Source organism: Alosa alosa, chromosome 18 (assembly GCF_017589495.1).
Source record: "Alosa alosa isolate M-15738 ecotype Scorff River chromosome 18, AALO_Geno_1.1, whole genome shotgun sequence".
NCBI lineage: Eukaryota > Metazoa > Chordata > Actinopteri > Clupeiformes > Clupeidae > Alosa > Alosa alosa.
Genome location: NC_063206.1, coordinates 8,746,679 through 8,989,907, shown reverse-complemented (window position 1 = coordinate 8,989,907; position 243,229 = coordinate 8,746,679). Strand labels below are relative to the sequence as shown.

The 243,229-nt window shown below is 42.1% G+C and overlaps 14 protein-coding genes across 33 annotated transcripts; 10 read left to right on the top strand and 4 right to left on the bottom strand.

The window, feature by feature from the left end:
- Positions 1–2,768: 2,768 nt before the first annotated feature.
- On the top strand, positions 2,769–3,510 carry atoh7 (atonal bHLH transcription factor 7). Its single transcript, XM_048270405.1, has one exon. The coding sequence runs from the start codon at positions 2,953–2,955 to the stop codon at positions 3,376–3,378; it is 426 nt and encodes a 141-aa protein (XP_048126362.1). The 5' UTR covers positions 2,769–2,952; the 3' UTR covers positions 3,379–3,510.
- Positions 3,511–8,593: 5,083 nt separating this feature from the next.
- pkd2l1 (polycystic kidney disease 2-like 1) lies at positions 8,594–15,616 on the top strand. 4 transcript variants are annotated; one of them, XM_048269676.1, is made up of 15 exons: positions 8,594–9,222; positions 9,817–9,930; positions 10,506–10,633; positions 10,925–11,178; positions 11,295–11,519; positions 11,777–12,005; positions 12,118–12,288; positions 12,429–12,610; positions 12,793–12,913; positions 13,005–13,103; positions 13,229–13,350; positions 13,453–13,570; positions 13,709–13,821; positions 14,260–14,386; positions 14,717–15,616. In XM_048269676.1, exons 1-15 carry the CDS (start codon positions 8,910–8,912, stop codon positions 14,882–14,884), a joined length of 2,484 nt encoding a protein of 827 aa, XP_048125633.1. In that variant the 5' UTR covers positions 8,594–8,909; the 3' UTR covers positions 14,885–15,616. The 4 variants fall into 4 exon arrangements, with proteins under 4 accessions (XP_048125633.1, XP_048125632.1, XP_048125631.1 ...); XM_048269675.1 differs by having other exon boundaries at positions 14,711–15,616; XM_048269674.1 differs by having other exon boundaries at positions 14,705–15,616.
- Positions 15,617–15,720: 104 nt separating this feature from the next.
- Positions 15,721–23,525, bottom strand: tial1 (TIA1 cytotoxic granule-associated RNA binding protein-like 1). 6 transcript variants are annotated; one of them, XM_048269678.1, is made up of 13 exons: positions 23,362–23,525; positions 22,280–22,376; positions 21,894–22,013; positions 21,448–21,502; positions 21,198–21,285; positions 19,580–19,655; positions 19,158–19,266; positions 18,877–18,972; positions 18,703–18,787; positions 17,968–18,091; positions 17,749–17,891; positions 17,377–17,412; positions 15,721–17,218 (listed from the first exon to the last, which is right to left on the bottom strand). In XM_048269678.1, exons 1-13 carry the CDS (start codon positions 23,388–23,390, stop codon positions 17,077–17,079), a joined length of 1,200 nt encoding a protein of 399 aa, XP_048125635.1. In that variant the 5' UTR covers positions 23,391–23,525; the 3' UTR covers positions 15,721–17,076. The 6 variants fall into 6 exon arrangements, with proteins under 6 accessions (XP_048125635.1, XP_048125637.1, XP_048125639.1 ...); XM_048269680.1 differs by having other exon boundaries at positions 15,721–17,197; XM_048269682.1 differs by having other exon boundaries at positions 15,721–17,194.
- A 1,012-nt stretch (positions 23,526–24,537) lies between these two features.
- bag3 (BCL2 associated athanogene 3) lies at positions 24,538–30,026 on the top strand. Its single transcript, XM_048270541.1, has 4 exons — positions 24,538–24,734; positions 26,584–26,913; positions 27,325–27,696; positions 27,870–30,026. The coding sequence occupies exons 1-4, from the start codon at positions 24,543–24,545 to the stop codon at positions 28,899–28,901; spliced, it is 1,926 nt and encodes a 641-aa protein (XP_048126498.1). The 5' UTR covers positions 24,538–24,542; the 3' UTR covers positions 28,902–30,026.
- A 4,416-nt stretch (positions 30,027–34,442) lies between these two features.
- On the top strand, positions 34,443–54,847 carry inpp5f (inositol polyphosphate-5-phosphatase F). The gene is made up of 20 exons (XM_048269799.1): positions 34,443–34,915; positions 38,818–38,898; positions 40,209–40,345; positions 41,284–41,412; positions 41,740–41,907; positions 42,274–42,330; positions 43,208–43,406; positions 44,650–44,829; positions 44,926–44,993; positions 45,287–45,411; positions 45,897–45,974; positions 46,391–46,511; positions 46,717–46,845; positions 47,981–48,098; positions 48,267–48,465; positions 48,880–48,951; positions 49,071–49,144; positions 49,677–49,805; positions 50,258–50,345; positions 50,562–54,847. The coding sequence occupies exons 1-20, from the start codon at positions 34,810–34,812 to the stop codon at positions 51,655–51,657; spliced, it is 3,354 nt and encodes a 1,117-aa protein (XP_048125756.1). The 5' UTR covers positions 34,443–34,809; the 3' UTR covers positions 51,658–54,847.
- Positions 54,848–55,958: 1,111 nt separating this feature from the next.
- On the bottom strand, positions 55,959–63,945 carry LOC125311567 (minichromosome maintenance complex binding protein). Its single transcript, XM_048269765.1, has 16 exons — positions 63,790–63,945; positions 63,357–63,442; positions 63,063–63,203; positions 62,668–62,709; positions 62,056–62,148; positions 61,710–61,839; positions 61,280–61,437; positions 60,375–60,472; positions 59,834–60,003; positions 59,403–59,526; positions 58,827–58,944; positions 58,519–58,684; positions 57,605–57,738; positions 56,609–56,773; positions 56,395–56,483; positions 55,959–56,186 (listed from the first exon to the last, which is right to left on the bottom strand). Exons 1-16 carry the CDS (start codon positions 63,845–63,847, stop codon positions 56,060–56,062), a joined length of 1,899 nt encoding a protein of 632 aa, XP_048125722.1. The 5' UTR covers positions 63,848–63,945; the 3' UTR covers positions 55,959–56,059.
- Positions 63,946–64,308: 363 nt separating this feature from the next.
- On the top strand, positions 64,309–73,853 carry LOC125312000 (SEC23 interacting protein). 2 transcript variants are annotated; one of them, XM_048270433.1, is made up of 18 exons: positions 64,309–64,626; positions 66,433–66,944; positions 67,253–67,478; positions 67,795–67,988; positions 68,344–68,433; positions 68,730–68,850; positions 68,949–69,038; positions 69,354–69,495; positions 69,993–70,201; positions 70,313–70,410; positions 71,110–71,283; positions 71,393–71,488; positions 71,609–71,773; positions 71,875–72,030; positions 72,257–72,359; positions 72,470–72,667; positions 72,876–73,035; positions 73,360–73,853. In XM_048270433.1, exons 1-18 carry the CDS (start codon positions 64,494–64,496, stop codon positions 73,439–73,441), a joined length of 2,949 nt encoding a protein of 982 aa, XP_048126390.1. In that variant the 5' UTR covers positions 64,309–64,493; the 3' UTR covers positions 73,442–73,853. The 2 variants fall into 2 exon arrangements, with proteins under 2 accessions (XP_048126390.1, XP_048126391.1); XM_048270434.1 differs by having other exon boundaries at positions 64,310–64,626; positions 71,113–71,283.
- A 2,200-nt stretch (positions 73,854–76,053) lies between these two features.
- Positions 76,054–82,078, bottom strand: csgalnact2 (chondroitin sulfate N-acetylgalactosaminyltransferase 2). Of its 2 annotated transcripts, XM_048270490.1 has the most exons (9): positions 81,960–82,078; positions 81,014–81,079; positions 80,070–80,894; positions 79,071–79,287; positions 78,236–78,337; positions 77,899–78,080; positions 77,659–77,753; positions 77,453–77,534; positions 76,054–77,374 (listed from the first exon to the last, which is right to left on the bottom strand). In XM_048270490.1, the coding sequence occupies exons 3-9, from the start codon at positions 80,725–80,727 to the stop codon at positions 77,082–77,084; spliced, it is 1,629 nt and encodes a 542-aa protein (XP_048126447.1). In that variant the 5' UTR covers positions 80,728–80,894; positions 81,014–81,079; positions 81,960–82,078; the 3' UTR covers positions 76,054–77,081. The 2 variants fall into 2 exon arrangements, with proteins under 2 accessions (XP_048126447.1, XP_048126446.1); XM_048270489.1 differs by lacking the exon at positions 81,014–81,079.
- Positions 82,079–82,223: 145 nt separating this feature from the next.
- On the top strand, positions 82,224–97,366 carry ecd (ecdysoneless homolog (Drosophila)). The gene is made up of 12 exons (XM_048270097.1): positions 82,224–82,796; positions 83,273–83,478; positions 83,751–83,929; positions 85,277–85,469; positions 86,773–86,901; positions 86,984–87,109; positions 87,235–87,320; positions 87,420–87,526; positions 94,958–95,204; positions 96,002–96,069; positions 96,417–96,622; positions 96,782–97,366. Exons 1-12 carry the CDS (start codon positions 82,583–82,585, stop codon positions 96,977–96,979), a joined length of 1,959 nt encoding a protein of 652 aa, XP_048126054.1. The 5' UTR covers positions 82,224–82,582; the 3' UTR covers positions 96,980–97,366.
- A 19-nt stretch (positions 97,367–97,385) lies between these two features.
- On the bottom strand, positions 97,386–101,866 carry si:ch211-248a14.8. Of its 3 annotated transcripts, XM_048270100.1 has the most exons (6): positions 101,783–101,866; positions 101,292–101,417; positions 100,604–100,625; positions 99,966–100,212; positions 98,579–98,876; positions 97,386–98,483 (listed from the first exon to the last, which is right to left on the bottom strand). In XM_048270100.1, the coding sequence occupies exons 4-6, from the start codon at positions 100,065–100,067 to the stop codon at positions 98,095–98,097; spliced, it is 789 nt and encodes a 262-aa protein (XP_048126057.1). In that variant the 5' UTR covers positions 100,068–100,212; positions 100,604–100,625; positions 101,292–101,417; positions 101,783–101,866; the 3' UTR covers positions 97,386–98,094. The 3 variants fall into 3 exon arrangements, with proteins under 3 accessions (XP_048126057.1, XP_048126055.1, XP_048126058.1); XM_048270098.1 differs by lacking the exon at positions 100,604–100,625; XM_048270101.1 differs by lacking the exon at positions 100,604–100,625 and having other exon boundaries at positions 98,579–98,802.
- A 984-nt stretch (positions 101,867–102,850) lies between these two features.
- styxl1 (serine/threonine/tyrosine interacting-like 1) lies at positions 102,851–106,098 on the top strand. The gene is made up of 6 exons (XM_048270334.1): positions 102,851–102,910; positions 103,102–103,174; positions 103,410–103,561; positions 103,677–103,833; positions 104,146–104,282; positions 104,788–106,098. The coding sequence occupies exons 2-6, from the start codon at positions 103,155–103,157 to the stop codon at positions 105,447–105,449; spliced, it is 1,128 nt and encodes a 375-aa protein (XP_048126291.1). The 5' UTR covers positions 102,851–102,910; positions 103,102–103,154; the 3' UTR covers positions 105,450–106,098.
- Positions 106,099–112,368: 6,270 nt separating this feature from the next.
- On the top strand, positions 112,369–126,552 carry p4ha1b (prolyl 4-hydroxylase, alpha polypeptide I b). 4 transcript variants are annotated; one of them, XM_048270030.1, is made up of 16 exons: positions 112,369–112,604; positions 115,297–115,379; positions 115,571–115,667; positions 115,758–115,909; positions 116,055–116,192; positions 118,179–118,418; positions 118,962–119,182; positions 119,470–119,646; positions 120,480–120,550; positions 121,144–121,209; positions 123,610–123,709; positions 123,820–123,873; positions 124,047–124,112; positions 124,313–124,381; positions 124,558–124,654; positions 125,105–126,552. In XM_048270030.1, exons 2-16 carry the CDS (start codon positions 115,298–115,300, stop codon positions 125,176–125,178), a joined length of 1,704 nt encoding a protein of 567 aa, XP_048125987.1. In that variant the 5' UTR covers positions 112,369–112,604; position 115,297; the 3' UTR covers positions 125,179–126,552. The 4 variants fall into 4 exon arrangements, with proteins under 4 accessions (XP_048125987.1, XP_048125985.1, XP_048125986.1 ...); XM_048270028.1 differs by lacking the exon at positions 120,480–120,550 and having other exon boundaries at positions 121,139–121,209; XM_048270029.1 differs by lacking the exon at positions 121,144–121,209 and having other exon boundaries at positions 112,370–112,550.
- Positions 126,553–128,487: 1,935 nt separating this feature from the next.
- Positions 128,488–145,174, top strand: actn2b (actinin, alpha 2b). Of its 3 annotated transcripts, none has more exons than XM_048270009.1 (22): positions 128,488–128,797; positions 131,926–132,040; positions 132,489–132,608; positions 132,719–132,805; positions 133,176–133,263; positions 133,485–133,563; positions 136,103–136,184; positions 137,128–137,213; positions 137,395–137,487; positions 137,612–137,842; positions 138,004–138,151; positions 138,252–138,402; positions 139,948–140,056; positions 140,288–140,428; positions 141,068–141,250; positions 141,387–141,521; positions 141,760–141,939; positions 142,147–142,293; positions 142,781–142,858; positions 143,162–143,227; positions 143,351–143,509; positions 143,596–145,174. In XM_048270009.1, exons 1-22 carry the CDS (start codon positions 128,672–128,674, stop codon positions 143,752–143,754), a joined length of 2,763 nt encoding a protein of 920 aa, XP_048125966.1. In that variant the 5' UTR covers positions 128,488–128,671; the 3' UTR covers positions 143,755–145,174. The 3 variants fall into 3 exon arrangements, with proteins under 3 accessions (XP_048125966.1, XP_048125967.1, XP_048125965.1); XM_048270010.1 differs by lacking the exon at positions 137,128–137,213 and adding an exon at positions 136,391–136,476; XM_048270008.1 differs by lacking the exon at positions 142,781–142,858.
- Positions 145,175–145,853: 679 nt separating this feature from the next.
- Positions 145,854–194,348, top strand: ryr2b (ryanodine receptor 2b (cardiac)). 3 transcript variants are annotated; one of them, XM_048269108.1, is made up of 103 exons: positions 145,854–146,001; positions 147,677–147,796; positions 148,023–148,127; positions 148,271–148,345; positions 148,443–148,521; positions 148,767–148,879; positions 149,001–149,124; positions 149,594–149,690; positions 149,810–149,884; positions 149,973–150,129; positions 150,379–150,537; positions 150,667–150,788; positions 151,701–151,884; positions 152,044–152,179; positions 152,310–152,405; positions 152,642–152,760; positions 152,868–153,001; positions 153,137–153,378; positions 153,558–153,750; positions 153,903–154,122; positions 154,561–154,665; positions 154,959–155,062; positions 155,228–155,311; positions 155,419–155,578; positions 155,874–156,021; positions 156,467–156,675; positions 156,990–157,164; positions 157,636–157,844; positions 157,999–158,336; positions 158,491–158,608; positions 158,748–158,920; positions 159,192–159,351; positions 159,464–159,550; positions 159,758–159,984; positions 160,174–160,993; positions 161,128–161,328; positions 163,566–163,671; positions 163,765–163,908; positions 164,068–164,344; positions 164,519–164,633; positions 164,829–164,961; positions 165,183–165,286; positions 165,553–165,688; positions 165,968–166,154; positions 166,269–166,374; positions 166,582–166,702; positions 167,059–167,228; positions 167,372–167,592; positions 167,866–167,956; positions 168,391–168,531; positions 169,534–169,697; positions 170,241–170,319; positions 170,505–170,594; positions 170,688–170,825; positions 171,050–171,127; positions 171,237–171,312; positions 171,657–171,780; positions 173,242–173,357; positions 173,491–173,567; positions 174,357–174,478; positions 174,704–174,753; positions 175,156–175,216; positions 175,356–175,594; positions 176,658–176,739; positions 177,097–177,173; positions 177,745–178,053; positions 178,354–178,591; positions 178,704–178,791; positions 179,044–179,142; positions 179,441–179,614; positions 179,713–179,772; positions 180,184–180,270; positions 180,394–180,506; positions 180,684–180,780; positions 181,189–181,316; positions 181,553–181,601; positions 181,789–181,836; positions 181,985–182,084; positions 182,290–182,369; positions 182,652–182,728; positions 182,832–182,905; positions 183,160–183,240; positions 183,432–183,520; positions 183,860–183,988; positions 184,118–184,222; positions 184,325–184,406; positions 184,494–184,911; positions 185,347–186,241; positions 187,094–187,155; positions 187,404–187,548; positions 187,731–187,817; positions 187,997–188,233; positions 188,350–188,480; positions 188,655–188,697; positions 188,868–189,004; positions 189,187–189,247; positions 189,499–189,645; positions 189,776–189,910; positions 190,346–190,502; positions 190,977–191,041; positions 191,266–191,366; positions 191,527–191,578; positions 193,994–194,348. In XM_048269108.1, exons 1-103 carry the CDS (start codon positions 145,954–145,956, stop codon positions 194,087–194,089), a joined length of 14,817 nt encoding a protein of 4,938 aa, XP_048125065.1. In that variant the 5' UTR covers positions 145,854–145,953; the 3' UTR covers positions 194,090–194,348. The 3 variants fall into 3 exon arrangements, with proteins under 3 accessions (XP_048125065.1, XP_048125063.1, XP_048125062.1); XM_048269106.1 differs by lacking the exon at positions 191,266–191,366 and having other exon boundaries at positions 183,899–183,988; positions 191,414–191,578; XM_048269105.1 differs by lacking the exon at positions 191,266–191,366 and having other exon boundaries at positions 191,414–191,578.
- Positions 194,349–243,229: the final 48,881 nt, after the last annotated feature.

Below are 243,229 nucleotides of genomic sequence, written 5' to 3'. Positions count from 1 at the left end.
TATTAAGGTAATTTCTAAATCGTCTCCTGTTAAAAAGATAATTTGATTTGACAGGTCATTAATATTTGATAACTCTATTTGTCATCATTTTATAAAGAGAAGGCATGTTTTGTGCATCCATGATGATGAACTTAAATCAAACTGAAATGAAAACATATTCATATTACATAAGATGCTTTCAACTAAATTTGTTTTGTTGGTAGTTTATCAACAATTATGTAATTTTCCTATCAAGTCTTTGAAAAAATTAATTGATGATCTGACTCAGTCTGCATTTGGCTGAACTGCTTCTGCTTACTTGTATAGGCCTCTCTTTTTTTCAGGTGCTGGACTGACACCAGTGGGGTTCCCATATCAGATTTAGGAAATCCATGGATTAAAACATGGAGTTTTTCACTTTCCCTTCCCTGAATCCAAAAATAAATCCTAATCCAAATGTCCATGAGCAAGAGAGATGTTTTAATACCATCATAACAAGCGGGCCAGACTCTGGTCATTATGACATATGGCCGGCCGTCTTAATTTGGAGTGGAGGCAGGCCAGTGGCCCCAGACAAGCTGGTCACATGATGGGCAGAAAAACAAGCAAAGCAGAGCGACATGTCTGAGACGGGACCTTTAAAAAGGACACCCAGCAGCTGGCTCTCCAGCCCCAAATCTTTAATCAATGAGCCAAACTGGTGGAGTGGATTCATATGCCTAATTGCACAACAGAATCACTTAGTTTGGCAAAAAACACAACCAGACAGCTCACCATGATGTCCTCCGGGTGATCATTTGTTGATTGTATGTTCAGCAGTGAAAACGATGTAGTTGCCATGATATTGGATTTATTGGATAGTTATATTTAGATTTGCATTGATCCCAGTACACTGAATGGCTCTGAAGAACAGCTTGTTTTGAGCTTGCAATTGAATTGAATTAAATCATTCTCCATTTACACTGGACCCTCTTTAAACAAAATATTTGTTTTGCATCACATTGCAATAGAATATTTGAATGCATATACACTAATACTACATATTATATACATGAACTTTTTATCTCCTCAAACTGTCTGTTTGATCGACATTTTTGAAGTATGTGTGTGTGCATGTCTGTGCGTGTGTTATCTGAACTATGTTCATGATAGCTGAATTCACAGCTGACAGATGGAGACAACTGACAGTTCACTAAATTATTCTGTCTCTTCCATTTCCTCAGACCACTGGACAGATCAATTATTAATTGTTTATGTTCCCCTTCCCCCCTATACATAAGAAACACTAATGTATCCCACATATTATGTTTTGTCAATAGCCATATATAATCAAACCACCAGTGCCTGTAAGGCAAGCTGGGTCCCCTCAGTAAAACAACAATCTAAGAATAGATTAATAAATTATCCACTTCTTAATGAAACATATATTTTTTTTCCAAAAATATGAAATGATGTCATGAATTGCAAATGGTGTATTTGAGTCATATTTCAGAAAGTATGCTAAATGTGGCAATGGCTTTCCATTAAGTACTAAAATAAGTAAGTACAAACCTCATACAAAATGCATAGAAAAAGTAGAAATTGACTGTTGGCTAATTCCTTCTCTTGTCTACATTTTTTTGAAGCCTCTTATGTTTATGGAGGGCAAATCAAGGCTAATTAGCAGATGGTGTGGGGATGGATGTATTTAGTGACATACTGTGTTTATTCTGGTAACCGTAAAACTGAACAATTTCTTCCCTTTGTCATGTGCTTATATACAAAATAATACAGATACAGTTTTGACTCAAACCTTGGATTCACTCACTACAAGCTACACACACTAGACATTATTAAAAGTTGTCAATTTTACCTTTAATTAATTTTACCTTTAAAATACAAAATCTCTTAATGATGAATTTATTAATGTATGCAAGTGCATGTACTGATTCAGTCAAGTTGTGATGTCATCTTCATAATTCATATCCATGGCAGTCAGATAATGTTGCAGTTGCCCCCTTATGAATATGTACATCAAATTAATTAAAGGAGTTTCCAATTTAACATCTGCCATATCTGCAGTCCAGTTCAGTTACAGGCCAAACATCATACAAAAACTAAAATAGCTATTGTTTTGATCAGTGAGGAGCATGATTGGCCATAAAGTGACGGCTAATAAAAACTAATCAAGTTGTACTGTAAGTGGAGCTGAACAAAGAGTGAAAACAGATTAACACTGAGGCCCTACACCATAGAAAGTTGTTTCGAGCCATCAGCAAACCCAGGGTTCTAATTGAAAATCATGGGTTCCCAATGTTGCAATGGAGCCCTAACATTGACCCCCAGCATTGACCCCCAGTATGTTAAGGTTAGACGGGGCAGATGGCAGGTTGTGTATTTTCATGTGCTCATCTTTCCATTTAGTTACAAGCTTTGAGACCAACCAATTGGAAAGCCATGTAGGTTAGAGCATATTTTGGGAAGGAGTTTAGGGGAAAAGGAGGAGGCTGTTGGCTCAGGGTTATGTAAGGTTGAGTGGGTGTGTGACATTTGGGGGGGGGGGGGGTCATTTAGTGTGTGTGTGGAGTGTTTTGAATGGGGGAGGAGAAGTGGGTGCTCAAATGCTGTCGCTGTCATATATGGGTGTGTTCATGTAGCCAGACATGTGTGGGTGTATGAATTCATTTTGCAAAGCAAGTAATAATGGGGTGTGTGTGGGTGTGTGTGTGTGTGTGTACTGGGAGGGGTTGTTGCTGTGGAGGGAGGAGCTCCCACCTGCTGCCACCTGTTCACCTCTCCATCCTATAAAAGCATCCTTGTCTCCTCCTCACCAAGTGCACTCACTACACAGCACTGAGCAGCCTCAGGATAAGGATTAACTCTGTCAAGACAATTGCTTGTGCTGTGGCCCATTACAGACACCTCTCACCGGAGCAAACGGTCCTCTCTTTAAATTTCATAGCTGGGAGTTTCAGCGTTAAACAGATCACCAGAATGAAGTCTCGCAGGCAAAGCTGCACCGACTCGGGTTCAGAGTCAGACACCAAGAGCCCTGAGAAGTTTGAAAGTGCATCGCGCCGTCGGATGGCGGCAAACGCTCGGGAGAGGAAGAGGATGCAGGGTCTGAACACAGCCTTCGACTGTCTGCGCAAAGTGGTGCCGCAGTGGGGCCAAGACAAGAAGCTGTCCAAGTACGAGACGCTGCAGATGGCCCTCAGCTACATCATGGCCCTGAACCGCATCCTGACGGACAATAGCAGAAACAGCACCCCCCACAGGCAGTGGCTGGACCTGCAGTTCGATTCCCTGCAGGCGGAGGCCTACCAGTACGGCTGTGTGAGGTATGACTCTACTGGTGAAAATGAGGCAATGCACTCGCCGTTTCCTTGCCACTTTGAGGGCTTTGGAGTCCCATCATAATGACAAGGTCAGATTTTGATTCATCTCTATCATAGGGGAACCTGGTGTGAGCTGTCCCTTGTGTCATTCAGCACTGGATATTCACAGAGAAGCGATCTGAAACTTCACCTTTTCATTTGATGCCAAAGTGCCAAATGAGAGGGTTGTGGGTCGCCTAATGTACAATAATTTATTGTGAACAAATTTGCTATTTTGTTGTTACAAACAGAAACAAATCACGCACATATTATCAGAATGATGGATGTGAAGGACATACAGTCAAAAATGACTCCTCATTGACCATCTGAAAGGATGTCCGGTGTGTTGTGGACAAACATTCATCTATGAGCTTTAATTGGACTGTTACACACTGTAACCTTGTTTTTGCTTTGTATCAAATCTTCTAAATAGGGCCCTAAAGTCATGGACAGTGTTTTATTGCTTAGTAAAAGCAATGAGATGTATTGCTGTTTTCTCCCTCTTGCCAAACTGGCAGTTAAGACGTTTATTTTCTTTATAAGATTTGCTTCACTGTTTTTATTTTGTATTATTATTGTATTGTTTTGTATTATATTGTATATCATAATGTCTTGCTAACGAATAATGGTAGGACAAGTGTATTTGCACAGTACTGTAGGAGTCAGATGGGGATGAAGTACAAGATTTAGGATGTAAAAGGATATACGTTAGAAACGGGTCTAAGGAATCTTAACCCTCAACAGTTGTGTATACTTTTTTACTGAAATAAAATGAGTTTTTGTATGAAAACACTTGGTCAGTATGTGCCTTGTCTTCTATTCATCCCATGATAATCTTATATTTTTGTTTTGCAAGGGTCAGGGATGTCAAATCAATTCAGCTCATAAGTATTCTTTTACTTTCCAGACACCAAGTCTTATATTTATTTATCCTCAATAGTCCAGTCAGTGGATTATTATGACCGCCGCGCAGCGAAGCGGCGGTCATATAGGTTTAGTCAGATTTTTATTTTTTTTTTTTTTTCGCATGCCCAAATTTCCGTCAATGAGTCCCAGGACACTGAAAGACCAGGGTACACGAAACTTGGTGGGCATGTAACCCCACATGGATAGCATGGAACCATCATTTTTCGTTTTGATCTGTAACCCCCCCGCTTGACTGGACCCCCCAAAAGGAGGGTAGGGCAGACACAGTTTTCTGTGAATATCTCGAAAACCGTGGGGTTTAGGAGGACCATTTTTTTTTGTATGTTGATCTCAAGGGGCCATGTCAACCCATTCCATAACCACTCATTTCATGTATAGCGCCACCTAGTTAAACACAAAAAAGTAAAAATGAGGTGTTGTAATTGAAGGTATCTGTGACCTAACATAGTCAAAACTGCACGAAATTGGAAGTGTATGATCATTATGACACCCTCTGTATGCACGCCAAGTTTTGTGGAATTCCGTTCATGGGGGGCCACACAATAAATTAATTTATGTTACTAAACACCAACTGGCCTGTAGGTGGCCGGAGACAGTTTTCTGTGAATATCTCGAGAACCGTGGGGCCTAGGAGGTCCATCTTTTTTATGTATGTTAAGGGGCATGTCAACCCATCCCATTACCACTTATTTCATGTATAGCCCACCTAGTTAAAAATTAAAAAGTCAAAAATTTGGTGTTTTTAATCACAATATCTCTGGCTGACAAGGTCAAAACTGCAATGAAATTAAAAGTGTAGGATCATTATGACCCCCCGAATGCATGCCAAGTTTTGTGTACTTTTCGTTCATGGGGGCCTTACAATAAAATAATTTATGTGTACATTTAGTGACGCATAACCAACAATGATTCCCAGGACACTGAAAGACCAGGGTACACGAAACTTGGTGGGCATGTAACCCCACATGGATAGCATGGAACCATCATTTTTCGTTTTGATCTGTAGCCCCCGCTGGACTGGACCCCCCCCAAAAAGGAGGGGGAGGCAGACACAGTTTTCTGTGAATATCTTGAAACCGTGGGGTTTAGGATGACCATTTTTTTTGTATGTTGATCTCAAGGGGTCATGTTAACCCATTTCCATAACCACTCATTTCATGTATAGCCACCTAGTTAAACACAAAAAAGTAAAATGAGGTGTTGTAATTGAAGGTATCTGTGACCTAACATAGTCAAAACTGCACGAAATTGGAAGTGTATGATCATTATGACACCCTCTGTATGCACGCCAAGTTTTGTGGAATTCGCTCATGGGGGCCACACAATAAATTAATTTATGTTACTAAACACCAACTGGCCTGTAGGTGGCGGAGACAGTTTTCTGTGAATATCTCGAGAACCGTGGGGCCCTAGGAGGTCCATCTTTTTTATGTATGTTAAGGGGCATGTCAACCCATCCCATTACCACTTATTTCATGTATAGCCACCCTAGTTAAAAAAAATTAAAAGTCAAAAATTTGGTGTTTTTAATCACAATATCTCTGGCTGACAAGGTCAAAACTGCACGAAAATTAAAAGTGTAGGATCATTATGACCCCCCCGAATGCATGCCAAGTTTTGTGTACTTTCGTTCATGGGGCCTTACAATAAAATAATTTATGTGTACATTTAGTGACGCACACCAACAAGGATTCCTGGACACTGAAAGACCCGGGTACACGAAACTTGGTGGGCATGTAAATTCCCACATGGATAGCATGGAACCGTCATTTTTTCTTTTGATCTGTAGCCCCCGCTGGACTGGACCCCCCTGAAAGGAGGGTAGGGCAGACACAGTTCTCTGTGAATATCTTGAGAACTGTAGGGCCTAGGATGACCATTTTTTTCCGTATGTTTGCCTCCAGGGGTCATGTTAACCCATTTCATGTGCACACATGTGCACAAACAGATACACACACACACACACATACATTCACAGTAATGTCACAGGCACAAACACAAGCACGCACGCATACACACACGCACGCACACACACACACACACACACACACACACACACACACATAAACATAACACAAACAATCAAGAATTTCTCAGAATTATAAACAGGCAAGATGGAGGTGGGGTTGTATAAAATGAATTTTACATGTGAAATCTATGAACTAATCATGTTTTGGTACTTGTTGTCTAGCAGATACCAGTGAGAATTGAGTGTGGATAATGCAATTTATTGAGACAGTTAGAATCATATAGGCCTTTCAGCGTGATTTCTTTTTGTGGAAAAAATATGCTGGACTGGGCGGCGGTTATATTTTGTACCGCTCTGCGGTACATCTAGTTACACATACAAATTAGAGGAATCAATCATCCGAGCAGCATAAACATTCTGATGTATTTATTACAATGACCAACAGCATGAATACTCTTCCAGACATGAACCTGTTGGGAGAACTGTGGTTCTCATTCAGCAAACAAAGCCTCAAGCTCTGGCTTTTGATCTGAGCATTCTGTGTGCAGAGATAAGGGGATGTAATGGGTGTACACAGCACTTTTAAAGCAGCCCAAGTGACGTCAGTACCATCCTCTGGTGCAAGGTGTTGCTTCAGAGAATATTCTTTCTTTAAGAGGAACTGAGATTTGTCAGAACCGTATACAATGCAATATATTGTCTATATGTCTGCAACAAGGATTTACTAAAGTATAATAATTAAGTAAATTAAGTAGATCAAAATGGGTTTTCATCATCTCATAATCCCCATGTTACTTTGTCGTATCGAGGACATCACATTCTACTCAGGACAGTCGGTGTTTGACAGTTTGGTCTGAAGTGTGTACCATGGGTATAATGCAGTTTGACTATGACCATCAGTTATCATTCAGCAATAAATAATACAATATGTAATAATATATCAAAATAGATAAATACATTATAGTTTATTACAGAGATATTTGAATGTATGTATATTACAATGTCTTGTGAATTGAAATGGTTTTAACCAAAAACTGTTTACAAAGATATTGTGCATTTAGCAAAATAATATATTCATATATATATATATATATATATATATAAACAATATATTTATCTATTTTAAAAATGGAAAATTCGTCTGAAAAAATCAGAAATGTCTTTGACGACATTCAAAACAAAACAATCAAATGACACACAGCCAAGCAAAACACTGTTGCAAACAGTCAGCTGACATCATCACTCCATCAGTCTAAAAGGAGGTGCAGTCAAGAGAAGACTGATGAAAATCTAATTTTCATCAGCGAAAGAAAAATGGCACAAGTTGTGCTTGCTGCGTGCCTGCCACCAGCAGACCACTTGATAGGACAGAGAAATGAAAAGCTTTGTCGTGCAATGGCCGTGATTAAAAGCCCATTGAGAGGCAGCCAGGCGTGAGCGGACACAGCCGGGCCCAAGGCGTGTACATACAGCTGGGGCGAGTGTCCAGCGCAGCTCCCCCACGGGCTCAACGGCCATTATAACCCATCCGCTCATTATGACAACTCACAAAAGTTTGATTCCAGCCCATCATTAACGTCCTCCTGATCCGCAACAAGGGGGACTTGGTGTAATGGATAGCATCACATTTTGGCACTGATGTCAGGTTGGAGGTTTCAATTTGAAATTGCAAGCCACTTCACATCAACAAATAGGTGAAATTTGTGAATGAGCAAAAACATTTTGTTGCCAATGTAATAATAATTTATTTTTTTGTAAAATTGTATAGCAATATGCAAGTATTTGTATGTATATGTGCTTGTTGAAGCGAGTTCTGATGAGCTGCATGTAGCTTGCATGCAAAGAGTGTTTGCATGATATAGGTTATGCAGATGGTCATGTTGATGCTCATGCTCAGTTGATTGTTTGCCCTCTTAATGTATGCTTTCTGACAGGTGGCTGTTCATATGTTAATATAGTCTTGGTCCAATGATATGACTGTTAATGAAACAAGCCCTCAGCTCATATATATTGCATTGGACATCAGAACGCTCCAGCCCCGATATATGAAAGAGCTTATCAACAAGTAATGAACATTTGTCAGTTAGAGGCTGTAGCCATGCTGTCCTCTTACTGCTCAACACATTGTTTCAATTATTACTGAAGAATAGCTGTCAACTCCGAGGGATTAAGAACTATGAAATATGGAATGAGCGCAATTTATGCATTCAGCACCAACAGCTGAACAATTGTGTAGGTCCTTCAATCTGGTGGAGCAGCATTTTATTACTAAAAGAATAAATCAAACATTCATGTAAAATATAAACCCCAAATTCTCAATTATGATGACAGCATTTTGTAGCTGTTGATGACAGATGGCCATAACTCTTCTGATGTATAGGACTGTAGAATTCTATAATGTAAATCACAGTGTAAGCTTGTGTCATCAGCAGTTGCCAAGCAGAGTCTTGGTCCTCAGTGGAGCACTGCCTTGTTTGTTTATGGCAGCTCTGACAGGAGCCTGATCCCTCCCTCTCTGTGTCAGTGTCGGCCATGCGCTCGTCCCAGTGCTCCCTTAGCTCAACCTCCAGTATAAAGCCCAGCGGCACCTGTTCTCCCCAGACACACAAAGTCAAACAGCCTCCAGGCACTCAGCCTTCCCCTTGACCTTCGCCCCTGTGGGAACCGCATCTCCCAGCATGCAGTACCTGAACAACCGATCCGAGAGCCACCTGAGCAGCCCGGCCGAGTGCGAGCTGGACACCCTGGGGAAGGGCAGTGGAGGGGGCTGGGTGAACCAGGCCTACAGTGGTTCGACCCCGTCGATCCCGCGGGCGGTCAGCACCGTGTACACACCGCAGAGCCTCTTCCACAGCTCCATGGACAGCATGTGCACGCTGGGCATCCCTGGCTCCAACCCGTACCCCTCGGCCGAGGCCAAGGTCCAGCATCAGCCGGCCAAGAGCAAGAAGAACTCTGGCTGCTGCTCCTGTCTGTGGAGGGGAATAAAAGGTAAGGGCCGTTGGGCTAAACTTCTTGTGTGTAATTGTTTTATTGTTAATACAGCATTATTCTATGTTCATTTGGATGTACTCAGACTCTTTGTGTACATGGCAATAATATCAAATAACCCCAAAATACAGTATTATCTGATCAAGTGACAGTTGATGTATTGTTGCCATCTAGTGAAGCTCAGTATGTCTTATGTATATCCTAAGGATGTTTTTTCACTTGTTTTACATGTAATAGTTGCCCAAATTGCTTTAAAGTGCGCAGAAATCAAATAAGCATTTATGTCTGTATTTTGCTGGATATGTGCCAAGCGACAGGAGCACATTGTGAAATATCCAATGTATTGTGTTTGAAGTATTGATATTTGTTTGCACTGACTAATAACTGATAGCTGGTAATTCTGGTTTTACAAAAAAACACATTCCCCCCGCAGCCTTTGGGTGATTGACCTATACATGCATTTTTTCTGTAACAACACTGACACAATGAATCAAAGCAATACTCCAATGGTCAGTGTCACTGTATGTATATTGCAGACATTGTCAAATGTGTGTATCTTCATTTACACTGTTCTTCATTCACTACATTTGTCAGGTATTTGGGGGACTACATTGACGGAGGACACAAAAGGGAATCGTGAACTCTACGTAAAAACAACTTTGAGAGAATTACTTGTCTACATTGTTTTCCTCGTGGATATATGCTTATGTAAGTATGCATGTGGGAAATCCACTGGTGGGGAGGAGGGGAGTGGGATCTGGGAGTTAAACTTTAATTGATAAGTCTCAATAGAAATGTCCTTGTGAAGAGGATACATCCTATTTTCTTTTGACTGATTTGACTAGCTATTATCAGTGTCTTGTGTCTGTTGTGGTGCCTATTATGAAATGCATAATCCCACCCTCCGTGCTAAAATGCCATGTCATTGTCTAGCAGGACATTAAGCTTGAAAGGAATACCCATTCTACTCTGCTGCCTTTCACTGATAAGAGCCCTAGATTGGCCATTCTAGCTTTGTCTCAACTGGATTGACATTGTTAAAAGGGGGCTATTTCCATACACCAGTGTTCTCCCTTCCTCACTCTTCAAACAAATTACTACCACTAATCCAGGCTGGAGAGCTTTTATAAGGCCACGGCAGAACATGTCCTATTGTATCAGAGGTCCTTCAGCTGTCTGTCCAGGCCCTTATCGCTGGACACAGAATGACCTGACATGAATAACGCTTGATAGAGGCTCCAAACGGCATTTTTTATGAGCGGTGATGTTCTCTTGCCTTGCAGTGACGTATGGAATGACCAGCTCCAGCACTTACTACTACACCAAAGTCATGACGGATTTATTTGTCAACACTGCGGGTGACAGTGGGGTGACGTTTCAGTCCATTGGCAGCATGGCAGATTTCTGGACGGTAAGATAAGGGCACATCACCAAAAAACTGACATAATCTAAAAAAAAAAAAACATCCATAACTACCTTCAAACACAACTTGAGCTCTTACTCAAAGAGCATGGAAACTGCACATCCACCTATGTGCTCTGCAAACAGTTGTGTTTAATAAAGTCCATTGATCAAACAAATATCAGTGAGATTGAGGTTGTCGTTATGGCCCACCCTAAGCACTCTTTTAAACGTGACACAATGACTCCATTAATGCACCGTCTCTCAGCACGCTACCTGTCTTTCCTTTTTATGACATCAGTATGCACAGGGGCCATTGGTGAATGGCCTTTACTGGACCAAATGGTACAACGACCAGCCGCTCAACTACAGCTCCCAGTCTTTCATCTACTACGAGAACATGCTGCTGGGCGTCCCTCGCATGAGGCAGCTGAAGGTGAAAAACAACTCCTGCAAGGTCCACAAGGACTTCCAGAATGAAATCGTCGACTGTTTTGATGTCTACAGCGATAAGAAGGAGGATGAACAAGTGTTTGGCCTCATCAATGGGACAGCGTGAGTCCAGTTCTCACCTGTTCACTTCCTTCACACATACGTCTTGTGACTTTGTCACAGTAATCCACAGTAACCCTAGTAACACTATTATGTTTCCTGCTACATGTCATTCACAGATGGCAGTACCACACAGAGAATTCGATTAAAGGCTCCAATCACTGGGGCATGCTGACAACCTACAGTGGGGCAGGCTACTACCAGGACTTGGGCAAAACCAAACAAGAAAGCGAGGAGCTTTTGGAGGCAATGAAGGCCAACCTGTGGCTAAACCGAGGAACTAGAGCCGTCTTCATCGACTTCTCAACATACAATGCCAACATTAACCTGTTCTGTGTCATCAGGTACATGAGGCTTGAATGATGACTGTGTGTATGACCTGAGGCATATTTGTACTCAAGTAAACGGTAAAAGGTTCTGAGGTTTTAGCCTCAGCAACCCACAGGCAGGATAACATGAAGTAGTTTGTAGTAATTGATGATGTTTCATTAACATTATACTCAGGTACTGTACCACACCATGCTATTAGTGCCTGAGATTTAATATTTCAGCACGGTCACAGACAAGATCAGTATTTAATGTATCTCCATCTTATTGACAGACTCCTGGTCGAGTTTCCAGCCACTGGAGGGGCAATACCATCCTACCAGATCAGGACAGTGAAGCTAATTCGCTACATAAATACCTGGGACTACTTTATCATTGGCTGTGAGATGATATTCTGTCTATTCATCCTCTACTACATCGTGGAGGAGATTCTGGAGCTCCGCATCCACAAGCTTTCTTACTTCAGCAGCATCTGGAACATTCTGGATGTTGTGGTCATCCTGGTGAGAATATGAAAGCACTATGTTATCCCACACAACATTAGTCTAAATAAGTAAATCTGACAATCAATTCTGAAATTTTACCTGAACTGAAATTGGCTTCTATCCTCCACAGCTTGCTCTTGTTGCTATTGTCTTCAATGTTTTCCGAACTGTCAAGGTGGACAAATTACTTGGGAAACTTTTGGAAGAGCCTGATATTTATGCGGATTTCGAATTTTTGTCATTTTGGCAAACACAATACAACAATATGAATGCTGTCAATTTGTTCTTTGCCTGGATCAAGGTAGATAAATACATTTGACATAATTACATTCCTGAAGTAATAACCTGCACCTTATTGTCATTTATATTATCCAGTTTTTCCAGCTCTCCACTTCATATTAAACACTTACTGATTATCTATTCTACCTGAATACTTTTAAGATTTTCAAGTATATCAGCTTTAACAAAACCATGACCCAGCTGTCGTCCACTCTCGCCCGCTGTGCTGCGGACATCCTGGGCTTTGCCATCATGTTCTTCATTGTCTTCTTCGCCTATGCCCAGCTCGGATATTTGCTTTTTGGAACAGAGGTCGAATCCTTCAGCACATTTAATAAATGCATGTAAGGAAGGTGATACACTAATTGGTTAACATATTAAAATGACTAAGGTTCTACTGCTCCTGTGCAGATAAATGAAAGCTTTCAAAATCACTGCACTTGTATGATTGTGTATATAGAAATGTATAACGCCATTTAAAAAGAAAACAATTCAATTTGACTTTGCTATGTTACTGTGTCCTCAGATTTACTCAGTTCAGAATAATTCTTGGGGACTTTGACTATGATGCTATTGAAAGAGCCAACCGTGTCCTTGGGCCAATATATTTCTTCACCTATGTATTCTTTGTCTTCTTTGTGCTGCTTGTAAGTCTCCAATAAGTTCCAATAAGATCTTTTTGAGGGACCATCCTTACGACTGATCTGTAATTAACAATTCTGTCCTTTCATCTCCAAGAACATGTTCCTTGCTATTATCAATGACACCTATTCAGAAGTGAAGGAGGAGTTAGCATCCCAGAAGGATGAGCTCCAGATTACTGACATCATTAAACAGGTGACATATGTAGATGGATCGTCCACTCTCCATGCAGTGGCCCTGGTCTGAGTCTTTAGTAATGTCAATATCATGGCTCAGTGTTTAATCAAATCACTCATATTGACGTATACATGCAATTTCAGAGCTACGAGAAGACATTCATGAAGCTGAAACTCAAGAAGGAGAGAATCTCTGATGTTCAAAAGGCCCTGCGGTCTGGATCTGAGGAACTGGAGTTTAAAGATTTCAGAGAGACCCTGAAGGAGTAAGTCACCTAACACATTTCTAATTATGTTATAGTATTCCTCAAATGCTACTTTTGTTCTGTTGTGAGTTTCTGAGTCAAACTCCTGTGTTCCTTGCTCAGGATGGGTCATGCAGACAATGAGATTTCAGCAGCTTTTGCAAGGTTTGACAAAGATGGAAACAATATTTTAGACAAAGATGAACAAGAGAGGATGAAGCGTGAACTGGAAGAGAAGAGGGTGGGTTTGCATGATAAATATACTGAGTGCTCCATTCTATTATAGAAAACTTTGATGTTTGCCATAGGTAATATGTTTCAAACAGATATGTATTAATTGTATATTTATTTAAATCCATTGTATTGTTGTTTGTCTTAGGATGCACTGAGTGAAGAGCTTAACAACCTTGGGGAAAACTTGAGTACCAACAACAGCCCTCATAAGAATGCTGAACACCGCAGTTCAGCTGTTTCTCAAGAAGACTTTCAAATGTATGAACAGCTCACAACATTTATATCTATATATATAAATATACATATATACATTGAAGCTACCAAAGCACCAAAGATATGGACAGTCCCCTCTCTAATGAGCTCGCAACTAGCTGACAATACCATATCAAATGTTAGCCATGGTCTCATGTTAATTGCTTTGTTTTTCCCAAAATGTTAAATGTGGTATTTTCTAGAAAGATATGCATCTAACATATGGGCCCTAATTTAAATGACAGGCAAGTCAAAAGTCTTACTAAATCTTATTTAAAAACTAGGCAAAGGCTACTTGCTAATTATATACATGAGCCCAAAATGCTCACAGTAGCTTTATTTCATGTACAGGACACTTTGCTTGTCATTTAAATTATGGCCTGTGAACTTGTAAGGTATATGTAATATATCATAGGTATTCTATATGTCACTCTTCTATACTAGGTTGGTCAGACAGGTTGTTCAACTGGAATGTACTGTGATGACCATTATGTCGAGGATGGATGCAGTCATGGGGAACCGGGAACTTCAGAGCACCAACAAAGGAGCCGTGGGGAGAGGCCGGAGTGATGTGAGCATTGAGAACATTTAATTTCATTCAACTGAATTTCAGCTGGAGACGTAGATTTATTTTTTTGTGTTTATTCTGTCTGTCAGTACATGACAGTCTGGCATTAATATTCTACAAAGCGTACAAATTATACTATTGTTATTAGTAGTAGCAGTATGTCTTTTGTAAAATTCACAAAGAAGAAAGTAGGTTGATGCCCTTTTTAGTATCAACAGGAGCACTAGAGTGAAGGTAAGGACACTAGAGGACATTTTAACGTTGGAATTAAAAATGGATTACTTTAGTGATGCTTGTCTGTGCCTGTTGTTCCTCCCTCTGTCCAAGGATGAGAGATCAGATGGGAATGTGCTGGTGAACGTAGACAGTCCTCAAGTCCTCAAGGAGGGGTCACCACTCTGGTCTCTGACCAGCACTGGGGGCAATGCTACTGCAGGTCGCCTCTACCCCAACATGGAGTGGCTCAAATCTCCTGAGAACACCAATTCAACACGACACTGAGATGGCCAAGTCAACAATCCATTTGGTACAGCATCACCACTTAGAGGAATAACATTACCTGCTGCTCTACACTAAAGCATTATGTACATAAGTAATATAATGGCCACTATATTTGAGCTTTTGATTGTACCATACTTAGATTTGCATCTTTAGTGGCCTCATCTATGTCTAAGTCTATGAATGTGCACACAACTTGTCTTGCAATGTACAAATAGAAACATTAGACGTGTACCAACAAATCTATTATAGTAATCACAACCAATGTTAAAACACTACTTAGGTTACACCATCTTTTAAGAGGTTCATGGATGAGGGGGAAAAAGGACCTCTGCTCAGTGTTTTCACAGCGAAAAGGTCAAACTGTGCAAAGTACAATACTTTCTTTTGAACTAATTCTAAAATATTAATGTATTTCACTTTCTAAATCACTATAGATAAGGATATGTTGTAGCCTACTACTGTTCACATGAAAATGTCCTGGCAAGACAAAAGACTGGTAGGCATGCATGCTCCCAGTCTTGACTTACATCACTCATGTGACTGTGTACACGATGGTGCATAATGGTACTTTGTGTAATGTAGCAATAGATCATATGTTGGCAAACATCTCATGGGAAATATGATAGTGCATGTGCATTATGGACTGGGAGCATAGTAATTGTACTTCCATGGCTATATTATGTGCAGAGCATTTAATATATGAAATGCAAATAAAGTACCTTCATTGCAATAGTGTTAATCTCTCATACATTGAACCTTTATATGATTCTATGACAATGTTTTGTTAAACTAAAGTACCCATATGTAAAGAAAAAAATATGGTAACCAACAACAAATACAAGTGTTCTAGTTTTATTTTTTACACGCCTTAAAGTTGCAGCCATGTTTTGCGTTGGGTTCAACTTTGATGCCTGAAAAGAATATCCAATTATCAATTTATGGAGGTTTCTCCTCTGATGCAATGGATACATTTTCAAAATCTTGAGTATAATCCAACAGTTCAGCCCTTTACATTCATTTAGCAACCCCAACAACACATTTTAAAAACATGCAGTTTACCCTAACAAGTGGAAAACTCACCCTGCTCAACAGCTGAAAATGGCACACATATCTGTCCAAATCTGCAAATGAACACTGAAGTGCAAAAGGGCTCTACAACAAATCATCAGCTCTCTACCACGAGCTTCAAACTGTGAGTTACAAAATGATGCATGAACTGACCTATTAAAATTAAGGCTTCTTTGTAAATTACACTGGATTGGTTCAATATGTCAGTCAAGCAATTTGTACCAGTGTGCTATGTACAGCATTCAATTTGTAGAACTCTATAATGAAGAATGCATGCTTTGGAAAATAAAAACAAACTTACTTTCATACATCGTTATCAAAGGTTATGTACACATTGCCCTTGCTAACTTAAGTCCATAATGAAGAGTGACTAAAAGATGTCAGCTAAATAATAGCTACAGAGACTTCCACACTGAATCTAAGATCCTGCTGAGAGAAGAATACTGTGCTGAAATGCAGAGCGAAGCTGAAGAGGGGAACTATAGACAACGGCACATAGAAATTCATGTACACGGAAACATTTACAAGAAATGGGTCTTTTAGAACTCCCCAAAGTGTCTCGACTTACGTTGTTTTGTTAAAATAGGACAGTTGGTGCTTTACGTACAAAATGAAAAGTGATGGACTTTAAGCACGTTTATCTTCAGCCCACTGGGGCAATTTCTTTTCAGATTAAAAAGCGTCACTACATCTACAACTAAACATTTCAAACATTTCTAAATGTACCAGTGCAAACCCTGTCTCCAAATCTGGGACAAAAACAAGGAACATTATCCCTTGCCAGCTGTTTAGACCATGTGTAGTCATAAACCCAAATAAGGAGGGGGAAATGTCTTATACGTCTCGCCTCTCAGTTCACCAAAAGTATGAGACAGCAAGAAAATAATCAAAAGGAGAATTTCTGTTATACAGACATGTGTCAGCCAATATATTTCATTTTCCCAATTCATGGCATTAGGTCCTATTCAGCCATGAGCATTCAGCATTAAGTCTCTTAAAAACTTCAACTGGTTTTACTCTTTCCTCCAAGGCGTGGTACGCAATCTCATCTCAGCATCACCATTCTCTATGTGGGGCCAGTTTCCACTCGTTGAGTTGAGTGACTGCGTTTAGCACGGCCCCGCTCACTGTGTCTGGTAGCCAGCCATGCCAAAGGTGGATTGATTGGGCATCACTGGGCCAGGCTGAGCCTGAGAGGACTGAGTGCCGAATCCTCCCATCCAGCCTGGGGATTGTGACTGCCTGCTAGGAGGAGAACACATGGGGCTGGGGTTTAGGGAAACACAGGGCTATAAAATGTGTGTCAACAACATAAACGATACATATTGTTGTACATACATACATTACATATATACACATGTACATATTCATATATTACACACTATACAGAAAATGTAAATAAAAATATTAAAATATTTTGTTACCTTGACATGTTCTGGGCAGCTGCCAGTATGGAGTCCCTACAAAAACAACAACAAAGGATTTTATATCAAAGCTAATATTGCACATCCAGACCCTATAAGTTTGAGCAGTGCATTTGCCTGGAATTAAATGTAATTTTTGAAAAGTTTTGTAGTTCTTTTTATCGATTCAAGTTTAAACAAGCTAAACAGCAGCAAGGCTATGCACATATAAATATATATGTATTTATCTTACACCTAACACACAATTCCCATCCCAAAAAGTGGCACCATCACTGGGAACACCAAATGTGAACCTGCTTTTCAGTTAATGCTTTGCAACTTAATTTGTGCAAATGAGACATAGGATAGAAAGAGGCAAGACGACACACTCACTCCATGCCAAATCCTTGCTGATTCCACGTCTGACCGTACATGCCGTAGGATGGCATTTGCCAGCCATTAGTCATATACTGACCATACTGCTGCTGGGGATTTCCATACACCTGATTCCACTGTCCCCATTGGCTGTAGTCCATCTGCCATTGAGACATGTTGTTATTGTGTGTTATGGGGGAAAATCCAACATTTCATGTAAATCTGATAGCACCTTACCTGTTGTACAGTTTTGGCCATGTCAGGTGACTCTTTGCCCCAGTAACACTTAACAACATGGCCCTCAATGGTGGTTCCATTCACAGAGACAATGGCATGGGCTGCACTCTCATGAGTAGAAAACCTAACATGGCGAAGCGGCAAGAAATACTGAATGAACAGCCATCATGTACAATAGTACCTCATCTATACAAAGACATTTGGCTTGTGCTACACAATGTCTTTAGAAGAAACAATGCAGCGTGCCAAGGGATTAGTCGAGTGGCCCTCCTGTCATTGACACCCTTGTTTGTAAAAATTTTACCTCTGGTGCAGAGGTACACTACCATCTAGTGGCCATTTTGAACACTACATGCAAAAGGCCTGGAGCAAATCAGTAGGTGTTTTTATAGATATTCCTATTGGCCTATAGATTCACTCATAAGCTAACCTAAACATTTAAGTACCATGTGTGTATATACATTTGATATGCCATATTGTGTATTTCATTAATTATATAATTTCAATCACAGGCTAGCCACTATGGTACATGGTTTTTTATAACTGTTGTGAAATAAAACTTGTTGTTCCTAATAGTGCTTTAAATTGAACAGTTGTTTCATTTAGTGTGCGCATGTAGTAGTAGTTGTAGATGTATATGTACTGTATATGTATGAGTAGTTGTAGCAGTAATACTAGTGCTAGATAAAGAAATGAAATTAGTCTGTAATTAAAAGAAAATTAGTTACAAACTACCTGATGAAAGAATAGCCTTTTTCAGGAAAAACCCGGATCTCCATGATTTGTCCAAATGGTGAAAATGTCTGTCGCATGAGGTGTTCTGCGGTTGAGAGGGAGATGGAAGTTCAAGTCAGAAGCTGCGTAAGTCATCACTTTATTATGTGGAACTGAAAAAAAAAAAGTTCTTACCTGAGAGGCCAGACTGAATCCCCCCACAGTATACGGTGCAGTTCTGAGGACTCGACTGGTTCACCACATCTTCAAATCTCAGCTGCTTCGAGCTACCTGAAATTTTAGACAGAAGTTGTACTCATGATTGCACTGTAAAAAAACGTTTGGTTTGTGCATTAAGGCTGGGAATCACAGTGAAGAAACAAACTTCAGAACTGCATATAGCTCCTTCAACAGACCACCGTTTTCACTGTTCAATCCATTGGACTGTCGATATCACCATTCATTACGGTACTTACTCTCTTGTGCGTTTTTGGGAGCAGGAGGCTTCCGAGTGGCCCAGTTTGTTCTGATCTGCCGTCCACCCAACCACTGTCCTCCCATGTGCACGATGGCATTCTCTGCATCCTAAAAAAAAGGAAAACACAAGTTTCCTGACTAGGTTCCAAACATGATATTCAAATTTTGATGAACTGTCTGAGTGCCAACTTTATTCTGCACTATAATCTGTAATATGGTCCAGACCGTTTATAGTCCTACAAGCTGGAGACAACAGTACATCTATTCATGTCTGATAAGACTACCAACTTTGTTTACACTAAAGCCATTGTGGCATGTGTGGTGTACTATCTCAAGGGTTTGTCTTTACTGTAAAATGATGTAGGAGAATAAACAGAAATAGAAATAACCTTCACTCTGTGTTGCTGCTCTGGAGCCTTACCAGTTTGTTATAGAAGGACACAAATCCATACCCCTTAGATTTCCCAGTTGTCATATCCTTCACCACACGTGCATCCCTGCAGGAACAGGTCACAACACAGTCAGGAGACTTATTATGGGCTTCCGCACAAGTTTAAAGAAAAGGAACCACACACACACATTGAGAATCACTCGTTTTTTGCCCAAATACTAGCCGGCTAAAGCTATCTTCTTCATTTGTCCTCAGCTCTAAACACTGATGCAAGACTTCATTTGAAAAGAAAAACAACGAAAAACAAGTACGTAAACATGCAACCTACACTGCAGCTAAATCATGATTGTTTTTTTTAAACAATATTTGCTATTTACATTTTTCTTACATTCAACAGTGCCAGCTTTAACCCTGAACATTAAAATGATTAAGGCTTTCAAATCATACATGTCATTTCTTTTTTACTAGTAACCATGCATTTCTAGATTTTGCTGATGGTTCTCAGCCTACCAGTAGAAATATACAGAATACATTATGCATGTATATTATAAATAGAAATATCAAAGAGAAAAAAGGAATTAAACGGCATACATGGCCTGTTAACAGATTTCTTTATTTTTCCTGGTCAATTCTTTACCACCAATATGGAGTTTGGGAAGCTGCAAATTTCGAGAAATTGACATTTTCAGAATTCTTGGAAAGTCAAACTAGAATCAACACATCTAGGCAAAACCATCATTAGATAACATTTATTTTAAAAACACACGTCTAAATGGAAAATACTGGACTTGGTTAAAAAATTCTACACTACGTTAAAGGTTAATAACAATATTATTGCAGTATAAAAATGTAAGAAGAATGAATAGATGGAATAATAAAAAAATCTACATCTGAGTTTTCCATGTGCACAGTTCCTTGCTGTAAGCCTTCAAGCTCCTGTCCAATCCTATGAGCATTCTGTAAAATAACCAGAGCGCTATTACTGAGCTGAAACTCACAGCTGGGAGCACTGACAGTACTTCAGGTTTTAGTCACAGAAAGGTGGAACTACCTTGAACACGTTATATAACATTCAAAAATACTCACCATTTCCTAAAAGTGTCAAAAAAGCATGGGTGAAAGGACTACACAAACACATTCACCGTTACAAAGCCTTGTTGTGGATATATTTGCATTCTGTTTGGAAGAAGCTTCCCAAATGTTTGCCAGTGGTTGAGTTCAAAAGAAACGGTAGCGAGCTGGTTTATTTACGGCTGTATATCTTTCTCTCGGTCAATTTCACGAGCCAGTCGATTTGTTTCAGAAATTCTACCGTATGGTTCACAAGAACTAGCATACAGTATTAGATCAGGAATCAACAGAACATAGGCGAGGGGACACTTCCTATCTGAGCCAGTATTCCCCCCTAGGAGAAACAATGCTTACCTTTGCTACTTTATATGGTTAAAAATTAATCTCAAGAAAAGCAGAAACTTGGTACGAAGGAAGGAAAACAGAACATAATACAATGCTGAGGAAATAAAACCAAAATCTTAGAAAACCTACAATTTATCAGGTATCATATGGATTCATTCAAATGCACTTGTTTGACCTCGGCGACACCTGACCTCATAAGATGAAACCTTGAGAAGTTAATTCCAAAACTTACGAGATTTTTCCAAATGGTGCAAAGGCAGCTTTGATATCTTCAGTAGTTATCTCTGGACTCAAATCACCCACAAAGACATGAAAGTGATCTGAAATGACAAAATCCAGCAGAAGCATGCAGTTCAAAAACATGGGAGGTGTGAACAGAAAGTGGCAAATGCTTTCGTTTTTTAATACCTTAGCCTACATCTTGACATTTATGGATTACATTTTCACTGAAAACACTAACAATCAATCACCCCAATACTTACTGGATGTATCTTTCTTTTGGCTACTTGGAGTTGTGGCCCAATTTACCTTCACCTCCTAAAAATGAAATAACTCACTTTAAAATACTGAAAACTACCATACACATTACTAGTTGGCAACTATGTGTTCTCAACCAACACTCAACATATTCAACCAACCAAAAGCAGCAGTGCATATGCTTATATATGATTCATTTGTGTTGTTGGTGAACTGCTTCCATTTGTCTACACAGACTGTTTAAAAATAAAACTGGTATTTCAACCTCTTAGAGATTTTAAAACAATACTGCTCAAATTAATATAAGCTTGCTTAATAAAAAGTGATATTATACATAATAAAAGCAGATGAGGCTGTAGCAATGAATAGCAAATGCAGTCTATAAGCTCTACACGTTTTCTGCATACCAGATTTTTAAAAAGAACAGAGTATAAACATAATGCTCCTTTACCTTTCCAAGGATCTTCCGGCCATTCATGGCTGCCAACGCAGCAGCTGCATCCCTATGCTCAAAGAACTCCACAAAGCAATATGGGTCATTGCTTGTGTGCTGCAAAACAGACACAGATATCTAGGAGAAATTGGTTGATCATAAATCATTGTAGATCATATAGGTTCAGGTTGAAGAGAAAATAGTATATACACATACATTCAGATAAACACAAGTAACTGTCAGTATAAATTAGTAATATGCTATTAACTAGTATGTTACAAACAACCTTTAAAAGTCATTTACAGTAATAACATTGCAATTAGCTCATGAGCCACACAAAAAAAAGTCATAATGATGGGCAAAATAATACCAATTAGTAAGTTTATACTTTCCAAACCCCTTACCTCTGTTATCATTTTACAGCTTTTACAAGGTCCTATCTGCGTGAACAACTGAAGAATTAAGTTTTCCGTGACATCTCTTGACAGGTTTCCCACGTATCTTTGAATAATAATAAAAAAAATGCATTAACCTCAAGTGATGAACTGAATAAGCGGGTCTCACACACACCTTCTTTCAATGCATAACTAACGCAGCTTGTAGGTCTACGTTCGACGAATGACCTCACGTTACCCTCAGACCATCTGTATATTCTGGGTGTTGATGATGTATTGCCTTTGGGATGTGTTTGAGGACAAAGCAAGAATGACTAGTGTTATTTCATCTAACCGTTACAAAAAATGACCTCAGCTACGGCTAAAATCGGCCTAACATCTCTACAATATCCTTAACTTGCCAGAAACGTTAAAATGTTCATCTAGGCCACCTGTGATAACGTTAGTAACTTGAGACAATCCAACCAACACTAACGTTAGCTGAATTTAACAGAGACAGGCAAAACAGGACATGTTGTGAGTAACATGTAGCGTTACTGTACTATGAGAAAACGCTAAAACATATTGTGGTGGCAAGACGGACATGACGAGGAACTTCTAAGCTAGCCTAGTTGTTGTCAGATTTGACATTTGATTTGTATTTCTAAGTTAAATTGCTTGTTTTCCCTGAAACTGTCTGACTAGACAGCAATAGAAGTGTCACGCTGACAGTAAACTGACTTGGTTGTAGCTATCCAGTCTGGTTATCTTAGCTAATTAAATGAATGTCAACAAATTACCAAAATAGCGATGATAATAATAATAGCACGCTAATGTCAGCTCATTCCATGTAACCGTGCTTCAACGTTATACATGCATACCATTAGGACTATGTTTGAGGGTCTGCTTTTGTGTCTTCTTCTTTACTCTACGATAAAGATAAAAAAAAATGTCACTAGATCTAAAAAATGGTAACGTTAGCTGAATATGCTAGCTAACTAACCTACATTGACTGGATCCTGACACGAAAAGATAACATTAGCTAGCTAATGCTAACGTTACAGAGGGACTTCGATTTTGGTTTAATGTCTATGGCATTGTGAGTTACTTACAGTGTTTTTGGGTGGCTTTCGTCTTCCATGCTCAGATACCGATAGGTGTGTTGTTACAAAATGTTATTATTTGAGAGACTCTCGGCGAATACCAACTATGGTCTAAATTTCTTCTCAAGGTAACTTAGCGTTTAATGTAGAAAATGGCGGAAACCGGTATGTCAGGAAACCCCGATCAACTTCGCACATGCGTAGAACTGTGTTTGAGAATGTTACAATTACAATGTAACAATCAATGCAACACAAATTATAGCCTTCACAGCGGTTCCTGTAAAGTGCGGTGGGCTTGCTGAAGTTTTTTTTTTTGCCAAACCTATTGTGTTTGAAAGCAAAATAACGGGAGGGGAGTACGATGTGTATGAATAAGATAAAGATAGGCCTAACAGGTCAGTTAAATACTGATACTGACTGGCCTAGTATAAATTCATCCAAAGAAAGAAAGAAAACGTTTAAGGCTATATAGATTTAAGAGTTAAATTGTATGGCCTAAGAGAACATAACAAACTAACCAAACCACACACACACATTGAGAATCACTAGTTTTTTGCCCAAATACTAGCCGGCTAAAGCTATCTTCTTAATTTTTCCCTTTAAAAAAATGCCTATTTTTATTTTTATATACGGCTATATGGATAGATTTAAGAGTTAAGAGAACATAACAAACTAAGTTCGGGCAATAGAGACGTTGTATCCCGTTATAATGGAATGTTGTAGCAAAAACCTGGTAAATTAGATCAGATGTGCATTTTCTTGTGCATAGCCAAAAAAACTATTGATCATCACAGATTGAGGCACATAGTTGAAATTGCTCGAACGCATATTGACGTAGCCTATATTTCACTGAAACCAAACATGTCCCCTGCAACTTGGAGCGGCATAGGTAAATAACTTGGCTAGCCCTACATAACTTGAGGCTTGTTAGGATTTAGTGTCTATTTTCATAAATGGGTCAGGCTATTGCAATTAGAGGTTTATTGATATATATTAATTGATTCCCATAATATTTTACAGACACCCATAACATTCTACTGTCTTGGGGGTAGCCTAGCCTATGGAGAACACGCCTCTAGAACTTTCCCCCCTCTCTAACTTCTGTTATCCGCGAGCTCATTCTGGAAAGCCAACACCTCCTCTGCTACGTCACTGAATTGATTCTTTAAAGCATCCGCGTAGTTATTGCTATGGCTCAATATTCAAGACCGAGGATTTCTCAGAGCATGAAGACGCAGTCTCCAATGGTTGCAATGGCCACAAACGACCCTCTTCCTCCGGGTTGGGAAATTAAAATTGATCCACAGACTGGATGGCCATTCTTTGTGGATCACAACAATCGGATAACTACATGGAATGATCCAAGACACGATGGTAAAAAGGTAGGCTACAGAGGTGCCCTTTTGACAACCCGTTAGAAGTCAGTTCATTGCGTTATAAGTTTTTTGCGGTCATGAAACGGTGCTGGTCAGTTTGCATGCGTTAGTAAAGCTTGTCATCTTTTTTTAGCTTACAAGTCGTGTTATTAGACGGGGATGGAACGTTCATTAACCTTGCATGACTCATAGACGTCTACATCGTTAGTACCATCTAACGGTATATCTGAAGAGCAAAATGATGTGTATTTTCAAACAATGTGTTCTGGGACATAGCCTACAAAACCTGCATTTGGGGAAAAAACATTGTGCTATAATGTTGCGACGACGGTCGCAACCGATAGTGATTCATCATGTCCCTAAATAGTACAAGACTAGCTCACCGTTGTGACAGTAACTATTAGCCCTCTACCAACCTTTAATGTTTCTGTATTACGAGTTAAGGTTGCCTGGTTTCTGCATGACGCACTGCAGTCATATGCTAAGTCATGCCTTTGAATGATTGACCACCTCCATAATGTTTTAAAGATTCTCGTGTTACCTATGCGCTTGTTCATGGTTAGGCTACTGTGTAAGTGCATGGTAGGCTATCCCGTGCCCGAAAGTTTCCCATACAAGGGATTTGAGGCGGATCCTTTATCTCCCGTTAACTCACCATGAGTCGGCTACACATTACATGAGGTATTATGCAGCTGCATTGAACTCAGATGTAGTTTAAGTATTGTTCATTAAGTCAATTTTAGGAATGTTTTTTTTATGTCATACGAGAAGTGTGTATGTTTTTAGAGCCCATAAGTCGCCAGACAGAATTATTTGTTTGTAAGACCAGCACTTTGGTCTTGTCCAAAGTTAGTGACATGAAGAATCTGCTGGAAAGACACAGCTGCCAGGAGATAAAATGGGAGCAACAGCGGCGGTGGGCTGCTTTGCTAAAATGGCAGAGGACACAGGGGTTAGATTTGTCCCGAGGATTTAGATTTTCTGAAAGTAAATACATGTAATTTAAAAGTTAAATTAGGAAATAATAATATAGGATGTCCATGGGTTTCAACGTGAGTTGGATGACCTCTTTCATAACGCTTTTAACAATTTTAAATACTACAGAGAAATTATATAACAAGTATCTTCTTGTGTGTTTAAAAATTAGTGATATCAGCTGAACACTGGGGGCTGTTCATAAGAATATTATGGCTTTCTCCTAGGATCATTACTTTTCCTAGGATCATTACTTTTTTTAAGTGCAGGGAACCAATGCAGAAACATCAAGGCACTTGTGTCCTATTGTCTAAATGTGTCTAAAATGTGTTGCACAACACAACAGTCTCATCTTGATACTCAACAGAAAGCAGTCATGTTCTGTAAACATTGACTTTTAGTTTAATTTATGCAAGCTCCATTCAAACTCAGTCATAATCACTATTGTCTCTGTGTGTAAGTGATCTGGGAGGTGTTACTTTTGACATCAGCCAGGGACATTTCTCATAACATGCATTGCTTGTTCTTATTCGATGACTGCCAGATTAGATTTCCCATGACATCAGCCAATGTAAATTTCACTGTGAAAGGCTAAATGTGTGTGCTCAGACAGACTTAGTCAAAGGGTGACCAACACCTCAATATCACATTACCAGATGCTTCATATGACATAATTTAGGATTATTCTGAGAAACTCACCCTCACTTAACTTGACAGCCAGTCAGTTGTGATACTTATGAAACTATTTGGCTGTGGTGATGTACATTTTTCTAGTAATTCTTTTTTTTTCTGTAATAAAGACAACTTCTAGTGTGCCATGTTTGCAAGTTTCACCCATGGTATTTGAACGTCCTCTGTCTCCCTCTGTTTACCTCACCAGATCAGCCCCACATCCTCAAACGGGCCCTGTGTTCCCATTGAGTCTTCTCCGCAGGACACCCAGAAGGGCTTTGTCAGAGAGATGAAGCTCCCAGTTCTCCGCCCAGGCTATGTCCCCATTCCAGTGCACCATGACAATATTGAACTCCGTCAGCCCTGCTTCTCCTATGTCCAGCCATCCACCTTACAGAACATCAGAGCAGAGGGACGCACCCCGTCCCCTACGCCGACAATGCACTGCCGGGCCCGATCCCCAGTACACGTCAACTCAGACGGTTCCCTTGGTGATTCCCACTGTACATCTTACTCACCTGTTTCACAAGGACCAGAGGTGAGATATAGACCCTTTCAACAATAAAAACAAAAACAATGCTTGAACGTTCTATTTGGGCCCCAATCTACTTCCTCTGCATTAAGATAACATATGGAATGTTAAAAAGGAAGTCTTGTGGGGCCAACTATGATGCTGATAATGGAACTCTCTTGAAAGGGTCTATAGAGAAATATAGATTTTTGTGAACCATCTAATTGCAATTTTGAGTTATCATACTTTAGAATCTCATGGCACAATTTTGTAAATATTGTAGACAGTAGACATAAGTCTCAGAAAGTGACATTCTGTCACATTTATGTGTATGTGACAGATGTCACTTGTGTTTTTGTCTACTTATTTGTAAATGTTTGTTTATTCATTGGAATCACTTCTTTATCCCAATTAACCTTAACTGGTATTTTCTTCCAGATTCAACGAATGAGTCCAGACACAGTCCCACTCCACCAGCCCTCTCGACCCAGCAGCACTGGTCTCCAGGCAGGCTATATCCCCATTCCAGTCATACATGAGGGGGCAGGAGGTGCAACACAGCCTCAGATGAACCCCACGTATCACTCCCAGTACTACCCTCCAACACACACGGAGTACCAGCCCTCCTACCACTGCCGGCAACCAGAGGAGTGGGCAAGTATGCACCATGGGCCCATGTCAGCTCCTCGTGATAACAGGATACATCGTGAGAGTGCCGTCCCTATCCACATCACACAGAGCCGTGACCTGCCATCCCACATGAGGGCCCAGTCACCAGTCAGATCACAGGTCATGGGAGAGAGGCCACAAGTAAGAATCCCATAAAGTGCTCTCTTTTTAACAGATCCATGAAGTAAACAAATTAATTTTCTTCTAAATGAAATGAAATTGATATTGTTTTTTTTTTATCCCATCATCTGAACAGGCACATTTCAATAGTATGCTGCAATTGATTATAATGGCCTTCTTCTTGTTTTGTCCAGGTCCAGCATCACATTACACAGAGAGATGCTGCCCCTAAAATCGAAAGGGAGTTTCCCATCAGTCAAACTGTTCAGAGTGAGGATGTTCAAAGACCGATAGTTGGTACACAACAACTACAACCCCCGCCTCAGCCAGCTCAAACTCAGCAAGTACAACAGCAGCCATCCCAGCAAACAACACAACAAGTGTTTCCCCAACCCCAATCACAACAAGCGTTTCAACAACCACCACATCAAGTATATCAACAACCACTACAACAAGCGTTTCAGCAACCACAACAATCGTTTCAACAGCCACCACATCAAGCGTTTCAGCAACCACCACAACAAGCATATCAACAACCACCACAGTCACCACAACAAGCATATCAACAACCACCACAGTCACCACAACAAGCATATCAACCACCACCACAGTCACCACAACAAGCATATCAACCACCACCACAGCCACCACAACAAGCATATCAACAACCACCACAGCCACCACAACAAGCATATCAACAACCACCACAGCCAACACAACAGCCCCAGCAGACTGCCAACATCACCATCCAAGTTCCAGACAAATCAGATCACCCGGAGCCAGTTGCTCCCCCACAAGAGGCTCCGTCAGCAAAAGCGGAGCCTGATGTTTCAGCTGAACTGCCGCCCCCAAGTCATCCAGGCCTGATGAAAGTGCAGCGGATTGTGGAGCGGGTGGACAAACTGGAAGAAGAGGTGAAGCAGTTCAATGGCAAAAAGAATGACAAAAAGTATTTACTACTAGAGGAGCTGTTGACCAAAGAGCTACTAGCCTTGGACTCAGTGGATCCTGAAGGGCGATTGGATGTACGTCAGGCAAGACGAGATGGTGTGCGCAAAGTCCAGACCATTTTGGAATACCTAGAGACTCTAAACGATCAGCCACCACCACCAGAGCCTGCACCTTCAACTAAGGGCTCTGTGGCCGAGGTCTCTGACCAAGAGCAGAAAGGCGAGCCGAGTATGATTGGCCAGGCAGATGTGGAGATGGCAAAGGATATATCCTAATGACTGTGGAGCCAAAGAGATTGAATGCAAGAAACTTGTCTTCTTGTCCACCTTCTTCTTCTTGTCACCTGCCATCACTTGCTATTTTACTGCTGCGATTAAGTTGCATGCTTAAATTATTTAATGTTTTCTGCTCTCCGACATTTAATGTGATTGGTTGCTGAGTGTTATTCTGTCATATGATGTAAAAGCAGTGTTGTTGCCTTTCACCAAGCTAATTACCTTGTAGCAGGACCATAGTGGTGACAGCTATTCAGAAATGAGATTTATTGAAGAGGCCTTCAGACAAAAGCAAGTATTTGTTTTTGACACAGATAATTGCCTTTTGTCCTTTTAAGAATTTAGTGGTGGCTGTGAAGCTTGAATTCAGAACTAACATGCCCAGATTCTATTTTTTGTTTGTGAAAGGGCTACTGGATAAAAAAGGCTACTGGATAAAAAAAAACCTCAACAGTTAGCCTGCACTCAGTTTTATTCAAGTTCTTTAAAAGAGCATCATTTTCTAAAAAATCATCATCACTTTATCACTGGTGGATTTGATATTACATTATGACCACATTTAAATTTGCTGTATTTTTGTGGGGGAATTGTTATGTCATAAAGTTGTCATGTATGTGGTATTACTGTGCTACTCTCAGTTTGCCCATCTCCTGCTGCTTCTCCCAATGCCTGTTTTGTGATATTGCAACTTGTATCACTATAGTATTGTAATACGTTTACAAATGAATATTACTGTCAATTATATTCATATTAATTATAATATATTTTTACTTAATATTTTTGTGCCAAAAGTTTTTACAGTATGAAGATCTATTGTAAAAGCAGTCCATGGTGTCCATGAAAATGTGCAAAAAATAATATATGTGGACAATAAAAAAATATATAAACATATGTAATTCAAAATCTTGCATTGTCACTGGTCAACATGAGCCACATTATCTGCATCAGCTATCAGTGGCAATGGTGTAACAAGGGAATGCAGCATTGGTTGCAGTGTGTCTGTGAAACTGTACACAATGTTCATCACAGCTTAAAAGTTGCAATTTGCAACAGTATTGACATCTTGATGTCATCATTGCATGGCTGTGAATAAAATGCATCTGAAAATGCTGATGCCATAAAGTGTGCCTTTTGTCATGTTTCATAATAGCTTTCTGACAGACCCCTTGGATTCCGGCATTCATTTCAAAAACATAACAAATTATGTTACTTTTCATTCAAAAGCTAAATTACAAAATGTCATAATGCCTAAGAGGAAATGAATGGAATATGGTATTTTAATATAAGTACTGATAAACTACCAGGAAGTGGTACTTACAGACAGGAAAAGGTGTCAGAACTGTAACAAAAAGTAGACCTATAGCTGACTGATTGCTTTAAACATAGTAGCAGTTTAGTAACATGAAAATCATGTATTGACAATGAATTGTTTGGAATGATGTAATGTTTTCAAATTGTACAGTCAGAAAATAAGACAAAGAGTTAACCAAAAGTAGACAAAAAAACTTTTGTCCAAAGCACTGTTGTATGGAATAAATATCCACAGCAAATAAGCTGCTGGCCCAGATGGAATACAAACGTAGTGAGCAATTGGCTACTGTCTTTACAGATATATTTAACATCTCACTTAGAACCTCACCTGCATGAAAAACACCACTATTGTTCCTATCCCAAAGAAAAACAAGGTAAGCTGCCTAAATGACTATCTGCCTCTGGCACTAACCCCCATTGTAATGAAGTGCATTGAGAGGCTGGGACTGAAATATGTTAAGGAAATCATCCCTGACAGTGTAGTGCAGTCAATTATAGTTTGCCTATACCGTCATAACAGATCAACTGAGGATGCCATATCACACACTCTCTAAACCACCCTGGCACATCTACAACAGGTAAAAGTATAAAGCTCATCCAAAAACTGCTAGGTCTGAGACTCAGAGCCCATCTGTCCAACTGGATTCTGAATTTCCTCACCAACAGACCCCAGAATGCGTGTATTGGCAGTAACACCTCCACCACCTTGATCCTCAACACTGGCAACCCATCAGGGCAATGTTCCTGATCACCAACATTGATAAAAGGGCCTACAGAGAGGAGGTTAGGCTGCTGGTAGAGTGGTGCCAGGACAACAGTCTTGCTCTCAATTTCAGCAAAACTAAGCAGATGGTGATTGACTTCAGAAAACAGAATACAACTCACACCCCCATCTACATCAGTGGGAATACTGTGGAGAGAGAGTCAGTACACTGTAAAAAGTTTAACGTAAAATGTACAGCAACTTGCTGGCAGCAAATAACCAGCAAGTGGCTGTATTTCACTCTACAGTACACCTACTGTATATGAAATCACAGTACCTATGCCTGATACTGTAAATGCAAACTACAGTAGTACTACCAGTGCTGTAATGTATACAGTATTGAATTGTTCACCGTATTTTTAATCACAGTACTTATGGATCATACTGTAACTTAGTACAGTAGTAATACCAGTGCTGTAATATTATATACAGTAATTTTGGGAAATTCATATCCTGCTTTATCTACAGCCAGGATAAATTTGACTAGGCCTAGGTATGGTTTAGGCTACACAAACTTGCATAAATAACCATTGACAACTTGCTATCAGTTTGAAAAGCAAGTACATTTATTCACTTTTTTCCGTTTAGAAATTCTCGTGTGCTGCATCCTAACGTTAGACCAACGGTTGCAGTCAGCCTGATCCACCACCAGTAGCAGAGTGAAGCAGCACCTAGCAGAAATAGAAGAAAAAAAGATAAACAGTGTTAGATAACAATTTTCAACTGAAACTGAAGGCTACTTACAAGTGAAACTTTAGAATAATCATTTATATATATACTGTATGTTTTTTGAGTTTACTGTCAAAATACCAGGCTGAAGATGGTGTTAGCATAACTCAGTTTCGCAAGGTATATTTAGCTGCTAACGTTAGCCAGCTGGGTGTTAACGTTAACGTTAACCAGCAGCACATCATCTTCAGCCTAACATTGTGACAGTAACATACTAGGCCTAGCACTACTAGCGAATGTTTTATATAAATTATATGAATATAATAAACTGTAACTTACTGAGAACTAAGGTAGGCCTAATATAAATGAGACTGCCAAAACGTTAACGTAACATAAAACATTAACGTTAATGCCACCTTCACAGCAACAGCAACTATGATCGCTAGCCTAACGTTACTTACTTAGTTGATCCAACAAGCATGGATGAGTTTGTAAGTTAGACAGTACAACGTACATAGACTGTACACATGCCCGAATTTAATGTAGTACAATTTCACAATGAAACATTAACGTTACATAAATAAATGCTTGCTTACCATTAAGGTGGAGCTGCGAACTTGACAGAGTGCTGCACACCGTTGGTCTGACTCGGACTGAACTGTTGCTCAAAAATGATCTCCCGTCGCCGGACAGTTCAAACGTCGTCGTGCGGTGCACGTTTCAATCACCACGTCAAAGTTTCCCAGTAAACCATAAATCCATGACTTTTCAATATCTTTTCAAAATGATGATTTGGATGGAAAATCAACATAATATCAATGTTACTTTGCTATCTGGGAGCTTAACTTTGTATTTATGTGCAAAAAGAAAACAGAAAACCCCAACCGATTTTCCGCCATGTTTTTTCAAAATTTTCAAAAAGCTGACAAGTGAGGGAGGAGTCAGATTTATTACTGTGTTATGATTCGCAGCAAATTTTTATTACTGTAGTTTGACCATTTTTGACCATAATTCATAGCGAAACTACAGCAACATACTGTATTCACAAATACAGTACACATTTTTCTCAAAAACAGCAGTGATGCTGTGAAAATCACAGAATCTTGTTACAGTGTAGCTTTAATTCCTTGAGGTAACAACAGTGATGACCTCAAGTGGACAGAACACGCACCAACTGACAGAAAAAAGGCCCATCAATGCCTTCACTTTCTCAGGCTGCCGAAAACTCAGATGCCCACTTCAATCTTCATCAGAATTTACTGATCCTCACAGGGTGTTTTACATCCTGGTACGGCAGCTGCACTGCAAGGGACAAAAAAGCCCTACAAAAGGCGGTTAAAACAGCACAAAAGTCACAGTCACACAACTCATGCAATTCAGGACATCTACATCACACGCTGCCTCAGGAAAACAAGGTGCACCATGAAAGACTCCAGCCACCCAGCACTGGCACTTACAATGACATCAACAAACATTTAACATTCAATAGTTTAAAGTAATGGCACATAATAATAATGAATAAATTCATTAGGGAAATATAATATCAACAGATGAGTCTTCAGACACTTTTTGAAGATCCCAAAACTACCGCTAGAACGAAGAGCAGTCAGGTAAATCATTTCACCAACGAGGGATCACAGAAAAAAATAATCTTGACTGTGACCTCTTATGGAAGACTGACATAACAGGCACTCATCAGATGAGTGTAGTGTGCAAGAGACGAAGAGCTGGATCATGGAATTAAGAGAGCATGGTGCAAATCCAGTAAGTGGCCTACAGACCAGAGTGAGGGAATTGAATTTAGATTAACTAAGAGAGGAGTTACACATGTCTTCTTTGACCAAAGATTAAAGAACAGAAGTGTTCCTGCATTTTGTAATCGTCTCACTACAAAAGCAGGTAGGCCAGCTGACAATACATTGCAATAGTCCCATTTGGAAAGAACCATGGCCTGCACAAGAAGTTGTGTGGCATTGTGTGTTAGATTGATCTTGTGAATATTGTATATAAACCGACATGGCTTTGCGACTGAGGCTACGTACTCATATGCTCGGGTCAGTTCATGTAAAAGTATTTCTGCAGAAAATTAAAACTAGCTAGCTGTATTCCACTATATTCGATTTAATAAGCTGCACATTGACTAATATGTTAATAATAACACACACACACGCACACTCACATGCACATACATACATGGTCCTCTAATAGCCTATTATTTGTGACAACACAAAAAAAAACCCACAGAATTTAAAAGGGGTACCACATTGTGTGTACATAGGCCTACCAACTGGAATGATTTAATGAGGAAACAATTCCCTGTGTCTGTAGTTGGCTATTCCGCTTTGTAGGCCTATTCATGAATGATCAAGCTTTGTCACTACTGTATGCTCCACATCCAGATGTTTCTTGTGACTACACATTTTTTCCCATATAGATAAATGTAAATGGCCTTGAAATCATCAGTGTCAAACAACTACCTGGTTTTTCCCTTCTTCCTTTTAGAATTTCACAACAGGCCATATGAGATATTGCTGCCTATTGCTGAAGGCCTATCATACAACAGTAATTAAAATTGGGAGGTGACGGGAAACATAAATTAAAGCCACAATTAGAACACCATTATGTTTTGTGTCAATAATATTATCATGACTAATAACAATCATTGCTACATTAGCCTATTAATCAAAACAATGGCAATATGTTCAGGATAATTACATATCATGGAATGTCTCTGTAGCACGGAGGATCATGTTTCGGATGACGACAGCAGTCACGTGTGATTGTTTCTGCAGGAAATTGATTCAGTCGGTCCTGAAACTGGGAAGAAACAGTCTCAGCGACATTTTCAAAGGACTAAGAAGTTGTCCAGTCTGTCTCGGCCGACATTACGCGCTAGAATGTCATCTATGCTGCAAGACAATTAATACTGTCAATTATATACTGACAGCAGCATGTCGGAGTCTAGTAAATTAATAAAAACGTACATAGCTACTAGCTAGTTAGCTGGCTAACTAGCACGCTTAACGAATAAGCCTGCGTTTGTTATCTCAAGCCAAGAGGACGTTCGGTTTGGACAGTTAAAACGTTACTGTCAGTTGGACTGTAGCAAAGTCAGATTCACGTAGCATTACTGGATACAAACAGTATTCACATGTTTGGTCATTTATGGTCGAAATGGAGCTATTTCAAGCAAAGGATCATTATATTCTCCAATGCGGCGACAACGCACTGTGGTGCAGCAGGAAAGATGGTACTATGAGCGTGAGACCCGGTAAGTCATTCTTTTGCTGGTACTGTTTGTTATCAACACAAGCTAAAGATCGATATCCATTTGGCATTATAACACCTTACCTAATATTAACGTTACCAATTATTGTTGTTATCTCATCAGTACCAACTACTGTACGTTATCAGTAACGTTGTCGATAACCCCTTAACATTGCTACTTTTTAGGTCGTTCAGGTCATACCCATAGCTTCGTGCAATTTATTTCTGAATCAAAAACAATTGCCAACTAACGTTAGTTGCCGTTCTATTGGCTTACATGCATGTCTTCATGTTTATAGTTGGGGTAACATCAACGTTCGCACTAGGTTCGCACGTAATCAATCAGCCAAAATTCAGAGAGATCGTTATCACAGATACGGGTGATTTTCCTGTTTCACGGAGGCCATTGATGTCAGTTATCTGGCCAGTATGATTGCCCTACTTTCGAAAGAGCAGTAGTCAGTTCTCATATTTTGTATAAATATGCCCTGGCGAGGTCGAAAGAATGCCGTGAGACGAGAAGCGGGTAGGCTAGGATATGTGCCAGCCGGTGCACAGTACCACAGGAAATGAATACATCCGTGGTGCGTGCATCACACGACAAGCCATGTCTAGCTAATGATGGAGTTGAATTCAGTGGTAAAATTAAAGCGTTGGCTACTTGAAATCAGTAGAGGTCATTACCATGGCTATGTCAGACCATTTTAATGAAGCATCAGTGTTGCCTAACCTAAGAGTGAAACATGATTATGGGCCTCCTCCATGTTTGCATCCTTACTCATGAGAGATACAGTGTGTGTGTGATCTTCGTCATGTTAAGATGTTAAGATGGTGATCATTTTTATGTCATATGTCATATGGTGATCATTTATATAATCATATTTACATATTTTTGTTAAATAGCCAGGGTTTATTAGTGATTTGGATAAGTTGACCCAGAGACTTAATAAGAACTTAGGTGGACCTCTGATATGCGAATTTGTTGGTAATAATCGCCACATCCCCTTAAGCTCTACTGCTTTTCTTCTCTCTTCTCTTGTCCCTGTAGTTTGTAGTGCTGCAAGTCTGTTTATTTCCCCTCATTGCACAAACGCCTGAGGGAACGTAACATAATGAATAAAATCCCTTGATCCCAATGTTGTTAGTAGAGGACTAGCCTATGTCCCCTTTGCTCAGTAAATGCAAGAACTGAGTCTCCAATGCATTTTTCCTTTGGCATGACTTCTTTAGAACCATCACTCTTCATCTAGTGCACAAACACTGGCACAAATACACTCAGACAACATACTCATTCCCCTTTTTCCCAAGCAAAGAGAAAAAACAGTTCTCTGCTCAGTCTGTCTCATGTCCATTGTCTTTTTGTACATGTGCATACAAATTCACATGTGCGCACTCTGTGTTTCCCCTCTCACTCTCTTGACCTGTCCAATTCCAGAGCGAGCGGTCAGTCAGAGCAGAACGGACAGTTGAGTTAGTGCACTCTTCTGTAACTGAAAAGCAGTGGTGGGGACAGTGTTTTGTAGACTGTGTGTTAGTGGGAAGGAGTAGCCTATAGTCTGCGGAGCTGGCTTGTGTCTCATGGTGTCTGCGCAGCCAGGCTCATCAGGTTTGGGTTGCAACGCTGTTCCATTATTTAATTGGAAAAGGCTTTCCACTGTTCATTTAAAAAAAGTCTGTTGGTCCAATAATTGACCCAAGTGCTGGGTAAACAGGCTGCACAGAGGAGAAAGAGCATGCCATGATTTGTACTCCGTGTGTGTTCACTGGCGACCAACATTATGCTCTTGTTTATGGTCTGGTTACCTGAACCAAGAGCCATCTGAAAGAGTTCAGATTTATCTAGTTTTCAACGCTATCTTAGTAGACTACCCTGTGTCCTCACAATGGGTTAAATGGAAGGGCTAAGTGTAAGGATAGATAGATAGATAGATAGATAGATAGATACTTTATTGATCCCCAAGGGGAAATTCAAGATTAGGTTGAAGGATTAGGTTAGCTGATGCCAGGCCAAATCAAGAAACTTGCAAAGGCCAGAGAGACTGGACTTCTATGCCTTAAAAGGAATAAAAGGAATAAGGCTGGTCTGTTTTTTATGCCTTTAGTTATTGGTTGTGATCCCTGTCAGTGATGCCCTTCGTCTTGTCTCTGAAAGTTGTCATCTCTGCAGTTTGCTTTAGGCCTAAGTACTTGTTGTTTCTCTCTCTCACACAAAGTGTAGTGTGACAGCAAGTGCTCGCAATGCATTACTCATCCACAGGCCATATGCATCGCACCCATCTCAGCAGATCTGAGGCCCACTCATCTACACAGTGTGGCCTGGAACTCTCCTGCATACCATATAAACTGAGCCTGAGATTGCTTTAGCCTGAGCAAAAGTTGTGTGGTTTAATCGTCACCTCCTTTCACAAATGCAGAGCACTGTGGTAACAAGAGCAGCTGGGCGTCGTGTGCTTCAGGATTGGTTGCAGCTAGTTGTTGCTGGCAGAGCCGTGGCGGGGCCGGACTGACAAACTGACTTGCCTGTGGGAACTAGCCCCTTCTGCCTGGAATCCATGACGGCCGGAGCATGGAAAGTGCGCCCCTCTATATGATTCACACTTCCTGACTGCTGCTAGGCTTAACCACACCCTGGGGTTCCCACTTCCCTAGCTGTCCTTTACCAGGAACAGGCTGAGGGCTGAACCCTGCTGTAGCACACACCAGCAGCATTTCACCCCAGCAGAGTATTATTCACCACATTACTATTTTAATCAAAACAACGTAGTTGTAGGCCTACATAGTATAATAGAGTGTTTATGCAGGAAATGGCAAATTCCATTCTTTTGCTGTAGAATATCTGGTGCTGGGTCTCTCCTTATCAGATAGATAAATAGATAGATACTTTATTGATCCCCAAGGGGAAATTCAAGTACAAATTCATTCAAATCATCCACTTCCATCCTCAATAAAATATGTTTTTCCAATGATGATTGACTACGTAGGCTAGTAGATATATGAGGGAGGTTATTTAAAGAAGGTTTAGACAAGTTTTTTGAGACCAGGCTGTGTGGACAGGACAAGTGGTCAGAGACCCAGTGTTCCACAGGCCTTTGCAGCCAAACAGGGAGTCCCATCTTTCATGAACCTTGCTCTTTGAGCCAGTAGTTATTATTTAAGCTAAGCACATTCATGGATTCATGTTGATATGACTACATTTGGCCTCTTCACTCCCCCTGAGAAGATTACAATGTCAAGAAATATCCATAAAACATTCCTTAACTTATGAGTTAAGTTAATATTATGATTAAGCAGAGCTTCCCAGTACCAACTACCTAATGGTCTTTACAAGCTGTGAGGTAGGTGTAAGTACGCAAATGTCATTTGTTGCTTTGTATCATGGGTTGTTAATGACAGTCTTTCATGTCTGTGTGTGTGTGAGGTAAAATGTCTTTCCAGGATTTCTCTTTAGCCTCACTCACATGATGACAGGACTCTTGCTGTGATATCATGACAATTTACTCTCTGTAATGTGCTCCAAATACTGATGTTTGTAACATTAAACAGTCCCTCAGCTGAACGGTCATTGTCAAAATAACTCTGGTATGTGGATTTGAATAATGATGTATTCTTACTCAAATACTTTGAGTGAATCTGTTTTGGCTGTCAGCTGTGCAGGTTTAATCTTTCTCTGTCATTGGGAACATCAAACTAAATACACTAGTCCCAGTTAGCAGCAGAGAATACAACATAGGCCCATGGTTCTGAATGAACTATAAGGCTGACTGTTGAGTTACCAACTGAACTCATTAGTTACCCAGGTCTTGTCCTATGGCATATCTGGAAGACATTGTGCCATTATCATTGCTGTTTGATATGTTTTGAATGGGCCTACAGCTTACCACCTCTTTGGACGTTTTTGCTCCACAGCTACTGACCTGCTGTTGGCATGGAACCCTGTTTGCCTGGGCCTCGTGGAAGGCCTCATTGGGAAGATTCAGCTTCATGCTGGTAAGTGGACAGTTCTTGTCAGTCAATGGGATTGAGAACAGTGTGTCTCTGATTAGTCTTGTGTTGTTTCAATGAGGCATATTGACATCATTAGTTCATTAGGCTAACTACTGGCCTAGTGTTATTTTCTTAACCCTTGTTTCAAGTGAAAGTCTTCAGTTAACAAGACTTGCTAAATTAAGTAGATCAGTTAAGTCACTGGGGATTAAGGGGGCAGTCTTGAGGTATGGTTATGGTTAGACTTTCATTTTGTTAATATAGAACACACAACCCAAAGTAGACTAGCATGTACTTGAAAATGAATAGGTCAGTTTATGTTTAACTATTTTGAAGATGTGTCATTTGCACTTTCTTCCAGAAGATATTTTTAGACCCTTGCCTGATCAAGACCAATAACACCTTGCTGTAAGAATTAGATTAGGCTCTTCATGACAGTTATTGGGGGAGCTTTTGGGGACTTAGGCTAAGCCTAGTAGGAGCTTTTTGTATTTGTTATTTAAGTTCAACATATAGGCCTTTATGTTTTTTTATCAGCCCCTCTTTTCTGTTGAAGCCATAATTTGATGATAACATAGCCATGTTTGTAAACCTGTCTTCCCCATCTGTCATCGGTTGCATTGCTTTCAGTGCATCTCATTGTTTCCTTGTGAATGTGGCAGTGTTGATGGCCCTGTTTAAACGGTGGGGAGAAATCAGCCTGGAGATTATGACAGTTATAACTGAGTGACTCAGCTAATGCACAACAGATCATCCTCAAGGCATGCACCCATGGAGGATGTGTATAATGTTCAGTATAGACAGAACTCCCGCTGTCTCTCTCTCAGCTGTTGGTTTCTCTGGTTCTGTCGGCACTTGTCACCTGAGGCAGACCTCACTGTAGCCACTGGCTGCCTCTGATTCAGCTGCCTGTCCTCTGGAGGGGGGCTGGCTTCTTACCAAACTGTGAGAGGCGGCACGAAAATATTCACAGTGGCTGTTCCACTGGGTTGTTTTTGTTCGGGCATGAAAGGCGCTTGTTCTCTCACTTCCAATTAATCAAGGTGCAGCCCTGGCCCCTGGTTTAATTTGAGCTCCTGCTCCGGGAAATAAATCATCGGCCGTCCTCTGTCCTAACGGCGGGCTGGGGCCAGGGAAATGAGCCGCCAGTGAAGTCACGCCTCGCGGAATGTGTGCGGAATTTTCAGGGCTACTGACGCATCCCCTTCCCCAGGCCATGTCCTCCTCTCCATTTCTCTCTCGCTCTCTCTCTCATTGTTTATGTTTCTCCCCCCTCTCTCTCTCCCACTCTGTCTTTGTCTCTCGCTCGTCAGATCTTCCTCTGTGCCTCGTCCTGATCCGGCAGAAAGCACTGGTCGGAGAGTTGCCAGGAAACCACAAAGTGTACAAGATCACCAAAATAGCTGTGGTAGAGCTGTCGGAAGATGAACCCCAGGACTTGGAGCTGGAGGTGGGTGGAAGTAGCTGTCACAAAGCACAGAAAAAACACACCCAACACACCCACCAGCCAAATGTGTGCCATTTCAGAGTGCCTACAGGTAGCCCCGTCTCATAACATACAACACAACAAGCCTCTATTTATGGTCTCCAGGCCAGTTGTCTTGCTTACTATTATGTAGACCCTTGCGGTACATTTGCCTCTGAAAGCCTCTTAAAACATCAGCGTATTGCGTCGTGCACTGACGTGCATGCTTCAGTGCTTGATGTGCAGCTGTTCTTTCTCGTCCTCCCGCGACATGTGACGACGTGCACGAGTTGTAAATACAACATTCAGTGTACTCTTATCAACCATGCTGTTTCAGAGTTAACCCCTTAAGGGGATGTCAGTAGGCTTGGTATCTACAATGCATGAAAGGAGTAGTTGTGGCCCATACAGCAAGGGTGGTCTGAGCACAGACGGAGGTCCCACAGACACCAGTCTGTTGTATTGTTAAGATTTTCATTTCTGTAGGGTTGTGGATTGGGGAGATTGTACCTAGCTAAGTGATGTCAAGGGTTCCCACTATTTGTTTGTCACAAAGTAATTACTACAAACCAAACACTTTTCTTAGGATCTCTCATGTTTATTTCACATCACGGCGTGATTACTGTGATGTGACCTAGAGCAGAGGAGTGTCCTCTGGACTGGGTTGGGGATCTCTCACGTTATTGCGCTGTGGTGACTTTCAGACAATGACTCAAGCAACGTGCCAGACACACCCTATCGGCTAGTGTTACCTTTGAGCTGTGTGCGGTTGTGGAACAGTTAACTGTATACGGTGTTCCACATGACATGTCTCAGTGTGACGTGTGAAGAGCCTCTTAATGAAACTGATGCAGAATGCGTGAAGCTCATCACATTTGTGAAACGTTCTGAATGATTGCATCATGTCTATCCCTTAATTCCAGCTTTGCAAGAAGCACCACTTTGGGATCAACAAACCAGAGAAAATCGCACAGTCCCCAGACGAGTCCAAGTTCCTGCTGAAGACGCTGAATCAGATCAAGTCCAATGTCGCTCAGCCCACCAAGAAAAAGGTTGCCACCTCCCACAGTTTTATGCAAAGTAGTTGGTTTACTCCACAAATGTCATTCCTTTGTGATTCATTTTGCACATGGTTGTTTTCACATTTTAAACATACTGACATAGAAATCAACAGGATTGTTCTGCGGGTGCAGTAGCACACATGCATGTATACACACATACGTACACACAGACACACACTTACACACACATGTAATGTTGTAGGTATCTCCTCTCTGTTGTGTATTGGTTGCGTTTGAGAGCCCCGTGATAAAGTCTGTCCGCTGCTGTTGCGTTTGCACCCGTAGTCCACCCCCACCCAGTATACCCCTGATTCACAGGTCAAGGAGAACAAGGAGAAAGAGCGTTTGGAGAGGAGACTGCTGGATGAGCTGTACAAAATCTTCATGGACTCGGATTCCTTCTACTACAGCCTGACCTATGACCTCACTAACACCGTCCAGCGGCAGGGAGCCGCAGACAAGTCGGACCTGCCCATTTGGAAACGGGTAGGCAGCGTCGCTTCACCTGACCTCACCTCACTTCCTCTTTTGGTTTCCAGCCACGGCTTGGTCTCCAGAAACCATGACCACGAGACTGAATTTGCTGACTTAAATCAACCTGCCTTAAAAATATGCGTAATAGTGGTGTTGAACATTAATTTGCATAGCTTGAAGAAGTAAGTGCATTTGTACAGGGTACGCCTAAATCAATAAGTATTATGATGGAGATGGACACACACACACACACACACACACAGCTTTTGGATGACTCAGTGCAGTAGGCCTGCCAAAATGTCTGATTGAATTGTTTGAAAGCCACATGGCAGCTGTAATGCCTGACTGTGGAGATGACTGGTTATTCTGCTCTCTTAGGTGGATGACCGGTTCTTCTGGAACAAACATATGATTCAGGAGCTTCTGGACCTTAAGGTATGACCTCACCATGATGACCAGTCATATATTTAATATGTAATCAAACATGTTGTTTTAGACGTACAACTCACCCTGATTTCATTTTATTTAGCATTTAGTATTATTATTTGGTTAGTTGCATTGTAATGCAGTATGGTCAAATATGGAGTTTGTAGATGAGTTTACATAAAAGCCTAACTTGGAATAAAATCTCAAAATTGCGACAAGCAATAAGGGCTTCAGCCACTGTATGTTGACACCTGTCACTCCATAGTTGTCAGCATTTCATGACAATAGTGCAGATAGCAGAAGGAGAATACTACCAGGGGCCAACCACCCTTATGCAAGTCTTTAAGAAGAACAGATAAGAAACTGCACTTGACTTTTGTCCTCAAGGGGAGGATGTGGATTCTGTAGTGAAAGGAATGTTCTCACTGATCTTGCAGATGATTTCACTGCCTCAGTCTACAAACATGAGTGTTTTGTAAATGGTTCTGCTTTTCACTTGGACTTGGTCTTGGTGTGCTACTTTCTCCTTACTCTCTTGTCTGGATTTGTCAGTCCCATAATAATAGTTCCTCTTTATGAGGCCTCAGCTGTGGTGACTAATCTCTTGTCATGCCCTTCCCAGCTCAGGAGCAGTGGCTTCTTTCCACGCTCGCTGTGGGAAGCGCTCCGGGCTATTCAAGCTCCGAGGAGCCCAATGGAATTTGACTATTAATGGCCATATGTCAGCTCTCACTGTTAACTCACTGATTCATATTAGCAGCATGTGCACTATTTATCTTCTCAGACATTGTCCATTTGTGTTTGGAAACGTTTCTGTTGCGACGGTGGAGGTGGTGAAAACACATGGACCATGCTCTGTAGCCACCTCTGTTTTCCTCTACCTCAGGTGCCTCAGGTGGACTTCTGGGTGGTCCCGGTCATCCAGGGCTTTGTGCAGGTGGAGGAGCTGGTGGTCAACTACAACGACAGCTCCGACGAGGAGAAGAGCAGCCCAGACACGCCCCCTCAGGAGCTGACCTGTGTGGACAACATTCACCCTCGCTTCGCCGTGGCCATTATCTCCCGACGCAGCAGACATCGTGCTGGTGCGCCTCCTACGCCACACTGCAACATACTTACACACACTACTCATACTTAATCTGACGAACATACTTACACACACTACTCATACTTAATCTGATGAACATACTTACACACACTACTCATACTTAATTTGATGAACATACACACACTACTCATACTTAATCTGATGAACATACTTACACACACTACTCATACTTAATCTGATGAACATACTTACACACACTACTCGTACTTAATCTGACGAACATACTTACACACACTACTCATTAGGGCTGTCACTTTTGTGAAAAAATCCTGTTCGATTTTTGAGACATAAGTGTTCATTGAATCGATTGTAAAATCGATTTTTTATGTCTAAAGACGTTTCCATTTTCAACGGCAAATATAGGCCAATTCACAAACAACTAACAGGCATTAGGACGAACGTAAAGAGGGCGCTTGTAGACGCAAGCCAGCAATAATATGATTTATTGGCGTGAAGTTTAGTGGCTGCAGGCTTCAACGTACCTGTGTTTGTGTTTACGATTAGAAATGTCAAACAAATTTCGCCTACGTAGAACTCGATTGCACAGTTTGCATAGCCTACCGCTTTGTTCTTCTCCATAGTTTGATATACCAAAAATCCGAAGTAGGCCTACTTCCACATCGAACTCAAGTTATTAGGGCCTATCACTCGTCTCTCTCATGTCGCACAGGTTGATCGCGTTGTCCTCCATTTTTTGTCAAAACACGAGCAGCACAGCAGCTGATTGAAACAGCTGTTTCCGGTGCATAAAATTGGTGGGAATTTTCTTTTTAGCTTTCGCAATGCTTACTGCACTTCGGAATTCTTTTATATTCTTATATTCTTGTTTGTGAATTTTGTTAGATCTATCCTTTTTATTTGTTTAATTCGTTTAAAATTAATAGTGTACATATTTGGTTAAAATCGATTCCCTATTTTAGTTTTCGAAACTTGTGTTGTTTGGTCCAATCGATTGTGCAATCGATTTTCGAACATAAAGTGACAGCCCTACTACTCATACGTAATGTGATGAACATACATACACTACTCATACGTAATCTGATGCATATTGGTGTATGTTTTATACTTTACACATACGTTTAATCTGATGCATATTGGTGTATGTTTTATACTTTACACATACGTTTAATCTGATGCATATGTGTGTATATTTTATGCTGAATTTAACTGTTATGTAAAGTGAGGCTTCATGAATTGACTCCTTTATCTACCCCTCCCAGGGATGCGATATAAGCGGAGAGGTGTGGACACAGATGGCCATGTTGCCAATTATGTGGAGACGGAGCAGCTGATCCATGTCCACAGTCACACACTGTCCTTTGTGCAGACCCGCGGGTCCGTCCCCATATTCTGGAGTCAGTCAGGGTACCGCTACAACCCTCGGCCTCGTCTGGAGAAAGGTCAGTGCGCACAGAAGACAGTTCACAACAGAGGTCATTTGTGCCTGACCTGTGTTCATTTTATAATTTAAATCATTATTGTCCTGTATTTTACAGATGAAAAGGAGACCATTCCGTATTTTGCTGCACACTTTGACCAACAGCTCAGCATCTACAAAAAACAGGTGAAATGTCTAATAAATCTAAAAATACAGCAGGTTTAGGTCATCTGTAAGGTTTGTTTTTGTTAGCTGCCCAGAGGAACCTCTGGAATGTATTCTGTGACTACTATATAAACATGTTCGAAGGAGTAGCGGGTCAGCCATACACTTAACTATTGAAAAAAGGAACATGTTAATAATCATGACGACAGAAAAGCTGTTCCAGTCATCTTGTACAGCGGCTCCCCTTGGCATGGCGCTGTTTGGTCTCCAGGTACATCTTGCACATGTTCATCTCATCCCTTGTTGCCCTGCAGGTGATCATCAACTTAGTGGACCAGAGTGGCAGAGAGAAGATGATTGGCGACGCATACCTCAAACAAGTGCTGCTGTACAACAACCCCAACCTGACATACGTCTCCTTTGATTTTCATGAGCACTGGTGAGTACTCCCAAGCTGTCAGCTGAGGGCTGAGCTACACCAGGCACGTAACTGAAGCGTTCAGTTCGCGTTGCGTCTGCTGCAACAATTAGCTGCCACTATAGTCAATGGAAGCAGTAGCTACACCAGACGTGATAGCGGCGCGTACGTAAAAAAAAAATAGACCATTTATCTAAAATGGATTTTACGCGTCGCGAACGGAACGCTTCAGTTACTCGCCTGGTGTAGCTTCGCTGTAATACTGTGATTGGTGTCTGCAGAGCAGTTAATGAAATGAGATGTATTTAATTATATTTGGTTAGACACTGGCCATGATGCAGTGTTTTCTGAATTAAACGTTTTAAATTTAGGTAATAAGTATTCAAATGTAAATAAGAAAAAGTCATCATAAGCAACAATTCAACGTGGAAATATATGTAGAATGTGGAGAACTGACAGCATATAAATAACTTATTGATTACAATGTTAAATTGTACTCTCTGTAGCCGAGGAATGAAGTTTGAGAATGTACAGACCCTAACAGATGCCATTTGGGATATCATCACGGACATGAAATGGGCCTGGTGAGTGCTGTGTCCATTTCATGAATACTCCAGGCCATCTATGTAAATGCATCCACATGTTTCTTAAGTTGTACAACCAAAACTTTTTAAGTATACATGAACTGTACAAAAAATGCCAGTTTGTTCATAAAATATACTTGTAGCAAAATAAAAAAATATTATGATCCTTTTGACAAAACGGACTGTTTAGTTTGTTAAATAACCAACAAGCTCTCCAAAATCCTGACGACTGGAGACGGTAAGAGCCTCCTCTCTTGTGTCCACCAAGAGGGATTAGTGGTGTCCTGTTTCTCTTGTGGTTAAATATACAGGGCCTGTTACACAATTTGAGGTTTAAAGCTGTGCTACATTTAAGGCCAGGACAAAAAATTACAATCCTCCTCATCAAATATTCATGGGACCGTGTTTTCTGTCAGGGTGGACCAAGCAGGAGTCATCTGCCAACAGGAGGGCATCTTCCGGGTGAACTGCATGGACTGTCTGGACAGGACCAATGTTTTGCAGGCCGCTATCGCCCGAATGGTCATGGAGCAGCAGGTAAAAACCCTTGCAACCAGCATCAGCAGTGGAGACCTCATGATTAGAAAATACAGTGTGAGACTAAATTGATACTATATATATATATATATATATATATATATATATATATGCAGGTGAAGTAAAGAGACAGAAAGTAGGTGAGATGTTATATGTATTGCTGAAAGCACCCACATGAAACGCTGTTGATTCTGTTTTCCAAAAGCTGAAGAAGCTCGGTGTGATGCCTCCAGAGCAGCCACTGCCTGTTAAGTGCTACCGCATCTATCAGGTCATGTGGGCCAACAATGGGGACACCATCAGCCGACAGTACGCCGGCACCGCTGCCCTCAAGGTCAGTTCTGTGCATCTGTCCTCTAACACAGTGGTTTTCAAAGTGGGGGCCGCGAGGGGGTGTCAGGGGGGCCTCAGCAAGTTGGAAGGAAAAATAAAAGCAACAAATACATTTGAAAAATCTAAAATATACCTATTACTATGAGGGTTGTTATACAATGCCATTATAATAATTTGTTGCATATCTGAACATTACATTTTCCATGATAATGACTGGGAATAATAGTAGAGTGATAGCTCTCATATAGCAGAAAGCCCCAAATGCAATTTTTACACACTGTATGCTCCATCGCTGGTGCTTGTGGCTAAAATAATTATTAGGATTAGCTTAATGTATTTTTACATTTGCCGTAGTATTGTCGATGGGTTTAATAACACATCAAGGGGGTCCTTGGCCAGAACCGAGTGGTATTTGGGGGGCCTTGTCGTGGAAAAGTTTGGGAACCCCTGCTCTAACAGTGGCACATTCACAAGAACGCGGTCTGTCTGCATGTTTGTTGAGCGGTTTTGCTACAGTGGAATTTTGTGCAATCTTTTCGCTTGTGTGAATCCGCGTTGCATTTAAAAATTCCCAGAATCCTTGAGATGTGCTTTTGAGATCTGATTAGCCATGCATGACTGTGCAACTACAGGATCAGTGGATCCTTCACAAGCACGACTTTCTGGATTTTCCATGGGCATTACCGCTCATTTCTGTAACAAAAGCATGATTATCTGAGTAGACCACACATCTTCCTTGCTCCTCTGGGAGATAATCTAAATGTTTTCTTGAAATACTTGAATAAACTATTGAATACATGTGATAACTCCCTAATTAAACTGTAGTCAGAGTGCTAACACATTCATCAGTACTGTATGTCCATGTGGGTTAGCCTGAACAAGTGCTTGAGATGTAACAATGAATGGGAGCAGTGTGAAACTGTACTGCCTGTGAAAGCTCTTTTTGCATATTCAAATAAGGTAGTGGACTGTGGGGGAAATGTAGCAAGACAAAGCAGGCATTTCATGCTGTCCATATCATTTATGGAAATGACTTCCATAAATGATGGGCCTCATAGCAGCCCATAATGTCGTAATGTATTTTTGCCTTTGTACTAATGTCTTGTGTGTACCTGTGTGAAAATGTCATGGCACAGGGAGATTTTACACGCACAGGAGAGAGGAAACTGGCTGGAGTGATGAAGGATGGTGTCAACTCAGCAAATCGCTACTACCTGAACCGCTTCAGAGATGCCTACAGGCAAGCTGTCATTGGTGCGTATGCTGCTTGAGATTTGCTGATTTTCAAAAGTGTAACTCTGGACATGAATGACCTTGACCTGTTCTGATATTTTGGGGAGTCATTCTAAAAAGTAATATGCATAAGCACCATGCACTGCTGACCTGCGGGGGGGGGGATCTGTTGCTCTCGTCCCTCTGTAGACCTCATGATGGGTCTGCCCGTGACGGAGGACCTGTACTCCATCTTCAGTAAAGAGAAGGAGCACGAGGAGAAGGAGAAGGAGAGCCAGCGTGGGGCGCAGGAGCAGGTCAGTATACTGCTCCAGACCTACATGCAGCTGCTGCTGCCCGACGACGAGCGCTTCCACGGCGGATGGGCCCTCATCAACTGTGACCCCAGGTCAGTTGGCGGAGTGGTGTTTGTGTTGCATTCTAGACTAATGATTCTAAACTGTGACCCCAGGTCAGTTGGCGGAGTGGTGTTTGTGTTGCATTCTAGACTACTGATAATGATGTAATTCTGAAGGAGGAAGGCCTGTGAAACGTTATGCCCATTCATAGAATGCACTGAAATGCTGAAGGAATGGTCAGCCCTTTATCTTTATCAAAGGTGCATCACTGTTTGTGAGTCTGAAAGTAGTTTTATTTTTTTTAATCAGTTTCACAACAAAAATATTCACTGGGAAGTCTTTGAAATGCAGGCGTCTGGCACTGGTTTGACTTGTGAGAGTCACGAGCGGCTCAGAGGAGCTGCGATGATACTGTGATAATAAGGAACAAAGCCGTCTGAATCCACTACGCTTCTTTATTTCAGCCTCATTGATGCAACCCACAAAGATGTGGACGTCCTGCTGCTCTTGTCCAACAGTGCTTATTATGTTGCTTAGTAAGTGCTGCAGTCTTGCCTGAAATTTGAATGGATTGTTTTCATTATTCTTTTAGATCTCATCTGACTTTATTTATTTATTTATTTATTTATTTATTTATTTATTTATTTATTTACAGCTATGATGATGAGGCTGATAAAGTGAACCAGTACCAACGTCTCAGTTTGGAAGGCTTGGAGAAGATAGAAATAGGTAAGGAGAGTTTTGAACTGTGTCAGTGGAGAGTCTGTCTGTCTGTGTGCGTGTCTGTGCTTCACTCAGTGGGGAGTCTGTCTGTGTGCGTGTCTGTGCTTCACTCAGTGGGACGCCAGACATCTTATTTTGTCCAGCCTCAGGAGCAAATCTAATTGGCACAGATTGAAAGCAAATGTATGATGCAAGCTTTCAAAAAGAGGACTATTTGTGGTAGCCTGTGCATCAAGCATAATGAAATTGCCTTTGAGATAACTGAAATAGAATCACAAGGTTTGTATAAATAAAACACTGATAGAGCACTGTGCTGGTGGTCTATTTTCGCCCACCTTGCTTAAACAACCTAAATTCTGTTTTAGAAACTGCGTTGCGCAGACTGGGGCCATTCATATGCCTTGATAGGCATGCACGACACATTTAGGTCGTCTTCATCAGTTTACCACAAATCCATTTAGACTTCTGTGAGTGAAATTTCTCATTCTTCACACTCGTGTAATTGCCTGAAAATTAATTGCTGATTTCTCAATGGCAGGACTAGAGCCCACTCTGTTTGGGAAACCAAAGTACTGTTGCATGCGGCTGCACTACAAGAATGAGGAGACCAGCGGCTACTTCCACACGCTGAGGGCAGCGTCCAGGAACCCAGAGGACGATGGGAAAGGTACTGGGCTGAGCAGGCCTTCAGCGACGTGTTCTGCTGAATGTGCATACACCAGTGTTTCTCAAACTTTTTCAGACCAAGGACCACTTAACCAGTGAAAAAACCTCACGGACCACCTAGCTAATAGACACAATAGGCCTACTCACTGAAGCACCTTGCTAATTGTCTTTGCACCTTGCTTATTGTGTCAGAGGATTCATGTAGTTTAAATTGGCATAGCTTACATAGGCAGTGTTGCAGAATTGTTTGGATTTACATACAAGTTGGTTCAATATTGCAAACAACTCATCTATATTTTTTACCTCGTTACCTTTTTTACCTACGTCTGCTCGCGGAACACTTGGGATAGCTTGCAGACCACACTTTGAGAAACACTGGCATACACTAAAGATTACACAGACGTGTCTTTCCTGTCCCAATGCTGCAACACCTTCGGTCTGTTTGGATTCCAGATACTTTGCAGTGCATAGCTGAAATGCTTCGAATAGCCAAACAGGCCGTGGGACAGGAGCTGCCGATAATTGAGAAGAGACTGGAGAGGTGAGTGATCTCTCTCTGAGACTGTGTGATTTTGGTGGCGACTCCTCAGAAGTGCCTAAGGTGGGGAGTGGCAGGTAGCACATTTTTGATCATTTTTTAGATCATTTTTGCAAATTATGCTTGAAGAGAATATGAGGAGAGAATGTTCCCACTTGAGTGTGAGTTAGGTGTGGTGGCGGTGAATGAGTTTCCTGTAAATGAACCTTTGTTTTCCAGGAGACAAAGTAAACCTCATGAGGACATAATGGGCATCCAAGGCAGAGCAGGAGATCAGGCTCTGGGCTCCGGTCTAGCTCAGGGCAAAAGCTTCCTCCTCAACAAGTTCTCGTCTCTCAACCAGAAGGTCAAGCAGTCCAACCTCGGTCGGCTCGGCACGTTCTCCAAGCCGGAGGTGAAAGTTAACTTCCTGAAGCCCAACATGAGGGTCAATCTCTGGAAGTCGGACAGCAGCCTGGAGACCACCGACAGCAACCCGGGCTCGGTGGCCATGAAGGACCTGTGCGACAACCACTTGGAGATCTCGTCCGACTCGGACTCGTACAATTCGGACGAGCAGCCGCACGCCAGCTCGCTGGAGAACGCGGACTACGTGTTGCCTAGCTGCGGCATCGTGTCGGCGCCACGCCTCAGCAGCCGCTCGCAGTCCGTCAGCAGCGTGGAGATCGCCGTGCCCACCGTCGTTCACGGCACCAACGCCGACTACAGCCAGGGCGACGGGCCCTCGCCCGAGACCGCCGAGGAGGCCATCCTCATAGACTTTGGCACGCCCATCGACGTCTACTGCCACCAGTTTGCCCAGGACGCTCAGACCAAGCCTGTGGAGGAGGGCAGGGTGGAGCAGCCCACTCTCCCCCAGAACCTCAGTGCTAAAGCCCCCCCGTCCAGTCTGGAGGCCCAGCCAGGGTCTCAGCCTCAGCAGCAGCAGCGGGTCAAAGAGGAGCCGCAGCTCTCCCGGCCGTCCCAGCTGAACGTGCAGCCGTCCGCGCCCACCTCCAACCTCTTGACTGTCCAGGCGGCGGGCTCGGCAGTCTCGGGCGGCTCCCAGAGGAGCCTGGGCTCCCAGCTGGAGGGCAGCCTGGGCCCCTCGCCGGCGGACAGCAACGGCAGCCGGGTGGTCTCCCCCTTCGCCAAGATCAAGAGCTCCATGGTGCAGGTGGCCAGCCTGACGCAAGCCGGACTCACTCAAGGTATCAACTTCGCCGTGGCCAAGGTTCAGAAAAGTCCCGAACCGGAAGCGGTCAACGAGGCGGTCAACGAGAACGAACTGAAAGCAATGTTCACACAGTGCCAGACCCGGATCATCCAGATCTAGCACCTTTTGACCTTTTGTTTGGCCTTGTGCGGTTCTTTTCTTTTCCCAGTCTTTATTTTTTAATTCTTGTGGTAGAACGTGACTTCCAGTACAGTAGCAGTAGCATAAGCTTGCACAATGGGGCACACTGACATCAGCTGAAATCCCTGCTCTTAATCCATCCTCTAGTTAACCTAACAGATGTTTACAAACAGTGTTGTGTAGTGTGTAGTAAACCTAATCTAACTTGACCGTGTCCTTAATCTGACTAACGTCTCATGCATCCATATTCCATGTGTCTTGCATGTCAGAGGGTTAGTCTGTGATAGTTAGATCGAGGCAGGCAAGCTCTGTTGCTGCATGTCAAGAAACTACCTATAAATTAGTCACTTGTGATTCCCAACCAAGCAGTACACTTGTTGGTGGATGTCTTTTCCATGTGAGCGTAACCCCTGTAGCTGCTTCCTGAACACAGGTAGAAATAACTGACCAAACTTCTTCGACATGGGCAGCTCAGTGTGAGACGGCACATTAATGGGAACATGTAAAATGTTAAATATCATAAACGTTATGTTTTATCATTAGAAATGCACCAAAGTAGGAACCGAAAAATGCAAGAGCTGTTCAATATGTACAGTAAGTATTGTATGTAATTACTATGTACTGTGTATCTTTAGACCCCTCAGACATATTTCTATAGTAAGGTTTTATTGACACTCCTGAGTGATGGTGTTGTTTGGAGCGTGACCTTTTCACTTCTCACTTGACGCACACTTGGTCACAGGAGTCACTCTTGTGGTCTCATGCTTAGACTCAAGTTTTATTTTAGAACTCGCAAGGCAGACCTGGAGAAACAGGCTAGTTTCCTGAGGAAATCTGGGTCTGAAGGAATTGGCTAATTGAATTGGCCTTTAATCGAAACATATTTATAACAATTAGTCATTATTTTAAAAGATCTGTCATAAATGTCATTCACATATATTTGTCCATTTGAGGGGGAAGATCATATGCAGGGAGCCCCAGCCAAATGTTTGATCACTGTTAAATGCTTTTTGCACTCTTACATCTGAAGAGTAAGCCTTAACAGATACTATTTATTGCAAATCTAACAGAAGTTACAATGTTTTGTGTTGTTTTTCTTTCTCATTCAGGTGATTATGATTGTGGGCTGTTGGTGTTTCAGGTTGTAGCCATAGGAAATCCGGGTATATGCCATGGTTCTCAAATACTATCAAAATGCATTGAGAGGATACTGTAGGGCATCATTTCAGCATTCCTTTTTTTGGTGCTCTTTTCTGCTTTGTATTATTTCCAACAACTTTGTGGTATTTCACAAAGTTACATTTTGTTATTGTAACAAAGTTACAAGTTTGACATTGAGTCCGCATACAGCTCCTGATTAGTTGAGAGCAAACGACTCATGTCGTTGTGTTCCTTAATGCTACGACTTTCTTGCACCAACTCTCCCCCCACATCCTACTCAGTCTCAAGGTCCATTCTGTGAAGTGTCTACCAACCAGCATTACGATCAATTTGTTTTAAAGCAATGCAATTAACAGTGTGAGTTCTGAAATGTCAGATGGATGTTTTATCAGTAGCACGATATTAAAAAAAAAAAAAAAAAAAAACAACTCACACCGCCTTCAGTTCTTTGCACATCCTGTGACAAACATATCTAAATTTAGAGCGACCGCAATGTAGCACATTAATGAGAATATAGACAACATAGGCTGGCCACTGCTGATAAAAATGAATGTTGAAAAGATATGTACGTGGGAACCAAATGGCAACAGCGTTTATTTGGATATTGTATGTCCACAAAAAGGAATCTATTCATTTTTTTTTTTGGTGCAGTTATTGAGTTTTTGGTCAAGGCTAAACCAGATCAGATTGCATTGTTGGAGAACACAATTGCACTGACATTATTGTGAAATATAGTCTTTAGTTCATATGTAATATTTTGAATCTGTGCGGAGAGAATTGGCTCTTTGCACTGACCTCACATGATCAACTATGTTTCCCCCTCAGATTAAATATAATCTGTTATCCCTTACAATGTAACATTTGAGGTTCTATCGTTGCCTGAACGTAATTTACCCCACTTTTCCTACTCGAATGGCACCTTAAAATGCAAAGAGCTGATGGAATGCTCTACAATCCTTTGCATTTCCCCCTTTCTCCCAAAACTGAACCTTAAGTCTTCACAATTTAACAAAAACATTTATGAAAGTTGGTGTTGCCTTGATGTGTCCTTCATGCTCGGTATCAGTGTATGTATTCAGACAGGTCCACAGTATGTTCCCAGTCATTGGTCGTCTCTGTAAACTCATTACCACCACCTATCAGAGGTTGGTGTGTACTTTTTTTTAGTAACTGTCACTGTTACCACACTCCATGTGTTTTTGAATTAGTGCTGTGCAGAGTCGACTTTTTTGCATATGAATTATGCACTGTCAGTTTTGTTTGTTTGTTTGTTTGTTTGGTTACAAAGCTATGGCAAGATTGTGCTGGGTTGAAAACATTTTGTTTGGGTTTATTATATTATAAGAAGTGCGTGCACTGGACTAGATTCTGTTCTCAAAGTTTGACCCTAAAAGGATGTTTGGTGACAGAGGTACATATTTAAGCAGGACACTGAAAAAAACCATTCCTTCCTCTTCATCTGGGTTCTTAATGTTCTGAGAGGATATGTATGCCCTATGCATAAGGATTTTCCTCAAGTATGCACAATCTTCCCCCGTTTTTGTCTCCTGAAATTGTATGTGCTTTTCTCTTTTACTTTTTGTCTAACACAAAGTGCTTATGAAACTTGTTTACTTTTGCCATTTATGCATTTACTTCACTGAGCAAACATGTTCCCCTCAAGATCACTCCCTTCCTCTCTGACCAGTGAGTGACCTGATGGAAAAATACCAGTTTGAAGTACCTGACTTCCTGTGTTCACCTGTGATTGTTGCAGTGTTCATGCACTTTCTAGCATCTTCCTCTTGTCTGTGCAGTGGTTCACTAACGGGGGTTTGTCCAGTGTTGTCATCCGTTTTACTCAAGAGTTTTATTTCATAGTGAAATATATTTATTCTTATTTCATACTTAGTTCTTTCCTCAATTGTTACCTAAAAACTGAATATTAATAATAACTGTGTAAACTGCTGTATTGTAAATGTAATGGGGCATATTTGGGAGGATTTTTAAGTAAATAATTTCAAACCTCTTTTGTGCTCTTTGTTATTACATGTTGTGTGTCTGCCCTGTTAATGTCGTAACACTTAAGACCTCAGCTGAAGAATATCTTATGATTGACATGGTTACAATGCTACATGACTGTACTCCTAGAAGCCTCAGGGTTGGTTGTCAACACCATTTTGCAACTGTTGATTGTCCTTTAGGGCCATGTATAGCAATGTGACCCTAGCTCAACTTATGGGAGTTTTCCCAATCTCAAAAGTCGGAAGGCAACAGGATTGTGTGTGTGTGTGTGTGTGTGTGTGTGTGTGTATATGCTTGCAAATGAGGTGTGGGAGGTGTTGTGCTCTGTGCCCTGTGCCAGGCAGCGCTGAGGGATGCTTGTGTGACATCAACTGTGTGGAACGGTTTAGCTTTCATTTAATAACGTGACCTAAGCAAAACAGCTAGAGTATTGTATCCTCAGCCCAGGGCAAATCGTTTCAGCTTGGTTTTCAGTCATGTGAATGCTACATGTACTGAACTACTGTCATTCAGTACAGCTTTTTTTTAAATGAAGAATTTGGTATGACAATTGGTATGACAAAATTAGATACATACACTACCGTTCAAAAGTTTGGAATCACTTAGAAATGTCCTTATTAATGTTGTAAATGACTGTTGTAGAAAGAAATGGCTAATATTTAATAGAATAGCTACACAAGTATACAGATGCCCATTATCAGCAACCATTCATCCATTGTTCCAAAGGCACATTCTGTTTACTAATTTGATATTATTTTAAAAGGCTAACTGAGAAAACATTAGAGAACTCTTCTGCAATGTAATGTAATCTGAAAACTCCTGCCCTGATTAAAAAAACAATGCAACTGATCTCAGCTGGTATTCTGTCTATAATGGAGTGGAATGGAAATTTCTAAGTGACCCCACATTTTTGAACGGCAGTGTATACACAGTCAGTCATTTTGTTATTTGGAAGTGACACTTAAAATAGATTGCAGCTATTTAATTAATCTGCTTAGAGATAGAATCTTTCTCCAGGCTCAAGTTGAAAAAGTCCCACTTCTCCCCTCCCATTGGATACAAGTTCAAGATCAAAGCTCAACTCAGGAAATTTGATAATTTACTGATAACAGGTGCTTACTAAACATGAATAATTTTATTAGAACACAGTCCTTAATATCATTAACAACTTGGATAAGAGAAGAGAAATGCCTTTATAGCCATAGCAACAGGGTTCCTATGGTTCGTGGCCATTAACAGATTTCTGCTGCTGTACTCTGCTCATACGCAACAGCTCAAGATGTTTGGTCTTCATCCACACATCTGTGGAGAGTGTAGTCTGACCAAAACTAAGAGACAGCAACCTGGAAAAGGCAAATAAAATGACATTACTCTCTTCTCCTTGAGTGGCTGTAGGTTGTTTACACAAGATCTCAAAAGATGTAGACCAAAAGTACTGGTTAGAAAAGAAATCTTCAAATTGTAGGAAAGAAAAAGATGGGATTATCTTATGCAGTGGGGGTGGGTGGTTGAGGGGGGGACCACTATATTGTCAGTTCAGTGGAAACTCACCTCGAAACGACCAACATTCTGTGCAAGTCCTCTGCTGACATGCTCTGGGGGTCATCTTTACGCATCTCAACAAAATCATCTTCTACCGCCTAAAAGAAAAACAAAATTCACCAGACATTATTCATTCATTTCTTCTACCCATCCCAGATTGCCATAGTCTGGATGGAACACTTCTCGGCCAGAGGGGACTCTCTCCTGAATGCGCTTTCCTTACCTTTGTGACTTCCTCGGAGATGCTGTAGTCCAGCTGGCGGGCCACACTCAGGAACAGGCGGAATTTGTTCATTTGGGATGGCGCCTGGGCCGCCTGGATGGCACTCAGGTACTCCTCCAGGTTGGGTGGTGTCATCTGGGGCTGCATATGCACCTGACAGTCCGACTACAGGGATGGGAAGAGACGAGAGAGCACCATGAATATCATCATTATATCCATCAGCAAAACCTATTACAGATCAGATTATCTGAATTCTGGTGATTACCTACTTCTGTTCTGTCTGATCTTTAAGGAGCAGAACACAAGGGTGTAAACACTCTGTTGAATTGGGTTGCATAAGGCCAATGTGCTGGTCCAAAACTATGTGGGAACATCTTTGCCATGCAACTTGAATGACTGCTTTAGGTCATTCAACGGCAACTGTGAAATGCCTTTGCGGTTTGCGTCTAACAGTCTTCGTGACAAAAATCACCACAAGATTCTAGTCTAAGCAACTTAAAAAAGGAACTAACTTTCCTGTCCAGAAACACTTGTGTGTGCTTTCTGTAGGATAAACAAGAGAGACAAAAAGAGCTTGGGACGTTTGGTGAAAGGTGTGTTTGCTGTGCTCTGTGGTGGAAGGCCCTGCCTGGTATTCCCCCCCCCACTCGTGTCCTTGTGGTGCAGCTGCAGCCATGGCAACCCCTGAGACTAACATACGAGAATAGCCCAGCACATTCCTCAGACTGTTCGCATCAAAGCGAGGCCAGGGAACTGATGAGCCTGCCTGCCTACACACACACACACACACACACACAGGGTCGGAAATACTGCTGGCTCCACAGGTGCCCCATGGAAAACAAATCCCCAGTGCTCCACGTGTTTGTCTCATGTGTGCCACTGCCTGCATGGAAACTCAGCTTGTGTAAATCTAGAGGGGCGTCTGCCTGACTCTACTCTATATGTGTGTGTGTGTGTGTGTTTTCTGTGTTTCTGTGAGAGGCCTTTTGTCCTCACAGGCAGCAGTGATCGTCCTTCTGACGCGACCAGCACGTTAATATTGCAGGGGAATTCCATCTGATGGTAGTTGAAGTCGTAATCAACCTTCTGCCAGGAGATCAGGTTGCCTAGTGCTGTGATGTTCCGCACACCTACGCCAGGAGAAAGAGAGCAGAGAGGGGAGTCAAAGGAATGCACGTCTGCAAACATGCCATACATACATCTGCAAACATGCCATACATACATATACATACATAACACAATGTGAAACTGCACATTTCACCAAATCTATGCAATGCTGTTCCTAATGAAAAGGACTCGGCTCTAGTTTCTAGTCATGCCGATAACTGACACGCTAACTTCAGGATTGCACTGTCTGTGATTGGCTCTAATGTCCACACAATAAAAGGCTGGCATTTGTCATGCTTCTGCTGCATGTCTTCATGGCTGTTGTTGTTGACATGTTGTTTTGCTATTTGCACTGTGGGTCAGGCCTGGGTCAAGCGCCCCTCACGTCAGGTCACTTTATTACACCCAAAAAATGTAACTGGATCTTCTAAGAGCTTCGCCACTGGCGCTGTGAATGGAACAGATGCCTTCAGGTTTTGCCACATGACATCACTTCTGCCTGTGCCCTTCGGGCCATCAGGAGGGCATAAAAGTGTCGAGTGGTTGCCGAAATGCCTCCTTGTTGACAAGTACAACACTGTTAAGCACCCGAGAACCGGCGAGCCCAGTGCCACTGACGCACTCCCCCGCGACAGTCCCGCCACCACACGGTCACAGCGACAAATCCCGTGAAAGCTGAGGAAATTCCTCTGTGGCTCAGCGCTCGGCCTCGCCTGTCCCCCTCGTGCTGTACAGTCCCCCACCCTGCCTGTCCACTCGGCATCGCCCCGCCCCACTCGCTGGCACCCTGGCTCTCCTCTCACCTGAGGCGTCCAGCTGGCCCTGCTCCAGCTGGGTCTCGTCGAGGAACAGCGAGGTGTTGCTAGCCAGCTGCAGGGCGCCGCTCACCAGCCGATTGGCCGCGTAGTCCTTCCGCGGCACCAACCGCATGCTGTTCATGTTCTGAAGGCTCATTGGCAGACGGTACGACTGTCGGGATGAAAAGGGACATTTGCATCAGAGCTGATGATAACTGTTGACCGTCAAGCCAAGTCTCTCGCGCTGGTCCAGTCGACACCACATGTAGCAACTGCACCAAGTCAGCAAATAGCTGTGTGCAATAAACACTCACAGATGGCACGAGGTGCTGAATGATCCGGTAGAGATGTTCCGTGTATGGGGAGGTCTGGGGGCAGCCGCTGAGGTTCAGGGCGAACTTACCCAGCGGAAGAACATCCCGTCGGGCGTACCTGAGCAGACACATCAACGGGTTTGAGAAGGCAATAACATTTACCATCTCTCTCTACTGCTCCTATTTATAGCACATAATGCTAATCCCATCCATTTACTAACTAAAGGGGTTTCAATAACCAGCTTTATGGGCCAGGTTTGCGTAAACAAACAAGAAATTTGACTCTGGTTAATCTTTGCTCTCAAAGTATAACTCGCTTAACAAATAAAGAATTGTTTTAAAGAAAAAAACAGAAAGGACAGTAAGAAACATAAGAAAATACTGTTAAGTATACAGTTTAAAAATACAAAAGAATTTACACATTTACAAAAAATATACAATAACAATTGAAGAGAGGGAAGGAATAGTGCAATATCAGTATAGCCTGAGATTTAAGATTTAAATATAAATATAGTGCAAGGCAGTTCAGTGCAGTGGTAGAGAGGAGAGATGTCTGAGACGGAGGTGGTCACGTACACATTAGAGATGAGGTGCAGGAGCAGGTACTCTGCAGCCAGGGTGTCCCCCAGCAGGATGTGTGTGAGGTAGGCCAGAAACTCGGACCTGATGGAACCCAGCTCACTCAGGAAACTGGTGACAACTGGACAAACAAAAGACCAACACATTCAGTACTGAAATAGAAACTGTTAGTTGCAACTGCTGCTAGTTGCAATGAAAGATCTTGTTAACGAACTGCCTACAATACCAATGGATGAATGGGCTGTCAAAATTACAACATTACGCATGACTAAGTATGAAATAAACACATAGTGTATGATAAATGCAATCTAAGTTTTTGTGTCAAGATCCATTAATACATGTTAATGTTACAGGGAAAACACTGCTTTGTGTGTGTGGCAACTTCTAAACCTGTGTGATGCTATTTTTAGATGTCCGTTTAGGCTTACAGGCGTTTTTGTCCTCCGACCCAGCAGAAGGCAGCAGTGGGTTGTTGTGCTGAAGGGGCAGGGCATAGACCATGTGGAGACGAGGCACTAGAGAAGGAGGAGGGCTGTGAGCTCTCTGCTCCTCTGCCGTCTCCATGGAATCCGCGGGGTCCAACAGTGAAGTGGCGTCTCTAAAATGCAGACAGGACAAGAACATTACTCACTGACACATTAAAAGGAGACTGAAGGAACACAGAAACACTTTGGATGAGCTCAACATGTTTCCAGCAGTTCCCTATGTCAACAGAAATCTGACAGTGTTTTGCTTTTCACTTTTACTCTCACTTTGGTTACAGCACTGTTGAACAGAAAAGTGAAAATGACATAAAATGCTTTTACGAAAAGACATGTAAAAAGCCTACCACAAGAAAATGTGATTTAGCTAGGTATAGAAGTCCAAATATTAGGTAACTTTCGCATGTAATCTTGTGTGAGATATTCTCTCTGAGCTCTGTATCTAATCAGATAAAAGCCACTTAACCCTAGCTGAGAAGAATCTTACTTTTCCTCAGCCACTCCGCTCAGAGTCGGATCAACAGACAGGATCCCAAACACCTCCAGTGTGTCGTTAAGTTTGAAGCTCTCCCAGCCCTCGTACACCTGTCAATCAACAAAAGACAAACTACTGAGCTCACTATTCAACACTGTGGAAAAGTTCCTCTGGTCATCCAGAAGGCTTTTCCAAAAAGAGCTGTACACAATTGACCTGTCGCTAAGCGCCACCCTTAGAACGCTGAGGAGCCAATGACAGTCCAGCCTCAACGGGACTCGGACATCAGCTCGGACAACTCCATAGGAAACAACGGGGAGGAGGCATAAAATGACAAATTAATGGTTATTTATGGAGTTTATTAACTCAAAAAACCCTGACGGATAACCATGGTCAAACGTTTTGCAGGGGGACGTATAATACTGATAGCCAGTACCCCGAGAGAAAACGGGGTATATTTTCATCAACAGTAGCCTACAGGATGTCTCTCACATTTGCAACAGCTCAACGTAATGTAGGCTACTAAGCCAACAACGTGGGCACAGGTTCCCTGTTAAATCCCAAGATGAAAATGCTAATTAACCAACTACTATATTCTTACTACATCAAATATTAACGTAACCTAACATATCTTAGTATCAATCTTCCACTAGCTAGCTAGCATTAACGTCAGTGGTTTTTGCACAGTGATTTGCACGGCTACTCGCCACAACTGCTTATCACCTTGTATGTATTCTAAAGTTTTGAATACACCCCTCCATAGCATAATTAAGTCCCTTTTGATAGCTTCTGGAGTCTGGTTTGTTTGTCCGAGTTTTCACACGGTAACAATGGGGGGCGGGGCTTAGGGACAGGTCAATTATGACATCTCATGATCATCATCAACAGGTGTGAAGAGCCACAGAAGTTGCAGGTACCTTGACCAGGCAGGCAGGGCCCTGCTCTCCAGGTAAGGGGTAGTTCAGGTCCAGAGGGGAAGCGCAGCTTGGGGGAGAGGTGCTGCTGCTAGAGGGAGCTTCTGTCTCCTGGCGTTTGGGGTCACCGTTTCTTTGGGAGTCACCAGAACTATGAGATCCTGTATAGAGAGTGGCAGAAAGTTACTGGTGAGAGAATGTTTTTGGAAAAAAAAAAATATATTTCACAAAAACTTCAACATAATTAACAGATTGAAGTGAGTGACAAAACTTTCATCATTAGATCACCCTTTAAAACATGACATAAAAAAAGTGGATTTTCATAATGAGTGGTCATAAAATTATTTAACCAACAATACCCAAATGACGGATTACATAGAGGTGCCGTTAACCCAAATGGCAGAATACATATTGGTGCCATTTTTCCTTCTACCTGTGTTTGAGTCCCTTGGCCTTTGTGGTTGTGTGTCCATTTCATCATCGTCTTCATAGCTGCGCTTCTGTCGGTTTGGAGTGTAAGAGGTGGAGGGAATGACACGAGCCTGGCTAGAGTGGGCATAGCAGTGGTCAACAGTCAAGGAATAAATTAACTAATATAACAGTGTCCAACATCCAGACTATTGGAGATCATCATGTCATCATGTGTAATTTTTAAAATCACTCATCTCTTGCATAAACCTTTCATTTAAAGGTTAAAGCAATAGCTATGACTTTGGTGATGATTGAGTTTTTCATTGATGTTGTTCCTAATCACTAGGAACAATGAATGTGAAGGATATCTCTTTCACCCATGGAGATTCCCCTGGAACTGGCACACAGTAGAAGGTTTGTCTTTCAGATGTGACACTGTTTCTGGAATTGAAATCCACCTGCTGATATCAGATAGAGGAATACCTTGGTTTGGTTTGAATTAGCCATACAAACATTTCAAGCATTTCAAGCACTTTCATTTCTATGCACTAGCAAATGGCAGCACAATGCATATAGAGCTTACAGAAAACAAAAACCCTCAATGTAATTTAGTCTTAAAGAAAATCCTGCAAGATTTTCAAGTTCTAATTTCTCATGCAAAACCCCTAACACCACCCTCTTCAAACTATGGCCTAATACCTCCTTCTGTGAGGCAGATCACAAAGAAGTTACAATAAAATACACTTCTCAGGTTTTCAGAGATGGTGATATGCAATATTGATATATTGCCAACATACTAAGATACTGCCCCCATTTGGTATTAAAAGGGAATTACTAGTTGTGTCTCATATGCATGTAGCAATGATGCAATGCAACCTACTATAAAATCATGACAAAAATACACCCCAAAATCAGTAAATAATCAATAAATGGTTGTATAGTATAGTAGCTAAGGTAAAGTAGACAAGTAAGGTACTTACAACACAGTCTGTGACATCCTTGTATTTTCCACATTTCAGACTCTGAAATAATCACAAAAGTCTGTTATGAAACACAGGCCAAATTGCTGTTACTGTCTAGTTTAAATCTATCAATTGAAAAAATAAAACACTAGTTTGTGCTTTAGGTTTAGCGTCACGTCATGTATTTGTCAAATCCAATTTCCATTTCCATTTATTCATTTAACAGGCGATTTATTATGTCAATGAAATTACAAAGGCCAGTGTCTCCGGAGCCACTTGGGATTAAGTGCCTTGCTCAAGTGCAGAACGAAGGAAGCCAGGAATTTAACCCACAACTTTTCAGGCAACTGCATACTAGCCCGGCTCTTTAACACTACCTACCACCACCCGTATCAAAACAAAACAAGACTTGCTTTTGACTTGGTCACAGGGTCTACAGCTTCATACACTCCCATGTAGAATTCTGGATCAAACATGTCTTGCACCAGACAACGGAACTTCACCAGACTGTTGGGCTTCAGGTAATGGAGAGGAACGTCGTTCAGTGAGGGAACCTGTAAATACAGGCTCATATCAGAGAGCCATTCAAAATGTCGCAGGTTCTTCAAGTCTGTGATCAATTCCTCCGTTTTTTTTTAGTTACATTAACTGTAGGCCTCGCATGGCCATAACATTTTCAAGTGACAAAAAAAATCACGTCTTTTTACCCAAGTTTGTGCTTCTTTCTCTGACAATTTGTCTTTGAAGTAATCCACCACTTTTTCCCCCCATTCTGGATTACAGTTGCTCTGTGCTGTAAAAGTTGACATACTCACAGATTAATATATATAAATATGCTTCAACAAGAGCCATTACGAATGAAAGGATGAGGAGACAACTGACACGTTCCTAACCACAACAATAACAGTCAAAGTTATCATTTTGTATTTGCCCAAAACCCCAACTATAGTGCGATGGTAACACCAAAACTGTCTTCTTAGTTTTACTCACTGTTTGCAAAAGTAGAATGTAAATTACGATGCGAATTAAAACGCAACACAAATTTATACGGACATGTGGATAAGCTTTTCAACTTTTTAGCTAAGTTAACTTCGTTAGCTATCAAGCAAGCAAACATTCTCGCATGGGTTTGTTTCTTACCAAACATCCCCTCGACAACGCCCAGAGGATTATTAATCCAGTCCTGTGCGGAAGGCATTGTATTGATGAAAATGTAAGTAATATTATTGTATATTTATTTCACAAGACACTGTCCACCAATTTGATCTGTAATCACGTTGTCCCACCCCACTCAGTTAGCCGTGGCGGGAAAATTACGTCATAAAACTTTAACCTGTGAACTCAAGCCATAGACTCAAGCAGATTAATTTTGCCGCAACTATTCTGTATTTGATGGTAAATGCCTTAGACGAACAAAAACGATAATTAAATGTTTTTTTTTAGCAAATGTATAACAAAGACTTAAAGCAGGGAGAATTTGATTTATTTTATGACTGTAGTAAACTCTACTAAAGTAGTAAGACAGCCAAAGCAACAGGGGGCAGCATATAGGGGCATAGCAATTATAATCGATTAAATGTTTGATTACTTTGGTCTGAAAAAGATTTCCGTCTTTCTGACACGATAAACGTTTCGACCGCGACTTTCGCAGATATATAGAACAAATAATTAACCTTAGCGTGGGGTTTTCCTTTGGCAGAGATCGTCTTTATGTTGTACCACTTTGACACTCCGCGCAAACTATTCTGCACTGAATGACGAAGAGGAACCTTCTCAGATCCGGGTTGAGTGAAGTTATGCCTTGTCCAGCTGGAGGATAAGCTACGTGTAATTTCTAAGCAAAAATGGCTGATAGAAGGGGTAGTAACGCTCCCAATTCAAACGCAAATTTACTGTTCTCTGCGGCACCTGAGTTCAATTTTAACCTGCCTTTCATACCTGTCAGTCAAGCCTCTGGTCCTGCGGTGTTATCGGGAGGTGAGATAAGGAAACATACTTGCTAGCCAACTGTTTGAGCCTGTCAAAGTAAGCTAGCTTTTGGATAACTTGTTAGCCAGCTATCTGGCTAGTCAGCTAAATTGTTAAAATAATTATGTTGCCTTTTTGCTATCACTAGTCTCTTGTGGTTGTCCACCCGACCTCAAAGTCATCATCATGTGAGAAAAGTGGTAGTAGCCAACTGATGTCTACTATGGTTGATGTCAGCTGGCATCTTTTCTACAGTCATTGAACTAGCCAAATAGGTCAGATAGGCATAGGATAGTGAAAGCACTTGAATGTTAAAGGGAACTAGATTCGGTTTTCAATCCCCTTTTAAATGTGTGCGAACACCATACATTTTTACAAGTGTTATTACAATGATTGGCATGTCAAAGACAACATTACTCAGTTTCCAAACTGTTACAGTCCAGTTGTAGCCTATATTTGTTATGTGTACTTTGTTGATAATGAGTTGTCATCCGATGTCAGGTTATGCTAAAGGTTCTTGGGTCTTCGATAAAAATACTAATTAGAGCCATGACAGGCATGTAATGCCTTTGATGTCCTACATTCGCGTCATTTACGTACTAATGATGTACCTAAATAAAACTGAAATAGTCCATTATGTGTATAGTAGAAATTAAAACAGTCCTAATGTTATGTTTTGTTCTGTCGGGTCAAGTAAGCATCAAACTGTAAAAACCGTTTGGTTTGGTCTGGACAACTATTACTTTGTAGGTTAGAGCATTTTTCTACAACAGACCCATCCCATTAATTGTTCTTTTCTTCACTTGTGTGTCACGTTGTAGAAAATGTCTGGAGGCATGGGGCAACTTAAGCAATGTTTATATTTTGTTTGTACTTCAAGTTAAATGTAAATTGCAGTATTTTAAGTAGTGTTATACGATATGTTACATCTTGAAGTGAACATCAAGGCAAGGTAAGGCAATGTAAGTGAAATGTCACCTGAGTCATTCCGTGTCAAATCAGATACAGCAAGGTTGTTGCTGCACGTCTCAGATTTTGATCAAAACTTGTCTATATCATCAATGGGTCCTAAAACCAATGTGGGGTAGCCAGTAGGACCATACAAATCTATGTGAAAATGGGTAAGTATATGGATATTTAGTGTGTAAAGTACCAATATTGTACCAAGTCCCATTCACAGAATAAATGCATGTAGTTACAGGCAAAATGACACAAAAATACAAACACACCTTGTTTTATCCTTATTATTATGGCCTTTTGTTTTGGAGACTTTTTCGGTGAGTTTTTTTTTTTTTGGCAGTTTGCAAACGGAGTGCATTACCACCACCATCTGCACTTAGGTGTAATGGCAAGTGTACCCTGTAGCCTCGTTCTGGCCGCCGGGTGAATAAGGCGAAGAAAAGAGTTTGTAGACCCTCAATATCATTTTTTTGCATGTTTTTTCTGAACTAGTGACTTCTATAAAAAGAATGAGACTGTGGTACAAACGTTTAATGATTGAATCTTACTGAGAGCATGTTTGTCTTCCATTCTACAAAGTTTGGTCAGGCTAAGAATAATACTTTTTAAGATATAAATGTCCAAACATGACTTCCAAGAAAAGGCTTTTTATAGAGTGCAAACAATCAAGGGCAAAAATACTATAAAAAAACAATAGAATTGAACACAAATATTTGACAGGTTTTAGTTATGGAACCTAAACATTGTGTAAACAAACTTTGAGAAAAATCAGAGTCGGTGCTACACCCATTTTCCTGGATTTTGTCTCATTTGACACGGAATGACTCACCTTCACCTTCTTCTGTGTTTCTGCAGATGACTCCACTGACGTTGGTGAGGAAGACAGCTTCTTGGGCCAGACCTCCAGCACAGCCCCACAACCCTCCACATTCAGCTACTTCTCCAGTTCGACCACCAGCAGCGACCCTTTCGCCTCCATCGGGCACCAGCCATGCCCGCCCCCAGCCCCCACTGTCGCCCCCATGACCTCTGGCCCCTCGCTGGTCTCCAGCCCTGCCGCTGCCACGTTGGCTGCGGGCCCCACATTACCCCTCTCCAGCACAGCCGCAGCTCCGCAGTTCAACAGTGCAGTTTACCAAAGCCCCATGGGCCAGTTTACTCCCCCTCCCACCATGGGAGCTCCCCCACCTCCCCAGGCCTCCCAGCAGTCCTACAACCCCTATCGTCACACGCCTCTGAGCAGCAGGGCCAACCCCTATATCCCGGCCCCGGAAGTCCTGCAGCAGATTCCCCCACAGAACACCAACCCTTACACACAGGGACCTCCTGCTCAGACATTCCAGATGGGACCTTCTGCATTCGCAACGGTACGACTGGCCATTATTCTCAACTGCATTCACCGTCACACTCGCAAATTTAAATCCATTAGGATTTTAGCCACTCATCCAAGTTCAGTTGTCGGTTCAGAAGTAATATGGTTTATGAATAGATATGATTCATGATTAGAACACCTAATATACTGAGATACAGTTCAGTCTCCTGTCCTTCAAAGTTAATCATTCAGCTAATGTACATGACCATGACCTCCACTAATGCAATGCCACAATCGTTTTCACTTTAATTAGTACTCTTCTCTCTGGACATCCTTAACTCATATCCCTCTGTGTCCCTCCAGCCCCCTCCTCCTCCTCCTCCTCCTACCACGCAGAGTCCAATGCCCCCCATGGGGCCCAGTATGGCTGGACCTCTGGTCCCGGCCAACCCTATGATGCCGTACAACTACAACGTCTACGAGCCTGTGCAGCTCCACTGGTTCTACTGCAAGCAAGTGGAGTCCAAGAAGGTCTGGCTCCCCTTAAGTATCCTGGACTCTCTTCGCTTGGAGGAGACCTTTAATTCAGGTATACCAACACAGTGGATTAGTAGTGTTTCCCCCATTGTATAGGTTGCTGTTAAGTGGGGGTTAAAATTAACAATGCAGTTGAAATAGATTTTGTGTGTATGTGTGTGTGTGGGCTTCATTTTAAGGAAATGTAGTTAAACTCTTCATAGGACAGCCAGTATCACAAGTTAAGATGTCAATAGACAGGTTAATGTTGCATAACTGATGATATAATGTTACAGATTGACTTATTCCCTCTTGTATCTTTAAATTAATGGATGGATCATGCAACAAACTGCACTCATTTGTCCAATAAACCATTCCTGTGTCCCTAGTCCAACCAGACCCAGAGAATGTGATTGTGTCCACGGATGGCGGCCGCTATGACGTCCAGCTGTATGACCGGATGCGCACGGCGGTGTATTGGGAGGAGGAGCCAACAGAGGTGCGACGCTGCAGCTGGTTCTACAAAGGAGACACAGACAGCCGCTTCATTCCATACTCAGAGGAGTTCAGCGAGAAACTGGAGGTTTGTCAGTGTTGATGAATATACCCCCAACCCCCTAACACTTTAATAGGAACGTGTTTGATGTTTGTAAAGTAATAAATACTTTCAATAAAATCAAATAGTACAAAGTAATGTACTAATGATAATTAATGATGGTAATTAAGTGCCCACAACAGTTTTGTCAATGAGGGGGGGGTTTTGGTGTTGGAAAAAAAATATTGTACTTTACTTATTTTTGCATCCTCTAGACCAGTTGCAGATTTTGTATGGAAATAATTATTCACATGTATTGTCTTCAATTATTCACACACAAGCCATGTCAGGAAAATCTACTGAAACCCTTGATTAAGTCATTTATCATGTGTCCTTTTCTAAGGCTGAATATAAAAAAGCTGTATCCACTAATCAGTGGCATCGGAGACTGGAATTCCCATCTGGAGAAACTATCGTCATGCATAATCCAAAGGTAAGACATGACCTGCCTCTTTGTAACCAGCGTCAGTTAATTGTTGCAGCCCTAGTTAGTTTAGTTTAGTCTTTTTTTTTTTTTCTGTGGAGAACATATAGCATTCAAAACATTTTAAAATAGATTCAGTTGTCTCAAAGTTAATTTGATAACTTGGATGTAAAAACTGTCAACAGCAATACAAAATCCAAACTGTCAACAGTAATACAAATGGGTGCTCATGTGCTCTCTCTTCAGACGTCATCTGTTTAGACCTTACTCACATGCTTTGCCTTGTCTGGCGTGTCTCCGTTTAGGTGATTGTTCAGTTCCAGCCGTCTGCCATGCCAGATGAATGGGGCACCACCCAAGATGGGCAGACGAGACCCAGAGTGGTCAAGAGGGGGGTAGATGATGACCATGATGAAGTCCCTGATGGTAAGGACAGGTGCCCTCAGGTGTACCAGAAACATGTACTATCAACATCCCTGTGTTTTTCTAGTGTCACTTACCTCATCTAAATCCCCCCCCTCCAGGAGAAATGCCGCAGGTTGACCATCTGGTGTTTATGGTACATGGGATTGGCCCAGTGTGTGACCTGAGGTTCAGGAGCATGGTGGAGTGTGGTGAGTGTGTTTCCAGTGCTCCTGATGGCAAATACTGTACTTTGCTGAAACTTTATCATCAGGGCAAGTTTCAGCAAAGTATTTTATCTAATCATTCAGCATTTCATGCTTGGTGACTAATAGTCACCACAGGGATGGGTAGTTAGACATTCTTCATGCCAAATCAAATCTGTTACATACATTTTGAGTAGCCTTTTTGAAGACTGCTTTAAACTGCTTGCCACTCAAATGCTATCCGCTGGTTGAATGGTCTAAGACTCAAGTGAGTGGGTGAGTGAGTGTTCCATTTTTGTTCTTCATCTTGTGCCTCGACAGTGGACGACTTCCGCAGCGTGTCCTTGAAGCTCCTGCAGAGTCACTTTAAGAAGCCCCAGGATGAGCGGGTCATCAGCAGGGTGGAGTTCCTGCCTGTGCAGTGGCACACAGCCCTGCATGGTGATGCCACCGGAGTGGACAGGTAAAGGGGCCGCCAAGTTGCTGAGGGCGTTTTTCGACCGTCAGAGAACACATTCTTGAACCGGTTCAGTTCAGAATGTAATGCTATGTAATGAACCAACCTGCATTTCCACTAGTTTTGGACAGACCAAGGATGCGTCATCAACAATGGTTGTTGCACTCATAAACAAAAATAAAATGCTAGTTAACGTCGCAATGTAGTGCTAGTTGACTAGTTTTGTTTAATCATGGCAACAGTTGATAAGGAGGGCAAACTCAATAGTGTTTAGAATGACACACCCACTCCCAAAATTCTTTGGTCCAGCCCCGAACTAAAGTGCCAGATTCTGAACCAGTTTTTGTTTAGTTGAAATGCTCCGAATTGTTCAAGTTTTGGTTCGGGAACGTGAACAGAACCGGTTCTCTGTCAGTGGAAAAGGGCTACGAGAGCTCCGCTTGTTTCTTTGCTTTTGAGTCAACTGATTGGAACTCCGTTTGCTTTTTCTTTCTTTCTTGCAGGCGGATAAAGAAGATCACTCTACCCAGCACAGGTCGTTTACGCCATTTCACTAACGAGACCCTCCTAGATGTCCTCTTCTACAATAGCCCCACATACTGCCAGACTATCATGGACACAGTTGCCAAGGAGATCAATCGCATCTACGCTCTTTTCATGGAAAGGAATCCTGACTTTAAAGGCGGTATATCTGTGTCTGGACACAGTTTAGGTAGGAAAATACACTCTGGTGTCATGTCACTTTGGAGACCGGAAGGAACGATTGGTGGAGTGACTTCATTGTAAATCTTGAACCGCTTTAACCCCCCAATATCTTTTACAGGTTCTCTCATTCTTTTTGACCTGCTATCAAATCAGAAGACAGGCTCTCCTTCTGGTACCCCAACGGCCAATGGCAGTACTTCGCCTGATGCCAAACAGGTATGGACATGGATGGCAATTACTCTGCTCTTAGCCTGCCAAAGCTCATTTCCAGTGATGACTGAGAATGTGTGCACAGTACGCTGAAGGTATTGCATAGGCAAATTGTGGTCATGAACTGAAAATATACCACCTCCTGATGAGTTCATAATTAATGGTTATTTGTCAGTTGGGTTACATGAGGCGGCCTGTACTACAGCTCAGGATTTGGGAATTACAAATAAAAGGTAACTTAAGATTTCATCCTGGATGATACTTGCAAGCTTCCCTCAAATATGTTATCAGACGGAGCTTTGCCTATCTTAAAATGTTTGATCCTGCGGATAGATTTGACATGACGCTAATATCGATGTACACACAAAAATAAATCAAAGCAAAAGATTTATTTAATGCAATACACCATCAGATTATACCACCCTAGGTAACCTTATCATGCCTTAATGAATACAGAAGTAATTATTTGTTTCTCTCAAGATAGCTTGGCTTTAACCCTCTTGATTCTTCCAAATGATACAAAGTCCAGTAGAGCCCTTCTATATGAACGGGCTCATCGATTGTGAAGCCTGTGTTGACTTTTTTTTTCCCCCCAACCAGCTAACAAAAAGATAATCTGGGCATGTTGAACTTGCTTCGTAGTATAGGCCCCTGGTTACTATAGAACGTTTAATAACTTGCTGAAAACCTCTGTGCTTCATGAAGCAGATCAGCACACCAGTCAGTGAGGAGAACAATGCTCCAAGTCAGGCGGTGTGTGAGGAGGAATCGAAGGAGGATGGAGAGGAGTTTGCAGACCTATCAGCTGTTCTGGAGCACCTGGGTCTCTCAGAATACCAGAGCACATTTGAGCAGGAGAAGATTGATATAGAATCTTTTGTAAGGGATTCATTTTTACCGTCTCGTCAATATCTATATATTTATCATTATGTGGTAATACAATGAGACAAAAGCAGTGACGTGTATTTTTTGTTTGTGTCCTCTGTAGCTGATGTGCACAGTTGAGGATTTAAAAGAGATGGGCATTCCCCTGGGGCCACGCAAGAAGTTTGCCAAGTTTGTCAAAGAAAGGGCAAGCAAGCAGGTAAGCATCCACATTCTCACCTCTGCTGCAAGTCTCTCCTTGACTGCTTTCACTCGAGACAAATAAGAAATCATGTGATCAGAGACAAATGACCCAAAAACATCTTCAATAACATGGCAGGCGGCAGCAGCAGAAAAGCCAGCCATAAAGGACGTGGTTAAAGAGGCTCCTCCACCTCAGAATGCAGAGCCTGTCCCAACCCCAGTCTCTAGCAAACCTCCTGTTGGAAGAACCATGTCCTCCATCCATGTGGATTACAACTACTTTGAGATTGGTACTGGACAGGTCAGTTCTGGTTCACATGCTCTATTTTATGTTTACCAGACAAAAAAAATAATGATTTGATGCACTTTATGAAGTGGTTCCGATGGTTCTTGTTTGTTTAGGTGTCTGTAATCTATCACGCGCTGGACTTTGAGCCTTCTAATTTCTTTGCCCTGGGCTCCCCTATCGGCATGTTCCTCACAGTAAGAGGTCTGGAGAGAATTGAAGAGACTTATCAACTGCCTACCTGCAAGAGATTCTTCAATATTTACCATCCAGTGAGAACACTCTTGTGACTTAAGTTCATATTGTTTTTTTTCATTTTTACCTGGGAATTATCTGACTTGAATATTGTTTACAACTATTTTGGAACAGTCCACACTTATATATCAGCATCTATTGTTGACTCTCAAAAGCCCATGTATAAGTAAAGTTGATATTGTATTTAATCTTCATACCTCAGTGGTTTTGATCTGAATGCAAACGAAATGTGTGTCATTGTAGTTGGACCCTGTCGCCTACCGCATTGAGCCCATGATTCTGCCAGACCTGGACCTCAAGCCTATTCTGGTCCCCCACCACAAGGGCCGAAAGAGATTACATCTGGGTACGGCTCCTTAGTCATGTCCTCTATTCCTCTCTCTCTTGGGGCCCCTGCCCCTCGAGGTGACCTGGCTGGCCAAGGTCGCGCTAATACCCAGGCGTTTGTGTTTTCAGAGCTGAAGGAGAGTCTGACGCGGATGGGCTCGGACCTGAAGCACAGCGTCATCAGCTCCCTGAGGAGCGCCTGGCAGACGCTCAACGACTTTGCGCGAGCTCACACCTCCAACACCCAGCTACAGGCCGAACTGGCCATCGTGGCCAACCAGATCCAGGAGGAGGAGCAGAAGCAACTGCAAGGAGAGGAAGGAGAAAGTGAGTGCTGGCATCAGTCCCTCCACCCATTATGCACATTTGATAAGACATGTTTTTAGAAAACATTATACCACCTGCCTGGAGAAGGGTCAAATTATGGTGTTAAACGACTGTTTCCATGCTGTGGTGTAAAACCTAATGCCATTTGGTAATAATGCCTCGTCAGCGTTTTTGTATGAGTGCAAACTCTGCATGTTTGTCATTGCAGTGGGCAAGATGGTGGACAGCCCTGAGCAGAAGGAGGATTACCTGTCCGTTAAGATTGGAATGCTGAATGGAGGAAACCGTATTGACTATGTCCTGCAAGAGAAACCCATAGAGAGCTTCAATGAATACCTCTTTGCTCTTCAAAGCCATCTGTGCTACTGGTACATTATGAAGATGTTCACATATTGAACATATTTCACATTATTATATATGCAGTCTCACTGCACAAATGAATAATGCAATAATTAATGAAACCATACAAGTACCTACATTTTCTGATAATTTATTTTGATTGATTAGATGTGAATACTAACCAAATAGGGATATTAATATCTGAATAGTTAAGCTAAGAACAGCTATTCAGACTTTGCAGCTCACCTAGTTAGTTCAGCAGGGAGTCATGTACTCAAAGTGAATCATTGAATTGTACACACCAATGGTCACATGATCAACATAAATGCCTTTTTCCGTTTTCTGTTCAACAGGGAGTCTGAGGACACAGCCCTGCTAATCCTGAAGGAGATCTACAAAACCATGGGTATACATCCAGAACAGATTATCCATTGATGAAGTGCAATACATAAAACCACACAGACCTTTATTTTGAAACATTCAAAACTGCAGTAGATTCTAGTCAATACCTGTCATTGTAGTTGGTGGATTCATTATACAGGAAAGTGTCTTTGTTTAGGTTTTTCTTTTTTTCTACTGTAGTATTGTAAAAACAGATACACGTGTATTATGCCATATGTCTTAAATTAAGAAAAGATACTTAGTGGATTTCAAGGCCACATTGTTTTAAAATGATTTTTTAGAGTAAATACAACTGCAGTTGAAATTCCCATGAAGTTGATCAATTACGTGGGGAAAATGGAGCCGCAATTAATGTGAAAGTACCCAACGGTCCAGGCAAGAGTGACATTATTACATTATTAACAAGTCATAAAATAAAAAAGCAAAGGCGTTTATGATTAACACATTCTGTGGCTTTGTACAATTTCTTCATGATAACTTTTACTTTCTGAATGCAGCTCAAGCGCGCCGGAAGCACCGGTGCAGGGGGTGCGAACGCCCACTTTTTGGGAGTAAAAAAAAAAGGGCTGTTGTTGACCACAACACCGACACGGCATCGCATTGATTAGAGCAGTGGTTCCCAAATGGGGTTACGCGTACCCCTGGGGGTACGTGAAATTTTAACCCTTCGAAGCCGATTGATGCAAAGTGCGTCAATAAACACACCCTTTCTTCTCTGTTACATTGCTCCGCAACTGTTCATAGCAGCGAGAAGCCTTTATCCTGTGACGGAGCAGAAGTGGAGCTTTCCAACGAGACCACGCACTTGTCTGTACGTTAAAGTATGAAGATTAAAAAGACATTAAATCATATTTACAGTCTCTGCGTTCACCTGCGCACCCATTACTCTCGTTTGAATTACTCGCGAACCCGTGAACGCATAGATATGGCAAGCATATCAGATGAAGGAGGAGACACAGGGCTATCCATTGGTACCAAGTATGCCGATCCTTCTGGCTTATGCAAACAGACAAGGTGACTGCAAAATAATAACGTCCTGTACAAAAAACAACTGCACACCCATTACTCTCGTTTGAATTACTCGCGGACCTGTCATCGGATAGATATGCCACGCATGTCAGATGAAAGAGGAGACAGAGCTATCATTTGATACCAAGTACATCCTTCTGGGTTATAAAACAGACGAAGTGACAGCAAAATAATAACTTCATATAGCTCGACTTACCTCACGTTTTCTCTGTTTTTGTGGCAAAGCATGTTTATAATCCAACGCTATTGAGTGTTTCTCTATGGCAAAGAATGTTCATAATCCGGTTTTGAGATCCTAGCAAATTCCTGCATGGTATTCAATTCAAGCCTCACATTGCATCCCAATTTGTTCGACAAAGAAACACCTGTTTTGCCTTTATACTTTGTTCATGGCAATGCAGTAAAAAGTTGTAGAGAATCATGAGTGCAGACAGGCACACACATAAACTCGGGTCAGGTCAGATCAGTTCGTGTTACAAGTATGGAGCGCAGAAAGGTCATTTTTAATCACTAATTAATGTATAACATGATTACAGTCAAACACAAAGGGAACAGGCACAATTGGGTAACTAATTCTAGTGTCGTTTTCTTACAGGGATAAACAGTGACATGTTACTACGCTAACCTTCAAAATGTAGCAAGTAGGTTACGTGCAGATCTTTTCATCACAGTCATTAACAAGGCTTGGCTGCGTGCACAGGACAGAACATGGAGATTGTGATCATTATTATTGTAGGCTATAGACTACCTCCTTTATTCCTTGAATGGAAATTCAGGTTATGCTGGTGTGTCTGTGTCTGTCAATATCAGACGCAGTTTATTTTTGCAGATTATTCATTTAGAACTTCTAGCCTAGACTAAATCACTCTGCGGAAAAAGACGCTACTTGCAGTCCAATCAGCTTGAAAGAAACCACAGCACCTAACCACGCACCTTCTGTAACATAATGACAATTTTTGTTAGACTTTTTAAAAATTATTATTAGACTATCTTATATCGTAATATCCCACGTGAAAACGTGCGTGAATAGTTGGCCTCTGGAATTTTCAAAATGGTCTCTGGGAACCCAGCCCGAAACCAGATTTTTCTTCTTTTTTTTTTTTCAAACTCGTTCCGGCGCCGCTGAATGCAGCTGTGTGTGAGGACACATTTTTGTTAATAGATAACTTGATACCTCACAGACAAAAATAGAACTGGAATGTAAACAGTAATAAACACATTATTATATCCTTGTTCAGATATAACCCTCAGAAAGTACTTCCACTTCCAGAGGCAAATAAGAGATGACATTTATGTAAACAAGAGCTTTTGTCCCAGTCCTACTCCACATGTCCCCCAGATGGCATCATAATTGGACTGGAATACACAAACTTCTGTTCTGCGGTAGCAGCAAACCTAAGGGTGCAGATTTATAATAGGAGCAGACACATGGCCGCTTTCTTAAGCTGCCACTTTTTATATTATTAAAATGTATTTATTTATTAATATAGTAATATTATTAGTTATGATAAATGAGGGCACTTGGCGCTGTGGCAATAATTATATCAACATTGTGACCATTGCAGATATAATCTATACAAGATAAAAAAAAAGCCATTTCTGAAAAACGGTGGATTTGGGTTAAGATTTTATTCATGTTATCAAAAGGACAAGAAATGGGACATTGAGCATGCAGCTGTCCAGGCTTCTTTTCCTGCTCTTGTTTGAAATTATCTTTATATACACACACAACATTTTGAACAGGCCATTCACTCTGTCCTCATATCAAACTTTGAGGCACATCATCCGTTTGCACCCAGTTACACCCGTGTTGGTGGCTGAAGTGGTCTTAAACAACTTATAACAAACAAACAAAAAAGCTTTGACAGCTGAGATTTGTAAATTGTTATGTCCTTTTCAAAGCACTAAGGTTATTTTTTTGTTTTCTTCAAATGTGGCATTTAAATATTAACAAAAATGAACAACATATCATTAAAATATGACCAAGCCCATGCTTTTGTAGCATTTCAAGACATGTCAGACATTTGCTGATCCACACATACAGTTCATCTGCAGTAACATTTACTGTAGTTTTGAATCCGTAAACTTCATTCTCAGTAACTGATTGTCCCTTTGAAATTACTACTTCCACACTGATCCCTTTTTTTTCCCCCATCACAGCGCAGTTAGAAAACAAAAAAGGAAATATGGCTCTACAAACAATTGTTAAAACCAGATATACAGACAGTAAACATATTGAAACTTCTGTATTGACCTCTAAGGCAGGAAATGTGCCTCAATATCATTCATTCAAGTTAAAAGTCCTCTCTGGAGAGTCCATGTAACCATAACCTGCTAAATCCCCCATGGCAATTTGGGGCTGAACTGACCTTCATAAAAGCATTTTGCCATTCAGACAGCATCTCAGAGACGGCTGATCTCCAGAACTGGAGATTCGAGATAATCACACAGGCACTGCAACTGAGTCCTTGGAAGTTTCTTCAGTCAAATACAAGTCTTCACAGACCTGTTGTTTCTGAGGATTGGCTACTCATTACAGAAACCATTCACCCCTAACCAAAACCTTCAAAACAGTAGTCCTAGTATCCAGTGGTTAGGTCTAGGTTTAGGTTTAGATTAAATCCTACGTGTGCAAAGGCTGGTCCTACTCCTCTGCTTTGATCTGAGTCTTGTAGGCCTGCTTCCGGAGGTGGTTCTCGATCTCCTCCCGGAACACCAGCATTCCCAGGTGGGGGTGGGAGGCCTCGTTCATGGCCTTGGACTGGATGCACATGCGGTACTGCTCCGGGGTGAGCTCGTCTGCGCACTGCTTCTCATGCCACAGGTGGAAAAGGCTGGACACGGGCGTTCGCACCACAATGGTGTCGCTCCGCAGGTACTTCCTGTACAGGTGGACATCCTCCACGCCCCAGCCTTTTACCTCCAGATCAAAGCCACCTGTCATGAAACAAGTTAATTGTTCAAATTCCATTTGAACTGCAATCAAAATTATTATGAGGTAGTGACCTCACTTACCAATGTCTAAAAAGTCACATCGGTATTGGCAAGTCATACCAAAACCAAAATCTCTCCAAAATCCTGTGTCTTTTTTATGAATCTGTAAAAGATACATTATTAATGTACCTCTTGTATCCTGTGAATTGAGCATTTAAGGTTGATAATAACTTTCAATAAAGCTATACTGCCATACTGGTGAAGTTTAAATGTTAGTAGCGCCTTACCAACTGATGTTCAATGGGAGGAGCCAGCTCAAGATTCCCATAGACGATTGCAGGATTGTAGAGGCTGAATACCACTGGATAGAAGACTTTCTTATCTGAGGAAAAAATAAAAAAACATACAGGAACTATCCACAACACATCAACTGGACTGTTGCTCAGTTTACTACAGGAAACAAACCAAAGCAACCAACTAAATCGCTTAAAACATGTAATCTGTGCTGGTAGTCTGTAAACACCTACTAGGAGCTGCATTAAGGCGGCAGGAGTTGAGAAATTCCAGGGTAAAGTAGATGTCCACATCACAGAAGAACATGAGGACATCAGCACTCCTCTTCCAGGCATGAGCGCCAATGTCAAGGCCACGGCCGCGGGAAAACTCCTCATCCACAGGAATCAAGGTGTAGTCAGTAAAATTCTCCTCACTGGAAAATGAAAAGGCAACTTGACCACCAGACACTCTTTAATTATTATTACAAGTTATTTTACTTCCTGTCGAAAGGATTCAATTACTTTGAGGGGGTAAATATATGAAAGGATTTAGTGGGAGTTCTTCTGAGATTATTTATTTAATACAGACCTGGACATTTTTTGAAGAGAAATCTTAACATCCTGCAGTCCTTTCTGCCCAAAGTACACCACAGTAAGATAGACTCGCTTGTCTTGCTGTATGCATACTTCTCTGGAAAAATTAAATAAATAAATTAATAAGTCTCATCAATCTTATGCTCCACTAAAATTATATTTAGAAAAAGCTGTGGTCTTATTGGTTAACGAGTGCTGTCAAGATGCACCACAAGAAATCTTTTAGTAATTAAATAAATGGCCTCCAGGGGAAAAGATCCTTTCATAATTCACAGGAATGACTGCTATAATCCCTGGAAAAACATGATGCAGTGACACACCCCAGTAGTTGATGTCAACACAGACTCAAGCAGCCCACAACACTAAAAAACATGTGGTACTACAGATCATAGTGCAGTCATTATCTACCAATGTTCAATTACAATATTCTCAAACATGCAGCCACGCCAGTCTTGCCCATTTAGATGATGCAAGCAAGTCTAGCAGAAAATACATCCACCCTCCTTCATTCAAGACTGAAGGAACCAATTCAGACAGAAAACCAACCAAAACAACAGAGGGCAGAGACCAAAAGAATCTGATGGTGCGGTTTCAGTCAACACCATGAATCTGGGACTTGTTCTATTGCACGCTGAAAGTTATTTATGTTGTTCAGAAGTTCAAAGAAGGACTGATCTTAAGTAAACCACATGTTTTCAGATTCCATCCAAAATGGATAACACTATAGCCTGCTTTTAAAATACATAAAAACAGGAATGGCAGAAAAATGTCAAACACAGAAGTTATAACCCTACAGTACCCCACACCCTGAGACAATTCCAGAGCCTCACCTGAAGTTGTGGAGGAACTGAGTGAAAGTGTCAGTCCTGCCTGAGAGAGGCACTATGAGGTTGATGATGGTATAGGTGGTCTCCACAGACATGCTCCGCACCTTCATTAGTGGCCCAAATGGCCGGAAGAGAGTGACGTGGCGGAATTCATTCGAATTTTCTTTAGCAAAGAAGAGTTCATAGAGAGTGCCTTTGTCTCGCTCAGTCCTGTACAGCCCTGTAGAGGAGAACCATTAAGATGAGATTAATTTGGGCCAATTGTCACATACACATAATGAATGCATATGCTAATCCTACAGTAAGATTCTCAACATCAAGGGGACATCAAAGATGAAAACATATCTTTAAAAAATATGTATATGAATAAATACAATGTGCTTGGTGTGGTGTCTAAATCTCAAATATTTAACTTCCACTGAAATGCAGTACCGTAAGAAAATATTAACTTGGTATTGATTAAAGCAGGTTTACTCATGTACCACTACTTGATAGACACTGTTAGGGTTCCTACACCTTTCACACCAAATGAAAGGACGTTTTATGCCCTCCGATCCCTCAAATTCAAGGACCCAAATTGCTTGCTTGCTACTGTTTAACCTGCATCATTTGAATCACCGAGCCAGGCATGCATGTGACATATGACATGCAGTAATTCTTGAGCACAATAATTGCATTACTTATAATTCCTTTTATGAGTACATGACAATAAACTACTAATAAACTTGATGACACAAAGATGCACAGACAGCAGGAGACACATGCAGACAGCTTATGTAATGACAAGTTATATATAAAATATATATAAAAAGAACTCCAATTTCTATTAATGCACAACTATATTAATTCACAAACTTAGCCTAGGCCTAGTGACCTCAGACCCTTTCAAAGCACTGATTTCTTTCCTTATTATTATTTTTCAAATTCACCAATTTTCAAGTAATGCAAGGTTCCATACGATCCCTGTATTGTGGAGCTGTGCCGACACTGAACAAGGAGTACCTTCTATGAAATGGCCCTCAGTGTACATTTGTCTCTGCATGGGCACATCATCCTCTTGACCGTCCTCCTCGTCCGGATTGTTGATGACATCCAGCCCCGCTTCGATCACCTCCACCAGCTCGTCGCGCCGGTCCTTCCTCACAGGCTTCTCCTCAGGGTGCCGCGTGAGGCCCATCTCCAGCTGGAACACCTTGGTGGCGGTGAAGCTCTCGAAGGGTACCAGGGCGTACTCGCTGGGCAGCCTCGCACCCGTGCTGACCTCGGCCTTGTCGATCTGTGCGTGCAGGTACTCCAGCAGGTCTCCGGGCTCCTGGTCTTTGTCGCCGGCCAGGCCCAGGCCTCCGGCCGCCGGGGCCTCCTTGCGCTCCTGCAGAGCCTTGAGCTTCTCGTTCATCTCCTGCAGCTCCTGCTTGAGCTGGGCAATCTGCCGCTTCAGGCTGTTGGCACGACTGATGTGGCGCTCCTCCTGCTCCTGGAGCAGGGCCTGGTAGTGCTCCCGGCCGTACGGCTCAGCCCCCAGACCTGGCAGGGCCAAGCTGGCTTCGGGGGGTGGTGTGCACTCCAGCAGGTAGGCAAACAGTAACAACACCAGCAGCAGGAAGATGCCCAGGAGGAGCCAGCGTGCCCTGCCCTGCAGTGGTAGTCCCCGTCTGGGCATGGTGGGAGAGTGCAGGGCAGGCCTCACCGGTGGCAATATATCAACATCATCCTCCTCTGGTCTGAAAACTCCACTTCCTCTAGCCTGGACAGAGTGGCGCTCTTCTCGGCTAGCACTTCCTTATCAAACAAGGGGACTTCCTCTCACAGCCCTTATGGAAATAAGAACTGCATTTGGAGAGAGAAAAAGACAAGCACTTCATTCACCACCAGTGGGTTTCAGGAACAACTGGCTAAAATGCAAGTCTAGCAGGGTCATGAAAGCACGCCTGCATCAGTTCACTCACTCCGGTTAAGACATATTATTATCTGTCCTCTATTCTTTGGCAAAAGCAGATGGACTCGATGGCTGTCTGGTGGGGAAAAAAAAACTTAAATACACAGCTAAAACAAAGTATGTGCTTAACTTTGTTACACCCACTGAAGTGAAACTGAATTAGAAACGTTATCTATGTGGATCTGTCTGGTCATAGAACAGAATCTGAAACCTTAATTAGGTGGACACAACTTTATAAACTGTATGGTCTGTTTATTAATTATCCAACATATTTGATTCAGCGCTAACGTTCTCCGTCACTACACATGTACATGGTACTATACATGGAACATGTTATGCAATCAATTTTCTGAAACTAACGTTAGGAACTCAATCGCCAGCAAATTACTGGCTTTGTAAGGTATTATGAAGTAATCGGGTAACAGAGTTATATTAGATATACTTAATTCGATAAAAAGCTAGCTGCGTCCGAAAAGTTTTCTTCGGCACGGAAACATTAAGCACTTTCTCCAAAATCTGCAAGTGAAAACTGCCCGTTAAGTATCTGATAAGGTAACCTGTAAGTTAGCTTCTAGCCACTTAGCTATCTTCCTGGCTCCCATGTACAGTAATTTTGTTCGAGGTCATGCTAATTACAGGTAAACAGTAGTAATGTTAACGCTAACGTTACATGTGTACTCATTTAATTCACAAGTTGGTTTAATATGGGCCTTCTATTTTGTCCGGGGAAACAAATAAGTTACTTCAAAAGGCAAACAGCTGACTATACGATAGCAAGCTAGAGGGTTAACACGGCGAAAAATGACTGACCAAGCACCTTCAAAGTCAACGTTAGTGAACCGTTAATCAGTGAGTCTTATGAGTGTGAAAAAGAGTCAACAAAATTCTAGTTTAACGCACATTTTATTAAACCATGTATTCCGTTCTACAAACGATTAAATACAGTGTTTGCCTACCTTGGTACAAAGGGTGCTATCTCACTCATAGCCATCACTGTGTAACGTTAGTAGTGGGGAAAGTCGGACAGAGAACCATACAAACATGGGAACGCCACGGGGCAGACGCAAATGAGACGTAATCACGACAGGAACATCACTTCGCGAGTCAGAAGAGCGATTCGCTTCTCATTAAAAGTCCCCATCAGATTCGTTTGGATCCATGCCTCCTGCAACAACTTGGCCATTACGACTTTTATTTTGAAAAATTGATAAATCCCGGAAGTTAACTTGCTGCTACTGTTTCACGTGTTTGTTTGCAGTACATCTAGTTCATAGTTTTTCGTCATATTAACGTTTATTGAGGCCTTTGTCTAAAGTCGTCTTTAATATATTTGTAAAGCAATTGCTGGACAAAATGTTGGACAAGTAAAAGAGTTTTAGTTTATTGGAGATTTGAATTGATGCGTAAAATTGCTATGATTTGTACCTATTATAACAAACGTTAATGCTAGCTTGCTAGCAGTTAACTCACACCTGTGCTACAAAGTTAACGTTAGCTGGTATGCCCAGCACTTCCCAAACTATTGGTAACTAAAGTTAAGCAATTTGTGTGTGCTCGTTTAGTTTAACAGAAAGTGATCATGGCCACTGATCCTCTACTGAGGGGCAAAAAAGTACCCGAGGATGCAGTGCAGTATTCCTTATTTCTTATCAAGTCTGATTTGACAGATGCCCAAGCCAACAAAAGAAAGTTACTGGATTTAAAGGAACAAATCTTCACCGGGTTTGCCAATCTTTTAGTGCAATATATTTGGCAAAACCAGCCGTTCAGTCTGACATTTCACCCCGAAACAGGTAACGGATGTCTTGTTGATACTGAACTTGGTTTAATTGTATTGAGGTTGTATTTAGGACTGCACAATTATCGCAATCGTAATTGCAATATGAACATAGGCTATTTACGCAATTACCTAATCGCAAAAGCTACAAATGATCGTGCACAGTTAATTTGGTCACATTTCTAACTTTTATATCCCATATCCTCCTTGACTATGTCACTTCTGTTTGGTGGGATGAGACATTTAGAATATTGAGTTGAATCAATTAATTGACATTCAAATTATACCGCAAATCGCAATATTTGTCAACAAACGCAATGATATTTCCCCCAAATCGTGCAGCCCTAGAATAAAATCATATCCTTTATCCTTGATGTTTCTTCAAAGGTTAACACTAACTGGACAAATATGCCTTTAATATGAAGTCATTGTTATATGTTATCCATAAGTTCACCTTCACTCAGTGCGTCCCATTATGATTTTTATGCCTAGGTTCTGTGCCAGCGCATATTGGAGGCTGCACAGAGTTTGGTGATAATGTGGAAGATGAGTGGTTCATCGTATACCTGCTTCAGCAAATCACAAAGACCTTTCCAGACCTGGCAGCCAAGGTGGGAGATAATGATGGGGAGTTCCTTCTGATTGAAGCAGCAGACTATTTGCCGAAGTGGTTGAACCCAGAGAACAGTGAAAATAGGGTGAGGACTCCACATTGTCGATTGTCATGTGTTTTGGGTCATATAATTTTTATCATTTTTGTTTGTGTTTATGATCCTTCTGGGAGTTGAGGTGGGAGAAAAAACCTTGTATTGTTCCCACCCTAAATTAAATTATATGAGTCTGCAGAGAACAATATGTATAGTATGAATTTGAAGTACAGTGACTGTATTCAAACAGTTGAGATTTTGCCTCTTATTTGTTCTGTGAATTTGAAATCAGACTGCTCATCCTTAATATGGTTATCTTTCAGGTGTTCTTCTGTAGGGGACTGTTGCATATCATACCTTGCCCGTCAAAGTCTGGTGAAGTGGGTTTGTCCAGAGATAAGGTGCCCACCTTAAGCCAGGCTCTTGCTCTCCTGTCCTCTGATGGTGAAGCCTGCTTAGCCAGTTCTAAGATCCGCTCAGTTCTTGGGAAGAGATTAGACAGGTGAGAGACTCATTCCTTGACAATTACTGTAGGGTCATTCCACGTCAATTCAACCAGGGCCCACGCACTTAGGTCTCAAAAAATTACCAGATGTACCTATGTTACCCAGGAGACACACTGTAAAATGACTTTTATGTAAGATTAATACTTTCCAAGATACAGCCAGTTTTACAGGGGGAGGGGGGTGTTGATTTTGTTCGGCCTCTTTTTTTGTCAAAGTTCACAAGCCAATAGCGCAAGAACTAAACCATGTAGGAGGCTGAAATTGTGCATGCTGGTACAAAATCGTCCCGTTTGGTCTGGATGAGTTTTTGGCTGGGCTCTGTTTAGGCCTTCAGAAGACATATTTGTACTCAACATACGCTCTTGATTTTATTTTCCTTATTGAGATAAGTAGAAACACTCTCTCAAAAAGCGATGAACAGAAAATAAATTCCTTCAGGGTCTGAACAGCAGACCTCACAAGTCTGAAAAATAATTTTGGTTCTCATTTTCAGAGCAGCCAAACACCTTGTGGGAATATACAAAGATTTTGTTTCTTTATTCTCCATGATCCCTTCTTTTTAAAGACACCAATTTGACTTGTCTTATGCAAATCATTCTTTTTTATTTTCCACCCTGAACATGGTCAAAATGCACCATTGAGATCAATATGTTTTATATAAAGTTACCACAGTGCCGCCTGTGGTTGTATAGAGTAACCTGTGGTAACTCTATACAAAACATATTGATTTAAATTGTGCATTTTGCCATGGCATGTAAAATCAGTGAGCATGCAGTACAAACTTTTAATCTTCCAGTCATGCGGAGAACTTGTTTGCCTTCCATTCTACACCGTTTGGGCAGTCTAGAAACAATACCTTGAAAGATCCAGGGTTAAAAAAATGTATGAAAACATTAGAAATTAACAAAAGTATTTTGCACGTCTTAGTTTTGGGACCTAAACATTATGTAGAAAAAGTAGTAGTAAAAGCTTTTTCCTGGATTCTGTCCAGTTCATACTAAGCATATGTGATGAGATTGCATAAGACTAGAGCTTAACAGCTTTGTGGCCATAAGAAAACTACTTGTTAGTGAGGCTAATTGGACAGAAGATTGGGTTTTGGAGCAAAAGGAAAAAGGTCATGGGCTCTAGGTCTATTCTAGTTAAAAATGCTACTGTCTTCTTCCTAATGAATCAGGTCACATGTAAAGGAACGTAAGTGGATGTGGATGTTATTTATTTTGTGAACAGTTCCTCATGTAACAATCCCATGTTCTGTTTAAATCAGTTACTTGAATAGGGACAGTTTTATTTAATCTGTTTTGTTGTTTTACGTGGTAGTAAATCTACTTTTGCACTTTCAGTTACCCTGATAAGATCCACATGGATATTCATCAAGCCCACTGTTTCGTGCCAGCTGGGGTTGTCACTGTGCTTTCCCAGAGACCCGACCTGCTTGCCCCTGCCGTGTCTGCATTCTACTTACGAGATCCAGTGGACCTCCAAGCCTGCCGCACCTTCCGGACATTTCCACCTGAGACAAGGGTCCTTACCTCGGTAAACACATCACATAGTACTAGTGGCTTTTGTTGCGCTGTGGCATTTCCCTATTCTCCTCAGAAGACTTGCATATCCTAAAACTGGACCCAACTGGGCCATTAGCGTCAATGACTGCTTGTGGAGTCATTGGGTTGGGGAGGTCCCGAAAATTCTGGGGTTGTCTTGTATGAACTGAACGTTGTAGATCTCCCCAAAGTGGCTGTGACTGTGATGGGCATTTTTGTGCTGTAGCCACTGAAGAGTCAACTTGGCCTTGTGCTTCGGATCATTGTCATGTTGGAAAGTCCAACTATGTCCCATCCACAGATTTTGGGCCAATAAGGGCAAATTGTCCTTCAATGAAAAATTGTCCTTCTGATAACATACTGCATCTTGTCATCAATTTTGACTGAATTCCCTGTGCCTTTGTAGTTCACACCCACCCAGAACATCCAAGATCCACCTCCATGCTTCACAGTAGGGATGGTGCGCTGTCTTGTTGACTCCTCTTAAAACATAGCCTTTATGGTTGGGACATTTGGTCAATATTTGATCAGGGACATTTAAGTGATTTCAGTTGATGTAGGGTCAATCCGAGGGGCGGGATAAACGCTTGTCTTTCTCTCTGCACGCAATAGGATGGCGCTTCAACCCATGAGTCCCATGTGTTTTCCCACTAGCGGAGCTTGTTGGTAGATCAAACGTTTGCCAACTTAAAAAAAAAAAGCTTAACTCGAGTCGCGGCCAAAGCTGATTCAAAGACCACTGTTCGCCAGCAGCAGCAGCAGCTTCTTTGTTTTCAAGTAGCAGGGAATTCACGCAGAACCGTCGCAACTCTGCCGTCATTATGTTAAGCCCGTCCACCGACTCTATACATGATGTGATTGGCCTGACTAAAGTTTGCTCGCAAGCCAACGGAGAGTTGCTAGACTACCCTGGCTGCAAATTACATATGCTGCCGCTAGGATGTCTAGATTTCTAGGCTAATAATAAATGCCTTCACCCGACCACTATCCCTAAATAAAAGAGAGGTTTTCTGGATGATCAGTAATATTTTCCAAAATCTGCCCAATATTTCACAAATTCTTCCAGGGTATGCAAACGTTTGAGCACAACTGGAAGACATCTGTATTCTGATCTCCAAGCTGGTGTTGTTTAGGCAAAAGTTTTGCATTTCAAGCTACACATTATCATGAAATGCTTAATCATGTGTCATCTTGGAGAGGCATTAGAGGGTTGAATCAGGTCAACAACAATAATAAATATTCCTTCACTTTTTTGCTTTTGTCCCTTGATCCCCCTCATCATCCTTGCTCTCCAGGTGACTTTCACACGATGTCTGTATGCTCAGCTCCGGCAGCAGACTTTTAAGCCGGACCGCCGAAGTGGCTACTGCCTGCCTCCTTGTACCCACCCCCATTACCAAGCCCATGAGCTGGGCATGAAGCTGGTGAGTCTCTCTTTAGAGATGGAAATGAGTGTAGAAAGCTATTCTACTGATGTGTGATGTTGGGATGTGTTGGACATTTCAGGCCCATGGGTTTGAGATCCTGTGCTCCAAGTGTAGAGTGCCCTCCTCTGAGCCAGATGCTCCAGTCAGCTGCAACCCACAGTGGAAAAGCTTCCTGGAGAGTCTCAAAAGGAACGAGTACTTCAGAGTGAGTCAAAACTGTGTCATACTCAAACGCAACACCTATGTTTTGATGAAGAGTGTTCTGGATCAAATGCTCTTACTAATGGGTTTTACTAACCTCTTCATATGTGTGTGGTGTGTCTTTCTTAGGGGGAACTAGAGGGTTCTAAACGCTACAAAGAACTGATGGCATCAGCAGAAAATGTCTTCAAACAGTCATTCCTGAGCACACCAAAGTAATTTAAGAGTCTTTTTTTGTCTGCTCTGTGTGTGAATGCATTTGGCATGTTCACATAATATTCATTATTTTCCCTGTCTATTTGTGGTCTGTGAAGCTCATGTGTGAAGTCTCCAGGCGAGGAGGTTCTGCACATCCTACGGAGCTTCCCTTATGATCTGGAAGAACTCAAAAAGCAAGAGGAACACCTCCCACCTCAAGACAGTCAGTACTTATTCAAATTGCCTTTGATTTGACTTGCGGGCCAAATGTAGCTAATTTAGTTTAGCTTTCACTACTGTTGCGCCATGCATATCTATATGGTCGGTCTGACCCGTGCCTTTAGCTGGGGATATACGCTAAACCAAAGTCCTTTTAGGCAAGTCCCTCCACTCGGCGGCCATATACCAACGTTTTATGGGCACTCATCGGGCACAGTCTTTGAGTCGAACTGCGCGTGTGCAAGGCTTCACTACACCAATCTTGCTCCAGCGGCGAGATCACAACACATGATTGGCACAATGTTTTCACAACACGCCATATGATTGGCTCAGTGTATTCACATGTCGACGTTTTGCCGAGGAAGGGGTGGGATATGTGTAGACAACGGCCATATTGTAGGGATGGGCAGAACGAGGCTTTGTGAAACAACGAAACGTTCGAAGCAATTGCGCCGGAATGTGTCGAGGTTTCGAAACAATCCGACACACGTAACTCCATGGTGACATCTAGTGGCCAGTTTTGCTAACATCACATTTTGACCGTGAAGCACAACTGCTTCAGACGAAGAATATAAATAGCCAACATGGAACGCAAGATTTCGTCCACAGCCACGTGGTTCAGTGGTTAACATTCTTGCATTCGGCCGAGCGGCCGGTGTTCGACTCCCTGCTGGTGCTTAGAAATTTCAGACTAGTATATGCTCAGTAACTAGAACATTTTATATCTGCCAGTTAGATGTTTTGTTATTTCAGTTTCATAGTACATTATCCTTTGGAATATGCTGAGAGGAAAATGCTACAATGCTTTTAAAATGTAGGCTATGCTTTATGGCCCAGGGTTTTTTTTTTTGGGAACATGTTGTAGGGAAATAAAGGATACATGTGAAGCAGGTTAGACTAATCAGGTACAACATGGGAAAAATAAACAACACATTTTTTGTATGTCAACATACATTTTTATTATAACAGTTGTTCTGTCATTCTTGGTATTTAATCTGTTTCTTGTTTTTGAATAAACCTCCCAGCCTTGGAAAAAAATTATTTCATTAAGGCATACTTGTTGCTGGCATGCACAAATATTTTTTTGCCATCACAGTTAGGTTTGGATAAACCACTCTCCTCTCCTGCCAGTATTTCAAAGGGTCAGCTGTTCTTGAAATAAAGGCATCAGTCATATATTTTTTTTTTTTCTGCTACTATCTAAATATTAACGTCACTAGACTATATCTAAACTAAATATCTAAACTATCGCTCACTGTCTGTCTAGCCTGTCAATTAACAGAGGTGGAAAAAGTATGAAAATATTGTACTCAAGTAAAAGTACCAATACCTTGATGAAACATTACTCAAGTACAAGTTAAAATACCGATCTGAAAATGTACTAAAGTAAAAAGTAGTTCATTTAAAATGTAAAAATGCAACCAGTTTTACCAGAAACTTTCTAATGAGGAGATACAGCACTCAAAAAAATCCTCCATAGTAATGCATGGGGTTAGTCAGTTGTCTACAAATATCACAACCCTTCCATGCAAAACGTTGACATGTGAATACATTGAGCCAATCATGTGGTGTGTTGTAAAATACATTGAGCCAATCATGTGGTGTGCTGTGAAGACATCGTGCCAATCATCTGTTGTGATCTCGCTGCTGGAGCAAGATTGGTGTCGTGAAGCCTTACGCACACGCATTTCTGCCGAAATAGATGCACCATAAGTGCCCAAAAAAAGTGTTGCAATATGGCCGCCGAAAGGGAGGTACTTGCCTGAAAAGGACTTTGGTCCTAGCTCGAAGTTGCTGCAGCCAGCAGCTAAGGCAGCCATGTTCATGCTCCCAGTGTGTAGCGCTGTAGCTGCAGCAACTCGAGCTAGGTAAAACCGATTGTTTCAGTTTTGTTCATACCGACAGCACCTCGGTGGCGTTGAGAAATGGAGATCTATGTGAAAAATCACTGGAGTTCTCCTTTAAGTTTGAGCAGTAGTTGATTTTCAAAGTTAGTTGCACTCATCCTTGCGTCGCTTTGCAGTGAACAGTAATCCAACTGAAAAGCCCCTCACAGGCAGCTGAGGCAGGGAGGCCAATGTTGAGTTGTTTTTTTATATTTGGAAACAAGCAGAAGGTTCAGCAGATTAAAGGGCGCCGAACTGGGGAAGAGGGGGAAGTATAGGGCCCCAATGGAGGAGAGGGCCCATGAAAAGTGGAATACGGGGGTACAACATTTTCACCAGGCATTAGTAATAACTCAGGTAATCCACACATAAAAAAATCCAAACAACTCCATAAGTAGAGTCATGTGTAATGAAGTGGAATAACACAGGGGAAAAAGTATTGAACAAGCTAAGAAAAAAGCACTAAGGCAAGGAAAGGGAAGGGAACGAGCTGGAATCTGTAAGTAGTTAGAGTAGTTATCCTTTCTATCTGTGCAAATTAATATAAGCTTGGTTAGTATATTGATGGGCTATAAAAGGTTTTTCATTACCAAGGTGTCACAAGAAACATTTCATGATGGATAAAAGCAAAAAGCTCTCCCAAGACCTTTGCAACCTTATTGTTGCAAAACATATCAATGAAACTGGTTACAGATGCATTTCAAAACTTCAGAATCTTCAGTAAGCAGCATGGGAGCCATTATCTGCAAGTGGAAGAAACATCACTGCCATGCAGGATCTCCTCGCAGAATATTTCTGACCAGGGAGTCAGAAGGATAGTCAATTCCAAAAGCCAAGGACCACTGAGTAAGCTCCAGAAAAGACTTGAAGGCAGCCAATTCAATTAAATTCAATTAAACAGTTCTGGAAGTAACTAAAGATGAGGATTTACAAGAGGGACCCTGGAATCTGTTGATAACAATGGGCCAAAAATCACACCTGATACTGTGACTAATACGCTTTTGTCATACAGGAAATGTCTTGAAGCTGTCTTTACAAACAAAGGCTTTTCCACAAAGTATTGAAGAAATTTCAGTAGGCACGTTCAGTACTTTTTTTCCTGTGTCATTCCACTTTAATACATATAACTCTTATGTTTGGATTTTATAATGCGTGTGTTAATATAATGTGTGGTGAAAATTTCGAATAGACTCACTGGAAATTTAAGCTAATTACTGAAAAAAAAAATATATATATGTCCACCATATATTTATTTTACCTGAATATTTTAACTTCCAAATTAAATGTCAAAATGAATGTCAGACGAAATTTAAAGTTTGACTGACTGGATTTTGTATGCAAAACATAGTGAAAACTGTCTAAGGTCACTCTCCTTGCTAAAGAGCTAAATGGTTTAGTCCGCTTCGCACGATTCATAAGGTAGTCTATCTTTTGTTTATTTAGTTGAGCATCGCTAGTAGTGGACCGCTAATTGTTGTGCTGCTGGTGCAATGTTTTCTCCAAGAAAGCCAAGTCAGGTTACTAAAAAGAGAGACATCAAAATGAGGGGAAACAACTGCTAATAAACTTCTTTCCAAAGAAAGGTGAGCACAAACGTCAAAACACGAAATCCCATGGTGTTTGCTTGAATATCACAGCTATCATTAGTGCTAAAACGAACTGAGACAACCCATTGAAATAGCGGAAAATACACTTTCATAGGTTAGGCTACACATGTAATCTGATGCATCTCGTGATCCAGCTCCAGCTCCATCTCCATCCCTTTCAGAAAGACTGCATGGCGCCAGCTTGATGTCCTGTTGTAGGCTACATGCTGATCATTATCACTAGGCTAGTGGTTTAGGGCGCGATTTCTTTTCTCTCCCTTTCTGTTTTCGTTAGTCTTAACTTTTTTTTTAGTAACGGATGGGATTTTTTTATGTAGCCAAAGCACAATACTTCACTCAAAATGTAATCAAGTAAAATTTAAAATACCGATTTTATAAACTACTTAAAAAATACAAAATACACAGAAAAACTACTCAATACAGTAACGTGAGTAAATTTCGTTACTTTCCACCTCTGTCAATTAATCTGTATCACTAACCTATCAATCACAAGAATGCACTATAAATCGCTATATCTTTATATGTCTCTATGTCGCTATATCTCTCAAAATCTCTCTCCTCACAAAAAACCCCACAAAGATAGGATGTGTTTGAATGACTTTTAAGCATTCTGGGACTTTGTAATTTAGATCAAACAGGTGTTTACTCGGGTAAAGGTTTGTGCATCATATGACAGGGTGTCCGCGCGGTAGTAAATAGAATCTACCAAAATTAAGGCCCTTGAAAGGTAGTAAAAGGTAATAAATGCAATTTGACTTGGTAGTAAATTTTTAATCACCACCTCAATATATAATGAGTTTACATTTTTTGCTTAATATTTGTGTCATGTTTTAACTTCATCTTACCTAATTAAAAAATATATACGTGCTAACAGGACCTGAGTCAGTCGTAGTTGATAGCAATGACGTAAAAGTAAACTGTGTAGAGTTCCGTGGTTGACAGCCTATCAGCGACGCCAACAACATTTTCGCTTCAGTTGATATTACAGGGATGCAAACAGCGCTTTTCGGTGCCTCCTTCACGTTCCTTTGGGCGACTGATATGAATCGTGCAGATCCGAAGAGTTTATTCGGGCGGGGGATGCAGGGATTCTTTTTGGCGACTCTCGTTTTTTTCTCGTCATCTAGGCCCTACCGCAGGCTACCAGAGGAACCAGAGCAGCGTGTTTATCATATGGGCCTGCTGGTCAAATGCCCGGTGCTTCTGTCACTCATCTGATAATATTTGTTCATGTAGCAAAGGAGCGGTAGATGTAGGCTAGCCTATCACTCTGATAGCAGCTAAGAAAATATAGGCTACACTCACTCCGTTAGGAGGCAACTCTCTCAGTTCGCACTAGGCTACTTCAGCTGGTAGTTTTAACAACTGTGGACTTGACTAGTGTGTAAGCTTTCGTTCAGCTGACAGTGGCGCTTGCGCTGCCATCTGACTGTGATCATCCAGAACCGTGCATTTATTCCACCTAGCCCATCAGTAACAAAGTTCGAACTAGTCACTGACAGTAATCGACAATTTTTTTTTAAATGTAACCTAGACCTACTGTAGTATCTAATGTTACGTGGGAATTGCAAGAAAACGAGTGAAAACAATTCACTTTTAACCACGCAAGTGCGTGTGTCATTTATTGTCGATCAACAAAAACAGCATGGAGTTAAAACGTAATTTAAAGTCCCAGACATTTAAAGGGACAGTGATCACTCAAGACATAAGCCTACACCACAACTGAGTGAAATGCTTTGAATAGCCTACAAAACACTGCATTTAGATAACAACTGCGTGAAGAACCAATAATCTAGTTAATGGTGAATTAAGTTTATGGCATTCACATTTAAAGCATTCAATAGCCTTGATCAGTCAGTTAAATTGTTCTCATAAAAGGAACAGCAAGCCTACAAAATATTCCAAATAGGCTAGTTTTATTGCAGTGACAGAAAACGTATACTGCAACATACGAGTTTAAACTATGTTAAATTTGAAAGCATCTAGCTAGTGACAGGTGGTGTTGGGGAGAGAACAAACTCTGTAACCTACCTGATTCCACAGTCATTATTCATTATTTGAAGTATTGAAATACATGAAAATTAACCAAAATTGTTTTCCTATTAAAGAATCGATATTGAAAAGAATCAAATTGTTGGCTTAAAGAATCGATATTGTATCGAATTGTGTAAACCTGATATACATTCCTAAATGTCATCCTTATAATTACTGTTGTTTTGGGAAGTATTTATCATGCAAGCATCGTGCAACCATACTGAGTAATGCAATGAAATCATAGTTTTCAATTTTGCATTAGTAAAGCAGTCCACTGATGTGCATGTTTTCACGGACTGCTTTAGTGTCAAATGTGCAACAACAATACCATACCAATAATAATAGTTTTATCCATATAAATAGATTTCTGGGCCTATCCTTAGACTGGAGGGGTTTTTTTGGGGGGGGGGGGTTAGTCGGTGGTGTTTGTTCTTCATTTTTGACCACACATGTTTGGTTTTTAAGTGTCATTTGTTTTTAAGAAGTGCCATGGTTAAGATTATTATTCACCTTATTAGGGCTAAGGACAACTGAAACTCAACTCGACACTACAAAAAAACATTGTTGTTGACAATGACAATACTTAATGATCACAATTAGAAATTGTTAGTGTACCTAATATTGATTTATACCTTATAGCAAGTAGTAGGCTAAGTGGCGCTTTGCATAACCCCCCCAAAAAAAAAGGGCAGCTGCTTGATATCGTGTTGGTAGAAAAAATATTGTGGAGGTAGTAAAAAAGGTAGTAAAAAGTAGTAATGGGAGGGGTGCATCCTATTTCAGTTATTTGTTCATGGGTGTGACAGGACTGGGACAGAGGTGATATCTCCAAAAGCACAGCGATAGATTTTAATCAAACTTCCATGCTTACTCACTACAAGAACTTTATGAACTAACCCGTGTTGTGGTCAAAAATGTCCAGGCAACACTCAGGTGTGAGGAACCACTGCAGGTTTATTCACAATACCGGGAGCAGGTCACTAGCAACAGCATGTTCCAGTAACACTACTCAAAGTTCTCTAGGGCGAAGCCCCATCTTATGCATGTTAGTTAGATTGGTAATACAAATCACATGAGTACAATGGTCTTTTCCAAAAATCCTCAAACATGCAGAAATACAACACAATACATGGACACTTCTTGGACAGAGCATGTGATCCATACGCAAGTCATGTGGCTACTCCAAGTAAGTAGATAATTGGTCAATACAATACATACTTCAGCATTTTCTTGCTATAGTCTAGTTCCTGTTGAGATATTCCTAATATTACTGCCTCAGGCAGAATACCCTTAACTCGTGACAAAGGGGTCGCATGACCTTTATTAGAAAGTCGTGACATGGAGAGAGCAAATGACAGACAAAGCAAAGTTGATGCACAGTATTGAATGTATAGAAAGCATACACAGAATATATCAAAATGAAATGTTAATCACTTATATGTAATAAATGTAGATTAGTATTCACTTCTAATACATATAAACTTATTAATAATCACTTCTATTTCATAAAAATGTTAGTAATCCAAAATTTCTCCTTCAGTGTCATGGGGTTAAAGGTCAAAATTGCAGTGAGTATCGTCACTGCGGTTGAGTATGCACTCTGACTGCCATGCCATCGAGCCTGGCTCTTTGGCTTTGTGGTCAAGCTGCAGGTTTGGTGCCCCGGGATCAAGGCTGGGTGTGGTGACTGCTCTCTTCCTTTGCTACATCCACACACACAGTTTTCTCCTACACATATTCAGGGACTTAAACACACATTCATAAGGTCATTAAGTGCTCAAGGTCATGGGTTCAAATTCAAATTCTGATTAGGGCATTAACCTATACTTTTTGATTGATACTAGTGCACTACAGCACAAGTTGTATGGTGGATACAGCCACTGACTGTGAGTCTGTACCCACTCATAGGTGACAGCTGGCTTGACCTCACCCCTCAAGACCTGGAGCAGATCCTGCAGGAGAGAGCTGGCCGTGGCGTGAGCGGGGGCTTGGGCAGGACGGAGGCCCAGAGCAGAACCCAGCCCGGAGAGAGAGGGTCAGCTGGGGCAGAGGAAGAGGCTGAGCAGGAGGCCGGCTACAGCCTAGTTGCAGTCACTCAGGGGATGAAGAACTTCATCAATACCATGTCCTCATACGAAGGAGCAGAACTACCCTGGTAAGTCTCAGAGACTAACATCAGAAATTAATCAAACTTCAATTTCAATCTCGATTTTGGCTCCAAACAATCACAAAAATAGTAAAATCGAGAAAAAAACGATTATTTTGCCACATTCCATTAAGATTTTTTTTTGAAATACGTACAATTTCAACTCCTACAGCGCACTGATTCATGCTGCTTCTTTAAGCCACGCACTCTACACGCCCCTCCCCGCTGTGCACAGGCCACTCGAGCAGTTTGGGTTGTGTGTGTAACAGTGGTGCGCGGGTCTGGTCTCAAGCTCGCCTGGTATTTAAACCAACCCGACCGCAACTCGGACCGTGAATATTAATTAAGACAAAATGATACCCGACCTGTGATCCGACCCGCTTATTTACAAAATGTTAATAATTTAACCCTTTACCACCCATGACGTCCCTTATCAAATGCTCGCGGCTGGTCGTGCCTGTTCGCCTTCTCGTGATATTTTATGACGAGTCATGTTGGTCGTGCCTGTTCACCTTCTCGTAATATTTTAAGTATCACAAGAAGGCTAACTTCAATAATCGAATAATCGTTAATCAATAATCGTGATTACAATTTTGACCAAATGATTATGATTTTTGCCATAATTGAGCAGCCCTATTACATAATAACATTGTAACAATTGTAACTGCAGAAGTATTTTTTATGTATTTCCTAGAGTGAGGTAGAAGTATGCTTTTACTTTTGTGTATTTCTAATGAGAAGATAAGGTCTATAAAATCTAGTTAAATCTAAAAAGATAAAATCTGTTTTATTGTCTTTTTTTTCAGGTCTCAGTCTAATGAACCCTTTAGCTTTGATGCGGACACTGTGACAAGTGCTCTGGACAGACTCCTCGGTAGGTGTAAATGGTCAGGGGGGTTAACGTCCTTATCAGTTGAGCACAAAGCTTGCCATAACCAAGCTTGGGTAAACCTCTCCCAGTTATTTATTGATCATGCTGTTGCTGAGTTTAAAGTCTATGGGCAGGATAGTTTGGCAGGTTGAGAAAGCATGTTTTCTAGTAACCTGGGGGAAGCCAAGCTAGCTACTAGCAGAAATACTAAATAGGCATCGACTTTTATGTGCTGGTGTTGCAGAGATGATGGTACAGTAGTGGAGGTGCGTGGTTACAGGTTTAAGCACAAGGCCAAATGAGAACGAGTTTGGACCATTGTGTAAAATACTGTCCATTCACTCTACCAGGAGCCAAGGATGATGAATTGGACTCCGATGATTTGGAGGATGATGATGATGATGATGATGAGGAAGAGGAGGAGGCTCTTGGCTTCTCTGGTCCTCCAAAGCAGTCTGGAGCTGAAGCCCTTAACAGTCTGAAGAGCTACATGGACCAAATGGACCAAGAACTCGGAGGCACAAACATCGGAAAGAGTTTCGTGCAGTCTGAAAAAAAGTGGGTACTCTTAATTTTCCTCAGTTCCGTAAATGAAGTGATGCGCACAATGTAAAAGTTATGTTAAAGGGATCAACATATGTGCATTTCCCAAATAGTGACATTTAAATTGTATCTGTAGTTGGAATAAGTCTGTATTCTTTTCCCTTCACATTAGGAAGCAAACTCATCTGAAACCTCCAAAGCTCATCCCAGCACTGAACAGGAAGATGAGATTCAACCTCTGGATGTGGACCTTAACCTGGTCACCAATTTACTAGAGTCCCTGGCTTCACAGGAAGGCTTAGCAGGGCCTGCATCAAACCTGTTGCAGAGCTTGGGCATCCATCTTCCAGCAAATTCAGACCAACCCTGATTTTGGATGACTTGCTCAAATGTCACAGTTCTCCCAAAGTCAACCAGATGTGTTGTCCATGTCTGTCAGCAGAAAGCACTCAATGTAACCAAGCACTTACACATGGACTGCTGAGCGAACAAAAGCTAACAGCAGATCTAGCACTAAAGCAGGTCTGCCTCATGAGGCCTCCATCATGTTTCTCACAATGAACACCATGCTTCCCTTATAAGCTGTAGGAGAATGAACAAACAACTGTGACAAATAAGTCAGAGTGGTGCTGTTCTATTTCACATCAACTCAGTACATTGATTCTTGTGAACCAAAACCGCTGCAATTTAGATCTTGGTCTTCTACTGTTTTCTGTACAGTCTGACAAGTATAATAAATAAATTATTTTACACTGTATTTTTTCTTTTCTGCTGGAGTTTGTTATCTACCAGAGCATTCCTTTGAAACAGTACATTTGGACCAGTACCTTGGGTTATCTCATGCTCGAGCAGATTTGGCTAAATTATTAAGCGAAAACAGACAATGGTCAATAGCACTATTAATACCTGTGGTAAAATGTCGAAAACTTTTTTCAAATTGGGTTTGGTATGTTTAAACACCTCTTGAATTCTGTCTATACCTGCCAGTTACACTTCATATCTACTTATAACCTGCAGTAGTCCCTATGTTCTAGCTTAGGCTTCAGGCTCAGACTCTGCTTTCTGCCAGCGAAAGAATTCAGAATGTGAAAATTTCCAACTCCATCTCTACATGTAGTTACACACTTTTGAAAGTACTTTGTGTATAATGCAAGTCAAAATCTCTTATTACTCCTTCCCAGATGTCATGCATTTTGTGTTTGTGCCACAAAGCCATCAGTGTGATTGGAGTGTGTAACATTCAGAGATACGAGAAGTGTGTAGCAGGAAGGTAGCAATGACCAGTGTACATCACCACTGACATACTCCAGAAAACATATCAGCTCTGTACACTTGTCAAATTCTGATTGATTCATCAACATTCACCAAGTATTGACATTTCAACACTCTCTTTGTTAAGAAACCAATCGTTGTTTAGCTTTGGACCTTTTGCTGTGCATTATTGTATAAAAGCTCCATAAACATTATCTTTGTCCTCCATCCCTTTTACAACAGACTATAAAAGGGACGAGCCAACTCTCGAGCAGCGTAAAGCAAGGCAGCTGCCAGAGGTGAGAAGTACAGTGCAGTCATGTCAATAAGGAGGTGCTGTAGAGCTCCAAGCAGGAGGATGGCCAGTAGGTAGCCCAGGAAGAGCAGACTGTGCCAGTTACCCTCTTCCAGTGCTCTAGGACCATCCGGGTGCAGCAGGCACAGGAAGCCCAGCACCATGCAGCGCGTCACCACCAGGGAAAAGTGGCAGTCAAACACGGTCAAGTGGCCCCGTTCAGCTTCTGCAACTTTGGCCATCCAGGCGAGGGAGAGGCTGTGCAGCAGCACACTAAGAGGCGAGTACACCCACTCCAGCGTCTCCACTAAATATATGCCCTTTGCAACTGAGAGGCAGACAAAAGCATCAGAATCAGCGTAGTGTACATAAAAACTGGATGTAATTGTGTTTATTTCTGAATTAGGGGATAGAACTCCATACCTGTTATAGTGATTGCACCGAGAGTGACCCCGGCCAGTAAACATGACTGGTAGAGAGAGGGTTTTGCTGTCAGCGACAGGACGCGACTCCATACCACACTTAAGACAGGCAGCAGGCATGTGAAGAGAGGGTAAAGTCCCGAGTGGGCACTGGCCTTCGCCCAGAGCTCCAGCACAGCCTGGGCACTGCCACACACAGTGGGCACCAGCATGCGTTCCCCGAGTCTGAGGGAGTACGGCCGCAGAGAGATCAGGCCCACGCCGTGCAAGGCCAGCAACGGCAGGGAGATGATCAGGACCTAGGTAGGCATTCTGCAGAGTTACACCCACTCATGTATTTGCATGCAACTGGTCATGCAATCCTATCACCAATGCTGATGAACAAACATGCTTTATGTGACAACATACTGACTAAATCTATTTCTTTCTTAAATCTGTCAATTGGTGTTAATGAAAGTCTTGTTTTTGTTAGAAAATGCCTTTTATTGTAGCTCTCCCATGTAATTTGCACAGATGATTTCCAATATTATTGCCAGTCAGAGCGAGACGAAATAGAATCTCTAGGGTTCAAAAACGGCCTATTAAATGTATTGGTATTTCTTTGTGATAAACAAAACAATCTGCATTGCAAGGCAACATATTTAAGTCTCATATACTTTGTCTTAACAGTCAGCTGGTTATAGTGGAGCGCCTGTTGAATACGAGACACCAGAATCTTGCTAGTTATTCAAAATGCTTTGCCATCCCTCAGTGGTTATGCAAATATAACTTATCTAGTTGTATAGATACAGTGGCAGTATTTTTTTAAACATTTTGTTACACTTTTTTGTTCCCTCCTAAGCTTAAAGAAGCACTATCTCACAATTTACCAATTTTGAAATATATTATTTATGGGCAACTAGCAACCAACTGGTAGCCTATAATTTTCAAATGCTCATATGGTCTGGCCCGTCTAAAGTTGAAAGAGTAGAAACTGACAGCAGTAGAGCAATAAAATCTTCAGCTGCAAGCGAATATGAGTTTGCCTGAGGGATCAAAGTAAACCTATTTACATATGCATAAAATAGAAATAAATAAATGAGTGGAAACACTTTTCATTTTGAAGTCTATTCTTATTGTTCTTATGTATACCTCATGAGTTGACAGCACTTTCAATTTCGTTGTACCTTTGTAAAAAGTTGCAATAACAATAAAGACTATCTAATCTAATCTCATCTAATTTTTCAAATGCAAATCAATAACACAAATGAGTGGTAGAGCAGAGATATTTGTAACTTTCAGGTGAATATTTCATCAATAATTGAATTCAATTGCTCCATTAAGGGCACAGGAATCATAAATAAAAGTGATTTTGTACTTCTGGTTAGTGAAAGAGATATGGTTGTTACCTGTACAAAGGTGAGTGGCACTGCATAGGGATAGTGGTATTGAGGAATGAAAATTCCACAGACAAAACTGCGCAGTCTATCCACCTGAGAGAGTGCCACCATAGCCAGCAAAATGCCACAGAACAACAATATGGGGACCAAGGATTTCCAGCATTCAGATGAATATATGCTGAGGCCAGATGTGCTTAAAACATCTGACAAGCATCTTCTTAAGGCCAAAGACTTTCTCTTGCAAATCCAGGAGAAGCTGTCAGAGAGGAATAACAATAAGTTGTGCATATAGGCCTAGTGTACATCTGTATTTCCCATAATGCATTAAAAGAAGTAACATTACTAGGGTAGTTTCATGATCAGGGTAAGCACTTGACATTGTCTGTGTACCTCAGAATCAGCGATAATGTTGGATACCTGTATGTTGTTATAATGACTAGACTTGACAATTGGAAAAAAAAGTGCAAATAGACCATTTGTTGGCACAAAACACATTCTCATGTCATTGTCATTCTCATCCTTAAATTGATGAGCCAGGTCAACTTTAAAGAATAAATTAAATAGTAGTGTGTGTGTGTGTGTGTGTGAAGGGGGGTGATAGCCCCATAACATGGGAGTAATGGGGTGTGTGGGGGAGGCGGGTGTACCTGTGTGTTCATCTAATGCCATCTGTAATATGATACAATTGTGATGTAGAAGTAAGCTGAGAATTATCATAATTTTAAAGGAAATATTTGAAATATAATCCAAAATTCTATCAAACATAAGTTCAGAAATATTAGCTGACCTAGTTAAACTTATTTAGCAGAGGAAATACTTCAGATATGTATCAAACCAAGAAACAGCCTAACAACAATATTTCCACATACAATTTGAAAATAATAACTGATATAGCCTAGTGCTAAAACTTAACCACTTAAGTTTTCTGTCAAACAGTTTTTGTCCACTCCAACACATTTTCCATCAAAATGATAAAAGTACATTATAGACCGTATGATGATGCAACTTGCCTATTATGTTAACTCAAGGAACAATAATAAATACTATAAATATTCTATGCAAATATTTAACCTATACTGATATCTGAATGAAACTACATTTCTTTTAGATGTCCATACACTGTTTATCCTTCAACTAAACACATATAGATAATGATATTTCAATTAAGAAGCTTTATTTTTTGGTCTTGTGAAACTACTCATTAGGTAACATGGCAGGCCATTTACAAAGTAGCCTATCTAATTTCACACTATCTAAAATCACAGATGTCTTTACCCCTAATTAGAAAAGTAGCCTATGCAATTGAAAACAATTGAATAGCAACAGGTAGCCTACCATTTTAAAAGTTTGCCTTTCCAGGCTTGATTATGGATCTCCATAATATAGAGTCCACCTTCACATTCCAGTCCAGACAGGTTGACTGTATGGGGGGCTGGGCCCCGGCACTATCTGGTCGTTTGCCTGTAGAGGTGATGTCAAAGGTTTTAGAAGATTCCCCCCTTCCCAATTATTTACGACTGTTTGACATGCCCCCGCATTAACGCATCAATGATTACACAACATATTACGCTACCTACAGTGTCAAAAAGTTATAGTATAGTATTAGCGTTAACATTAAACCGAGCCAATATGACACAACCTAAGAATCGTCGAATTTCTCATTTCTAAGTTGGCTACACAGTGTTGTATTGTAAACAACAGTCCGTGCGCAACATAGTCACAGCTCATTTCCGTTAGATGATCAATAGCGAAAAGACACACATGCACAAATGAATGGCAAATAGGCCTACATTGTAGAATTGTTGAAAGTTGCGGAAACCCCATACCTGTGCGTCATAACAGTCTTCCATGGAAGATCTAGGTCTATCTCTAGGCTGCTGTTAACTAACCTTGCACCGCACAGACTGGATGATAGGCTAGCTGGAGTTTGCGCATGGCCAATTTTGACCACATGTTTGGTGGACTTTGACTCTTGTCAGAACCATAAAAAGCCATATAGCACTGATGTCACTTGAAGTCGAATTCTAATTAATGTATAGGCTATTATTAACTTAATTGCACAAATATATGCATTGAGGCTACATAGTTGATTGTAAATATATTGCGTTGGTGTTGGTTTCTCTATCTGGCTAAATTGAATTAGCGTCTGCTTGGATGGCAATTTCTAGCTGAATTCAGAGCACGTTTCACCTGAAAAATTTTCGCATCACAGGGAGTATCTGTTTCATTGTGAAATATATTTATTTCATTCAGTTACTTTCAAATTGTGATGATTTGATCAGCGCAGCATATAAATGTTGCATGACATCAATTTTCGGTTGTATATGACTCTTTATACTATTTCATCTCTACACCTCTTTCCTCAGCAGAGAATCAACAGGCATGTGTTTCTGACATTTCTGAGGCCCCTCCCCTGCTACTCGTTTTAAGTAGAGTTGGCTGGATAACATGATGGGTACAATATCCATCTGTGGTTGCTCTCGTTTTTGTATATTGTTGCTGGTCAACAATATCAACATAGTGTTATCACATATGACAATGTCAACCCCTTTTACAAAAACATATTAATTATGCTTTGAACAGCATGCATCACACATGTGTACACACCTATCCACACAAACACCCTGTTGGACATGATAAGGTCACAGATAATCAATACAGACAGAGACTGTTTCAACAAGCAGATGTTTGAATGACAATTATGTTATGATTCAAGGGTGAAGCATGTATGTCACCATTGGTGGTGCACTCTGTATCTCTCCCATTATCCCTTTCTGTCTGACCTGTCACAGACAGTTCTCCCTTGCTTGTCTAGAGCTCTTCATCCTGTATTGTTGTCATGACAGCCAGCTAAAATAAGGCATGCAGAGAGTGTGGAGCAGAGAAAAAAGAGAGAAAGAGAGAGCCAGGCGAAAAAACAAAAACGGTTGTCCTGCCCACATGGAAGGTTGAAGGTGAAGACAGCAGTCTTTTTTGCATTTTTGTGAGGATGTAAAAGTCCAAATGTTTCGTGTGTTGTTGAAGTCTTGAATTTTACATGAGTAAAGTCTTTCAAGAACTTCATAATATTGGTGGCTTTGGACCGTGTGCCTGACTGGATCTCAAGATGACTGTGTCCTCCCTCCTGCTTCTTGTTCCATAGCAGTTAGAAGAAAGAGGCCTTCGGCTGCAGATCCCTAATGCCTGCCACTGAAAACAATGGGCATTGTGTTGTCCAGGTAAGAACCACGTTTTATTCTTACATTAATTAGCAGATATGGAGAGAATAAATTAGGAAGAGTGGAATCATTGTGTAAGAATGTCCTTTCCCAATTTTAATTTCATGTTACATCAGTCTAAATGGCAGGACGTGTCTAATGTCCCTTCTTTTCTGTATTCTCTGTATTCTCTGTCTCTCTCTGACTTTTCCTCTCTTCCTCTCACTTTCACAAACACACTCACTCTCATATATAGAGTGGATAAGTGTCGCATTGTACCTTCCACGTCGACTCGTAGAGCTGCAACATTAAAGAATGCTGCCCCCTGTAGGGAAATGAATGGAACTGCTAATTGTTCAAACAGCAACACCACTCCTCCTGTCAACACTACAGAAAGCACCACCGAGGGTATGCTGCTCAGGTTTACACAGTCTTACACATGTCCATAATTGTTTCTAACATTAATAAGTAATTGAATACACTCTTTGCATGTGATCTAATGAAGGAGTGTCTGTTTGCCTAGAGGGCCTCCTGATCCCTGCGCTTCCAGAGAGAGCAAATATTGAGAGGGGCTACGTGACTCCTCAGCAGGTTTACAATCTCCTGAATGCAGAAGCAGGACAACCAGCCCTCCATGACCCAAACTATATCCTAATCCTGGACTGCCGCAGTGCAGAGAGGTACCAACACAGATGAGTTTGTGTACATGTTCAGATAGAAGTACAAGACACATGCTTTAAAAATCTGACACTGAAAAAGTTTGTCATTATTACAAAAAAGATGGTCAAACATCGAAATAGCATCATGTGCTTCAAAGATTACGCTTTCATATTTTACTGAAGTGGAAGCCACACTATTTCAAAAGAGTTACCTCACTGATAGTGTGTCTCATCAGAGATAATCCTGCTCAAGAGCTATGAAACCTCAAGTTTAACGAATTCACTGCAAGTTGTGAGCATTAACTCTCTCTCTCTCTCTCTCTTTGTGTGTAGGTATAAGCAGAGTCATTTGGTGACAGCAAGAGCAAGTGTGACAGTCATGCATCCTGAGCTGGGATGTCTGATAAGCTGCGTGCAGCTTCAGGAGTTTTCAATAATTCTGCTCTATGCTGAGGAGGGCCACAGTCCAGGTAGAAATCCCATAAGAGTCTATAAATAAAACCTAAAATCAGCACTATGGTCTTGAACTAGTGGCTAGCTGTCTAAAATATATACAAAACCTCATTGACACTATTAGAAGCTTGCTAACATGCTAAATGTGGTCAGCAATGTCTCCCTGTGAGAGTTTTATTTTTACCCGGAACTCAGAACTGCATAGTTCATATCCTGGATGGTTGGTGGAAATGAACCAAGTGCTTTTGTCTGTCAAATTAAAACAAAATTTAAGATGATGTCAAGACTAGTTGCCTGATCAAAGCATACCTCAAAAATCGGCAAATTGTTGCATAGTGTTGCTTATGTATAAATAAAAGTTACTCACTAAGAATTCATTTTCAGCCATTCATATTCAAATTCATGAAATACTGCTTATAATGACTGGTTGATAGGTATTTGACACTGTAATAAAGGATTGAGACTGTGTGTGTGTGTGTGTGTGTGTGTGTGTGTGTGTGTGTGTGTTTTCTGTCCTTTCAGTGGGTAGTGAGGAGGCCCGGAATGACTCGATGCCTCTCCAGCGGTGCTTCTTCCAGCTCAGCGCACTGGGGATGGATCCGGTCATCTTACTGGGTGGCTACTCGGCCTTCCACTCCCTCTACCCTTTCCTGTGCACACCCCGCATGATCCTGCTGCAGTCGGAGCGTCGCTCCCTCACCATCTACCCCTCGGAGATCCTGGAGGGGGCTCTGTACCAGGGCTCGGCTGCCCAGGCCCACGACTACCGCATCATCAAGAACCTGCACATCACCCACGTGGTCAACGCCACGGCCGAGAGCGCCGACGCCTTCCCCAGCGTGGTGCGCTACCTGTGCCTGCGCCTCAACGACGACGCCCAGCAGGACCTGAGCCAGGCGCTGCCCGCCGCCTCGCGCTTCATCGCCGGCGCCCTGCAGGGGAGCCCCGGGGTGCCGGGCGGCCGCGTGCTGGTGCACTGCAGCCTGGGACGCAGTCGCAGCTCCGTGCTAACGCTGGCCTTCCTCATGGAGCAGCGCTGCTGGTCTCTGCTGCACGCCTTCCGCTGGCTCAAGGAACGGAGGGCGTGCGCCGCGCCCAACGCCGGCTTCTTGCGCCAGCTGTCCGACTACGAGGAGCAGCTGTTCGGGGAGAGGCTGACAAAACTGGATGACATACGGCTGTGATGGACTCCATGGGGCCTGTGAGAAAAAAGTGGTATTTCCCACAACCCCTGTACAGTTATAGACATGAAAGACTCAAAACGAATTTGACTGCATTATGTAATTTTTATCTTAGGATAACATTTTTAAAAAGATTATCTTTTTGAGAATATCAAATATTTATGTACCAAATGGATATTTTTTAGTTGCAGGTAACCAGAGAACAAACCTTTCCATATTATACATTTAGTGGATGTACTCAAGCTCTCTGACCCACTGAACCTGTTCAGCTATAGACACATACTGTAGGAATACAAATGTGTACATAATGTATTCTTTTTTAGCTTGAATAGTTTAGTAGTTTTTCACAACAGGTAGGTACGTAATTTTAGACCATGCCAAATTATATGATTGTTTTTTTCCCCAACACCAGTTAAGGACTTGTGATGCTCATAAACCCCCTCCCGATCATTCAGGTTACTAGAAGTAGACTGACCATGGTAAGTTGATAGGCACATTAGAACAGGAGCTGATGTAGGTTAGCTGTTTATGTGATGACACAGTATATCTGGAAATGAAGCGCTCACTCAAAAAGTAAACCACCCCCATTGCAAAAAATTGAAATATAAATAAATGAAGATGATAATAAAAATGTAGATGACAAATCAGTGCAATCCAAATGCATAAAAACATGTCATGCAAATCCTACAAATATCAAAAATTGATCTCCACTCAAATGACCTCCACTCAAAACACCATCCTAACATGTGGCTCATTTCATTGTTTGCAGCATAACTCATGATCATCAAATTTCATGTTCTGTTTAAAGATGTCTTTTTAAAGCAACACCAAAGAACTTTTCCTCTGTCGCACGCATGCTATTTGTTTATCCAGCACCGGCTTTGCAAATAACAATGTCCACAGACAAGGTAGAATATGTTGCACGATTTATAAAAAAAAGTAGCCTACGATGTATTGCGACATCAGATGCAAGTCATATTTGTAGTTTCTTATGTCTCATTCCATTGAACTACAGATCCGCTACCCGATCTGGCAAACTTACATAGTGCGGTTATAGCCGATAGAGGGCCGCGAAGCAAATGCAGAAGTGCCGTTCACCCTGTTACAAGTTGATGAACGACTGAAACGATTTTGGAAACATTATTTTAAGGTATAAAAAACTCTTTGGTGTTGCTTTAATATTATGGAAAAGCTTGTCTTCCACTTTTGTGCCATAGTTGACCTCTTTACCACTCTGTAGTGCGGACCCATAGAGGGCTGTGGACTATGGACACATCTGCTATCTGGACTGATCCATTTAGTACACGTGGAGTGACATATAACCAAATCATATAACCATAGCCATTACCATGTGAGGTCATGTCCAGGTGATTGATATGTACCCATTATATAAGGAATAATGGAAAATGTAGCCAGCTAATAATGTAGGGGGAGGTGGTAATCACCTAGACATGAAGTGCAGTGGCCATTATATATCCAAGTTAGGTCAGAGTTCTTATCAAATATTTCCCAAACCCCAACACTTATCAGATAGTTTTCTGTAGAAACACTTGCTTATCAACTTGCAAACACTCAAGTAACAACAAGTAACTTTTGCTTGTGTTAAAACTGTCAATCTATTATCCATTGTATAATATAGGCTACCTTAGTACACAGTAAAATCACTAGTGTCAAATTTGGAGTGTCAAACAGGTTGCACCAACAAGGATTACGTTTTATGAAATCAAGGTTTATCCATTAATCCAGTTGCACCAAACATTAAACCTAGTTGAAAGGTAAGCCGGTTTACATTTAAACCATCCTTTTAATCTTGGTTTAGATGTTCACATAAACCTGGATTAATTGTAATCCTGTTGCTCAACTGCTTTAAACTCAGATTTAAATTTCAGTTAGGAATTAATTTTAAACCTGCTGCTGAGGTGGTTAAAATTTCTTAAATGGCTGCATAGATGGATTGAAGAAAATCTAGGCCCACAAAGGAAAATTAGACACTTTCTCAACCCTATGGAGTTTTATGATGATGAGGAATTTTCAAGGAGGTAGGCTACCGATTCAACAAGGAATCTGTAGAAAGATTCAATTTAAAAATCATTAATGCCATTAAACTTGGCAGTGACCTGATCATCTTTAAACTAGGTTTAATGGATAAACCTGGATTTAATCCAGGATAAAACTTAATCCTTGTTGGTACAACACACCGGCCAAGGTTTTAATTACAGGTTAAGGTTTTTATCGTGGATTTGTTAAACCATGCTTCAAATTAAATTAAATTAAATTAAATTAAATTAAATTAAATTAAATTAAATTAAACCTAGATCTACAAATCCTTGATTAAGACTAAACCAAAATTAATTTAATCCTTGTTGGTGCAACCCACCTTCACAGGGAAGCTACACCCCCGCGTAACTGAAGCAACAATTTGGGCTGATCCAGACTGGGTGCGTGGTGTGAGCCTGGGTGCGTGGTGTGAGCCTGGGTGCGTGGTGTGAGACTGGGTGCGTGGTGTGAGACTGGGTGCGTGGTGTGAGCCTGGGTGCGTGGTGTGAGACTGGGTGCGTGGTGTGAGCCTGGGTGCGTGGTGTGAGCCTGTCAGCTGTGTGGCGTGTCCGTTTTTATTTCGGCTCCCATGTTAACAGGTCAGAGCTTTCACATTTCCATTCAAAGCAGAAAGTGAAGAGATGTTTTAGGCAGAGGGGCCACTGCAGCGCAGCGTCAGGCACGTCTCTGGTGTGCAAAGACATAGAAAACGCCACACAGCTGCCACCCAACTGAAACGCCACGTTCACACCACGCACCCAGTCTGAATCAGCCCTAGCTCACACTAAAATCAATGGTGGCGCATACATTTGAAAAAAATAGACCAGTTTTTTTAAATGGATTTTATGCGTCACGAACAGAACGCTTCAGTTACTCGCCTGGTGTTGCTTCCCTGTAAGAGTTAATTTTAATCATGTGTAAAATACTAGAACAGAACACACTTTACTCTGAAGAGAGTAACAATCATGGTAACCAAGCCTCCATAAGAAATGGCCAACAGCTCAGCTTAAATTTTTTCAGTTGGATTTTCTGTTCTACGCGCGGGTTGCACCCGGATCTCCTTATATGGGCAAAGATGGCAGCTTTGGGTCCTTTCTGTTGGCGATTTTAAGAGGTTTATTGAAAAGAGACTTCATTAAGGTATTTAGAAACACCTGTGCCCGTGGGTGTAGTGGAGGCTAAACGGAAGTAAACACAGTTTATCCACCTCTCAACAGAGTTTATTCACCAATTGCAACTTTTAACATTAAAAAATCACACTGTATTATCCACATTCACAATCATCAACACTCAGGAACCATTTAATACCACTGGTATTGTTATAAACATTGGACAATAATCCTTAACGTCATCAAACATGTTCTGAATGCCTTTTTAAAAAATCTGATATTGCATGGTGCAGTCCACCTTACCGTGATCACAAAATTCATAGTTTACCCACCTCTTATTTTACCACTACATCCCTGCCTATGTCCTACTATTTCATGTCAAATAGCTGCTATTAAAAAGGTCTTTTGGAATGGCAGAAATGTTGAAATCATAGTGTAATACTGACGACATCTTTTCTACGTCTTGAGTGAATCTGTATAGTCAGTCATTTAGTTGCCTCAGTATTGCTCAAGTACTTTTTTGTTACCTAGCAGCGGTAAAAGTAGTGGATTGGTGTTTGTATCAGTTTCAACAATGTTATTATGAGGCACCCCCCATATATCTGCCATGCATGTAAGTTGGGTAAATGTAAGGTAAATGCTACTTTCCTGTTTCTAATGTTTATTTTTTTCTCATAACTGTTTACTGTGGCTTCTTGGGATGTGTGCAAGGTAGAACAACTGATAAGCCAAATTACTGAGTATGGTCAGGATTACCATTAAGGAGAAGCCCATTCTTGAAATATATATTATGTGGAAGGTGTGACCCAGAGCAATAGAAAGAGAGGGTTGTTGTGACACTCTTTGATGCCGCTACCACACAATCAACGGAACCAAAAAACCTGTGCTGAATGGCTGTATTGCAGGAGGTGGGATGTATTTCTGGATGCTGGAGGGCGTACTCTAGTAACTCATTGGCTACTGACCAAGTGATTGGCAGTTTTCAGTTTCAAAACTGTCTCCATAACCCAGAAACTGACATGAAAAAGCGTTTTCCACTGTCTCTTTTTCCAGAGTCTCTTATGGGAGTGTGGCCACTCTGTTTTCTTTTCTCTACCACTCTGGTGTGGCCTAGGTCAATCCCAGTGTATTTCTGCCATCTGGGAGCATTTAACATGTTACACTTATCAGAGTCATTTAAACACTTAATCAACTCTTAAAGAGTTAACTCAACACTGTTTATTTTACTGTGTAATTACATTTATTGTGATATTATTTATGTTAAAGAAAAAGTCCAGTGTCAGAACAGCCTAGGGTCTATCAGTGGATGATAACGAGTTAAAACTTTTGTTGGGGACCAAGATGACGTAAATTGGAATAGTTTTGAGTGAGACCGGAATATGCATTTACAACGAAATAGCATGTGGCAATAGTCTTGGGGGGCAAATTCAGTTGCTACTTTCAAAACATCATTGCGCCTCACTATCATTTACTTTAACATACCAAAATTGCCCCCAAGGCAAAAATAGACCCTAGGTTATTCTAACACAGGACTTTTCCTTTAATTAGTATTATCACATCTAACATCTCCTCATTCAACTAACAGAGTTCCTGGCTTGTTCAGTGGAACTTGTCCTGAATTGGGGCCTTTAAATTGCTCAAGACTCAACCACAAGGTGTACTTCTCTACACCCTTGTGATGACCGATCCTGATAATCAATTCTGCCAAACTAGTCATATGAGGTTTATTTATTGTTCAGATACTTGTGACAAAAGCAGTTCCTTCAGATGTCATTTCTTCCGCTGTACAGTATATGAAGACTTTAAAGGAATAGTTACTGATTGTGGCAGATGGTGATAGAGGGTAATAGTAGGCTATTGCTAGCTGAACAAAATAGCTAAAGTTATCAAACCAGTTCAGACATCAGTTGCTTGATTAAAGTTAAGAACATTTTAAACCCTTTTCCTGTTTGCTGGAGGAAGTGGCACACAACATTTTTACACTAAGTCGGTCTATACCGTGAGACGAGGTCTTGAGGACAATGACTATAGAAAAGATGTAAACAGGAAGTTGATTTGCCAGTATAAGCGAATCCAAAATGGAGTCGTTAATAGAGTGCATTGTTTCGTTATATCCCCTGCCTTACTGTAACCCACTTCCCAACACACAAGCTACACTCTCACCTACCTGCAAGCACAAGCTGCCATGGATAGGACACATGACTGACAGATGTATTTCTGTTGGTTGAATGCAACATTTTTCTAATCGATTGGGGCCATATAATTTATTTTATTGAACATCCATCAAAACTATATTTTCTGGTGTGTAAAAAGTGTGAAATTTGACAAAATACTATAATAAAAAATATTATGGAGGTAATTATTTAAGGTATGTAAGTAGCCTATGTCTGCTGTTTCAATTTTAAGAATGGATCATTGTGGAAAAGCTAACTAGTTTAGTAAAGCTCAACCCAGACAGACTCAGTTAGGAATGCAGCTATAAACACAGAACTGATAGGCCTACCTGTCTATTTAAACTTCTAGGTTTGAATGAGATGACATGAATGATCAATGACACGTCTTTGGTTCCCATACAAGGATTAAGACTAGCCCTAGACTGAAAGCTTTTTGTAAAGCAAGAATTTCATTGAAGTTTTCTTTTAGTCGAGGACTAAGCTTAATTCACGGGTGACTGGCCCCTTATGAGTATAAGGACTATGACCTTTCTTTGTTACACTGGAAGTTAGACTGAAATTGGTTGGGGTTTGTAAGTTTACCATAATACTTCATTTTTAAGCTTTGTTATAGTTGTACCACAGCTTTTCTATTCTTTTTATTTTAAACTTAATACATAACTGTAAAGCATATTACATTTTTGGGGTTGCACTGATGTTGACACAGATTAGGCTACAAACACAGCTGGACAAAACTAAATTGTACTAAGTACACAAACAGCCTTGCTGTTACTTTGAAGAATTGTCAACGGGAAATGAATGTGCCTTTAAACATTGACAGAGTGAAAGTTTGGATGAAGTGGTGTTTTGATAATACCATGTAAACATTGCAGCTCCATTCAATACAGGAATTGTTATTTAAAAACATGTTTGTGTCTGCCTTTGTGCATGTGTGTGTGTGCATGTGTTTGAGAGAGAGGAAGAGAGGGAGAGAGCGAGCTAGAGAGAAAGCTCCTCCTCCCTCACTGCTCAACCCAAGCTTCCACTGTAGGCTACAGGAATTCCAAACACAGGAGCTCAGAAACTTCTGGAATGTAGGAAGACACACTAAGCCTCAACCTATAGGCTACTCAGCAGTTTCTCTGTGAGGTAGCATGAGTGAGAATCAGTATGCAGTCAAAACACAAATAGCCTAGATAAAGATAAAAAGATAGGCTATACAAATGAAAAAATGTCTCCCTCCTTAACTTCTGACTGGTAGCCTAATAAATGGTGAATAAAATATATTTTGAGGGTTCATTTTCACTAGGAGATCAGATAAAAGATGAACTGAAGCCTATCGGTCTTGCGTAATGAATCAGCCTCATACAGACCTTTAGAGAGGCCTTGAGTGTTAGGAGCTTTGCCATATTTTGAAGATTGAATGATACATGTTGCATCTGCAATGTCGATATAATCTGCATCTACCCTATGGTGCTGATGCAAGAGAGCAGTGGTTTCACAGTTACCTAGCCTAGGCTACAACTGCAAGAGAGGGGTTGCCTCAGTTTTTAGGGGAAGTAAACGCATGCTCAGATTGAAGTCATCTGCTCCTCCACCACCCGAAGCCGAGTTTGGCGTGTGTGAGGGACTGCACGTAGCAGCGCATAGTAAAGAGAGGGAAACAATCGTTGCCAGCAGATGGCGAGTTCAAGACCGAGGATACGCCGACGATAAAGCTCGACTGCTCACCAGACACTTCAGTCAGACTAGGAGGAACTAGGTGGCAACACAAGGACGCAGCCCAAGAACCGGACTCCGGGAGAGTAAGTAAAACAGGAGCATCTGCCATTGTGGTTTGGAAATCACAGCATTTAAAGGCAAGGAATAGGCTACTATGCATTACTTCCAGTCGTATTGATCACATTTTTCTACGTGTGTAGCCTAGTCTGTAAAAGGCACGTGTAACTTCATTACAGACCCACATGGACATGCTATCTAATTCAAACATGAATGTGTGTAGCCTAGCCAATTAATGTGAGCTGTTATATGAGCCTATATAGAGCATAGCCTACCAATGTTTTTGTTCGTTTCCCTTTTGCATTCTGGTGTGGGATGCTGCAGAGTTAACGTGGGGTTAAGTGAAATCCTAACGAGCATCCCTTACTTCCATAGCCTACTGATCAAGTATTTGTTTCGTAGGTTTGTGACAGCCCTATATATATATTGACAAATATGATACAGATATCTTAGTTACCAAACCTTAGGGTAGACAGTAAATCACTAGCCTATGTTCTAAATAGCCTGGGACAACAAGAGGAAGATAATTTTCAAAACACTAGTGACGAAGTTTGAGTTTCTCCTCCTGCCCTTAGATTGCGCACACGTTGCATTCAGGGGGATGCTCAAACCTGTTGAGACAGAAACTAATTCAGTTTCCAGAATTGCTTTGTTTAGCCACTAACAGCTCTGTCCCGACCCGGGATCCTTTGGAGCAGTTCTAGAAACCTACATGACTGCTCCTACCATTCAGCAAGAGGAGGTCCAGTGGGGGAGGGTCGAAGACGTGGCAGTCCTAATTCCGTTGCGTTCAAGCGGGTGGATGGATTTTTGGTTTCTTGCTGTTAGCCTACTTTTGATTTTACCTGATGTCCGACGTTGTTAGCCTATTAAAAACACTAGCTGTTTTTGGTTGCTGTCCTATGAAACAGAAAAAGTAGCGTATAGTTTTAGGTGAATCGATAACCAAATAAAAGTCCACGACAACAGAAATCTTGCAAGACTATCAAATAGGTTTAATATACAGATAAATAGTCCATTAGGGTATGATATCTTAATTCTGTCCTGTTATGCGCCTCCTTTTAAAATTTAGTTTTGAAAAATTGTTTTGTTGGCTTAAATTAGTTTTTACAACACAATAGGCCTTTTGACTATAATTTGTTTATTTTGTTTTAGGCTTAGGCTACATACTGTAGTTTTTATTTTATTTATTTTTTTGACTTTTTTTTAGGATTCTTGTCAAATTATTGAGTAGCTATTTGCAATATTTCACAAGGGTGGTCAATAATTAAAATGAGGCAGGAATAAGCCTCCCATCTATTTCCAGGTGACCTTTTAGCCTACTTTTCATAGAATGCAAAAGCAAAGGAAAAGCTGGAAAACACTTCAGGCCTAATCCCCTAGGCCAGTGGTTCTCAAACTTTTCACAATGAGTACCACCCACGAAAACAATTGGCTCTCCAAGTACCACCATTATGACTGGCATTAAAATACAGGTGCATAGGCCAATTCAACTACATATTTTACATTGTACATACTGTTTTGCGTTGTCAAGTCTTTATGAAAAAAGCTACTAATCAAATGAGGATGGAATTTGCATGTAAACCCCTGGTTATAACTCAGGTATACACAATCTTGAGTGAAGGTAAATGGCCAATGAAAACAACAAACATGCACCATGCGTGTGTGTGTGCGTAGTATGTGCATGCGCGCCTTTAGGCATGTGTGTGTGTCTGTGTACGTGTTTAGAACCAGCTAGGGTTAGATGGCAGATTTGGCAGATGGCAAAAGACGTGCCTCTACTCGCTTTGTGCTTTTTGCTGTGAGGCATTCCACATGCTCTCCTAGGTGTGCTTGCCAGAGTACACACACAGATGGATGAACTTCACTTGATACACTCAAAGTGGAGTGCATTCATACTTGCATTAACTCGCTACATGTATTCACACAGTCAGTGACTCTTTACCTCATGTAACCCCCCTATTCTCTTTGGCTATGTGTAGCAATGATTCATTCTGTCCTGTTTGCCTTCTTGCCTGTCTTGTCTCATCTGTGGGATGCTCTAAGACCTCTCTCATACATCAAGAGATAGGAGCATATTGGCAATGTGTTTAGCTAGATAAGCAGTTTCACAAGTTCCCCCGTTGTCTACGCAACCCCTCATTTTATGAGAGCGTAATTCTCTGTTGAGTTGTCCTCGTAGTTTAGGTGCCAATCAGACGCCCCTCTGCAATCCTGCTCATCCCTCAGGAACCCCCCCCAGGCTTAAATAGGGGCCATGTTTATTCAGACAGGAGCCATGCTGCTTCTGTTTACACACACACAGATGCAGACAGGCACACAAAGGGCGAGAGATAGAGAAAAGAGGGAAAGAGAGGGTGATGGGCATTGGGGAGAGAGTTCCCTGCTAAGAGTATTTAGTGTTTTCACATGCCTACAAGCCACATGGGCACACAAGCCATGTCTCCCCACTCAGACATGCTGTGTATGGACAATGCTTCCCCGCAGTGCCGGGATATGGTGGGCAGAAGGCTGGCCCAGTCATTGGCACTTTGGTGCTAACACCACTCTGGTTTCGGTCACACCACAGTGTCAGTCCACGCATGATGTAGGTGGAGACAGTTTTACCCATTGCAAGCTCCCAATAAGGCTATCAGTTTGATCACTGTATGATTACAGAATGTGTAATCAGCCTCTGCTTCTGCGGTTAAAAAAGGAAAACCACAGGCTAGCAACGTTAGAATGAGATACTTGAATAATTGAATGACTTGTTCCCTTCTCTCTCTGTTTCAGAATGGGCCGACTGGGTGGTATATTGATTTTGAGTTGTTTCTTTCACACTCTCCTGGCTCATAATGACTTCTACACCTCCATTGGTAAGAAAATGGTCCTTTGATACAGTTTTCAGTATTCTGACATTTCCATTTCTTTCTCTTTAACTGTCCTATGCCACACTGCAGATGATGCTCTATGTTGCACAACGTGTTTAATACTGATATGTTCATAGATTGAAGCCATTTTCTGTAAAACATGGTCATCATGTTTGACACTTTTTCTCCCAACTCAGGTCAGATGACTGATTTGCTGTACATAGAAAAAGACTTGGTGACCTCGCTAAAGGACTACATCAAAGCAGAGGAGAGCAAACTTGACCAGGTCAAAAAGTGAGTCACTATACGTCTTTGTTTATCTGCCTGTCCCTGTCTCCCACAATTTTACTAACAGTCCTTCCATGGGCACTCTGTCCTGCTTAGATGGGCTGATAAGCTGGACTCTCTGACCAGCACGGCTACACAGGACCCCGAGGGCTTTCTGGGGCATCCGGTGAACGCCTTCAAACTGATGAAGAGGCTTAACACAGAGTGGGGAGACCTGGAGAACATGGTGCTGAAAGACACCTCAGATGGTGAGCTATTAGGCTGCTAAAGGCAACACGCATTTCCTCCTCTTGTCAGATATTGTACGCTGTGGACAGATATACGGTGAGATGTTTGTGTCTGCATTGGGAGTCATGGGACACATGTGGATGGTTTGTTATGGTTTCTGCCCAGGTTTCATCTCTAACTTGACCATCCAGAGGCAGTACTTCCCAACAGACGAGGACCAGACGGGAGCAGCGAAAGCTCTCCTCAGACTGCAGGACACGTACATGCTGGATGCCAACACCATCTCTATTGGAAACCTGCCTGGTTAGTCGTTAGCTCTCTCTCTCTCTCTCTCTGTGTGTGTGTGTGTCACTGAGAGAAAAAATTGAATGGGTAGGTATTCAGCATTCACTGGGGTTCAAAGGAGTGCTTGTCCTTAACAGGGAATGTGTTTAGTTGAATGGCAATAATTCACCAGGATGGAGGGTAAAGCTGTATTTCTGTGTTTAAAGCAGCAGTTAGGAGTTTTGGTTCCAAACTAGCATACAAGCAAAAAGCAGCAGCACAGTAGGCACTGACAAAAGGCTTGCTAGAATGCGAACTCATGTTTCTGATATAGTTGACGATGTGCTTTGGAAGTATTCATTCATTCATTCATTCATTCCATTTTTGCTTTAACGGTGGGCCTTTCATTATCTTTCATTCACATGACCATATACCTTTAATCAGTGAAATAATTTAATATTTAAAGGAAGAAAAAAAAAACTATGTATATGGCAAAAACTAGAGATGCCGGAATTGGCCGATATTCACGTGATCGGCCATGACGGTCGCCGGTCAGTCTGAGACATGACGATTTTATGCCGGTCAAATGCACTCGCCCGCTGCAACTGTAACAACACCCAGCTGAGTTTGCAAAGTTTGAAAAAGCTAGCAACCAGGCCAACACTCAGGGCTGGACGTAGGGCTACACAGAAAGCACTAATAGGCTATTGAGTTTTTCTATGCAGCGAACGCTGTGCTTTGCCATATTGCGTGGAATTTACTAAGCTGTCACTTCATAGGCTATGTAAACATCGCTCATCACCGCCCATCCCTGCCGCTAATTGCGTGCCCACAGCTGAACCACAAGCGCAGCTGAACGGAGATAACCGATTGCGACATTAAAAAGAATCAAAGTTTAGCGATCATAGGCTACATGATAATAAGATGTCAACAAGCAGCGACATACAGTAGCCCTAGTAGTTCTACTCCACTTAAAAAAAATACTAGAACTATTTACTGCACGTAGACTAGGGCTATGCCTAGCAGATTGAGAAATGGATCTCGTGAAAGTGAACAAACGATAGCCTATTAGAAAGGCAAACAAAAGTTAAAGGTGCGTTTGACATTGTACCCTACAATGAAGAAAACTGATGCTCTGAATACTGAATCAGCTGTCTCTGAAAGTTTCTATAGCCTAATTGATGCATTTAACCGGAATTTGGATTTAAGTTTTTCATCGCAAAACAGACGTGCGCTGTTTTCATATGGTGGAGCACCTAAATGCTATTAGCACTTCTCCTCCCCTGTGTTTGCCTACTCCCACTTTCCCCTCGCCCTCCCATAAATTCATCAATGCATATGAAAATATGTTCCATGCAGCATGTTCAAATGTATCATGAAAATTGTTCTTATTGGATATTGGATGTGAGAAGAAAAAAATGGATGTTCTATAACAGTGCATTCATATTAGTAGTCTGTGAAATGAATGTCCCACACTGTAGTTGGCATTATAACATTATAGCATATGGCATTATAATTACACTGGCATTATAGCTTGATACTGCAGCTGAAGTTAGACTTGAAGAAGAATCTGTCTAATCACCGGTTCCATTTTTTTAACAGCCATTTCATTATTGATAAGTTGATTAGGCCTACATTTCTATATGAACATGTTCTATTAAAGAAAAGATAGAAAATAACTATTTGTGTGTGCTGTAAAATGGTTAGAAGAAATGAAATCGGAATCGGCTAAAATCGGTATCGGCAGGTGAAAATCAATGAAAAATCGGAAATTGGAACCGGCCCAAAAATTGCAATCTGTGCATCTCTAGCAAAAACATCATATAAACAAATAAAACAGGTTACAATGAGTCCCTGTACATGAGGGAGAGGTAGCTGGCGGCAATCGATTCTCAAAGGAAACATCAATACAGTTTTTCCAAAGTATGCTTTCACAAAGTTTGGGGACTGACGGAGCAGAACACCATTTGTTCTATAACCTAGATGATGTCAACGATTACAGAACTGTCCTTGGCCTCTCCTCAGGTGTGACCCACAAGAGCCCCATGACGGTAGAGGACTGCTATGAGCTGGGCAAGATCTCGTACACCGATGCGGACTACTACCACACCGAGCTGTGGATGACCCAGGCCCTCAAACAGCTGGACGAGGGAGAGGAGTCCCCCATAGACAAGACCACGGTCATCGACTACCTCAGTTATGCCATTTATCAACAGGGGGAGCTGGAGAGAGCCCTGGAGCTGACTAAAAGACTTCTGAAACTGGGTGAGTGCAGTGCCTGCGGGGCCTTAAGGGAGCTGTTTTCCACTAGAATCCTGAAAAAAGAGAAACGCTGGCTCTGGTATAGCACAGATGTATCAGGTGTTAGCTTGCATAATAAGCCAAATGCTATGTCCGATGCATAGACTCTTTAATCAGTACAGTGAACTCCAGAGGTGATTTGTACATCCATTATATAATTGTTATTTTAACTTCATACATATCCATAGAAGGTCAATGAAACACAGAGAGCTTCAGATTGCTTTGGCTGCTAGCCTATCATTCTATGTAATAAATCATTGAATTCTGTTCTTTACATAAGTGTTCCATTTTCTTTGTGAACCAAGATGAGAAAAGTCATGTCCTCTTTAACTTTAGCTGGTTGTAAAATTTTTCAACAAATTACAGAACTTTGCTACAGTCTGTTGTATTGCACACACGTGTGTCTTCAGTGATTCATGCGTCATATTTTCTAAATGTTTTACAATTCGTCTGCAAATGGTGTCTGTGTGTCTGAAACCCATAATGACCTCATGTGTCCATCTCCAGACCCAACGCACCAGCGCGCCAACGGGAACCTCAAGTATTTTGAGTTCCAGCTGGAGAAGCAGAGGAAACAGGAGGAGGTCCAGAAGGCCAAGGCCACCCAGACCAGCCAGGTGAAGCTCAACGACACCGAGAAGAGAGAGGCGCAGAGGAAGCGCTCCAAAGACCCGCTGCCAGAGAGGAAGGTGTACGAGAGGCTGTGCAGAGGAGAGGGCATCAAAATGGTGAGGACGGTTTCTTCCCTCACATCCCATAATTTAACTTTGCCCACTCAGCCGGTTTCTTTTATGAAGTATATCTGAAACCGGCACCTGTTTAAAATTTCAATTTACTTTCTATGTGCCTTGAGTGCTTCATTTATTTGGATTTTGCTGAGGAACCATTTGTGATGCATATATCTACACCATTCTTCATTCTCTTTCATTGCCTCTCTCTCCCTTTCTTCCTCCCTTCCCCTCTCTCTCTCTCTCTCTCTCTGTCTCTCCATATCTCCTTACTTTCGGTCTGGTAGACTCCTCGCAGGCAGAGTCGGTTGTTCTGCCGTTACTATGACAACGACCATAACCCGCACTTCCTGCTGGCTCCAGTGAAGCAGGAGGATGAGTGGGACAAACCTCGCATCGTGCGCTTCCATGAGATCATCTCTGACAGCGAGATCGCCAAAGTGAAGGAGCTGGCCAAGCCCAGGGTGAGTCCTAATCTGACCAAATTTTCTTGTGCTTTGTTATTTATTAGAAGACCAAAATGTTAATGTGGAACAGTGCAGCATTGTGAATTGAAAGTTTTTTTTTTTTCTGAAAATGGATTCAGATTTCTTTTTCAAAAAGATTTACAACTGTATGGATCTGGTAATCTCGGTGTGTCATACACTGAATTTGATGCCACACATTGCATCCTTCCCTCACAGAGTAGTAATTAGAACAAAGTTGTGGTCAGTGGTACAGAAGTAAAGTGGTATTTTCTTCTGTTGTCTGTTGATTGTATAGGTGAACGTTTTCTCAGAGCATTGGTTTGCACAGCATGGTACAAATCTGCAGAACTGATCATGGACATGATGACTTACCAGTTTTCATTGTCACTGAAAATCTGATTCGGATGTACATAGTTGTGCTTGGTCACATTATAATTTAGCCCCTAAGTTCAGTATTCTTTGTTCTGTACTGGAACACTCACTTAGTAGTTGTAGCAGGAATGAACTGTAGCTGTATTAAGCGGTGATATCAGAGAACAAACTGTATAATTTGTGGTGAATGCAGAAGGCCATGGCTACCTGCTGTTAGTGAATGTGTGTGTGTTGTCTGTATGCTACTGAGACCTTGAATTTCCCCTGGGGATCAATAAAGTATCTATCTATCTATCTATCTACCTGCACAACAAATGAAAGCATTTTGCTAGTGTACCTTGCGCTGAATTAACTTAGAAGCCAGAGGCATGGCCCTTGCTTGTAAGTGGGCATGTAGTAGTCCTCTGAGGCCCAGGCACAGTGGAGTGTGTGGAGTAACCCCTCTCCTGGCTTCACAGTTACGCAGGGCCACCATCTCCAACCCCATCACAGGTGTGCTGGAGACGGCCCACTACCGAATCAGCAAGAGGTAAGACGCCCGGCTGGTCCCGGTGGGGGGTCCCCCCAGACACGCCGTCGCCCGTCCCCAGCTGGCTTCCCCGTCGAGCTCATGGACACTTCTCAGCAGTAAACCTATATCTGGGTGACCATAACTGCCCAGGCCTGACCCGAGGGTTATATCTCAAATGCCAATGGCACAGTTGGTCCTGTTACTGCCAAGGAGTGTCCATACTGCTTTACACTGTGGCATAGTTATGAGAAGTAGAAAAAGTAAAGCCGGCACTTGTTTACTTTTTCCAGCATTGAGTATTAACCGGCTTATTGCTGTAGTAGAACTGGGGCTGTAAACCCTTCCACTGCAGTCAGACTTCTCCTAATAAAGGCTTACAGCTGTTATTTAACAGGTAGCGCCTTAAGTGGAAGTTTGCCCTGATTCAACATACAGTGACAATCTTTTTTATCATGAAAGATAGCTAGTGACCATCTGTCTTCTCTCTTTCTCTGTGTTCTTTCTTTCCATCCTGATTTCCTCTGTATGTGTCTTGATTGTCCCTTTCTCTCTTTTGTCTTTGTATCTTTCCTCCTCTTTCCAACTTCCTTCTCTTCCGGGGAGTAGCTAAGGCGTGCCACAGTACATGACCCCCAAACTGGAAAGCTCACCACCGCTCTATACAGAGTCTCCAAGAGGTAAGGTGTCAGAGTTCACCTGCCTGTCTAGCCCTGGTGCCCCACATGCAGTAGCTGGGCTCTGAGGGCTGTAACCTCATGTTAACATGTATAATCTTTAAACTGCGAGGACCCCTGTTTCTGTGCAGGGAGATGCACGGCCACCTCGACCTAAGGCCGCGCAGTGGTCCGCCTCTGACTGAGAGGACCCCTGTGTCTGTGCAAGCTGATAAAAAGCCACCCCAATCTCCATAGCAACTGGTAATAAAGACGTCATTCATACACACTGAGCATGGGTGTGCTCAGTTGATGATGGAGGTTGGGGAGAGCAACTGTCATGCTCCCATTGTTTGCTCTCGCTCTCGCTCTCACTCTCTCACTATCTTTCGGTTCAACCGCCCACCTGCTCCTCTGTCCATCCCCAAATGATTCCCAACTCCCTGAAAGCTCTATGACAGATTCCACAGAAGGCCTTTCAAAACCACCGCTTGAAAAGTCTCTATGACCTACATGTTCGAAAATAACTTTTTAATAAGCATTAAAATAGACCCCCTAGTCGACCCACAGACCAAACCACTGTGGTTTTACTGCTCTCGCTCATTACATCTGTCTGTGTCTGTGTGTGTGTGTGTGTGTGTGTGTGTGTGTTTGCATTTGGATGCTAGAGTGCTGGGTGGGGTCAGTGGGAGGCGCTTTGGTCAGGAGTTGACTTGCACCCATTGGATTTAATCAAAGGCTTTTTTGTAGCACACAGTTTTGTGCACGTGAGTGTAGGCCTGTGTGCCATGGAGCAGTGCAATTCAACTTCTTTAAAAAATTAGGTCACTGCTGCTCCAGATTTAGTAAACTTTGAATGAGCACAGGGTGTGTGCGTGTGTGTGCATGTGTGTTTGTGTGTGTGTGTGTGTGAGTGAGTGTGTGTGTGCGTGCGTGCGCCTGTGTGTGTGTGTGTGTACGTGCGTGTGTGTGTGTGTTGTGGTGTGGTGTGTTTCCTGAGCCTTAGCCTCAACTTTTTTTAGATAGTTTTGACCCTGTATGCCACTGATTTCACCTTTTGACAAGTTTAAGAATCACGTTGAAGCAGCATTTAAGAGGGAGTTGTTTTACTGGTTAAATGGGAATGCATTGTATAAAAATGGATTTCCTTTGGTGAGCAGATGTTCTGAGTTTTGTCTTGAGGGCAAGCCATATTCCTTAGCTGTAAACGAGTCCTGGAAGGTCTCTTAACCACAAAAGTCTTTTTTCGTACCATAGTCTTAGGGAGATGGTGTTTTTTTTTTCTCACACACATATTAAAACACAATTCAAAATTAAATGAAGTCAATACTATATATTGACATGGACAACCCATAAATCCTATTGATAGCTTTGGAAGTAGTTATCCATAAGTTGAATCTGTGTGACATATATGCATCATTGGGTATGATTTCCGTTATACATCCGAGTTCGTGGGAAATGTTCTTTTCCTTGGCTAAGTTTGTGGGGAACTCAGGGAAAGTGCCATCTAAACTCTTGCCTAGTTCCAGAAATACTGAATAGAAGTCTGTCTATATTTGCTGTGACTTAAAGAAACACCCTCCCACGGCCCTGAAGCTGTGAATTGCCTCTTTACTAAATCTCAGAGCCAACACGCATACCACTACTCAAAACAAGACTGCCACAGACACGTGATGGTCCTCCCAGAAATGTAAATAGACAAGAACTGACGTCAGTGGAGAATGTAGCAGGGCAATGCGAGAGCGCGTACATGGCACATTTGAATTCTGAAGAATCTCTATGTTCGGCGTTACAGAAGATATCTATGCTAATGCAATATCTATCGATGGACAAAACTAAAGCTTCCACTGAGGTTAAAGTGTTTCTGTGAAGAGGAACTTGGAGCCTACTGGAGATTCTGTAAAGGGCTCTGCACACATTTCCCTCTCTTGCCTTCATCTTCTGTGCCTTGGTCACATGGTGCTTGCCACGTTTCTAACCCACCTCAGTTAAGCTCTTGAAATTGTGTTGTGTCTGCCAACATGGTTGTCAAGCCAAGTCAAGTCAAGTCAAGTCAAGTAACTTTATTTGTATAGCACATTTAAAAACAACAGGAGTTGACCCAAAGTGCTTTACAGGATGTGTCAGTTCTATTTCTTGTTGACAGAAAGTCAAATCTGTTCTTGTTATCAGATTTTTAAAAAATCGTATTTAATTGTCCACATTGTACTTTTGAAAACATACCTTATTAAATGAGATTGGCTGAAAGCAACACAAATTCACAAGAGCTTAACTGGAGAAAGCACTATCAGCATGGAGCATGCATACCTTACAGCACTGAAGTAGATGATAGCCAGTTGATTGACTGGTGCACACCTTAGATTATTCAGCCCTGGTTAAGCTTGTGGAGTTGTTGATGACCAGATCATTCAACCTTTTTGTCAGTGCCTGGTTGACGGCCTACGAACATCCAATGATTGAGAAGATAAACCAGCGAATTGAGGACCTCACTGGCCTTGAGATGGACACAGCAGAGGAACTCCAGGTGAGTGGCAGGTACACAGTACCTTACATACCTACGGTCACACAGATGCTATGGAAATGTCCTGCAGCTTGAGTAAAACTTTTTTTTGTCTCTCTTCTGGCTATTCTCAGGTGGCTAATTATGGAGTGGGTGGTCAATATGAGCCTCACTTTGACTTTGGCCGGGTGAGCACTGAATTTCCGAATTTTCTTGGGTGCTTTACAAAAACACATAACTTTAAAGGTTGAACCACATGTAACCTATTACATTCAGTTCCATTAAGAGACCATTACTGAGTATCAGTAGTCATAACAGCTGGCATATAGTAATTTACTTGCATGTATTCATGTCTTTACAGAAAGATGAACCTGATGCGTTTAAAGAGTTGGGCACAGGCAATCGCATTGCCACGTGGCTCTTTTATGTGAGTATTCCTGGAAGGGCTCACGTGACCCGTCCACTGCTTTACTGTCTTCAGGCCACTTATCCTTTGTCTCATGTGACATACGTCCTTAGGCCATATTAGGAAATCCTCTGAATCCTTAAATGAGTCGAAACTCATTGATCTTAAATACTCTGTTGAGCTCAGTGGTAAAGCTTAATGTTTTTTTGTTGTTGTTGTAGATGAGTGACGTGGCAGCAGGGGGCGCCACCGTGTTTCCAGATGTTGGAGCGGCCGTGTGGCCCAAGAAGGTGATGACAGAACTGCTATGTTTTCAAATCCATGTGCTCATGCGTTTGGTGTATTATCTATATTAGTACATTATGTATCTGCATTCTTCCATGGTCATTCTGAGAATACTGTTTGAGACTGTGTGAGCTCAACAGCACCATCTCAGACGTGTACTGTCCTGCTCTGTGCACTGTAGGGAACTGCAGTGTTCTGGTATAACCTGTTCCCCAGCGGGGAAGGAGACTACAGCACCCGACATGCAGCCTGCCCTGTGCTGGTGGGAAACAAGTGGGGTAGGTGCCTCAAGAGCAAAACTCCTCAATCTATAAATCCAAACGTATAGTATCTTTTAAATACACATCATTTTCTGAGAAAGATGGTCTACAGGGTCATAGCCAGGTGTTTGGTCTCTGATTATTTGAGTCCAAATGAGATAATGTAGACAAAGTGACTTCTTTAAACAAGGCGACTCCCCAAACATAAGGCATTTCTCCATCCATTCCTGTCTATTACATGTAACACAGTTATCTATATCTGCTATAGAAAGACCCATCCTATCGTTAGATGCCTATATCCCTGGCTTAGGAAACAATACAAATTAAAGTCTTTGTCACAAATCTGCCATTACTGTCTATATGCTGTATATGTCCATATGGAATGCCACAGAGCTGTACAGTGAGTAAACATGGCATGTGTTTTCTTTTAGTAAACATGGCATGTGTTTATTTTCTCTGCTCCTGTAGTATCAAACAAATGGATCCATGAAAGAGGGCAGGAGTTCAGACGACCCTGTGCCCTGGACGAGACGGCATCATGAGATTGCGAAAAAGCGCTCCCTTTTCCCTTCCTTCCAACAAACACCCCCTACACTCCAACCATCAAGAAATGGACTTTGACAATCTGCACATCTGCCACCAATCTCTCTGTCCCTCTGTCTGCCTCCCCATGAACAGCCCCTCCTGTCTCCTAAGGTGCCCCACCCGCATCAGGGTGGAGCCTGTGGCAGGCTACCAGCCCACGGCCACCAACTGCCTCTGTGCCTTGTAGGCCTCTCACCGCAGGGCTAAATTAACTCTGCTGCAGTATTGAATGGGTGTTCAACAAGTCTCTTATTTTATTATGGCTCCATCTGTACTCATAACCCTTCTCACAGAGGCAATGTAGGTCACATAAAAATGGGATTCTTTTCACTGTTCATGTCTTTGCACTTTGTAGTGGTAACAGTCGCAGAAGTAAGTGGCTTGTTTAGGCAGACAGCATTTGTTGAAGGAAGGTGAAAAGTTGAGCCTTTTTGATGTGTATTTAACCTTTGCCAGCAGTAGAAAACATATGATCACACTGAAGGAGGGAATGCACGTTTTGTCTGTACTTTGAGCCCCATGGTGCCCTTGTCATCCCTGTAGTTGGAATTGGCAGAAGACTGTTATCAGCATCGAATGCATCCAAGTCATTTGAATTCAGATCCACGCCATGAGCCAGACTTTTTTTTTTAATTAGCCTGTAGGTGTAAGATTCTTGACACACCCTAAAAAAGTTATATGCAATCTTGTTTGCTGCCTTTTATGAATGAAGGAATAAACATTCATGATATTATAGCAAAAAACATCAATCACTGGACATCTTGAAAAAGAGCTGTGAAAAAGAATACTACATGACAGGAATACAGAAAGCACCTCTGAATCCAGTTTGATACCAATTTCTGTGCTCTCCAGCGATTTTTTTTTATGGTACAAATTGAACAACCACCATAATTAATTGGAGGTGGGTGGAATGTACAATCAGTTATATCAAGGAATGGTTCATAATGTATTGCACTCTTGATTTTAAAAGGCTAGGTTTTCCAAAGACCAGACATTCATGTCCTTAATCATTCCCATCACTCCATGATATTCAGTCATAACAAGCATGTTATGACACATACATATAATGGCACATTTATGCTGGTATCTTCTGCTTGGGTAACTTAATCATCTTCCGCGAAATAAAACTTCCATAGCCCTAACAACCAGGTGATGAAAAAGACTGAACTTTTAAAAAGAAATCTCACAGAGAACCAAAGAAAACTTTAACAAGTAAACCCCTGTTGATGGCCGGATCTATTTATATCTCATTCCAGATTCAACCAATATTGGAATGCTTGTGAAAGTGTGAAATGAATGTTTTCTATGGAAATAAATATAAGATCATGAAAGATGTCTTGCTGTAATTTATTGTGTGATTCACTTTTAAATTAAATGTATGTAATAAGTCAGGGCTTAAATTTCACTGCGGGTATTGCGCATAATTTGTTCAAGTCCCGCAACTCTAGCCATCATAATGCGAGAAATTCCCGCATACACTTTTACAGCCTGTCTGATGACGTTAATATAGCCTAATCATTAAGTGGCGTGAATGCGGTGCTATTGACCGGACTGATCAACTACCGAGTTGAATTGAACATAGCCTCATGCAGACGCACGCACACACACACGGAGAGAGAGAGAGAGAACTACTTTGCGCTTACGCAAATAGGCTACGCTACCATGGCAAACTTTTACATCTGGAAAGAGCTCCTTGGTAACTATCCTGCTAGCTCAGGTCACGTCAACACTTGATCCCAGAAAGGTTGTCTTCGACATGTCAACATTTATTGTATCTAATGACATAGAAAACATAATGATTTGCATACACATACCGCACTATGCACAACTTTTATTCACTAGCGACTACAGCCTAAAACCGTCAGGTTGAAGGGGAGCTAATTACTCCATAGAATTACTCTCAGGTATTTTCTTAAAGTGACAGGCACTCAATTACACCTACTCATCACCAATGTGCACTCAATTGGACCTACACACCACGTTAAAGATATGCCTAAGTGTTATAGGTTAAACGTCAATATGAGGCATTCAAATTACTAAATATGTTTAGCTAGTAGTAATTACTAGGAAAATGCTATACTTTAAAAAATGCATTATTAAATAAATACACTCTATATGAATTCAAAAATATATGATAGAAACATATCACATAAGCTATCATTTTCAGTGTGTGTTTGTGTGTGTGGAGAGAGTCAAGCAGAATCTAGGATGTCCACTGTTGTGAATGATCCCACTACAGTATATATTACTGATGACGTCAGGGTGGTGGGGGCCCCAAAATTAAACACTTTTTTAAAAAAAGTATCGAAGTATTGAAATCGCAATTCTTGACTTGGTATCAGAATCGACCCCCCCTCCCCCCCAAATTGTGTAAATCCCCCCTACATGAATAACCTAAGGGGGGAATTCCCCCCCATTTTGAAAAATGAATGTTAAGCCCTGTAAGTAATCTATATGTGGTGAAAATTGTATTATGCATAGAATTCTTCCAAATGTTGTTAATTGTGTGTGGCATGCCTGTTTGTGTTTGCATGTGTATTGCATGGTACTAATGCATTACTTTCATTTTGAGAGGGGTATGGACAGCTGTACAGGAAGAGGAGTGGTGTATGTGAGAGCAAAATAATAAATGTGCTCTGTGTGTGTCATAGTCAGCTGCTGCAGATGACATGGAGATATATAAGGGGTAGTATATGTATATATGTGTGTATATATATATATATATATATATTGTATAATATAATATTATTATTATTATTATTATTATTATTATATATATATAAAAGGTATGTTCGGCTATTGAATTATGCTATTGAAGCTGAATCGGTCATAGTTACACAGCCCGTTGGTCATGGGGACTTTTTTGACAAGTCCTACACATTAATCACTTTGATTCATCTACCTTGGCTAAAATCTATCTTCATTATATTGCTTCTGAGTACCACTGCCATCTATAATTTTATTCTGTCCCAACCATTGGGACATTCCCAAATAACTGAATGAAGGAACATTAATGTGCATAGTAGCTATAAGCCAATATTGTTATTATGTGCATGTATAGGCGTCCTCTCATAGCATAAACAAGTCTACCTTTTATATAACCTTTATAAAATGTTCCCTTTCGAACTCTCGAACTGTCTAACTATTTAATTACATTGTTTGAATTCAGTTCGCTGTTAACGGAGCTTGCTTGGCATGTGTCCTGAAGCCTATACCTGTCATGTGACCCACAAGTACTAATTGATATCCGCACTTCCACACAGACGCGACCGCAGCCAGACGACAATCAGGTCGGGGCAGCAAAGGCAAGCGTGAGAGGAAGGCAGAGGAAGACAGTCAGTGAATGAAAAAAACTGTAGTAGGCTAAAAAACGCAGTCTAAACATCTAGCTCCCATCAGAAACGCACACATAGAGAACGACTTCAGGAAAAGTTTTTGAAACTGAGCAAGATGACCCAGTTGGAGATCCCGCTGCAGTATGACAATGGATATGAGGAAGAGGTGTATATGATGCAGGAAGACGAATGGGATAGAGACCTTCTGCTGGACCCGGCATGGGAGAAACAGCAGCGGAAGGTAATAAATACTATTTTACATTAACCTCACTTTGTTCGTAAGAGATACTTAGAGAGGCTACTAACTGTGCTCCCTACAGACATTTGCTCTTATTGGTAGGCTAAGTGGTTGGTACATCTGACCTTACAGTGTTAAAAGTTTTGAATGAATTAATGCACTCTCATGATAGCCTATGCATCCCATGAAAAGCGTAACTTTTTATTTTATTTTACAACCACCTATACGTCAGTATGGTTTGCTTTCCACTAACGGCTAATTTTACCTCGACTCTGTCCCCTGCCTGTCAGAGAACTAATGCAGGGGTCTGTGTTGGCTCCAGTCGACGTGACTGTTCTGTTGAGGGATGGATGCGGTGGGTACCATCTAACAATAGCTCAATGAGCGGCTCTTGAGACTGCTGCCATTCCACTGATACGCCTGGTATGCGGACTGTCAACAGATGCTTCTAACAGATGATGACGTCCTTGGGATTAGAATGGATGCACTGGCTAAATTTAACTCTTGGACCAAACGGTATTATAGTGGGTTAATCCGTTGTCCTTGGTGCGGAATTCTTTTGTTGAAAGAATTCGCACGAAAATGTAGTGATGAACTCCATTCATCATAGGCCTACCTGTAACAAACGTTGATATAGAATGTCACAGTGCTCAAAGACAACTTTTGTTTTTACATTTATTATAGGTGAAAAAACAGTTATAGAAAAAAGTGTAGAATGTTACTAGGCTACTCCCCAAATCTCACGTTATGTTCATTTAAATGTTGTTAATGCAAACAGGCAAATAGTACCTTTATGGAAGCAGGTAAGTCTTAAAGCCCACGTGGGATTTGTTTGCATTGCTTAGTCACTCTCAGTTGCTTCTTTGGCATCTTAAGGAGGGATCGCCACAGCTATCAGCTTTCCCTCTAAATCAATCCTCTTATCAACAGACAACCCATAAATTAAAAGAGAGTAGAGAGATGGGAATGAATCCTGTGGGTGTCTGTGGTTAAGTTTGTCTCTCTCTCACATTCACAGGCTGATAGGAAAGTAAGACATCACAACCTCAAATTAAACATAACCACTCAGAAATATTGCTGTGCTCCCAAAGCCTTCCGGTACACACAGCAGTGACAGCAGGTCATAGACTAGCCTTGCATTCCATGTATTCCTTTTGAAGATATACATTTCATAGGGGCTTTCAGAGAGAAACACCAGAGCCATGCCTGTAGCACCTTTCCATTCTCTCTCTCTCTCTCTCTCACACACACACACACACACACACACACACACACACACACACACACACCCCTTGCACTCAGACATCCACCACTTGAATGAGCGCAATGGCCATTCATGGGAAGCCGTATGATTCATGAGTATATTTAGTGCTCTCTGTCAGAGTTTGGGAGGGGTATAGGGTCTTATGATACGTGTTAATGTTAAAACTTCTCATCACAAATATATGAGCATTATCAATATGTGATTCCTGGGAAGTAAACTCTGGACTAAGGCACTGACAGACAGCTCCCTGGTTCACCTGATTGACACAGAGTATTAAACACTATGGTGTGCATGTACTTCAAGTCAAGTCAAGTGTCAAGTCAAGTACTTATTTTTGCTATTTGCTCAGGTACAACGTACAGGCGCATTGGAATGCATTCACTTTGTGATTCTCTTTCTCTGGGCTTCCTCTCTCTCTCTCTCTCTCTCTCTTCTTTCTCTCTGTGCACCTTTAGCATGATATGTGGACTCTCCCCGACGCTGGCTAATAACTTAAGGCTCTTAAAGACCATTGTGGCAGTCTGGTCCTCTTAACAAGATAACAGTCACCACATGCAAGCCAGTAGAATCCACTGCACACCATGTTCGAGCATTTCTTCACTTCAGATGTTGCTCATGTTGCCTTGTGGTCCAGATCAAAAAAGCTAAGAAGTATGTATGGTGTTTCTGTAGGATGCACCTTCACATGTTGTGCTTTATCCCAAGACCTCCATTCATCAACGTTTACATATTTGGTAGGCCGGTTGATTTAAGTGTAAGTTGTGTGGTTGATTTGAGACAGTTCTTCCACCATCTAAATAAGTCTGAGGCCCCTTACGTGAAAGGAATGTCTGCTGGTGTCTGCTTTTACCACATAAGTATGCTCTGATAGCTATGCAGACTAAGAATGTGTGTGTGTGTGTTAGAGAGAGAGAAAGACAAAGAAAGCTATTTGTATTTCATGATTAGAGTGGTGCATACCTCTCATTAACTTGGTGATAACACTTCCCAGATAATATAATAGATGATGAGGCCATGCACCGCCTGTCATTACTGTACAATTTTAAAAGGCTGCAGACGTGTAGATACAGGTGCAGTGTCACGGGGTATCCTGGGAATTAGACAGGTAAAGGTGCCTCTACATCTCATCAGGTTTTTAGCTGATGAATGCTATCATTGGAAAGATTCAATTTCAAAATGCTCTTGTACTTTGTACACATCTTTGTTCATCATTGTTTCAGAGGCATACTTGGATATGTGTCAAAAAGTCAGGCTAATCCGTGATCTTTTCATTCTGTTTGCAGTCAGGACTGTAAGCCATTTACACAGCCCTTTGATCCTGAGCTCATGCATGTTGGCGTGATTTGTGGAGGCCTCCCCTGTCACCCTACAGCACTAGAATGCGAATACAAATACTAGAATACGAGATCTTGCTTAAGGAACAGTTTTTTAACGAGCTGCATAAGGTCGTTCCTTATGGTGTCTGGAATGTGCATACTACCATGGCCAAATGCATTTTCATCTCTGATGTTTGTGTGTCAGTAAAAGAGGGTTTCCCAGATTTGTGTTTGTAAACGTCCACGGCCTAATGTGTGTAGCGTGTGAGTTACTGCAGGTGGGCTTATAGGGATTTTGGTGCCGTGTGAGTGCTATGTGATTGATGCCTGTCTAGAAGCCCTTTGTGAGGCTAATAGTGGCCTTTTCCTTTGGACAGATGCTCATTGCTGGAGGCGTGGGCATGCCTCAAGTAAATCTACAGATTTACAGGCCTGCGGGAAGCTGGCATGCAGACTAATGAATTGATTGTATGTGTGTGTGTGTGTGTGTGTGTGTGTGTGTGTGTGTGTGTGTGTGTGTGTGTGTGTTTGTGTTTGTGTTCCCCACACAGACCTTTACAGCATGGTGTAACTCCCATCTGAGAAAGGCTGGCACTCAGATTGAGAACATCGAGGAGGACTTCAGGAATGGTCTGAAGCTCATGCTGCTGCTGGAGGTCATCTCAGGTGCTCACATCTGAACCCAGTCACTCAAACCTAAATATGATACGCAACAGACCAGCTAGGATTCATTCAAATTGAACATCTAAGTATAAATTATTTCAGTTTTTTTTCATGCAGTTTCAGGAACAGGAGACGTTATTCTCCAGTGAATTAGAGAGTTGTTGTTGCAGAAGCATGAGAATTAGCTTCCAATAGAGAAAAATGAGAGAAAATTACTTTTACAAGAATTGTACTATTGTGTATTATTATGTTTCTTATTAACAGCAAGAAACCATCTCTTGTTTGTAATGGTCAAAATTGATGCCACAATTGATGCCCCCATGGTATTTTAGATAATTAATTTATCTGTCTTTCAGAGTTGGTTGTGATGTTGAATTGCATTATTTGTTTTTTGGTGGTTCACTCACTGCATCATAGCTTCATGATGTATTCTTTTGATTGTGTGATACAGGTGAAAGGTTACCCAAGCCAGACAGAGGAAAGATGCGTTTCCACAAAATAGCCAATGTAAACAAAGCTTTAGAATACATCACCAGCAAAGGAGTGAAGCTTGTCTCTATCGGAGCAGAAGGTAGCATTTTATACCAGCAACCATTCTTTTTTTGGTGCACATACTATAATGGATATCTCTTCTGAATTATTACAGGAAGTATGATTGTCTTCTGCTTTTTAACCATTTAGAAATTGTGGATGGAAATGTGAAGATGACTCTCGGAATGATTTGGACCATCATCCTCCGCTTTGCCATTCAAGACATCTCAATTGAAGGTAAACAGCAACCTAACATCACCGAGGTCAAGTCTGAAAAATCTGGCAAAGTCACACAATCACCTAGGCACCTTTCAGCAGAGTTTAAACAATTAAATGTAATTTTATTTATATAGCACTATATAACATGTGAATATGCCTCAAGACGCTTTGGTCAAAGTTAAAGTTAAAGTTAACTGATAGCAGACACTTTTATCCAAAGCGATGCAGAATCGCCACGGGTTGACCGGTTGTTAGGTGGTGATGTGACCGCTGCGCCACTTTGCCTATATCTTTACTGGTATTCTGTTGAAACTGTGTTGTACCAGTTTGACATCTTTAGAGCACAGTCAAAGAAAATATACTGTTTATACAATCTCTTCTACTTTAGAAACCTCTGCCAAGGAAGGTCTTCTTCTGTGGTGCCAAAGAAAGACTGCCCCGTACAGGAATGTCAATGTGCAGAACTTTCATGTCAGGTGAGTGACCTTTGACTGTTTGTGCTATTTCATTTTGAGCCAGCTATGTTATTTGTTATTAGTTAACCCTTTTGGGTTTTTTTTGTTGATCTTCTAAGTTGAACTAAGTGAAAAATGAATGAGCTTCCATACAAACGTAGGGGCCTTGTTGTGATTTGATCATGTGATAACTGACCTGTGCGTGTGGCCGTGCTCCTGTGTCTCTGCTCCGGCCGCTCCAGCTGGAAGGACGGGCTGGCATTCTGTGCCCTCATCCACAGGCATCGGCCTGACCTCATCGATTACTCCAAACTCAACAAGGTCAACAGTGTGACCCAGACATTAACCACAGACGAGGGCTGGACACAGTGAAGCCTTTGTCCAGGGGTGTTTGCTCATGTGCAAAATCGGTCTCAAGGCTTTATGCTGGAATCACTCGACATTAACCACAGACGAGGGCTGGACACAGTGAAGCCTTTGTCCAGGGGTGTTTGCTCATGTGCAAAATCGGTCTCAAGGCTTGCGGAGTGAATCACCAAGCTTGATGATTGGTATCGATTTTGCATGTGCTAAAACTTCTAGCTAAAGGCTTTGTGTGAATCTAGCTCTGACGTTTCAGTGTGATCCCCACATTAACAACACAGACTCCCACGTGTCTGATCATCTCTAGTCACATTATCTCACCGGACACCTGTACTGACACAGCACCCCCACAGTGGGAGCATCTGGCAGATATGAAATGTCTTACTAAAGTAGTTGTTTTGTTTTGTGGATGAATCCCTTCCACTTTTATTCATTTGCTGTTTTGGTGTCAGCTGGAAGGACGGCCTGGCCTTCTGTGCGCTCATTCACAGACACAGACCAGAACTTCTCCACTTTCATGACCTTAAGGTAGCACAGGGCCAGTGGATGTGTATGTGTTTGAGCTCATTGGTGTATTTTAGATGGTGTAGTAGGTTGTTAACATGTTGTAACAGTGTCTTTCTGTGGTATTCGTTCCAGGCCACTGATTTAATTTCATAAATTAATTCTATCTGGCACTGAATTGGTTGGATGTCAGTTTAAATCAAAAGCTTAAAATGCTTGGGCTGAACAAATACTTACAAGAAGCGCTGCTTTGTGTAGTTGAGAAACCGTAATACAGATAGATCACAGGTACATGAGTAGACTTGTTAAATGTGTAGCAGTACTGATCACTGTGTTGGTGTTGTATTGCAACATTTAGAACCAAGTTTTTGATATTTTAGCATAGTGTGTGTAATGGATTTTCAAAATACAGACAAGATATGAAAAGATGACCTTTCATTTGCCCATTCCAACTTCATCATGGAGAAAAATTATCTAATATTTTTTTCCACTGGGAATTCCCAAAGCAGTCAGTGGCATAGATTGGAATAGATTGTGGGAATGTGATCTGCTTTCCGAGAAAACCTTGGATTAGCCCAGCTGTGTTGGGAAATAGCTCTCCCTGTGCTCCTATCTCTACTGCTCCTAAATGAACAAGCCAAAGCTAATGGGAACTCTAAACAGTTTACAGCTTTGAGTGATAGGAGAGTTCCAGGCGCACACACACACACACACACACACACACACACACACACACACACACACACACACACACACACACACACACACTCAATGAACATGAACATACTGTAGACTATTGTGTGCATAAATAGAGCTTGGAGAAAGAGGGCCTGCTGTATGCAGTGGCAAAGGATCTTTTAAATTAGTGTTGTCGAGTCAATCAGTTCAACATGTCTATTACCCCCCACCCCCACACACCCTCCTGTGCTCTCTCTCTCTCCTTCTCTCTCTCTGTCTGTCCATCTCTCTCACGCACACACACACACACACACACACACACACACGCACACATGCACACACACACACACACACAAATGGTTGGTAAATTGCATTGCACTCAGCTGTCCTCTTTGGCTCCAGGTTAGCTTGGTTGTGGTAATCCTGCCATTTTAGCACGGACGGTAAGCCTCTGGTAACACACACACACACACACACACACACACACACACAGTACATGCACACACTCCTGGGTCTTTTGTATCCCCACGCAGCTGCTATTGTCCTGCAAGGTAGCTTTTCGCCGCGGGCGTCAGCCAAGTGGCCACAGGAGAATACCAACTGCATGATCCCCCTGCCCCTCTAAAGACACTGACTCACTAGAGCACACCAGAGCTCTGCTCTCCGTATCGGTCAGCCACGGCCTGTCTGGCCAAAAGTGCCTTCAGGGGACTGAGGCCTCACATGTGACCTATTCTGGAGCACATCTCTAAACTCCAGTTAATCTGGCCACAGAAATACAAACGAGCTGATGTGCTGTTTTATTGTGTCCTCTAGTTCAGCTGCTCCACTTCATGCACCGAGTCAGAGCCACTGCTGTGGGACGCTCCCATAGCAATGTGCTTTTAGACTCTGTGGTTAACCGAGTGGCACAGTTTTGTGTGCTGTTTGAGGAAGATCAGCTAAAAACTCCCATACATTTATTATGTGCTCAGGCAAAAATCTGCCCATTTGCCCTGCACCTCACCGGTGGGGATGTGCACACTACTACAACTACTCTGTTTGAAGAAGATGGCTTTGTTGAGGTGTACTGTAAATGTGTTTTTGGGAGCTCTCCAGTGGTGAGCCTGTCCGGTGGTGTGGAACATAACACATTGACCCCATTCTCCCCCGTTGTGTGGTCCACTTTACTAATAGATCCTGGACATTACAGTGTGCTTCCTATGCCACCTGCATGAATGTGCATCTATAATTTGTTGAAATGAAATAGTTTTTGAACGTGAGTTTCAGTTGTGTTCTGTTGCATCAGTCTCATCTCTTGCATATCTGTGTTCAGGATGACCCTATGGGCAACCTGAACCTGGCCTTTGAAATTGCAGAGAAACATCTGGACATCCCTAAAATGCTGGACGCAGAAGGTAATCAGAATCAGATCATCAGGAATCAGATCATCTTTCCATATTCCAGATTGTAGTTCATTACCATATTGCAATAACTACTGATTACAATGGAAACAAATATGTTTTGTCATTGTTTTGTTAATCAAGTTTTTCCCTTGTAAGTTTGCTTTTGTGAAAACCTCTGAGTTTCACTTTAAGTGGATGTCCCTGCTCTTGCCTCTCAGACTTAGTGAGCACTGCCAGACCAGATGAAAGGACAGTCATGACCTATATTTCCAGTTACTATCACACCTTTGCAGGGGCTCAGAAGGTACAACTGATCCCTTGAAGGGACAATCTAGCTGTAGACAACTGCCAGAAGTGTTAGTGGATGTTTTCAGTGAGCTGACCTTTGACCTATTAGGTTTAGTTATCCCTGAGATCCTCACACAAGCCCAAAACCTTTTACCCCAGCAGCCTCACTAAACATTTCTGAATAAATTGATTTCTGTTGGTTGGAGAATATGTTGCAAGAGGTTTAGCAGCTAGTGGAGTGTCTGAAATAACAATTATTGCACTGACTTTTTATAATTGTTACTGACCAAGCTGAAACATAATGGTTAAATGTAGGATGATAAAGGTTTATTAATCTAAAAGAAGCATATTGTGAGTCAGTGACATTGAATATGAAGTTAAGTACCATAGATACCTGCCGGTAATATTATATTAGTTGTTACTATTATTAGTTCATTAGTCAAGGTACCTTAATCCGTTACCATATCTGACTTTAAATGTCAAAATAGTCAGTGCTTCCATCAGTCAGTGCTTCCACAGTCAGTGTGTCCTATTGTTGATCCTGCCTGTGGTGGAATCGGGTCAATGTCCAACCCCCTGCTCTCTAGCTCCCTCTGGTGGTCGCTGTGTCCTCTCCACTGCATTAGTTCCTGCTTTATCCTTCTCCCCAATTCTTTTCCCTCTCTAGACATTGTGAACACCCCCAAGCCTGATGAGAGAGCTATTATGACCTATGTGTCCTGCTTCTACCATGCCTTTGCTGGTGCAGAGCAGGTATACACAATCAATAACAATAAAATATTTTTGTTTATATATTATTGTATATGTATTAGTTGTAACTGGATATATTTCTTAATTTGGCTGATTTTTGGTATTTTAACTAGAAATGTATTAGATTATTCGGATTGTCCACTCACCCGTCTACTGACGCCTTAGCACTCTCTGTGCCCCCCAGGCTGAGACGGCTGCTAACAGGATCTGCAAAGTTTTGGGTGTCAATCAGGAGAATGAGAAGCTCATGGAGGAATATGAGAGATTGGCCAGCAAGGTCAGTTCAGACTGATTCACTAACGATATAGAAGTTTTATAGGCGTTTTAAGCAATATAAATGCTTAAATATCTTCGATGAAAACATATGAAAATGGTCGTCATCGTTCCTTCCTCTGGGGCAGCTGCTGGAGTGGATCCGGCGCACCACTCCGTGGCTGGAGAACCGCACGCCAGAGAAGACCATGGCGGAGATGCAGAGGAAGCTGGAGGACTTCCGGGACTACCGCCGGCTCCACAAGCCGCCCAAGGTGCAGGAGAAGTGCCAGCTGGAGATCAACTTCAACACGCTGCAGACCAAGCTGCGCATCAGCAACCGCCCAGCCTTCATGCCCTCCGAGGGCAAGATGGTGTCGGTGAGTGGCTCTCTGGAGAGGGAACACAATCAACCAAGACAGACATCTATTTCGTTTCACGATTTCATTCAGTATTACAAGTACTATTACAATATTGTATAAAATACACAAAGAAATGGCTAAGGTGTCCTCTGTGTGTGTGTGTGTGTGTGTGTGTGTAGGATATTGCCAGTGCATGGCAGGGCCTAGAGGGGGCAGAGAAGGGGTTCGAGGAGTGGCTCCTGACTGAGATCCGTCGTCTGCAACGTCTTGACCACCTGGCTGAGAAGTTCCGCCAGAAAGCCACCTCACATGAGACCTGGGCCAGTGGTGAGTGAGTTTACCTACCATGGCTCTTAGATTAATATGCCTGTGTTCATCACTTCAATCATTTATCCTTTATGTCTGTGTGTGTGTGTGTGTGATTTAGGTAAGGAGCAGATTCTGACCAATAAGGATTATGAGTCGGCCTCTCTGACTGAGCTGAGAGCGATGCTGCGTAGACATGAGGCGTTTGAGAGTGACCTGGCTGCCCATCAGGACAGAGTGGAACAAATCGCTGCCATCGCCCAGGAACTGAAGTACTACATTACCCATAACTCCCTTTGCCCCTTTCTCAATACATGTTGCAATATCTCGGAGGAAAGCATGTGACTGATATAGTTGACCCACTGTTTAACATAGGAACTAGAGAGTACAGGAGTCTTTGTATTGCCTCTACTGTCTGGGTTTCATAATGGCCTATTGTGTTACCCGTAGCAGTATGCTCACCAGGTGACAAGGCCATGTGAACTTGAGCCGGCTCTAAGAACTACAATAATTCGGTCCAGATCCTCTGCTGTCATATCTCTGAAGCCGGCGGCTTTGTTCTCAAGGCATCTGTTCTGTGTTCTCCACTGACACGCGGAACATGTCATCATATCACAGAGCGAAACATGACGTTTCTTGCATGAGAGACAGAGAGACAGAGAGAGAGAGAGAGAGAGAGAGAGACACACAGAGAGAGAGAGACAGAGAGAGAGACAGAGAGAGAGAGAGAGAGAAAGAGACAGAGAGAAAGAGAGAGACAGAGAAAGAGAGAGAGAGTGACAGAGAGAGGCGCTGTTGGTCATGTGACTGCTAGATTCCTCTGCAGCCATAAATAGGCATTAGCGAGTGTCTCTCCCCTGAGTGTGACGCTCTTGTTATCAGTGGCCTGCCCTTCAGGCCGCTGCCATCTGACCTCTCCTGCTCGTCCCCCTCCTCCCTTCACATACAGTACAGGCCCAACAGACACAATTCCTCACATTCCTACAATGCCTCTTTTATCACTTCCTAGGCCTGGGGTATGTTTCTTTGTACGTGACCCTGTGTGTGTATGTGGGGATTTTGTACGTATGTAGGAGTTTTTGTAGCGTCACAACCAGTATTTCTTACTCGCTGTGTCGGAAATTTCCATGAATGCCGGTAATACATGTCACTTACTGTGATTTAAATGTACTATGTATGTTACAACAGTGCTTTTTCTGTCCAGAATGAGTAATTGCATTCATTCTCACACATGATCTATAGACCCTTTCAAGAGAGTTCCATTATCAGCATCATAGTTGGCCCCACAAGGCTTCCGTTTTAACATTCCATATGTAAGGGATAATGTATTGTCCTCCGGTAATTATCAGAAAATAATTCCCGACAGGGAGAACAGAACCCCGACGCGCAGAGGAAGTAGATTGGGAACCAAATAGAACATTCAAGCATTGTTTTTGTTTTATTGTTGAACGGGTCTATAGTTTAAATGGTGTAGATCTTCTGCTAAGTGATTCAGTAATGGACGCATGTAGTCCATTAGTTCTGCTCAGACTCCTTTTTCATTTGCAGATGTCAGACACAATGAATATCAGTTCTCAAGAGCACCAATCCTCAGTTATTATCCATTTTGTACATGACTGCACTTTATAATTTAGTGAGAGTGCATCAGCATTTGAAGAGGGCAAAATGCTAAGTAGTTTTCTTCCAATTCAAATAAACAGACAATCGGCGAGTTCTGATTAGCCTCCTAATGATTTCAGCCCATGATGAGTGACAGGGACAGCAGCAAGTGTGGTGACTGCTAATGAGTCTGGTGTCTGATCGGTGTGACTCTGCAGTGAGCTGGATTACCATGATGTTGCCGCTGTCAATCAGAGGTGCCAGAGCATCTGTGACTTATGGGACCAGCTGGGCACTCTCACCCAGAAGAGGCGGGAGGCGCTAGAGGTGAGAGGAGAGCACAGGAGTGTGTGTGTGTGTGTGTGTGTGTGTTTGTGTGTGTGTGTGCGTGCGTGCGTGCGCGTGCGTGCGTGCGTGCGTGTGCGTGCGCACACGCGTGTGTGTGTGTACATGGGGGTTTGTATGTGTGAGTGAGTGAGAGAGAGAGAGAGGGAGATTATTTGCCATTGTATTCTCCTGATATCCATCTCATTGTTGTGGTGTTGTGCTGGGGTCCAGAGGACAGAGAAGCTGCTGGAGACTGTGGATCAGCTGTTCCTGGAGTATGCTAAGAGGTCAGCTCCATTTAACAACTGGATGGAGGGAGCCATGGAGGACCTGCAGGACATGTTTATTGTGCATACCATCGAAGAAGTCCAGGTGAACATACTTACACTCACACATACCCAAATAAAACAGAGATGGGGGGCGCAGTGGCATTTTGTAAGGTGAGGGGACAGTGTTGAACCGACTATGCCACCCAATTAAAGAGCTGGGACTCTAAATTACTTTTGCTGCAAGTTCTCTTTTGGTGGGAGCAACAGGACAACCAAGACCACAGTGTTCCAATATAATATCACAATTCTTGTTTAAAAGGGAATACACACCATGCACACGCACACTCACTCACTCTCCAAGAATATTACACAGGCTTACACAATACACACACACACACACACACACACACACACACACATGCACAAAAGTCTAATCTGCACAGTTGCAGTTGCACTGGAGACGAGTACTTACACAGTCTGTGAAAGTTTCCCCTAGTCAGTCCAGCTCGTCACTACTGTACATCAGAACAGCAGAGCCCAGTGTTGGACCTGTTGCTCTCACACACTGCACAACATCATTTCCTGATCCCGCCCCATCTCTCTCTCCCACTTGCTTCCTGTCACTCTCTTCAATGTCCTGTTGGCATAAAAGCCCCCAATATATGAACAAATACATAACAGAGATAAATAGTTGCCTCATCGTCCTCAACCTTTTCTTTTCTCCCCCTCTCCCCCATGGCAGACTCTGATTGCTGCCCATGATCAGTTCAAAGCTACTCTACCAGAGGCCGATGGTGAGAGGCAGGCCATTCTGGGCATCCAGAACGAAGTGCACAAGATCTGCCAGAGCTACGGCCTGCGCGCCGTCCTCGTCAATCCCTACAGCTCCATCACCACTGAGGAGATCATGGTCAAGTGGGACAAGGTCAGGGATTCCCTCCAACAGGGCTGCCCTCTGGCACCCACATCACTTTCCTCGATGACAAAAGTTTACAGAAGAATTAATGGAGGATCACCTGTGTGTGTGTGTGTGTGTGTGTGTGTGTGTGTGTGTGTTGTAGGTTAAGAAGCTTGTTCCGCAGAGAGACGGCTTGCTCCAGGAGGAGCTGGCTAGGCAGCACGCCAACGAAAGGCTGAGACGGCAGTTTGCTGCCCAGGCTAACCTGATTGGACCCTGGATCCAAACCCGCATGGAGGTATCCAACTCCTAAACTCCTAAGCTCTATTATGTGTCACAGTAAACAAAACAAAGTAGTGGAGTGTATGGAAAGATGAACAACTGCAATATATCATTGCACTGTCAAGCATTTTTGTCAATATGTAATAGAAAATTGGATTAGCTTTGTATGTCCATCCATGCTCGTTCAGTCGTTAGATAAAAGCTTCAGTGAGGACCAGATGCTGACTCAGGTGTGTTTGTGTGACTCCCTACAGGAGATTGGGCGCTGCTCTCTAGAGATGGGCGGCACTCTGGAGGATCAGATGACCCAGCTGAAGCAGATGGAGCATGTGATCGTCACATACAAACCCAACATCGACAAGCTGGAGGGAGACCACCAACTCATCCAGGAGTCCCTCATCTTTGACAACAAACATACCAACTATACAATGGAGGTACACTGTTAACAAAATCAATACAATCGCTAAATTATACACCTTTATCCAGTATGACATTTCAAACACTTGTGGACATAAGAGAGCGTAAACGTCAGCATAAACATAACTTTGTATTGTTTAGATGTTACCAGTGAGTGGAGGTTCATGATTGCAGCTCCATGGCAATAGTCTGAAATGACCTCTTTGTCTCCATGGTAACCACAGCACATCCGGGTGGGCTGGGAGCTGCTCCTCACCACCATCGCTCGCACCATCAACGAGATCGAGACCCAGATCCTGACACGAGATGCCAAGGGCATCAGCCAGGAACAGATGCATGAGTTCCGCTCCTCCTTCAACCACTTTGACCGGGTACAGTGCTCATGAGCCTGCTTCCAAACTCTGCGCACGACTCACAAACCCCTATGAGTGCCAAAAGATGAACCAAAACACATGAACATCTTATTAGTATTCAATTAAGTAAATGAAACAAACAAATAAACAAACAAATAAATCATCACCGGGTTTCAAACTCCTTCACTCAACAAGCAACTGCATGACCAGTCTAGCAGGAAGTTGAAACCTTAACTGCATGTAATGCACAATATTATTCTCTTTTTTCATGCCACCAGAAGCCGTACAAGGACAGAATGGTAATTAATTAAATAAAAAATTTAAAATATATTTTAGCTTGCCCGATATAGATTTGGAGCCATAATAATAAAACATACATTTTCTTTATTTGATGTACCAACTAAGCTAATTACAGATGAAGATATGTTAAAAGGCACATACTGTATGCCAGTGCATTCAATGATCTGCTCATCACACGTGTGTTGTGTGTGTCACTGGGCCTCAGAAGGACAGAGGTAAACTGCGTCCTGATGAGTTTAAAGCCTGTCTCATCAGCCTGGGCCACATGGGCAATAATAAACAGGTACTCACCACTAATGATCCCAGCCTAACCCGCGTCTGCCCCGCCCCGCCCCTGTGTGCTGCAGTGTAGACATCCAAGAAAAACCTGCTAAAGTGTGTCTTTCCTCTCTTTTGTGTCTCTGTGTGTGTGTGTGTGTGTGTGTGTGTGTGTATCATGTGTTTGTGTGTGTGTGTGTGTGTGTGTGTGTGTGTGTGTGTGTTTGTGTTAGGTGCTTTCTCCTCTCCCTATGGACATCTTATGTCCACCCCTGTATCCTGTGTCCCCTTCCCTGGTCCACTCCCCTCCTCCTCTGTCTCCCTGTAGAAGAAGAACGGTGCCATGGACACTGATGACTTTAGAGCCTGCCTGATCTCTATGGGCTATGACTTGGTAGGATTAGACCTGTGAAACAATGTGTGCTGTTACTTTAAATGGAATCACTGCTGTGAGTATATCTTAACACTACTCTCCCCCATCTTCTTTCTTTGAACGACCTCACTTGACCCTGGTCAGGGTGAGGTGGAGTTTGCTCGGATCATGATGCTGGTTGACCCCAATGCCACTGGGCTGGTGTCCTTCCAGTCCTTCATCGACTTCATGACCAGAGAGACAGCAGACACAGATACAGCTGAACAGGTTGTAGCGTCCTTCAGGATCCTGGCTGCTGACAAGGTATGGTGTGCTTTACATTGACCTTCGCATATGTGTCCTTTTCACTTGGAAGGAGGTCTGATTCTGTCCCGTTTCGGCCCACACAGCCTTACATCCTGACGGAGGAGCTGCGGAGGGAGCTGCCCCCTGACCAGGCCGAGTACTGCATCATGAGGATGCCCCCCTACGCTGGGCCAGGCGCGGTCTCCGGTGCCCTCGACTACACTGCCTTCTCCACTGCCCTCTATGGAGAGAGTGACCTTTAACCCCTAGCTTGGCATCTTTAACCTCTCCACCCTGACCCTATCAGCCCCCTCTACACCCATGAAGGCTTCTCCACACTCTGTCAGCCTGTCAGCTTTTGAGAAAGATACCTGGATAACCAGATGCACCAAGGTTCATGAATAGTTTGTTTCTCTGTATTGTCCACTTAATACTAAGGGTTGAGGTTATGCGTATATCATTTGTGTGCGGTACCCAAGTTGATTTAATTGTTCTAGGCTTATGGAACAAAATGATCTTACAACATAATACAATAAAACTGTTTTTCATTTTAATATACATTACACTTGCTCAGGAAGACACTCCTGGGCAGTACGGATGTAGGCACATACATTAGTAGACTATGCTCTTACTAATCCGCTTCACACTCTTCACACTACAAGCAAACATTCTTTTACAAATCTCCACCCAGTGCCTCTTAGATCTTATGTGGAACGTGCATTTAGATTCTAGAGTCAATCTAAGAATGTTCAAAACTGTCATCCGCAACAGTTTTTAATTGTGACAAGTTGCTAGATAATTTTCTGTTTTGAAAGGCGTTTGACAATTTTACTGTATACCCCTGGGGATTATGTGTTTGGATGGATAATGCCTCCCTAATACCAGTTTTGTACTGGATCTGCCTTTTAGGACATCAGAGATATATAGAACCAAAATTAGACAGCAAGTACATATTAGTTAATATAAAGGATCAGTAACTCGTTGTGGGGAATGTATTTGCAGCTCCGGGGGTCCCTCAGTATATTTACTGCATATCCCATTCATATACGACATATCCCATTCATATACGACATATCCCATTCTGACTTATTTGCATATGTTTGGCTTCCTGTACTCAGCTTCATGTCAATACTGCATTATGCAACACAGTCTCTCTTCTACAGAGCACTCCTGTGCCAATTCTAAACCTGAGCATGAACAAACTGACAAAGTGATTCTTCATGTTTGGGCTAATTTAGTGATTTTGTAATTCATTGCTTTCTTGCACTGGTTAGCTGAAGAAGGTGTTTTGCCTCACAAGTGTGTTTTAAAACAGCTTGGAAGACAACTTGTTTTGATTGCCTACACAAGAAATAGACAATTGTATTGCTTTTAAGAAATAAAAACTTGCTATGAACTATTTGGTTTTATTATGTATAATTAATGAATTATGGATATTCTGTGCCATTTAGATGTTACCTTATTGCATAATGCAGCTATTTTGCAGCTATTTCATAGCGTACATTTGACAAGAAATGTATTAAAAATAGTCTTTTTAAATGCATCCTGAGTGGTTCACTCTGCAAACTGCACATTTGTCACCCCCCATTTCTATTAGCAAGAGTAATGCCATCATGACACCATCATAAGATATGTTATTTCCTTCCTATCGGCTTTCATACAATAAAGTTGTTACAACCCCTATTATGTTGTTATGATGGATTGGATTGTTACTGGATCAAAAGTTATTTCAGAAGACTTCACATCAAGATGGAACTGAGCCTCTGAGTGGCAAATGATGAACCAAGATCCATAGACATCTTATTAGCATCCAATCAACTAAACTGAAACAAACAAATAAACAAACCAATAAACAACAAATAATTAAAGAAACAGTTCTCTAATCTTCATTCTGTTGAAGCTGAAGACTTTAATCCTGCAATTGGAGATGTTAGCTAGTTAGTTTATTGGTTGTCCCCTTAGGGAAATTCTTTTTCTAATTTTCCAGACCGCTTTTCATGTTACATTCCAATCTGCAATACCCTCTTACCAGAGAGAAAATACACCAAAGAGATAAAGAGAAATGGAAAAAAGTATGGTCTTAGGCCTAAAGCTGTAATAGACTATACACAATGAGAAATGCTCTGCTCTCCTGGGGATATTTGGTGAAGTGAACGACAGTTACTCCACTTTAAGTAGATCAAAGCTATTCAATATTCTGCTCTAAGAATTCAGACAGGTTTCCTGCCATTTGAATGCAAATACATGTCCTACAACTTCACTACGACATTCACTACTTGCCTTGACCGAAGAGTGGCGCGGTACACCACGCGCTGAGAGGCGGATGCCAGCCACCACGGCGTAAAAGTTGCCTGCACCTGTCGTCAGTTCAAACCAGGGGCAAAGTCCCGGCGCATCGTAGCTAAAGGCGACATATTTATTACCTGTTTGGTCAAGTAAACAGCGAGGCTAAGCATCACATCATGACTGAAACGGGAGAGGTAGAGGATGAAATTCAGTTTCTACGAACGGTGAGTTTTGGCAAACTCTAGTCAGCCTGATTGTTTTTAAATTACTGTATGCAAAAATACCTAAATTAGGTGTTCAGTTACATGGCTGTTTTGGATAAATGAACAAACCGTTTCTCAGAATGCAGGAAGCTCAGTTGAGCACTGTGTGTGAAACACAATTCCAAATTTAGTCTTAGTCTTACAGTTACAAACAAACTTTTAACGTTGTTACATGTCTTTATAGAATGAGTTGGCTAGCAGCATAAAGGAGCATCATTGATAAGAAAATATTAGACATGTGCCATGCTTATTTATTTAACTTATTGAACTTACTTCCTACTTACTGTACTTTATTATGACAGGATTTCTCATAAATCTCATAAAAATGCGGACTCTGCTAATTCAGATGCTTGATGTGTTATCCCAACAGTAGGCCTAGGCCTATTGTCATTTTTAAATTATTTTATGTAGTCCAATTAAGTGTTTCATCGGGCTTATAGTTTACCCAACATCAGCTGCTTTCTATTTTAACAATCTTTATCAGCATTGGGAAGACTGTGCCGCCTGTCATTCTTGCTCTGTTAGTGCTGTTGGCTGTCAGCTCAGTATCTCCAGCTCTGAGATAAGGCCCTGGGCTGCCTGAGGTGTCGCATGATGGTTAGTTTAGAGTCAGTCACAGGGAGGGAGAATGCAGTGGGTCAGTCACAAGCAAGGGCTATTCCACTGAGTGAACCAAAACTTGATTGGAACAAATGTGATTTATTTAAATCATTTGCTGTGTTTGTCTACAGTATATGTTACTGTAAGCCACTGCACAGGTAAGTGTGGGACCTGATGAAGGACTGTTTGTGTTCAGTTGGGGTTTCCACCAAGATAAGGCAGACAGTGACAGATAAGTGTGCTCCCTGAGCGACAGTAGAGGTGATTCTCGTCAATGTCACTTCTTAAGTGCATCTCTGACAGAGATCCAAATGAGCTCTAAACTGATTTTTTTGTCTAGCCTCCGCACTACATGCAAGTACACTGACCGCCAAAACCAAGTACTCCTTAGTGTGTGTGTGTGTGTGTGTGTGTGTGCGTGTGTGATAGATAGTGTGTGATAGTGTGTGTGTCTGAGAGAGAGAGTCAGAGTGCAGTGTGTGATTTTAAGGTCACTGATCTAATGGCACCATAGTTAACTGATTGTTGTCTGACAGACTTAAAATAACTTTGGATTTCCTCCTTATGTGGGTGTAGAGATTCTTTTTAATGGTGGGACTCTTTGACGTTTGTTTTATATGTCATTAGGAAAATAAACATTTACATTGTTTTAAAAACAGTCACAGCTGACTGCATTGTTCAGGATAATTAGTTTTAAATGTTGCATTTAGTATTTTCACTTCAGGGCAAGGAACTCTGTCTCCAGTAGCATGCCCAGTAGTTTACACGAGAGAGGTTGACCCAATGTTTCTTTTCACGGTGCACTTGTCCTCTGTTTGTATAACTTCTATTGGCTGTTCTTGAATAGATGCTACTTATTAAGAGATTGCGAATTGACAACAAATCAAATGTAATTTATGTAAAATTTGCACACAAACGACAACTATTCAACCCTTGTTACTGTGTCCAGCGGGGTGTAATAAAATGACTCTGGGGATAGAATACACAACCCTATTTTCCATCTCTCTTTGTGTGCCTGTCACACTGTTGTATGCAGAATGATGAGCTGGCGTTGCGGTGCTCCTTGTCGGCTCAGCAGAGGCAGCAGAAGTTCTGCCTGGCAGCGGAAGGCTTTGGCTGCCGGCTCTGCTTCCTGGAGACCACATCCAATTCTAAAGTGAGAGTCTCAACACCACACTAATGGTCATATTCAACTCTAGAATAGGGCTGCACCACACTACAGTAAAGCATTTACATATATTCATCTCCAACTGACCTTAGATGCACTCAATCCTAAGTTTAGTGGATGTGTAGAGACAATGAAAGGATGGTAATTACACCATGAAGAATGATTGAATTGAAATAATTGTCCCTCAGAGCAATGCTGTGACATTTCTTTCCAGAATGTTCCCGTGGACCTGTCCGTCTGTGTGTTTGTGCTGGCCCAGTGTCTGTCAGTCCGTGCCCTGCAGGAAATGCTGGCCAAACAGAGCAGCCAGCAGACAGGGGTACGAGACATACTTTTCTATCATTAATGCAGTGAACTTTTGGTAGATCCATGTTTTTACAAGTCAAATCATATGCATGCCGTTGGAAATGCTACCCTGAGAGAGCCTGTGTTTATGTAGCCTACTTTATCTTTGGTCTCCAGGCGGTTGAGATGGGAAGCCACCGCACTCTCCTCTACGGCCAGGCCGTGCTGCTGCGGCATGCCTACAGTGGAATGGTGAGACACCTCAGACATGCCTCTCATATCTTAGGGCATTTTAGATATCTGCGGTGCCATTCTCTGAGTGAACTCTAATTGTTTTCCCCCCCTGCAGTACCTATGCTGTTTGTCCACAACTTGCTCTTCCACTGATAAGCTGGCATTTGATGTAGGGTTGCAAGAGGAAATAATAGGTACGTCATACATTTGCTTGGACAATACATTTTCTCTGTATAAATAAGTGTATAATAATATATAATATATAATAATTATTAATAGGAACAATTATAGTACTCTCATGAGAATAACTTCACCCTGCCTGTGAAGTGTTGCTTTCTCACTTTATTATTCATATCAAACCTTAGCTGTAGGAATTCAGCAGGAGTTGACAGGGCAGTGTGGATGTCAGCTACACTGTGTGTTTTTTGCTTGTCTCCAGGCGAGGCGTGCTGGTGGACTGTGCACCCTGCCTCCAAGCAGAGGTCTGAGGGAGAGAAGGTCCGAGTTGGGGATGACCTAATACTTGTCAGTATCTCCTCAGAGCGATACCTGGTAAGAGTGGCGGAATCAGTGCAGTAAATTAATGTTGATTGGTTAATAATTTCATGGCAATAAATCAGTGCTGATGAATTTATTGCTGAGCACCGTAAAGCATATGTTATCTCTTCTTCAGCATCTGTCCCAGTCTAACTGCACCAGCTCAGGGGATGAGAGTGGGAGTCTGAGGGTGGATGCTGCCTTCCAGCAGACCCTGTGGAGTGTAGCCTCCATATCCTCAGGAAGTGCAGTGGCTCAAGGTAAGTGACCCTGTCAACAACAACTGTTAAATGAGTTTTAATTCTGTTAAATTAGTTTAATTTCATTTCAGGAGTATCATGATAGGGTCATTCCATGACAAATGCTTAGAAATCTCCATGTTTCAGGCGCCCTCATACTCCCCTGCACTGTCAAAATGATACTGTAGTATGTATAATTATAAAAATACATAAAAATAGATTTCAGCTAGAGCATGCAAAAGACTACATTTGTATGAGGGTACTTCTAATTCAAATTGTCATATTTTTTCTTTTGGTTTTGGGCTTGGAGATTTGGATTAGTACACATGACACAAAATGGGAAATGTTTTTAGGGAAATGGGAAATGATTTTAGGTAATTTATTTTGCATAGCATGACCCTTGCATATTGTAGCATGACTCTTTTGTCAGATATTCTGCATAATATAAGGTAGAACAGCAAAATCAACTTCTTATGTGGGTTTCCTTTAGGGTACCTCAAAGGAGGGGACACATTCCGACTCCTGCATGGACACACTGATGACTGTTTAACGGTTCCACCTGTGCAACATGGAGAAGAAGAACGCAGGTGGGCGTCCTTCTCTGTCTCTCTACCTAAAGATCTTCTTTGTGTGTTGAACAGTTATCAGACTAAGCTAATAACCCTCCTGTTCCTTCCTGCTCTCTCTCTCTCCATATCTCTCTCAGGTCAGTGTGCTTTGAAGGAGGTTCTACGTCATCGGAGGCCCGTTCTCTCTGGAGGCTGGAGACCATGCGTGTGGCGTAAGAACCTCAGCGACAATGCAGCACTTAACACAATCTGTTTGCTTGTGATTTGATATTGTGAATGGAGTTTTTCTGTGGTCATCAGATGGAGTGGGAGTCACACTCACTGGGGGCAGCCATTCCGCCTGCGCCACGTTACCACGGGGATGTACCTGAGCCTCACGCAAGATAAGGGTTTAAGACTGATAGGGAGGGAGAAAGCTGATGCCAAAGCCACCACTTTCTGCTTCCGCTCCTCAAAGGTACCAACAGCCTGCAGCCTGCCAACAACAACATTCACATTAGATAGATAGATAGATAGATAGATAGATACTTTATTGATCCCCAGGGGAAATTCATTTATTCATTAATAAACCCTGCAAACTTGATTGAACTAGTCAGAGGTTTATGTGTTGGCCTGTAATCTTGTTGCTGTGTGTGATATGGTCTTAATTGATTGTGTAATTGCATTAACTCCTTTGCTGAATAATGTGTTGCATTCTGCTCTGTAGGAGAAGCTTGACATTGTCCAGAGGAAGGATGCAGATGGAATGGGTACAGCCGAGATAAAGTATGGAGACTCAATCTGCTTTGTTCAGCACTTGGACAGTGGCCTTTGGCTTACTTACCAGACTGGTCAGGGAAAGATAATGGCTGGGGCCCCACGCCAGGTACGGCCTCACAGTGAATTGAAAAGCAGGGCTTCTGCTGATGGACTGTACTGCATGTGATGAATGGAGGACTACACTACTCAGAGTTCCCGTCTAGCTCTTTTTCTGTGACACTTCATTTTTTTCCAGGCCATTTTGCACCTGGAGGGCCACATGGATGACGGTGTGACTCTGTCCCGCTCCCAGAGTGCGGAGTCCAGAGCTGCTCAGATCATCAGGAGCTCCGTCCTCCTGTTCTCCCGCTTCATCAGGTAAACACACAGCACCTGAGAACCTCCAGTGACTTGTTTGAGAGCGTAGACAAAGCCATTTCCCGTAGTTTGCTCTACTTTAAAGGGGAACTTGGCAACTATTTCAACGTAATAAACCCGTTTAGAAATCATTTGGATGGTTAAATGACCTGTTCCGGTGAAAATTGTGACTTTCCCTGCTGCGCCTAGTGTCCCCAGGCGGAAAACCAAACTTGCAACATTGAGACTACCGGCCCGGAAAGAGAAGTGAGAAACAAGAAACTCGTTTTAAATCGTGTTTCTTACCTTGTAACATCCACATAGTTCTGCCAAACTTATGCTAACCGTTTGCTAGCTTGTAAACAAATCCATGTGCTTTATTTAGTTTGAAATAGCATAATGCACAATTTCTCCAGCAGAGGGGGAAATCCTGCCAAGTTTCCCTTTAAGTGTTTTAAAGCTGCAGTTGGCAAGATTTGTTTGATCATATTCATTGAAACCGACACTATGCTCTGACAGAACAACATAAATCAGCCTGTTTTAGAAAAAAAGAGCCTGTTAATTGTTTTGCAAAAATCCACAGCTCCCGGTTCTTCTGGTCCAGTCAGAGCAGGGCTGTGTGAGATCTGACTGTCAATCACAGTCTGGTGCCGTCTGGTGCGCACTGACGAGCACAAACTCGATGAGAGGGTGCTCGGTGGTAGTGGGGGAGGGGCATGAGAGTTGTAAACATTTAAAATGTTGGCCCCTCAATCTGTCAGACTTGCCAACTGCAGCTTTAAATCATGATATGGCTAAAACTGCACTGCAGTAATTTGCCTTAATTGGCTGAGATTGGCAGGCAGGTCATTGTCAGCGCAAAATGACATGTGAAATAAATTATGGGTGGGCGTCCTTTCCACAAAGACGAGTTCTAATGTTCCCTCTTCACAGAGGACTGGATGACCTTGGTCAGAGATCTAACATACCGACTCCAGCTCTGCCAATCGCCACGGTCCGCTTGAGTCTGCAGGATCTCATTAGCTACTTCCAGCCTCCTGATGACAACCAGGGTCAAGAGGAGAGACAGAACAGCATGAGGGCTCTGAAGAACAGACAGAACCTCTTCCAAGAGGAGGTAATTTATAAATTCCCGCAGAGTGACACACTGCTCATCTGGAAAGATTCCACATGCTGTAGGTTATGTGTTATAAAGGCCATGATCTGGTTGTGATAGCTTAAGCACTATATTGTGATGTGTATAATGTAAGTGTATAAATATGCTGTTCTGTTACAGGGGATAATTGGCTATGCGTTAGACTGCATTGATCGTCTGCATGCATACGGCAGTGCTGCACATTTTGCTGAGGTTGCAGGAAGAGAGACAGGAGAGGAATGGGAGTCTCTCTTGAACTCACTTTATGAGCTCCTCGGTAAGATTGCACTGTATGTGAAAACACAGCCATAGCTCCTTATTAGTCTCTCCACACACCGATCATAAACCCGGGCCTGTCCCTGTCCCTGTGTTTTACATAACTCTCTGACTTCTCTGCTGCCTTCCAGCATCTCTGATCAGAGGTAATAGGAATAATTGCGCACAGTTTTCTGGATCACTGGAGTGGCTGATTGGGAGGCTGGAGAAGCTGGATGCATCCTCTGGTATGTTCTGGAGTTTCTCTCAGAGTTGTTGACTGTATTCAAACTAGTACAAGTGCAGAAACCACATTTTCATTATTCTTGTGTAAGTTATTCAAAAAATTCATATTCCTGCATTGCCTTTGCATATTGATGTGGCTTGTTTAGATGTGTGCTGTATGTCTATTTCTGAATATGGGTGCATTCATAGTAAAAATCTGTGAACTTTATGATTCACTTTCAACATTCATTCTATTCAGGGATTCTAGAGGTGTTACATTGTGTCCTTGAAGAAAGCCCTGAAGCTCTTAACTTTATCAAAGAGGGACACATCAAATCGATTATATCTCTTTTGGACAAGCATGGTCGCAATCACAAGGTAAGTTTTCAGTTGTGTCTATTTTTTAAATCTATTTCTTCAGACCCATAATCCTAAACGCATGTATAAACCTGTGTACTATGTGTGTTTACTTAATCTGTCTCTAGATTCTAGATGTGCTGTGTTCACTGTGTGTGTGCCATGGGATGGCAGTGCGCTCCAACCAACACTACATCTGTGAGAATCTGCTACCAGAGAGAGACCTGCTTCTGCAGACACGCCTCTGCAATCAAGTCAGGAGGTTATCCCCAACCCTACCCCCATCTTAATTCCCCATGTGGCTAAAGACTCACCATCTATAACGCCTCAGGGCGGCTCTGTATCACCCAGCCTCTTGCCAATTCATCTATTGCTTTTGTATCCCTTTATCCCTCAGTGTGAGGCCCAATCTCTTCCTGTGTATGAGTGAATACTCGGCTCAGTGCAGGAAGTGGTATTTTGAGCTGGTTGTGGAGAAGGCAGAGCCATTTGTCACCGCTGAGCCCACTCACCTGCGGGTGGGTTGGGCCTGCACAGAGGGCTACCACCCCTCCCCAACCGGTGGACATGGCTGGGGTTCAAATGGAGTCGGGGATGACCTCTACTCCTATGGCTTTGATGGGCTTCACCTATGGTCAGGTGGGTCGATAAAGACGTTCATGATCAGATTTATTCTCATCTAAAGAGGCCTTGTTCATGAAAGACATTGTTATTGTCTAAAGAATGGAGAATATATAATAATGTTTCTGACTCTTGGTTGAGTCAGAAACATTATTGGTTTTTCTTGAGACGGTGAAGAGTTGTTTGTCGTTACGCAGGTGGTATTGGCCGGAGAGTGAGCTCACCCGGTCAGCACCTGCTGAGGGAGGATGACGTGGTCAGCTGTTGCCTTGACCTTGGGGCTCTCTGCATGTCATTCAGGGTCAATGGTCTCCCTGTGCAGGGCATGTTTGAGAACTTCAGCACAGACGGACTGCTCTTTCCTGTGGCCAGTTTCTCGGCTGGAGTGAGGTGGGAAGAGATTGTTTATGTATTGTTTGTTTGTAGTTCTTTTTCTGTAAATGATAAGTAAGGTTACAGTATTTACTAGGTGTTATTCAATGTGGCATAATGTTAACTGCCGTAACTGAAAATGTGTCTGTTGTATCTTGGGTGCTTCTTAGGATCTGTTTCTTGCTGGGCGGTCGTTTGGGGGAGTTTAAATTCCTGCCCCCTCCTGGTTTCTCGCCCCTGTCCGAGGCTCTTCTGCCCAGGGTCAGGTGCAGGGTTGAGTCCTGTCTGGAATTCATGAGGCAGCGTGACGGTCGCCAGCATGACCTGCTGGGACCAGCGGTGGCACTGAAGCCTCCTACCTTTACTCCTATGCCTGTGGACTCCAGTCAGGTAGCACAGCAGAAGGCTCCAAAGAGACACACAACGAGACCAAACCATGACAGTTTTACATTTAAAATGATGATGGTTTTGAAAGTCAGCTGGTGATCATTAGGCTTTTCTAAGTGTTTTATACAATCAACTATTTAAATAATTACTCATTTCATTGTTTTGATTGCTAATGAGCTTTGTTTAATGCATACATGCTATAACAATGTGTCATATATAAGAAGCATTGCACTTTCAGATCCAGAACAGGTCGTTTTATATTAATCTGAAAGAAAGATTAATGTTATGAGTCATCAATAGTGCTTGAATCACTTGGCACTTTCATCTAGATGGTGAATTTTAACTTGCATACTTCATTTGGAATGGCACCAGATGATAACCTGGGGTGCAGTTAGGAGGGGTAAAGCCTGATCTGCAGCCTTTTGATCTGTGATTTCTCAGGTGGCCTTCCCCCCTCAGCTGGAGCAGATTCGGGAGAAGCTTGCTGAGAACCTACATGAGCTCTGGCTCATCAGTATGGTAGACCAAGGCTGGATCTACGGGCCAGTGAGTACACTACACATACTGGGTTGGAACGTGGTCATTACTGCTCTGAATATGGTGTGTTCACTGAGACAGGGCCATGGTGTTAAGTTTGTCTTAAATCATCCTTTAATTGGGATAATCTGTCAGTTATGTCACCGTCCCATTGCCTAGTTTCCTGCTTTCACTAAACTCTGAAATTGCAGTAGCTTCACTGTCCTTGGGCCTGCTGTCTTACGGTTAGTGTTTGTATCATGATTTTCATTTAGTCTGCCAACTGTATTGATAAGGGCTCATGCACTCTGTGTATACTGCAGGTTAAAGAAGAAAATAAGAAACATCATCCCGATCTGGTTGAATTTTCCAAACTGCCAGACCAAGAGAAGAATCTGAACCTTCAGGCTGCCCAGGAGACACTCAGGTAAGGTGACCGAGTGGACAGTGGGGATACCTCCCATTTCTCATAGCATACATTCCTAGCCCAGTTGAAACCAGACCCTTCTCAGTACGTCTGGGTTTTTTCCCAGGCTAATACATTCCTGCCTCATTCATGCAAATTTGTATGTTAATGCTGTATGTCTTTAAGGACACTCTTGGCTCTCGGAGTCCATATTGGACTGTCAGATGACCGTGCTGATGAGAAGGTCAAATATGTCCGACTCTCTAACAAGTATGTCCATGAGCTGATTTTCAAAAGATATTTTATCTTTAAGGGGGCCTGGTAGATTAAAAAGGACACAGGGAAATGGGACAATCTTTTTTTCCCCAATCATACAGGTATGAGCTGTGGAATGGGTATCGACCCTCGCCTGTCGATCTGTCTCATGTCACCCTGACCGCTGCCCAGGAGGCCATAGTGGACCGTCTGGCCGAGAATGACCACAACCTGTGGGCCAAAGACAGGATCAGACAGGGATGGAGCTATGGGCCGCAGCAGGTACAGGACAGCAAGGGGGATCAAGGCAGTCAGCCGGTGAACTCCTTAAGGAACATACTGATGATAGATGTTATAGTGTCAATGTGTTTTACCAACCTTGGTAGTATAGCTGCCTCCCATACCCAAGGGTGCAGTTTGAAGTCCAGAGAGAAACTGTGCTTCACACAAGGCAGCTTATGTGTAGTAATCAAGCTGTAGGAGGAGATCTATAATGAGTGGAAAAATTCTGCGACACCAGTGATGACATTGAGTAATATGTCTAATCTCTCTAATGTTTCCCCATGGGTTGCTTCAGGATGTGAAGGGCAAGAGGAGTCCTCACTTGGTGCCCTTCTCTCTGCTGGACGAGCGGACCCAGAGGTCTGGCAGTGAGGCTGTGAGGGATGCTCTGAGCACCGTACTGGCCTATGGGTACACAGTGGAGCCCTTGGACCAGGAGCAGAGTACGCTCACTATGCTCCCCGGCTGAAGTGCCCTTGAGCAAGGCACCTAACCCCTCACTGCTCCCCGAGCGCCGCTGTTGATGCAAGCAGCTCACTGCGCCGGGATTACTGTGTGCTTCACTTCACTGTGTGTACACTGTGTGCTGAGTGTGTTTCATTAATTCACGGATTGGGATAAATGCAGAGACCAAATTTCCCTCACGGGATCAAAAGAGTATATATACTTATACTTATATACACTAACAACACTGTCCACTGAACATTTCATGCCTAGTTAGCATCTGTTTGTATTTAATCTTATACCATTACAGGTAGTCAAGTTGTTTATTGTAAAAGGTGTTGGGAGACACAAAGTGGATTATTGTGGATGACAAGTTTTTGTCATATCTATGAGCCAAACAATCCATTAGAGTTAGTAAAGTTTTTTTTTGTTTCTGTGTCCCAGTGGCACTTCCAGATGCTGGCCTTTCCCTGGCTGAGAAGTTCAGAATATTCCGAGTTGAGCGTTCCTATTCTGTGCAGAGGGGGAAGTGGTACTTTGAGTTTGAAGCAGTGACCTCCGGGGAGATGAAGGTGGGCTGGGCTCAATCCGGCTGTAAACCAGACCTGGAGCTAGGGTCAGATGACCAGGCCTTTGTTTTTGATGGCTGCAAGGTGGGTATGAGAACTGGTCAACTGGACATGGCACGGTAAAATGACTTGTACTATACGAGGATAATTGTTTGTAATCTCTCTATCTCTCGCTTTGTTAGTTTATGTTCTTTTGATATCTGTGTTGTGTATTCTCCCACTTAAACTCATACTCTCACACACAAACACACTGACTCAAACTCATACTCTCACACACACACACTCTTTCCCACTCTCTGACTTAAACACATACTCTTACAAAACTCATTCTCTCTCTCACACACACACACACACACACACACACACACACACACTCTTCCTCCCTCCTCCTTCTACAGGGGCGTCTCTGGCATCAGGGCAGTGAGCAGCTGGGTCATGCTTGGCAGATGGGCGATGTCGTGGGCTGCATGCTGGATCTTGACCAGTGCACTATGATGTTCACACTAAACGGGGAGCTTTTGCTGAACGACCATGGTTCTGAGCTCGCTGCCAAAGACTTTGCGGTCCAAGATGGTCTGTGGTGTTATTGTACTGTCTCTGACTAACTTTATTATTTCAAATTGTTGTAAATAAGCAGATGGTGTGAAGCCAGCCCTGGAATGATTCGGTTTTATTTTAATCGGTTGTTAATGTGCCACAAGCCTTGTGTCCCTTAGCAAAAAGAAGTTCATGGAAGTGAACTTAACTAATACTTGACGTATACTATAATGTACTAAAAGGTGTGCTAGAAGCATATAACTACTATCTTCACTAGTTTACTTACAGTATAGTTCTCAGTACTCAACAAACTGACAGTGGGCCAATTTAGTCCGAAGAAGTATAAACATAGTACCTGTACAAGTACATTTATACTAATAAACTTACTACCTAAAGGAAACATGGGAATTATACTTCAACTGTACTTCACATTATTTGATAAAATGAACTTTAAGTATACCTTTTTTTGGTAAGGTTTAGCTTACACGACATATCTTTGTTCCCCAGGTTTTATGCCTGTATGCAGTGTAGGGGTGAACCAGGTGGGTCGTCTACATTTTGGTCAACAGGATGACCCCCTGCGTTACTTTGGTGCGTGTGGACTCCAGGAGGGCTACCAGCCATTCGCTCACAACATGAGCCGAGACGTTCCTCTATGGATGAGCTGGAAACAGCCCCATTTCACCCCTGTTCCCCCAGACCACAGCCATATTCAGGTAGGGGAGACAGGGGAGATAGACAGATACTGATGTACTGACTTACACTTAGATATATGACACAGAGAAACGCTAAATTTAAGAGAAACAATAAATTTAATACTTAAACCATCTCAGTCAACAAAACAAATATCATGCAATCCTGTGTCTACAGGTAACTCGTCTTGATGGGACAGTAGACCGATCACCTTGTTTGAAGGTGACGCAAAAATCATCAGGATCACAGGGCACCAGTGGCACAGTCAGTTCGGACATTGGCTACTACCGCCTCAGCTTACCGATCGAGTGTGCCGAGGTTTTCTCCCCGCCACTAGAGGGCGCCGTCCCCTGCAGCAGCACTGCTTATCACCCCAAGAGAGACTCTGAGGAGGGGGAGACCGACTCCGATTTTGAGGTCCTTATGAAGTCAGCTCGCCGGCACGCTGGGTCCAGAGATGAACTCAACAACCACAAAGACCACGGCCAAGAAAAGCCCTCCAGACTGAAGCAGCGGTTAGAGAGGACAGACGTCATGTCTTTTTACTCTGCTTGTACTTGTTGTATTTCTCAACACTTAAGTTGACTCTCATTCCTCATTCGCTTTTTCTCTGTGTTTTCTCTGTTTGTCTGGCTGGCTGTCTGGTCCATGTGTTGTCAACACCTTCAGTTTTATGTTGAAGCGACCTAAACCAGAGCTGAATGCAGGCCTCTCCTCTGCCCGCCTGTTGGAAGAAGTGGTGGCCACAGAGAAGGACGAGGATAAGAGCCTCTCCCATTGCTCCACGGTAAAACTTCAGATGTGTTGCTGTCCAGACTTTAGCTGTGTTGCTGTCCCGTTGCATCAACAAAGACATGATGAAAGCGGTGTGCTCTGGCAATGAATATCAATTCCATGAGTTTCCTGTGTTGTGTCCTGTCCTGCAGTACTACTACTCTGTGAGGCTGCTACCTGGTCAGGATCCCTCCTGTGTCTGGGTCGGCTGGGTCACCTCCAGCTTCCAGCAGCAGCAGCAGCAGCAGCAGCAGGCCTTTGACCTGGACAGGGTTCGCACGGTCACTGTGACACTTGGGGATCAACAGGGCAAAGTTCAAGAAAGGTTTGTTGGCTAAAGTGGGCCTTTAACCCTAGAACTTTATTATACATGCAGACCTACATATACAGTAATAAATACATATTCTTGTACTGTAGATCTCAGCCACATGATTCTTATAGAACCCTCATGTAACCACCATATATGGGTAACAAAGCCCCATGGAAATCAGGGTCTGATTTTTTTTTTCTAAATATGAGTCTGATATGGTACCAAACGTGTACATAATGTGTGTGTGTGTGTGTGTGTGTGTGTGTGTGTGTGTGTGTGTTTACAGTGTAAAGCGCTGCAGCTGTTTCATGGTGTGTGCAGCGGAGGCAATGAACCCTACTCACGGTCGCAGCGGTGGTGGACTAGAGATTGGTTGTCTTGTAGACACAGCAACAGGACTTCTGACCTTCACTGCCAATGGAAAAGAGCTGGACACCTACCACCAGGTAGCTTCTATTGCACCCCGGTTCCCCATCCCCATAGTTTCTCAATAGGCGCTGAGAGATGCGTAACGTGTGTTGGAGATGACCTCTGCTCACTAGTTGTGCTTCTCACTAGGTGGAGCCCTGCATCAGGCTGTATCCTGCCGTGTTCGCCAAAGCCACAAGCTCCGACATGTTTCAGTTTGAGCTTGGCAGGATTAAGGTAGCACACACATCATATCAAGTTCATGCGGGTGTTTTATCTGCAGGTTCAGGCATATGTTGAGATTCTTATCCATGTATATTTTGCCTGTGTGTATTCATTTTTTGTATTTCATCTCTCGTCGATGGCCAAGATTTTTAATTAGATTCACAGTATGGAGTTTTCATGAATCTGCGTGTAATTAGAGCTCTTGATCTCACCGCTCAGTTCGTGATGCCCGTGTCTGCGGGTATGTTTCGGGGCGAGAGGAGGAACTCGGTGGCCCAGTGCCCCCCGCGGTTACACGTGCAGCGCCTGGAGCCCTACCATTGGCTGCGCGTGCCTGACCACTCCCCCAGGGTGGAGGTGACGCGCATGGACGAGAGGCACGGTTGGAGGGTGCAGTGTCACAGCCTGCTGCAGGTCATGACCCTTCACATCCCTGAGGAGAACAGGTCAGAGTTCAAAGTGTCATGCCAGTACTACCCTGGGTAATTTATGTGTGTCATCTAGAAGTACCGGTATACATCATGAAGTTATTGATTTTCAAATGATTTTCATTCATTTTGTAAATGTACTGTTTGCTTCTGTGATGTTTTGTGGCATGTGTTCAGTATATGCATGTATGTGTTTTGTGTTGACAGGTGTGTGGATATTCTCGAGTTGTCAGAGCTCGATGACCTCCTGACCTTCCACCAGCACACCCTTCACCTCTACTCTGCCCTCTGTAGCCATGCCAACACTCATGTGGCCCATGCCATCTGCAGCCACGTGGACCAGTCCCAGTTCTTTTACGCACTCCAGTGCCGCCACATGCCTGGCCCGCTACGGGACGCCTACTACGCCCTCTTCAGCGAGGTCCATCTCAATGCCCACGCCGGCGCCAGACGGGCAATGACCCACGAGTATATCGTGCCCATGACGGACGACACGAGATCTGTCACGCTCTACAACAGCCACAAGAGACGCCACTCGTTGCCCGGTAGTGTCCGCAGCGGGTCCTTGTGGCCCCGGCTGAACTTCAGCGCGCCCTGCTTCGTCCGGCTTGACCAGGCGGCTAACGGCGAGCCTCCGGACGACAGAGTAGGGGACGTCCAGCAGGACAGCCCCGCGTTCCCGCTGGAGCTGCTCAAGGCGCTGCTGGTGGAGATGCTGCAGAAGGCCGTGTGTGCGGTGGGCCAGTGCGTGCGGGATCCTGTAGGGGGCAGCGTGGAGCTGCTGCTGGTGCCCCTCCTGCGGCTGCTGCACACGCTGCTCCTCATGGGGGTGTACCGGGGCCCAGACCTGAGGGCAGCCCTGCGACTCATCTTGCCTGGCGTCTACATACAAAACTGGGCCATCACCGAGGACGAGGATGGGGACGAGTTTGAGGTGGATGCTGATGGAGAGAGAGATGAAAGTCTGGGAGGCTTCCCCAAGCAAAGTCTACTGCAGATGAAACTGCCTGAGGCTGTGAAACTGCAAGTGAGTTAGGAAATGATAGGTTCCTTTTCACAAGGTATCCTTGTATAACTTTGGCTGAAATTAAATCATGCTGTTTTCCTGTCCATTACTTTCCTCACTCCCTCCCAACATCTCTCTCGATTTTGCCCTTTCAGGTATGTCACTTGCTGGAGTACCTGTGTGACTGTCAGGTGCGTCACAGAGTGGAGGCAGTGGTGGCCTTCGCTGATGACTTTGTGGCGCGTCTCCAGGAGAACCAGCGCTTCCGCTACAATGAGGTCATGCAGGCGCTCAACATGTCCGCTGCCCTCACGGCACGCAAGACTAAAGAGTTCCGCTCGCCTCCTCAGGAGCAGGTAACAGGAATGAGGCCATGCTTATTTACTTGTCACACAGGGAACACAAGGCCTTTGCAAGTGCACAGGCACAGGTAGAGGAGTCTTAAAGGACAAGTTCGGTATTTTACACTTAAAGCCCTGTTTTCAGATAGTTTCTGATTAAATAGAACGTTTAAGATTGAAATTTGGACACATGCTGCTGTCCTGAGAATTTTCGGTTTCTGTGGTAGCGCCCCCCTTCCTCCACAACGCTGCATAGGTGCACTGGAACAATCCTTCCTAAAACACATTAAACTTTCGTTTACAAAGACGTGAAACTCACCGAGTGGTCAGGGGTTTTCACTGATATGCTCACACAAAAACCGCTGCAATTCTCAGGACAGCGGTATGTGTCCAAATTTCAATCTTAAACGTTCTATTTAATCATAAACTATCTGAAAACAGGGCTTTAAGTGTAAAATACCGAACTTGTCCTTTAAGACAGTGTTTCTCAAAGTGTGGTCCGGGGACCACTGGTGGTCCGCAAGCTGACCCAAGTGGTCCGCGAGCAGACATGGTAAAATATAATATAGATTAGTTTTTTGCAATATTGAACCAAATTGTATGTAAATCCAGACAGTTCTGCAACACTGCTTATGTAAGCTAAGCCAGTTTAAATTAATCTTCTGACACAATAAGCAAGGTGCAAATACAATAAGCAAGGTGGTTCAGTGAGTAGGTCTACTGTGTAATATACTGTTGAAGTAGGTCTACTGTTATTTTTTTTTTAGCTAGGTGGTCCGTGAGGTTTTTTTTATTGGTTAAGTGGTCCTTGGTCTGAAAAGGTTTGAGAAACACTGCTTTAAGAGACTAATGCACTATAAATATGCTTTAGTATCTTCATCCCTGATGAATGGCACTCTGGCTCTGAGATACTCCCTCTAAAGTTTAAATTTGACAGAAACTTGAAAGCCTAAATAACACTGTACACTCCCATTGCAATTAATATATTTTTGTCAGTAGAGTTCAAGACGTGTCCATACTTTCACAGCATTTTTATTTTTTTAAGTATATTTTTTGGGCTTTTTATGCCTTTAATTATATAGGATAGTGGAGATTGACAGGAAGTGAGGGGGAGAGAGAGTCGGGGTGGGATCCGGAAAGGACCGCGGGGCGGGAATCGAACCCGGGTCGCCGGCGTACGGTGCAGGTGCCCCAGCCAGTCGCGCCACTGCTGGGGCCACATAGCATTTTTCCTGTCAGACTAGAGTAGACAGTGTGCTGTTTTGCCTCAGTCCTATTTTCTGAATTGAAGTATATATGCTCAGAGAAAGTGATGGCTGAACATGTCAACTACCAAAGATTATTTTTTGCTTATTAGGCCTAAGAAAATATTGTCCAGATCTTTTTGGAACAACAGACTGAAGACAAGAATCATTAAAATGACCTTATCTTAGTGGAAAACAGTGCCTTGCAAATTACCTTTGAGTATGAGTAACTGTGTATTCCATCATTGTCTACTAGATTTATACTTTGGTAACAGTTGACATCATATTGTTCCATAATCTTTATTTATTTATTTATTTATTTATTTATTTATTAGTAATAGTATGTGGATCTGTCAGGACAATTTCTTGACATCTTTGTCTAACTGAAGTTGCTTATTGAAGCTGTCAAACTTGCAGACTTTTAGAGTCAATGCACACAGTTACTTCCCTCTAGTCTAATGCATATAAATGTAAACTAGATATACTGTGCGGTAGTACATGATATGACCACCATATGCTGTTGCCACTTGCTACGCAAAGAAAATAAAGTATGCTTCCCAAGTCCTCTCTCTCTCTCCAGACCATACTCCTGCACCTCTTTGTATTGTGTCTTACATCCTCCGCCTTGACTTCTCAATGATTGTTTAACAATGCAATGCAACAGTACACAGTCTAAACTGCCTGAAGGGCTTGTTATCTTGGGCTCAGCGATGGTTGAGTTATTCTGTGAAAACTGTAAAATGGGACATGACCCTGAAAAGCTTCCATTCTTTATCAGTCTAGTGGGGCTACAAGCATGCCAAGCTTCATGTGCTCCAGGAGTCATCAACCAAAGAATTTGACAAAACTAATATGATTTTGCCTGCAATGTGCTGCAGTGGCGGCCATAGTGAAATGATATGCAAAACTTAATATTGAATTTCTGATTACTGCCGGATTACAGTGGATTTCAGCGGTTCAGGCTTGCTGGAGATCCTCTTGGTTAAAGGAACTATTCTCTTCCCACAGATTAACCTGCTGCTTAATTTCCGTGAGGAGCAGCAAGAATGCCCGTGCCCAGCAGAGATCCAGGAACTGCTCCAGGAGTTCCACAGTGATCTCATGACTCACTGTGGTGAGTGACCCCAGCCCCCAGGCTCACTGGCAGCAAATAAAGCACCGCTGTGCAAAGATGAAACCCCACTAATGGCTTTCCCTCTAAATATAGGCATTGAGATTGACGATGACTCAGAGACGGGGGATGATGGGGATCTATCCGTCAGGGGTCGGCTCTTCGGCCTGGTGGAGAAAGTGGCCAGCCTGAAGCGACGGCTCTCCCTGTGTCCCCTGGAATCTGTCATCGCCAAGCCAGGTGGGTTGCATTTGATGGACACCTGTGATAGATAGCTGTCACAAAGAGCTACAATTAAGGTTGTAGGCTACCTCTCAGCGCTCTGAGTTCCCCCCACCTAATCTCTCTAATCCTCTTGACCTTCCATACCTGCATGCCGCCCTACCACCCCCTCCCCAGTGTCCCTGCGGCAGATGATATCGGACGCCATGCTGCGCTGGGCTCAGGAGGCGCCCATGGCGGAGCCGGCACTGGTGCGGGCCGTGTTCGGGCTGCTGCGGCGCCAGTACGAGGGCCTGAGCGCCCAGATGGCCGCGCCCCTGCACAAGGCCTACTGCATCAGCCCGGGCTCCGTGGAGGACACGCTGGCGCTACAGAGCGCCCTGGGCCGCCTCCGCTCCCTGCTCCGCATCCGCATGGGCCGCCAGGAGGAGGCGCTCATGATCCAGGGCCTCGGGTGAGACGTGGGGAGGGTTAGACCGTAGATATTAGAAAGCTAGAGAACGCATTGGGCTCCAGAATGTACGCAAATACCTCCGCCATCATGATGGGGGCAACAATCACTAGAGTCCAAGGATACAGAATAATAGTGCAACTGAGGTCCCCTTTTGAATTGTTTACTCCTCTTTAGAGACATCATGAACAATAAAGTATTTTATCAGCACCCAAACCTGATGAGAGCCCTGGGCATGCATGAGACAGTGATGGAGGTGATGGTGAACGTCTTAGGAGAGGGAGAATCAAAGGTAAGAGAGGACCCTCATTCATATATTTCAACACTTTTACATTTGAGAAACATCTATGTTTAATAAATTAACTTATATAGTAAGTAATTTATAGTATTTGTAATAAATGTTTTCATTTTTGTTCACAAGATATTTTCAGCTTTCACTCCAATTTAAATTGAATACATTTCAGAACTGTCTCCCCTTTGTCCATAGGAAATTCTGTTCCCTAAGATGGTTGCCCACTGCTGCAGATTCCTCTGTTACTTCTGTCGGATTAGCCGACACAACCAGAAGGCAATGTTTGATCATCTCAGCTATCTGTTGGACAACAGCAATGTTGGACTCGGTACAAGTGGTTTACTAATTCAGTTTTGAGGAAGTCCACCACAGACAGGCCATGCTGTAGATTAGTTCTGTGTTGCATGTGGTAAAGCTGAATGTCCATGATTTTTTCATAGTAACCCGCTGATCGCACTGCAACACTACAGTCCACTTTAAATCTCCACAGTTGCTCTATGGGGTCTTGTGAGACTTCACTCACTGTGTTCTTTTCTGTGGTGTCCCCAGCCTCCCCTTCCATGCGGGGCTCCACTCCTCTGGACGTGGCTGCTGCCTCTGTGATGGATAACAACGAGCTGGCCCTGGCCCTCACCGAGGCAGCGCTGGAGAAAGTAGGAGCACACACTCATCTCCAGGCCATGAATATGTTGATGTGAAACGTGAATTTCAAAGGCTGACTGCCCTACAGTAGTTGCTAGCAACTTAAACATTCCAGTAGACCTCAAGTAAAAACCTGGCTTGATTTATTGAGGCCTGTCCAGCGTTAGAATAGCAAAGATTAGCTCGTAAGATTGCATTTCACAGCAAATAAAAGCTTATTGGCTTTGGGTTGGCCTGCTCATTATTTGTGGGTCACTGATTTCCCATTTCTGTGTAGGTGGTTCAGTACCTGGCAGGTTGTGGCTTGCGGAGCTGTCCCCTGCTGTTGTCTAAGGGCTATCCTGATATTGGCTGGAATCCTGTGGAGGGGGAACGCTATGTGGACTTCCTCCGATTCGCTGTCTTCTGTAATGGTAACAGTAATGGCTGTAATGGCTCATTCATCACCTATCATATTGCAAAATATTTCCCCCCATTCAAGGCATCAATATTAATATATCATGTTGTCCTGATGTTTTTAATATTTTCTGATATATTATGTCATCAGACATTTCAATATGAATCAGAGAGTTGTTATTGGATCAAGTACCATTTTGACCATTTTTATTTAGTCATTTATCACAGTGCTTGGCTATGTATTAGACGTTCTCTCTCTCTCTCTCTCTCTCTCTCTCTCTCTCTCTATGTTGAAGGGGAGAGTGTTGAGGAGAATGCTTATGTAGTGCTGAGGTTACTGATCCGTCGGCCAGAGTGTTTTGGGCCCGCCCTACGAGGGGATGGAGGAGACGGTCTCCTAGCAACCATGGAGGAAGCTATCAGGATCTCTGCTGATCCAAAGAGAGATGGACGAACAGCAGCTTATGAGTCCAACAGAACTCTGTATGTCAAAAAAGGAGCTGAACTGTCTCCCCTATTTTATTATCTGTCTTGTGTCACTTATTCATGCTTTCCTTTGCCCTCTAGCCCTTTGCTAAAATACCTCTACTTCTTTAGTGACACGATCAATGATGATGATGACCTCATCCACTTGGGGCATGCAATCATGACATTCTATTCTGCTCTTATTGACCTGCTAGGCCGCTGTGCCCCTGAGATGCATGTAAGAACCTCAGACACGTCCTCCAAACAATAGCATAATTACACCAGCATATGAAGTGCCACTTCCCTCCCATCTGCTGAGATGATTAATGCACTTAGATGATCTTGAGTTCATGAGCGCTTTTCATGTGAGCTTTGATGGAGAACGCGATGGTAATGATAGTTTGTAAACTGTATGTATTTCCATGCGGGGCACTTTGATTTGTAGCTGATTGAGGCTGGGAAAGGTGAGGCTATCCGAATCCGAGCCATCCTGAGGTCACTCATCCCTCTGGAGGATCTGGTGGGGGTCATCAGCATCCCCCTGCACCTGCCCACACGGGACACAGGTAAGAGACACAGACTGGGCCGCCGTGTCACAGAATCAAAGCCGTGTTAAGAGATTTCCCCTTGGGGATCAATAAAGTATCTATCTATCTATCTATCTATCTATCTATCTATCTATCTATCTACAGTGTTTTTAACAAAACAGTTTTTAACAAATTAGCGCAGCGTGCTATGATGCTAACCAGATTTAAGCACAATTTAGTACAACCTGGAAAAATCATTGTGTGGTGGTCATTGTTGATATTGTGGTGGGCCGCCACAAATAAGTCAATGTACTGTATGGGAAACACTGATCTATCTATCTATCTATCTATCTATCTATCTATCGATCGCTGTGCTGTGTGTTTGGTCCTCCCAGATGGCACAGTGATAGAGCCAGACATGTGCACTGTGTTCTGCCCTGACCATAAGACTGCTATGGTTCTGTTTCTGGACCGGGTCTATGGGATCCCGGACCAGACCTTCCTGATGCGACTGCTGGATGTTGGCTTCCTGCCAGACCTCCAAGCGGCTCTCAGCATGGACTCAGTAAGGCCTCTCTATTATAGTGTCCCTCCAGAGTGCATGTTTTGTCAAGCGAGGAATGTTGAAATAGTTTTCGTCAGAGAGAGTTGTTCTCCAAATTGAAATTGCTTTTCTGTGTCTCCTCCTCTTGTGTCCCCCTCCGGCAGTCTGATCTGTCCAGCACCGATATGGCTCTCGCTCTCAACCGCTATCTGTGCACGGCAGTGCTGCCTCTCCTCACCAAGTGTGCGTCTCTGTTGGGCAACTCGGAGGCTCACCACCAGCTGGTGGACTCCCTGCTCCAGGCCGTCTACCGGCTCTCCAAGGGCAGCGTGCTGACCAAGGCCCAGCGAGACGCCATTGAGGACTGCCTCCTGTCTATCTGCGGGTGAGGAGAAACCATACTCTCCCTGGCTGCCGCTGTTTTATTGTGTTTGGCTGGCAGTCTTTCAGCTCAAATTTCAGTTTCAGCTCGCATAGTTTCCAAATACTGACACAGATAATGTGAGCCAGTTGTCTTTAATAAAGAGTTGTCTTTAATGTTCTCCATTCAAATCTGAATATCAAACTAGTTTCAAACTAGTTTGTTAGCATTGCTAGGTCTTATCAGTCATGTTAGTCTTTCTTTGATTCTGGAAATATATCTGATGTCACTCTACAGCAAGCTGAGGCCCTCCATGGTTCAGCCTCTGTTGCACTGTCTAGTGTTTGATGTTCCTCTTCTGACTGACTACACAAAGATGCCCCTCAAGGTCAGAGCCGCTGATGCTACATTTCCTGTGACACGGTGCCTACCAAAGTGATTTTCAGTGTAGAGGAAATTAGGTGCTTTGCCTGACCAAAAGTAGTTAGATTGATAGATGATAGATAGACCTTATTGTCATTCAAGTCATTCACAAAACAGTGCACAAGGAATGAAATTTGTTGCCTTGGCTCACTATATATTAAAACTGTAGTTAAAAAGTGCATTGCAGAAGGATAAAGTGCTTGTCATAATAAATAGATAAATATGTCCAATAAAAAAGACTAATAAATAGCTAAAAACAATGTTTGGTAGTTGGGTAGTTCTGTAGTATCACATAACAAATCATATCATATTTCTCATATCAGTGTGATATTTTCTATATGAATAAAGGTACTGTCATGGATCTCAGTAAGCGATGTTTTGTGTAACCACTTTGTATAGCTGTTGGCCAATCACTATGAGCTCAGCTGGAAGTACTACTGTTTGGCCGGAGGCTATGGAGGCGTGGGGAGTGCCACAGCGGAGGAGCTTCACCTGTCCAGGCAGCTGTTCTGGAGCACCTTCAGTGCCCTGGCCAGGAAGGTAGGCAGAGAGGAGGCCCAGCCATTAAGTCATATAAGGTTATAGACCCTTTCAACAATAAAAACAAAAACAATGCTTGAACGTTCTGTTTGGTTCCCAATCTACTTCCTCTGCATTAGATAACCTATGGAATGTTAAAACGGAAGCCTTGTGGGGCCAACTATGATGCTGATAATGGAACTCTCTTGAAAGGGTCTATTTCCTATCAAATAATACCCACAGTGGACAGTTTTTGGATTCTAAACAGCAGGCAGGCTTTTGGGCTAATAAAATGTGAACCTTCACAATATTTATGATCATATTACTTGTTTATCTTTCAGGCATGATGATGAACTTTAGGGACTTTGAGGACTAAGGCTGAGAATGGATTGACAGGCTTTTTATTTTGAATGCCAGAGAATAACACTAAACAATATGAGAGAATGACTACTCACTTTAGAATGCACGCAGAATACACATATTGTAGAAGGCATCTTGGTATTCTGTAGTCTGTGAGAGTACAGTGATTGCTCTCTTGGGTAACTGCAATGTCCTCACAAGCATACTATGGTGAATTGCTCCCTCAGATGCAACACAATGGGAAGCTCTATAGAATCTGAGTTGGGCAATGAAAAATAAAGACTTGAGTTTACAATGAACAACAAATATGTTTGTTTCATCAGCTTTTATCTGTCAGAATATTTTTTAAAATGTGGAAAAGAATGCTGATATAATTTTACAAACGCTCAATATTTCAGTATCTTTTAGTTTTTCACTCTTTAGTTCACAGCATAAATACTGAAAGCAAAAGTAAAATGAAGTTGTGATATGATCCAAGAAGAATGTTGGCTGTAATAGTGTATTGTCCTTGAGATAGTTTAAAAACAATAGATGAAGATTTCTTTCTGCATTCTGACAGTTCTTGTCAGGATGCTGTTCAACCATTCTCCCATTCCCTGTCCTAGAACAGCTAGCCGCCTGTGCTTTGTGGGATAACTGTTTTTCTCCATTTGTGTTTTCCAGTCGTATGATGCTGACCTGTTCCGGCTGTGTTTGTCCTGCCTCGGGGCAGTTGCTCGGGCGATCCCACCTGACCACCTGGACCCCAGCTGCCGGGGGGGCCTGGAGACCCACCCTTCACTGGACACAGAGGGACACTTCTGTCCGCAGCCGGTGGACACCTCAAAGTGGGCACGATACACACATTTGTTTCTACATCTCTCCTCATTTCAGTGCATTCCTCATTTACTTGTTTTCTTGGGAAATAGTTCCTCTTTGAACAATTATATAGATTTGCCATAAATTTGATAATGGAAGAGGGTTGTGATGGGGTTCTCTGATTTCATTACATAGGTATTGTAGTAAGTACAGTAAACCTTTAAATGTTGTCTGTAAAATAGCAGGGATGCAAGTGTAGGGTTCTTTTGTAGAGGTAGTAGTAGTATTAGGGTTCTTTTGAAGGGTTCTTTTGAATTGTGCATCTTTTATGTAGGCCATATCTGACTTCTGAGTTCAGATGGTGAAATGAAATCAGGATCAGGAGGACTGAGCGAGTAGATTTTCCCACACTCCTGCAGTGGAATTTGTTATTCGTTAAGTGGATACCCGTAGCAACCCATGTGGAACAGACTGCCTATTTTACATTGATACGTTCAGTTTGCAAGAGACATTTTTGGGATGGAACCAGATTATATAAATATGTTTCATTTTCCCTCCCTCACTGTCTCCAGTGTTTCCATCCCTGAGGGACTGGAGTTTGTGGTGAATAAATATGCTGAGCACACACATGAGAAATGGTCTCTTGACAAGGTGACTGTCCTATCTGAAGAACTCCTGATACAGCTGTGGCAATATGTGTAGACTTGCTATTCCATTCATCCTATATCTGATTCATTTATATGACCAGTTTAGAGTGGCATATTTTTTTGCTTGCATTGATGAGTGTTGGATGAATTTTGGAATGGTGTGGGATGAATTTTGTCTCCTGATTACAGTTTGCCAGTGGTTGGGTCCATGGAGACCAGCTTTGTGAGAGTTCCAAAGTTCATCCCCTTCTAAAGCCTTATCGAGCCCTGTCAGAGAAGGTATCATAAGCACTAGCACACTGAAATACACACACACACACACAGAGAGAAAACAACTATTTATTAATACACATATCAACATATGTACCTCAGGACAAAGAGAGCTATCGCTGGGCTATAAAAGAGAAGGTGAAAACAATGCTGGTGTTTGGTTGGACCATCGAGAGAACTAAGGATGGAGAGGCTTTGGAAGTGTATAATACAGCACAAAGAATATCACAGGCTGGACAGGTACAGCAAACAGTCGCGCGCACACTCACACACACGCATGCATGCACACACGCACGCACGCACGCAAGCACACACATACACACACACACACACACACACACAGGCATGTATGCATACCAACTCCATTCACACCATATTACCTACAGTACTTTGGATGTCTTTTGAGCAGCCTTATGCACAAGCCCATCCTTACAAATGTGTGTTTGTGTCATATGGTTTTGCAGCTCTCCTTTGAAGGCGCTTCCACTTTCAGTCCCAAACCCATTGACATGAGCAATGTGACACTATCATGGGACCAGTATGTAAGTCCTCTCCCGCCTGCTGCCTTCCTTTTATTTACATTCTGCAGTGTCTTCTTCTGGTTAGGCCTTCACAATAGCACCTGATTGAATTCCCCCCCGTCTTCATTAGTCCATGGCAGAGCAGCTGGCTGAGAGCTCCCATAACATGTGGGCCAAGAGGAAACAGCTGGAGCTGGAATCCAAAGGTAGAGAAGAGCACAGCGGAGATGCATTAGCCGGGCCACAGCCTCACACTCACACACACTCACACACACACTCACACTCACACTCAGGCCTCTAATGGTGGGTAATGAGCCTGGATGTGATAGTGGATGATGTGCTGTGCCGTGGGTAGCTGGAAATAGATTTTCTTTTGTTGGACTCATCATTAATTAATCATCTATTAAAACAACATGGCACATTCCCACAGGTGTCATTTGTTATCTTTTATTATCTCTTAGTAATAAAGATTGGGCATGCTGACAGACTGCTTTGTATGAACACTTAGTTTCACACAATAGGACATTGTGTTGTTTTTGTGCTGTTTTAGGAGGGGGGAGTCATCCCCTGCTGGTGCCGTATGATGCCTTGCCTGCTCGCGAGAAGACCAGAGTTCGAGAAAGAGCAAAGGACGTCCTCAAGTTCTTCCAAATGAACAGATACAACGTGTGGAGGTGTGTCACATCAAATGCCAAAATCTTGTATGCTCGTCCCATAGAGCGACACATAGGAATTCATGATCAGTTTTGAGTTCTTACGTTTTGCTGGTTAGAGGACTAAGGTCCTCTCAGTCCACATGAGATTGTGGAATCATGGAATCACCAGTTGTGTGGAATAATGTGTTATTCTACAGTATATTATGTGGGAGTGGGTATGTGAATGTGAGCAGCACTATAATGACAGTGCGTAATGGTTAGTGACAGGTGATGACAGTAGGCAGTGGTTAGTGTATTTAAATGTTTCGTTTCAAGTTTCATACAATTTACCATATAGCCATCCTGGAAATATGTAAAAATGTCTGTTGATTGCAACATACACCCTCATTGTTATTCACTGTGCGTTAAGACATTTGTTATAATTTTAGTCATAATTTTCCCCTCAAGGCATTTGTGTTTTTCTCATGTTTTTTCCCCTTCATCTCTATTGGTACATTTTTGCTTCCTGTGTGCAGGAATATATAGTGGAGTGGTGCTGTCCATTAGCTGAGGGGAGCGAATACATGATTAGTCACTTCAGTAGTGCCAAATGCTCTCTTATTATCAACACAGGCAAAGCTTGGCTTAAACCCAGATCAGCCACAGCTTTAACTTCAATGCTACAGTCCTCAAGCGTTTTAAATGTGTTTTGTGATCAAAACAGGCTCCCAAAATCTCCTCGGGGGTAGTCTGTTGTTCCAGCGGCGCTACTAAGTGCTTATTGACAAAGGCATGTGCGTAACCAAGATGGATTTAGCTTTGCTGTTTTGGTTCCATAGTTAATATTCTGCGGGGTGTGGAATTCCATTCCTTGTGAGACGACCCAGCTCACTCTGCTGCTCCCCCCTGCCCCTACTGTGCCTGAGAAAAGGAAGGCAGGCCGCTCATAAATCTCCTCAGCCGAGATCCAAATCACTCTCTTTTCTCCTGAATCGCAGCCATCAACAGACTTTCTTTCCAACATTTATCATGCAATAGAGGCATTTGTGAAGGAATTGTACTGGTGAGCTTACAGGTTTCAGTTGTCATGAATTTACTTTAGCATTGGTTCAGAACACAACGTGATATTCTTTGGAGGCAGCCACTAAGTCTTGTGTGAAAATCATTTTGACAAGTATGTTGCAGTGTTATATTATGTACTGGTTAGACCCAGTATCCATTTGTAGTATGTGTAACCTTAACCTATACCTTTCCTAAATGCCAATTGTTCTCATCACAAATGGAGCTGTCATTGTTCTTAATTCTCAACACAGTCTGGCTTCACCGATAAACCGATAAAGTATTAACTATGTTCAAGCTCCATTCAATGAGTTCAGTTCAATAGCTTTTACCAGCTGTCGCTTGAAAGTGAATACTGTAATCTTTCACAGTATTACTGTAGAAGTGTGCAGCCAAGATGAGATTTCACTGTGCATTACATACAGTATACACCTCTTACAGGGACAGGAAGCCTGTGGAGTGTGACTCTCCAGCCATCGCCAGTCGCTTTGCTTACGGGGTCCTTCAGCAGGCTCTGAACTACACTGACCAGGCTCAGGGGCAGCTGCTTGAGCTGGGTGAGGAAAGTTAATGGTGTCGTCCTTCATAATGCCTGTTGCTTAAATGATAAATTTGATCACCCCATGTTCTGTATTCTCTTGGCTCATCTCTCATTTAGAACTTGCAAGTGTTTTCTTTCATTGTTTCCAGAGGTTGCTCAGGCCCGAGGACAAGGATCAAAATCAGAACAGGCTCCTTATGAAAAGCAAATCAATTTCTTTGTCAAGGTTGGTCCCTTTGAATATCCATTCAACTCAGCTGATACTTAATCCATTACTTGACCCCATTAATCACGTCTTTTATTCTTGTAACCCATTGACTATTCAAAGTACTGGGGCGATACTAGAAAATGTAGTAAAAGGTATTACCATACCCATTGTGCATAAGGCTTTATAGGAGCAACAAAACCTCTTATATAGAACCACGGGTAATCAAAAACCTCATTTAGAGTTTGTGTCATTCTCATTATTGCTATGCTGATACCTCCTAATGTGGTTTACCGATCACTGCCGCTTCTATAATTAGCAACGACCCATCATCATGACGGTCTATTTAGTGCATTTGATATCAGATAGAGATACCTCTGTTTAGAGGATCTGCGGGTTAATTGTATTGCGCGGTAATTCAGTTGGGCTGATGTTGTGGTGAGTTTCCAGACGGGCTGAGGGCAGTAATGTGCGTGGGAGGCCTCGTGCTGATTGGGTTATTGATTAAGCCGCCCACGCTCCCTAACAAGGCTGACAGCAATATCCCGGCAGGGCGCCGCGCATGTCGGCTCTGAGTCACTGACCCCACTGGCTGCCGCACGGGCCTCGAGTAAGCAGCTCGTATAAATATGCCCTGTGCCTCTGGCGGGTATTTATTACAAACAGACCGGTCAATATTTATGTCCGCCGAGTCTAGCTCCGTCTGGCCAGTTTTCCAGTGAGGTGGAAGTGAGCGGGGAGGTTATCACATCCTGTCTTTTCCATTTTTGATGCATCCCCCCCCCCTTTCTCTCCTTAACTTTGCCTCAGGTTGTGATGCCCTTGGTTGATCAGTATCTGAAGTGCCATCGCTGCTACTTCCTGTCCACCTCGACGGATCTCCTTGGTAACCGAGGGCATGCGTCCAACAAGGAGAAAGAGATGGTTACCAGGTAACGGAGGGTAGTGTGACCAGTGGCTCGTGTCATCTCTGTCTTCTCCCCCTCCCCTCACCCTCCCCTCACTCTGTTTACATATTGAATTCAGTCTATTTGTGTCCTGGTCCAACTGTGTGCTCTATCGACATCTCTTTTCCTGCCATTTCAATTTCATTTTTTACTTTTTTCCATTTTCTGTCTCATGACATTTTCCTTTGCTTTATCACCTGTCATCCTCAGTCTTTTCTGCAAGCTTGGGGCTCTTGTAAGGCGTAGGATAGCTCTCCTTGGTAAGAATTCTGTGCATGAGAGGTTCAAGATTTGACTTTGTATCTTTGCCATCATCTTATTCTCTCTTGGCTTTCTCAGCTGCACATTCTTTCACCTGTCACATGTATTCATCATTATTATTTAGTACATTCCTCTGTCTGATGCTGTCCATGGGTCCGCTCCCAGAGCACCTCACTCTCCAGAACATGTCCTTCAAAGCCATAATTGACCTAATTTGGTGGAAAAATGTACTGGTTGTGGATATGGTCCTTGCAATTCAAAGAGAGATGAAGGAGGTGTTTTAGAAAGCACAACAGAAGTGTCAACCAAATGATGTTTGTATGTTAAGCATTTTAAAGAGAGCCACGGTGCTTTTGTGCTTAGTTTAGTCGTTTTTTCACGGTTGTCACTTTTATATTCAGGAAACGATTCTCCCTCTGTGACAAGCTGTCTGACCACTTTGGCTTCGTCTTTGGATGCAAGGTTGGTGGTGACAAATATGTGCGATGAAAAATAAAATGTTAAGGAATTTCATCATTGTTTTCTCACACTAACATTCTCTACCGCCTCACACACACACACACACACACACACACACACACACACACACACACACACACAGGACAGTGATGAAGAATGCTGCAGAGTCCGTGCGTCTCTCTCTCTGCTCCTTCTTTGATGAGGCCGCTGTTGACCTGGAACTCGCCGTGGAGACCCTGGCTCAGGGCTCACTCCCCCCCACCAGATCCCAGGTGAGGGGAGCGGGGGACTCCGTGGCCTACACCTCCGAGGTCCTCGTCCCCGTCCTCACCGCTCTCTTCCAGCACGCCGCCCAGTGTCAGTATGGCCAGGACCTCATAGGTGAGCTGGGAGTGTATGCTCCGACCCACTGCATTACCCCCGTCTGTGCCGCCGTCTGTCCAGACAAATTTAGAAATAATGAAACATCTTTATTAGTCAGTGGGGTACATGTCTTAAGGAAATGCACACCTTGTAAGAAGTTTTTGATGAAATCTGCTGAAACTACTTTCACGATGTCTTATTAAAAGTATCCGGCACCATCCATAAACTCAACACCCATATGAGGTTGAAGATGATCATACCCATTCATCATCTAGGCCCTCCATGCCTCCATCCTGTGTCATTCTCTTTCAATGAGAAATGACATTTCTCTCATGCATCACAGGTTAACTTGGCAGCTGCTCCTCTGTTTGGTTTAATCATTCATTGTTTTTGCCTTCTGTTCCTGTCGGCTTTGATATGGGCCTTGTTCAGTGACATGTTGTACATTAATATGCGGCTGCCGAGGGGGATTTTCAAGCTGCGGGGGACAAATGTCGCGTGGGAACTGGGGCTCATCGAAATGGCACAGGGGCTGCCACTCACTCACCGATTTCAGAGGCTTTGCATTTAATGCAGAAATCTGTCGCCCTGGGGGAAACAAAGTTTCCCTCTGGTTCTCTAGCTAAAGGGGGATATTTGTAAAAGCGTTAAAGGAACACGCCAACTTTGTGGGAAATTAGCTTATTTGCTGCCTACCCCAGAATAAGACAAGAGGATACATATCCTTCTCTTCTCTTTGCATGCAATAACCAGTCTGATACTATTAGCCTAGCTTACAGCAAATAAGCGTATTTCCTAAAGAGTTGGCAGGTTCCTTTAAGTTGGCCACTTGTTTATAATTATACTGTATTTTTTTTCAGTATTAGAGCCTCAGGTCTTATCTGATCAGGTCCTTATAGAGTAACACGTGATTATGTTTGATTATGTGTATTATTTTCTCTCTCTCTCCTGCTCTACGATGACATGCAGCCCTCGTCATGCAGCCCATGTTGTCGTGTAAATATCAGTGAATATTGCCGTGAGTCATCATTCATCAGTGCAATATGAGGTTAAGAGATGAATGTTGTCTTGTCTCTTTCAGTGGATAAAGTTCAAGTCTGCTGCTACAGAGTCCTAATCAGCCTGTATTCACTTGGCACCTCCAAAAATACCTACGCAGAGAGGTAGGCACTGCATTTGCTGATTGCAGCGAGACCCAGGAGAATGGGGAGACTATAAAATGGTGCCTGTTCCGTAATTGCATTTGGTCTGCCTTTGAGTCAGATCAAAGCCAACAAGGGGAACGCTATTGATGCAGCAAGAAAGAGTAAGAGCAATGATAGTATTAACACCAGTGTCAATCACTGGCACATCAGCAAGACCCTCTCAAGTGGTATCAGTGGGATTGCAGTAAGACCATGAGTAGCCGGTCTCAGAAAGATAGCTTATCTTAGGAGAAGGGGACCTGTGTTAGTTTTGTGTCAGTTTTGAGCTGTCATTGCTGACAGAGTTGACCTCTCTCTCTCTGTGGCTGTTAACAGGCAGAGGCCGGAGGTGGGTACGTGTCTGGCTGCCCTGACGGCTGCCTTTCCTGCTGCCTTCCTGGAGCCCTCTTTGGGTGAGCACGGCCCTTTTTTCCTTTGCAGCGATAATGCATACAACGGCACTTCATTTTTTCCCATGAATGTCCAGCTCTCGTACACCTCAACCACACTGGTCAGGTCCATCACTCTTAGCCTTCCGTCTCAACTGCCCTTCTTTCTCTCCCTCCCTCCCCATTACCTGGTCTCCCTCTCTCTTTCCCTCCCTCCCTCCCTCTCCCTCTCTCTTTCCCTCCCTCCCTCCCACTCTCTTTCTCTCTCTCCCTCCCTCCCTCTCCCTCGTTCTTTTCCCTCCCTCCCTCCCTCTCTCTTTCTCTCTCTCTCTCCCTCCCTCTCTCTTTCCCCCTCCCTCTCTCTTTCTCTTTCCTTCCCTCCCTCCCTCTCTCTCTCCCTCCCTCTCTCTTTCCCCCTCCCTCTCTCTTTCTCTTTCCCTCCCTCCCTCCCTCTCTCTCTCCCTCCCTCTCTCTTTCCCCCTCCCTCTCTCTTTCTCTTTCCCTCCCTCCCTCCCTCTCTCTCCTCCTCTCTCTCTCCCTCCCTCCCTCCCTTTCTCTCTCTCCCTCCCTCTCTCTCTATCTCTCCGATACCCAGGTGAGGATGCATCCTCTCATGCTGCAGAAGCCAGCCATCTCCTTCCCTCTCTGCACACAGCTCTGGGGGAGGTGGAGGAGCTGGTGTCCGGCGGCTCGACCGCTCGTCACACCCTGCTGTCCCGGGTCACCGAGGTGACGCTCCCCCTGCTCTGCAGCTACTTCTCCCGTCGGGACGGCGTGGAGGTGCCCGAGGGGGGCACCTCGTCTCTCAGCCCCGAGCACAGCAGCACTCTGCTGGGCCACGTCCTCTCTATCATCCACACACACCTGGGGGTGGCCGATGGCTCCTGGATGAAGCGCCTGGCAGGTGAGCATGTGAAAAAGTACAACTGCAGCGCAAAGTCAACATTCACCGTTGTTATTGTTAGAATACGGTCCAACACACTTCACATACAGATTCCCTGAAAGGAAGATTCTAGATTCTAGGAGGATTCTTCATTTTTTTTAGATTTTAGGATCCTTCATCTTATGTAGTTAATTATTGAGGACTTTCTATTTTACTTGTTACGGATGGTGCTGTCTACAGGGGTCCATTATCACAGACTTAAAAAAGCCTCTCATGTTGAGCAGGAGAGAAATATCCTAATGAAACTTTCATCTGTCCCAGTTGTGTCTCAGCCAATCATTAGGCAGGCAGAACCACAGCTTCTGAAGAGTCACCTTCTGCCTCTGATGGAGAAGTTGAAGAAAAAGGCGGAGTTAGTTATCATGGAGGAGGAGCATTTGAAGGAGGGGAGGGGCGATACATCAGAGGCGGAGTTACAAATCCAGGAAAAGTTTACTGTGTTAGTCCGTGACTTGTATGCTTTTTACCCTCTACTCATTCCCTATGTGGACTTACACAGGTGAGTACACACACACACACAATAGAGTTCAAACAAATATTTACTCATGCATAATGATTATTGTTATTTGTACAACATTCTGAAGTATCAGTTTTATTTGTTGATGTTTTAGAGTGAGTTGGTTGAGAGAGTTAACACCTGAGGCTGAGACACTTTTCAGTATGGTGGCTGACATCTTCATCTTTTGGACTAAGTCTCACGTGAGCACTTCACCACAAATACACACACACACACACACACACACACACACACACACACACACACACACACACACATATACACACAGACACACACACACACACACATGCACACACACACACGTATACAGTATGTATACACATATATATGCACACACACACACAAGCACAATGTTTCTTTTTCACATATGGAGCGTATGTATGTAGTAATATTTTCCTTTGTAATCTTAATCCTTTTCTGTTATGCTTTATCAGAATTTCAAATGGGAGGAGCAGAATTTTGTAGTCCAGAATGAAATTAACAACATGGAGTTCCTGGTCAATATTAGCAAGAACACTAGGCCTACATCAAAGGTGGGTACTCATGCAAGCTCAGGATTGTGTAGAATTAGAATATGTGTTGACTATCCCCCTTTGTGATGAAGATTGTAACCGTAATCAGCCTCAGCAGGATATTCTTACACTTGTTTTTAGCTTTTATGACCTATTCATTTGACATTTCTTTTAACTTGTAGATAAGATACTCTAGTGTAATTTAGACAAACATTATGATAGCTTCACACAAATGGGTGGTAATTCATTGCTGAAATCAATGCAAATAAATGATATGAGTTTTATCAGTGCAACGGTGTTAAATTGCTTTGGTCAAAAGAAAGGGGGCGTGGCAGACAAAAACAGGAGTAAGGTGAAGAGGAAGGGTGACCGCTACTCCACGCACACCTCGCTCATCGTGGCCGCCCTGAAGAAACTGCTCCCCATCGGCCTAAGCGTCTGCTCTGCTGCTGACCATGAGGTCATAGCCAAGGCCAAGGCCCACCTGTCCCAGGTAGAGGAATCAGGGAAATCATAAAGAGATGGTGTGCTTCATAACTGCCACCAGTGGCTCACCCGTCCCCTTTTTCTTTCTGACACGTCTCTCTGTAGAAGGACACAGAGGAGGAGGTCAGAGAGATCATCCGCAAAGGCCTTCAGAAGCACAATAAGGTATAAGTATAAGTATATATACTCTTTTGATCCCGTGAGGGAAATTTGGTCGCTGCATTTATCCCAATCCGTGAATTAGTGAAACACACTCAGCACACAGTGAACACACAGTGAGGTGAAGCACACACTAATCCCGGCGCAGTAAGCTGCCTGCAACAACAGCGGCGCTCGGGGAGCAGTGAGGGGTTAGGTGCCTTGCTCAAGGGCACTTCAGCCATGCCTACTGGTCGGGGTTTCGAACCGGCAACCCTCCGGTTACAAATCCGAAGCACTAACCAGTAGGCCACGGCTGCCCAAGGTAACACATAAGGTAACGCATACAGAACTATGTCCTTTGTCTTTCATCCACTAACTTGATTTCTGGCTCATATTTAGTTTCTCACATTGTTTGTTTGTTGTTTTGTTTGTCAGGATTTATTCAGAGGAGCTTGGAATCTTGAGGAGCTCAGTGTAGGGCGAGTTTTTGGCATAGCTCGTGTCTTATTTCACCTGGACCAGGTGAGTTCATTTACACTATAATTGTTTTTATCATTTCAGAAATGACTGTGCTATTGTGTTAGAGAGCATGAATGTGGTCCTCAAATGAACCATGGTGCTGTTTTGCATCTCTAATTCCCTCAGGTTGAAAGGCCACACAGGAAAAAGAAGGCTGTGTGGAACAAACTGCTCTCCAAGCAGAGGAAGAGAGCTGTGGTGGCTTGCTTCAGAATGGCACCTCTATACAACTTACCCAGGTGCATTTTCTTTTTCACATGCTGGAAAATAACATTTAGTAGCTGACCAACAACATGCACAAATCAGCATTTTCTCCCTTTGTCTCCTTTTTCCTGCCTTTCTGTCTTCCATTCTTTCATACTTTCTTTCTGTTTCATGTCTCACACCTGCTCTCACTTTCTCCTTTAATGCTGCAGGCACAGAGCAGTCAATCTCTTCCTCCTGGGTTATGGTAAAGCGTGGATTGAGGCAGAGGGCCATTCTTTTGAAGATAAGCTAATAGAGGATTTGACTGTAAGCATGCTTATTGTGTTCTTATTACATAATCCAACAAAAGCATTAGTCAAAACTTCATTCTACTGTGATGTTATGAAGTCTAATCCAACGTATTCATGTTTAAACAATTCAGGATGTGTATTTAGCAATGTAAACATAGCCCCTCTGTCTGTATGTTCAGATATGCCAATAAGTGCTTTGTGACTTTGTTTAGACAATTAGGCCATTTTTATTGATGTTTTTTTTGGTGGGAACCTGGATGGTGAAATGAGTAATTCATTGTTTTCAGATGTTGGGGAAAGTGCTTCCATATGTTTTGCTGGTCATAAGTGTCTCAGTATTTTCTCTGAAGTTTTCTGCAAGACTAACGAAAATAGATTTATATTTTCAAAAATGATAATGCCAAAAGTTGCTATTCTACGACAGAAAGTGGGTGAGCAAGAACGGGAGGATCCTGAGGAAGTGGGCGATGAGGGAGAAGGGGGTGCGTCTCACTCGGATCCTCTCCATCAACTCATCACACTCTTCAGCCAAAGTGCTGTGACAGAGAGGAGGTATGTCAGGCTTTTGGATGTTTATATCTGTGTCTGTTCTTTCTTTCTTTGACAAAGAATTCCATTCTATTTACATGCCATCTTCTGTTGGCACTACAAGATGATAGAGCTATTTAATATTGGCAAATAAGTGAGAAGTGTTCAAGTGTGCAGTGTTTCAGATGTTCAGGTGCATGCAATGTTTTTCTCCTTATTGCTTGCTGTTTATGATGATCTGCTCTCTAAATCCTTTGCAGACTCCAAGAAGACACGTTGTATATGTCCTTTGCAGAGATCATGGCTGAGGTGAGACCAACCAGCATTTTTTTCTGGAAGCTAGTTTCTCAAGTTAAGCTCAAGTAATGGAAGGAACCAAAAAAAACTGACAATACACATCTACCTTGGAGTTTCGTGCTTCTTTACAAGAAGTGGATGACATATATACAGTATGAAGAGGTCCATCCACTTCATATTTGTTTTGCCATTTGTTCAGAGTTGCCATGGGGAAGAGGAGGATGAAGATGAAGTCAAGTCATTTGAGGTTTGAGTCTTGAGTGCATTCCCAGATTCTTACTTGTCCACGCTGCCCTGTTTACTTGGCTGGCTGTGGGTCACTTGGGCACAGACATGTCAGAAGCTCAACTGAAGAGGCCGACTAATGGGCCTGCTGTCTCCCGTTTCTTGTTTAGGAGAAGGAGATGGAGAAGCAGAAGCTGCTGTACGAGCAGGCCAGACTACACGAGCATGGAGCTTCCGAGATGGTGCTTCAGACTATTAGTGCTAGCAGAGGTAACTATGGCAACAGGGGGTCATTTTTTGTAACTATTTTACCAAAAAGTCACTGGCCTTTTTTCTCTCTTGAGGTTGAGTCATGGAATGGAACAAGTCCTCGTATTTATATTTCAGTTTGACCACTCAATAATTTATCAACACGGTTTCGAGAGCGTTTCTCTAAAACTGCCCTCTGTGGTTAATTTATCACTCTGGTCTTAAGGTGAGAAGGGCTCTATGGTGGAGGCTACTCTAAAGCTGGGAATAGCTATTCTTAATGGAGGAAATACAGGTGTGCAACAGGTATGGTCATATATAATTCCTACTGTCCTCAAAAGCCTTTTAATATTGTGCTGCAAAGGTAAGGATGCTTGAGAATTCTAGACTGCACATAAATCCAAACTTTGACATAATTAGCCTGATGGTTTTGTTGTTAGAATCATTCCTTTCATTTACTAGTTAGCATGCTAGTCATTGATAATCGTACATCACAGTCTCTGAAAAGACATTATCACTGTCCTGTATATTTGACTTGAAAGGTTTCTGAACATGTATTTATCTGCCGACATTTTGGTGTTTTGACAGAAAATGCTGGAATACCTGCGCCACAAGCGAGACGTGGGCTTCTTTCAGAGCCTGGCAGGCCTCATGCAGTCGTGCAGGTCTGGCTGTCACCAGCTCAAAGCGCTCACAGTTGATTTGTTGTCTTGTTTCGTTTGGTGTGGCTGTGCGCTATCACATGCTGTTTGATTGCTTCTTTCGCAGTGTACTGGATCTCAACGCCTTTGAGCGGCAGAACAAAGCCGAGGGACTGGGTCTGGTTATGGAGGCGAGCTCAGGTGCTCAATCCTATCAGTAATGAAAAAACGCTCTTTAGAATAGAACAAATACCCTGCAACTGTAAGAATTGACTTGGGGGCTTTTTTGAAATTGGTATTTTCCTCTCTCTCTCACTTTCTCTCTGTGTCTCTCTCTCCCCTTTTCCTCCTCTCTCCCTCTTTCTCTCTCTCTCTCCCTCCCTCTCTCTCTTTCTCTGTCAGTGTCAATTTATTTTACTCTGTCTTTTTGTCCTCTCTGTCCATCACTCTCCAAGGGGACAAGGTAATGGCAGATGAGGAACTGACCTGTGACCTTTTCCGCTTCCTACAACTCTTGTGTGAGGGACACAACTCAGGTACACACATAAAAACGGATTGGTTTAGTGTTTTCCTGCAAAGAATTGGCAGGGAGCAGACTTAAATGTGATGAGTTTCTGCAGACTCGAAAGCAGGCCAGCTCTCGAAAGACAGACCCAATACATGCAGTTGAGCACAATTAAACACCTTTTGCACATTCACAGCTTTTACTTCATTTGCAATAATTCAGATTTTCAGAATTACCTCCGGACTCAAACTGGCAACAACACAACCGTGAACATCATTATATCCACTGTTGACTACCTCCTCAGGGTACAGGTAAGATTGAACTAATTAAAAGTAGTGTCATCTTACATCTAGATCTACTATTAAAAGGGTATAATAATAAATATTACCACCGGCTGCTGGAAAAGCACGGTCATATTAGCTTTGTCAAAGTGTGTTTTTTTTGTTTGTTTTTTTTAAAAGCAATTTGTGTACAATGACTCCCGGAACACAGGCAAATAGAAGGCTTTGGTCCACAGGGGCCACACCACGCGGTGGTCATACCATGTACTGATATGTGGTGCATCTAGTTTTTACACTCACTAACCTTAGCAATCTGTTAAATAAATAAAGTATTTTGACTGTCATTTCATTTTAATATCACATACTTAGGAGTCCATCAGTGATTTCTACTGGTATTATTCTGGCAAGGATAAGATGGATGAACATGGACAGCGGCATTTCTCTAAGGCCGTTAGTGTTGCCAAGCAAGTCTTCAACACCCTCACAGAATATATTCAGGTCTGTGGTTTTGTCTCACATACTGTATGTCATATTCTGTGAAATCCATTCCTATTTTGTTGTAATACAGTTTTACACTTAGCAGTTTTGCATATTATTGCTGAAAAATTAAAGTTGTTTGTCCCTCAGGGTCCTTGCACAGGGAATCAGCAGAGTTTGGCTCACAGCCGATTATGGGATGCGGTTGTTGGGTTCCTGCATGTGTTTGCTCATATGCAAATGAAGCTCTCTCAGGTTAACATTACCTGAAATTACACACATCCAAAAATCTGCTAATTGTACTGCTTAATGTTTATCCTGTTTTCTGTGGCTAACATAGTTTGCATCGGTTGACAGGATTCTAGTCAGATTGATTTGCTGAAAGACTTGATGGATTTACAGAAAGACATGGTTGTGATGCTTCTGTCCATGCTGGAAGGTGATCATTTTGGAAAAAGAAAATTGTATGTTTCTCAAGAAAACCTGTGCACCCTTTGAATGTGAACTCATTTTCTCACCCTAATAGGAAATGTTGTAAATGGCACGATCGGGAAACAGATGGTGGACATGTTGGTGGAATCCTCTAGCAACGTGGAGCTGATCCTTCGCTTCTTTGACATGTTCCTTAAACTCAAAGTTTTCACCTCGTCTGATGCTTTTAAAGAGTATGACCCTGACCGAAGGGGGCTCATCTCCAAGAAGGACATCCAGAGGGCCATGGAGGGCTGCCAGCACTACTCGCCCTCCGAGACCGAGTTCCTGCTCTCCTGCATGGAGACGGACGAGAGCGAGCTGCTGGACTACCAGGCATTTGTGAAGCGCTTCCACGAGCCGGCCAAAGACATCGGCTTTAACATGGCCGTGCTCCTCACCAACCTGTCCGAGCACATGCCTGGCGATGCCCGCCTGCACACCTTCCTGGAGCTGGCAGAGAGCGTTCTCAGGTATCTCAAGAACCTTCACGCTTTTGCTCTCATTGCTTGAGCAACAGGATTTACTTAAGAGAATCCTGGTAACCATCAGAGAATAGAGAGTCTTTTTGAGCAGGCCCTTGTCTTTGTCAAGCCTCATTCACACAGGAGGAGACAAGCAGTGATTTTGTGATGAGAGATCATAGAATCATAGAACGTAATTTCCCAACTTTCCAACACGAGGGCAGTTAATATGGTATTAATATGGTTTTGTTTTTTTAACTTGCAAAAAACACTGCGGCTGATACACAATGCGGCTAATACACAGGAAGTTACTGTACTGAAAGTTAGGGACTTTAGCGATTGCATCTGAAATAACTATTGTTCAAAAAAATGTAACAAATCTAAAGTTTAGTAAAGTAAACAAAGTTATTACACACTGTTCTGATTTTAATGTTAATTCCACAGGTACTTCCAGCCCCACCTTGGGCGTATAGAGATCCTGGGGAGTGCTAAGCGCATTGAGCGTGTTTACTTTGAGATTAGCGAGTCGAGTCGGACTCAGTGGGAGAAACCCCAGGTGAAGGAGTCCAAGCGCCAGTTCATCTTTGACGTCGTCAATGAGGGTGGAGAGAAGGAGAAGATGGAGCTCTTTGTGAACTTCTGTGAGGACACCATCTTTGAAATGCAGCTGGCCGCACAGATCTCCGGCACGGACGCTGGCGAGGACACAGCTGAGAAGGACGAGGAGGAAGAGGAGGAGGCAGAGAGAGGAAGGCCCAGAGAAACCAGTTTCTTTTCTCTGGCTTCAGCAATGTACGTTCTCCTGGCTCCTGTGCACTTCCTGATGATGCTGGCATCACTGCTCTCTGTGAGGAGCCTCCGAAAGCATCTGAGGAAGGTCACCTTGAAGGGTCTCATCAGTACCATTTTCTCATTTTTATGGAACATTCTCATGGGATTGGCTCATATGGTGTTTTGTGTGATCTCCTTCATATTGCACATACTCTACCTGACCTTCATCAACGGTGGCATTATTGAGATGGTTGAGAACATGACACTCGCTGACCTGGTGATTGACGTCCATGACCCCAGCCTCGATGAGGTCACAGGGTTGCGTGTGGGTTTGGGGGATGGAGTCCGGCAGTGCCTGGAGCCCCTCTCCTCCCAGGAGGACCTGAGTGTGCTGGAGCTGGATCTGTCCAAAGACCCGCAGGTCCTTACAGACATCTTCGGACTGAGTCTGAGAAAGGAGGGGACCAAGATCAGACTTATGTCTAATGATTTCAGTGCCAGCCTAGACCATTTTCTCTCGGCCTCGGGCGAGCCTACTGACGCTGCTGAAATCAGGGGGAAACAAAAGGTATTGGGGCGTGTTGTCTGGATATTGTGATTATGCACCAGCTGGTTTAATGAATTTGGGAACTGCAGTTTTAACCCTTAAAGGTGTAGGTTTTTGAACATTCTAAGTTCCGCAACAATTGAAGGTTCTAAAATTCTATGTTGAATTCAATGAACCCAGATATTCTTTAGAATGTTCATTTCTCAACATTCCCGTCAGCCCGATTTAGGCGGGCAGGAGCCAATAAAACCTGCATGCTGTTCACTCTACACTCAAAACACTTTGGAAGCACAGATAAGATTTAACATGGATGGTACAACAGATGTTTACACAGTCAAAGTTGTAAGTTCAGTTCTCACCACTCACTGGTCTGATACATTTATAATAACCTGGATGCTGGTGCGTAGGGAGCTTGTATTCAGGGCACAGTTGTAAAGCATTTATGCAATTGCCAATGATTGCTCCAAAGCTCCAATGAAGATGCTATCAGACTCACACATCGCCTCTGATCTGTTGTGGGTGTGCAGTAGGAGCTGTAATTTACAGTGCAGGCAGGTCCGCGCTGGGCGTTTGAGGCTGAGCTGCGCCGCGAGGTGCCCAGCTCCACAGTTGGTCAAAATTGCCTCGGCATGTGCCGTCTGGCAAACATTTGGCAGCAGACACAGTGAAGCAAAGCTGTACCTCTCTGTCTCATCAGGAACATATTGTGTTTGAAGCTCTGTGGTACGTTGTCAGTGGAGGTGGTTGCTGTCAAATTATATAATGAGGAAAAATAAAAAAGCGCTTTTAACTAAGTACTTATTGAAGACATTGATTAGGGAAAATATGTCCTTTAAAAAATAATACCCAACTCTCACTATGGTGTTGTCTTAGGTGTTTGCATTCAAGACACACGTCTGTGAAGAAAAGGAAGAGAGCATTACTGAAAAAGCAGAGTGAGTTGGTCTATAGTTTGTTTATTTATTATTTTCTAAAGGTGCTGACAGATTGCAGTATAAATATTTAAAGCATCTCATTATCTACCGACTATCTTGTCACAGGCAACTTATTACATTGCACACATTATATTTTTATTACTTTGTGGAATGGCAAGGCAAGTTTAATTATTAAGCAGTAGTTCACACACGTTGGTCATTCGGCTTGCCTCACAGATGAGGGTGATGATTATGAAACTTGTTTTCAGTGGAGAGGAGGATGAGAAGGACAAGAGGCAGGAGTGCAGGCAGCGCCAGAGGGCCAGGCAACAGCGCCGCTCAAAGCAGGAGGAAGAAGATGTCCAGGAGTCAGCTCTCTGGAAATCCTTGAACTCCTATCAGAGAAGAATGCTTGTGAGATTAATGGATGCATAACAAATATTTTGACAAAAAAAAACACTGTTTTTTTCTGTCTGCCCGTAGAGGTTATGCATCCAATATTATTTTATAATTTAATTCATTTTAATGTGATAAATTTAATTTAATTTACTTTAATTTAATTTCATAATGATAATAATGTGTGTTTCATTCCACAGAATTGCTTTGCCAGGAATTTTTACAACATGCGATTGCTTGCCCTGTTTGTCGCATTTGCCATCAATTTCATCCTTCTGTTCTATAAGGTAACAACATTTTTCTTGAAATTAATTAACATTCTTTTCTATCCTGTTGTTGAAACACATTCATAAGAACCAGGTGGACAGGGCATGTTGATATTGATTTCAGTTCTATTTTTCCTTCCTGCTGATTCTCCCATGTTTAACCCATGACCATGTGCTGTCACCCCTGCTGGTGAGCTCAGGTGTCGTCGTCTGTGACTGCAGATGAAGAGGACCTGGAGGGCTCTGCCTGGTCTGACAGGCCAGATGATGTGAGCCTGGAGGGGCCGGTGCCAGCGGCGGACCCAGACTCAGACTCAGACACGGCCTCCTTTGTCCTGGAGGAGAGCAGCGGCTACATGGAGCCCTGCCTGCGCTTCCTGGCCATCATTCACACCCTCATATCCTTCTGCTCTATCATCGGCTACTACTGTCTGAAGGTGAGAGAGTAGACAGGCTCATCACATAAGCTTTGAAATACAGCTCCATTGTGTCTTTGCTACTGACATATTTAACGGCGCTTGTTTTTCTTGTGATCATGTTTATGGGTTGTCAGGTTCCCTTGGTGATTTTTAAGCGGGAGAAGGAAGTAGCCCGCAAGCTTGAATTTGATGGCCTGTACGTGACAGAGCAGCCCTCCGAAGATGACATCAGAGGACAGTGGGACAGACTGGTCATCAATACGCCGTAAGCACACACATAATTACTGATAAGCCATGGTTTTATCAGAATTGTGAGATATATTTAAGTGGTTAATTTTTTACAAATGTATGAACTCATTCTTTCATTATATGTATGTATACTGTGAATATGTTTATGAAGTATGTTTCACTGATTGCATGTGTTTTGTGTTCCTTTCAGGTCATTTCCGAGTAATTATTGGGATAAGTTTGTGAAGAGGAAGGTATGCCTTTTTGCAGCATTATGATTTAAATCTAAAAAGTCCCAGCGGACCTTTTATAGTAGGTCTGAAGGGCACTGAGTGTGTGTGTGTGTGTGTGTGTGTGTGTGTGTGTGTGTGTGTGTGTGTGTGTGTGTGTGTGTGTGTGTGTGTGTGTGTCTGTGTCTTGCCAGGTGATGGATAAATATGGGGATTTTTACGGCTTGGCGCGGATCAGCGACCTGCTGGGTCTGGATCGAGCCGCTCTGGACTTCAGTGCCCAGGGCATGGAGAGGAGGAGGCCCAGGAGAGAGAGAGAGCTCGCAGCCCTGTGAGTTAGCTGAAGCTGCCGGTCACCTCAGCCTCTAACCTCTCTCTAGCAGCGCAGCAGGGAGTCAGGCATGGAGCCACTGCCAGAAGATGGCAGTGAGGGTCAACCTGAAAACCCTGAGGCGTGTTATTGCTGTGAGAAGAGATGATAACGGGACTGACCAGGCTTTTTCAACCTTTTAGGTTGAGCTCCATCGACATGAAGTACCAGATATGGAAACTGGGTGTGGTGTTCACTGATAATGTAAGTGTACATGTAAAGTCTCCTAGGACCGAGGTATGATATAGAGTCTGACTTCAGCAATAGTAGAAATAACTAAAAGAATTATATATTTTCACTCCTGTGAGTATTATGTCTGAAAAAGGGCATGTCATAAATGGATATAGTAGTATAAATACTATAGTAGCAGAAATAAAAAGCTACATATGAACATGATCATTCCTAAGCCCTCTGGTAATATTTCTCTTATTTTTGTTTTTGTGTCTGTCCGTTAGTCTTTCCTTTACCTGGCTTGGTACATGTGCATGTCTGTCCTTGGCCACTATAACAACTTCTTCTTTGCTGCTCATCTGCTGGACATTGCTATGGGCTTTAAAACTCTGAGGACCATCCTCACTTCTGTCACACACAATGGCAAACAGGTACGGTCGGGTTTACGGTCGGGTTTACGGTCTGGTATGTTACATACACAACATACTGTAGGTATCAGCATAGTGGTGTGGTGTTGATGATGATGAACACAAATGTATGAAATGAATTGGTGCACAACAGCTGGTGTTAACAGTGGGGCTGCTGGCTGTCGTGGTCTATCTCTACACTGTGGTCGCCTTCAACTTCTTCCGGAAGTTCTACAATAAAAGTGAAGACGGTGAAGGCCAGGATATGAAATGTGACGATATGCTGACAGTGGGTATCAATTGTTTCTCTCTGTGTGTGTGTCACTCACAGTATAGTGTGTGCGTGTGTGTGTTTGTGTGTGCGTGAGTGTGCGTGTGTGCATGTGTGTTGGAGTGCGGTTGTTTTACGTGTTATTAACAGTGCAAGGCTTTTAGATAGGTAATCATCTGCCGCTTTAGTGGCTGTGCTGCTGTGCTTTATTGATCTCCGTTTGCCGCTCGGCGTTTACCTGTCAGTCACCGGGCTGTGTCTGTCTGATGATGTCGTCTGTCTAATCACTGCTGCGGCAGCCAGACAGAAAGCTAATCAGTTCATCTCCTCTCCAAACGAGCCAGTGCTAGGGTGAATTACTAGATTCAGCCTCTGCAGAGTAAAATATTTCATGTGCCTGTTGCATAAATCCTGAACCATTCTGTGATAAAAGTGTGCTGTTATCCTTGGCAGTGTTATATGTTCCACATGTACGTGGGGGTGAGAGCTGGAGGGGGCATCGGGGATGAGATCGAGGATCCTGCGGGGGACGAATTCGAGTTCTACCGCATCATTTTCGACATCACCTTCTTCTTTTTTGTTATAGTTATTCTGCTGGCGATCATACAAGGTACATTTCACATTTCTTCCATTAATGAACCTTTGAATTGGAGAGCTGCTCTTTGCCGCTCGCAGGGTGCTTGAGGATGGGTCATTTTCATATAGAGTGATTAGATTTGACTGTCCTCTTTTATCTTCACCACTGTGTTAGTGACAGTGAAACTCGGCCAGCATGCAATGTGGTATCAAAGGACTCTGAGCTCTTAGTGACCCTCACAAATCACTTGATGTTAGTCAGCTCTTAATGAGTAATGTTGTGGTAATTGGCAAAACTGGTCTTTTCTAATAGCATGGCCCTCCAAACATATCATCCCAATATGAATACTTATTTAGATATTTGTATACTGTACAAGTTGCAGTCTTTGGGGTGCTCTAAATGTTTTATCTGATATTGGTGTCTGGCAGCTTGTTTGGCAGTTGTGGAGCATAACCTTTCATGCATAAATTCACACGTGTGTCTCTGTGTTCCATTCTTCTCCTCTAGGTCTCATCATTGATGCCTTCGGAGAGCTGCGAGATCAGCAGGAGCAGGTCAAAGAGGACATGGAGGTGAGACTAACGCACAGCACACACACACACACACACACACACAATACCTCACCACTAACAAGGCTCTCCAAATACACCCGTGTTCCCAGAGTAACTTCAGTGTCAAGTAGTGAGAAGTGAAAAATGTATTATGGTTTATTTATTATTTATTACGTTTGATAATGTGATTCAAAGCCATTAATATATATATATATATTTGTCTTCATGGTCCTCCTTTGTTGTAGACTAAGTGCTTTATATGTGGCATCGGTAATGAATACTTTGACACGGTTCCCCATGGGTTTGAGACGCACACGCTGCAGGAGCACAACCTGGCCAACTACCTGTGAGTACTGCTGCACTGTTGACCTGTACCCCATGCTGTATCTGCAGAGGTCAGTCAGACCGAGGGCTGAGGGACTCCTGGACCCATATGCTCAGGGTCGGGCGGCATGCTTCAGTTTGCTCGCTGGATGTCTGAATGCACAATCTGCCTCTGCTTACAGGTTCTTCGTGATGTACCTCATCAACAAGGACGAAACAGAGCACACTGGCCAGGTACCGCAGCTTTCCCACACACAGCAGCATACTATACCATACACAACAGCATACTATACCACACACAACAGCACACAACAGCATACTATACCACACACAACAGCACACAGCAGCATACTGTAGCACACACATCACATACACAACAGCATACTATACCACACACAACAGCATACTATCCCACACACAGCAGCATACTATACCATACACAACAGCATACTATACCACACACAGCAGCATACTATACCACACACAACAACATACTATACCATACACAACAGCATACTATACCACCCACAACAGCATACTATACCACACACAGCAGCATACTATACCACACACAACAGCACACAACATCATACTATACCACACACAACAGCACACAGCGGCATACTGTAGCACACACAACACATACACAGCAGCATACTATACCACACACACACACAACAGCATACTATACCACACACAACAGCATACTGTAGCACACACAACAGCATAGCATACACAATAACATACTATACCACACACAACAGCATAGCCTACTGTAGCATACACAACAGCAGAACACACACAACAGCAGAACACGCACAACAGCATACAGCAGCATACACAACATACTATACCACACACAACAGCATACTATACCACACACAACAGCAGGGTGCGATTTGTAGGGGGGATGGGTGGGATTTCCCACCCTCTGGTCTTGATATCCTCCCTTCTGCTTAATTATTTTCATCGCCGGGGGGGACAACATTTATCCCCCTCTGCCCCTCATATTGATTAATGCTACTTCATATAAGTAAAGCGCTGCAACGTGAGAACAGTCTAGTAGGCTAGCCTACATAATAATCTGACATCAGAAACGATCCGCCACCCGCCAGCACTCATGCTGCTGACACAGTGGCTGCGTGATAACTTAATTTGGCCTTGATCGTGCAGGACATTTCAGAATGTCGACTGTGTAATCCATCATAAATGGCTAGTTTCAATGGAAAAGTTAGCTGGACAAATGAAAGAAAACGAGAAGGATTCAGTGAAGCATTTCGTCATATTTTAGAACCTTCAAAATGAGAAAACTGATGCAACTGAGATGGAGGACAACTCCACGTATAGAACGTAGGCCTATTGTCCGAAGGAACTTACATTAAATGAGGAGATATTAGCTGAATGTCACAAAAAGTGTTACAGAAATTGCTTGACATCGCTTATTCAATGGCTCTCACCAAAACACCTAGTTTATGGAGGACTAATGAGAAAGCACTCGCTTGATAAATCAGCCAGTAGGCTAGGCCTAGTAGACAAATAACTTTCAGAAATAATCTGTACTGCAAAAACGAATGTTGGTGGGTATTTAAACTATCTAGTTTTAACAGGTGTTTTAACAGCTGCAAGAAATAGAAGCTTGCCCTATAACTTTACTCTCCAAACTTCACTGCACTGTAGCCAATCAACTGACAGTATGATAGTAGGCTATTTATTTTCTGCAGGCTACAAATAAACACTTTTATTTTTTTCAACTTTTGCAATATTACGCGACTTGGCTACTGAACGAAATCAGCAGGAGAGAGAATGCACGCATTACAGTGCGCAGCGCAGTGCAATGTGTGCTATTTGGTTACCAACTAACACTGTTAGCCAATTCACTAACTCTAGACTTCAGTGCCATCATATACAACATTTTTTTACATAACAAATACAGAAAGGATGGAGGCAGCAAAAGTAGAGGAGTCATTTCAGATGGGGCAAGAACAAGGTGAATTTGTATGCTTGTCAAAACGTAGTCCTACCCTGCATTAGAGGAGCTGATCATCATACCAAGCACACTCGCTGTTTAAAGTCATACATCACGGTAAACTAAAACTAAGATAAAGGTAAATGTTACAAAGGTGGCAAAATGAATATAGGCTATTATTAGCCATGACATTACTAGGCTATGAATCGTTCGTTCATTTTTAAAAAAATAATAAAATTGGTTTTTACACAAATCGCACCCTGCACAACAGCATACTATACCATACACAACAGCATACTATACCACACACAACAACATACTATACCACACACAACAGCATACTATACCACACACAACAACATACTATACCACACACAACAGCATACTATACCACACACAACAGCACACAACAGCATACTATACCACACACAACAACATACTATACCACACACAGCAGCATACTATACCACACACAACAGCATACTGTAACATACAGTACACAACAACATACTGTAGCACACACAACAGCAGAACATACCGGTACTATATTGGGTAAGGCTTGTGTGTTACAGTGTTTCGAAGTGAATCTTGTCTTGAATGTAAGACAGTGCTATATTTCATCATTATTATGGATTATGTGAAGAACTGCTGTAGTTAAGTCTCTTGTCTGTTTTGTGTCACAGGAATCTTATGTATGGAAGATGTACCAGGAGCGTTGCTGGGAATTCTTCCCAGTGGGAGATTGTTTCCGTAAACAATATGAGGATCAGCTTAGCTAAGAGTCCAGTTTGCTCCCTAAGGCAATGCACTGTGGGTTAGTGGCTGCACTTCATTTCTTTGGAGCAGTTGCACTGAATTACCCAACAAAAAGAACTGTTACAAATTTAGAATCAGACCATATGCACATAATGTGTAATCTCACTTACATGGTAATTAGTGCTGATTAATTATTTAATTGCTGTTCATTATGCAGGTCTATGTCTATGCAGAGTGTGATTTGAGACTCAGTATTCTATTAAAGTAACACTACCAGTGTGATTGTTTATTGGCGTCACATCAGCTACTCAGACATTAACAGTCACATGCCCAAGTGTTAAAAGGAAGAACATTCCTGCAAGAAAAGACAAACTGTTGTGTCTTCCCACTTCATTATTGCTGATTACTTCCATACATAATGGCAGTATCGACTCTTTTGGATAGAAAAAGGGACAGAAAAGCCAAACAGCTGTTGTATATAAAGGTAAAAAAAAACAATGTTGGCTACCATGTCCTGGTTGAGTTCATGCAATCATTTTGGGGGGGAAAAAGCCATGTGCACATGAGCATTAGACAGCGTCTCTGCCGTAAGTGTATTTTGGCCTGGCATTAACCCTCATTCAGTCTGTGCTCTGCTGTAAGTGTATTTTGACCTGGCATTAACCCTTATTCTGTCCCCGCAGAACAGCTATCTTATCTCTTTATCGTTAAGCTCCAGATTGTTATAATAATATTCTCATGTCCTCTTCCTCCTGTCTGCATACCATTAAATGAGCAGTCTGTTATGGCTGCGTATGGTATATTTGCTGTGCTATTTTCTTGGCCTGCTGCTTACATCTGTAGTTACTGGCTTTTGGCCGTGTGCTTATATCAGCCTCCTGCTCTCTTTCCCTTTGCTCATCATTTATACACAACCTCCTGCAGCTCCTCTCCATTGTCCCACCCATGCTTTCTTTACATCTTCTGGCACAGGGCTCCAGCACTCCCTCCCTCTCTCTCTCTCTCTCTCGCTCTCCTCCATTGTCTCCATAACTCCAGTGCACTCCTCTGAGTGTCATTCTTCAGTCCTCTCTTTCGTTGAGTTTTTTTTTTTATCCTTTTTATTTCTCCCACTAACATAAAGGGCTTTCATGCCGAATTTGCATAGTCAGCTGCATTGTGGTCCTATATGGTTTGCTGATTGGCAGCAGTGGTCATCATGACAGTCCTGATGACCACTTATGGCCCTTTTCCATTAAGGACTGGGGCTGGCTCAAGGCTTTTCCCTGGTCTTAAACACCAGTGCATGGTGCATTAGCTAACAATGCTAGACACTTCTAAACAGTGCTAAGCAATGACACACTAAGCATACGTCAAATTAATTACAAGGACATTTTAATGTCATATCATTGTAAGAAGCTGTATCCGTAATTCTTTTGCAAAGTATTTATATATCTGTAGATCATTTTTCTTCACAAAAATAAGCAAAGTCACTGAAGTTGGTAGGCAATCATGGAAATATAAAAAGTCTGAGGCTTTACCCCAGACACCAGGGTTTTACCCCATAGTGGGAAAGGGCCAATAGTGCAAGGTGCTCAGCTGGGCACTACTGTTGTTCTGAATACCGAGTAATAACTGTGATGCACATTTATTGTAGATTTACTGTAGCCTACTCAGAGCAACACCCTTCTTTAGAATAGAACATGGTGTCATGTATGATATAAAAATGCAGTGGCATGAGTATGTCAGAACAATTTGTTGTTTGGATGAATCACTATTATTGATAGTGTGCCAAATGATTTTAGTGGATTTAGTTTGTAAAACACATGATGGCATGTTGAAAGGTGTTAAAGGCAGCAGTACTGATTTTTGGTTTAACTACTTAAAACACCAGCAAAGACCACCAAGAGCTAAGTGCATAGCAATGATAAAGAAACAACAGCTAACAAGTTAACTTTTTGGCATAGTAGTTATTTAAATGTATTTGGCACTAAAAGCAATTTTAGGAAACATATTTGCCCCACATGTCTCTTTTCAAAGTTACCTTTTTTGGGTGTAGTTGCTCGCAAAAATGGATGAAAGCAAAACTTGAGTTGGCAATGCAGTACTTTGTGTAGAGGTCCTGAAAACACAATGATCAAAACCCCAGTTAACAGCTAAATGTTTCTCCCTGGTGACTGTGAATAGTACACACAGGATAAACTGTAACAGTTAGGGATTATGTTATGTCAACATATCGAAAACCTAAAGGAACATTTCTTGAAAGTCATCAGTAAATCACGATACAAAAATAGTTCTCTTCCAAGAGAAATGAAAATCCTCATTTTACTCACATCGTCTGTCATGAAGCACATGTTTAATTAAGACCAAGCCCTCCGTGTGGGTGGGCAGCTTTGAACTTATGGGTGCTTATATGACTAACACAAATATAGACTACAGGTATGTGTGCAGGAAAATGGTGGTTTCTGTGGTGAATGGACATTAATGGTAATCTTTCATGTAGCCTCGGTTTCCAGGTATAGGCTTGCATTGAGCCAATGAGTCTTTCCTGCTCTTAGGTAACACTTACTTCAAAGTCCTTGGCTCAGATAACTTATACTGTAGGATTTTGCTTCAGATGCCTTGGTGTTAATGAAAAGCTATTACTGCTGTTATCCACCTTGAGCCAAATGCAAAGTGGCTAAATATAGCTTGCGGTTTTAACTCAATTCCTGCAATTCCTGCCCCAGCACTTGAATATTCTAATGGGGACATTCAGTCAAAACACCTTATGGTGGCAATCATGCTCTAAGCTCTCTATTTAGAAAATGAGGTGGCTGGCAGAGTTGTGGATGACGGCATATGTTTCTCAGTGACAGCCTCCATACCATAGGAATGCATTATATTCCAAATCTATAATGTATTCTTCATCAATTCCAAGGACTCGTATTACAGGAACCACTGCTATCATGAAAGGAAATGTCATTAATTAAATCAGTCATCAGGCACAAAGAATTAAATGGGAAATCTTTCAGGTATTGATTTAGCATTTCACTTTGCCCAAAGGACTGCATTATTCATCAGGATCAGGCTAATGTATGTGTGACCATATGTGTGGACCCAGCTTGAGGAAACATATGGATGAAGGCCTGAACTGGACCTGGACCATATGACACAATCATCTGCTTGCATATACGTGTGCAACTATATTTGCAGTTAATATTTTATTATCTATATTTTTTTCTTTTGCTAGTCTTGACAACTTTAAACTGTATAGGTAGGAAAGCAATGCAATTACTTTTTATGTTTGGAGAAAAAAACTCTCAACATACACATATTTTTCTTCATTCTTGAGTGCATTCATCATTTACATATGCACATTTTTACTTCATTCTTACATGAAGGAAATCTCATATTTCACTACCTTTTGTAAGCTTGCATTGGTCTTATGGGATTCATTAATCATTCATGTCTGCACCAGTTAGATCTCCTATGTTGCCATAATTGGGCATATCTGCACATGGAGTATTCATTGCCACCTGCTACGAGTATTCATGCTGCTTCCTACTAAATATGGCTACATCAATCCACATGCATGTGTCTCAGTGAACATGGCCCTCAGGTCAGCCCGGCCCAGGCTTGGAGTTCATGGAACACACCACATCCCTGACTGACATAAGAATTATGCATAGACTGTATTTCCACCACCGTACACAACTGTAGTAGCCTATGGAGAGCAATCCGATGCTGTATTTTTCATAGACTGATGCTGGCCCTGGGTGATACAGGGACTTGTACTGAATTGATAGTGAAATGCAGAAGTACCTACTGTTTTATCCTTCTCTACAACAATCTCAGGGTCATCTGAAAAGAACTGAGCACTGTGAATTATGAACAGACAGATGTGCTTCTGTGTGCACCCCTCTGTGTTTGTGAGTGTCAGTGCCAGTGTGTCAGTATTAGTGTGAAAGCTAGGCAGAAAAATAGCCTCTCTGGTTGCAGATGGGTTGTCACATACTCCTTCAGTGTCATCTATTAAATATTTTCCACTTCTGTTTTTTTTTCTTCGAGCACCTCTCTCCAGATTTACAAAGGCATGTCAAAAGGCTGCTTCAGCATGCTGCCTGAATGGAATATTGAGTTGGAATGTAAAGTAGCCCTAGCACAAAGAGGCATTGACAGTGGGGTCAACACAGCTTACAGGGAAAGTGTGAGCTGTCAGTGGACATCTCCCTCCTTAGTGACTCGGCTTAGGTTGCCTCGGGAACCGCTCCTCTCCACCGGAGAAAGGGAGCCACGTGTCGGGCTGCAGAGAAAGCTTCTCGGTGGACTAGAGTGCGCATCACCACCCCTCAAACCAGTGGGAGTCTCCCACACCCATGAGAATGATGGAAGAACTCATTCACTGGCTTGCAAAGAACAGGGTTCTCTACATCATCAAACACCTTAGCGATGAGCTAGAACAGACACTGTGTGCCAGGCCTTCTTGTCCAACATCAGTGGTGACCTCTGACCTCACAAATACTCTTCTGAATGAATGGGCAAAAACTTTTCACAGACATTTTAAAGTTCCTCCCAAAAGGATTGAAGTTGTTGGTGTGGGGGGGCTTAATGGCATCATATGAATAGAATGGGGATGACATTAAACCCAAAGGTATGTCATACAAAACTCAAACTAAAAAAACCTTCTACTGAAAGTCTATCCACGATCTACTCATCCACTTGACAGTAGCTACCCATTATAGGTTTGCTTGTCAGTGCAGCACAAAATAAGTTGTTCAGCCAAGTGTCAGTGACTGGAAAGAGCAGCAGAACATCATTCACTTCTATAATATAGGAATAGGGAGACACTTTTTATGGGCCACTGAGTGTAACATACAAATTTCCTTAGAAAGTGTTCTGTATTAAAATAATTAATTTAGTATAATTTCATTTAGTCCATGAAAAAACACAAACATGTTAGCATCCTGTCCATGAAATATTGAAGAGACCATATTCTTTTGTGTGGACAATTACTTTTGCTCATTGCTAATTCATTTAGAATCAATATTTCATCTTTTGTCGACGCCAAACCAGTGAGGTATTTTAGTAGAGGACATTACACTGAGATCCACTGACAATACTTGAGTCCAATCAACTACTAGAGAGAGAGAGAAAGAGAAAAAGAGAGTTCTTGAAAGCACCCTGAGAGGGCAAACAAACATCTGACAGAGGTGTGGGCTGGGATGGACCAAAAGGGGGGCAGGTGAGGTCACTGTCTCTCTCTACCAAAAAAAGTGAATGCTCTTAAATGGAAAGAACTTTTGTTTGAGAAGAAAAAAAGAGCACTGAATGTTTGGAATCCTCAACAACAGAGAGAAAGACCAGTAGACTAACAGCTGAGCTGTCATGGGCAGTTAGCTGTGTGTGGGTGGTGTGAATTAGTTCTATACGTACTGTATCAATGTCTGTGGGGTTTCCTAAAAGCAATCATCAAAATGGAATTGAAATATAATGTTTATCAAAATATACTGTAATATACTGTGAAATGACCCAACGCCTGTTTATTTCACAAGAATGAAACAATAAAGCACTTGGAAGACACATGATAATTAGAGATAGTGGTGAAACAGAAGGGGAGTTGCCTTGCGAACAGCCACAGTGCGTCTTTGGATGTATCTGATCTTTGAGCCTTGAGTTTGATCCTCTGAAGCTTCTTTACAAATCTTGAGAAGTTGCTTGATAAGTTATAAAGAGGACAAGATGACTCCAGTCTATACAAGATTATAATCTTCAATAGGTGACAAACATGCTCAGCCCCCTATGGTCATTGACCAAATTAAAACAAGGATCCATCTGTTCTTTGGAGATGTGTCCATATGCACATGTTTTTTTTACCCTTGCAAATATGATGTGTCACTTATTCAATTACCAGGACTTTGGTTAGATATTCCCCTGTCACGCAGTGTAAGTTCATAAACAGACACTTCTGGAGCAGCTGCTGCCAAGTGATTCAGCTTCAACAGAATCCATGCATTTTACCTTGACTGGCAACAGAATGTACAGGTCTATCTTGTACATCTTTGTAGATGTCTTCATCATAGTCGCGAAAAGAAAATCCTTTTTAGATATTGTTTGCATAATTTTGTACAAACCACTGAATATAACCCCTTTATTACACAAGAGACATAAAAACCCATAAAGGAAGTGTTATGATTGGCTCACAAAACTCTATGTTAAACTGTATTTTAAAAGGATGTTTTTTGGGGTAGTCGCAGGTAATGAGTCTCAACCCACAGGACCTCTGTCTGATCCTGAGCCAACAAGTCACTGAACAATCCAAAGTAAACACTGTTCCTCACGAATATACACCAGATTATACTCTCTATCCTTGACACACCAACTTCAACAAACCTACATTTTATCCAAATAGCCCTAATTGAAGTGGTCAGTAATCCTTTTCATCAATCAAACACATTGTGGAAGATGTTGCGGTCCTTGAAGATGAGGTGGTCCTTGATCCAAATTGAACCGTTGAATTAACTGGGATATATATATATATATATATTAGCTCCTCTCTGCCTGGTAGGTTTGACATGTTATTAGGTCATAGTTGTCTCTGTTGTCAGTACATTGCTGTTATACCGATGTATAAATTAATGTTTCAGACTTTCAGAGAATTTTATACTGTAACACATCATAAAATAGCTGGGTCTGCTCACTCAAAGACATTGAGAGAGAGAGAGAGAGAGAGAGAGAGAGAGAGAGAGAGAGAGAGAGAGAGAGAGAGCAAATGTTAGCGTGCCATCGGGCTGTGCCAGACCAACTTGTAAAGTGCCTTTGGAAACAGTCCTCACCATCTGTGTGCCACTGTGAAAATGGCGCCTCACATTAACATTTAGATTAAGATGCCCAGATGCTGGCAGAACAGCGCCCATCCTTACACTGTTAAACCTGCTTGAGAGGGAACGAGGGAGTGAATAAGCAGTTCAACGTGGACAGCCACAAAGTCACTTTTAATACCCCACAGCATATTTAGCCATTTTGAATTAGTTAAAAGAGATATCTCTGAGAAGGAGAGTTGTCTTTGTGTGTTTGTCAATTCTGCATGAGGTTTTCTACCGCGGCTTACTTGATCTGTACAGTACATGGACATGGGAGCCAGTTGCTTGGATTAATAATTAATATGTAAATTGGCTTTCTCAAAAGTAGTCTGGAGCAGCTTCAATTATGACCTATTTTCTGACAGTGAACCTCTATTACATATGAGTTTATTTAAATATTGCAGCAACAATGTTTTTGGTGCTATTCAGCATTTCAATATACAACCCCAAAACAGAAAAAGTTGGGACAGAATGTGATAAATATTGTATTTATCATCAAAAAGGACATAGACAATATATCAAATGTTGAAAATGAAAATTTGGACTATTTCATGGAAAATACAGCGGGGAAAATAAGTATTGAATACGTCAATATTTTTTTTCAGTAAGTATACTTCCAGTGAGACTATTCGCATGAAATTTTCACCGGACATTAGTGTTAACTGAGGTAATCCACACATATATAAAAATCCAAACATTAATTTCTAAAAGTAGAGTTATGAGTAAAAAAGTGGAATGGCACAGGCAAAAAGTATTGAACACGCTAAGAAAAAGCAGTACACAAAGGCAAGGAATGGCCAAGAACAAACTGGAATCTATAAGTAGTTGGAGAAATAATCTCCATGCACAGGATCTCCTTGCAAGAGTTCTGACCAGGAAGTCAGAAGGATAGTCAGAAGAGTAGCCCAAGAGCCAAGGACCACTCAGAGAAAGCTCCAGAAAGACTTGGTACAATTGTTACAGAGAAAATCATAGGTACTGTAATGTACTCCACCGCCATGGCCTCTATGCACACTCATCCCGCATGACTGTATTGCTGAAGAAAAACATGTCATAGCTCGTTGAAAGTTTGCTACACAACATTTGGACAATCCTATGAAATACTGAGAGAATGTATTTTGGTCAAGCGAGAGCAAAATTGAACTTTTTCGGATGTCATACTACACACCATATTTGGAGGAGAAATGGCATATGCATCACCCTAAAAATACCCTACCACCAGTGAGGTTTGGAGGTGGTGACATCATGGTGTGGGCTGTTTATCATCTTATGGCACTGGCAGACTTCATAAAGTTGAAGGAATGATGAATGGATTCATTTTGTTCCGGGAGAATCTTGCCATCCACCAGGACAATGAGGATGAGACATGGCTAGACCTTCCAGCAGGACAATGATCTAAACCATTCAGCAAAGAAAACTCTCAATTGGTTTCAGAGAAAGGAAATCAAGGCCCTGACTTCAATCCAATTGAACAGTTTTGGAAGTTGACTAAAGATCAGGATTCACAAGAGGAACCCCTGGAATCTTCAATATTAAAGGACTATCAGTTTAAAAAAATGGGCCAAAATCACACCAGAATACTGTAACTGATTAGTTTCGTCATACAGGAAATGCCTTGAAGCTGTCATTAAAGGCTTTTGGGCAGCCGTGGCCCACTGGTTAGCACTCTGGACTTGTAACCGGAGGGTTGCCGGTTCGAGCCCCGACCAGTAGGCACGGCTGAAGTGCCCTAAGGCACCTAACCCCTCACTGCTCCCCGAGCGCCGCCGTTGAAGCAGGCAGCTCACTGCGCTGGGATTAGTGTGTGCTTCACCTCACTGTGTGTTCACTGTGTGCTGTTTGTGTTTCACTAATTCACCGATTGGGTTAAATGCAGAGACCAAATTTCCCTCACGGGATCAAAAAAGTATATATACTTCTACTTTTCCCCAAAGTATTTAAGAAATTTCAGTAGCCGTGTTCAATACTTTTTTCCTGTGTCATTCCACTTTATTACACATAACTCTACCTATGGACTTTAATGTTTGGATTTTGGGTGGATTATCGGAGTTAATACTAATGATACTAAAGTCTGGTAAAAATTTCATGCAAATAGCCTCATTGGAAGTATACATCTATGTACAGTACATCTATGTACACCTCTATGTACAAGTGGAATGACACAGGAAAAAAGTATTGAACACGGCTGCTGAAATTTCTTAAATACTTTGGGGAAAAGCCTTTATTCGTAATGACAGCTCCAAGGCAATAATGTGACAGTGAATCCTGTATATATATATAGAACTATATATACAGTCTATGGAAGTATACTTACTGAAAAAAATGTTGACATGTTCAATACTTATTTTCCCCGCTGTATATGTTAATTTTGAATTTGATGCCAGCAACATGTTTATACAATCATGTACAAAATAAGCCTTTATATAAAGATGGTGTTTTCAAAAATTGAAATTTGAATTTTAAAATTCACACTGAAAATGGAAACTTACAAACAGGATTCACTGTCACATTATTGACAACACATTGTATTGCCACATTATTGACAACACATTATATTGCAATTAATTGCGGCAATTTTACAAAATTAGTCACATATTAGATTGAAGAAGGCTGAGGAAGTCATTTGTCCCCAGGGCCATTGAACTGTTCAATGCTTCACTAAAGGGAAGAGGAGAGATAGACTTCTCTGCTTAGTCTGTCTGCCTCGCCACCCTCTCCATTTTTGAGTACTGACTGCCCACTACTGTTTTACTACTGTTTTACTACTGTCCACAGCCTAATGTTTTACTACTGTTTTACTGCTACACTGTTTTTCATGCTATATTAGCACACATGACCAATGGCTTCTGCTACAATACTGAATGGCTGTAACCCTATTACCTCAACCTATTCTTGCACTGACATATTTTTTTATATTACCTTGTCTACATTATATATTACTCTCTTATTTGTCCCTACTGTATTATTAATGCTGGTCTCTAGACCTTACTCTTGCACTGTTGCACTGTTGGACTACTTTTTGCACCTTCACCATGACACTCACTCTCTTGAGCACCTTACCATGCACACAGAACTACAGGCCAGTCCCAGCCCTGTCACTGCAAGCATCTCATACTTGATCACCCTCAAGCACACTGTGGATTTTTTTATTTAATTCATATAGTAGATTTAGTATTTCGTTTTGTTAGTTTTTCTTATCTTGTCTCTACTGTCTCTATTGTACAGTGGAGTTTTGTTATACGAATATACTTATATTTACCCTTTCTGCTGTAAGTGTGTGTGTGATGTCTGTATGCTACTGAGACCTTGAATTTCCCCTTGAGGATCAATAAAGTATGTATGTATATATCTATGTATCTATCTATGTATCTATGTATCTATCTATCTATCTATCTATCTATCTATCTATCTATCTATCTATCTATCTATCTCATGTCTGTTGCCCTGATTGGAAGTGGATTTAAAGAACTGAGCCATTCTGTCTCATCATAGAGATGAGAGAACAACTAGTATGCATCATACACTGTCCCAGATCTGAATACACCTGACAAAAAGATGTCTTTCAGATGTTTCATTCACTATATGAACCCTAGATTACAGGTATGCAGTGGCTAAGCTGTGGAGTGTGTGGAGTGCTTCCCGTGGGGCTCTGGATATGCCGCCCTGCATGAGGAGAGGTCAGTGGTGCGGTGAGAGCAGGAAGCCTGGCAAGCCTGGCCGTCCTGAATGTTGATAGAGACACGTCTCCTTCCTCCCGCTCCCAACCCTCTGCTTGCACTGAATACTTTAAAGACTTAGAGCCGTAATCCTCTGTGATATACTAAAGCATGCAATATTATACTCTCTGATATACTTCGGACTGATGGATGCTTCTGAACTACAGAAAAGGTCATTGCTATGTCTGAATGTGTTTGAGATAACATGGCAGCTTTAATAACCAAAGAGGGACCTCTGACTTGCGCCTGCCTGAATTAATTTTCGTCACCTGACTTGAACTGATGGCAAGTGCCTCAGGTTTCCAACAGGTTTCTATTTGTCCTGTCAGACTGACATTTGACACAATTTTGCCAAAAGGAAGGTGCTTTGTAGATGTCAGAAGATTCCAGGTATTAAAGTATTAAAGGCAAATCGATAAAGCTTGATGTTATCTCATATGTCAGCAGGATAAGCTATGCCCACCTTACCCCCTTCAAAGTCTACTCACCTCTCTGACTGAATTAGAGATAGAGATGAAAGAACAAGTGTGTCGTTATCACTGGATAATCCATAAATACCTCGACTTCTAAACACATTTAGCTCAGTGGATCTTGCTGCAGTGTACTTCCACCTGAATGCCAAACAGCTGTTAACTCTCAGTGGATTAGACAGATAAAAACTAAAATTAGCTAGTAATGTAGTAATTTAAAAATAGTTTCTCAAAACATTGTTTTCATGCATTTATTCTGCATCTACACCTTCATCTTCACGAGCACAAACTGCTAACAGACTCAGTATTATCTAAGTGTGTGGAGTCTTGTCTGAGCCGCTTCTCGCTTCTCCGTCTCAGGAGCCCGTGAGCGTGTGATTATGTGGCAGATTGCTCTCGGGTGCTGGAGAGGGTGGTGGCCCCCCAAGGAGGAGTGGAGAGCTGAAGCCAGCGTCTCCCTCTGCCGTGGAGCACACCTGCGCGGGGGAGATAAGGGCGTCTGTCGATACCCCCTCTCCTCCCCCGGCCGCTCTCCGGCCACTGTGGCTCGATTCAGTCTGGTTGGCGGGCGAAATTGCTTGGTGGAACGGGAGAGGTGATGTGATGTGCTCCTGCTGCTGCCACGCCACAGCGCCTCCTGACACGGCTGGAGTGAGGTGCTGCCCTCCAATAACCACACAGGGAGCTCTCCTCTCCTCTCCTCTCCTCTCCTCTCTCTGTCCATCTCCTCTGCTCTCCTCCGCTCTCTCACTCCATTCCCCCTTCTCTTCTCTGTCAATCTCCCCTCTCTCTCTCCCTGCCCACCTCTCCATCCCTCAGCAGTACATTTCAGGAGGTAATCACAAGCTTGATGTTTGCTTGTGCGTTCAGTTCTTTGAGGACAAAGGAAAGTAAACTGTATGTGATTTCTGCCAAGTCATGCTCCTCCCTGGCTGATTTGGATGGTACTTGTGCACACAGAAACAGGCTAGCCTCTCTACTTACTCTTTAGAAATATGTGAATAATTCATCTTCACCCTTGGCCGGTCGTGTAAAATAGGAATTCTCCCTCCATGCCTGCACCTTGACTCAAACCTTCTTTTCATTGTACTCTAAACCTTTGTGTTTCTTCTCCCAATTTGGCCTGGGCTTGCACGGATTCTGCCTCTTTTGCCAAAATGTTCCAGACAGACAAAACAACATTCTTTAAACTGAGCGCAGTGCATCTTTCCACCTCAAGTCGTTTCTAATAAATGCATCAAACACAGGTATAAAGCTGAAGTGCTCCGCATTGTTTGTCATCAAAGACCTGCATGTGTTCTCATTCCATGTTCCTTTCATCATGTTGCCGAGGGCTTTGAATACCTGACACACTGTATTACTGATAAGCTGTATCCAAACACTAGTCCCAGGGCTCACACGAGGCTCCTAAACTCCAGATTTGAGCAAGTGTGTATATGTGTGTGTGTGTGTGTGTGTGTGTGTGTGAGAGAGAGAACGAGACAGTGTGTACGAGAGAGAGAGAGAGAGAGAGAGAGAGAGAGAGAGAGAGAGTGTGTGTATGTGTATGTGTGTGTTGCTTTAGAAGATGCCTTAAGCCCTTCCTGAAACTCCGAGATCTTCCAAAACATTTTATCAGTTAGAGACAGGGAACAGGATTGAGACAGCGATAGTGGCTCTGCATATTATTGCTCCCCCGAACTGATGATTAAAGAACCTCAAATATAACATTCCAGACATTCTGAGTTATTGTGCAGAAGGCACCCACAAGGTTTGCTCTTATGGTGCGCTGATAGAACTATGCCTCACCTAGTCGCCGTGTGCCAGCGTCTGTCATGAGTGTATTATCGTGGGAGGACGGCAATAGAGATACAATATTGGGGAGAGGGAACAGCTGTTATGCTGTCCTGCATCACAACGCAGCCTCATGGTCAATACTAACCCTGTGTATCGGCTTCAAAGTCTTTGATCAGCTGACACAGCAAGACATGATGCAAAGGGAGGGGAAACAGATGTGCATGAGATTTTATACAGTGTGTGTGTGTGTGTGTGTGTGTGTGTGTGTGTGTGTGTGTGTGTGTGAGAGAGAGGGGGAGTGGGGGGTGTATTTGAGTGGTCCTTGCTGCAGTGATGGAGTCCCTGTCCTAGAGCTGATGGAGTCTTTGATGCTGATTCTGATGGGCCTCTCAGAGCAATGTTGTACTGGCTGATTACCCCAACTCCAACACCTGCGTGACTCTCAGGACATTGCCATATATATTTATTTGTTTGCGTGTGACTTTTTTTGCGTCTGTAATTATCATTGACATTGTAAACACCCAGACTTGCAGGGAGCAATTTCAACCTCATCTGCAGTCTATTGCCGTTCCTGTCAGTGTAGAGAGTGGAGGGAAAGAGAAATTTCACTGGTGGAACTAAGTACTGGACCAACAGTAATGCTGTTGTTCTTTGACCAACATTCTGGCATAATATTGTCATTTGCTGTTAAGACTTTATCGAAATGTACAGTACATTCAGCTGAAAAAAGTCATGTCAAGTTGCTTTATTTCTATCTCATTTAAAACAACTGGAATTGACCCAAAGTGCTTTACAGTTGTATTACTCTTGCTACTAAGGTGGCCAAAAAATTGCTGTTTATTAAAAAGTCTAATTTTGGGATGACAGTGAGAGATACAAAAGGCAAGTTTGAAAAGTTTAACTCAGCAACCTATTACACTTGGAGTTAAGAAACTTAATTTTGGGGTAAGTCTTCTAAGTAGCCTAGGACAGTTAACAGGCAAAACACTGTATATCCTGATAGCTAACATGTGGTCTAAAGACAGATTGATTGTTTTAATCAGGATAGTTTCCCTAAGTTCTCATGATCCATTGTTTAAGAATACTTGCCAACAAATGCCAAAAGACAAAAAAATGTGTTAAGTTAGCCTTGAATTATGATCATATTCATTTATGTTACCATGAAAAAAACTTTCTCAACCATCAGAAACACACTATATATTGAACTCTTTGTGTAGCATATATCACTATCTTTCATGCAATATTTATGGTTGAGTCATGACAAGAAAAAGCAACAGATAGGTTTTAGAGGGCAGATGTTCTCATGGGACACTCGGCAGTCGCAATAAATCTATTAGAGGAAAGGGCAGCGTGTAGGAGACCACAGGGCAGCCGGGCGGTCAGAGCCAGCAGCCTGCAGTCCTGCACTCTGCTCTAACCTTGTTTGTCCCACGTCCAGATGAGAACAATGTTCCATTTCAATATCTCTTTTTTGCTAAGGACATCCAAGCGGGAGGGCGGGAGGTTGCTATGATGCATTAGCAGCTGTGGGCTATATTGCGGCTGATTCAGAAGGACCGTCTTTATTGTGGTACCTCCGGTCCCTCATTGTTCAATTTATTTCAAACTTATAAACAGAACTAAGCAATGGTCTCTTGCATTGTTTGACTTACTGGAAAAAAGATAGCTGAAAGCAGATATTATGTTTTAGGAGTTTGGTATCATTTTATAGTTTTGTCCAAGTTCTACTTTTACAAACACTGGAAAACTTGTTACCGGTTGGGTCACTGACAAGTAATCATAGCCAAACATGAGGACATCTGCCCATAAGGCATAACAATGCTACGGCCAAGTGGTGCACAGGGCTAGATCTCTGAAGTTGGGGTGTGTGTGTATATTTATTTGTGTGTGTGTGTGTGTTTGTGTGTGTGTGTGTAAAAGGGAGAGAGTGAGAGAGATAATGAAAAAGGGACAGGGAGTTTATGGTTGCAGTCTCATGCAAGTCTCAGACAAGGACAGATTTGGCATGGTCCAAGAGGCTTCAGCATGGAGCCACACTCGACATTAGTGATTCCTCTTCCTTTACACCCCATTTAGCACTTTCCTCTCCTCTCCTCTCCTCTTCTCTCCTCTCCTCTCCTCTCTCTCCTCCTCTCTTCCCTCGCTCAGGCTTTCATCCGCCTCACTCTCTCCCTGGCTTTGTGTGAGTGAACAGCAGACGGCCCTGACAGGGACGAGTTCCATCCTTCAGCCTCTCTCCTGCCTTTAGTCATGCTCTTTGCCTCATCAAAATGCTCATAATACACTCTGGCCTCTCTCCCACCGCACGGCTTTTTGGGCCACAGCTAAGGAGGTTGAGAGTCAGCTGGAAAGTGCAGTGAATAATGTGTATTCAGAGTCGATCTGTGTGTACTATCAGTACCCTGAGAAATGGGCTTTTTGTGTGTGACAGGGGCAAGGCGATGAGAGAGAGAGCATTTAGATTTCAAATATAAGAGTATGGATGGATGAAGAGGAGGGAAGAGAGGAAGAGAGGAAGAGAGGGAGATCTGGCATAACGCTGTGGGTGATTGAGTAGGGGAGGAGAGGATGAGATTCAGCTGGCAGGCTAATCAGCTTGACCATAACTTGCAACTGACTGTGACGGGTTTGAATTTAGATGACTGCCATAAAATGCTGATTGGGATATAAATGGTCTAGATTCTCAAACTGGGTGGACACCAGGGCCATTCCTGCCTCTCTTGTGAACCTATTATTGGGACTGTGCTTTGACTGACATGTTTTGAGCTGCCCTTTGCATTCTATTCAAAATGAACACACACACACACACACACACACACACACACAGAAAATACCAGGCAAAACATAGTTTGGTCTCTTGGCTTATTTATGAGATCAGGTAGATCGAACTGCAATGTTTTCTTACACCACTAAATCTGACAAGCTAATTATTAAGGAGAAAGAGATGAAAGGACAAGGAGAGAAAGAATGAAGGGGGAAGTACAAAGTCCAAAGCAGCTGGAGATGACAGAGGAATGACTGGTGTGCCAACAGTAACGCTTACTTTGTTGATTTCACTTGTTGTGGGGGATGAAGGCATGCTGTGCTGAAGATTTGAGCTCCTCCAGCTTCTCCATCCAATAAAATAATGTTTGTCATCCCTTTTCTGTAAGCAGTGGCACAAAGAGTAAATTCACTTTTTTTTGCCCTTACCTACGTGATTTTTGCCCTTACCTACGTGATTTTTGCCCTTACCTACGTGATTTTTGCCCTTACCTACGTGATTTTTGCCCTTACCTACGTGATTTTTGCCCTTACCTACGTGATTTTACTACAAGAAAGATGGAGAGAGACAGATGGAGAAGGAGAGAGAGTGACAGAGAAAGAGAGAGAGAGCGACGCTGATAGACACAGACAGACAGACAGACGGATAGACAGACCGACTGACAGACAGTGACAGAGAGACAGAGCACCAGCTGAGGTAATCCGTGCACAGGTGAGAAGGTGAGGAGGATGTCTGAGCTGCTGGTATTAATAGAAGCTGATATATGAAGCCTCTGTTGGCCATTACTGCTGCAATGTCCTATCCAATCTGCCTACTGGAGGTATTGCCCTTAGCCCATACAGTAGGTCATTCCTTCAGGAGTGTGTTTATGTGTGTTGTCCTATCTCGGATATTGATGACACCGACCTGTCTTGATTTATGCATCAGTGACAGCTGCTGTTAGCGGCCAGGCGTGTTCATGCGGTGTTGCATACCAGTTCTCTACCACTCTGTGTAATGGCATTAGGCTGAGCAAAGACAGATGAAAACTCAGTCCTTATAGAAAGCCATTATATTATCTCATGGAATGAAGGCAAGTGAGCCCATTAGCCTCATTCTTTCCATCATATATAATCTTTATTGTGCTAGTAAGCATCCATATTGGTGTATTATAACCAATTATGTAATGTATTGCTGTTTTCTGTGAAGTTAAGCTGAGGAAAGGTGATAACTCATTGTGCTATAGGTTGGGGATTTCTCACAGTGGCCAGTTAAACAACCAAGCCTATTTCCCATTGCACAGCTTGTGAAGTAAAGTGGGATAAAGCAGCAGCATGTGAGGACTCAGCGAGGGACGTAGCTCTTTGCACCATCCCTCTGCTGTGCTCCGCTGTGCTCCGCTCGTGCAGGTTTGTGCTTATCTGTTTGTGAATGCTGCCGTGTCCTTGTTCAATCAGTGTGTTCCATCCCCTATTCCGGAGCCCTCAGCTCTGTGATTTATTAAAGGTGAGTGTGGTATAATGATTGGATGGCGGGCGGTTGGGTTTTCAGGAGGACATCTGATTTGGCTCTATCACAGCCCTGTGTGCACACATTGTTTTCCCCCCAGCATGTCAATCTGTCGCTTTTGTTTACATGTAGGGCTGTTAACAATCATGCATGCTAGACACTGGAGCCTGACATGAGACCTCTCGTATCTGCATTGACTTATATACAAGGTTATACCATGAACACAACACTGTAGATACTTTCCTCATACCATAATTGCACTTTAATAGTTCATTTTATTGGACGCAGTCTCATAACTCAGATTCTGCTGAAGTATTTTCCCTAGAAATGTTTCCATTAAAACGGTCACAGTCGATTTGGACTTGGATGAATTAAGATGTGACTTCTGTAGAGTAAGATACAAGTAATATACCACATGCTTTCAGGGATTAAGAGCTTTTTAACAACAGTGAACTTGTATTCAGTGGTGGCTACCCAATCTTTTCTGTATCTTAATCTTTCATGCTCTTACAACCCTGTTTCAAATCCACTATTTAAATGCCATAAAAGAGACTATTTGTAGGCTACAATTGAAGTCTATTTATGTCTATCACCTCACCAGTGCCATTACTAATGACTATGCTCTACACAAACACTAATCAGTCTTCTGTGACATGAATGAGACGGTGCGAGCTTCTGATGTTGCTCTGCACCACTCCCCTGCTGCTGCCGCTTCACCTGCAGCGCCAGCTGTAGCCACATCACACCTTTCAGCAGCGTCCCAGCTCTGGTTGACACAGACTGGCACAGACAGGACCAGCCAGTACAAATGGATACCACACAAACAAGTTCCCTTTCCAAGTCAACCACATACAGTATTCTGTGAGATCTGCGAGAGCCCATCCTAGCCCTATTGAGGCCCTCCGGGGAGAATTGTGAGGCACAATTTACACAGTCAAAGATCAAAACATGTTGCCTTAAAATGTCTAAGCCTGGATTCATTAAAATAGGCAGGCCAAATTAATCAAATAAGAAAACAATGAACAGTGAGAGGGATAACAGGATAACAAACCAGTATAACAAACAAGACACGGTTGTCCTTGCACTGCCCTCTTACAAACTAAAAAGACGGCTAACCCATTTTATAACAGTGACAAAAACGTACAGAGAACCATTCCGTGGTCCTAATTAAGCTACACTTGAACCTAAAGAAAATACAAACAAAAAGACAAGATAATCATGGCAAAGCAAGACAAAACATGACAGGCCCCAAAGCAAACAGAAACCTCCAGCAGCAGCAGCCTTTAAAAGGGGCTTTTAATCAGCAGAGGCTCCGCTTGGGCAAAGCAACAGAGAGAAGAGCCGGTAAACACAACACAGTTCACTGACACTGCAGTGACAATGCTGCTGCCGCCCTCCATAGAGCCTTATTAGAGAAATGCTCCTTATCCGTCAACACAAAGTTAATCTCAAACACACCCACATTTGGAGTAACTGTTTCGATTAAGTAAACAGTGAAAGGCCTCAACGCAGACCGACCGGAGCTTATTTTCAATCCCGTTTATCTATTTTAAACAGTGTTCTCTAATTTAAATATAGCGATAATATAGGCTACTACAACTATATGATACAACCCCAAAACAGAAAAAGTTGGGACATTGTGTGAAATGCAAATAATAAAAGAATGTGATAATATACAAGTCTCGTAAACCCATATTTAGCAGCAAAAAGGACATAGACAACATATAAAATGTTGAAAATGAAAATTTGGACTATTTCATGGAAATATATGTTAATTTTGAAGTTAATGCCAGCAACATGTTTCAAAAAAAAGTTGGGACGGGAGCATGTTTACCACTGTGCTGCCTCACCTCTTCATTTAACAAAATTCTGTAAATGTTTATGAACTGAGGAGACCATTTGCTATAGAATGAAATGTTGTCCCATTAATCCCCAATATAGGATTTCAGTTGCTCAACAGTATGGGGTATTCTTAGTCATGTTTTTCATTCCATTGCACTTAATTTGACAAATCTGAACTGCAGATAGGCCATCTTAGCACCTGGACTTCCAGTTTCTTCCAGTAGCAGCAACTGGAATCCATGCATTTCCACGGAATTATTTTTGGAATCTGATCCCTTATCATACCTGATCATTCATACTCGTCGCTCGACTTATCGTGACTAAATTCAAGATGGCTGTAAACCAGGGCTCTCAAGTTTTGAAGTTTGCAAGGAGTGAGACTTTGTTTCTCAGGGGGGAGGGGGCGTGGCATTGGCACGGTGCCACGCCCCCTCCCCCCTGATCGAAGTACATGAAAGTCCTACGTCTGCTTGAATGCCCCCTCCCCCCGATCAACAGACCCATGAGAGAGCACAAATTCCATTATTTCAAACACACTGTTTTATTTATTCTAGAACCCTATAGTAAATAATAATAACATAAATTATAATAATAATTCCACCCAAATGGGCCCTTTGAACAGCAGTGGCTCATTCTGCTCTAAACAAACAGAAAACAACCAAATGAGAAAAAGCACATTTAGCCCCAAAATGGTCTCTTGAACAGTGGTGGTTCTATGTGTGTGTGTGTGTGTGTGTGTGTGTGTGTGTGTGTGTGTGTGTTTATGAGTGATGTTGTGTGTTGTAAGTGTTTGTGGCAGATTTTGATGCCTTGATGACTGATACTGGGGGCTCCCATTTAAAGCACTGTGGTTCAATGTCAGCCATTTTCACAGTCCTGAGGCCATCCTTAAAAATATTCTTGTTTGCAGTAACAGACAATTTTTTTTTTTTAAAAAATGGGTCGGTAGGTAGGTCAATATTTTTTTTCAAGATTCAAAGTAAAAAAAAGTAAAATTTTGGTCATGGTGATTACGTAGGTATGAATTTAAACAAATGTGCATATTGTGACGTAACTGACTGGGTCCTTAACCCGTGCCTTCAGGCGCATCACTGCAAACCTCAATCTGATGCAGGTTTTGTAGACCAGCCTTTCTCAAACTTCTTTGACCTAAGGCCCAGTCATGGCAGACTTTGGGGTCATAGGGCTCATCTACCCCACTCCCTCCAAATCAAATTGTCATTATCATTATCACAATCATTATTATGCCTGTACTGTTATACATGCACTTTCACTTAAATGTTTTGTGACATGCACATCAGAGGACTGCTTTACTAATGTAATTAGTAAAGATATAATTAGTTTCATTGCTAATGTAATTAGTAAAGATATAATTAGTTTCATTGCTTTTGCATGGTTGCATGATGCTTGCATAAGAAAAGAAATACTTGTCAAAACAGCAACAATTATATGGGTGCTATTGTTTTGGGATGTTTCCCTCATGCAAGCATCATACATTGGTAGGAAATGGAGAAAAAGCGGAGCTTTAATACCAACGTTATCGATTAGTTTCAGTTTCTCTCGCGTAGACGCCTGCATTGAATGAACGCTCATAGGCTACAATTGTTGAGATATTAATGAGACATTTCAAGTCTCGGTGAGATATGCTATCAATGGCTTTTCTGATATCAAGATTGTCAGTGCCTTAGATAAAAATGAGATATGTGATTTTGATTTCTGTGCACAGCTGGTCATTTTCAAAACTAAAGTTCAACATAGTTGTTGAAGTCTGGTGACTGATTTGATCTGAATGCATGGTAGTGATGTCCAAAGGTGAAAGTGTGTTTATGTTTCGTGTTACCACATCTGTTACAATGCAGCACATTCACCACAAATTAAAATGGACACAATCACAGAACAGGACCTTAAATGGAAAATGTGAGTCCATTTTCAAAGGCACTGTTTTTCCTCGTGCTCTGAACTACACAAAATGACTGTCTTGTTGTTTGGCAGACTGTTTGTTTTGAGTTTTAATCATGCTTATTGGGGCCTAACGTCCTGGTTGCCAAGAGCTGCCAGAGCAGCCTGTGTGGAGTAGAGAGGAGGAAGAAGTGGCCTGCTCTGCTCCTGTGCCGCTTCACTGCCTCTGGATGCACACAAAATGACCGGGATTGCAATTCAAATCCTGCTTTTGAAAGCCATCCAGTGAAAGGTGTTGATTTACCATAACATGGCAAAAACAATTGAGCAAATGCGGGAAAGTGTGTGTCATTTAATCACATGGTACAACAGATAATCACCCACAATGGGAACTTGGGATTCATGTGTGCATGCCAATTCAAATCAAACAGTTTTGGTAATGACCAAGTAGGCTGATTGCATTTCATGCTCTTTCTAATACAGCATCTGGAAAATGAGTCATGGCTGACCATGATCACAATATATAAAAACAGTGGTGGTTGTATGAGTCAACTTCATGTTTGTAAACTAAACTATTCCACAAACGGAGCTGTCTAAGCTGTTTTAAAGCTTGTGCTGCTGTGACTCCTTCTCATTCTTTGGTCTCTTCCTCCACTGCCCAATCCAGGGATTAGCATTCGAAGGCTGGCGTAAATGTCCAGGTCCATTCCCTGAGTAACTGTGATCTCCTGTCCTCATTCGCTTCATTGACATTTCCCTGGCATTGGTAGTGAATGGATAAAGTGGCTCAAGCACAGCGTGTTAATGTCAGAGTGTGCAGGCCTGATGAGAGATAAAGACTCAGTGCTCTCACTCCAAATAAGGAGATGGCAGCTCCCATTATCAGTCAATCACAGGCCGTGATGCCAGGGGGACCATGGGTTAGAAGGAACAATCGCAATTTAGGCTCTCATGCCAAACATCTGTCAAACTCAACATCATTTCACATGAACAAATAATGGGCTAATTAGTGACTAATGACCAAATTCATTCCAAATTCAAATCAAAACATATGTCAGTGGGTTGGGAAATAGTCATAATGATACTCAAAAAACGTATAGCCACATTGCTATTTCCTTATTCTTATCTATACAAAATTTTACATGAGGTTTAACTGCTAACAGGCAAACACAAAGCTTCCTGGACTCATTGCTAGACATCATGAGTTAGCCATAATAGCTGCCATGCTTTGACATCTGAAGAGGCACAGGCTCTGTGCTTTGGCAGATGCCCTTAAGGAGACACCATCCACAGTACATGTGTTGATAAAGAATGGAAACAAAAAAGCTTAAAACAAAATGCCCGGCGGGGCCCACACTGGACGCCAGACAGACTGAGCTGATGAACTCTTAGATGGCAACTTATCCTTACAGAAATGCTTATTTTTGTATACCAATTTCCTGTAAAAGAAATCTCACTTGACTTTTTTAATGCACAAACAAAATTGGAATGCGATGACCATCACTCACTTGCATCACTGATTCACTTCTTCAGACTGTACGTTTGTTAATTTCCGATGTTCTCGAGAAGCATGAGCACAAACACATGAAAACGCATTCATTATACAGACACAAGAGTCTATTTGAAACGGTAATCTGATTTGAGACTTTGCCAGAGACCTCTCCTTGTTCACTTGCTATGTTTTTATCCATCATTAGAGGCTTCATCAGACTGACATTACTGCCTGGTTATACCTTCATGGAATACTAATATGAAACACACATACTGTACACTCGCACACACACCTGCACGGACACACGCACGCAGGCAGGCATGCACACACACACACACACACACCTGCACGGACACACGCACGCAGGCAGGCATGCACACACACACACACACACCTGCACGGACACACGCACGCAGGCAGGCATCGCGCACACACACACACACACCCTGCACGGACACACGCACGCAGGCAGGCATGCACACACACACACACCTGCACGGACACACGCACGCAGGCAGGCATGCACACACACACACACCTGCACGGACACACGCACGCAGGCAGGCATGCACACACACACACACACACTGCACGGACACACGCACGCAGGCAGGCATGCACACACACACACACACACGTGCACGGACACACGCGACGCAGGCAGGCATGCACACACACACACACACACCTGCACGGACACACGCACGCAGGCAGGCATGCACACACACACACACACCCTGCACGGACACACGCACGCAGGCAGGCATGCACACACACACACACACCTGCACGGACACACACACGCACGCAGGCAGGCATGCACACACACACACACACACACCTGCACGGACACACGCACGCAGGCAGGCATGCACACACACACACACCTGCACGGACACACACACGCAGGCAGGCATGCACACAGACACACACATACACCTGCACGGACACACGCACGCAGGCAGGCATGCACACACACACACACACACACACCTGCACGGACACACGCACGCACGCACACACACACACACACACACACACACACCTGCACGGACACACACACACACACACCTGCACGGACACACGCACGCAGGCAGGCATGCACACACACACACACACACACACACACACACACACACACACACCTGCCACTTCTCATTACATCCCAAACCTCAGGATAATTCTGATATCCTATCCTAGACATCTGCTGACACTTCAGACAGGATTATTACATCTGGATGTCTGAATTTGGATGGAGGAAGTTGCCACAGGTTGAGGCCATTTGGGAGCAAGACCATGTAATTGGCTATATGCATAAATTAAATGTCCCCTCTTGAATTAAATAAAGAAATTAAACAACACCCCTTAAATTCTGTCTTGGCTAAAGTGAAAACGTTTCAGTGACCCTTATTTGCACCACTTTAATCAGGTCATCTGTGAAGCAGAATATGTCAAGCCTTGAAAGAAGCACACCAGCTTTTTGCCTTCTACCCAACAGTTAGATAAGAGGACACATAGGCTACTCTGCACTTCTCTGTGCATGCAATAACCAAGCCGTTAGCATAGCTTAGCATAATTCAGTGGAAGTGGATTACTGTACACCAGCTAGCCTATAGCTAAAAGGGAGCTATATGACCCTGGCTGTGTCTCAAACCGCATACTTCCGTCTGAAGTGTGCAAGTAGGCGGTTTGAGACAAATCCTCTCGTATAGGTTAGCTGGTGTAACCTTCTCTCAGGCATCTCACGTGCAGTTTGTGATTCAGATCACTTTTATCAAACTCAAGTAATTGCTCCCCACAGCCCTCTACCCATTCATTCAGTTTGTGGGAAAATAACTATAATGATTCAACCAATCAGACATTGCTGCAGGAGCATGGAAGAGAGTGGTGAAATTTAATTGGCTATGACGCTCAACAATCTTTCACCAGAATCATTTAAATTGGTTGGCTGGATATTTTCTTCATGCAAGATGACTAAGCTCAGAAATACTTCAAGAAGTCATGCTTAGATGAGAGATATTCAGAACAATATCAAAGTATTTCAAACCTATTTGTCAGCCAAAGAGATTCCTTGTTTAGATCTATACCTGAGGTTCAGCACACTGAGGGGTACTCAACATGTACATGAATACATACAACATGTATTATGATAAGTCACCCTTAAGACACTTGATTTTGTATCACCATTGTTATCATGTCTACTTATTTCTGTGTTTTTGATATTTGTTATTTTCTGGACTTTGATAGTGCATTTGACCCGCGATGGCAAAGACAAGAGTGGGTTGCTCAGCTCTTTCTATCTGAAGCTCTAAAGCAGGGGTGTCAAACATAAGGCCCGGGGGCCAGATCAAGCCCGCCAGCAGGTTTCATACGGCCCCCAACATGTTTTGGGTAGGAAGGGAAAATTAGAAAGAAAAGATATTCACATCCAACTGTCTTCAACAATCTGTAATAAGAAATTTCTGTGATAAACTTATTAAACCTACAGTGGCACTACAAATCATCCTCAGGAAGGAAGAGGCCAAAAAACTGACATGGAAGTAGGATGTTTCAAGAGAGAAAGAGCAGGATATGACGAGTGAATGATTTGTACTTGTTTGCTCATGAATGTATAGTAAAGGAGTATATCATCAAACAACACTCAGAGAAATGAAAATGACCATGACAATGACGGCCCCCATGAGGTCTCATTCCAACAAGTCTGGCCCACTGCCTAATATGAGTTTGACACCCCTGCTCTAAGGCAACTTCCCCAGGTACCTGACCAAGTTTTTGGGCCAGCTGCTCGGGAACATGATGGTTAAGGGGAACAAGTATCACCACGACCTCTCGTATCCCTTTCACAACTGTTGTTCCCCGCACTCAATGCTCCATCTCATTCTGATCTGTGGTCTGTGGGAGGTCCCTTTGCATGGCCTGCTGCCTGTTGGACTGTGCACCCACACTCTCCCATGGGGCACTGGCATGCTTTTTGACAAAGACGCTCCCCCAAATCTCAAAAAGAAAACAAAGCCATACAACTGTGTAGATACTATATAAAGGTGGAGGGAATTTTGGCAATGTTCATGTCCCTAATGCTCCACTGCTTTGAACTGTTGGATACATCAAACTATGACACAACCACTAGTGCTTGGTTCAGCACCTCCCCTGCTGTTCAGAATACCACAGAATCTGTGTGTCTCTGAGCAAAGGCACACTGAAAAAAAACCTTGCGTTGGATGATGGATGGGTTCTTCCACATGCAACTCCTAATACACCAACGAGAAAGCAGCATCTGTCCCATCTTGAATCTGTGAAAGCTAAATCAAACACTGCAATACTTGTATTTTCTCCAAGAACATCGCAACATAGCAGATAGATTCATCACTTTCTGACACAATGTGTTTTCCATTCAAAAAGTCATGTCAGTTCAGTTGCTCTTAGCTTCACATATGCCCTCACAGTGCAGTAAGGGCCACATTCCACTGCCTTGACACCTGGCCTCAGTGCAACACTGACCCACTGTAGGTCGCATCTCCAAGCTTAATGGAAAACAGAACAAAAAAGCCATTTCAGTTCAGTGCAAGTCTTTACATCTCTAGAGATAGTAGCTGCCTAGAAACTGTTTCTTTATGTGGGAGACATTTTATTGTGCTTAATAGACGACACCCGCTTCTATACCCTGCCAGACATCTGTTATGTTTCCAAGTCACCTGGGTTATTCACAAGCTAAAATCAGAATAGACTTGTGACAGGGGGAAGACATTTGGGAGGCCAAGTTTACTTTGTCATTTTGGTAATATTTTGTTGGGTTTCTCAATATTGCATGAATCTTTCTGTATCACATATGCATTAAAATAGAATGACGAGGAAAACATTTCTGAATGTTTCACTGAAATACGCCATTTTTCCGTTGAATTTCCCCGCACTGATTATCTATAATTTATTTGACACAGGTCCACAATACTGTTTTTCCTCCAAAACGGATACGATTGATGTACAAATGCGGAATTCATCCCCTGAATGTCTGGACAGTGATGAAACCCAGAGCATGGGATGTAAACATTGTTCTAGTTTCCAGTTAATCTTTTATTTTCAAGATTTTTGTGAAATTATTAGAGGACAAGTATAAATTCAAAAAGCTGAAGGAAGGAAGTCAGATAGTACGCTTTTAATTTTTAATCATGAGCAGTATGACATCATCCATTGTATCTGTCAGGCTGTATGGGGCATTGATTGCAGCCTGTCCTACTGATGTTGTGGTCCAACCCCCTGTGTTGTCTGATTTCAGACTCTGTCATTGCAAACAAACACATGCAGGCACGCCGTGATGGCTATGTCCCTGCAGACGTGTGCATCCAGGGAGCCTGGTGCTCTCTCTGAGCTGGGGGTGCAGCTTTGAGGGCTGCTGCGCTGCTCTTTGATGATCGGCCTCCCACCACTGCGCACCACCACAAGTCTGATCAGACCCCCAGCTGGGCGCCACAGGCTATGCTAAGGACAAATAACAGGGCCTTCACTTGGTGCCAGAATTGCAGACACGAGCAAGATTAGGAGTGAAGGAATACAATAAGACAAAGGGAGGAATAGGGCTGAAAACAGGTTAAAGAGTGATCTCCGGATGCACACTCTATCTACTTAATGTTTACTGTCAGTCAGAAAGGTTGAAGACATATCAGTATTTTTACTCAGCAAAAAGTAATTACACTGACAAACACTAGGAACCATCTGGATGTCCTCCAGGATGTTAAATATTGTTTAGTATGTATAGATTACCGGTCTCTGCAAACATCCCCTCCATAAGCGATACATTATGTTAGTCCAAGGGCATATTTAATGTCCATCTTATAGAGACAACATGTCATAAAGATTGAAGATATTTTTTCAATTGCTCACAGCTGCTGTTCGCAACCAGACACACTGGTATGTAAACACTGGAAGGCCTCCACACAATCAACCGTTGGGCATAGATGCATAATACAGCCAAAAAAACACGATTCCTGACATTTGTTCAGTTCAATAAGATGAAAAGTGGAGTCAATAAGATGTAAAGTGAAACCATATAGGGCTCCTCTACAATCACAATCTTAATAGGATTGAATGTTTCAGATAAATATAATCAGATGTAAATAAACCCTTCCCCTGATATGTGTTTCTCTTTCCTTATCTTCTTTTCAATGGACATTTGCTTGTGTTACAGATACACCACATATCACACATCCACAGGGCTGTTTGCAGCTATGAACCATCAGGCCAAAAAGTTTGTCTAATAACAATAACCTCCATTACCGCTAGTGAGGCAGTAATATTGAAGTATTGTGCAGCTTGTCACCGTCGTCTACATCTGAAAATATAGTAGTGATTCCCTCAGAGTCTCTGACAGTGCTTTGCCTTTTATTAACACACCAGGCACGTCAGACCCTGCTACAGAATGGCTAACTGGCACTGGTATTTATATGGGGACACAGACAACACGGACAAGGATGGCATATAGAGAGGAAACACTATAGGAAACCTGCACAGGATCAGAATCATAATGCACAGACTCTGAGCGCTAACAGGATGAATTACGAGGACATTAACTCAACAGCCCACTTACTGGACATTTTAAAATGTCACATTCAACACTGAATTCTACATTTACACACGTTCACCTGCTCGCACAGCATATCATTCACTCTACACAGAATTAAAAATCAGTCTAAATTAATTGCTACAATATTTCATTCAATTTCTGTTTTTAGTGAGCATTGCATGAGCACAGGTAAATACATACAGTACATCAAGCACATTTGACAACATGATAACAACATTTGTTGATACTTTGGTATAGAAAGTCAATAAAGAAAAATCGATAAAGTTGAATACATCATTATCTAATAATATCTCGAGTATCATGATTTCACATGGCCATATCAGTAACCAGCAAATCTGTAACCCAGCGTTTCTACTATAACTTAATGTCCTTACTGGTGGTGATGTCCTTTGAATATACAAATGTGTGCTTCCGCACCATACATTAAACAGTTGACAATGAAGCATTTTCAAAACAGTAGAGGTCAGTGCATGGGTAGGATCATTTTAGAGCAGCGTACCGTAAATCTTTTACAGCCCTCAGGGACAATCTGATTCACAGGCGCAAGCCAAAAGCACACCGCCCATCAACAGAACTGCACAAAGGCTTTGGCTGGTCAACCTTGTAAGCTATATCCATCATTTACGTTTTCAAACTGGCTGTGTTCGCTTTTAAACATCACTTAATTTAATTCAATACAATTCTGAAATGTTATGAAACTAGATTTGTGTTTGCCCACTGATGTTTTGTGTTTGTGTGTTTGCCCACTAATGTTCATGGACATCATCCTAGACGTTTGCATCATTTAGAACCCCTTTACCTCAGGGATGTAGAAGCCACTCTGTCATTTCAGTGAGAAGTTGTGTTGCTGGGCCAGGCATACCAAATAGAATTGGCTGCCAGCGAATATATAGCTTCATAAATGTCCACACTTCAAATGCACCAGTTCATTTCAGTTCTCCTCCAAGGCAACTGTTACCTATCAATAAATTTGATGGAGAAGTTAGGATGCTTGCTACTAGAAAGTATTACCTTTCAAATATTTATGCGCTACTGAGCTAAACATCTTGACATTTTTTAAAATGTGCAATAAACAGTCTGTGCTTGCATTAAACTTTGACTGATCTTAACTTTTGAAGTCATGTAGGCGATCTGTCAGCAGATCTAAATATGCCGGGGAGCACAAGATGTTGATATCTTTTAATCCAGAATCCACCTATTTTTAAAGAGAACACTGGCATGGAATCAAATCCATCACCTTTATAATATCCCTTTAAGTACTTTTGATGTGGTTATTTGTATGGAAATGTTTTTTTTTTAATATATATAACACTGTCTTGTATTACTTTACTTGTTGGTTGTATGTATGTGTGTGTTTTGTGTTATTTTCCTTTTAAATTTGTTACATGTATTGAGACTATGTTGCACGGTGATACGGCACTATAAACAATGAATTGATTAATAGATTGATTGATTGAGAGATGTGACGCCATGTAATCATGCAACATTCTGATCATACATACTAATACACATCCTAGCTTGAAGGTAGGCTAGAAAATGAAGGACTGCTGGTCAGTGCTTGGATGTGAGTAGTTACAGAAAGCTGACAAAAGTATATGGATAGCCTGAAGACTGTTCTTTCAACATTCTCTTGTTAAGCCTTGTTTCTTTAGACATCTTGTGAATCACCAACACTGATTTCTTTGACTTTGATGTCTAGGGACAACCGCATACAGAAGGTTCCTGCTCATACATTCTGTGTCTCATTGTGTATAGTGGGAATGTGTTGGCTGAGAGAGACCTGCTGAAAGCACACCACATGCAAGGCCTGACGAGTGGATTATGTTGCCAAGAGCCATTACGAATGTATGCCACGTTCACTCAACCAGTGTGACCATATGTCCCTAAGCCCTGACGGCGAGGGCACTGCAGTCTCAGAAGGACCCCCTGAATGTTATCATCAAACCCCCGGGCCTCTCACACACAGCGTTGACACTTACATCCCAACACTACACAACCACCTGCTCTACTTATAGTCATCCACATAATGTTACTAAACAGTCCAATTGATTCTGAGCACATTTCTTGTCTGCATTTCTATGTTGGGGAACCATTGAAATCTATCACTGTAGGGATTATGCTAGACTATTCCACCCTTCTCATTTAAATGACAATAATTCATGAGAGCGAGTGCCCAAAACAAATGTCAAATGAATAAAATATCATGCCTCACACAAACACTGGGCCCAACTTCTAAACACAGCACTGAGGCAGACACAGGCCAGATTAACATATTTCTCATCTAACCAGTGCCTTTTAATAAGGGAAAAAACACATGTTAAAAGGGATATTACCCCAACAAACCATCATGGCATCTGGCTGTGGCTTAACTCCTCACAATATAAGGATCCCTCTACAAATGGTGTCATTGCAGTAAACCATCTGAGTACACACATGGGGCAGAAGGCAGAGATGCCTTGCACACAGAAGTCACTGTGTGCATATGCTCCTGCTCCACAAGAGAAGATTTGGTAGGGTGATCTAAAAGAACCCATCCATATTTAATCAATGCTGTATGATTCCCTTAACAATTCAGTTCAATTCAGTGGTCTGGCATATGATAAATATGTTCTCTCTCAGTATGTTTTAGAGTATGGAATACCTATCGACTAGACTAATAGGGTATCTTGTGTCCTTTCCCGTGATTGCTTCTCTGTCACTGAATCTCACTGGTCCAGAGAGATGTTAGGATGACCAGCATATTGAATGTGAAGTTAACTAGGTTCACTGAGGTCAGTTTCTTCTGATATTGTGGCATCTCAAAAGGTCACAGAATACATACAGCCACTGTTAGTAAAAGCTCTGGCCTTGTACCCCTGTAATTACAATAGGACTTCAGGTCGGTATGTATGAAATTGGAATATAGTTCTGAACTTCCATTGTTATTATAATACAGAAATGATAAAAACATGCTAATGGCATGGTCAGTCGTATAAGGGACATTATCTTGTAATGTTGGTCAGATCAGTTCAACTGTTCAGTTGCTCCTGTCAGTAGTTTGTAAACAGTGTCTGATATCTGTTGTTTTTGTCTATGTACTACTGTAGCCTGGCCACCCCCCACCCAGTATCAACTCATTTACATCCCATTGAGATAGTAGTCTGGCAGCTCACAGTGCACACCTGCAAACATAAAAAAAAATAAAGTAAATTTAAAGAGTTTGGTTCCAAAATGCTATATCTCCATTTTTAAAAAAACATTAATATGTTGTTTAATTGATATTTCAAGTAATATCATAAAATTGCAGTTGTGTTAAATCACATAACAATACTCAATTACAGTTCAACTGAAATTACTTGGAAAACAAAATGTAAAATGATTTATGAAAATTCTCAAAAATGGAGGATATAACGTTTTGAAACCAAAATCTTAATTTATAAAACAAAGGCAAATACATTGTTTCCTGACAGCTTATTAGTTTGTAATGGTTAGGCGAAGTAGGAGGTAATATCACAGTAGGATTCCCTGATCAATGTGATTGGTTAGACTGGACCAATGATGTGGAAGTTAACGGAATGTCTACGCCCATTACGATGCTATTGGAAACATTTTCCAGGAGAGTACCCAGAATCTCTTCACAAAGTGAATGGGTCTGCTGAAACCAGACTACTGTGTATGGGCAACAAAACTGAAAAATCAACAGAGGGAAGGATTTGCACAGTGCATCCTTATTAATAATCCTGTGATTTAATGCTTCAACAGTTACTTAAAACAATGAGGAAGTCTTTCAGAACACCGGTATTATGCTTAAATTATCCTTATCACTTGAGAGCCCCCCCAAAAAAGTGTTGTCACACTGCAAACCTGCAAAGGTTTTGCATTGAGGTTGTATTAGCCTATGAAAGGGAAATGGTATGCTTATAGCATATTAATGATTAAACCATTCCCAAGAATTCCCACCCAAACACACACATCAGGACTAACTACACATTTAGATAGTCAGAGGAAGGCTGTTCAAGGCTCTTAAACCTTTAGCCTTATCTGCAGAAGTCACCTTACCACTCTATCTTTATGACTGGCAGTCCTCTGCCAACGGGGATTACAAGCAGGGCTGACTGCAGCTCACAATCAGAGACATATACAGTATCACTGGTCAAGCCCCTGGGTTTGCTTTTATTTATTTTTCGACTCTGGCGTAGGTAAGGGTGATGAGCCTGATCAATACTTTGATTACGCTGGAGTTGGGAGGATGACGGTATGTTGACACGCACACACATGCTGGCCTGTGATGATGCTGTGTGTGGATAAACATTTGTCGTCAGTCCATGCCAAACGTGCACCCACTCAAGAAGACGTGCCACTGTGACATTTCCTATTAAGAGCATCTATGTTTCGCATTCTTGCCTCACAGGCTGATTTCCATAATCAAATACCCGAGATCACCAAGCCATCAAACACCTGCCTTTTTGAAACACAAGTCAATACAATGAATAATGTATAGGCCACCGCGAAAAATGGAAAATGGGTACATATACCCCTGAGTATTGGTTATGTTGTTCAGAATCAGATTAATTATTGGGAAATGTCTCACTCTTTTTCGACGCACGGCAATACAGTCCATTGCGCACTGCTGCGTTTTTGTGAACGGTTGAAAAAGTAATGCAGAAATCCAGAACGTAAGGAATGCAAACTTTAGCTCGGTCGACTACAGTCAGTCTGTGTTTTCTGGAGAAACTGCACTGAAATTACTTCACCATACCCCAAACTGTGCATCTAATTGGCTTATGAATTCCAACGGGGATTGCGGCTCGGTTATTTGTTTAACATGTTGTCAGAGTGACATACCCTCTATAAAAAGATGAATACTTCTTGCACATATTTTAGCCACGATCTAGAATCTCACAATAACACGTTTTCTGCGGCTTAAAATGTTGATGCCTAACTTTAATCACCATTACAACTACTAGGCTACTAGTCCATCTAAATGCGCTATTAAAAAGAACATATAAAAAATTTAATATCCCAAGGTGGCATTTTGCGTGAATATAACAGGCATGCCACCTGGTGGTTCGTCATTGACACCTTAACCAATCACAGTAATGCACCGGGAGAGGCGCTTCCTCTTGCTCGCACCGGGAGATTCCATCAGTCTGGTAATTAGTGCTCGGTAGCGGAACGGGGGTTCTGACCGACCCAGTAACCTGACAGGCCATAGAGCAGCATACAGACAAATCAGTCCACCGCTACCTAATTCATGCAAAATCTGTTACAGTAACCGGCGTAAAGGGACAGTTTGCGCATGGACTGGAACTGGCGAACGCAAGAAAACTGCTTTGACAGTACATTTTCCCTTTGCAGAATCTTCGCTCTTGAATAACTCGTCTCCAACAGTTTCCACGGGTAAGAAGATGCAGTTTTCCCTATGCTCTTGGCATTTTATGTTTTTTTTTTGTTGTAATGTTCTATATCAGGTTTGTTTAAGCGATTACAGAGTCAATAATTAACTTGTTTTTTGGGATACATTTTTCCTGGGTAGAGGAACCGCAAACCTCATGAGATCCATACAGCAACTTTGCTTGTTAAAACTATGTCATATGCGTCGATGTACTGGAATATGCAGTGTTCTCTAGCTTCGGAAGTCACTTCTTCTACAGACTTCTGTGTTTGCCCCAAGTACACTGTTTTTTTTTATGAACATTGATTACGCAAATAGCAATCCTTTATTTTTCTGCCATTCTTTCTTCAATGTGGCGAAATAAATTCACGAGAGTTGTAACTCATTTTTTTTGGGGAATAGACTGAATATTCATTTTATATCTTCCTCCACGAGATCTTGCAAACGTCTATTTTTTCGCGGTCAGTTTTCATCGGTGACTAAACCTTTTTGATGAATAAATTATAAAATAACATGAAATAACTTTGATATATAATAGTTTTGTATTGTTATAAGCTGTAATATTCCATATCTTAGTCGTGTCGATCATAGTCAGAGCAGGAATTTGAACCCATGTGATTAATGAATTCTTATTGCTAGGAGATCTTTCCTTCCTTGGTAGTTTGATAATACTGCTGCGACAGTATGCCTAACTGTATTTGCGTGAATGTTTTAAGGTGCCGAATCTGCGACAGTTCAAGGCCAAATCTGGGCCGGTATTCATTCCAAAACTGGTATTTATACCTTTACAGAGGTATACAATAGCTTTGCTTTGCTCTGTGTGAGGTAACGTGACTCTGTGACGGGCTGTGGAAGCAAGCCCTCTCTCCAGGTGGTTTGTTCATGGATCAAGGGGGCATATATTAGATGTCTGTGTATGGGTTCAGTCTTTGATTTGTGGTTTTCATCATAGCCTACACATGCTTTCACGTGGTATTTTTTATGTCATCATTGTCCTCGAACATTGTCTCGGAAGAAGCCATATGGTGTGAGGGTCTTCACAGAGATGTGCTGGTGTGTGTGTGTGTGTGTGTGTGTGTGTGTGTGTGTGTGTGTGTGTGTGTGTGGTGATTGAGTTGAGCGTGAATGGTGGCTGAGCAGAAGCAAAACATGTCACAATAAATGTCAGCACATATAAAGCAATTCTCCTCAGTTATAGCAACACGAGTTCAAAAATCACCAGTCATAATTGGTTTGTCAATGTCCATCCAATGTCCACTCTAATAAATGGTATGGCATGGGATTAATCCTTTTAACTTCTAGATGATTGATAGTGATTCTCTTTGGTTTATTTACATTTTACTGTTAATCGTGGATGGAAGTGGCACATTCCCAAATATCAGCACCTTTGTGGCTATATGGCCCAAACGCAGCTTTTAGTTTTGTTTTCTATATTTATTTATTTTCTATATTTATAATTTACTATATATATTATTTATTACCAGCCCCATTTTAATCATATTATATTGTCATATTTAAGGAGAGGACATTGCCACAACTGCATGGCTGGAGGCTACTGAACTATGATGTGCGTATAGGGGAAGGATGTCATTTGGTCAAATGGTTAATCGACCTGTTGCCTTAGGAATCATCAGAGTAGTTGGACAAGTATAAACTATCTGAGAAATAAGCTTCACATATTATTGTTATTGTGCTGACATGGCTCTTGGTTAGTGATTTAAACTGTCACTATGGACAAGGGAGAACCCATAACAGTGCAGGGAATGAAGTGCTAGTGCACAGATATGATGGTTGCAGAGGGGAGTACATTTAATAACTGAACTAGTCTTCTGGTGAACTTATCAAGTCCTCCTGATGTGACATTTTGCAGAATTTGTTTTATTCATAAAGAATTGGCTCATATACAGAATTCATCCCCAGTTAAGCACTGAATGAGACAGTATGCCTTTAGAAATGCAGCAGTTGTAGATTAGAGAAATCGCTCCTCACTTATTGCAAATCCTAATGGATCTAGGCAGATGCACAAACATTTGGCAAACCATCCATCTTGTTGACATAAAGAAACTTCTAAACTTGAGTACGCTAAGCCAGCTTTGAAGTAAACTACAGTATTTGAAATTATGATAGTTGGTTGCCAGAGTTATGACCTGAGAATCTCTGGATCAATCCCTTGGATTTTGTGAAAGATTACAGAATCTCTGGTCACTTCCTAGGGACATCTGAAGGGTTTTACTAGAAGACTCGACTGTTCTCCTTTTTCCTTCTGAGATTGATTAACTGAATCTGACTGACAAGGGCTTTGGTGTGGTGGTGTTACGTAGCGTCGACTTTATTATAGGGAGATGGGATTGGAAATGTAAACAGCAAGGACAAGCCAATAGGACTGAATGTGAGTTACTGTTGTTGTTACTGATCCTTCACATGGCCATACTAATGTGTAAATAGCCAACAGCTACAGTATAGGAAATTAAGAAATCTAAGTGATCTCAGTATGCAATTGGTGAAGTGCTTGCGCTTTCTTGACACTAAGAAGAATTTAGTTAAGTTATGGCAGAAAGGCTCTTGACATCATCATCAGCTGAGATATGTAATCTATGTAGGCTATCATGCAGTTTATCATAACCCTAGTGGCAACCTCTCATTTGCACAACCATATACTTATAATCATTTGAAAAGTAAGCTACATCTGATTGTGCATTGCACATTAACAAAGCATCAATATAAGATAACTGGGGTATTGCTATAAACTCTACTGTACATATTGCTCACAAATGGGCTCTTTATTTCAAAGTATTCTCCACCATGTTTATTATTGCTTCAGCACCCTATCATCAGAGTCCAAGAACTGTTTATCATGCAGTATTTATGTGAATACCACATTATGCCATTCACTCTCTAATCTAGCGAGGGTGCTGCTTCACAGTCAGAGCCACAGCCAAATTCACACACAGTCTCTTCTGCGTGCTGTGAGCGAGGATATTGGACTAGTTGTGTGATCAGGCTTTACGTATACATATACGTAACAGGCTTTGTATTTTGTTTTTACGGGTAGAAAGGAGTTAGATGGTTATTTTTGTGGTTGTTATGGTTGGTCTGGAACACACAGAGAGAGAGAGAGAGAGAGAGAGAAAAGAGAGAGATGTTTTTCATAGCTTTCTGCACTGTTCTGTTTCTGCGTTCTGATTATTGTAAATGATTTGAGCTTATTGTAGGTTTCTGTATAAAACGTTAACAGGTGAAATCAGTGTTTTGTCTACAGTAAGTCTTTCTATTAATTTAGTTTGTATGATCATGGAAAGGATTGATTTTTTGAAGTGGTTTACATGGTACATATTCCTTTAAACAACTGTGAACAGTTCTGTTTGTGTTGAAGAGATTGCTGCCAGCGAATACACATTTGGAATGATATGAATAAACAGCTGAACAATTCTCTTTACTTTATGTGATTATGAATGTGCTTCAGGCTTGAGAGTGAAATACAAACTCTTAGACAAGAGGAAATGGCATAGGAGCTGTTATCAATCCATAATTTATGTGAAATGATAGCTGATTATGCTCCTTCATTTTCAGTCTGTCTCTCCTGACACTGCTCTGTCTTTCTGACATAACTCATTAAGCACGTCACTGGGATCCCAGACATGATTTAAACTATAATGCTATAATGCAATAGTGTTCTGTCAGCTGTGCCATTGGTCCATTCAGAGATTCATGGACAAGAAGGGCTTCCAGAATTGTTAATAGAATAATACATCTGCAAATGGTTTATATTACCTCACGTATGCAGTATTAAGACAAATGCACCCTTCCAATACTTCCTGAAGAATGTTTTTGGCCATTTTTGCTTTCTCATGGCTATTGTAGGCTATCATATTTTATGAACACTAAGCCAACTGTATTCATGTGTTTGTAGCATGGGGAAACCTGTGGGAAATGGCTTTAGGGGGTTTGAAGGTCGAGGTAGATGAAAGGATATTGTTCACAGTCTGACCATGATGTTGGTGTAAGCTCCTCTGTTTCTAACGGACCGACCTCTGTGATTTGTTGAGGTACGGCCGCATGCTGCTGATTATTGCCAATGTTTTGGCTTTCTCTGAAAATAAATTACCCAATCACTCAATTTCACAACAGCTCCATTAGTTTATTATTACAAGTATGAGATTTTTCACAGACTGCTTGTGTTTGACCATCTTACTCGGAAATTTGAGTGTCGATTATCTGGTAAATTTTTGACCTCACTAATGTTGCAGGCATATTTTCAGCGACTGGATCACGAACGTGATGAGGTATTGTGAAGTAAATTTGGGAGGACCGTGTCAGACAGTCTGATGTAATTGTTGGTGTCTGTAGATGTAGCCCTGACAGGGTCCTGCATCTGGTAGTTTCCTTTTGTCAAACTGTAGTGTGGCTTGCTTTCATCCATGTCTGCATGACGTATCTCAAGCTTGGTGTTATGGTAAAACTACAGCGAGGGATAACTTATCTTGCATACCCCTGTCACATTCACATACTGGAAATACTCATAACTCTTTTCCCACTGAGCATGGATCAGGTGCCTGTTGTGCACTTCCCTGTCTCAGGGGGAAAGGGCCAGATGACTCCTCTGGTACACTGGAAACTGATGGCCTTCTGCTGGTGAACTTCCAGAGGGAGTTGCAGGGCATGAACAGGGCCACGGTGGCACACTCCCTGGGCTCACTCACGGAGTCTTTAAAGGAACATGTCAACACTGCTATACCTCGGAGCAATGATTGCACGCTACAGCAATACTTACCAAGTAACATGTGCAGAGTTTGAGCACTCGGTGAAGTAAATATTATCAGCTAGCTATCACATTTGAGTGGCATGTTTGAAAAGGAATGGTTCTGGATCTTGGTTTGTCCCGAAGTAATCATCATCCTCTGAGGATTCCGCACTCACAAAGTCGGTCACCAGTAACCAGTCATGTTAGTTACTCACACACGTTGGTTTTATTGACAGAAGTTACGATGGGGCTTTTCAGGTTCTGTGTACTTCCAGTGAATTATTCTACAGTACTGCAAGTCAGGCGGGGATGGTGGTAATGTACAGACTGGGTTATTGCATGCACGGAGAAGAGAAGAGTACATATCCTCTTATCTAACTCTGGGGTAGATGGCAAATCCCAAAAAGTTGGTGGGTTCCTTTAAGAAACAATGTACCAATTTCTTTTCAATTTTGCTGTAAACATGAATACAAATGCTTTTTCTCCGACCAAAAAGTTATTTTGTTGTCAAACCTTGAGTGGCAGCTCAATCTAGGAGTGAAGTTTTTATAAGGTGGGTGAATCAGCAAGTAGGCTAGTAGTTGTGAAAGAGCTCAAGATTGCCCTGGGCAGTGGCTCATTTTGCCATCTTAATAATTTCATAAATAACTTTAGGATAATTGCTTTTCAAGGTATTACAGAAGATTTGACTGACCGGAGCAAGCTTGCTAGCTGTCAGATCAACCATCCAAACACTAACTAGATTACTAGGACTACCCAGTCCAGCACATTTTTTCCACAAAAATAAGTCACGTTTGTTAAATTGTGTTCATTTCCTATACGTTATGTTTTTTTAACCTTTTTTTGTGTTTGTAATTGAGTGTGTGGAGTGTGTGGTTGTTTTTGTGTATATGTGTGCTTCTGTGTGTGTTTATTGAGTGTGTGTGCCTGCATGTAAGTTTTTGTGTTTTGTGTGTGTGTGTTTGTCTATGTAGATGTGTTTGTATGTGTGGGTGCATGTGTGTGAGGGTGTGTGTTTATGTGTTTGAGTGCATGTGCGTGTTTGTGCGTGTCGTGTGTGTGCATGTGTGGTCATGCTTGGCCCTACGGTTCTCAAGATATTCACAGAAAACTCTGTTGGTGTACAGTCACTAAATGTACACATAAATTAATTTATTGTATGGCCCCCCATGAATGAAAGTCCACGAAACTTGGCATGCATTCAGAGGGTGGCATAATGATCCTACACTTTCAATTTCGTGCAGTTTTGACCGTGTCAGAGATATTGTGATTACATCTATTTTTGCTTTTTCGTTTTTAACTAGGTGGCGCTATACATGAAATGAGTGGTTATGGGATGGGTTGACATGGCCCCTTAAGACTAACATACAAAAAAAAGGTGGTCCTCCTAGGCCCTACAATTCGAGATATTCACAGAAAACTGTGTCCACCCTACCCTCCTTTCGGGGGGTTCAGTCCGGCAGGAGGGCGATGGAAAACAAAAAACAATGGTTCCATGCTATCCTTGTGGGGCTACATGCCCACCAAGTTTCGTGCACCCTGGTCTTTCAGTGTTTCGGGAATCCTTGATGGAAAATAAAATAACAAAAAAAAAAAAAAAAACGGAAGAAAAAACTGACTAAACCTATCATGACCACCGCTTTGCTGCGCGACGGTCATAATAATAGCAGTTGCCACTGATAAAAAGCTAAAGCCTGCTGACTGAGGTTACATATTTTGGCATACTTTGTAAGAAATATGTTTAAATAATATGACATGAGTGGGAGAAGAGTTGGTAAAGGATATCCTCATAGCTGTAGCCGGCACAGTTTATTTCTGCTTTTTGACAACTTACTTGCTTGTACCTGCAGCTTGCTCTGCTGTCCTCATCAACCAGGAGGAGTCACTTTTGCAACACCAGTCCAGCCTTCAAACACGGACCATTAATTTGGTTTCTCTGTTCATAAATGATCCTTTCTCCTGCATATTAAAAGCTATCCGTTACCGTAGCCATTTATGTTTTAAGGCAATGAAGGTTTAATTTCCATCAACCTGATGCATTCTGGACTGGCTGAACTGCCATGCATAAACAGGCAACAGATCTGAAAAAAATATTTTGCCTCCTGGCTGTATAATGAAGGAGCGGCACTAGCCATCTACTGTAAGCACACTCTGAGCTAGGCTTCTGAGCGCAGTCCTCTCTGTGGTCCCGTGGTCTCATCTACAGTACATGTGATATATAGTTTGAGTTCATTGTGTCCATTAGTGAGATGGAAATAAGGAAATGAGAGCCACCATCTCATCTAATTATATTTTGATTAAAGGACTCCTTTTCACTGCTTGCCATCTCTTCCATCCTAAACATATATTCCTGTGCCATGCCTCTTGAGGACACCCTATGGTTCCGCTTCATTTGTCAGGTTTTGCTTAAGCTATCTGTGCCCAACCTCTCAAGGTGAAGTGAAGCACATCGTGACAGATTTAAAACACTCAGCAAGTGATACTAATCTGGGTCTTATCCCAGGAATGTGTGTATCTGGCACAACATGAAAGTGTGCTGATGGAGGTTTTAACACACTAGCTCAGACGTAAGCCTTCTGAGTGGCTAACTCAATTTTTCTCTGAGCCATTATCCCTTTCATTAAACGCTCTCCTGACAAATACAATGGGTTTTTGAAAATTACTCAAGTTTGCCAACAGGGCAATTTATTTCTTATTGTTCTCAATCACATCAGTAATTATTCTTCCCTTAAGGCAACTAACAGTGTGTGGGGTTAGGGGGCTTTAAAAAACATTCCAAAGTTTTAGGATGCATAAAGGTATGATTGGCTGATGCACTTTTGACTCTCCCTGTTCTTTTGGATCTCAATGATGGAAGCTTTGGGACTCTGGGGGTTCGGTCTTGGACAGTTCATCAGCTTCAAGATCAAATTCTGGAAGTTCTCAAATTAGCAAAAAAGACTCCCCTTACAACTTTCCAAAGTATCCTAATAAATGAATGATAAGAAGTAAGGAGTGATGCATAGTTCATCTCAGGACAATACTGTATCTTTCATATCTAGTGTAGAACAATCCAGAAGGTTTGAAGGTGATAGAGCAGTCTTAATTATGGCCACTACTTTGGAGCCTCTCACAGGGTGAAAAGGTTGTGGATGTAGGCTGTTTTATCCTGTGTGAGACCAGTGACAACAGTGAGTTCGTATTGATGATTTTTTCAAAAGATTGACTTCGAAGTGCATTTTGAAGATTAAAATTCATGAACAGTATTTGGAGAATTATTTGTCACAGACCAAGAATAATGGCCCACTATTAGATGACCGTGAAGAGCCTGCACTGAAGACGCTGCAATTCCACTCTACTTTAAAACTATTAAAAGCATTAAACTTGTCTAACTTTGACAGATAAAGACCAATTACAGTGGCAGTGCTGCCCTAGAGGTTTTAAACAACAACTTTCTCGTGCTTAGAATTTTAACTTCGAACTGAAACCTAGCCTCTTTGAAAAATGCCCATTCTTCTGAGTTCAGAGAGACACATCACAGATATCGTGTGAAGAGCATTCATGGAAAGAAACGGAATATTCCACTTCTCTGTGATTAGATGTTATCTGCTTTGACTCATGAGATGAGTCAGTAGCATGGTTGTATGCTCGTCTGGTTGTAGGTAGAGACCTCAGGTTTTTAGCCTCATGTTACAGTAGATATGAGACATTGATATAAGGTCTTTTTGGAACCATACATTTTGTAATGCACATTGTGGTCACTTCTTTTAACCTGAGCCCTATAACAGGAAAGGATAATATATTTATCAAATATTTACAAAATGCCAACAGTTCTTAACCTTCACAGGAACTTGCACAAATAGTGATAATCAATCTGTCATTGATATTCCCGTTCATGTAGAGAAAGCCATCCTCATCTGATTTTGTTACGGACTGACCAAGGATGTGTTAGGCTGACTTACAAAAGCCTTTGTTTACACCACAATTCAGCTGACAGAAAAAAAAAACACATGGGAAATATTTTGGGGAAGGTGAAGGAATTAGCACAGTTACTGTGTGTCTAATTTGCCACCTATAATATTGTTGAAATAAAGCAAGGTCTTACAGTGAGCTCTGTCTTATGTCATGAGTATTTAGATATTGTATTTTTGCTTTGTCAAAAATGTGTCTGAAAAACAAATAATATAAGGCTATTTCACACAACATGTGTTGTGAGCTGCCAGCCTAGTTTTATTCATTCATTGTTGATCAGATCCACATTAATATGCATTTAAATAACCATGCAAGGTATGCACACTATTCCCTTCCCTCTTCTTTCTTAATCACATTTTCATAGAGCATGTGTCACAGCTTGTGTGCTGTCTTAAAACAGGGTCAATTGATCTATTCTGTGGCTCTGTCAATCTTTCAGATAAATGTCTCGGTGTCAGATACTGTCTCTCTGTTTAAGTAAACTAGACTTGGTCACCTCTGAATACCCCCTCAGAAAAAAGGACACTCCTGGAAGTCACCAAAACATTTTCCCCTAAATGAGTGGCTACAAATCAACTGGAAAGTTAATTTGGTAAAAGGTCTCCCATGTTTACTAAGTGGTTGGCTGCTTCAGAATACCGGTTGCTCGTTGAGTTATGAGGGAGTCTGCTTCTATTATTTTTGCTGGAGAGCATGGTCGGTGTATCTGCACCATACATCTGTAGGCTTCAGTTTCCAGCACGTTGAATGCGACTCTTTCTTGCACGGCGCAAGCGCATAAGTCAACCCCCCCGTCAGCATAGAGCACAGGGATTTTGTTCAGTTTTTCATGGTGATGTTATGTCTGGCACGACCCCTCCAAAATTCATTTTCCACCATCAGAGGCTCTGAGAGTGCTTACACTGGGCGTAATGAGCCATTAATCCTGCGCTGTCTCCAGCCTACCACAGCCATCTCAAGGCAAATTAGCCCTGCGCCCAGTGGAGGAAAAAAAACACCCAGACTCGCGAGATGGGGTTTATGGCTTGCGTTATGCAGTTGTTCTAGGAAATAATATCTACCGGTATTCATTTTGATGTGGGGAAAACAATCCTTACAAATATTAAGGCTACTTAGCAGAGTGCCTAATGATTGCTGAGGCTGTGGAATTTTATTCCACTTAAAACTCTTAAGTCTTCCCATTCATAAATAGTTCTCTATCCTTCTCCAGCTTTTATTGAGACTATGCTAATACATGTCTAATAAATGACATTTGAGACATCCATTATCTGAAGGTAATTATTTTGTTTCGATATTTTGCCCTCTCTCTCATTCCACACACACACACACCTGATAATTTACCCACTTGCAGCACACAAAACAGAAAACAAGCGTCCATGCCTACTCCCCATCTCTGTGTCTCTTCTGGCCTGGGTGAGACGTCTTTCCTGAGCTGATCCTTGTCTGTTCCCTGTCTGTGGTCCTGAGCAGGAAACCACGCTAATAACGCCGTCCACTCTGTCATGTGAGCAAACAGGAACCAGCTGCTGCTCAGCTCACCGGCTCGCCCATGAAAAGCAGCCGGCCTAATTAGGACCTCTGCTCACCCGTCACAACCCAACCCCAACCAAAATACAGGAACTCCGATCGCTCTGCTCTCGCTCACGCTCTCTCTCTCTCCATCACACACACACATTCTCGTGTCATCTCTCTCTCTCTCGTGTCCAGGAGAGCAACGGTGTAACAAATGATTGAAATAACATTTGAATTTGACCATTCAAGGGGAGAAATGTTGTTTCCAACAGATTCATTTCCTCCAATTTTCAAAGAACTGAGACGTGAAGTCTATTTTTCCATGTTTTTTTTATAAATGCTGATCTGGCAGGCCGAACAGAGATTTTACGCTACTCCAAAAGGAACATGTAGGATGATACCGAATTAGGATCTGAAGATGCAACATTGTTTATGTTTGAGGTTTTTGCAACACATAATGGTTAAATAGAACAAATAATTTGGACATAATTGAACTGTACACTAAATGCTGTTCCCATGGTTGTCTAGGCCTAGACTAAAAATCCTATCTAAACACAGGCTTGTGTCAGAGGACATGCTCTGAATACACAAACAGCATGTTGAGTCTCCACTGTCTTAGTCAAGGTATGGAATGCATATTATATGGGAAAGGCGATGGGGAGCCGTGAGAAAATGTTGTCCGGTGACCGTTTGTGTCGTCCGAGTTGTTTGTTTGATTGACTGATGAGTGCAGTGAGAGGGCACTAAATGTAATCATTAGTTCTCCTCGCCCTGACTGAGCCTTTGCTTCTCCACTCTTTTGGCCCTCCACAATTCCAAAGTAAATGGCTGAGATTCCTATTTTGAAAGCGTTGATCAAAAGGTTATCAAGCAATTAGAAATAACAAATTGATTTCCAAATTTGTATTCCTGTTAGTAATGCACAAACTGCACAAGTACTGCACAAAAAGAAAATACTTTCAGAGGAATGCTTTTGTGCTGAATATTATTTTCTGTGTAAAACAGAAGATTATTGAAAGGCTCAATCATTATGAAATTAGTTCAAATTTTAGAACATTTTTCACACCTCATAATTATGTCACATCATATAGCTACAATTTGATATACAAAGCCTTTGTGTGAATGTGTCAGTCTGACATTGTTTACATAACTCAAGCAAGACATGACAGAAACAGTCAAGACTGTGCAGTTTGTATGGGGACCACTTATTGGAGACTTTAGTAAACTCAGCCAGACTTTCCTTTGTTACACCATTCAGGATTCAACGGCTCAGTAGAGGGTCAATGAACACACCCACACGCACAACCATTTTCACAGTCACAGCCCAAGTAATGGGGCATGTAAAGTACAACCACATTTGTATCAAACCACTCTTTCTCACATCTTGCAGGTCCAGTACCTTCTTCAATACCATACATCTCATACCATACAGCCATAGTACATATAGTTTGCTTACACATTTCATTTTTTTTTTGGATTTGAGTACTCTGGAGAGACATGACAGAAAAACAAAGAAGACGGAATGATCCCAAGATCACACCACATAAGAGTTCAATTGGATTCCCAATCAATACTCCATCAGATGTAATGGCTGTTGCCCTGACAATTACACTTTGTCATGATCTTTCACGTGACCCATTCTAATGCTCCCAGTTCTCTCTCTCTGGCTCTGCGCACTCTGATCAGTAGATCGTCATTCAGATTCACACCGGGTCTCAAGTGCAGTACAAACCAAAGTGTGAAAGGAGTCAAGTCTGTTTGGTGTCTTAAACAGCAACATGCTCAGGTCACAGAGAAGGCACGCGATTCAGCATCTGTGCAAATCAAGGGGCTGATTTGTGTTTAGTCTCAAGGCTGAAGGAAGGCTTTGAAGCGTGGTGAATTAGCTAACTTTTGACATTTTTTGTTTTTATTCTTTGTAAATGCATGACTGATACAATTAAATGAAAAAAAGAACATCATAGTGCCTACTTCTTTTAGAATTTACTTCTACTACAGTGCAGAATTACACCTTATTGTCTTGAAACAAAGGGTTTTAATTTTTGATACAAAAAACTGTAGTTCCCATTGAAAAAAGCTAAAACCTATTGCTCTTTTCTATAAATTCTGTGGCATTATTTACATTTTGTTGGAATGGGGTTTGCTGTGAGATACTAATGTTCGTGAGTAGGGTTTTGGAATATACTGTGAATCTGTGAGTGTGATGTTAACTAAGGTCCAAATGCTTCATTGAAATATTCACGTTGGCTCTGGTTTCCCTGAACTGCTGAAATAGCATGTTGCAGTTTTCTGACTTTTCCATTAACCTTGGGACAGTGCAAAAAGAGTGAGCACTGCTAATGATGACTTAACCCCTCTAATGATGGATTGCATTATATCTTTTAGTTTTTATTCAATTCAGCAGAAATAGCTGAAAACAGATAATACATTAAGCTGCACAAACACAAACACACACACACACCCTACTGTAACTGCTAATGGATTTTGTCTGGACCCAGACCTGAATTAAAATTATTACATTTCTGTGCCTGCCCCTTGCAGATCACCATAAACACTGAAATTGTGTCCTCTGAGCCCCGAAACTATCAGATTTTCACATTTATACCAGGCCTTTAGCGCTGCCTCTAAGCAGTCAGGCTTGACCCAGCTCTCAATCTAAAGGATCCTGGATCCATTGGCTACTATGATTAATACAGGATACCCCAAAACTAGAAGCATTGATTTATAAGGTATTTTTGCTTGCCTTAAAGGGACACCAGGCAACGTTTTCGTGTTAATTACTCATCTTCGTAAGTCGGTATATGGTTAAATGACTCATTACAGGGCGAATAAAGACTCTCTCGCCCTTTAATAGCTCAGTATTTATAAACCACAAATCTGACCTGTCAATTACCAGTTGAATGGCACAATTTCCATCAGTTAAATTTAGTTTTTGTCTCCATCTGTGTGCAAAAAAATGTTTATTGTGCTGAGCAACAAAAGAGTAATAGATGTTAACCTTCTCTAATCCTTCCTCTTTCCAAAAAAGGTCTGAGAGACATACAAACATGGAATACTATAGTATGCTATAGTATAGTCTAATAAATAGCAATATAGTAATAACTATAACTTATTGTCTTTTATATCTAATACAGAGAGCAATTGTCTCATGGAATTTCAAAAACAGCAAAAATTTGTAGGTCTCAAATATGAAATAAACTGGAGTGCTAGAGTGTACCTTCAGAAAAAAATAAGCTGGTGCTGAATAGGCATTTATCTTGTGATTCTGTAGCTCTCCTCAGGGACAGAAGTTTAAACAGTTATTGCATAACGTTAAACAACCCTGGACAATGGCGTCGGCTCTGTGAGTGAGAGGGGGGCTTAACTCCGGAACACCCAGCAGAGAAGCATAACATCCCAAGACCCACATATCTGCATTTCATTTCATTACTGGATCATGGAAGCAGATAAATAAATAAATAAATAAAATTCTAAATTCACTCTAAGACAAAAAATGGTGCTCTGGTGAAAATATGTGATAAAGTAAGTGGAATATTACCTTCCCAGCTGAGGAGAAGAGTGTTCCATGACTGCAGCTGTGTGGATAGACACAGTGTTCTTCCACTTCAGAGCATGTGAAGGCTATAATAATGTCAAGATGATAATTACAGTTATCCAGCAATTTAGGTTTCAGTCTTACCATAGTTTTCCCAAATGTTCCCTATATGGAGTAGGCCCATTACAAAACCCCACAAAAATTCTAAATCGCATTATCTTTGAAAACATTTAGCCTCTCTCTTTAGGCATGGATGGGCAGGACTCCACTCGATAAATATCTTGTAAATGGATTTGGATTATTAACTTTGGCTATTTGGATGGTAGAGACTTGATGGGTTTAATTTGTCGTGTAAGGACTGGTCATTGATCGGAAGAACATTAAATTCTCTTTGCTTTTGCCTCGTTTTCTGTTGCCCCTCCTTTACCGTTAGATAACACATTTGTTACCATAACAACATTTTAAACTGAAAGAAAAATAATTCAACACAACAGAGTGATGAACTGAATAGAATTGAGTCAAATGGGTATCAGCCAATGCAAACTGACATGTCTATAATACAGCTTTAAATTATGTGTGGTGCAAAGCATGTTCCTTCGGCTAAAAAGTCATTGAAACCCCAATGATATTATCTAATTTTATAAAAGCTTTCAAGGGAATACAATTTGAAGAGGTAACTTAATTCATATAATCAATTATTTTGTGATGATTCTATACTAAGTGCATGATGCATAATTAGAGTATATGTACCTGCCATGGTTCTCAGTTGTTGACATTGTGCTCATGGGCTGATGCATACTTATGTGACATCTCCAGAAATAGTGTGTCCCAAATAATCAATCACAGGTGCTCCCATACATTGCCACCTCATGGATTTTTCCCTGAGAAGAAGATAAGCAATGTATGAAAGGGTATGTGACTGCGGGTGTCAGGCGCAAAGACATCACCAGACAGGTTTACATTAGCCTATCGGCCGTATAGATTGGAGTATGTTCACTCGGGGTGAAGGAATGCCGAGGTTAAATAAATAAATCTGCTGGGCCCTCCTTATACTCTCGCCCCAGCCCGAGAGGCACGGCCAGCCGAATGAACTGCCGTTTAACTGCTCGAGCTTCATTAAAACCAAGGTCCTGTCCCCCAATTTTCTCTGTGTGGGTCTGCCTGTGTGTGTGCGTGTGTGTGCGAGCGCGGAGTGCCTACTGTGTGTCACTGAATGCTATTAACTTGAAGTCTGCGGTGCTTTGATGAAAGGGTGAAATCCTTTGAGAGCTGGCGAGATCGCATTCAGGAGGGAGGTGACAAGAAAACACTGCTGTGCCCTGCTGTTCACTTCTAAAAGCTGGTTTGTGTATGCTTTGGGTTTATGTAGGAGCCAACAACACAGACATCAGCACTTCACCAACTTCCTTAATAGCTCCTATTAGCACCCTAAAAACTGACACTAAAACACGATTTTTAGAAATAGATTACCATTTTCACATTGAGATTATGATGTATTCAACATCATCAGTAAGTACAGGTTGTGTTATGATGTTCCTGCTTGACCAAACTACCTGCAAAGAATGTTACACAGAAATCTTCAACACCTGATCATGAATCGTAAGGCAAAGATGTCTCATCGGATAGAGAGAGATAGATAGATAGATAGATAGGCATACTTTATTGATCCCCAAGGGGAAATTCAAGGTCCCAGTAGTTTATGACACCACACACAACAACATAAACAGGATGATAAAAAAATATATAATAAATAATAATAATAAAAAAATAATAAATCACGACAGAGAACAAGAACTAAACAATAACGGGCTGTATCATTGTTAGATAAGTAATTGCAATTAGTGACATTACAGTAAAAATGTAAGCGTAAAAGTATTTTAAAATACAGGGCATATGATATATACTTACATATGCAACCATGTGCCCATCTATGATGCATTATTCATGCATTCATATGTCCATGACCATCTACATGGCTGTGCCTCTGTTTAAGCCTCTTAGCCTGAATAGAAGGAGACTTCAATGTCATGTTCTTCATGGAAGTGGGTGCCTACCACCACTATTGAGCCTTATACAATGGCATTCTAAAATAGCTGGTGCTGTACATGAGGTACTTTCTGTAGTGTGATAAGGGGGAATACTGACAAAAGCAGGGTCTATTCTTCCATTAATTATCTCAGAGTTTCTGAATGTATTAGCTCTTCGTT

What these genes read in the sequence shown, in the direction of transcription:
- bag3 (XM_048270541.1), top strand. Translation starts at nt 24,543, where the DNA reads ATGGCTCAATATTCAAGACCGAGGATTTCTCAGAGCATGAAGACGCAG. An exon ending in CTGTTTCACAAGGACCAGAG is followed by an intron (nt 26,914 to 27,324) that starts GTGAGATATAGA and finishes ATTTTCTTCCAG; the next exon opens with ATTCAACGAATGAGTCCAGA. An exon ending in TCATGGGAGAGAGGCCACAA is followed by an intron (nt 27,697 to 27,869) that starts GTAAGAATCCCA and finishes TGTTTTGTCCAG; the next exon opens with GTCCAGCATCACATTACACA.
- ecd (XM_048270097.1), top strand. Translation starts at nt 82,583, where the DNA reads ATGGCCACTGATCCTCTACTGAGGGGCAAAAAAGTACCCGAGGATGCA. An exon ending in CTTGGGAAGAGATTAGACAG is followed by an intron (nt 83,930 to 85,276) that starts GTGAGAGACTCA and finishes TTGCACTTTCAG; the next exon opens with TTACCCTGATAAGATCCACA. An exon ending in GAAGGAGCAGAACTACCCTG is followed by an intron (nt 95,205 to 96,001) that starts GTAAGTCTCAGA and finishes CTTTTTTTTCAG; the next exon opens with GTCTCAGTCTAATGAACCCT.
- p4ha1b (XM_048270030.1), top strand. Translation starts at nt 115,298, where the DNA reads ATGGGCCGACTGGGTGGTATATTGATTTTGAGTTGTTTCTTTCACACT. An exon ending in AAACTTGACCAGGTCAAAAA is followed by an intron (nt 115,668 to 115,757) that starts GTGAGTCACTAT and finishes TGTCCTGCTTAG; the next exon opens with ATGGGCTGATAAGCTGGACT. An exon ending in CACTACCGAATCAGCAAGAG is followed by an intron (nt 120,551 to 121,143) that starts GTAAGACGCCCG and finishes GGAGTAGCTAAG; the next exon opens with GCGTGCCACAGTACATGACC.
- inpp5f (XM_048269799.1), top strand. Translation starts at nt 34,810, where the DNA reads ATGGTCGAAATGGAGCTATTTCAAGCAAAGGATCATTATATTCTCCAA. An exon ending in TTTGATTTTCATGAGCACTG is followed by an intron (nt 45,412 to 45,896) that starts GTGAGTACTCCC and finishes TACTCTCTGTAG; the next exon opens with CCGAGGAATGAAGTTTGAGA. An exon ending in ATTGAGAAGAGACTGGAGAG is followed by an intron (nt 50,346 to 50,561) that starts GTGAGTGATCTC and finishes TTTGTTTTCCAG; the next exon opens with GAGACAAAGTAAACCTCATG.
- ryr2b (XM_048269105.1), top strand. Translation starts at nt 145,954, where the DNA reads ATGACTGAAACGGGAGAGGTAGAGGATGAAATTCAGTTTCTACGAACG. An exon ending in CTCATGATCCAGGGCCTCGG is followed by an intron (nt 164,345 to 164,518) that starts GTGAGACGTGGG and finishes ACTCCTCTTTAG; the next exon opens with AGACATCATGAACAATAAAG. An exon ending in AGGTCAAAGAGGACATGGAG is followed by an intron (nt 191,042 to 191,413) that starts GTGAGACTAACG and finishes CTGTATCTGCAG; the next exon opens with AGGTCAGTCAGACCGAGGGC.
- tial1 (XM_048269678.1), bottom strand. Translation starts at nt 23,390, where the DNA reads ATGGAAGACGAAAGCCACCCAAAAACACT. An exon ending in GCACCATTTGGAAAAATCTC is followed by an intron (nt 19,656 to 21,197) that starts GTAAGTTTTGGA and finishes CTGTTCCTGCAG; the next exon opens with GGATGCACGTGTGGTGAAGG. An exon ending in TCCCAAAAACGCACAAGAGA is followed by an intron (nt 18,973 to 19,157) that starts GTAAGTACCGTA and finishes CTAAAATTTCAG; the next exon opens with GTAGCTCGAAGCAGCTGAGA.
- actn2b (XM_048270009.1), top strand. Translation starts at nt 128,672, where the DNA reads ATGACCCAGTTGGAGATCCCGCTGCAGTATGACAATGGATATGAGGAA. An exon ending in ATACCATCGAAGAAGTCCAG is followed by an intron (nt 140,429 to 141,067) that starts GTGAACATACTT and finishes CCCCCATGGCAG; the next exon opens with ACTCTGATTGCTGCCCATGA. An exon ending in TCTCTATGGGCTATGACTTG is followed by an intron (nt 143,228 to 143,350) that starts GTAGGATTAGAC and finishes GACCCTGGTCAG; the next exon opens with GGTGAGGTGGAGTTTGCTCG.
- LOC125311567 (XM_048269765.1), bottom strand. Translation starts at nt 63,847, where the DNA reads ATGCCTTCCGCACAGGACTGGATTAATAATCCTCTGGGCGTTGTCGAG. An exon ending in CGTTGTCGAGGGGATGTTTG is followed by an intron (nt 63,443 to 63,789) that starts GTAAGAAACAAA and finishes CAACTTTTACAG; the next exon opens with CACAGAGCAACTGTAATCCA. An exon ending in AAGGACGATCACTGCTGCCT is followed by an intron (nt 56,774 to 57,604) that starts GTGAGGACAAAA and finishes CCATCCCTGTAG; the next exon opens with TCGGACTGTCAGGTGCATAT.
- si:ch211-248a14.8 (XM_048270098.1), bottom strand. Translation starts at nt 101,335, where the DNA reads ATGGAGATCCATAATCAAGCCTGGAAAGGCAAACTTTTAAAATG. An exon ending in AAAGGCAAACTTTTAAAATG is followed by an intron (nt 100,213 to 101,291) that starts GTAGGCTACCTG and finishes CCTCTCTGACAG; the next exon opens with CTTCTCCTGGATTTGCAAGA. An exon ending in CGGTGCAATCACTATAACAG is followed by an intron (nt 98,484 to 98,578) that starts GTATGGAGTTCT and finishes TCTGCCTCTCAG; the next exon opens with TTGCAAAGGGCATATATTTA.
- LOC125312000 (XM_048270433.1), top strand. Translation starts at nt 64,494, where the DNA reads ATGGCTGATAGAAGGGGTAGTAACGCTCCCAATTCAAACGCAAATTTA. An exon ending in GACCTTCTGCATTCGCAACG is followed by an intron (nt 66,945 to 67,252) that starts GTACGACTGGCC and finishes GTGTCCCTCCAG; the next exon opens with CCCCCTCCTCCTCCTCCTCC. An exon ending in CCGAAAGAGATTACATCTGG is followed by an intron (nt 72,360 to 72,469) that starts GTACGGCTCCTT and finishes TTGTGTTTTCAG; the next exon opens with AGCTGAAGGAGAGTCTGACG.
- pkd2l1 (XM_048269674.1), top strand. Translation starts at nt 8,910, where the DNA reads ATGCAGTACCTGAACAACCGATCCGAGAGCCACCTGAGCAGCCCGGCC. An exon ending in TCTGTGGAGGGGAATAAAAG is followed by an intron (nt 9,223 to 9,816) that starts GTAAGGGCCGTT and finishes TACATTTGTCAG; the next exon opens with GTATTTGGGGGACTACATTG. An exon ending in TGGATGTTGTGGTCATCCTG is followed by an intron (nt 12,006 to 12,117) that starts GTGAGAATATGA and finishes TATCCTCCACAG; the next exon opens with CTTGCTCTTGTTGCTATTGT.
- atoh7 (XM_048270405.1), top strand. Translation starts at nt 2,953, where the DNA reads ATGAAGTCTCGCAGGCAAAGCTGCACCGACTCGGGTTCAGAGTCAGAC.
- csgalnact2 (XM_048270490.1), bottom strand. Translation starts at nt 80,727, where the DNA reads ATGCCCAGACGGGGACTACCACTGCAGGGCAGGGCACGCTGGCTCCTC. An exon ending in CCGCCTTAATGCAGCTCCTA is followed by an intron (nt 77,754 to 77,898) that starts GTAGGTGTTTAC and finishes TTTTTTCCTCAG; the next exon opens with ATAAGAAAGTCTTCTATCCA. An exon ending in CTCCCATTGAACATCAGTTG is followed by an intron (nt 77,535 to 77,658) that starts GTAAGGCGCTAC and finishes TATCTTTTACAG; the next exon opens with ATTCATAAAAAAGACACAGG.
- styxl1 (XM_048270334.1), top strand. Translation starts at nt 103,155, where the DNA reads ATGGGCATTGTGTTGTCCAG. An exon ending in ATGGGCATTGTGTTGTCCAG is followed by an intron (nt 103,175 to 103,409) that starts GTAAGAACCACG and finishes TCTCATATATAG; the next exon opens with AGTGGATAAGTGTCGCATTG. An exon ending in GACTGCCGCAGTGCAGAGAG is followed by an intron (nt 103,834 to 104,145) that starts GTACCAACACAG and finishes CTTTGTGTGTAG; the next exon opens with GTATAAGCAGAGTCATTTGG.